This window comes from Myotis daubentonii, chromosome 13 (assembly GCF_963259705.1).
Source record: "Myotis daubentonii chromosome 13, mMyoDau2.1, whole genome shotgun sequence".
Classification (NCBI taxonomy): domain Eukaryota; kingdom Metazoa; phylum Chordata; class Mammalia; order Chiroptera; family Vespertilionidae; genus Myotis; species Myotis daubentonii.
The window spans coordinates 14,775,363-15,056,193 of record NC_081852.1 but is presented as its reverse complement, the minus strand read 5'-3'; the positions used below and the strand labels follow the sequence as shown (position 1 = coordinate 15,056,193).

At 57.3% G+C, this 280,831-nt stretch overlaps 2 protein-coding genes across 13 annotated transcripts; both read left to right on the top strand.

The window, feature by feature from the left end:
• Positions 1 to 51,104: 51,104 nt before the first annotated feature.
• ZMIZ1 (zinc finger MIZ-type containing 1) lies at positions 51,105 to 269,799 on the top strand. 12 transcript variants are annotated; one of them, XM_059662235.1, is made up of 25 exons: positions 51,105 to 51,247; positions 95,573 to 95,685; positions 113,000 to 113,088; positions 133,237 to 133,318; positions 168,625 to 168,733; positions 174,213 to 174,326; positions 181,032 to 181,137; positions 237,492 to 237,636; positions 245,346 to 245,460; positions 246,402 to 246,619; positions 247,551 to 247,749; positions 248,650 to 248,922; positions 251,596 to 251,778; positions 252,863 to 252,940; positions 253,543 to 253,717; positions 254,238 to 254,379; positions 255,879 to 256,089; positions 256,617 to 256,722; positions 257,617 to 257,777; positions 258,727 to 258,794; positions 259,092 to 259,160; positions 259,559 to 259,803; positions 261,057 to 261,223; positions 264,703 to 264,960; positions 266,317 to 269,799. In XM_059662235.1, exons 5-25 carry the CDS (start codon positions 168,674 to 168,676, stop codon positions 266,422 to 266,424), a joined length of 3,201 nt encoding a protein of 1,066 aa, XP_059518218.1. In that variant the 5' UTR covers positions 51,105 to 51,247; positions 95,573 to 95,685; positions 113,000 to 113,088; positions 133,237 to 133,318; positions 168,625 to 168,673; the 3' UTR covers positions 266,425 to 269,799. The 12 variants fall into 12 exon arrangements, with proteins under 12 accessions (XP_059518218.1, XP_059518212.1, XP_059518215.1 ...); XM_059662229.1 differs by having other exon boundaries at positions 248,632 to 248,922; XM_059662232.1 differs by lacking the exon at positions 113,000 to 113,088 and having other exon boundaries at positions 248,632 to 248,922.
• LOC132214791 (uncharacterized) lies at positions 115,186 to 133,210 on the top strand. The gene is made up of 2 exons (XM_059662242.1): positions 115,186 to 122,600; positions 122,643 to 133,210. Exon 2 carries the CDS (start codon positions 129,622 to 129,624, stop codon positions 130,522 to 130,524), a length of 903 nt encoding a protein of 300 aa, XP_059518225.1. The 5' UTR covers positions 115,186 to 122,600; positions 122,643 to 129,621; the 3' UTR covers positions 130,525 to 133,210.
• Positions 269,800 to 280,831: the final 11,032 nt, after the last annotated feature.

The following is a 280,831-nucleotide window of genomic DNA, read 5'->3' as shown; positions in this document are numbered from 1 at the left end:
CAGGCTGAGGCAGTGGGGCGTGGCTATGAGAGGGATGGAGAAGATCCAGCAGCACAGATGGGATGTATAGGCCAAGCTGTTAGGACCTGATGAGCTCCGTCCAGCGAGGCAGACTCTGAAATCCTATTCTGACATGAAGGTTCGTCTCCTAATCCACACTAGTGCCTCCGCTGCCTAAATAGCCTTCGCATCTCCTGCCTGTCTTCCCCAACCTGCCCAGCCCTGTGCAGACAGCCCCAGAACCAGCAACCCTCTAGCTGGTCACGCCCTGCCTTCCCGCTGGAGCTGCCCGATCCCCAGAGCACCCCAGCACAAACTCCTTGGCCAGTGGAAGCTCAGCACACTCTGAGCAGCAGGGGAAGGAAGGGGAGTGACAGGGTGCCTGGGGGACTGGCCTGGTCACTCTGCCCTGCACACACTAGGCACACACACCCCCTGCCCTGCCCCTCACCTGGAATTCCCTCCCCGCCACACATGCAACGACACCTTCGAACAGCTAACCCGCAGCTAGGGACTGCATGTTTTGGCCCCTTAAATCCATTTGTTGGGCCCTAATCCCCAATGTGATGCCATTTGGAGGCAGGGTCTTGGGAAGTTAACTAGGTCATGAAAGTGGAGTCCTCATAATAGGATTAGTGCCCTTATAAGAAGATCCAGGAGAGAGATAGTCTCTTTTTGCCAAGTGAAGACGCAGCAAAAAGGCAGCCACCTGCAAACCAGGAAGCGAGCCCTCCCCAGACACCAACTCCCTGGTCTGGACTCCCAGTCCAGAGCTGAGAAGTAAATGTTCGTTGATTAAGCACCCAGTCGGTCTCCCCAGAAATCTAGAAAGTTCTGCTCTCAATCACATTCCTAACAAAACAACATCTACACTCAGTATTTCAGTCACTATTAATAACGACATTGCACTTCCTCATTTAATCCTCACAACAACACTACAAGGAAGGTTCTAGCATCACTCCCACTTCACATAGAGGGGAGGTGACTGGCCCTTGATCACCGAGGCAGTGAGAACCAGAGCAGGACACAGAGTCCGTCCGTTGACTTCGACGCTGCTGCTCTCCCGCCTCCTAAGGGGTCCCCACCCACCAGCTCCAACTCTGAGTGTGGGGCTGGGCACGGAGCAGGCACTCAGTAAATATTTGTGGAACTAACAAAACCTCAACAAATTCTCCTCACACAACTAAAGCTCTGGTACCGAGTAGAAACCAGCCACCTCGGCGAGCTCCTGTTCACACGCCACCATGGGCGCCTGCATGCTGGTGCACCGATGGCTCTTGTGTTTGGAGGAGTTGCATTGCATTCAGCAGCAAGTCGGCAGGAGCGGGTACACCAAGTCCCCTGGGGAATCATTTCAGCACAGCAGTCAAATGTGAGGCGGGGAAACATTCTAGAACCAATAGGTTCCAGTCATCACAACACCACTGAGAGGGAGGTGGCAAGGACTCAGGGTCCCATTTAACAAATGACAAACTCAGGCCCCAAAGTCAGGGAGGTCACTCAGAGAGGGGGGGCTGGGGAGGCACCAGCTGCCTTGATGCCCAGGAGGGGCTTGCAATTGCCCGGCTCCCACCACGGCCAGAGTGGCCAGCGTTGGACCCCTCAGCCCTGTGCGAAGCAGAAAGGGTGCAGCCCTAGGGAAAACGTGTGGCTGCCTCGCTTGATCAGAGGGCGGGCTCTGAATTCTGCATAGGCCTCCATCATCCCCAGACACCTCCTCAGCCTCCCCTCCCGCCTCTGCACCCAGCAGAGCATCCGAGCATGCGGACCGAATCTCCTAAAACCACGCAGCTTGGCAGGGGAGGGGAGGAGACTTGGTTCTCAGAGGACTGTGCCCTTGGAAAGCTGTCCTTGCCAGGGAGTGAGTGACAGGAGAACCCCCTCACCCCAGCCTCCCCTGGAGTGTCAGGCCCCACCTCTAGGGTGGGAGGAGGTGTGGTGAGGTGGACGCAACCCCAGGCTGAAGGCAAAAGCCCCCTGGTCCTTTGACCTCCTCTGTGACCTTGGGCAAATCGCATCCTTCTGGGCCTGTTTCCCCATTTCTCGGATGGGCTGCTATTACCCTCCACTGCCACGCCTAGGGGTAAGTGCTCTTCTCCGGAGATGAAACAATGGCACAACGTTACCCTCACCTTGTTATTCGCTCCCGACCCCTAATCCTGGCTCAAGCTGTCAATCTGTCCAGCAAAAGGGCAGCCTGGGTGACCAAGTGTGGTTGCCTATGCCAAATGGAATCGGACCGCATCCAAGGGACAAGTCTCGGCTGAGCAGGGAGTCACACCAGTTTCTCAGGAATAGTACTCAGCATCGACACAGAAGCGAGATCAGGAACCAGAGAGAGGAGGCTGGTCAGGAAGCCCGCGCAGGGCGGGGAGCCAGCCGCTCAGGAAGGAGGCTGTGACAAGACCCATTCTTGTCAGGGAATGGCCACCCAGGCATAGTCCCGGATGCCAAGGATCTGCGTGGCCAGAACCTGGAGGGAGATGGGCCCGTGTGGTCCAGAGCAGGCCCAGCACTGGCACTCGTCAGGGTGTAATTGAACCCGGATCAGCTGAGGAATAGTGTTTGCAAAGGCACAGTGTGTGACTTAGTTGTATCTTGCCTGTTCCAAGGGATTTGCAAGGATACCTAAAGTACAGCAAAGAAACATTCATTAGAAATTAATAGGAAGGTAAAAGGCAAAACCGAGGAAAAGACATTAAATAAACCAGAAACCCGACTAGTTCAAACATGAAGATGACAAAGTCCTAAACATATCTCAAGGGATAAAATGTTAGACCTGAACTCCCTAGTAACAAGTGCAAAAGGGGAAACCTGATCAGTGACATGATGTCCATGAAATTGCATATACCTGGTATATATATGGCCTGATGTTCAGGAAAATCATAACTGCCCCTGGCTGTAAAGCAAGGATTTTTCCTGGCAGCCTTTTATTATAAAATTCTCAGAATAGACACAAAGGCCAGTCTCATGGAGATGTTTTCTGGGGAGTGACATCATACAACAGCCATTCAACAAACGCAGCCCTACAGGGACCAAAACAACATGCTAGGGAAGTCTCCCTCTCCTGGCCTGGCTTAAAGCACAGGCTAGACATTCTATTTTATTTTTTAATTTATTGGGGTCACATTGGTTAATAAAATGATATAGGTTTCAATTCTATAACACATCATCTGTGTATTGTATTGCACTGTGTGTTCACACTCCAAGTCAAGTCTCCTTCCATCACCATTTATGCCCCCTTTACCCTCTCGTACCTCCCCACCCCCTTTCCCTCTGGTAAGACACTAAGGAGTATAACTGCTATTACTACTAACAGCGTTTGCCATTAGTTTATTTTTCTAAAATTCACTCGTGCGACCTGTACTTCCTGAGCACCTGGTTAGTGCCAGCATCATAGGGGGCCTTGGAGAAGCAGTGCTGAGCTGGGCAGGCATGGACCCTGGGCTCCTAGGGCTTAGGTTCTTGGAGGGAACCTGTAAGCAAACAGTCAGTTACTGACCACAATGTAACCAGGGTCCTAAGGGAAACCCAGAGCATTATTGAAGGGCCGAGGAAAGGCCGGACACTGCCATCCGGGAAGGCTGCCTGGAGGAAGTGGGGCCTGAGGTGGCCTATAAGAAAACAAAGCTGTCCAGGGAAAGACCTGGCAGGAGAAGTGGCTCGACCTCCAGAAGTCAGGAAGCTGAAGAACCCATCATTGCCCAGAGCCGCCCCTGGGAACAGCCTTGGAAGGGCCCCCAAGAGGCCAGGCCTGGTTGGGTCGGGCCCATCCCCAGGCCACACTGGGCGGATCAAGCTCAGGCAAAACGGCAAGTGTGGCTGAGCTGGGAGCAAACGCCCCAGCACCCAGCAGCCTCTCTGGGTCCTTCCTGGGTGGTGCCCCTTCCCTCCTTCTCAGGGCTGGGCCCTGCTGCCCAGACTCAGGGATGTGTGACCCTCTTGGGTGGTTCACAGCCAGGACAGCCTCAGCTTACAGAGGAGCAGCAGGCAGTGCTGTGGGCAAGCCACCCCCCAGATGTGAAAACCAGCTTGATTGTTTTAGAGCCGAGAGGGCCCTTCGCTGTCAGCCAGCCCAACTCTCTCATCTTACAGAGGGGGGACCCGAGACCCAGAAATGGGAAGGGAGTCCTTCAAAGCCACCTGGTGAAGACTCCGGTCCAGGGGCAGAGCGAGCAGAAGTAAGGAGGAGACAAGGAAAGTCACCAGGGCCCTTAGGGGGTCACAGAGGGAAACTCTCGCAGAGGCTCCGTGAGAAAAGGAGGAGACCATGTCTCAGACCAGGGCCACGTTCCAGAGCTGCAGTTTCCTCATCTGTCCATGGCAGTGATACCAACCCTCTCACAGTGTTACTGGGAGGACTGGAGAGCACCTTGCAGACTGTGAAGTCCTGTGCACACGGAGATGGCGCACGGGGCCAGTAAGAGGGCGACGTGAGGGATGATAATAATGGGCCACACTGATCAGCGCACTCACTGTGAGTGAGGCACTGCTCTCGCAACAACCCTCAGCATCTGCGTCTCGCAGACCAAACAACTGAGTAAAGCGCATCAGTCCCCGCTTATCCGCGGGGGATACCTTCCAAGACCCCCAGCGGATGCCTGAAACCACAGACAGAACCAAACCCAACACATAATATGTTTTTCCTACACATACACACCTAATAAAGTTAAATTTATAAATAAGGCATTGTAAGAGATTAACAACAAGGACTACTAATAAAATAGAAGTTATATATATAATATTCTGTAATAAAAATTACATGAATGGCTTTGGGACCATTAGGTAAAATAAGAATTACTTGAACACATGCCATGAGATACGACGATAGTCGATCTGATAACCGAGACAGCTACTCGGTGACTCAGGGGTGGGTGACGTACACAGCGTGGATGCGCTGCCTGAGGAATGATTCATGTCCCAGGCAGGACAGAGCAGGACAGCATGAAATTTCATCATGCTACTCAGAATGGCACACAATTTGAAACTTACAAATTGTTTATTTCTGGAATCTGTCATTTAATATTTTGGATCATCGTTGACCATAAGCAACAGAAATGGCGGAAAGCAGAACTGTAAATGAGGCGGGACTATCATAACTTGCCCAGGATCTCACAGCTTACTAGAGGTGGTGCAGGGATCAGGTCTCTTAATCATACGAAAGAGGGCCCGATTTGGGTGGCTCAGCTCTGAGAAGGGAACTGAGCGATAGAACCAGGAGTACAGAGCCCCCAAGTCTCAGTGCTCTCTGCGTGGAGCAGTGTTTTGCCCTGCCCCAGCCAGCCTCCTAGGGGCCGGGAGGGAAGGATGGTCTGGGTGGGCCCAGGTGACCATGGTGGGCCCCAGCTGACATAGCTGTCCTCATTATCTATTGCTACCCAACAAATCACCACAAAACTTTACTCCCAGATTCTGTGGGTCAGAGGTTCAGAGCGAGCACAGCGGGAATAGGCTGTCCCTGCTCCACCGCGGCGTCTCAGGCCTCAGCGGGGAAACCTCAAACAGCTGAGGAGGCTGGATGGCTGGGCTCAGCTGGGACTGTTGACCAGAGCACCTAGACATGGCCTCTGCATGTGGCTTGGGCTTCCTCTCACCATGGCAGCCTCAGGCTAGTGGTTTTTCTTCCTTCTTACTGGGTGGCTGAGGGCTCTAAGAACAAGTGTTAACAAAATGGAAGTTGCATTGCTTTTACCTACTGAGCACCACTTCTGTCATTCTGTGTGGGGTGAAGCAGTCACCAATCTGTCCAGATTCAAGGGGGCGGGACATAGACCCGTCTTTCAATGGGAGGAGCATTAAAGAATCTGTGACATGTTTTAAACCAGCATAGTTGCCACGGGTGGGCCAGCAGCCTGGTAGGAGAGCACAGCAGGGACCCATCCCTCCATGGCGGATTCTCAGAGGCTAAAGAAAGGCATGGTCAGTCAGGGCAGAACCAGGACCCAGCCCGGCCCACCTAGGCCTCCTCTACCTGTGCTCCTGGCCTCCTGCACCCCGCCTTTGACTCAAACATCCTCCCCTAAAATGAGCAGGATGTTAGGCCAGGCACTCACAAAGGCAGGCCTCACATCTCACTCTACTGCAGGGGGATGGCCTGGAGTGGGTGCTCCTCACATGCACAGTGGTGATGCTTCTTGCCTCCAGGGTCCTGGGGAGCATGGAAGAGAGCACATAGGTGAGACCAGACATCCAGTCAGCTCCCAGTGAATGCTGGTTTCCTTCCAGGGAGAAGGGGGTGGGGCGGGTGCCACATGAAGGCAGAGAATCTGCGGACCTGACTCACCGGGTTCTCTCCCGGGGACTTAACCGGAGCAGCGTGTCTGCACTTGAAGCTGCAGAGCACCTCCAGGGCCTGTGGCTCCCAGCTCTAATTACAGCTTTCTGGACGTTTCCTGTTTGGGAGCTGGCCGGGTCCCCTCAGAGGAGCCACAGATAATGAGCAGCTGGCTGTAGAGCCTCCATCCACAAGGCACTGACCTCGGAGCAGGCCCAAGCAGGCCCACCTTGGAGGGCAGAAGGCTCTCAAAGTCTCAACACTGCCTACACACACACATGCACACACACACACACACCACCATGGCCACAGGTCTCTGCTTGCACAGCTCCAGTGAGAGGGAGCTCACCACTTCACAGGCCGCCTGCTAACCTTTGGACAGTGAGGTGGTTAGAAGCACCTCCCAGATCAGCCTGCCCTTCAGCTTCTAGGTACCAGTCCCCAGGTCCATCAAGAACAAGGCAACAGGGAACAGAAGAAAGAGGTGGCCTCTGGGGTCAGGAGGAACTGGGTTCAAGTTTAGGTTCTACAGCCTTGGTCAAGTCTCTCCACTTCTTTGGGTCTCGGTTTCCCATCTGGAAAATGAGAATAACACTACCCAGTGTGAAGGGAAGCTGGAGGGTGAGATGCCACAGCACCTGTGAAAATGTCCAACACACAGTAGATGCCACATAAATGTTGCTTCCTCCCCCTTCCCTCTTGGACTCTGCATTACGTGGCTGCTTTAGGCTTGGCGACCAGAGGCACACTCAGATGAAAGCAAGTGACTGTCTTGCGGACCCACTGGAACACCTGCAGAATTAAAGAGGGAAGAAGGTCACCTCCCAGCCACACAGCAAAGCCTCATGGCAAGCTGGGAGCAGGGGGCAGCTTTCCCATTTCAACTTCTAAGAGCAAGTAAATGTTTATCAAATCAAGGGTGGATGGATGGGTGGATGGATGGATGGATGGATGGATGATGGACAACAGACTGGTTTAAACAAGTTTCTAAGTCTAACCAGGAAACACTCACCCCCTCTTAGTTCCGGCCCTACTGGATGTCATATTTTTGTGGAGAAAGGGTGTGAGGCAGTGATTTTTTAACTTTTATAAGCATCGGAAGAGAACTTGTAAAACACTGATTCCTGAGTCCACGTCCAGAAATGTAGACACGGTGGGCCTGGGTGGGGCCTCAGTCTGTTTTCCTGCAGCTGCCTGTGCGGCTGCTGCTGCTCATGTGGGGAAGGTCTGGAGAGAAGCAGAACAGCCCCCAGTAGCAAACAGGTCCACGGCCAGACTGGGTAAGCTGGGCTGGGGGACTGCAGCAGCAGGAGAAGGAAGGAGCCCCTCCCAGCCCTGGGATGCCAAGGGTGATATGACACCACCTCCACTTCCCATCTCTTCAAATCTCCTCCCGTCTCACGCCCATACTTGGAGCAGCCAGCCTGGGCTCTCAGACACTGAGATGGTTTTATTGGGTTCAAAGACAGCACCTCCTGGCAAGGGGTTCGGGCTGCACAAAACTCCCAATAAATAGGTAAGGTGTGCAGGAGCCAGGCAGGCCAGCCACCCACGACAAGCCTTCAGGCAGGAGGGAAAAACCCTGGAAAGAAGAGAGTCTAGCCTCCTGGTGCCCCAAGACATGCACACATATGCATGCATGTGTGCACATGCACACCTGCACGCATGCACATGCAACGGAAGAAGCCCAGCCCCGCCCCTAGACGCCCTTCCTTCCTGTGGTTCCCTGGCTGATGGAGCAGAGCTTCCATTCAGGATTCAGCTCAGGCACTGACTTGCTGCATGAAGGGCCCTGACCACGTCCCTTCCCCTTGCTGCGTCTTGGTTGAGGTGGTTAGACTAGGCCTTGCCTAGAGGAGGAACTGGCAGTACCTGAGCCACTGATGCGCTCATTTATTAATTCTTTAGTTCCACGGATATTTATTGAGCCATCCCTGTGAGCCCAGATCTGATCTATCGCCCTGAACAAAAGTGGAATGGAGTTCATGCCTCAGCTGGCCCCGTGGTCTGCACAGAGCTCTATCCCTTCCATCTCCCCCTCACCTTCGCCTTCTCACGGCACCTTCAGACAGCAATGTGAGATGACGTCCTCCTCCCTGCTTTACAGATGAGGGGACTGAGGCTCAGAATAGGTGGCAGAGCTGGGGTGCAGACACTCATAGGGTCCCTGAGCCATCACACAGCCCTGGCAGCTCTGCCCCTGACCAAGCCCCTCCATCCTCTGACCATCAGCTGGGTGGCGGGCATTCCTTCAGGGCATCCCCTCTGCCCTCCAAGGTCCATCACTCCACATGGAAGTGGAGGACCAGAGACCATGGAGACTGAGCCCACCCCACCCCAGATTTGAGGATTTCAGGCCGGGCCCCAGCTTCCACCACCCCCACCCCGGGGAGGGCAATCCAGGCCAGGCTGTTCAGACCCCTTCCTTGGCAGTGGGTGCCCTGAGTCCCCCGGTGCTCCAGGAGTGGTGGCAGGTCCTCTCAGTCCCCATCGCAATCCCCCCTCTCACCACTCCCCCCCCGAGTGCCTGCACACGACCCCAGGCAGAGCAAGCCCACGCATCAGGCACTCACTCTACATGGGACCGAAAAATGAGGCAAGTTCAGTTTCTGCTCACTGGTCTCATGTTTTGCAATCCAGAAACTAGAAGGAGCTGTTTCACCTTCAACATACATGGAAGCCTAGTGTCTCGAGGGAAAATAAGCCTTGTTCCACGTTTCTCTGTGGGGTGGGAGTGAGCACCAGATCGTCTCAAGGCTCAGAACCGAAAGGTCTCCGCCAGCCTTGGCCCCGCCTCTCTGCCCCATGCTGAAGTGTGTGCAGTCCCTGCCCAGGGCCTGGGGGAAACTCTCCCCTCTGCCTCTCCAGATCCGCCCTCCATGTGCTTCCCCCCCACACCCACCCCCACCCCCGCAGTCCTCCAGGAAGCATCCCACTTTCTCCCCAGTCCCCACGGGCTGAGCTGCATGAAATCCCAGGGATCCCTGGGCTCCTGGACCCTGCATCCTGCCTTAGGTGGCTGCCCTTCCTAGGGCACTCGTCAGTCTCAGAGGGCACAGCACACTGGGAGCCCCGCTCAGGCCACACCCGGACTGTCTAAGACCAGCTCCTCGAGACGCTCTGTGAGGCCGAGGCGCTGTTTGCCCAACACACGCTCTCTCCTCTGCGAGTGAACGGATTTTCCAGGGGCTCCGGCGGGTAAACGCAGAAGCAGGCGGGACAACCCAGCTGTCTTCTCTTAAGTAAACCATTGAAGAGACTCGCAAAAATGGAAAGTGATGGCACTCGGGAGTATTTTTATCTTAGAAAACAGTTATTTTACGTGAAAAGCATATTATATCAATAGGGAATGGTTTGCTCTTGTTCTTCAAGAGTAAATATTTTATGAGTTGTCATTTCTAATTTCTAATGTGGTACATGAACAAAAGCTCTTCAGGTCCCCAATAATTTTTAGAGTGTGACAGGGTCCGGAGGCCACATTGGAGAACTCTTGGGTGAAGAGAAAGTGCCCCATCCACCGCAGGTCCCGCACAAGAGGTGGAGCCAACCAGCAGGCAGTCCAATCCAGAATCAGAAGGGGCAGGGACCTGCGGGGAGGTGACCTGGGTGCTGCCCTTGAATTGGGAAATAAGAAGTGAGTTGGGCGGCAGCCAGGGGCAGGGTCTGGGAGGAGGGAGACCTGGACAGAGACCGGGGGAGAGTTGGGAAAGGCAGCCACATGTCTGAGGAGGAGGGACTGCAGTCCAGAGCAGGTGTGCAGAGGGAGAGGGTCACATGGAGTTAGCATGGGACAGAGAAGCAGGGGGCGGGCAAAGGAGGCCCACTGTGGGCAGTGCCTGCACTGCAGCCCCTGGCTCTGCACGGGCATCTCCCTGGGCTGCAGACGGCAGCCCAGCTCTGCTGCAGGCCAAGGAGTTGGCTGCCCCCCAGGTGCCAATGGTCTTTCCCTTTTCACTCAGCCGTCCCTTCCATGAGGTCAGCTGAATATTTCTGTTCCTCGCCACCCTCAGAGCCCCAACAAAATAGCCTTGACTTCTGTCCTAGCTCTGGGACCCTGGGCTAGTACAGAGCATCTGTCCACGCATTGTCAGCACAGAGATGCTGAGTCCAGCTGCCAGAGCAGGGGAGGGCTCATGAGGACTGACTCAAGACACATGTAGAGGGCCTGGCGCGTGCTCTGCCCTCAACAGGTGCAGCTAATATTAGTATACTTGCTCCTGCCTCGATGGCCACTGTTATTATTAGTGCTGGTATTAATATCCCAGCAGGAAATGGTGCTCAAGGTCACAGAGCTCCCAATGTGACTGAGGGACAAACAGGAAGGCCAGGAGTGGTCAGAGGCAGAGCTGGAGTCAGAACCCACTCCCCTGTCCCACCCAGCGTGTCCCAGGGTGACTACCAGCGCCTGGAGGGTGGGAACATGCCAGCACCATCCACACTCCCCACACTGCGCATTCCTCTCTCAGCAGTTATTTTTTTGGACACATCTCATGGGTTAGGCACTGTCTTCCCACTAGGCTTGGCCCAAAATTGGTTCAATCAGTGTTTGTAGATCAATCATTGGCCTCGCCCATCTGGCTGGCCACTGGGCCTCTAGAACAGAGGGTGGGTTATGGGAAGGGTTCTCTGAGCCACCCCTCCGATCATCAGTAACAAAAGCCCAGCTGTGACTCTGAGCAGCAGTCGTGCCTGCCATGACTCTGGGGTCCCTCTGAGCAAGACCTGGGTCCTCACCCCCTTTGCAGGGGAGGAAACAGGGCCCAGGGAGGTCCAATGACCATGTCTGAACACACAGCCAGGCCTGGGAGTGTGACAGGGTCTTGAGGGCTGAAAGCACAGTGGAGGTTCCAGGTCCCAGAGCGTGGCTGGGGATGGCCACAGCGGCTCAGGCAAGCAGACAGGGCTCAGGACACGCCTGAGAGTGGGAAGTGGACAGCAGGGTCTCAGGGGTCTTCATGGGCAAAGGGGAAGGTCTAGGAGGGGAGCCGATTGTCAGAAACCAGGCCTAGAACAGCCACTCCTCCCACTCTGCTCAAAGGAGCAGCTCCAGCCTCAGCTGTTTACTTCCCACTCACATAGCAGAGCATCCGTGCGGACAGAGCCAGCTGTCCTGAAGGCAGGAGGCTGGAGCCTTGCAGAGCCGCCGGCCTAGCCCAGGCTCGGGCATGAAGGAGAGGCAGTGGCCAGGGAATGCTCGCTGGCAGAGCAGCCAGGTGGGCAAATGGAAGGTTGAGGGGGGTGGGGGCCGGGGCCCTATGGCAGAGGAACCAGCTTGAAATAAAACTGGGAATCCACAGGCCCCGGGGGAGCAGGGAGAGCCCAGGAAGTCAGGATCAGGGTCAGGGTCAGGTGGGTTTAATGTGGGACCCTTCCCTCCCTCTCTTCCTACCCTGTACTTCTCTTCCCAACCAGACTTGAGGCTCCTAAAGCAGGCCCAGGTCATCCTGTCCATTTCCAAACCCAGCACCTGGCCCAGAGCAGGCTCAGGAGCACTCCTGAGCAGATGCTGCAGGGGCCGGCTCCAGACCCAGGGCAAGCTCAGAAGACAGCACTGCTCTGACAGGCTATCCTGACTTGTTTTGGGTGTTGAGACCCCATGGAAAAGGGGGTGGCAGAGAGGAGAGCCTGGAGTGGGACAGCCAAAGTGACAGCGAGACTGAGGCGGTGTCAGGCCCCACCCACAGCAGCAGCTCTGCACACAGCTGAGGCAGGGCTCCCAGGCCCAGAGGCCCGGACACCCCACTGTGAGGCTGAGACTGAGGCTGGGGCTGACCTTTGGCCTCCACTAGGCTCTGAAGCTGATCTGGGCCCCTGACTGGGGCCACCTTGGCAGAGAGCGGGATCTGGGGCAAACACTCCTCACGAGGCGCCGGAAGGAACAGTGCTGCTGGGCCTGCGGCCTGATGTGCCCAGGGAAGGAGGTGGGACCAGCGCAGCCCAAGGACCGCAACTCTTGCATGAATATGGAGGGAGAAATGGCGCTTTGCTCAAGGAGCCCCTGTGGGGAGGAGCAGGAGGGCGGTGGGGCTTGACAAGATCTGCCCTTGGTAGGACCCAGGAGGCCCAAGTTCTGGTCCAGCGCTGTCTCTGGTTTCTGGGTCTCCTTGGCCAAGTCAGTGGTCACTGTCTCTAAAGAGCCTAGGAAGGCTCTGCCATCAGGTGAGACCCACAGCTAGGTCTGTACCCCCAATGTCCCTCACACACACTCACACACGTGCATGCACACAAAAACACATGCATGCATGCACACGCATGTGCACACACATGCATGCATGCAGCACAGCACGCATGCCCAGCGTGGCTCCATAAGTGCTCCTGGCCTGCAGGGGAAGGAAGCAAGGAAGCCACAGCCCAGGCAGCAGGCCCCAGCAGGGCCCCTAACAAAGGCGGTGGGGGGAGACGTTGGCAGCCAGAGGAGTGGGGGAGGGCGGCTCTGGCTGGGGAGGGATGTGGCTGGGAGCCTAACAGGCCACCAGCAGCCGCAGCATCTGCTTTTTCTCACCTCTAAAGGGAATCGATTTGTCTCTGACTGATTTCCCTGACGTCTAGTTTTCCTCTCTGCCCGGCTGTCAGCCCAGCCACCGTGTGCAGGGGAAGCGGGGAAGCGCCCTGGCTGCCTGCCTGCGCTCTCCCCCGCTCACCACCCCCGCACACTCGCATCACACGCCGCACTCACACTCACATGCCCAACAAAGAGCCCACACCCGCACCATAGCCACCAGACAGCCACTCCCACATCCAGACTGACAGACACCACACAGACACACACACAAACACACATACACAGACACCATGCAACACGAGCACATGCACACACCACACACACACACACACACACCTCTGCACTCACATCCCAGCACCACAGAAATACTACCACAACCCACACTCACCTACTCACAAGGTCACACTCGCACACCCACACACACACCTACCTCACTGCCACTCACACCAAAGCAGACATGTACACACACTGTAACTCACCCAATCTCACACTCCCAGCTAACACCGACGTGCCCACACACTACATAGTCATACAGGCTACATCCCTGCTCACACAGACACCCCTCCACACACACACACACACACACACACACACACACACCCATAGGAACCCCACAGGCACACACATCTGCACGCTCCCACACCACATATGTTCTCACACCACTGTCCCCCCGCCACCTTGGCCCCACCAAGCTGCTGTGAACCATAGCTCCTCAGAGTCTCCTGGGACCCTGAGTGTGATGAGGTCACTGCTGCGGCTGACACCTGTGCTCAGCAGGGGAATCTGGTGGGAAAGTCTTGGCTGGAGATGGGCACCCCAGCCCTGGGTGAGGGAGGATGGGTGTGGCCAGAGGAGCTGTGTGCAGGCTGGGGCCCGGCAGCCTCAGGCCTGACGGGCTTGCTGCAGAGCCCCCTGGGTGAGAAGCTAACCCTGGAGGGTGCTGGTGACTTGGAGTGTGGGTCGGGGTGCAGGTGTTGAGCCCTCCAGGTTACCAGGATGAGGCCTGTTTCCTGGTCACAGGCACGTCGGCTGGGATTCCCAGGGCTCCAAAGAACCCTGGCTAATCAACGGGAGCAAACAGCAATAATAATACAAACGGACCTTCTCGAGGTTCATGGACCAATTGCACTTCCGTGGCAGCAGCTGACTGGCTCCAGGAAATATCCACTCGGGTCGGCATTATGCCCGTCTCACAGATGAGGAAACTGAGGTCTAGACTGGGAAAGGGACTCACCAGGATCCACATGGTTAGTGAATTAGGCCTCAGGCTCGAATCCAGGCCTCCTGTTCCACGGCCTGAAACTCAGACCAAGCCAGCCAGCTCCACATAACGGTCCATCTGCCCTCAGCAGCCCCGCAAGGCCAGTCCCTGCAGCCCCGCGCTGCCTGGGGAACACGGGGAGCCTCAGCGTGGGTGCTGGCAAGGTGTGTGCGAGGATGTTCGTGTGGGCACACGCACTTGCTGGAGATACACAGAGGGTGTGTGGTTGTCAGGGCGCGGGACGAGTGTGTGGAGGGAGGCATGTGGGAGCAGGCTCTGTGGGCAGCTGTTGGGAGAGCGTGAGTCTACATGGGGTGCATGTGACTGCACGTGAGCAGCCAGGTGTGCAGGGGACGTGCTGCGAGAGAGGTCCAGGTGTGCCTGTGGGCTCCTGTGCACCTCGGAGGGCTGTGTGAGGGTGAGGAGCTGGTGGACGCGTGAGAGGTGATGGCTCCCAAAGATGTAACCATCCGTGTGAGAGCATGGGGGCGCCCCCATCACAGTGCGTGCCCACCAGGCGAGGGGCAGGCTCCGCTTGCGCCCCTGTCTGTTTCCTGGACCCTGCCCCTCGCTCGCTCAGGGCTTTATCGGGCCAGGCAGCTCTGCTCTCGTGCAGGCAGCAGGTGATTGATTCACAGAACTGGGTCTCAGCTCTTCAAGGTCTGGCCAGAGATAAGAGGAGACATGAGCACCAAGCCAGAGTGGGTACTGAAGATTCAAGGACCACAGATGCCCCGTCCTGGGCCTTTGCCCCCCTCCTCTGCTGCACCGCACACCCACCACGGTGACACACAAAAGTCCACGCCTCCCTGGGGGGCAGGGCTGAGGCAGGGGCCCACCTCCCACCACGCCGGGCGCAGAGGAGCCATGCGTGGGGAGTGAGTTAATCCCCAGCTGAACATCTCGTGGCTTCCTTCACGGGTCCATTCATTCTGACACCTGACCGAGCGCCTGATAAGCACCCAGCTGAGGGGCTCCTGGTGCCCGGAGGCCAATCAGACACAGACCCTACCCCACAGTATGTGTGGCGAAGGCCAGCGGCAAGACAGGCAAGGAGCCCAGCCGGGTGGCTCAGTGATTGAGCATCGGCCTGTGAACCAGGAGGTCACGGTTCGATTCCCGGTCAGGGCACATGCCCGGGTGGCAGGCTCAGTCCCCAGTGTGGGGTGTGCTGGAGACAGCCGATCAATGACTCTCTCATCATTGATGTTTCTATCTCTTTCTCCCTCTCACTTCCTCTCTGAAATCAATACAGTAAAATTTTAGGGAGGCTAACATAACCCAAAGGCTGCTCACATGAGCAGAAGCCACAGGGCTCAGCTTCGCAGTTGTTCCAGGCCGGGCTCCCGGCAGGTGCCAGGAGGACAGCAGGTTTGAGAACGGCACTGGCAGCAATGCCACCCTCCCCTTATTTTCTGTCATGGACCAGACATGGTGCCGCCAAGCAGTTCAGTGACTGTAGCTCTACCTTGTCCAAAGCCTTATGAGGTGAGCAGTTATTACCCAAGTGAAGGGCCTTCTCCGCAGGATTTGAGAGCAGGAAGGGGTGGACAGATGAGGGTGACAGAGGCCCAGCCCCTGCCCTTGGTGTGTAGGAGAAAGACGATTGTCACCCTCTTGCAGGGCTCCTGCCAGGCTGCCCCCAGCTTTCCCAGGACCAGGTCCCCAGCATGGGTAGGGCTCCCGGGATGAGGGCAAGAAGGCCAAGTGTGGGGGAGGGGACGAGAGGCCTGCCCTTTGCTAAGGCGGGGGGAGGGTGAACTCAAGGTTGGGACTTCTGAGGCCAGGGACCCCGGGCTCCTCCCTTTACTGAGCAGCCATGGCCAGTTGGCTGCTAGGAAGGGCTGCCTCCACCCTGCAGGCAGTCCTTCTAGGACACCCCACCATCCTAGCCTGGCCCGACAGGGCACCCCTCATTTCCTCAACGTGGCCCCCTGCAGACAGGTGATTCTGAGGATAGTCTCAGGCCAGGGCCTGGGGACCTCGTGTGACCGGTGGGGAAGCTGCAGGTCGCAGAGCAGGTCTGGGATCCGGGTTCAAGTCTCCCAGTGTGCTGTGCCGCCTCACATGGAGGCCATCTGACATGAGAGGGAAGTCAGTCCTCCACCCTCTCCTCCTCTTCCTCCTAGCCTGCTGCCTCTTCCTCCTTTTGCTCCCCTCCTTCTCCCTGTACCTCCCCTTTAAGTGAAGCAGCGAGTGTCCTCTGCTTCCAGGGGAGGAAATCCCTGTGTGAGGGAGGACCAGAGAGCCGGTGACCTGAGGGGCCGCAGCGGCCATGGCTGGGCCTGACCGTGGAGGGAGGGCCCGGGTCGGAAAGCAGGCGCCCCTGGAAGCTGGAGGAGGAAGAATTGGGTTCCCCACCAGGTTTCAGCCCAGTGAGACCCATTTGGGCGTCCGACCTCTATAACGGCACGACAGTAAATGTGTGTTGTTTTAAGCTACAACTGCTGTGGCCACTTACTACGGCAGCAAGGGGAAGCCATACACCGTTGCGTGTCCCCAGCACCCTCCAGTGACAGGGAACTCCCTCCAGCACCAGCCAGCTGTCCTCATTACCAACCCCCCTCGGGGCGTCCAAAGCGTTCCCTGGGGACTGCTTTCCAGGGACCAGCTCTGCCTGACCCCCTCCGTCTTTCCTTCTCTGCCTGGCATCCAGGAACTCTTCTCGGATTGCCCCGCAGGAACTCCTCTCAGGAAGATCTTATTTTCTGTTCCCAGCCTTCTGAGTTCTGGGGCCAGTCATGCCCAGGCAGCGTTTCCAGGGACATAGACTCCGCCTGTTTACCTAGGAGGCATGGCGGTAGGATGGAGTCATGATTGTGCCAGCTGTGGCCTTAGATAAACCCACACCCCCTCTGGACCTCTGATGTCCCATCTGTACAATGGGTGAAACCTCAGGAGCTCCGAGGATGGCCACGGGGCAAAGTGCATCTTACCTGCCCTGATTCCTTTGCCAACACAACTCTGAAGTACCTGTCTTCTCTCCATGTTTCTTGTCATTAATAGGAAAGGGGAGGAAAAGGAGAAAGGAGGGAGGGGAGAGGAGAGGAGAGGAGAGGAGAGGAGAGGAGAGGAGAGGAGAGGAGACGAGAGGAGACGAGAGGAGACGAGAGGAGAAAGGGAGGGGAGAAAGGGAGGAGAGTGGAAAAGGAGGGGAGGGAAGATCAGGAGAAGTGAGGGGAGGGATGAAAGGATGGGAGAGAGTGAGGAGGGGGAGAAAGGAAGGGGAGAGGGTAGGGAGGGTAAAGGAGGGAAGGGGAGAGGTGTGGAGGGGAGAGCAGAGGAGGGGAAGGGAGGGGCAGGAAAGGGTGGGAAGGGAAAGGTAGGGAGGGGAGGGGTGGGGATGGGAAAGGAAGGAAAGGATGGGGTGGAAGGAGGGGAGGGGAGGGTGGAAGGGTGGGGAGGGGAGAAAGGGGGCAGAGGGGAGAGGAGGGGAGGGGAAGGGAAGGAAGTGGAGGGGAGGGGAAGGGAAGGAAGGGGAGGGGAGGGGAGGGGAGGGGATGGGAGGGGAGGGGAGGGGGGAGCAGAGATGTAGGTCCCTACAGAAATTGTATCGGAATATTTTATTATGTGCTCTGGCTTGGGCAGCACCTTAGTTAATGGTGTGTCAGATGATGGTACAAATTTATAGCTGAAGGTTTACATCACAGACAGCTGGAATGAATGACAATAAATTAATTTAAAGTGCTACCAAAGTGTTCCCCAAAGTATATGTGCTTATGAGCTCTGGGCTAATAATTTATAAATGCATGCCTTTTATAATCCCGGTCTTAAGTCTTGAAAGCAGCTAGTTAAAAAGCAGTCACATGACATAAATTATTTTTATTAATATCACTAGTGCATGATTAGGGTGGCGGGCATGGTGGTCACCAGCCCATGGTTTCTGCAGCCCAGCACCTCCTTCCTCCCTGTCCTCCTCGGACCTCACAGCCCCAGGCTCCATCCCATCCTAAGCACCTTTCAGGCTGCCAGAGCCTGAGCTGATGCCCCATCCCTGCTCCCTCTCCCTCCTGGGATGGGAATTCCACTCCATCTCCATATGGCTTCCCTTCCCTCAGGAGTTGTTAAGACACCTACGAGCTCCTCAGATAGGAGAGAGCAAATATTTTTTTTATGAGCAATCGGAGAAAGGGATTTGTTGAGCCTCAGTTGCTTTACCTGTAAAATGGGCATCATGACATTAATTTCAATTTACCTCATAGGGTCATTGAGAGAATTAAGGCCACAAATTAGTTTTCAATAATATGTGTTGTTCTTGAGAGCTTCTCTCTACTTACTACCTATCCTACAAAAAGAGAGGGAAAATTTTGAAGTGGTTAACACGACCCAGAACCTTGTGGTTGTTGACCTGCTCAGATCTTCTTGATAAAATATAAGATGACCCTGCCCTCCCGGAACCCCACTTCAGGCCTTCTTCTCTCTCAAGCCAATCCTACTACATGTGCCCTGAGCCCCAACTACTGTCACTTTTTTAGTGGATCCATCAATTACCTTCTTATGGCTTCACCTCCTCCTATGCTATGCTAAAGATTGCCCAAATCTTAGCAGCTCCTCCCATCAAGAGATGGAATACCCATCCTCCCTGGAACCCGAGTGGCCTGTGATTTGCTTTGACTTAGAGCAGTGGTTCTCAACCTTCCTCACGCTGCGACCCTTTAATACAGTTCCTCATGTTGTGGTGACCCCCAATTTCATTGTTACAAATTGAACATAATTAAAGCATAGTGACTAATCACAAAAACAGTATGTAATTATATATGTGTTTTCCGATGGTCTTAGGCGACCCCTGTGAAAGGGTTGTTCGACCCCCAAAGGGGTCGCGACCCACAGGTTGAGAACCGCTGACTTATAGGCTGTGGTGGAAGTGACACTGCGTAACTTACAAACTGGATCTTAAGCTATCGGCAGCATAGTCCTGGCAAGGCACTTGGTTAGAGGATAGTCCTGATGCACCAAGGTTGTGGGTTCCATGTCCGGTCAGGACACACACAAGAATCAACCAACGAATGCATAAATGAGTACAACAACAAATCAATCTCTCTCTCTCTCTCTCTCTCTCTCTCTCTCTCTCTCTCCCGCTTCCTCTCTCTCTCTCAAATCAATTAAAATTGCACAAATCTGGAGCCTCTGCTTTGGGGTGGGCATTTGAAATACGCCCTGTCGGACTCCAGCTGTTATGCTGCAAGGAAGGCCACATGGAGGAGAACCGAGAAGCTCCGGTCAGCAGCCCCGACCGAGCTCCCGGCCGGCGGCCACACCAGCCGCCGGCCACGTGAGGGGCCATCCGGATGTTCTAGGCAGACCTACAGGTGGCTCAGCCCAGGGGAACAAGCTGACCAGGCAATCCAAGAATTGTGAACGCTAATGGTTGTTGTTTTAAACATTTGTTTGGGGTGGTTTGTTACATGGCAATAGGTAACCAGAGCACCCCTCTCTACTGGCCGATTCCCATCAGCACGTAAACACACCCAAGCTTCTCTCATCCAAAATCCTCCTTGGCCCTGGCCGGATAGCTAGTTGGCTGGAGCATTGCCCCGATATGCCAAGGTTGCAGGTTCAATCCCGCTCAGGTCACATATAAGAAGCAACCAATGAATGCATGAATAAGTGGAACAACAAATTTCTCTCTCTCTCTCTCTCTCTCTCTCTCTCTCTCTCTCTCTCTCTCTCTTTCTCTCTCTCATAAATAAATAAATAAACAAACAAATAAATAAATAAATAAATAAATAAATCCTTCCCTTGATGCCATGTCCTCAACCTCAACTCACACCCCTGTTCACAACCAAACTGCAAAGCAGAGCAGTTGGTCCCAACGGTCTCTCCTTCCATCCCTATCACTTACTCCTCAGCCAGGCTTCTGGCTTTCACTCCTCCCACTCCTCCAAGGGACTCAGCTCATGGTCACCAGGGACTGGCCATCCTTGAGTCTTGCAGGCCACCTGACTTGACCCTTGAGCAGCATGTCTCTTAGTGTCCCTGCCTTTCCTTTCAGCTTAGTCCCCCTCTGCTCCTCCACACACTCCTTGGTCCACACCCCTAATCCTCCATGCCATTTCCGTGGTCTTGCTTGAACACCTCTTTTCCTCCTCTTTAAATCCTTGTGTTCCTCAGGTCTCTGTCTTGGGCCCCGGGCCTTCACTCATTTCCAGGAAAGCTCATACACTCCCTGCTGCATACCTCAGAAATGTCTCCTACGTCTGTGTCTTAGCCATGATTCCCTCTCCAGGCCAAATAGCCAACTCCTCCTGGACTCTCGTTTGGATATCTTCCAGGCCCTTCAACCTCAACAATCCCACATTTCCTTGCTCATTGTCTCACACCTCCTGCCCCCTCCTGTCATGCTCCTCTTCGAAGGATTAGCACTATCTTCTGTTGGTTGCCCAAGTCTCAAATCTGGGATCTACTCTTATTTCATCCTACCCCTCTCCCCACAGAAAAATCAGTCATCAGATCCTGGTAAATCTACCACTAAGTGGGACTATAATCTATTCTTGCATTGTCCTTATCCAGGTCCCCACCATCCTTTTCCTGGGGTACTTACAACACCCCCTACTGGTCTTCCTCCATGCACTCACACATCCAATCCTTTCTCCACTCTGAAGTACAGAGACCCTAATTAGATCACTTTGCAACTTCAGTTTTTCAATTGATCTCCTCCTCATGTGTCTCAAGACCAAATCTGACCATTTCCCACATTCACACTGGGCTCATTCCTCCAACCTGCTGTGTGCTCTCTCATGTTCTTCCTGCCAGGCATACTCTCCCCTCCTCTGAGGTCCAGCAATCACCACCTCCTTCAGGCCTTGACTTTCCTGGGGAAGCCTTGTCTGCCCCACCCACCCACGCTCACCCTGCCCTCTGCATCTCCCACCTTCACCCTGCCCTGCCCCTCTCCCTGCCTCGCCCTGCTTTCCCTTTCTCCCAGCACTAATCTCCCTTGATGTTAACTGTGTGGTGAGTTATTTGTCTTCTCAGCTCAACAGTCAGCTCTGGAGGGGCAGGAATTGTGCATTAGGACCTAGCACAATAGTGGCCATAGAGTAGCTACTCAATCACTATTTGTGAATTAATGAACGATAAATGAGTCTGGAGAAAACGTCATCGCCTTGCCTCTTCCAACCCCTGTCAAAGCTCCAGACTCTAAAGGTTTGGAGAGGAGTCCCCACTTTCGCCTTCCATTCACCCCCTTAGCAACTCAATACCCACTTATTGAACATCTATTGTGTGCCCAGCAACGGGATGGACCCATAAATGTCCACTGCATGGATTAACAAAACACCTCAGAAATAAAAAGGACCAAACTACAGATACACACAACAACATGGACGAATCGCAAAAGCAATGTGCTGAGTCAAAGAAGCCGAACAATAGACTGCACACTGGATGACTCCATTTATAAGACATTCTAGAAAAGGCAACACTATAGGGCCAGAAGCCAGATCAGGACTCCCAAGGCATGTGTCACAAGAGGACAAGTCAGGCAGGAGCAGAGCTGTCTTTTGAAAACGAGCCTCAAAAATCACGCAGCACCGTTTCTGCCACTTTCTATTCATTAGAAGTGAGTCACTAAAGCTGGCCCAGATTGAAGAGGGAGGAAATTATGGCCCACCTTTGATGGCAAGAGTGTCAAAGAATTTGAGGACATCATTTTAAACCAGCGTAGGGACCACTTGACTGCCAGCAATGCCACGTCCACCAGGCCTGGTGGCCACGCGCACTAACATTCACAGTGTCTGTGGGCATGAAGCACCTGGGTGGCCCAAAGGCAGCTCCTTTTCATTGTAAGAACATTATTATTATTATTATTATTATTATTATTATTATTATTATTATATTAGAAGAGTATTTTGGAAGAAAATAAAATCATCACTATCTGCTACGTGTTCTCTGTGTGACTATAAGTCGTTTACCTTCTCTGTGCCTCAATTCCCTGATCTGTAAAATAGACATAGTTACAGTCTCTACCACATAGTGTTATTGTAAATGACCTCACTGTGTAAAGTGCTTAGGAAAACACACGGCACATGGCAATTCCTAATAACACTGTAGTCTTTTATGAGCTGGCTGGAGGAGCTCATGAGCTTAATAAATGAGATGATCCATGGAAAGAGCTTAAAGCAGGGACTGCTTGGCACATGAAAATAAATCAATTACATGTTACTGTTATTATAGCTATAATGACTAGCTTTCGCCTCCTCGAGACCTCAAGGATAATGTGCCAACTCTTAGACTGTCATTCAAGGTCCTTTGCATATACATCTCTGCCTATCCCCTCTAACATTCCCCTCACATGCGTCCCTGAACTTGACTCAGAAGTTTCACCTATGCAGCCCCTTCTCCTAAGGTGCCCTCCTCCATCTCTTCCTGGTGAATGTCTACTCATCATGAACATTGGGCTGGGAGTCAATGATGTCAACTTCTAGCTATGACCGAGTAACCGGTAATTAGACTAGCCCTATCACCATAAACAAAAGAAAGAAAGGAAAAAAGAAAGCTGAGCAAACATAGAAAAACCTATTTTCACATAGAAGCCCAGGTCCGTGATTCCTGAGAGAAGGAAAACAGATTAGGTAGCTCAATGATTGCCTCAGTTTTCTAGTAGTTAGAGACATGTTCCAGGCCACTGAACAAAGAGAGAGAATCCAAATGGAGCACAGCAGTCTCACTGAGCTAAAGTGACAGAGACTGGAGCATAGGCAGGCTGAGGAAGCTGGACTTTGTGGTCAGAATACTAGAGAGGAAGGATCTAGGCAGAGAAAGCTCTAGAAATCTTCATAGCAGTCTTCCTGAGCCTTACAATGAATTATAAATTATATGTCTCAGATGAGACTTGATGGGGCCAGGCAAAGACCAGCTATCAGAGAAATAATTACTATCAGGGAGCTGAGTTTAACAACTACCAGAGCTCACAGAAAGATGAGAGACTTTGAGTTCCAACCAGTCAGACTAGAGGTTGGATCAATTTCATAAACCTTAAAAATGAGCCTCAAAAGGAGCAGCTTTATCCACAAGTAAACTAACTGCCTGTCAAAGCAATATAGTCAATAATCTTTAAATAAGACAACAAAAGACAAACACCCTGAAATTCAGAGCATCACATGTCCAGCATCCAAACAAAAACTCCTAGACATGCAGGAAAGCAGGAAAATGAAACCCAAGACCACAAGAAAAATAATTCAATAGAAACAGACCTGGATTACAGAAATTATGGAATTAGAAGACAATGAGATTAAAATGGCTATTATAAAAATATTCAAAGATTTAAAAGAAAATATAATTAAGTGAGAAATGGGAACCATACAAAGAAACAAACAGAACTTCTAAAGCTCAAAAATACAATCTATTAAATAAAAATTTTACAGAAATAAATTAATAGCATCTATAACACTGCAGATAAAAGCATCTGTGAAGTTGAAGGCAGACAACAGAAACCTCAAGGGAAATTTGAAAGGATTTTAAACTGAATGCAAAAATAAAAATATATCAATATTTGTAGTTGCAGCCTAAAGGAGTGTTTGAGGTAAGTGTAGAGCATTAAATGTTTATATTAGACAAAATAAAAGTTTTAAACATTTGTGCAGAAAAGAGTTAACAGAGCAAGCCTGAGACTGATACCCTTAGAAAAGCCTGCTTACAAGGTTGACCCTTGACTGACATCTGGGAACATACATTTCAGAAGTGTTCCCATACTTTCTTTATAAAAGTGTCTTACTATAAATAATGTGGTTTATGCTGAACACCACTTTCTTTCTGGTAGTCTGGAGTGTTGGCATGTGCCCGGTAGAAGGTTCCTGTGTGATGAGCCCCCAGTAAAAACCCTGGGCACTGGATCTCTAATGAACTTCTCTGGTAGACAACATTTTACATGTGTTGTCACAGCTCCGTGCTGGGGTGATTGCGTGCACGCTTGTAGCTCCACTGTGAGAAGACTCTTGAAAGCTTGTGTCTGATTTCCTTCACACTTAAAATCATGTGCCTTTGCCCTTTGCAATTTTGCTTTGAATCTTTTGTTGTAATAAATCTAAGCAATGAGTATGACTATATTCCTGCAAGTACCCCTAGAAAATCTCTGAAGCTGGGGGTGGTCTAGGGAATTTTAACACACCATGGATCCTCCATAAAAAGTTTGGGGAAAAGCCCAGTCATATGGCTCAGTGATTGAGCATCAACCCATGAACCAAGAGGCCCCTGGTTAGATTCCCAGTCAGGGCACATGCCCAGGTTTCAGGGTCAATCCTCAGTGAGAGGCATGCAGGAGGCAGCCAATCTATGTTTCTCTCTCATCGATGTTCCTACCTTTCTATCCCTCCCCCATCTCCTCTCTCTAAAATATATATATATTTAAGTTTTAGGGGGGAAAAGACTAAGTTAAACCCAAAGTGAGTAGAAGGAAGGAAATAATAAAAAGCAAAAGTCAATGAACTAGAAAATGAATGTACACTAAAGAAACTAAATAAAACCAATAGCTTATTGTTTTAAAGAGATCAGTAAACATCAATAAACCTATAGCAAGAAAAAAGAAATAAAACATCAATGATCAATATCAGGTATCAACATGGGTTCATCACAACAGATTTTACAGATGTTTTAAAAGTAATGAAAGAAATTATGAACAGCTTTGAGATAATAACTTTGGCAACCTAAATGAAACAATCAAATTCCTTGAAAAACAAAAATTGACACAAGAAGAAACAGAAATCATAAATAGTTTGATATCTATTACAGAAATTTAATTCATAAAATCTTACATAAAGAAAATTCCAGGCCCATATAAGTTCACAGATAATTTTATCAAATGTTTAAATAAAAAAATATTAATTAAACAAACTTTTAAAATATAGAGGAGAATAAAACACTTCCCAACTCTTTCATAAGGTCAACATTACCCTGGTATCAATACCAGAAGGAAATATTTCAAGAAAACTATAAACCGATGAAAAAAAGTAGAGCAGACTTTTTAAAATACAGAAATTCATAGGCTGGTTCTAAAAATTATTTGAAAATGAAAAGGGCCCAGAACACCCAAAACAAATTTGAAAAATAAAAACAAACTTGGAAGATTCACATTGCTTGATTTCAAGATTTTCTATATAGTTACAATGGTCAATTGAGTGTGGTATTGGTATAAGATAAAACATATGGCACAAAGTCTCAAAACAGACCCATACACCTGTGATCAATTAATTTTTTTAACAAAGGTGACAAGGTTATTCAATGGACAAAGGATTATATTTGTAAGAAAATGTGTTAAACACATGGATATCAGACTTCCAATTTCTAGCCTGGCATGTAAGGAGCTCTTCTATCATCACTCCTATCTTCATAATAAGAAAAAAAAGCTAAACAAACCGAAAATCAACAACTCTTCTTAGATTCATTAAAGAGTAAAGTCCTGAGTCAAACTACTGCCTCTAAAAGTGAGGAGACAGACAGGCAGATAAGACAAATACTGAGAATCACACCTTACTGGAGCAGGAACCTATAAGCAGAAACCTCTGTGGGAACCAGTACCATGTTTCTTTTATCTACTACATCAAGTCTGGCTTTCAATGAAAAAAAAATTACAAAACATAATAAAAAGGGGGGAAGCAGTTTGAAATGACAGAGAAAGCATTAGAAACAGATTCAGATATTTTAGGAATATTGTAATTATCAGACCAAAAATTTAAAACAACTATGATTCATATGCTAAGGGGGAAAATAGGCATCATGCAAGAATAGATGAGTAATATAAGCAGAGAGATAGAAATTCTAAAAAAAGAGTCAAAGTAAAATGCTGGAAATCAAAAGCACTGTGACAAAAATGAAGAATGTCTCTGGGGGGTGGGGTTCATTCTCAGACTGGAAGCAACTGAGGAAAGAATCTCTTATCTTGAGGAGATCTCTATAGAAACCTCTCAAACTCAAAAAGGAAATCCCCAGGATATCCAAGAACTATAGGACAACTACAAAAAGTGTAACATACATATAATGGGAATAACAGAAAAGAAAAAAAGAGAAATAAAAAAAATAATTGAAGGAATAATGACTGAAATTTTCCAAAAATTAATATCAGACACCAAACCACATATTCCAGGAAGCTCAGAGAATACCAATTAGGATAAATTCCAAAAACCTACACCAATATAGTATTCAAAGTGAAAAATACAGAGATAAAAAGTCTTACAAGCCCTGGCCGGGTGGCTCAGTTGGTTAGAGCATCATCCCATACATCAAAAAGGTTGCTGGTTCAATTCCTAGTCAGGGCACATACCTAGTTTGCAGGTTTGATCCCCAGTCAGGGCACATACAGGAGGCAACTCATGATGTTACTCTCTATCTCTAGCTCTTGCTTTCTCGCTCTCTTCCTTTCTCTCAAAATCAATAAAAAGCATATCCTTGAGTGAATATTTTTTTTTAAGTCTTAAAAGTAGCCAGGGTCAGGGTAAGGGTAACAATTCTTATGTATAGATGAGCAAAGATTTTTATCAGACTTCTCAGAAACCATCCAAGCAAGAAAGAGTGAAGTAAAATAAAGTATTGAAAGAAAAAAAAATCATCTCACTAGAATTCTGTATCATGCCAAATTATCCTCCAAAAGCAAAGGAGAAATAAAGACTTTCTCAGACAAACAAAGATTGAGGTAATTTGTTGCCAGTAGACCTGCCTTTCAAGAAATGTTGAAAGAAGTTCTTCAGAGAGAAGTAAAATTATATAGATCAGTAACCAAGATCTCCCTAAATAAAGGTAGAGCATTAGAGAAGGAATAAGTTAAAGAAAAATATAAACTTTCATTTTTTTTATTCTTAATTGATCTAACAGATAATGATTGTTCAACATAATAGGAACAACATATTTGATTATTATAGCTTCTGGGTAGGTGAAATAAATGATGGTAATGATACAAGGGACAGAGGAAGAATTAAGAATTCTTTGTTATTATAAGGTATTTGCACTACCTGTGAAGCAGTGTAGTCTTATTTGAAAGTGGACTTGGAATACTTATAAACATACATTGTAAACAAGACAACCATTAATAAAGGTTATAAACTGTATAATTGATATATTAAGAAAAGAGAAAAAATTAAATCGTATGAAATGCTTGTTAAAGTCACAAAAGGTGTGAAAAGGGTGAAAGGCAAAAAATAAAAGCCTAGGACAAGGGAAATAATAGAAAACACTAACAATTATGGTAAATAAAACAAATGGATAGTCATATGGACCTCAACTTTACCTCACTCCATTCACAAAAATAAACCATACATCTAAACATAAAAAGCTAAAATTATAAAATATCTAGAAGAAAACTTAGAAGAAAGCCTTTGAAACCTTGTTGGCAAGCAGCGATTCCTCAGACAGATCATCAAAGGCACTAACCATGCAAGCATAAGCTCCTCAAATGATACTATTTAAAAAATTAAAAGGGAAGCCCTTGATGGTGGGAAAATATTTTCAATACACATATTTGACAAAAGACCTATATCCATATTTGAAGAGTTGTTATAATTCAATAATAAGATAAATTATCCAGTAAAGTTGGGCAAAAGATTCAAATAGATGCATTATCAAAGGAGATATATGCCTATAAAAAGATGATTAATAAAAAAAATAATAAAAATTTTAAGATGAGACATAAATTTTTACCTCATTGGGAAATAAACTACTTTAACAATCTTCAAAAAAAAAGATGCTCAACATCTTCAGCAGCATTAGTCATCATGAAAATGCAATTTAAACCAACAAAGAGATGACATTACACAGTCACCGAATGGCTAAAAGTACAAAGACTAACAATGCTGAATGTTGACAAGGATATGAAACAAGTAGATTTCTCATGCACTGCTGGGTGCTAAAACGGTACCTTTGTAAAAGAGTTTGGCAGCTTCTTATAAAGTAAAACATATACTTTTCATGCAGCCCAACAATTCTACTTCTAAGCATTGACCCAGGAGAAATGAAAACATGTTCACCCAGATTTGCAGCTTCATTCAGAAAATCCTAAAACTGGAAACAACCCACATGTATATGAACAGATAAACAAATGGTTGTCTTCCTATTCCTTCCTCAGCAAGGAAAGGGCTGAGCTACCAATACATGATGCAGCATGGATGGGTCTACACCAAAGGCTACATATGCTTAATTCCATTTATAGGGAGTCATAGAACACACAAAACTAACTGATAGCTTTAGAAATCAAACCAATGGTTTTCTGAGTAGGGAGAAAGATTGATTTGGAAGGGGCATGAAGAAACTTTGCCGAATGACGGAAATGTGCCAAATCTTGAGAGTGTCAATGTTTATCTCACTATCTACATTTTTCCAAACTCATTGAACCGTACAGTTAAATTTGTGTGTTTTGTAAATTATTCCTCAATAAAATTGACTTAAAAAAATAAATGATTGGAAGGAGGAAAGGAATGCAGTGTTGGGAGAAGGAGAGGATGGGGCCTGGAGATGGCAGGGGCCCCCTTGAAGGGTTTGAGCACCATTCCAGGGGTTCTCAGGGGTCTCTGGGGTTGCCTTTTCCTCTTGCCTTCGCAGAAGCCGCCCGTGGAGATGGCAAGGCCAGGACCACAGGACCTGAAGAGCTGATCCTTTGTGGCATTTATTTTTGTTAGTTTGGAAATAATTTATTGAGCACCACCTGTATACAACCTTCTATACGCCGGGAGATTTATTCACATTCATCTCTTATAGACTTCAAAGCCAGATTGCCTGGATTCCAACCCTGGCTCATGATCTTGACCAAGCTCTCAACTTGCCTGTGTTTCCTTCTATATAAAGCAGAGATTAAAATCGTGTCTCCTTGCAGGTTTGCTGTAGGAATGAAAGGAGGTGGTTCTTGTAACGCACTTGGCTAGCGTACAATGCAAATGTTAGCAATTGTAGTTGTCCTGTTTACTCCCGTCAGGCCTGCAGGCTGCAAACCCTGTCTTCCCCTCTCACCAGCTGTAATTCAGCCCCTCTGAGTCTCCATTCCCAGAAGGTAGACATCGTATCAAGCCTCCCTCATGAGGCAGTTGAGGATTAAAGAACTAATAGAAGGAACTCTCTTGGCTCAGTGCCTGGCACATTGTAAGTGCTTAAGAAACGTTGACTATTCTTACTCTTTGTCTGACCACTGCATTTTATGTACTTATTTTAAAAAACATTGTTATTGATTTCAGAGAGGAAGAGAGAAGGAGAGATAGAAACGTCAATGATGAGTGAGAATCATTGATTAGCTGCCTCCTGCACTCCCCCTACTGGGGATTGAGCCCCTCAATCCGGGCATGTGCCCTTGACCGGAATTGAACCCAGGATCCTTCAGTTCATAGGCCAACGCTCTATCCACCGAGCCAAACCAGCTAAGGCGCACCATTGCATTTTAGTAAAGAAAACCAAAGCCCAGAGATTCCAGGTCAGTTGGCCAACATCACACAGCCAGTCAGCCATGTCTCCTGACCCCTGTGACAGCATGTTCCTATTTCCTCCCACCACGCCACACCGAGGCCTCCTGGGCCTCTGCACAAACATCTAGCTGCCTGCGGGAGGCTGAGGGCACCAGGAGTCTCGGGCTGCCCCTGCCCCTGCCCCTGGGAGCCCAGGGAACAAAGATGGAGCAGATGCTGATCGAGATATTAGGACTTACCTAATATTAGTGTCCTTAAGAGTCAAAGAAATGGGCTCCGTTATTCCTGTTTTATTCACAGGGAAACTGAGGGGCTCAAGCCCGAGGACACAGCTCATAAGTGGAAGAATGAAGGTTTCTCCTTCCTTCATCCCTGCCCTCCTCCTAGGACAAAAAATGACTGCAGGGTGGGAGAAATGAGGTCAGAGAAGGCAAGGGACTAACCAAGGCCACTAGCTACTGGCAGAGCCCAGGCTTGACCCTGGAGTTCCTGACACCAAACTTGACCACACCCACAGAGGCTCATACTGAGCTGGTGGGTGTCACTATCCAGGCCCAGACCCGTGGGGAGGAAGAGCTCATGGCAGCACCTGCTGCCACCTCTAGGACTGAGACAAAACTTCTGTGGGCCCAGGGCAGGCCCTGCAGCTGAGCAGGGGCTGTGGGGAGCTGGCGAGCAGGCCAGACCTTCTCCACACTGAGCAGAGGGCCTGGAGGCCTGGCGTAGGTCCCAGGATGAAGAAGGAGGAATGCTGGATGGGCCCTGGGCAGCTTGGACCAAGAAGAGGGCAGACTGGTGTCTCGGAGCACAGACTGGGATTCCTTCCTCACTTCCTAGCTGTGCCACTGCCCACCTGGGCCTTAGTTGTCCCATCTGTCCCCCAAGTGGGGGGGTCTTGCCAGCCAAGGAAGCATTAAAAAAGGTAACAAGCTACAGCGTTGACATGAACAAACCAAGGTTCTGGTCCCTGATCTCCCAGTTCCAAGTAAAATGTCTTTAGATAATCCCAAACTCTCTGAGCCTCAGTTTTTTCGTCTGTCCAATGGGGCTATGACTAGATCATGATGCTATACCAAAATTTACAGCTGTGACAAATATCACATTCTGGATTTTTCTTTCAGGAAACGAAATTCTGAGCACCTGCCATCATCGGGCTGTGTTTCCTCGGCCTCAGAGAAGGGAGGCTCCGCGGGGCCTCCTCTCTCTTCGGCTACTGCAGAGGCCCCTGTGCTCTGAGACTGGGGCCCCCCTCATGTTCTGCAGTGTGTTGCTGCACTAAGGCTGGACCAAGTGCAGGACTGGCCTCCCAGGCATGCCCAGGCCATTTCACACACTGAGGCCAGGGCCTCTTCTCCTGCCTCCCTTCCCAGTCTGCCTCCCTCATCTACTCCCACCCTTCAGGCCCCTGAAACTTGGAGCAGTTTCTGCTCCAGCGCTCAGACCCCTCAGGTGAAGGAACACAATGGCCTGGTCAGCACCGGAGTGACAGGTCTGTAGACATCCTCCTGCACGGGGGTGAATGGTCAGTGGGTCTGTGAGGCCCACTCCATGTCATACCTGGGTCTGCTGTGAAGACAAATGAAACCCTACAGAAGGTGCCAGCCCTTCGCTGGCCCACAGAAAGAGTTTCCAATCCTCTGCACCCATATCCTTCGATCCCTGCCTTCCCAGGAGGCAGACATTGCAGATGGTGCAGGAGAGGCCCAGAGAGGGTCAAAACCTTGGGGAGGGTCACACAGCAAAACGGTGCCCAAGGCATGCAGTGCGCACTCTTTCCCTGCCCTGGAAACCTCGACCACCAGGAGAGAGGGTGAGGCAGGCACACTCCTGGGATGTCTGCTTGCCAGCCCTGTAGGTGATGTTAAAATTAGAACTACTTGGAGAACTGTTTTTATTACAGGGATGAGCAAGTGGGCAGCGGATGAGCCAGCACTGCAGGGATAGGCGCAGGGCTGGCAAGGACCAGCATACCTCCTCTTGTGCGGAGACTCTGTGCTGGCCAGGAACCCAGGGAGTCAGCCTCTTAATATGAGCAAGGACGCCTAGGCACTCACACCAGCCTTAGTTTGCCTGTCTGGGAAATGGGTACAATGGCCACTGAGGGGCTGTGAGCCTCAGACAAGTTATTCTCCTGCCGTTAAAGAATCTTTGAGAGAACAAGTTTGCTGTGGTCTGAATGTTTGTGTTCCTCCAAAACCCATATGTTAAATCCTAATCCCTAACGTGGCGGTATTAGGAGCTGGGGCCTTTGGGAGGTGATTAGGTCATGGGGGTGGACATCATGAATGGGGTCAGAGCTCTTATAAGAGAGACCCAGAGAGCCCCCTCGCCCCTTCCGCCATGTGAGGACACAGTGAGAACGTGGCTATGAGGCAGGAAGCGCCCTTCACCGGACACGGAGTCTGCTGGAGCCCTGACCTTGGACTTCCAGCATGCAGACCCTGAGAACTAGATGTGTGTGGTTCAGAAGCCACCCGGTCTGGGGGTCCTGTTACAGCGGCCTCTCAGACCGAGACAAAGGTGGTCCCACTCCTCACACCCTCCAGCTGACATTTCGGGAGAAGGGGACGGGGGAGTTTCCGCAGGTATCATGGCCTCCCCGCGCTTCTCTACGCTGCGGGGTCTTCCCAGGAAGCCCACCGCTGCTGACGGAGAACTAACTGCTCACCTGTGAGAACGCCTGTGACACTCGCAGACCGTCAGGGGACTCGTTCACTTCACAGAAGGAGATGCCATGGGCGAGGCAGAGGCGGGAGGCGGTGGGGAAATGCAGACGCCTGGCTTCCTCCTCCACAGATGGGGGTGGGGGGTCTCAAAGCTGGGGTGATGTCAGGAGGCTTGAAACAAGTGCTAGGAAACCCAGTGGATGGGGTTCAGTGAGAATGGAAGGCGGCCTAGGTTACCAGCACCCCTCAGGAACGCTGCGACTGCTGGTCAGAGGACACCCCCAGTCTCACCCCTGGCTGCTGGGTGGGCTGGGGTGCAGGACCCCAGGGGGAAGCTGAGAGGGGTCGAGAGCCAGGAGCCTAGCTGCCCTGGGTAGGACCCCAGTGTTCCCTAGTGGTCTGGCCTCCACAATTCCTGCTCCTGCTGGGGTGTGGGGCACCTTATTTTCCTGAAAAGTGGGTTAAAGCCCCTTCACTTGCCTCCCAGCTCCACCTCTGCCCGTAGTCCTTCCCGTCTGCTGCCCACAGGATCCTTCCAGAGCCTGGTCTTGACGGTGGCTCTCTTGCTCACCCACCCTTGGCAGCTCCCACCACCTCCGTCGGTTTCCCCAACCTGGCTGGCAACGGGAACTTCCCAAGGCCCTTGTAACCCAGACAGAGGCTCCAGGCCCTGCCTGACAGACTTTGGAGCTCACCGGCCTCTCTCCAAGATGCCCCCTAGCTCCTTATCTGATGGTTAAGCCACCTCATGCCCAGAGAGGCTAAGTGACTTGCCAGAGGTCACACAGCAGGACTGGAAACTTGAATCCAGCTCTGGTGACTTGGATAAAATCCACATCCTATCTACAGAGGGGCCAAGAGCCCAGGACAGCAGCTCCGGAAAGCTGTGCCCTTCGCTGGGCAAAGCCAGCCCCCTGTGTGGGTGGGGAAATGTCAGGTAAGGAAGGAGGGGGGTTGGATGGCGAGCTCTGAAGGCAGCACCATGCTGTGGGCAGAGGCCCGACCGCCGATCCAGAGGCTTGGGCCCAGCTGCCTTCGCTGAGCCTCGGGGCCTCTGCGGGAAACGGATAGTAAATCCCCTGACCTCACACTTGGGCAGTGGGTGCTGCAGAGCCCAGCTGGGAGCCCGGCGCACGGCAGGTGTTTATGCAGCCCCCTGCCTTGGCACAGGATCCAGAGGCTCAGGAGTGTGGGTGTAGGCACTGCCAGCCCCAGATCTGCATGCCGCCTCCAGCTGCAGCCCGCAGTGGGGCTGTGCAAGCCCAGTAAACAACCCTCCACCCCCCTTGCCAAAAAGAACCTTTTTTAAAGCAACAGAAACCAACATCTCTGCATGCTGGGCGTTGTTGACAGGAAAAGGCTTCAGAAAGGAAAGGGCTACCAGGGGTGGGGGCGGGGGCCAGGCAGAGAGGAGGGGGAAATGGAGATCTGATAAGGGAGGCTCTGCTGTCTGTGCCCAGGACTAGCCCACGAGGCTGGGGCATGGGGCGCCAGTGAGCCTTAGCCCTCTGCAGCCCCTGCAACCGCTGAGCTGGACCTGGGCTCTGGAGGGCTCCCGGGGGTGGCACCAGCCCTGCTGGGCACTCAGACTATGTGTTCTGGGCTCAGTGAGGACCCCTCCCTGGGGCAAGCCGTTTCCCTGAATCCGCCCAAGGTTCAAAGGTTGGTGGTCCCTTTGTCTAGCTCAGCAGCCAACTCACCTATGGCCTTGGGCCAGTCTCTGCCCCACTGAGCCTCAGTGTCCCCCTTCCCCCAAAGGAGGTGCTGGCTGTCTGTGGTGACAGCATCAGGACACAGCGCTAGCCTAGAAATGGGAGGTTCAGGTCATGGGCTCACTGTGGGGCCCTGAGTAGGTGGCTGTAGCTCGCCTGCCCGAGGCACTGAGAGTCTGCACCCAGGACACCTCCCACTCCCACTCCGGGGACACCGCTGGCCGCCCTTTGCTGGTCCGGGCTAGAATTTCCTCTGATGAGACTTCGGAGGTCTCCCCAGCTCCCGGATGGTGCTCTCCATCACTGAGGACCTGTCCTCCTGGACAGACTCACAGCCTGGCTGGAGAGACAGGACTTGAACCTGCCCCAGGCAGCCTCTAGGACAGGTGGGCAGAGTGGGCAGGTGTTGGGAACCAGCGGGGAGCAGATACAGAAGGCCCGGTGTGGCCTGGGCCTCATGGGAGGGGTCTGAAGAGCAGCAGTGGGCATCCCAATGGGGTGACAGCTGGAGTCATGGGAGACTGGACAGTGGCTGTGCCGAGCACCCTGCTGGGTGGGGGGTCGCGGGCAGTGTCAGTTCCCAGCACCCTGCTGGGTGGGGGTCCTGGATGGTGCCTGTGTGCGGTGTCTATGCCGAGTACCTGCTGCGTGGGGGGCCCCGGCTGGCCCTCACGGGCCCCACAGCTGCATTCCTAAACTCACTGCCTCTGCTCCCAACTGCCTCAGCTGCATCCACTGCCAAATGATTTGCATCAAAACAGACACATAAAAAGGAAAAATGCAGCAAGGTTTTGTTTATTGTTGTTACGTGAAGATGGGCCTTGCACAGATGGAGGCCCTGAAGGGTGCTCTGGAGGAGGGCGCCCAGGCCTCGCCCATCAGGCTTCCCTGACTCCCGCGCAGCCATCCCAATAGGGAGAGCCCACCCGAGAGAACCGGGAGGCCTGGTGGAGGGGACCTGCTGATACCCAGCCCCCCCCCCATACCCCAGGACATGGGCAGCTCTGCCCGGCACTGCCCACCGCCAAACCCACCACTTCAAAGCAGCTCACCAACGGCGTCAAGGTGGCAGGGAGTCACCAGCCATCCTAGTTTCTTGTGCCCAAAAGACCTCACACTTCCCAACAAGTCACTCACCCTCTGAGCCTCAGGTACCGCACCTGTAAAGGAGGGAGTAAGACAGACTCGGGGGGCGGGGAGGGCTCATGGGGCAAGCTCAGGGGGCTGGGCTGCCAGGAATTCCACACACTCATTCCCAACCTGCCCCAGAAACCTCCCCCAGGAGGAGCTGGGAGCTGGGGCTCTGCTGGAGAAGAGGGGGACTGGGGGGTGGGTACTGGTAGATGCTGGCACTGGCACTGGCCTGTGGCCTCAGTGGGGCCGGTGCTGGTCTGCCCTTCCTCTCTGAGCACGTGCTGAACAGCTCCACTCTCCCTAGGCGGTCACATGACTTCATGCCCTCACATACATGCCAGGAGTCATGCCCCCCTCCCACTTGCCGGTACACTCTGTTCTCAGTGATCCTCTCCAGAAGGGCTTGGTGCCCATTTCCTGAAGCAGTAAACTGAGACCAGGGAGGCAGTGACTGGCCCAGCATGCCACTGCCTGGAGCGGAGCAAGGACTGGGCCAGGTCTGCCCGGAGCTCTGGGCTCTCTCCACTGCGCACAAAGTCCCCAAGGAAAGGGCTGTTTGCGAGCCAGCAAGGTTTCTGAGCAGGGGAGTGGCCTGGTTAGGTGACTGTGGCAAGTGGCACAGAGGGCCCTGAGCCTGAAGACAGCAAGACCAACAAGGAGGCCACGATAAAGGTGCAGGCAACTGGCGGAGCAGATGGAAGGGGTGTTTGAGGGATGCTGGGAGGGCAGACCACCACGCTCCCCGCCTATGGGGACTCAGAGGCAGGAAGAGGAGCACGTGGGGGGAGCAGGTTGGGGTGGGGAGGACATCTGGGGTGGGGAGGACATCTAGAGCGTGCGCACAGCACCCACACGCAGCACCACCTCCCATTCCTCTGCAGGTCATTACGTGACCTCTCGGGCAGGAGCAGTGGGGACTGCAACTCCCCCAGTGCAACTCGGCCAGTGCGAGATGGTGCCCGTGCCCACCGTGCCCCAGGCTCCTGCACCCCTACATTCCCCAGGCGATTCCCCACGCCAGATTGATGAACAACATAATAAACGGGGCAATCACATTATTCCTGAATGCATTTTAATAAAAATCAAATAAAAGCAATTATGTGAATTTTCAAGAGGATCACCTCTCCTCCTTTCCCCGGGGTAAGAAACAGAATGAATCCAGGAAATCATTAAAATCGGAAAGCCGAGCTGTGCCACCGCGGCTGGCGCGGCCACACAAAGCGGCAGGAAGCCCGGGCCCAGCGCACGGCCCTTCCTCAGTCTTTGAGTGGATTTCCACCTGTGGGTGGAGAAGGGAAACTAAGGGCCAGAGAGGTGCCTTGGATCCAGGCTGCCTTTGCCCGTCCAGTAGGAACTTCCTAGCTTCAAAGGGCCCTCGGTCTCCCGGAGGGGGAGCGCCTAGCCTGGCAGCCCGGGCTGCGGCCTGCAGGGTGCCCAGGTGAACAGTACTCACCCTTCACTGGAGGACATGTACTCTCAGGCCACCTGAGGCCATAGTGCTGGGTCTGGGTGCAGGGGACAGGGTCCCTCCAGTGGCAATGGTCACCTGTTCCCACTCCAGCACCCCTGCCATCTATAAGGCTCTCCTGTTTGAGCGGGCACGCTAGCCCCACGTGACCCTCAGACAGATGGGCTCATTTGGAGCTGAGGTGGCTGGGGTCAGAGGGGCCCAGGGACACACCAAGGTCACCCACTGGCGAGGCAGTGCCAGGACTGGAACTCAGTTCTCCTGGGGCCCCGAGGCAGGGCCGTGTCACCTGGCTGCAGTGGTGCAAACACAGTGTGGCTTGGTCTTCCATTGGCACTTACAAGAACAAGCCTGACCACCCCACTGCCATCTCCCAGGCACTGGCCTGGCACCGTCTCCCAACACCGTGGAGTGTGCTCATCTTCTGGGTACAGGTTCAGGGCTGAGCTGTAGCAACCTGCCCACAACCCCATAGCTGGAAGCAAGGAATCCTGGGGTGGCCAGGGCTGTCAGGGTCCAGAACCAAAGATCCTGGTTGCCAGCCACAGGGCCACCTTTGTCACAGGAGCCAGGCCTGCCTTAGGGCCTCCGGGTTGCACTCAGGTGGGGGAAGGAAAGACAGGGACCTCACTTGCCCGGCCCTTGGATTAACGTGGGCTAACCCATGCCACCCTCCACCTGAAGGGGAGGCCAGTGGTGCTCCAGAAGGAGCATTCTATCACCCCAAGACTATCTCCCTCGGCCACAGGAGCCTGGGTCTCCACTGGAGGCAAGCCGGGGAACTGGCCACCTAGGTCCCCTTTTAGGGCAGCCTGAGTTAAAAGAGCAGCCCGGGGCTAGGAGGAGAGAGCCAGCACTGTTTGTGTGTGACCTGAGACCTCTCTGGATGTGCAAGCACGTGTGCACTGTGCGTATTTGTGTGCCTATAGGTGTGAGCATGTGTGCATGTGTGCGTTGGGGTTAGGGGTGACCGGTCCCCAATTCAGACATTCGGTGCTGTCCCACACTGTCTCCCCTGACCCTGCTCAGAGCTACCCTTAATCCCCACTGCTGCTAACAGCTATGGCGCCCTCCTACAGGACGCTCAGGGAACTGTCACCCAAAACTGAGTTCGTCATCAAGGGGAAAGGATTCAGTGTGACCCCTCCCAATGCCAGGCTTCCCTGGCAGCAGGGTATCTGGCAGGCCCTGCACCATCTGCACCCAGGTCTCATCTGTCTCCACCGGTGCCCTGCTCTGGCCTCTGGACCTCAGGGGCCGCATAAGGGAAGTGGAGGCAGGGCACCTGGCTTTCAGGGCCAGTGCCCAGGGAAGAGCAGGCCAGGGAGACGTGTGAACCTTCCTTCATTCCCACCCCCTCGGTGGCCAGCCGCCCCCACACTGCTCTGGTGGCCTCTCCGGTTTGGCACACAGCAGGCGCCCCATAAATGCGTGCTGTGCAGGGCTCTGGAGAAGCTGACTTGTCCAGGAGGGGGAGTTGAAAGCAGGGAAAGGAAGTGACCCTGTGTGCTCTGCAGGGCCTGTGGACTTGGGACCACATGTGTGCACATGCACCCGTAGGCAGGTGCATTGACGTGTGCGCTCCTGTGACCACACCCACCTGCTGGCAAAGTCAAGGGCCTGCACACACGTCTTGCACACACCCATCAACACAGCAGACAGATAAACAGCAGCCCCAAGCCCTGGGCATCTCGTCCCAGCTTGCCTCCAAATCCCCCACCTAGACAGGCGTTGGGGACAACTGGCTAGGACCTTGAAGGTCCTGGCCCATGGGGTTCCACAGGGATGTCATTGGTCATGTCTTAGTTGTTCTGGAAGCATCTGTCCGGGTCTAATGCCTGATTGTGCCTGGGATCTGGAGATAAAGTCTGCTCTTAGTAGCTTCTAGAACAGCCGTGGGCAAACTATGGCCCGCGGGCCGGATCCAGCCCGTTTGAAATGAATAAAACTAAAAAAAAAAAAAAAAAAAAAGACCGTACCCTTTTATGTAATGATGTTTCCTTTGAATTTATATTAGTTCACACAAACACTCCATCCATGCTTTTGTTCCGGCCCTCCGGTCCAGTTTAAGAACCCATTGTGGCCCTCAAGTCAAAAAGTTTGCCCACCCCTGTTCTAGAACATCTGCCCTGGGATAAGGGCTAAAGAGGGATGCCCAAGGACTCTGACTGGGTAGGGGAGGGTACATCCAACTATGCTGTGTGGTTGGGGGGGGGAGTGCAAGGGGACACAGAAAAACCTCCCCCCAAAATGGAAGCTTGGAGTGGGACCTCGATGGAACTGGGTTTCCCAAGCCGACTAGATGGGAAGGGCATTCCAGGTGCAGGGAACAGCTTATGCAAAGGCATGGTGGCATGCCTGGTTCAGGGGCTACCCAGCGGCCAGGGTGCCAGCCCTGTTTCTGCGGGCTGCGCCAGGAAGAAATATCCTTTCAGAGCATTCTCTGGAGTGAGGGCAAAGCGGGGCACCCGCTGCACAGACCCCGGAGCCTGGTTAGGGCAGAAGGCAGCCCTGGCGGGAAGGCTCCCCCTGGGAGTGCAGCCTGGAATTCAGTGTCTCGATGTGCGGTTACCCGAGGGATCCCACACAGGAGCTAGAACTGTTTGCTAAGAAGAGGGAGGGAGTGATGGATGACTCTCAGGCAGTGGTTCCCTCTCCGAAGCAAGGGCCAGGGAGGCAGTGTCACCGATGTCCACAACACTCTAGTTCCGCAGTACAGCGGTCACAACTGCTCATTTGAATGTGCCATAGCCTACAAGTAGGCTTTTATATGTACTGAACACAATGCAATAAAAGTTTTCATTGTGTTTATGCCCGAGTTTACGGGGTGTCCTGGGGCCAGGTTGGCGGAGATGCCTCTATGGGACTCCCTGAGTGTGGCATCCTCACCGGTGCCCATCTCCTGCTCTGGGCAGTGCAGGGGCCTCATCTCTTGTCCCAGCTCCACTGGGTCCATAGAAGAGTCTAATCATTTCCAGAACAAGGCTGATGCAGCTAGAAAGTGAGTGATGGATACCCAGCCAACGTGCTGTGCGGGCTTCCCTTCTCTGGGTCTGTGTCCCCCCCTGTATAGTGCGGGACTCTGCTCGTGTCCTGGGTTTGACCGCTGAGCAGCACGGCTACCGGAGCAGTTTCCCTACCTGTAAAGCAGGACCACAGCAGAGACGCTGTGAGGCCTGAATGAGAGGATGCCCTTCAGGACACAGCTGCAGGCGTGCAGCGACTAGTGGTGTTAAAAAAGCCACGGAGCAAAGACCCTCCGTGGAAAGGGCAGGATCAGAGGGTGGAAGACTGTGCTGCAGGTCTCCACCCACCACTCACTGGCCCAAAGCCCCTGATCCTTTCGCCCCGGCCTCACTTTGCGTCTGTATAAAGTGAGAAAGAATGAGAAAGCTCTGGCAAAGGAGAGCTTGTTGCAAAGGCCAGGGCCAGCAACCAGGGCTCTAATCCCCAAGACCCCTCCCGGGGGAGAAACCCCAATCTGCCGCAGGAGGGGATCTACAGGCCTCAGGCCAGCCCAGCCCAGCCCAGCCCCTGCTCTTGCTCCTGCTCTGAGTTAGGGGCCTGGGCTAGGGGAGTGGATCAAAGGCAGAGGGAATTAGCATCACAGAGAGCCTGGAGGAGGGGAGGCCAGGATTAATCCACTCTCCCCTTCCTGCTGTTCCTTCCGCTGCCCCAGGAGTGGGGGGAAGGGTGAGCATCCAGCCCCCAAACCCCTACCATACCCCCAGGCCCTGTTCCTAGGGAAAGAGGCAGAGCAAGGGCAGTGGTTTGGGTGGGGCCTGCAGTCCACAATGGACACACTGCACACCTTCTGAAGAATGAAGATGCCTGGACCAAAGGGACGTCCACAGAGGCTGGAGCCTGGACAGGGGACACAGGGCCTGCCATGTGAGACCACAGACCCCACTGTGTCATACGGAGGACGCAGGAGCCTGTGTGTGTAGGGATGGGGCACTCACATGGGTATCTTGCAGTCGGCATGGACCACGTGGGCGCCTGGGTGAGAGCGTGCAGCTCTCTGTGTGGCAGGGTGGGAACGGCGCCTGTACCGGCAGCCTCGGGTGTGAGTGTCTGTGTGAGCTGGGTGACTGGTGTCAGTGATGAGTGTGCGAACGTTTGGGTATGCATGCCACAGAGGAGCTGCCAGAGAACTGTGACATAGGGCAAGTGTGAGGGGCTCAGACTGCAGTATTTCCAATCTGGGAACCATCTAGAAGGGTCCAGACGACCCTCTTGCAGGCCTGCTTCCAGTTTCCACTGGCTTCACCTTTCCCGCCATGGAGCTGCACTGGGATGACCTGGCTGAATCTTTTTGTGCCTCAGTTTCCTCATTTTAAACAAGGGTAATCACAGTGTGGTTGTGAGGATTAAATTAGTTAATACAAGGGAGGCATTTAAAGCAGCCATTGGCACACAATGAATGCTCTCCAGGGTACTATAGCACAATGAGTGCTACCTGGAGAGGGGTTGACAGGGCTGAACCGGGCTGGCAGGAGGAACAGGGTCAGCCCGGAGCCTGCCAAGAGCTGTCCCTGCAGAGGCCTGGGAGGAAGGTTGCTTCTCAGCCAGCAGAGCTGGGCAGGCTTTGGCAGTGCCGGAGAAATGGAGCATGTGGTGTTGGGAGAATCACGAGGCACAACCTGAGCCAATTTGGCAGGCTTGGCACTCACTGGCCTTCACATAGAGCTCCTCCCAGCCCTCCCCTTCCAGCTTTCCATTCCCTCCAAGTACCTCCCACCTACTTCCTGTCCCAGGAGTGTCAGGCACATCACTCCACCAGTCCTGTTTCATCCTTCAACTGGCTGGCAAGGTCCACTCTTCGTGCCCATTTTGCAGATAGTGAAACTGAGGCTCAGGGACAGGGAGGGATGTGACCAAGAGGCAGAGCTATCAATTCAGGCACCTAGGACTTTGGAATCTCAGAGTAGTTTATAGAGAAGCAAAGTGACCATCTGTCTCCTAGGGCAGCCCAATTGGCTCTCAACCCTTCAGGGTCAGCAGGCTTTCAAAGCCTCTGAAATGGTTCCCTTAGCTGTTTCTGAATCACAGACTGAGCAACACTCCCCTCCCCACATTTACTGTCTCTGCTCCACCCACCCACCAGACTGTCTAGCCTGACACTTAAATGAAGCCTTAATATACCTCTCCCATCTCTACACCTTTGCTCCCGCTGTGCCCTCTGCTTTGTTCATCCCAATCCAAATCCTCCTCATCCGTCAAGGCCCATTGCAATGGCCACCTCTTTCATGAAGCCTTCTCTGATTGCTTTGCCCATTAGTGATCTCAGTCCCTCTGAGTCTGAGTCCTCCCTCCAGCACTAACCAATTTGCCTTGGGGTGGTCCTGTAGGCAGACCAGGAGCTTCTCTCTACAGCCTCACCCCCACCCCAGCGCAGATGTTCCCAGGCTGGGGTGCAGCATGCGCACTCACACCCACACTGCTCCCTCCAAAAGCCCCCCCAAGCCCTTCATTGTGACCATATAACAGCACTCTACCGCTAAGGAGCAGACTTTCCTGGGTTCAAATCTCAGCTCTCCCACTCACTGGCTGTGTGACCTGGGGCTTGCTATCTAGCCCATCTTTGCCTCAGGTTGCTCATCTATGAACAGAAAATAATAATAGTCCCATTGCCATAAGATTGATGTGAGAATGAAATGGGTTGACATATGTTTTAGACTAATACCCTACACATGGCGATTGCTGTGTGCGTGTTTGCCGTTGTTAGTGTTTAGACTGTTGTTGTCATAACCAGGAGAATGCAGAGAGGCACTGGACACAATCTCTGTCCCCAGGCGGATGGGAGTCCGGACAGGAACAGGAAAGGGGTTTACATCTGTAATCTCATTTAATGGTCAAACCACCTGCGTGGTAATCATCGTCAGCCCCACTCTACAGATAAGGAAACTGAGGCTGCAAAAGGTGGCATGGATCCCCGAGGGCCCACAGCTCTAAGTGGCGGGGCTGGACTCAGAGCCAGGCCTGCGGCTCCAAAGTCCACGCTCTTTCAACAAGCCCGCGCAGCCTCTCAGTCTGGCAGCGAGATAAGCCTTGTACACAAATAGCTGTGATCCAAGGTAGAAAGTGATAAGTGCCAAACAGGGACGATAAAGGCTCTGGGAGGGCGGGGGCCTGTCCACCTCCGGGGGAAGGGGTAGGTCAGAGCAGGCTCCTGAGAGTGGGTGGCACCGGCGCGCAGCCTCCACGGTGGGAAGGCTGAGTGGGGACACTTTCCAATTGGACGGGCCAGTGTGACGGAAGACATGGGTCACTGTGTCCACAGTAGCTGGCACAGCGCCCGATGTGTCCTAGAAGCCCCAGAAATATATGTGGGAGGCGGGGAAGGAGGGAAGAAGGGAGAGGGGGCGGGGAGGGCAGAGAGGGAAAGTGAATATACCCGGCCGCACTTGGCCCAGGAACTTCCCTTCTCACAGAGAGACAGGGTCAGCGCTTCCCGGTCTCTGAGGGCTTCCTGGAGGGTTCCCGTTGTCCTGTGATACCCGAGAAGTAGCTCAGGACATCCAGGCCAGAAGTTCTGGACAATGAGATGTTTTGCTCAATACCAGGAAGAACTTTCTGACAAGTCAAGTTGGACAGGGCCTCTCTGAGGGGTGGAGCAGTGGTCTGTTGGAACCAGCTCCGGCCGGCTCACAAGAGCTGACGGATCCATTTGTAGGACCTGTGTGAGCTGGTTGATGTTAAAGTGGCAGCCTGAAATTGGCCATGGTGGGAGTATTTACACCGTGGAAATCGGCAAATGCTATAAATCAGCTTTTCCCCACTTTCGGAGCCAGGTGTTAAACATTTACCAGCACACCACTGGGCAGCGTCTGCTCTGAGGCAGCCGGCACCCATTCCCAGAAGGATGCTAGCGGGCACAGTCCCCCCCCCTGGAAAGAATGAGGCCGGGGGCTTCTTCCTTCGTGAGGGGCTCAGATGAGATGACCTTGGTAGCCCCTTTCTGGCCCTGAGAGCCTATGAAATGTCAGGTTTTAAAAAAATTAATCAGGGTAATCATTCATGCCAGGAAATCATTAACCACTTGACTCAGAGACTGGGAGTAGGGAAGGGACCTCAGCAAATGTGTGAAGACCACATACTTGCAAATGTCACAGGCAGAAAACCTCATCCAACGTCACACGGAGAATTAGGGGCAACACTGTGGCTAGAACCTGCACCTCCAGCCTCCCAGCCAGGGGCTTCATCCAGCGCATTTGGGCTGGTACACACGGAGGTCTTCCACACGGTTTGGTGTGTGTCTCCTCACCAGAATATCAGCCTGTGACAGCATGGACCACCCCTGTTTCATTCACTGTTGGATCCCCAGTGCCCAGTCTCGTGTCTGGCACATTGCAGGTATTCAATAGCTACTAGTTGAATAAATCCATGTGTCTGGGATCCTGGCTCCTGGCAGCATCTGGAGAGCTGGGAATGCCATCCTCTGAGATCATTGCCACCCGGGTCTCCACCCCTGCTTAGTGACATGGAATCAAGAGACCAGCGTTCAAATACCAACTCTGCCCTTTCCTGTATGATCTTGGCCAATCCGCTGGCCCCCTCAGTTGACTCCTCTCCAGAATGGGTTGTGCAATCTCTGCCTGGATCTTCAGGCTGCTGTGGTACTCAGGTGAGACATAAAGTGCTGTCCGTAAACTCTGAAGTGCTGTGCCCGCTGGAGTAAGCAGGCAGCTCTGAAAGCTGGCTCTGATGGCAGGGCCAAGCCCAAGGGTTCTAGTGGACACTGGATGCTGGCCAGGCTGCTGATCTTAGGGCTGCTGCTTGGGGTGATATGGGCCTGATCAGCTTGTGATGGGGGAGGGTGTGTGTGTGCAAAAGGGAGCTCAAGGTTTTAAAGGAGGGGGTACAGGAGAATAAATGACAAAAGCCAGGGAGAGTCTGGGGAACCCTTTCCCACCTAAGACGAGTCTCTTGGAGCAGAAGGAACAGGTGAACCTGTTTATTTTTATTTATGGGTTGATTTTAAAGAGAGAGGAAGGGGGAGAGAAAGGAAGGAGAAAGAGAGAGAGAGAGAGAGAGAACATCGATTTGTTGTTCCACTTACTCATGCATTCATTGGTTGATTCTCATATGTGCCATGACCTGGGATCAAACCCGCAATGTTGGTGTATGGGGATGATGCTCTAACCAACTGAGCTACCCAGCCAGGGCTGAACCAGTGACTTTAAAAGCCATTTTTGTGTCTCTGCCCCCATGCCCCACAACCCCCAGGCCTTCACCACTGTAAACTGCCTTAATGGGTGAGCCTGGACTGGCACCTACCAAGTCAGAGGGAGGGGAGGATGGAAATTCCTGGCATGTTCTGAAATCAAACCAGTGTTCCCAATGATTCCATGGAGGTAGGATTTCTGCCACTCTCCCAGGCTGGCATCGAAGAGCCGCCTGGGACGGGGCGGGGGGGGGGGGGGGGCGGCGGCTGGCAGGAAGGGAGGAAGACAGCTCACCTCAGGCTGTGGGTCAGTGCGGAAGGAAAGCAGGGGTGGCAGTACTCCTACAGCCCTTCCAAGTGGCAGCAGGAGACTCAGAGCTGGGGCCAGGAAGGCAGGTGAAGAGGGTTCCCGTGGAGGGGCCGCAGCGTCAGCCTGGGCCCCCAGCAGAAAGCACAATAGAAAGGCCCTGTGTCAGCAGCCAGGCCCCTGGGCGGCCGAGCTCTCAGCTCCATTCTGTTTGGCGGGATTCTAGTTGGCACCAGCTGCAGGCAGGGACAATGCCTGGATTTCTTTCTTTCTTCTTCTTTAAAAAAAATTTTAATAGAGGGGAGAGAAGGACTGGAGCCACTCATTGAACAGCTCAGCATCGTGGAGGCGTCTGGGACCGAGTGTCCTTGAAAAGGAGCACAGACACAGAGGCCCCACAGCTGGCTGCAAGGTGCAAGAAGGCACGACACGCTGAGAGCTGGGTCTCAACCCAGATGCTGCCTCGCCCTGGCTGTGTGACCTTGCGCAGGCCGTGCCTCACTCTGGTCTGTTTCCCCATGGCCCCCGGCGGAGCTTGCCGTCCAGAGCCCACTCCACGTGAACCCCTCTCTTTCCCTCAAACTCTTAGGGTGGCATTTGCTGTGGCCAGTCCTTCCTGATAGCTCCTGAAGGGCTGAGTCTGGCTCACCCTTGTGTGACCCCTGCACTGCACTCAACTGGCCGTCAGTCGCTCAGCACCATGCTGGCTGGTGGGACAGAGCACTGAGTCAGCCTGCACCTGCGTTCCTGCTGGGAGGTGGACTGCGGTGGGGGGATATGGGTGCACATCATCAAAATAACCTCCTGGACTGGTGAGGTGTCACACTGGGCAAATGAAACGCCCTCTGCCTCAGTTTCCTCATCTGTAAAATGGATGTTACTACTCCTCCTCATCAGCTCCTGAGAAGACTAAGGAGTTCATGTGTAAGAGATACTTACTCCCCACACATGGTAGACTAAGTAACTGCTATGGTGATAATGACACTGGAGGCAGGGACAGCAGCAGGTGGGGGTTGAGACCGAGACGGTAGACAGCACATCACTGGAATTATCAGGTTAGGATCCTGGCCTGGAAGGCAGAGGGCTGTGCCCAGGAGGCAGGAAGAGCATGAGGGAAGAGTGTGTATAAGGTGCTGGCAATGCTGGAAGCTACCCAGCTCCAAGGGGCCGGCAAGGGAGGAGGAGCCTTGGGGCTGGAAGACTTCTGTCCAGGTGAGGAGGGTTGGTGCTGAGGCTGATAGCTCCTCCCACTCCCCCAGTGGGGAAGGAGACTCCCCCCTCAGGGCGCAGGAGCTGTCAGGACAGAGGGAGGAGGCTAGGCCTCCTCCAGCAGCTGGTTCCAGACTTCCCCCTGGCAGTGCTGCATGGAGCACTGGCTCCCAGATTGCTCCTCAAAGGGCACCGGCACGGGGAGAGGGCGCTGGACCGGGAGGCTGGGCCCTCAGTCCAGCTCTGGCACTTCCCAGCTGTGAGGCCATGGGAAAGCCACCACCTCCCTTTGGAGGAAGGGGGTGGTAGCTGAGCTGTGTCTGGGACCACAGGGCAGAGCTCTGTGATGGAAACCGAGAAGACAGCATGCTTGCTGAAAGGGCCTAGAAGAGCCGAGGAGGCTGGGAAGGTGTGGCCTCAGAGAATAGAGGGGCAATGGGATTGGAACATGGGGAGCAGGTGGACCAGGGCAGCCTGATGTGCTGAAGGGAATACGCTATCGACTGGACCCACCCACCCTGAGAGGCATAGGCCCCCGAGCTGGGCAGTAACAAAATGCCTCCTGGATCCACCACGGCAAGGAGACTACATGGACTCCCTGTTCCCCCCCTGCCATGGGATGGGCCCTGACCATTCCCTGGGAGGTGAGGGAGGGGCCAGTGCTGGTGCTGGGATGAAGACAAGTCCCCATTCTCAACCCCGGCCCAGCCCAGTCCTGAACCAATCCCAGCCACACTGAGCAGGTCACTTAACCTCTCTGAGCTTTTCCGGGGGGGGGGGGGGGGGTGAAGGGGGGGGGAGGAATTACACTTTCTGGTTTGTGGAGAGGACAGAATGAGAGAGTATTTCAAAGTGCTGGGCGTACAGTAAGCACGCAATAAGTGACCTTCCTTCTGCCCCTAACTCCCTGGCCCACTTTTGGGAAGTGCGGGGTGGAGAGTGAAACAGAGAAGGCAGTCCTGGAGAGGTAGGCGTCCACCCCCACGCGTGCCAGTCCTCTGATCCCCAGCCCACGGAGGCCCCAGGACGAGGCTGGACTCCCCGCAATCAGCCCAGGTCCTCAAGCCTCCCACCCCTGCCTTCCTCCTGGCTCCCTGGACTTCTCAGCTCCCTGCTCCCCTGGTCCAGGCCTAACCAATGGCCACTTCTCCACTGACAGCTCCCACAACCTAAGGAAATTAATAGCACTTGAGTCCGCTCTCTGAAGGTGGGTGTGGGCCTGCCCCTGCATTGGTGCCCACAGGCCAACCCATGTAGCCTGTACCTTCCTGATGGCACTGAAGCTGCCTCTGCAGCCAGGTGACTTGTGGGTCTGTTCTAGCTGAATAGGACTCAGTGGGTGGAAAGTAAAGCACTTTCCTCGCTGCTTCACCCCCCAGAGATCCAGGCCCATGGAGGCCAAGGCCCAGAGAGCTGGTTAGGACATACACTCCCCAAAGAAGCATGACCACTGCCATAAACCTTGCCCTTGGTTTACAGAAGCCCAGAGAGGGCTAGCAACTTGTCTAGGATCACAGCGTTGATGGATGAGGATGTGGAGCTGGGGCTGAGAGGCCAGAAGGAATGTTTGTCAATGAGAGTCTGAATTCGAATCAGGATTGACCTTGGGCACGTCACTCAACAATATAGTCTTCTCTGAAGGGGGATGGTAATAAACCTAACTCCAGGCAATGCGAAAATTCAATACGTTAATGCTAAGAGGCCTTCAACAGAGTACCCAGCACACAGTAGGTACAAAATAATCATGGCTTCTTCCAAGACCCCACAGGGATCCAATCTGCCTTGTTATTTCCCTGAAAGATGAATAGAGACTGCAAAGGCCTGAGCCCCAAGAACGGGAGCCCAGGGTCCCCTGGAAGCTTGGGTCCAGGTGAGATTTCTTCGTCTTGCTGCCATCAAGTGTCATGCTTGGCCAGTGGGAAGAGCTGGAATTTTCTGAGGCTCCATGCTACAGAGTGTTGGGCTTGCTTTTGTGCTGGGCTGGGCTCCTCTGCCCTCTGCAATAGCTTCCCAGTTTGCAGATATAAAGGGAACTGGGTGGGGTGGGGGTGGGAGTCTTCTGGACAGGAGCTTTTAAACATGAGGGGTGATCCCCAAGGTCACGGGCATCCTCCACCTCCTGGAGGTGGTGAGCCCTCACTCACTGAGAAATGTTCAGAGGACTGAGCTTCCTGACCTAGATGATCATCAAAGCAATAAGAACTGGTCTAGATTGTGCCCTTCAGGTCCTTGACCATCAGAAACTCTGCCCTGAGGTTTTGGACATGGCTGAGGGTGGCACTGTGGCTGTTGCAATGCTGTGAATCGCTGGGAGTGGAGGGCAGCTGTGGCTCCAGCCACCATTTAGCAAGCTGAGTTCCCACCTGCCAGCCCTGGGTCAGGCCAAGGGTTTCTCAGGTTGCCCCCCCCCCCACCCCCCCCATGTCCTTGCTTAGGAAACTGGGCCATCCAGAGGCCGAGGGGGAGGGGCTTCCTCCCACAGGAATGCACGGGGGACCATGCCTCCCTGGTGTCCCTAGAGGTCTGGAGCTTTCATGCCATCCATCCTCTCCAGGGATGTTCAGCTGCCACCTGTGCCAGAGCAGCGAGAAAGCGGTCCATGTGACAGTTCGGAAGACTGAGGCTCGGAAAGGAGGGCCTCCCCTGACCCTAATGGCACAGGGAGGTAGGATTTCCCCTGAAAAACCAAGCCGGCTCCCGGCACCCCCACGCCCCCTCGCCCCATGGACCTGAGCGGCAGTCCTCAGCCCTCAGGAATCCAGGCTGAGTTCGCGGGCTGTCAGGCTAGTGCAGCTTTGAGGATGAATTCAGGGCTGGCAAATGCATTTTGCCTCCTCTCCCTCGGCGGCGAAAGGAGTGATCTCGCTGGCCCTGAAGGAGTTCAAGCCGAGGTCAGCGAAGCTTTCGGAAAAATGTTTAAAATGGGGGCGAGGAGGGTACTCCGGCCTGCTCCCCGCATTGGCCCAGGGTGCGTGCTGATCACTGCCCAGGAGGCCGGGGGCGACCCCCGAGTCTTCGGGGCACAGCCGCACTCCCAAGCGGGTCTCATCCACCAGGCAAGCAGCCCCAGCAGAGCCAGGAACTCTTCCGCTCGTCCCAGGCCCCGCGGGAGACCCCCACCCCGCTGCCTCCCGGTGTCCGCCCCCGGCGGTGTCATTGTTCTCTGACGTCACTCCGAGGCCCCGCCCCTCGACCCCCACTCTCCCTCACCCCCACCTCCAGCTCCAGGCGCCCCAGACCCTGCAGCCTCCCGAGCCTTGGCCAAGCAGGGCTCCCCCCGAGGCCCGGCCGGGGCTGCGCCCCCTTGCGCTCTCCCCAACTTGCCTTTGTTATTCCAGCTCCCTTCCTCGCCTCGCCTCCGACACCGCGGCGGGCTGCAAAACATGGAGAGCGGAGTCGCCGCCACACCTGGAACCCGCCCCGGGAGCCGGGCTGGAGCCGCCCCGGCTGGTGTGGGGAGGGAAGCGCGTGCGGGCGCGCGAGTGTCTGTGTCTGTGTCCAACCCGTGCTGCTAGAGCGGCGGTTATGATGTGGGACGGAGGCACCGTGGGTGGTGGGCTTGAGGAAGAGGTGTGGAAGAGGAAGGGAGGAGGAGGTGTGTTTGTATGTGTACGTGAACGTGAGGATTTAGTGCACAGGGTGGGTGATGTTTTGTTTTTTGAGTGCATGTGTGGTTGCACACTGATGTGTGTGTGTGTGTGTGTGTGTGTGTGCATGTGAAATCGCGTGCGTCTGTGAGTGTGCTTGCTATGGCCGTGTACACGCATATTTCTGAGGGTAAGTGTGCGTGTTTGCGTGTGTGTGCGCGAGGAAGCGTGTTTGCAATACTGAGTGTGGGCGCCAATGTGTGTGCCATTTGTGTAGGAGTTTCCGTGTGAGTGGCAGTGGACGTGAGCCAAGGTGGGCGCCCACTTAGACGCTCTCAGGGGTGGGTCTGCGAGGGAAATGCCGCGAGTGGGAGCACCAAACTGCGCCGTGTGAGTGCCCACGCTCTCCGCAGACCCCGAGGCGGTGTCCAGCTCGAGACGGAGGGCTGGGCCCGGGTCCGGACGCCTCCACCCCGCTCGGGAGTGTTGGGCCCCAGGCACTCCCTGGGGCCTTCAGGGAATCTACACGCCTCCGGATGCGATGGGTGCCCGAGACAGACCGCGCGCACCTCTCCTTCCCAGCCGTCGGAGTGCTGCGCTCCAGTCTCCCTAACATCGCCCTTGGAGGTGGTGGTGATGTGTCCTCTGCTCGCCCCACCCACCTGTCCCGGGCTTTGGGAAGAATCCCCCCTGCAGAGGAAGGCGTTGACGACCTTGTTAGCAACTCGCTCACCCCCAATTCGGGGACCTGACTGCGTTTGCAGCCGGGTGTGCATTCCAGTCGGGGGCGTGCGTCCGAAGGGGGTCACTCCAATGAACCGGGTGATTTTAGCCCCCTTCCCAGTGTGGTCCCTTCCAAGCTCAGCATTTCTCTCCGACTCCAAAGTTGCTGGGGTAGGAGTGGGGGAGGTCAGGGAGTAGTGGTGGGAGGAGGAGAGAAAAGGGAGGTGGGCGGCTGGGGTGGGGGGTGTTACACGAAGTCCATCAGAGCCAGAGAGGGGGAAAGCTTGAAGAGGGCTTAGACCGAGGAGCGGGTAAGAAAGAAAGCAAAAGAAGGGAAAGGAAAGGAGGGAAAGAAAGAGGAGAAAAGGAAAGGGAAAGAGAGCGGAGAGGAGAGAGCGCGCAAAGCGGAGGAGAGCCGAGCGCCGGCGGCAGCGGCGGCTCGGCGCTCCGCTCCGTCTGGGACTCCGGGCCGGCTTTTGCGGGCGGCCGGCGGCGCGGGGCCCTTTGGAAATAGAATAGCCAATGTAATCTGACACTTCAACTTGCTCGGCTCCGGGCGAGTTGATTCACTTACTCACCCCCTAACGCCGAGTTCCTTTTCACTGTCTGTGGACATTAAACAGCGAGCGGCGGCGGCGACCGGGAGCGAGCGGCCGGGCGGCGGGCGGGCGAGCGGCGATCAGGCGGCCGAGCTAGTGAGCAGCGCCGGCGCAGCGCGGCGACCCCAGCCCCGGTCCGCGCGGAACAGGAGCCAGAGCGGAGCCGATCTAGGCGCCCTCGCAGCGCGCCTCCCGGCCCGAGCCGGCCCTGCACGGCGGCGGCGGCGGCGCGTCCTCCGGCGGCGGCAGCGGCGCTCGCAGTGCCTGGTAAGTTTGAAGCCAGACCAGGGCGCCCGCTGGCCCCAGGCCTTCCTCCCGCTCGCCGTGGACTCTTGGGGTGCGAGCGTGGGGCGCCTGATGCTTGGGGCTTTTCCGTCGAAGGGTCCACCGGGGCTCGGAGAGCGAGGCGGGCGAGCGGCCGGCCACCGGGCTCCGCTGCGCTCCCTGTGGCGGCCCGGGGCCGAGGCCCAGGCGGCCGGCGAATGCCTGGCTGTGCGGAGCCGGCTCGGGCTGCCCGCGGGGGCCGGGCTCCTCGGCTGTGCGGGACTGGTACGGCTGTGAGCGCGCGGACCAGGTGCCCGCCTCCTGCCGGTGCGCCTCCACCTTCGTCCTACACCCCCGGGGCCGGGCAGGACCGGGATTCGGGGCAGGAGGGAGGGAGCGAAGGATGGGGCTGGGAACACCTCCGTCTCTCTCGCCTCCTTTGCGAGGACGCGAAGTTGTGAGCCTGTCTGTACGAGAACCGCGAGGGACCGCGGCGGATTTCGGGGTGGCTAGGGGCGGCGGTGTTAAGTTGTGCATCTGAATTTCCAGGGAAAACGCACACTTTTGTCAATGGGAGCTGGGGGCGCGGTGAAGTTGTTTGTGTGTGAATCGCCCGGGGAGACGCGGTGCGCAGCGCCGGCGTTCCCCGCCGAGGGGGGTGCGCAGCGGCTTCCTGTGGGTCTTCACCCTCCGGAGGGGCATTCAAGGCAGCGCCGGGATGGGGCTGCCCCGGCCGGGAGGGGAGCCCCGCGGGGAGATAGGCGTGTGTGCGCGCGCGCGTCGCCAATACGAAAGTAATTTCCCCGGGTTCTTTCTTCCTCTTCGTCTCCGGCGGCGGCGGCGGCGGCCCCTGGGGAGTGGGAGGCCAGCCGGGGCGGAGGTTGGGGGGCCGGGCCAGGGCTGGAGCTGGGGTGGGGGGCGGGTTCTGGGCGCTTGTTTCACATTCCTGGCGTCTCGGCTGGGGAGAAAACAGTGGGGAGCGCGGCCTCGGCGTCTGGGGCGCGGGCAGCGGGCGCGCGTCGCCCCCTCGCCGGGGACATCTGTCCAGGAAGCCAGCCGGGCGGGGAGAGGGCCCGGTGCGGAGGGCCGGCTCCCCGCCCCGGAGCAGCGGGGGCGCGGGCGAGGGGCGGCCGCCTTCCCGGCCATTGTGCGCCAGCAGATTTTCACGGGAGACTGCCCCGGAGCCTCCGGAGCAGGCCGGGAGCCGGCCTCGGCCCCGGGTTTAAAAGACACTCCAGGAATGTAAACAACCCGAGCGGGAGCGCGCCGGGGCCGCCGGCCCGCGCCCCCCAATCCTCCCCGAGGGGCTGCCCGAAGGTGGGGCCGCCCGGCCCTCCCCCTCTACCTGCCCCAAACTTTTCTGCCTCTGCTTCCCTTAGCACCTCGACGCTCCCGTGGGGCACAGAGCGAGGGCCACTCCCCAGGCGCCGGCCCGGGGCCTCTGGCACCTGGTGCCGGACCCCCGAGGCCTGGCCGGGCCCCTGCTTGGGTGTCCAGAGTTGCGGCCGCGCCTCCCTCGGAGCCGCCAGCTTCCAGAGCCGGCAGTGCCTGAGTAACTGGGGCTCCAAGAGCTTGCTCGCCTGCCTGCCTGCTTCCCTCCCTTCCTCCCTCCCTCCCTCCCGCTGCTCCTTCCCCCGCGCCCCCCCTTCTCCTCTCCCCTGACTGCTTTTCCAATGCCCTGACATGAGGGAGGAAGATTTAACTTGGCAGCCCAAACAAATGTTCTCTCAGAGGTCCTCCAAGAAGCTGGCGGCTGGGCTGGCAGGGCGAGGGCACTGCTCCGCCAGCCTTCTCCTCCTCCCTGTTCTGCCATGGCCATTCGGAGCCCCCTGGGTAGATGCCCAGGGCATGGGAGAGGGAGACCCACCACCACAGATTTACTAGCAAAAGGGTAGTGGGAAGCCTCCTACGGAAGCCGCTGGCTTGGTGCTGGGTAGGAGCCACCCGAGCCGCCTGGTGCTGCCAAGGGTTTTCTGGAGGACTTTCTTGAGCAACAGTTTGTCTCTGCTGCAACCCGGGGACAGGGCCTGGTGGACCAGAGGGCTCACCAGGGCTGTCTCCTCCTCCCTGTGGGTGTGAGCACAGGCTGGTTGCACAGGTCAGGGCAGGAGGCCAGAGGCTGTTCCCAGAGGAGCCTGGCTTTGCTTATTTTTGTTTTTTTGAAGGTGGAGATAAAGAGGCAGGCGCTCTGGCTGCAGAATGGGCAGCTTGGCTGGTGATGAACTCCAACTTGCCTTCCCTGGTGTTTGTATGGTTCTGGGAGTTTAAAAGTGTCTTGTAAGCTATCTGGGAAGTTTAGAAGAGGGATCAAGCCCCTAATTTTGTCCTGGCCGTTTTGGGGGGGGGGCACCCAGCGTGGGGGGAATTCATGGCCCCGGCCTGCTCACTTGCCTGGCCCTGGCAGTGTGGTTAGTGAATGCCCCAAGCCTCTGCTGGCCTTTCTTTCTTCAAGTTGAGGATGTTGAAACACCAGCATCAAACAAAAGACACATTGAAAACTGTATCTGCCACAGAGCACGTGTGACTTCGGGGCCCAGGGAAGGATTTGGAGGGAGATGGTGTTTTCTTCTGAGTTTTATGATTTCGGTTGGGTTTTGTTTTTCCCGAAAGGACAGAACCATCTCCTTGTCCCAAGTCACGAGGTTATGAAATGCTGTTTTCACATGCAAATCTCCAAACTTTCGACTTCTGAGAGTTGGTGGCAGTGACCTGGGCAGGAGACGGGGGCAATTTCAAAAGTTTTAAATGGTTTTGGATTGAGTTTTGAGGCACTCAGCATATGGCTCACAGAGAAGAGTTGGGAATAAGAAATTACTGGACTTATGGGAAATTTTGATAACTAGCCCTGTCTATGCAGAAAAGGATTGCTGGCTTCTTTGTGGGGACAAAATGTCCCCTTTTCCTCCTAAGGAAAGAGGGAAGGCCCATCCTCCTCTTCACAGTCAGGAGCAAAGTCAGGAAAGGCTCAGAGACAGTGGGGTTTGGCCACAGAGCCATGGTGTCTGTCTGTCTGTCTCTCTCTCTCTCTCTCTCTCTCTCTCTCTCTCTCTCACACACACACACACACACACACACACACACACACACACACTCACGTCCCTAGCGAAAGTCACACAACATTATCTCCATTCCTGGTCCCCAGAGATGGGCCTCCACTGGACAGGTGTCCATTGTTAACTGACCCTGGAAAATTGCCGAGGGAAGGGCGCAACTCAGAAGAGCTGCAGACTTCACTTTTTCCCTGATGGACAGAGATGGGAGGTGGAAAGGAAGGCAGACACTCTGAGGCCTGCTGTGTCCTAAGCGTTTTGTCCCAAGAGTACCCGTGTGTGAAGCCACCGATACTAAGTTCTCTGGCCCTGGCCAGAGTCCAGTAGACGCTGTGACCCCAGGCCCAGGGAGAGACGTTGCTGTAAGAAACTCAGGAACCAACAGGTTAATTTCCGGAAGCTTCTTTGGGCACTCTGTCACGGAACCAGGAAGCAGGGCCTGCCAGGCCATGACTGGGTCCCATACGTTTTCATTCATAACTTTGCTCCCCAGGGCTCTTGCCTGGCTTCTATCACTGCCTCATCTTTATGAGGTTCCTTAGGTTTTGTATGGACAACAAAGGCCGGGCTGCTGTAATTACCCTGGACACCGCTGTAGTCTTGCCTAGTGACAACTCTGGCCTCTCAGCAGGACCCTGTGGCCTCAGGGGGCGGGAGTGGGGGGGTGGGGGGGGTGCTCTTTGTCCCTAGAGCCCCCGAGGATGAAGGGAGGCAGAGCCTGGTCAGGGCTGTAAGCTCCAGGGAGGATTCTAAGGTATGAGGTTGGGCCCTGCCCTCAGGGAGGATAAAGGGAGGCTGATAAAAACAGGCACAGGAGGTGGGGGAGAAGTGTCAGGAGGCTGTAGCTGGCTGGCTCCTGTGGGCCGGTAGCATCACTCTGCCAGGACCTCAGTTTCCTCATCTGTAAAATGGATCCAGAGGCAGAACCCCTCTCACCCACTTGGTTGCTGTGAGGATGAGACAGATGTTGTCACACCAGAGTCCTGGGAGTGTATCCCCCAAAGTCCTGGCAGGCTCTGGGCACAAAGGGTTTGGATTGGGGTGCTAGAAGCATTTTCAGGTGCTGTTCTCCCACCCAAGCCTACCTCCCTGACAGCTTATTGTCTAGCCTTGGCTTGCATGCCCCCCATGACAAGGCACTCACCACCTGTAGGCAGCTTCTGCCTTCAATGGACAGCTCTGGCTGTTAGCATGCTCTACTGCATGGCATACCTTCTGGAAATCAGCACCTCCTGACCTCCCTCTGCTCCTGCAGATCCCAGCTTTGTTCTTTCCTGAATGATCAGTCAAGCCCCTGAGGATGAGGGAGGCAGAGGCTGACTGGGCTGTAAGCTCCAGGTATAATCTGAGGTTGGATCCTGCCCAAACAAGCCACACTGCTACGGGGTGGGGGACATCCTGCAGGTGGCTGCTTCCAGCCTTATGGGGCGCAACCTGGGGGTAGTGGGGAAGGGTCTGCCCGGGGGCTCACCGGCCTGTCTTTGGGTGCTGGGTTTGCCTCTTGGCACTTTCTCTCATTGGATCCGGGATGGGGAGAAGGAAGGAGATAAAGGGGTGGGGTTTGGTCAGGGGCCCAGCATTGTTGCCGTAGACATTTCCTGAGAGTCCACCGTGTGAGGACTGAGGCCAGTGAGACCCAGAAGTGTGTAAGTCGGTTCCTGTTGCTTCGGAGTTTACAGCCCAGTCAGGGCAGGAAGATCAGTCTAAATAAATAATTAACCACTACCAGCTGGCTGCCTGCCACGGGGCGCGCGATGCAGCAATAACCGCGGCCCTTGCCTTTGTGTGGCACTGGGCGGATTTGGAAGCACTCTCCAACTTTGATTAACCCCGAGGATAACAGTGCAGCCAGCTACTATTTGGAATTACCCCCATTTAACAGAAGAAAACCGAGATTCACAGAGGTGACACGGCTGTGAATAAGCCAGGACTCAACGTCAGGCCTCACAGATGCCACTGCTCTTGTGCTGCCACCTTCTCAGCCCACCGACCAGACAGGACCCTGATGCAGAGGCTGGCGGGGACCCCGAGAATAGGGGTGGGGGCCTTAGGTAAGCAGGAGGAGCTGTGCCCAGGAAAGGCCACAGGTGGGCTCACCTGTCCCTGCCCCCACTTTTGGCAGCACACAGCCCACCCCACCTGCAACTGTGCCCCTGAGCTTGCTCTGCGCCCTAAATCCTTCCATGGCTTCCTGGGTGCACATGTTTGTGCATGGGCCTTCACCACCATCCCTGGCCCTGGATCAGGAAGCAGAAATGTGTCTAGGCCCCAGGTTCCTGTGCAGCCCAAGGCTCTTCCCTGGGCTGCGATGGTTTCTATAGATACAGACGTTGACTCAGCCTGCCCCTCCTCTGGCTGAGTCAGTGCCCAGGCGCTGTGGGGTAGCTGCCCTGTGGGAGCTCTTGGGTTCCTTCTGCATAGCCTGCCTGCTGCCCAGGACCTGTGCCTGGTTTTCTGAAGCTCATCTGAGTGCCACCCCAGGACAGGGCTGCATCGGGTGGGGTCCAGAGCAGGGAGCAGCTGGGCAGGCTGGGCTGGCACCTCCCCGGGAAGCCTGGCCCAGTTTGGCACACCTGCACAGGTAATGACTGTAGCCTGGGAGGGCCCCGGGCCCCACCTGTCAGGCCCAGCTGCTGGGGTTACTGCAGGATCATGCTGGGGGAGGCCGGGGTGTCTGAGCTAATTAGATTTCTTAGATTTCAATGCGCCCCTAATCCTGTTAGCCCGGCTGTAATTGTAACCACTTGAAGGTTTCAGCTGTGGCAGGCTGTTGAGGACAGACGGTGTGGGGACTCCACTCTGCCCCAGCCTCAGCTTAGACAGCCGGCTGGGGACGGGGGACTCCTCCCCAGGTCTCTGGGGTGGGGCCTGAGTGGTGGTAGGTGGTGTCGAGTCTTAGCATCACCCACTGTCAGAGCAGGCGTGGCCGCTAGACATCGCCGACTTCAGCCCTTCACCGGACACCTGGGGAAAACAGCCTGCCTGGCTCAGGGCCTTGATGGCCGGAAGTGGCAGCGTATCAGAGACTTGCGTTGGTCTGACCTTGTGATCTTTGTCTCTGGAAAATTCAGGGCAGGTCTGGAATGGCCCAGGGGCTAGCGGACCCTCCAGATGTGTTTTCCCCAGCAATAGGGGCTGGGGGCTTCATTGGCATGACTGATCCTCTTTCCGCTCCCCATTGGCATTACCTATTCCCCTCCCGCCCAACACACACACACATACACACACACACACACACACACACACACACACGCACACGCACACGTGAATTCTGGGCCCACAGGACTGCAGCCTCTGCTGGCCCGGGTGGCTGCAGAGAACCAATGCCTGCCTCTCCCAGGCTCCCAGACATGGGGGCTCCCCCCCCCCAGTCTTTCCCAGATATTTGGTCTCTTGGAGGGTCCAATTCAATGCAGATAATTGCTTTGCCAAAAAAACGGCAAAGCTATTCTGATGAGGGCTGGGGTTGGGGGGTGGGGGGTGGGGGCGGGGGAAGGTTGTTAAAATATAATCTCTTCCAAACTTATATTTTGGTGTCTGGCTTTAATGGGAACTGCGCCCATTCCCATCTTTTTTTCTGTCCCACCCCAGTTCTCATTTCCCAACAACTCCAGCCATCCACCCACAGAGGTTGGCGCTTGTGGTGGTGGTGGTGGTGGGGGCTCTGCCACCTCAGAACCCCTGCCCTAGAGGGTCCCTCCAGAAGTTGCATCGTGTCCTCCTCTTCGCCTTGGAGCACTGGGGAGAGAAGTGTGAAACCTCCGTCCACTCCGGAACCTCCCTGGCTCTGGGACTTTCCCCAGTTACCTAGTCTGACCTTTGCTTTTCTAGCCCAAGACACCCAACTATGGAAACAACTGGCCATATCCAAGGACAGCAGTGAATTAGTGGCAGGGCCAGGCCTGGAACCCCATCTCTTCAGCCCATTAGTTCAGTAAGCATTTAGTGAGCATGTACTGGCGGCCTGGCACAGCCCTGTTAGCCCCCCTCCAGAGCTCAGAATCACTGCTGCTCCTCTTTTTTTTTTAAATATTTTTATTGATTTCAGAGAGGAAGAGAGAGGGAGAGAGAGATAGAAACATCAATGATGAGAGAGAATCATCGATTGGCTGCCTCCTGCACGCTGCACACTGGGGATGGAGCCCACAACCCGGGCATGTGCCCTGACTGGGAACCCCGATCTCCTGGTTCATAGGTCGACGCTTAACCACTGAGCCATGCCGGCCGGGCCCACCTCCCTTGTTTATATAGTGGTACATCTTGGGAAATGCCAAGCCAGATGGTCCCTTCCAACTCTGGCATGGGTGGTGTCCAGAAGATGGTTTCCCTGCCTAAGGCCACCTTCCCGGGGCACCGCTCCTGCTGGCGAGACGGACAGCTTCTGCCTGGACAGAAACCTGTGTTCTTGGCACTGCTTCTCGACCGACACCTTTCCCCCTCAACGCTGCAAATTCCCTGTCACTTTCTCTAGCCTCCGTTTCTTTTACTGTTAGCGGACCACGAATCTGTTTGTGGTTGGGCAGTCCCAAAAGCAAGGCCCCCTTGGCAGAGGGGTGGCAGCTCTGCTGTGTCCCCAGAGATGGGCCTCAAAGACTTGCCAGCTGTTAGCAGGAAGAGCCTTGAACCCAGCTTGCAGGGCCCTGAACCCCTAAACCCGCGTGCACATCTTTGAAAACATGTATTTTTCTGCTGAGATGGTCCACGGCTTATGCAGATCCCTCAATCAATTTGGATGCCTGAGAGCAGAGCACGAACATGGGCCTTCATCCGAGGGGCTAAAATTACCCTGGCCCTTGGGTGGAACTCTTGTGTTGTCTCTCCCCTCCTCCTGCCCACAAGCCCTTCCATTCCAAGTCATTTGTGTCACCTCCCTAGCCACGGAGGCCTTGTGTGTATGACTGCTGCTTCCCATCCAGCTGGGCGTGTACTAGTGAGGAAACTGAGGCCGAGGGAGGGGAAGGGGCCTAACGGGGACACAGACCTGGCAATGGAGCAGATGGCCCAGTGCTGGCTGGCCTCACTGCTGAAACTGTCCAGTCTTGTCCGCCATGAGATGTGTGCCAGTGTCAGGCGAAAACACCCCCTAAAGAGTAGGTGGGGATCAGGGTGAGGGAGGAAGGCCTCCCCTCCCTCTAGGAAGGCTAGGCAGCCGGTTTACTAGTAGGGCTGACCTCCTGTGTCAGGAGGCTAATTTCAACCCTGCTGGCTGCTCCGCCTGTTTATCCCGCTCCGGTTAATGTTTCCTCCTCATGGGCCGTGGGCCCACTGACATTTACACAGAGAAGCGCTCGGCAGGGTGTACCAGCCACTTGTGAGCCCTTAGTGGGGGGTGTGGTACTGCTGTTAGTAGGAGAGGCAGCTGGGCCCTGGGGAGAGCTCTGGCCCCAGCTGGGTCCCTGAGCCGGCAGGAACACTGTGTGACCAGCATGAGTCCGTCCCCCCCGCCCCCCGACTCCCAGTCCTTGGGTCTCTGACTTTCTGGGACCCTGAGGAGTGGACTTTGTGGCTGGCAGGGAGCGGGTCAGGGGCTGCTTGGCCATCAGCCTGCCTGCTTTGCGCAGACCCCTGCGCTCCAGGGCCTCCTTATGCATCTGATCCTGGAAAAAGGGGGGAAACCTCGGGTGCTATTTCTTGTCTGGTGTTGGGGACGGGCTGTGACTGTGAAAGGAGTTTCCTTGAAGCTGTGAGTGCAGCGTTGACTTACCTTCTGCGGAAGCACCGGTTCCTCCCGCCCCAGCCCATGACACCTCCAGTTTCCCTTGTGCTCCCTGGCAGGAGTGCAGCTGCTTGGGAGTGTGGAATCTGTGGGCCCCGGAGTTCTCAGGGCTTTCTGCCTTGTGGGTGGCTGCCCTCCTAGGCCGCTCCTAGAGGTGTCTGGGCCAGTATGAGACCAACTCCTCCTGCCCTTCCCTCCCCCCAAGGGTTCCAGATACTTCTTTCCCCGGTATTCACGGGACCTATGATTTGCAAGACCACAGGGGAGCTTGGTGGCCACCTCATCTGATGCCTGTTACACAGCATCCCCACAGAGCACCTTCGGGTGTGGGTTTGCACACCTCCAGGGGCAGGCTGCTCCCTGCCTCCCAGCGGCCCCTCCGCCTAGGAAGTTCCACCTGTTACGGGGCCGGGAAGGATGCCTTCTCTTCTTCTCATCTCAGGACCATGCAAACTGTGGTGAACTTGGGTCTCAGGAACTCCCTTCCATACTCAGCATCAGAGATATATTCCCAGAGGCTTCTCCTCTCTACGCTGAGTGCAAGGCTGGAGTCAGCAGAGTGGGCTACCTGGAGGAGGTGGCCTTCCTCTATCCCCTTATTATCTCTGCCTCTGGTGAGAGCCCGGGCAGCTTGGAGACTTTGGGCCAAACCCAGGTCGTGAAACGTGGAAGTAGGCTTGGGAGGTCCCAGCAGTGGCTCATTGGGGTCCCAGGGAACGAATGTGGCCCGGCATCTGCTCCTCCAGCAGAACCAGACATGCTAAACGGTTCCAGAGGCTGGCATCTTCCTGGCTCCTTCCAGCGTACTCACCTGCCCCCTGGCACTGGGGTCCCTTGCTGGGAGGTGACCAAGCTAGCTGTGAGTAGTGCTTCCTCCGTGCCTGCCTCCACTCTCCTCCTCACCGAGCCCCTCTCTGCCCGGCTCTGCTCCCTGCCACTCTGTCAGGGAGCACCCTACCTAAGTGTCCTGAGGCCCCAGAGACCTGGGGTGTCTGCACAGAGCACTGGATTTGGAGTCTGAACGGCCTCCTACTGACGTCTCCCGGGAGCTGTCGTGGAGTCGGGGAGGACTGGCACTTTGCATGCTGCGCCGTGTCCGAGCAGCGGCGGGGATGTAATGTGTTATTACCTTGTGCAGTGATGAGAATGTCAGCACAGAAAGGCGTTGGAGATCATCCAGGCCAACCCTCTCATTAGGCTGCTGAGTCTGACCCCGAGAGGACAGAGGCCATCCCAAGGTCACCGCAAGTCCGTGGCAGAGCTGGAGCTGAACCCCAGGCATCCTGACCATCAGCCATGCCCAGCTCCTGCCTTGTCATTGGACAGAAACCTTTTGCTGGAGCGAGACACAGGGAAGTGCCCCCATGGGTGTGGCACTGGCGCCTGGCTGGCCTGGGACTTACTACCCACATCTCACAAAGCTTCCGGACCTTACCCTATGGCTGGGCTAACCAGAAGTGCTGAGCCCGGGGGCAGGCAGGTATTCCCTGGGGTCCCCATGAGACAGCCAGCTCCCCCAGCCTGGGGACCCTGCCCTGTGACAGGGCGCTCCCCTTCACCTCCTGGTTCAGACTGGGTTGTCCTGCACTCTGCCACCTGTCACCTAGAATGGAAACAGGATTTCCAGGAGCCCACCTGAGACCCCTCGCCCAAGTGTCTGGCCCAGCTGGCTGCAGGATGTTTGTTACCCTGGCCTGGGACCATGGCCCTAGTTTCAATCTGGTGTGATCCCTCCCAGGGCTCTGAAGACCCAAAGATGCCCAGACTATTGGAACAGGAGGGACCCGGGCAACCAGCTTTTCTCAGCTCATCCCCATTTCCCAGATTAGGAAACTGAGGTCCAGAGAGGGAAGGAAGCTGACTGCAAAGCCAGCAGGATACCAACTCCTCCCACGCTAGCCAGCCTGGCCTCCTTCTGACTCCTGCTCCCTGAGGTTGATTCTTGGGCTGCCCAGGCCTAGTGAATAAGGAACCGGGGGCACGGGGCAGGCGAGGCCTTGCTTCCCTTTCCGGTCTGGGGCCAGTGCCCTGGGAGGTCAGCACATATTTCCTGTGGCTGGGTCCCCATGCCAGCCTGAGAACAAGGTTTCCTGTCTGCACCTACTGTGTGCCAGGCACTATTCCAGGCCCTGGAGATATAGTAGTGAACTTGTTGGGGACACAGAGGCTCTGCTTATATTCTCATAAGTGAGACAGATAGTCAATAAGTCTATGACTTAATGTATATTTTAAAGAAAAATAAATGAGGATAAGGTGATACAGGGAGGTGGGTGGCAGATTGAGCTTCTTTAGCTGGAGCGATTAGGGAGGCTTCTCTGAAGAGGCTGCATTTGAGCAGACACAAGCCTCAGGGAGGTGAGGGGGTACACCCATGAACCTTTGGGAGAAGAACACTCCAGGCAGCGGGCACAGCATATGCAAAGGCCCGGTGGCAGGGTCATGCCTGACATGCTCTAAGAAAGGCCGGGAGGCTGGAGTGGCTGGGTGGAGGGGAAAGAGAAGAAGATTGAGAAGAAGTGAGGAAGGTGATCAGGGACCAGGTCACAGAGGGCCTTATGCAGCACTGACTTCATGCTCAGTGATTTGGAAGCCACTGGAGGATTTTAATTAAAGGACCGAGACTATCTGATGTGCCCTCCATGAAGGTCCCTCTGGCTAGTGAGCTGAGAATAGATTGTAGGGACAAGGGTGGAAGCAATGAACCAACCAGGCAGCTTTTACAATAATCCAGATGGGGATGTTGGTGGTCAGATCCTGGATGTATTTTGAAGGTTGACCAAGGTTATGCCCATAAGCCCACTGGAAGTGCCTGTCTGCCTCCACAACGCAGGGTGAGCAGTTAGGGTGGGAGAGCTGGCCCAGGTCTCCAAGTCCTGTGGGTCCAAGCACTTTTCCTTGTATGCCTGTCACCTCCCAGGCAGCCAAAAGCTACTCTGTCATAAGATGCCCATTCAACAGTTGGGAAAACAGAGGCAAGGTGAGGTGGTCCTTGTACCCTTGTAATTCTGCCGTGCTGCATGTGGCCTCCGTCTGAGCCTTCCATTCATGTCCAACACTTTCATTTCCTCTCCTTCACGGGCTGGTGTTTTCCCACATGCTGGTGCTCTCAAGCCCTGGGGCTTTCGCCTGTGTCAGCTTCTTCACCCCACAGTTTTATCTGGTTAACTCTGGTGCACCCCCTAAGGGCCCAGCTCAAAAGCTGCCAGCTCTGAACTCTTCCCTGCCTCTTTCAGACACTGGGGATTGCTTCCTCCACTGACAGTTCTTCGGTTTCCCTCCCTCTTGCCCTCCACTGCCTGGGATCAACCGGAACTGAGGCTTGGTCTGTGCCTCCCTGCACACCCCCTCCTTCTTTCCTCTCTGTGTCCCCACAGCCTGGCCCAGGGCCAGCACAGAGGAGGGAGCAAAAACATTTAGTGTATTCCTGGAGCAGTCGCTGGTTACTATGGAAACAAGGAAGTGTTGCAATTTCCCTAATTTTGGAGATTGGGGTCACAGAGGGCAGCTCTATCTTGGCCCCATAGGATCAACCCAGGATGACCATCCTAGGGTTCTTAATGATTCAGAGTTATCTTAAGCAGGTCACTGGGGCCTCAGTTTACCCGTTAGTAACATGGCGGGAGGGCACTGGGACTGCTTGGTCATTTCCAGCTGTAACATCCCCTATCCCTGTGTCTCTAACCCTCCCACAGGCAGGCCCTCTGCCCTCTCTATGCCTCATCTTTGTTCATCTCTCCCTTCCAAGAAGATACCTGCCTGAGTCAGGCAACTCCAGAATCGCAGTGTCCACAGCCAGGCGGCCCTCGATAACTAAGCCGGCGTTCTGTGACTTCCAGAGGCACACAGAGCGAGCCCTGCTTCCCAGGGTGGCAGCAGGGGGAGCAGGAAGGTGGGCTGGGGGAGAAGCCAGGCCAGCTCGCTCTGGTCTGAACCTGCACAAGCTCTCCTTCCCTCACCTTGATGGTGGCAGAGTCAGTGCTCGTAAGGTGGGCCCTGTCTCAGCTGGACGCTGCCTGCACAGCCCCGAAGGCCGCCCGAGGCAGGCAGTGACGCTGAGTGGGTAGGCAGTGATGCTGAGTGGGTGGGCAGTGCCTCTTGCCATGTCTCTTCTCTCTCCACTTCGTTGCTCAGAAGCCAAGAGTTAGCCGAGCGCAAAACCGCAGCCTGGCTGCCAGCACCCTCCAGAGCCCTGCAGCGCGGCAGGGCAGTTCTGGGGACTCCACACTAGCCTGCAGGGTTCAGACTGGGGAGCCCAAGGGTCCCAGGTGCCCAGCATGGGGCCAGGCCCTGAGCCAGGTCCCCACCTGCCGTTTGTACCTGCCATGGAGCTCAGTGGGCAGAGGCCTCAGCCTGGTGCCACCCCACCTGAGTGCTGCTTAGGAGTGACTAGCCCCTCCATCGGGCCGGAAAGAGAGTGACTTGGGATGAGAGCCTGTGGGGCTCTCGGGGCCGCTCGCTCATCTGTAAAATGGGTGAAGAGTGCCCCCTTCCCCGGGCTGCTGGGAGTGGAGGCCGAGGAAGGCATGTGTGCTAACACAAACGCCGGTTAGGGCTGCCAGAGCGCGGCGAGCAAGACCTCGGCCAGAGATCCCTGTGATGAGCATCTTTTTCGAGAAACGAAAGCCTGAAACTGCAAGAATGAGAATCTGGCTCTGTGTGGGAAGCACCGCCCCTCTGTTTCTAAGCAGTTCCCAGGGACCTGGCCGGCCATCGGGTGTGCCTCCCCTTCCTGTCCCCGCTCCCTGGGGCGGCTCTGGGCACTTGTACAACACGGATCAGCTTCCTGACCTTGTCAAGCCCCTGGCGCTCTCTGCCCTCAGTTTCCCCATCTGTGCACGGAGGCCCCTTCTAGCTAGGACTCTCATGGAAGCCTGTTTGAGCAATTTCACCCTCCAGGCTAGGCGAGGCTTCTACTCCTGCCTCCCCCAAAACCGAATGTTGTCTACCTCATCTTTGCTCACAAAGGTCTCACTTTTGTTACAAAAGGGCCTGCCAACTGTCACCAGGGCCTTAGCCTTCAGGTGGACGGTGGCCTGAGTCCCCCGGCTCCTCTTGATTGGCATGCCTCCGTTTTGTCATTGCCTCCTCCTGGGGGCTCTCAGGTGGCCCCCTCTGTACTCCCCAGGCCTCCATGTGCTCCCCGCTGGACTGTCTCCTCTACAAAGGTCCCAGCTCCGTCTCATGCCTGTATCAGACGCAGAGCAGAGAAGGTATTCATTAAACTCCGGGAGCTGGATGATGGGGCGGAAACCCTCAGCTGTCCAGACAGTTCAATTTTCTCAGCACATGGGCTCCACTCCGCTGTGTTCACTTGCTGGGGTTTTGCTCAGTATATAGGATTTTTTTTTTTTAATCAATTTTTTCATGAGCTCTAAGGCCAGAACTGGTTTTCTATACTTTTGATCAATCCCCCTCTTGCCAAGCAGATGCTTTCTGACTTGCGTTTTTGCATTTCCTTTGTTTACCTAGTTTGAGCAGCTACTTTTTTTCCGTTTTGGATTCCATATAGTAAATAATGCCACCTCTCGTTTGATTCCGATTTCACATACCCAAGAGGCAGCGAGGTTAGTAAACATTCTGCGCTGCTGCTTCTCTGCTTTGTTGTGTTTTTAGTTTGTGTATTAGATTTTATCTGCCTTTTCTTCCTGCCTGAACCCCGGCGCTCCATCTTCCCAGGGCTTGCTCAGAGGCCGTGCCTGCTGCGACTGCCAAGTGGGATAGTGTAGGTTGCAACTTGGGGGCACTGACATTGTAGTCCCCATACTTTGTACATATAGGTTTCTAGTGGATGGTGGCAACGTGTTTTGAGGAAGGGGAGCCTTGTTCTAATTCTTACAGAGCCACTGTAAGGACCAGGAGCAGGACTGCCATTGGCTCACTGCCCCGGCTGAAACTTGAGAGTCACCCTTGACTCCTCCCCAGAACTGCAGGCTGTGACATTGGGTGTCCATGTCCCCACTGTCCTGCCCAGAGCCTGGCCTGTGGGAGCATGTCATCAGGGAATGGATGCTTTTGGACTCCACCTCCAGAATGTGTTCGGAGCCACCCCTTCTCTCCACCCCCTGCTCTGGCCTCCCCTCTCCTGTCCTCCCTCTACTTGGCCACCAGTGTGACCTTAATGAAAAGCAGCTCTGATCCTGTTACCGCCTCTGCTCTACTTACAGCGCCTTCGTGGCTTCCTACCACCTACAGCCTGGCGCTCGGGCCCCTTTATTCTCTGGCCCCAGCTGAACTTTCACTTTGAGCTTTGCACATTCTGTTCTTTGTCCTGTCTGCCTGGAGAACTCCTAGGCATCCTGCAAAGCCCTGCTCAAGCCTTGGCTTACCTTTATGCACCAGCCAGATCAAGTGGAGGTTCCTGCCTTTGCCCCTGCACCACCAGCACTGTTTTCTGACCACTGTCAAAGCCCTCATCTGGCAGGATCACAGCTACCCTCAGGGCACCCCAGCCACCACATTTGGCATCTAGCAAACATTCCAAAATGCTTGCTGAATAGGTGGGTGAATAAAAGACAGCTACACTTTTCATAGAGCTGATAGGTTTTGTGATTTGGGAATCTATCTATCTATCTATCTATCTATCTATCTATCTATCTATCTATCATCTTTGCACTCTCAGTGGATGCCTTGGAAGTGACTAGCACCCTTCGTTTGAGAAAGAATTGAATAACTCAGCCCCAGACTCACAGCTGCTTGTGTACATGATCTGAGCCCTTGGCCCCTTTGTTGGGCCAGGCCTGGTTCCCAGGAGAACCTCCTAGCCTGGGTTGTTTGCCCAAAGCTGCCAAAGTCTGAGGCCACCTGGGCGTCCGCTGTGCCCACGTTGCTGCCCTCCTCAGGTTGGCTTCCTGGGAGAATTGCCTCAGCAGCAAGAGCCTAGCCAGGGTGCAGCACCTCTTGGGCAAGACTCCCTGGGCAGGGCCGGGGCTGGATCCTCGTACGCACGGCCTACGCACCCGGCGAGTCTGCGGGCAAATGGGCTCCAGCTTGCCATGATACTGGGGGCGGGGGGTGGGGAGGGAGGGAGGGCCACCCGGAGGGAGGGCCACCCTTCTGTTGGGTAAACATGGGTGTTCAGACCTGCCTAGGCACATCCCTCTGCTGTGTCGGTTAGAGGAGCAGGGTGGCATTTCACTGAGCTGGAGTTGCCAGGTGTCAGCCAGAGGGTGACAAGGAGGAACGCTTGAGCATCCATAGACCTTGCCTGGGGCTCGGCCCCTCCAGTCTTTGCTAGAAACAGAGCAGAACAGAGATGAACAAAGTGGGGAAATGGAGGCACAGAGAGGGCAGAGGGCCTGACTGCTGTCCCACCCACCCCTGATGATCTTGTCTCCACCTCAACATTGGCAGCTGCCTAGGACCTGGGGAGAGTGGGCGGCCAGGGGGAGGTGACTGTGCTAAGCCATGACTGAGGTCAGAGCTTCTGGCCTGGCTGTCCTCACTGCAAATGCCTTTCCGTCCTCGTCATCTGAGGCCGAGCTGCCATCCTTGGGAACACCCAGTGTGCACCAGGCAGGGCTCTCCGGCATGTCGGGCGGGTCACAGAGCCCTCAGAAGCAGGTGTGTTACCCGCTTTAACCCGGAGGGAGCTGGAGCTGAGTGAGGTGCTTCAGGCCCCACAGCTGCCCGGGGGAATCTGGCCTCTTTCTCCATGTGACCCCCTTCTCGATTTTTCTTTTTAAATGCACGCCCGTTGGTACAAATGAGTAACCCTATGGGCATCGTTATCAGCCCTGCTTCCGACTGGAGAGCCGGGGCAGGTGCCCAGGGCAGTGCTGCCCTGGAGGTGGGGGACGGCGGCCGTGGCGTTTACTGCGCTGAGGAGAGCCCCTCTGGTCCAGGCTAGGATAGGGGCGTGTTGCCTCGCTTCCCCACACCGCTGGAGCCCAGGGGCCCGCTTCAGGGGAGGGCAGTGTCCCCGGGCGCTGTGTAAGCAGAGTGAAGGCCACCACAGACTGAGGGCTGGAGATGCCACCCGGGATTCCCACGCCGAGGGCTTACTCTCTTTCCCTGCGATGAACTTGCCCGGGGGTTTCTTGTCTTCTGGGGGTTCCTCTCAGCCGGCCTCAGCCCAGAGCTGTTGGAGGCCCTGCCTCACTCAAGGGAAGCAGTGCACCCCTCTCCCTGGGCCCTGAAAACCTGTGTCTGCAGTGTTGGATCAGACGGGAATCAAGTAGAAATGGGGGTGCTGAGCCCCGTGGGCACTTGGGGTGCCTGCTGTGTGCTTCCCAAAGGTGACATCCCATGCAGGGCATGTCAGCCAGATGTGTTCCTCGTTTGTAAATGGGATTAACCCCCGGCTCTGGGGGCAGCTGGAGCATCACTTCCACAGGCTGCACCTGGAATGGGAGCCAACTGGCCATTCCCAGCACAGGGCCCAGCTCTTCCTTCTCTCCACGTTCGTCCCTCTCCCACTCCCCTAACCCACCCCGGCCACCTGCTCCCTTGTGCCTACGTGAACGTGTCCATATGTGCACATGTGGGCTCCTGGTTTTTGGAAGGGAGTGGGGACAGGGTGTAGAGAGGCAGATACCAAGTGTGATTTTATTTCTGTGGGTCTCCTTTCAAGCTGCCACAGTAAATCTATTTTACGTGTCACTTTGTAAATCATTATGCAGGATTAAGCCTTTTACCAGCTTTTAAGCCTCGTGCAGTCATCGACAGCCCCCCCTCTTTCCCCATCCTGCCTTCCACGTGCCCCCGCTGCTCTGTGCACTGGCCTCAGTGCTGTTCCTTCAGGCCCAGGTTAGCATGAGAGCGGGGACCTGGGAGACAGCTCACCCATCACGCACCCATTTCCCATTTTTCTGATGGAGAAACAAGCTCAGGAGGGCAGGGACTCCCTGGCCTCCTGTGCAAGATGCTCAATTGTTTTCTGAGGCCCCTGATGCAGCGGGGAGGGAGGCTGCTGGCAGTAACCGGGGCACTGCAGTTGGAGGGTTTTCCTTGCCACCCCTTGGAGCCTGGACACGTCTCCCCACTCCATGGCTGTGGCCAGATCACTAAGGAACCAAAGAGAACTCCAGCTCAGGAGAGATTTTTGAGGGTCAGGGTCAGGGTGGGCAGCCCAGATGTGTTTGTAGCCAGTGAAGGGCCTTCTGCCCCCTTCCGGGGTGCAGGAACAAGGACACAAGCTGGGGCACAGGGAGCTGGAGGTGGGCGTATGGTCAGAGGCTGCGCTGGCATGTGGGATCTCATTATTTATTTCTTAGAAACCCTTGCCCTTCTCCAGAGAAGGATTGAGGATGCAGAACAATGACACCATTCGCTGAGATGTTCAGAGTTTGAGACGGCGGCCCCTCCTGCCAGGCCAAGAGCCAGCGGGGTGCACTGTGCATTTCCCAGCACCAGCCCGCAGGGCTCCAGGGGCACCTGAATGGCCAGGCCTGGATGCCCTCCCCTACCCCAGCCCTATTTCTCACTGCCTTTTCCATCAGGGTGAACCGGCCTCCTCCCAGGCCGGAGGATTCCAGCACTTGCTCCTGCCTTCTGCTTGCTGGTAAAGGCCCTGGCCTTAGCTTTGGAGGCTGACACTTGCCCGGGCTGCCTCCACCACTGCCGCTCTCAGACCTCCTTTGTCTTGAGACCTGGCAGATTGATCACTTGCCTGCCGTTCCAGTCCACCAGGAGACCCACTGGGGTGGCTCCTTGGGGCGGGGCCCTGCACTTGGCACGCGAGGGCTCCCGATGGAGAACAAGAACCTGACTGGGCAACATTCCCGTAGCTCCTGCTTTCTCTGTTGCAGCCCTCACCGTGCCGGATGGCAACTGCCTGTTTATTTTCCCGTTTCTATACTTGCGCTCCTTCTAGAAGGCCAGACTTTGCCTCGCGTACCCCCTAGCATGTTGGTGAGGGCATGGGGGCACAGGCTAAGCCAGAATTTCTTGGTGGAAGGATGGCTAAACAAATATCCTGAGACCTTGACTTCAAAGAGTTTCACAGCATATTTGAAAATTAAGCCTTGGCTACTTGGCAAATCAGGAGCTACATATACTGAAGGCTCCAGAGAAATCAGCTAGAGTTCCAAGGAGAGCTTGGAACAAGTGAGAGATGAGAATGGGCTAGAGTGGTCAGGGAGGGCCTCCTGGAGGAAGAGGCTTTAGCAAGGAGGAGGTGGAGGAAAGGCACTTCTGGGAAAGGCCTGAACAAAGAAAAGGGTGTGTGCCCACCTGAGGGTCTGGGGGAGCTCATATCTTCAAGAAGTAATCTGGACCCAGTTTCTGGGGATGGCTGGGACCCCAGAGGAAAAGCAGTTAGGAGGGGACCCTATACTAGACACAGGAAGGACAGTGTTGCAGGAGATTAATCAGGTAGCAGGGGGCTGCGTGGTTGGAGGGGGAGACTAGAACGCACGTGAGTGGAGCCCCGCAGGTGTACTTCAGAACCCACCAACCTGTGCTGGTTGGGAGGACCGGTGAGGGTGGTGCTAGGGGGCTGACTTGCTCCTGCAACCTGGCCCCGCCCTCCATGCTGAGAGGGTGAGGAGGAGGAGGTGCAAGCAGCAGCGGGTTCTGAAGGCCTGGGTGCAGGCTTGGCCTGGCTACTCCCTTACAGGGCGATGTGGCCCTGAGCCGCTGCTCTCAACCTGCAAATGGGGAACTTTAACAACCCTCACCAAGCCTTCTGCCGGCTGCTGTGAGGAGTAAGCTATGCTGAGGGAAGGGAAGGGCTCTGTGAGCTGCCGTGATCATGTCGCTCATCCAGTTCCCGGGAAATTGGGGGCCACAGTAGCATGGCCATTTCACGGCCGCTGGCCTCCCCAGTTCTCCAGATGGAGGGAGCCTGGGGACCTGGGTGTCATTACCAACAAATCCTCTGGCAGTCACTTCCCTCCTTCAGGCCTCAGCTTCCTGTAACGGGGTCCATGCTGGTCACCCCTGCCTCCCTGGGTGCTGCGTTGTGGCGACAGTGTGCCGTGTGCACCGTCGCCAGTGTCCCTGCTAGGAGACCCAGGCTGGGCCGTGCTTCTGTGGGCCAGTCCGGTTGTCACGACAGCACCTCGATGCCTCCTGTAAGCCTTGGTCCCTCCACCCACAGCTTCCATGCACGTCTCTTGGTCTCTGGCGACTCCTAGGTCCATTTTGCATTTCCTTGCCCTCCTGCCCACTCTCCAGACGCCCCGTATTAGCCAAGTGGGCAATGAACCCTTATCGGATGCCTCCGCCCCACCCCGCGAGCCCCGCACATGGCTCGTGGCTGTTAACAAACCCCAACACCCGCCGGCAGAGGGCCGGTCAGGTAGCTCGCTTTCCTACAAGACAGGTGGCTTTTTTTTTTTTTAGAACAGATCTTGTTCTTCTGATAAAAGAGCCCTTGAGAGAATGAAGAGACAGGGTGTAGGAAACAGCACCCCTAAAGCTGTTTGAATAAGATGCAGGCAGTTGAGGGACTGATCTACCAGCCAATAGGACAAAGGCTCCTGGGAGCTTTACAGTGGGGGAGGGTAGGGCTCAGAGAGCGAAAGGGACTCTGCTAAAGCCACTGAGCGAGGGCGACTTTCTAGGGTTTCAGCGCTGTGCCATGATCTCATTTAATTATCCATGTGCATTATCTCATTTAATTCTCCAAAGAAGCCTCAGGAGGAAGAGATGACTTTTATCCTCATTTAACATACGTGCACGAGTGCAGGGGGGCTCGGAGAGATTAAGGCCACAAAGCTAGACCGTGTCGGAAGCAGGATTTGAACACAAGTCTCAGATTCTAGACCATTCCCCCTCATAGGGATGCCTCGAGGAGGGCCTCTCCCTGGGCCAGCAACGCCCCCCTCCCCCCGACCACCCCGGTGATGTGCTGTGAGGACGGCTTCCTCTTTCTAGGATGTGTGGGTGCAGAGGGCTTTCTGTATTGGGGAGATAAAAGAGCCCGTTTGGGATGATTTTATCAGCTTAGCAAGCCGGTTTGACTTACAGGAAGAAGCCAATTTGCATTTTGGGAAAGAGTTGAGTGTAAAGGCCGCGGTGAGCGCTGGGTGGATTTATAAATAAACAGTTGGCCAAGGGCATTGTGTGTCCCCAGTTGTACAATGCTGGGCTCATATTGACACCACAGACCCGTTCCGCACGTCACAGCTGCCCTTTGGACAGAAAGGGCCCAATTGAGTAAGAGCACGCCGCCAGAAATGCCAGGGAGCCGTCCTCTGAGCTGGCTCTGGGCACAGGCAGGCCGGGTGAGTCCGGCTGCGACCGGGTCTGTGTACTGTGGCTGCTGGCACCGGGGGCAGGTGAGAACCCACCGGTGATGCCACGTGAGGACAAAGACGGCTGTGAGCGCTGGGGCCGGGCAGCCTCCGCTCTTCCCACAGCTGGAACGGAGGCACCTGAGCCAGGTTCCAGAAGTCTGGGCTGCCTGCACACTGTTCACCACACAGCCTCCAGGACTGGGCCCAACCCCCGCTCTGCCACCAGCAGTCCTCATGTCTTCTGTAGGACTTACTTGCAGGTTATTTTTAATACTCAGGGAGGTGGAGTCAACAGGAGACTTACCAGTCGTCCTTGCCCTGCCCTGCAGTAATGGGGTGAAGTGGGGCACGTCGAATGCCTCCCTGGGCCTCACGTTACTCTTGGGAAAGCAATGGGGCTGCACGCTGGCGGGGGGCCTGGGACATCAGGCCAGAGGGTGCTGCTCTGGCTCCCAGTTCCTACCTGGATCAGCTGGAGTCGAAGCCTGCATCTTCCACCTGCGGCACCTCCAGCGTTCCACTTCCCTTCCCATCGCCTCGGTTTTCCTGGGTGTAAAGTGAGGATAATGGAGCGTATTAGGAGGACGGGATAGAATAATGTATGGTCGGTGCTTAGCATCAAGCCAGGCACTTGCTAAATGCTCATTAATAAATTGTAGATGAAATACCTATTTCAGGGGGGAAAATCCGTTTTCAAATCAGAACACTAGTATGTCAAATGTTCTGATTTGATTCCAGATGATAAAAATAACAGCCATAATACTGTAGTTAGAAGACTGCCCCCACAAGGCCCACCTGTTCACCTGCCTGCTGCCAGAACTTCCGAGGGAACCCTTGTGCACTGCCGCTCCCACTCGCCGAACGTCACTGGTTCTCCCGTGGTGTTTTAGCTTTTCTGGGGTCCAGCTCACCTCTTCGCTCAAATGAGGATCATCGCGCCTTTCTTAGCTGACTGCTATGAGGGCAGATGTGTGACTGCCCCCAGCCTCCCCTTGCACCTGTCTGTTTCCTTGGTAATGGATTGCGCCTAACAAATTGCACAGCATGAACCAGGGCCCTTGGGACCTGTCCACCCAGAGACACCCCCAGCACCCTTAGGTGCCCAGTTATTCTACAGGGTGTGGTGGGTCTCTTCTCCTTAAAGCCCAGTCTTCCACGTTCTGGATCTTTTGAAGATCCACGTCTCCTGGCCATTTGGTATTCTGCACTTCAGTCCTCATGGTCAGTTTATTTTTTTATTTTTTTAAAACATATTTTTATTGATTTCAGAGAGGAAGGAAGAGGGAGAGAGAGAGAGATAGAAACATCAATGATGAGAGAGAATCATTGACTGGCTGTCTCCTGCACGCTCCCCACTGGGGATTGAGCCCGCAACCTGGGCATGTGCCCTTGACCGGAATCGAACCTGGGACCCTTTAGTTCGCAGGTTGACGCTCTATCCATTGAGCCAAACTGGCTAGGGCCTCATGGTCAGTTTAAACGTGGCAGACGGCAGCGCTAAAGGCACCGGAGGCTTGTGCTGTGTGTGGCCACTTAGGGAGACACCTACTTTGGTTGCTGAAACTGCCAGTCTCTTGAGATCCCTTTGAGATGGGAGGCTTCTCGTCCATTTCAGAGGGAGGTAATTGGGCGGAACTTGGTGCAGTGAATTGCATCTCTGCTTCAATGGCAAGGTGGGGATTTGAACCCAGCTCCTGACCTGACCTCAAGCCCTCCACTTCCCACTGGCCCTGCTGCGGAGAGTTCCTGGAAGAAGCTGAGGGTGAAGGTGGGAAAAGGAGAGGAAGGAAATGAGTCCTGATGGACAAATGTTTGTACAAGGAGCTAGAAGGAAAAGGGCTTCACCGAACCTCTCGTGTGGAGGTCAGAGGCGGGAAGAGGAAAACCGCCCTGAGACAACAGGCCATGTTCGGCGAGAACTTGACCTAAGTGAGCAACACATGCTGCCTTCAGGCCTTGACAGAAACTGGCTCCTCAGTCCCTGCCTACTGTCAGGCCCATGCACTCATCCACAGGGGGTGTGGGGCTGCAGGGGCAGCACCCTGAGAGGCTCTGGGGCCATGGGGCGACCAGAACCGATAAGCTCCCTGTCTGCAGGCGCCCAAAGGGGGGAAATGGGTCAACAGGGCGACCAGTGCCCCCTGTATAAATTATGATAAGTGTTAAGAAAAACACCAGTAGGGTACCGGATGGGGAATACCAAGGGTGGACGTGGGGCCTTTAGGCAGGAAGGCTTTCTGAGGAGGGCCATGAGGTGGTGGGTAGAGAGGAGAGAAGCTGCAGCAGAGGCAACCTGTGCAGAGGCAGGCCCTGGTCCCGGAAACAGCTTGAGCCTGACATGTCCTAGAAATGGAAAGGAATCTCGTGTGGCTGGAAGATAGTGGGTAAGAGGCCCAGTGGCCTGAGACGAGGTGGGCACCATTCACGTCTTCCACTTACCCCATAGCAAGCCGGGCTGCCAGGCTTGTGTGAGCACGGGCTCATATCTGCTTGTGGGTCCCATACGGGCAGCTCCCTGCCCCAGCCAAGGGGCAGGTGACAGATGACATCAATGGCTATTTCTGCCTCTTGCCAGCCACCTCCATCTTTGCAGCATGAATGGGAGGCCTGGCCTGAGCTCCTGTTTGTCCCCAGCTCGTCTCTCCACGGGGATTCCATGCTTGGCACTCACCCAGGGGCCCAGGACAAACCCTGGCTCTCCCACCTGAGGTCAGCCCTGGCCCCACAACCTTTATTTACTTTGGTCCTTGCTCAAAAACTCCGGTAGCAAGCTGCCTGGAATGAAACGTGGAGAACTCAAGATAATAATAAAATCAATTGGACTGTTTCCTCAGTAATTCTAGAGACTGATGCATCATTAATGTTGGTAATACAGTGCCTGTCAGATCACAAACTTCTCAATAAATGTGCAGCTGGCAAGCCCTGATAGAAATTGGAGGCAAGCAGAGAATGAGATTTGGGGCCTTTGATATATGGGGTGTCAGCAGTGCGGTGAAGTTTTTATCAATTTCTGTCACTTTGGGCTTTTGTGCTCACTACATATGTGGTCTTCATGACACCTCTCTGCAGGCTCCCTGGTTGCTAACTGCACCCCAGGGGTGTGGGGAAGACATGCTGCTGGAGGGACCTCCACACTCGGCCTGGGACCTTGTGTAGGGCCTTGCTACTGAGAGCTGCCCAGGCAACATGGTTGGGAGGCTTTTGGGACACACCCCATGGGTCACTCAGCTAGTCCATGAGCATTTATTGAGTCTATGATGGGTCCAGGATGCCCCAGGCCCCGCCCTTGTCAGTTCTAGCGGCTTTGATGGAAGCCTAGGGCGTGGGGAGTAGTCAAGGGGTCATGTCTACCTGAGGGTTAAGGGTCAGAGGAAGGTAGAAGTTCCAGAGCTCATGTAGCGGTCAGTGTCTGCCATAGAGACCAGGGAGGAGCGCCTGTTAGTCAGGGGCACTCAGGCCCAGAAGCACGGTGGCCCTGGGGTTTAGGGGGAGTGCGGCTTGGCAGGGCTAGGCCCCAATGGCATTGGAGAGAAGGTAGAAGCCCCTGGAGGCAGCAGGGCATGTGGTCAGTGCGTGGGCTCTGGAGCCAGACTGCTGGGGTCAAATCCAAGCTCCCATGCTCACCAGCTGGGCAACCTCAGAGAAGTAACTCAGCTACTCTGTGCCTCAATTTCTTCATTTGTGAAATGGGGATTTAATAGCAGAAACACCTACCTCCGGGGGATCTTATGAGCATGAATGAATGAATGCTGGTACGAGCTTAGAACAGGATCTGGTCCACTGTGAGCACCTGACCAATACTGGCACTACTTTTGCACAGTTATTTCACTTAGCCCTCCAGTGACCTGAGAGCCAGCCATACAGATGGGGTTCAGAGGGGTGAAGGAGGGCGTCCAAACTTATGCAGCCCGTAGGAAGCAGAGCTGGGATTTGAGCCCATCTGCTGCTGGACCGGGCCTCTGTGCAGTCGGCCTCAGGTGCCGGGGAGAGGAGGTGGCATGTGGACGGGCCTAGTCCGACACCCTGCAGAGGACTGGAACTGCGCGGTCAAGTCGTTAGCAGGGAGGTTAATTAGCAGGTGGGCGGTAGGTGGGCTTGAGTTTTGTTGGTAACTTCTGGGGGCTGGAGACATTCTGAGACTCGGGACTTGAGTATGGAGTGCCAGGACTGGCTCCCGAGGTGTGGCAGGAGAAGGTGGGCACCGTGTGGCAGATGAGCAGACAGGAACCACTCTGTTAGCAAGTCCCAGCAGCCAGCTGGGGTTCAAATGTTCCTACCGTCCCCTGCCAGGGAGCAGGCCCTGAGAGCCAGCGAGGCCTGCAGCCTCCTTGACACCCACCCCAGAGCCATGGCCTGGGAAACACAGTGAGAGGACCCCTGGGCCGTTTGCAGGGCGGGTGGGGGTGCATTCTGATGCAGCCATGGCTGCGTGGACTTGTTAGGGCCCACCCTGAGGGCCTGAGAGTTGGGTGTCCCCATGCTGGGAGGCCAGTGCTCCTTGGGGTCTCCTGGGCACAGGGTCCCCCACCCCACTGGACAGGGGTTCTCCCCCATCTGCCTTGAATGTGTTCTTCCCATGGCTTCATGGGAACCCCAGGATTTACTGCTGGCTCTTTATCTGTGTTTGCTTTGAAAGGAAGGCAGGGTTGCCAGGTCCCCTGGGGCTTCAGGAAAGAGGAAGCAACCTTGTTAGACTGAGGTGTGGAAAAGACAGAGAGACTGTGCTTGGAGCCAGGTGATGTGGTGTCTGGGTCCAGGTCTGCCCCAGGCTCCCTCTGCACCCCTTCAGGCCTCCGTGATCTCTTCAAGATCCAGGTGCTGAGTCTGGAACACTGCTACCTGTTCTAGGTTAGGGAGGGCCTGCATTTCACAGGTGACTTCCCCCAGAGGCATCTCTTTCCATAACCCTACCCCCCATGGGTGGGGCTTGGAGGAAGTGTCCCCTCCCACCCAGTAACTTGCCCCCGTGGCAGTGGGCACTGGGGTCTTTCCTCTACCTGGAGGCAGGAGGCAGGTAGGAACACGGGTGCCGGTTGATTCCATCCTGAGTGGGTCCCACCACCACTGTATAGGACCTGAACAGATCCGCAGCCCCTCTGCACATCACTTTCCATGTCACCACGGTGGGGGTCCTCGTACCCACCTGATTCTGGTCTTGTAGGCCGTGCCTGGTGATGCTCAGAACGTGTGGGCCGTTGAGGGCCAGCCGGGGACCAGGCTCTGAGTGAGTGATCCTGGTTTGCCCCAGGAGCTCAAAGCCTTGCTAGGGAATAAGACAGGCCAGCCACTTCCTACAGCAGGAAGCCTAGTGGCCGTGGTGAGAACCGTGCCCTGCGAAGCAGCACAGGCCAGCCTGCTGGGAGGGCATTCGGGGAGCACTTCCCAGAGAGGTGACCTTCAAAACCCCCCCCCCCCCGCCCCAAGGATGAGTCAGGGAATGCTCAGCACAAAGGGGACAGCAGACGGCATCAGGCTGGATAGGTAGGAGGCGAGGCCAGGGAACTCAGCGAGGGCCCGATCATGTCTTACAGGGCTTTCAGTGCCATCATGCCTTAAAGTGTATCCGTGACACGGGTTCGACAAAAAAGATCTGGGGGTGAGGAGTGACGTAGCCGGATCAGATTTGTGGAATGATCACTGCGGTGGCCACGTGGCGGCGGTTCTCACAGAGGAAGCCTGCCACTGTCCAGGAGAGAGGGCATGAGCTGCCCTCCCGATAGGGCCTGGGCACGGGAGCCGGGGGCGCAGCGGGGGGGGGGGGGGTCTGCAGGGCCATGGGGTACTGTGATTTCCTAGGGAAGTAGGTTCCAAGTGCGTTGGGGTGCCCCCCCCCCCCGAGCTCCTGTTTAGCCGTGCAGATGCCGGGCCTCTCCCCGCATACCTGAGCAGGTGTATTTAGGAACCTGGGCTCGCGGTGCAGGCCTGATGAGACATAGAGGCCGGGGCGCAGAGGCTCCCGAGAGGACAGACGCCTCTGGAGGGAAATGGTGGAGCTGATTACAGGTTGCAGAATCGTGGAGCGATGCCCGGGGGCACTGTAGAGGGTGGACTTCATCACAAGGAAGAGCGAAGACCGAGTGAAGTCAGCAGACAGTTCCCGAGCCCCTTCCTTTTCGGGCTCTGCCGGGGATCAGGGGGAGCTACTGGCTGTCTAATGACAGGGCACAGGGCACGGTCAGCGCTGAGCTCACTCCGCTGGGAGGAGTGGGAAATCCCCAGGCCAAGGAGTGAGGGAAAGGCATCTGAGGCAGAGGGAACAGCACCTACGAAGGCTCATAGTCCCCGAGGACTGCTGTCAGAGGGCACAGCCCTAAGTCAGGCCACAGGCATGGACTTTGTTCCCATCTGGCCTCTCCAGTGGGAGAAGAAAAGCCAGGGGTTGCTGGATCCTGGGGAGCCTGAGCTCCTCACCACGGCGGCCATGTGGGGTGAGGGGGCCGGCGGTGCTTGCCAGGCGCTGCCTGCCCAAGGAGGGTGGCTGACCGACATGCCGCCCTCTGGCAGCCTGCGTGTTTCTTGGCATGGCCACATTGACGGGAGCCGTGGGGTGGAGAAGGGCCTGTTTGCCCAGGAGGAGGGGCTGTCGCTAGCCGGCGACTGGCACCTGCCCCTCTGGTGTCAAAGTCCATCTGGGTGAACCAGGGCAGGCAGGGAGGAGGGTGGCCAGGTGACGGCCATCCTGGCAGGTGTGCCTGTCTCCCAAAGACGAGCCACAGGTCCCAGGGGCCTGCTCTGTCTCTGGCACTGCCCCCCCCCCCAAATACACACACACACATACACACACACACACACACACACACACACACTGAGGATGGACCGTCAGCCCTCCACACTCAGGGGACATGATGTCAGGAACAAGGTGTCAGTTATTTACCACCAGTTGCCACAACACAGAGAGGTAACTGAGGACCAGAGAGGGGAAGTGGCCTGCCCCGGGTTACATACACAGGGAGGACCCGCGGCCGCTCCCAGGCTGCCCCATGGCACAATGGCCCCCAAGACTTTGGGATGAGCTGGCTGGGGCCCTCGTGGCGCAGGATCTGGCCACCTCGCTGTTGCTTCTGCCCCTGCCGTCCTGCATCTCTGATCTCCGGGAGGAGGAGCTGTCTGCCAGCAGTGAGCAGTCTCCTCCTGGAATCACAGCGTGGGCAGCTTTCCTCACGTCCTTCCACCTACAACCGCCCAAGGAAACAAACCCAAAGCCTGGTCCCCGCCAGCCCAGTAGAAGGTGTGCGGTGGGGACGTGGGCATAGTGAAGTCTCAAGCCCTCCTGACAGGGCGGCAGAAACCCAGCTCTGGAAGTGTGTAAACAGGGTTATTTTTAGCCCTCGGAGGGCTGTGGGCGCAGCAGCGTGACCCGCATTTGGCTCAGCCCCTTCCTTCTGCCTCACCCTGAGAGGAGGCCTCCTTTGCCCCCACCATCCCCACCCCGGCCGCCCCCATCATCTCGAGGCTGGGCCAGTGAACTCCAGGACCCTCTCAGAGGGGAGCCTGGTGGAGGCCTAGGCGAAGCTGCCTGTAGCTGGGAGCTGAGGCCAAGCCTGGCTCACAAGGGGCAGGATGTGGTTTTCAGAGAAGCGACATTTCAAGCTGCAAGAGAAATATTGGAGCCACACAATTTCATGCGTTTTCCATGGGCTTTTATCCTCTTAATCCTCGTGCCTTCCCTGGTCTAGGCGTTAGGCCTGGTCCCGAACCCGGGTGCTGCCACTTTCACCATCGTGGCGCCCCAGGGTGTGTAGGGTGCCTCATGCAAGCTCTCACCCGTGAAGTGGGGTAATTCCCACCCTGGCTGGTGGGGGCAGAGGGGCTAATGAGATCATGGATGTTCACTCACTTGTTCATTCAACAAACACTTATGAGCATCGATTTTGTGCCAGACGCTGTTCTAACCACTGGATCTAACCCAGGGAGCCAGCCTGACAAGGAGCTGGGCCTAACGTCGTCAGGGTGGGGGCGAGAGACAGATAATAAGTCAGTACCTACAGAAGCAATAATCATCTTGCAGTACCTGCAATCCAGGGACAATGTGGAGTGGTGTGTTATGGAGTGATTGCATTTTAGACAAGGACAAGCTGAAAGGGCCCATTGAGAGACTTAAATAAAATAGAGCCGCCATGGTGAGGGGAGGAGACGGTAAGATGCAAAGGCCCTGGGCAGGGAAACCAATGGGGCAGGCGGGCAGCGATGGTGGTGGGCAGGCACTTACTGGGTGAGGTGAGCAGGGCCCAGAGGGGCCGTGGGGGAATGCCTTGGGGAGGCCATAAACAGGAAAAGATGTACTTTACAGCTACAAAGCAGAGCAAGGGGGAAGTGAGAGTGGGAGGCCAGTGAGGGCTGTTGCCTTTGCCCAGGCAAAGGGGCTGGCAAGAGGTGGGCAGATGAGAACACAGGAAGGGTGAGCACATACAATATATAGGTGATGTAGTATGAATTGCACACCTAAAACCTATATAGTTTTATTAACCAATGTCACCCCAATAAATTCAATAAAAAAAAGAAAAGAGAGAGCACAGGAAGGGTGAGCCAACCATGGAAAGGGCAGATGGCTTGGCTAAGAGGGAGCATCAGAATCAAGGAGGCTCCTTGACTTTTGGATTCGATGCCTGTGTTGGGGGTGCGGAGAGCAATTGATTCCAAAGAGGCCAGGCACTGGAAGGGTGGAGGGAGACCAGGATCTGGGGGGACAGAGCTAACTGGACACAGGCGTTTGCAATGTCTGTCAAAATGCGAGTGGAGAGGACTGCTCGGGGGAGTGGTGACATGGGGAGCGCCAGGCCCCAGTCTGGCACAGCTCTCCACTGGGGGCTCTCTGCCAGCCTCAAGCCAGGCTGTGTAGGTGGGTGCTCCCTCTGGGTCTGGCCTGGGGTTTGTCCCAGTGCATCATGGAAAAAGGCTTTCTGGTTCCCTGGCTGGTGGGAGGGCGTGGTGGGCAGTGTCTGTAGCCTCGGTGGGAGGGAGTGGGAGGGAGTGGGAGGCTCTGTCTGAAAGGCTGGGCTGGCTGGACTCGAGACGTCCAGCTGGGAACACGGGCACCATGTGCCGTTGGTGGGCCCGAGCCCTAGGTCTCGCTACCAAGCCTCCTTCTGAGCTGCACTGACTTCTTATTATGAAGCAGCAAGGATGGCTCCTCGTGCGGCTGGAACACAGCGCCAAGGACAGAGGGAGTAGCAACATGTTTGGGATTTTTTTAAAAATATATTTTATTGATTTTTTACAGAGAGGAAGGGAGAGAGATAGAGAGTCAGAAACATCGATGGGAGAGAATCATTGATCAGCCGCCTCCTGCACATCTCCCACTGGGGATGTGCCCGCAACCCAGGTACATGCCCTTGACCGGAATCGAACCTGGGACCCCTCAGTCCGCAGGCCGACTCTCTATCCACTGAGCCAAACCGGTTTCGGCATGTTTGGGATTTTTAACAACAAACCGGATTACCTTTATTTTGTCATCAGCCAGCTTTGTGACCCCAAACATATCCCCTCCTCTCCGCTCCCTGGGCCTTGGGGTTCCCCCCTGAGTCACCAGGATGGAGCAAAAGGCCCTCAGAGTCCTATAGTGACTCTGCCTCCCTCTTCAGACTCTGCATTCTGGGGGCCGAGGTTTGGTGTTTAGGGTCAGGGTGTGAGAAAAGACTTGGAGCCCAGAATGTGGAGGTGCCAGGCAGGGTCCTGGGGAGCAGATGGCATAGGGGCCACTCAAAGGATGGTCACGGGAAATGAGGCAGGAATTCCCGGCTGCCTGGGGAAGTCAAAGGGACCAGCTTACCATATAAGCAGTTGTGCCCTGGGGAAAATCTCTTGACTTGTTAAAGCCTCAGTTTTGCCATCTGCAAAATGGGAGTAATGAACATCACTGGCCTCAGGAGGATGAATAACTACTGAGGTAGCATGAGGAGAGCAACTGGCTCAGCTCCAGCTCGTAGACCGTCTTCGATTTCTGGAAGCTGCCCTCTCCCTGTCCCTCTCCAGGGCTCTTCTGCAGTTGGGGCTTCCTGTGAGAGCCATAATCCCGGGCCTGGGAGTCCGGCCAAACCCGACTCAGGCAGTGAACCACACCGTGGCCTTGGGGGCTGGCCCATTGCTGTGGCTTTCTGAGCACGGGCACAGGTACGGCTAGAGGAGGCAGTGAAGCGCTCTCTGAAATCACACCGGTTTTGCCCTTTATTTCCCCAGAAGAGCCGGCTTTGCCTTCCTATCAGCATTGATGTGGTTGCTGTTGTTGTGTTGTTGTTGTTGTTGTTGTTGTTGTGTGTTGTGACTGCTCTGGGCTTTAGAGCTGTGGTGCAAAGTGAGGAAAATAGCAGATGCTGTATCCATTTGCCACCAAACTGTCTGGAAATGCTATAAATATTTTCTATAAAGACAAGCTTCCCTAGCCGATGTGTTAGTTACCTCCTCCCTGAGAAAGTGATTTCCGAAAATTAAGACAAATAACCTCTTAAATCACAGTTGTTAACCTCAGGTGTAAAAACCGTTCGCACGCCAGCCGTGGGCCAGAGAGACTCCGCGCTAAGCGACGGCTTGTGGCATTGAGAGGCGGCGGCAGCCACAAGGCAGGAACCTTGTGCGTCGTCAGAAGGCCTGAGCCGGAGGCTGGCTCTGCGCGCCACTCGCTGCTGTGCGACCTCGGGCTGGTGGCTCACCTCTCGGAGCCAGCAGGCGTCACCGAGCTGTGCTGTGTTCCTCAAAGCACACAGAGGTGACTCCGAGGCCTGTGCCTGCATTAATCACGGCTGAGCACAGCCCTCGGCCCAGGCGCCTCCACCCTCCGGCTGTGTCGAGGACAGCGCCCCGGGCCTGGGCCCAGGATGCTTGCTGGTCCCCTTTTCAACAGAGGGACCTCGGAGCCTCCAGCAGGCAGGCAGCAGAGAAATGCGTTTCCTTTCCTGCGCTTGTTTTCACATTTAACTTCTGTTCATGGTGAGCGAGGCTAACTTTGTATTTTAGGTAACAGGACAACGTTTTTTGTAAATAAGTACATTTTGGCAAAAACTGTAAATTGATTTCAAGAAAAATATTAAATAAATGGCAGCCTAGATGGCAGGAGGAAATGACAAAACCAAGAAGTTGGTTAGGGGATGTGAGGGGCTCAGCGAACTGTCCGGATCGCCCTTTTCTCTCCCATTCACTTCCGTGGGCTTTTATCTCCTTCACCTTTTATCTCCTTGGAGAGGAGTGGACAGGGAGGGGCTACTGGTAGGACATTTTGATCAGTTGTCTTCCAACAACACAATACTCAGAGGTGACCACTACCCCCCATAACATGGGGCTGAGGGACTCCCTCTGTCAGGGTCCAGACTCCACCCCTGCCCAGTATTGTTGACCCCTACTGGAGTGTAGTAGTTGCTCCACTAATAGCGATGTCAATGCTACAGGTTTTGGAGTGACAGCCTAGAGTGCTATTCAGAAAAGTCATTCCAAGGTCACGTTGGAACTCTGCAAGAGAGTATGGGGATCGATTGGTAATGTCTGCCACAGGTATGGGAAGGGCGCTGGGTGACATCTCTGTCTTTCTGTCGCTTGGGTGCCCCCCAAGCCTGCGGCTGAATGCTGTCTGCTTTGCACCCCCAGCGCCAGGCATGGTGGTCAGCCAATGACAGAGCTGGTGCTCCTGGAGAAGCTCTGGCCCATTATGCAGGGGGCATCCCCCAACTAAGTCACAGGCCCCAGAGGGTCGCACCTGGCCCTGTGCTCATGAAGCCCATGCACTTCCTGTGTCCCCTCCCCACTATGGCCAGCCCAGGCTGCACACGGGGCAGCTGCCCAGGAAGCGTGCTGATCAGACCCCAAACAATAAATGTGCTGCCAAGGTTTCCGATCCCTTGTCCCTTGTTCTGGGGATCCCCACCAGCCGCTTGGTTTGGAAGTCCTGGCTGCCACATGTACACACATCATGATCACGCTTTGTTCTGCGATCGCTCACTCTACACTGTCTTCATAGCTGACCTGCAGACCCGGCAGCCGGATTTGCCCCTATTTTACAAGTGAAGAAACTGAGGCTCAGGGTTGACCAGTGACTTGCTTGAGGTCACATAGTCAGTTAATGCAAAGACCCTGCCTGAACCCATGACATTCATCTCTTGGCCACTTTCCCTTCCACTTACAAAAATAGCTCAAAGGACTTTATGCATCCTGGTGTTTAAACTTCATTCATTCGTTCATTCGGAATCTTTGTAGCCTCGTGGGGAAGAGCTATGGAGCCAATGGCCTGCTTTGCATTTCAACCCCTTCCTGGCCACATAACTGTTGGCAAGTTCTCCTCGCTCTCTGAGCCTCAGTTTCCCCATCTATGAAATGGGCATAAATACCACATGGGGCTATTGTGACGAGTAAAATGTTAACAGTGCCTGGCTCAGGGTGAGGGTTGAATTCAGCCAGGGCCCCTCCCGTGCGGACACTGAGGAATTGTGGAAGTGAGCTGGCAAGAGCAGCTCACGGTCTGGTGACCGGGGGGAGAGAGTGGACGTGCACACCAAGAGGGCATTTTAGGCAGACAGGCCAGCCACCATGGGGCGGTGGGAGGAGGGATGGGGCCTTGAGAAAGGCTTAACCCTCAGAGGGAGGCCATCAGAATAGGGCTTGCGGAGGGCAGGCAGGCCTGCCAGGCAGAGGAACCTGAGTGCACAAGGACACAGGGGCAGGAATGGGGGTGGCCTGGGTTCCAGTCCTAGGGTGCTGGTGTGTGTGGGGGGTGACGGGCGGGCTGGCCTGGCCATGGCAGGTAACAGTATCCAGGACTTCTGGACAGAGGATAGCTCCCATCCCTACTCCCTTTCACCCCTGCGGCCGAGGCCTCTGGGGTGGGGTGAGGGCTGAGGAGAAGCAGAAAGGCCAGGTACTGGTGTGTCCCAGTGGGAGGCAGTGAGAATCTTGCCCGAGCGCTTTGGCACTGGTAATTGTCTATTGTTCATCGGGTGATGAGCCAGCTCCCTGCCATCTGTCTGTCTGCCTGCCTGCCTGTCTGTCTCTCCTCTCCTGCGTCTGTCTGTGCAGTGCAGTACAAACAGCCCCTCCACACACAGCCCCCACAGATCTGCTTGCAGGCCGGAGCTAACCCCCATCACACCCGAGACCCACTTGTTCTGCGGGGGCCTGGGCCCGCTTGAAACCCTCCTCGCTCCACCACAAGATACAGATGGCTGTATTATTAATAGTCATGATTAATTGGCACCCGTGGGGGAGCTTTCCCCTGGGCAGCACAGCCCCAGGACAAGCAGCCCGGGAGGCCCCTCTCTAGTCCCCACTTGTAGGGGCGGGGAGGCCAGACCAGAGGTGACTCACAGGAGATGCAGCTGGGAGTGGCCCAGGCCTGGATCCCAGTCTGGTGGCAGCACCCCATTGTTCTGCCCAGAAGTGGAATCTTCCCCACACCCATCTTCAGCCCCAGCACAGCTCAGTCCTGGGGTGCTGGTTGCAAGGAGAAGCCCTCAGCACTGGGGGGCAGCGCTCAGCTTGTGGGTGAACCCAGGCATCTCGGGTGAGAGCAGAGGACGGAGGTAGAATGGGAAGGCCGGAGGGAAGCAGGGCCTCGTGAGGGAGCCGGAGAGGGAACTCACGGGGGCTGCGGACAGGGAGGTAGCCTGGGGTGGAGTGGGTGCTAACTAACAGGGCCCCTCCACCCCCACCCAGACGGTGGGCCTGGACCAGATGCCGGCTCCTTCTCTGTTCTAAGCGCTGCATCCTAGGGACGATTTAATGCCTGCAGCAGGCGGCTTCCTGATTGATGGGCTGTGCTTGACAGGCCTGACTCTGTGAGCACAGCGGCAGCGCGGGGCCCGCGCACAGTTCCGCAGATGGCTGCTTGCCCACCTGCTGCCCTCGCCCCTCTCCTGGGCCCTGTGTGTGTGCATCAGAGCTGTCCACGTCCCTGCTCGGTGGTCCCCCGGTGCCCGAATGCAGGTGTGTGCTGTTCTGGGTGTGAGCATGTGTGCAGACGAGCACATGTGTGCCTGACAAACATGTGTGCCTGCATACACGAGTGAGGGGAGTGCATACCTGTGTGTGTCTGTGTCAGGGTGACAGGTACACACAGGCAGTCACCAGCTCATCTTGTTTTCCTCAGATGGGTGCGGTCCACATTCACACACCCACACACTCATACACACCTGGTGACCTGTGTGGCTGGCCGAGACATCGCAGCCTGATCAGTAAGCTCATCAGTAAGAATATGAGATGATAACTGAGCGTAGGGTACCCTGGCCTGGGAGTCCTGCAGGGGGGTGAGGAGGTGGGTTCATCCTCAGAGCATCTCTGGCCCATCCCCATGGCGGGGTGCTGGGGGGGAGGGATGCAGCCCCTGGCCTGGCCCTGTGCTGGGCTCCTGAGCCACCTCTCCCCACCACGCCCACAGCCTGCACTTACTGTGCCCGGCCTTGGGGATAGCCTGTGCCGTGGAGAAGCCCCATCGGGAGTCCAGCAGATCAGGCACAAGCCCAGGCTCTGTCGCCAGCGTGGCAGCTCCCTCTGCCTCTCCCATTCTCAGCCTTTTCCATCTGCACCATGCCTTTACCAGCAGCCACCTGTGGGGGTGTGGTGAGGAATAAAGGGGTACATGAGCTGCTACATAGTCAAGGCTCATTCCCAGCAGGCCTCAGTGTCCCCATCTGTAAAATGGTAATTATGATGCTCCCTGGCCATCTTATGGGGCTATTTTGGGGATCAGATGAGAAAAGGGCTCTGTGAAGGCTGTGGGGCTGTGCCCACCATACTTGTTTGAGCTCTAAGAACACGAGACAAGGGCTCTGGGCACGTGGGGGTGGGTGGCGTGTGGGACTCAGGTCAGGCGCCTTCATCTGAATCCCTGGCTGCCACACGCCAGCCTTGGGACATGGGTGGATCACTCCTCTGCATCTCTGGAACCGTGGGTTCCTCATTTCCAGGGCATGTTAATAGTATGTCCCCCGTGGTGTGGTGGAAAGGCGCATGGGACGTGTGCGTTGCGCTTAGCACAGCACTGACACGAGCAGCCAGCCGAGTCAGCAGTGTTCGCTTGTGTTTTGCCCACCTGATTGCCATTCAGGTGGACACTACATTTGGAGCCCAGGTGGGCGCATAGTGCACGCTGTATTAAATCATGTTACTATCGTACCTGCTTCCAGCCCTCGGTTCCTCAGTCCCCACCGAGAACCTTCAGCGCAGCTCCGAGGGGCTGTGGTGAAATCGCACTCCTGCCTGCAGGATGGCGCCCTGGGGAGGGAGGGGGTCAGCGCTGACCTCCGCTCCCTCCTGGGAACCAGGGCGCCATGCCCCACCACAGCCACCTGCCTACCCAGTCGGAGGCTGGCAGTCACCTCTGCCCCTACCTCAACTGCATCCCCGCTGACCTGAGGCCTGAAAGGAGGCCCGGAGGGGAATGTGACGTGTCACCTGAGAAGGTGGGACTGCAGACCCCACGCCGAGGTGCTTCCTCCTGCTGGCTGCAGACTGGCCCCAGGAACAACCCCATCACGTTGGGCTCTTTGGTCAGTGCCCCACTTTGTGCCGGCTGCTGGGGCCCAGAATGTGTGCCAAGTCTCCCTCCCACCAGGGGCTTCACTGAAGAAATGAGCCCCTGGTACCCAGGCCAGGGCAGGCAGATGCAGCAGCCAGAGGTGTGGGGGCCCCTGTGGGCCCAGATGGGCAGGGAAGAGAGGCCACCAGGCTGCAAGGACAAGGGGATTTAGCTTGCTGGAAGGGACAGCATTCCAGAAGGACAGAAGTGTGTGGGCAACGGTTTGGAGCCGTTCCTGGGAAAAGGCATGCCCTCTCCCGTAAGACATCTGGGCTGTTCTGGCCCAGGCAGCCTCAGCTCTCCATGCCCAGTGGCCATGGGGTGCAGCAGATGGCTGGCGGGGGGCAGGGCCACCTCCGCCCGAGCCAAGTGAGGCCAAGTGGCCCACACAGGCCAGAGCCTGAGACCTTGGCACCAGCCACTCGGAGCTCTCGACTCGAGAGTTAATGATTCATTTGTGGCCAATTTCTGCTGGCCTTTGCCTGGCGATTCCCAAGCCTGCCCCTTCCCTCGGCTCCAGGAGTCCAAGAGCACGGCTCACTTTCACTTGGCCGAGAACATCTCACCCACTCTCCAGGGAATGGTTTTTAAAATTATAGCAGGAGCGATGCAGGTCAGCCATTAAGAAGAACTAACTCTGGGCTGCAGGCCGGGGCTGGGGTGATTGGTTTGACTGTACCAAGTGCTGAAGGAAGGGGCCCTGTTGCTGTTCAAGGTGCTCCCCCCCCCCCCATTTAGTTCAGAGCAGATGTGAACAGAATCCAGCTTATTATAATGCAAAAAGTGTTGCAGCAGTTACAAAGGGGTAAGTAGAGCTTGATGCCGAGCAGGACTTGGCTGGTTAGAGAAAGCAGTAACGCAAGCAAAGGCCCCGGGCAGGAAAGTCCAGAGGAGGTTGTTCAGGAAGGTTGAGGAGTTGTGGTCCATACGGCTGGAGTCTAGAGGGTGTGAGAGACTTCCAGAAGTACGGGCACAACTGACAGATGGTTTGACAGTGGAAGATGCTGGCAGCGAGCAGTCAGGGCTGGTACCTCAGCAGGGACAGGGGTGTTTGATTTGGGTTCTGGGGTCACTTGTGTCTTGTTTCTGTGCGTCAGCACACCTTCCCTGGCAGCCTGCTCTGTGCCAGCTCAGGCCCTAGCCCTGCACAGGTCCCTGTGCCTGCGTGGAGGGAGCCTGGAGGGAAGGGGTCCTGTGCAGCAACCATGGTGACAGGTAACAGGGACTCAGCGGAGCCCAGTGCCCTTGGTGTGAGCGCGGGGCTGTACACCCTAGGGCGGCTGATGACTTTCAGACTCACCCAGGCCTGTCACCCCAAGCCCCTGAGTGACTGGCAGGGGTGTTGGGCAGCCTTAGGAACCGTGATCCCCATAGACCAGCCGTGGGCAAACTATGACCCGCGGGCCGGATCCGGCCCGTTTGAAATGAATAAAACAAACAAACAAAAAGACCGTACCCTTTTATGTAATGATGTTTACTTTGAATTTATTTTAGTTCACACAAACACTCCATCCATGCTTTTGTTCCAGCCCTCCGGAGGTCCAGTTTAAGAACCCATTGTGGCCCTCGAGTCAAAAAGTTTGCCCACCCCTGCCATAGACTGTGGGCAGACCCCGGGAGGTTACCCCTGTCCTGTAAGATCAGCCTGGTCTTACTGAGTCCACATGATGTGAAGATGTGGGCCCCCATCTCCCAGGCCTGGCTGGGGGCACACATATCCCCCTACCCCCTGCACATTTGAGAAATCTCCTCAAACCAGGCAAAATAGAACAGCCTGATTCTCTAGGTCACAATGTCCAGGGGCTTGGGGCGGGGCTTCCATGCTATCTTTTCCACTTTGCAGATTTAATTCCTTCTGATTATTTCTTGACAGTCCCAGGCGTTGGTGGTAAACAACCGCTCTCCCCAGAATGTTTCCCTGTGACAGCAGCTTTCTCTGGCGAGGGTGCTATCAACACTTGGCAGGGCCTCTTCCCAGCTCCCTGCTCCTGCGAAGCTAGGGCTTCTGAAAGACGTTCAAGAATGTGGCGCTATCCCTGTCTGTGGGGGAAGGGGCTGGGGCCGGCATAGGCTGAGCCTCTTTGTTCCCCTCAGCAGCCAGCAGCTCAGCCTGGCCTCAGCCTGGCCTGGGAGCCTCAGATGGCCCCTGGTGGTGGATGGTCCCCAAGCAGAGGGCAGAGTGGGATCGGGTGTCCTCTGGCTCCCACAGCCCCGGGTTTTGGGTCCTTGGCACAGCTCAGGGCAGGAGGGAGCCCGACTCCCCAGGGCAGCTCTGCCAGGCCTGTCTGTGGCCAGGAGACCGGTGGTGTCCCAGCCCTGCAGCCTCCACGCTCTGCGTCACGCTGGCTTAGGTGTCCTGAGTCAGAGCCAGGAAATGGATCTGCTGTGCGGGGGTGGGGGTGCGGCTGCCCTGGCAGCTGGGGTGAACCCCAACCTCCTGCTTGTCCGCGTTGCAGGGGCGGGAGTGGGGGGGCTGGATTTGCGCATCCCTCCCCTGGCCTGGCCTGGCCTGGCCTGGATTGGACCGGTGCTTGGAGGAGAGGCTGAGGTGACAGCTCCCTGCTCCATTTATTGTGCCCAAGCCCCTCAGCCCACAGTCAGTGACTGACATTGGCAGGAAGGAGGCTGGGACACGGGCACAGCTAGGCTGCTATGCCTTTGCTGGGGCTGGACCTGCACCCCTTTCCTGGGGCTGGACCTGCACCCCTTTCCTGGAATGCCTTCCAGGTGTGACCTCTGGGCAAGAATTTACCCACGAATTGCCTCTTTGGTGAAACCTTCCTGGGCAGCCCCTCCTCCAGCGCAGCTGTCCCTTTTCCTCCAGCCACCCCCTGTGGACTCCCATCAGGGCTCCTGTCACAATGTTCCTGTTACAATGCGTGTAATCACCTTTTCCTGCAGGGCCCCAGGGTTACCTGTGCGAGTGCTTAGGGTCTGATGTCTCTGTGTATCCCGCATGCCTGATTCATAGTAGACACTCAATAAAAGCAGGCTGGATTTAATTAAGCGGGTTCCCCGAAGGCAGTGTTGGAGTATCATTTGCTAGTGTTCTGGTGAAGAGGGGAGGGAGGCCCGCCTCCCTGCGCCACAGCCCCGCCAGAGCCCCTCCGCAGCCTTAGTGGCCTGGGTAGTCCTGGGGGCTGCAGCGGCCCCCCCTTTCCATCCAGCCAGTGCCTTCCTTGCCGCGGGAGCCAGCTCCCCGGGTTGCCCGTGTGATCACTCTCCAGAAAACACCCCAGTGGAAACTGCATGAATGATTGATAAGAGCTGAGAGCTGTTTAATTTTTTCCCCCTGTTTAATGGCTATCAATAATTTAATACGCTCTCTGTATGTTTTTAAGAAATAGCACCCATTTTGCCGTCTCCGGTTTAGCGGGCTAAATGATTTAAGTGTTGGAAATGTGCTTGAGGATGGAAGTTGAGTGAGTCAGAGGAATCTGGAGGCCGGGTGGGGGAGGCGGGTGCAGAGCCAGCCAGTATCTTGGCCTGGATGGGCGTGTGCGTGTGTGCGCGCGTGCACGTGTGTGTGTGTGTGTGTGTGTGTGTGTGTGTGAAGGTGGGCGGGAGGGAGGTGGGAGGGGGCGGGTAAAAGCCAGTGCCTTTCTGCTAAGAGCAAGATAATTGCTTTTCCGGGTCTCACTGAGCAGCAGCTGAACAGCTGTCAGCTCACTCCCCCCACCCCCAATGCTGAGCTTTTCTAGATGATTCTGGGGGGCCAGGGTGAGAGCTAAGAAGGAGCTGCTGCTGGTACCACCATGGGCTGAGAACCCTCCTCCCCCTGACATCTTTGCCCCGTCTAAAGCGTTCAAATCATTTTTAATGATGCAGTTCGTTTGCTGCCTGTGTGTCTTCCAGATGGGGTGGGGGTAGTGTGGAGCGGGGTCTCAGAATCACTAATCTTGGGCCCCAGAGGGGCTCAGAAGGTCATCTGCCAGTGCTCCCCCAAACTTTCCAGATGCAAAGGATCACCTGGGAGGACTTATTAAAAATTTAAATTTCTGGGCTGTATTCCAGACCCACAGACTTCCATTCTCAGGGGAGAGGCCTGGGCAGCTGTAGGTTTAACAGGCAGCCCAGGTGATTCTTATCATCAGAGGAGTTGGGGAAATACAGAGGCCAGCTCCAGTTCTGGTGCCTATAGCACCCACAGCGCCACATGGCTGATCCCCTTGGCTTGCATGCCTCTGGGGATGGGGAACTCATTACCTGAGACAGCATACCCACCTGTGGAAGGCTGGACTCAGCCAGCTGCCCTCCTGTGCATGGAGTTACCTCCTCTATAGGGGAGACGGCCTCTCCTGGGTTATCTGTACCTCCTTGTTGGGCAAGGAGCTTTCTTTCTTAACAAGGGCTTGGAGTACCAGGGAAAATGCCCCAGGGTGAGCCCAGGCCTGGGGGTGGGAGGCACTCCCCTTCCTGTCCAAGCTGGCTGTGCTGGCCTCCCCTAGTGGACAGCAGTGGGGCACACGAGCTTCCTGCTGGCAGGCAGCACAGCGGCAGTGAGGACCCCGAGGGAGGCAGAAAGGCTGCTGGGCCTCAGAGCTGACTTGGACCATGGGCCAGTCCTCCCATAGGATAGAGAGCCGTGTTTCATCTGAGACTGTTGACGAGGCAGCATGTCTCAGGTGGAGTGGGAGAACCAAGGCCACAGGGAGCTCCCCCGAGGTCACACATCCATCGAGGACAGAGCTGGAACTGAGCAGGTGGGACGGGGGCCCTGAGGGGGGCATCCAGAACCGAGGCCCTGGTGCTGGGGGTCAGTTGAGATCCCACCCCAGTCGTATGAGAGCTGCCGGGATGGGGTGGGGGGAGGCCTCTCACCTTCTGGATGGGCGCTGATGGAGGCGGAAGGGTTTCAGACAGCGATGCCCGTCTGCCTGCCTGGCATCTCAGCTCTCCTTTGCTTGGCCTGGCTGCTTGCTTTGTGTTGGCAGCGCTGACTGCACGTCAGCCTTGCTGTTTGATTTGAGTAGACAATGATGAGGAAAGGAGTGGTACGCATCTCACAGGTGTGGTTGTCCACTGTATAGCAGAGGCCCCCAAAGTCCTACCCCACTCTGAGGTCCTCTTTGGAACCCCAAATTCATTCCCGCCCCCAATCTATTTGGGAGAAGCCCAGGTCCAGAAAAGTGCTGGCCTACTAATGAGACGTGTAATGGCCAGACCCCTCCCCCTCACAGCCCCCCAAGTCTGCTCTGATCATCACAGCATCACTGGAGCGGGTTTCAACCCCGGGGGAAGAGGAAGCAGGGTGCCTGTCCCTGACAGGGCCCCTGTTTGGAGAGCTGAAAGAGCTGGGGAGACAGAGGGAAAGACTTAACTCCACACTCAGGAAGACCCAGGCCAGGAAGAGAGAGAGCCGTGTGAGTATGGACACCTGGGCAAGGCCTGAGGCGCTCAGGGAAGGCTGCCAGGAGGAGGTGCCACCTGGCCTCAGGCTTGAAGCACATGGGAAGGGGAAGGGCACCCCAGTGCAGAGGTGTGAGGCAGCGCTGTGGGTGTGCAGAGAGGAGAGGTGGCGCAGGCAGACCAGGCCGGGCTGGACCTGGTACACTGGGCGGGCAGAGGGCCCCAGAGGTGGGTTGGTTTTTAGCTTCTATTGAAGTATTCCTTCCGTTCAGAAAAGTGTGCGTGTCCTAAAGGTACCTTGACAGATTGTCATGAAATGAACACACTCGTGTCTGCCACACTTCGAGAAATAGCATTCCAGACCCCCGCGGCCCCCGTCCGTGCTCCCCTCCAGCCACTGCTGCTGTCAGTTATCTGCTGCTGCCCACACCACCCAGAACTCGGTGAAATGGAGAACTGCCACTGACCAGGTCTCGGGAGCTGTGGTTTGCCTGGGCGTCCCCTGCTGCTTTCCCTTGCGCTCGTGTCCCCCCGTCACCTGAAGGGCTGGCTGGACCGGAAGGTGGAAGGAGGCCTTAGTCACGTCTGGCAGTTGGTGCTGGCTGTGGGCCGGGCGGCCTCAGTTCTCCTCGGCCCCCCAGTCAGGCGGGCTGGCCTGGCTTCCTGCCAGGGCCAGGCAGGGTTCCCCGAGGGTCGAGGCCAGAAAGAGCAGCATCTCATGAGGCCTAGTCTCCCTGAGCCACAAAATGCCACTTTCATCAAATCCTACTGGTCAAAACGCGGCGGAGGCCAGCCCCGATTCACGGCGACGAACAGACTCCACCTCCGGATAAGAGGCGCCGCAAAGGGTCCGGGGCCGCACTGGGTCCACCTCACGCACAGGGGGGTCCTCGTGCCTGTCTGTGGCCTTTATCTAAATGGACCCCTTCAACGTGTTCTCCACGGTGCCTGGGTTTTCCGGTCAGCGTTAGGTTCATAAGATGGATCTCCCTTGTGGGATCGAGTTGCAGGCCGCTCATTGCTGTGTGGTGTTCCGTCCCCTGCACAGTCAGTGTATCTGTTCCATAGTGGACGGTTATTTGGGAAGTTCTCATTGGGGGGCCATTATGAAGACTCTGCTGGGAACATACCAGCACACGTGTTTTGGTGACCACATGCCCATGTTTCTGTGGAAGTGGGAATGCTGAGCCACTGATCGACCACAGGCTAGGAGATAGGCTCAAACTGTTATCCGCGGTGGTGAGTGTGTGTGCCCCACCAGCAGCATTTGGAAGGTCTGCGAGGGCTTTGTGGAGGGGAGTGGGAGGTCGGGGGAGGGGTTAGAAAAGCCCCCAAGCTGAGGATGGGTGGAGGGATATCTCTGACCCTGGTGCTCCCTGTCAGGTCTGCTCTCGGCCCTCCCCTAGCCTCAGGCCTCCATGCTCAGACCAGATGGCACTTTTCTGAGTGTGGCCTCACCTACTGTACTTATTCCCACCCCAGGGTGCTCCCAGGCCCTCTCTCTTTTATTCAGAAGCCGCCTTCCATGCTGGCCTGATCCACCCTCAGTCAGCGAAGCTAGGTGCCTGCGGGAGCTGATGCGTGTGGACCAGGAGTGGGGGAATCCCCATAGCGGCCTCCATCCGCCACAGATGTGGGCAGTGGGCAAAGCCAGGAGACGGGTTCTGCTTCCAACCTTGCACTCCCCTGCTGCGGGATCCTGGGAGGGGATCCCCTAGCAGGGCCTCAGCTTCCCCATTTGTAAAATGATAGACAAGGCTACCAACCTCACCAAGTCTCCTTCCTCTCACCAACCTGAGCCCTGTGTTCCAGAATCTAAGACGGAATGGTGTCGGCCCCTTGGGAAGCTCAGCAGGCTTCCTGATTTCAGGGCGCATGTCAGATGCCTGGTTTTGTTCAGCTTGTTCACTGAATACCTTTGCTGCACCAGTTATCACTCACTCACTCACTCATTCATTCATTCATCCGTAACCTCAAGCAGTTTACGTGGCCTTGCCTGCTTCAGGGAACAGAGAGAAGAGCCAGACTTTATTCCTGATGTCCAGCGCTTTGCCCAGGGAGGAGACCGGCCTGTAGAAAGCTGGAGGGGACATGGCCAGCGAGACCCAAGGCCACTGGGGGATGCACAAGGAAAAGGGGGTTCCACAAAGGCAGCTGAGTCTCAAAGGCCAGAGGCTTTGAAAGACAGGAAAGTGGGGCACGGGCTCCAGGCAGAGAACCCAGCACGTCCCAGCTAGCTTCTCTGCTGCTTGGGGTACAGGGTACGTAGGGTTGACCTCATTGCTGGGCTGGTTCTGAGCTTCTAACACAACCAACCAGAGGCAGTAGGGGGCAGTAGGACCCTCAGACCAGATGGCACTGGTTCAGGAGATGGGCCTTCATTGGGGTGTTGGGGAGCAGCATCCAGTTTCTAGGGTGGCTGCACTTCTGTGGCCAGGTCAGCCTTCCGGGAGATGTCCAGAGGGGTCTGGGCAGGCGAGACCTAGAGGTCGCCCCCATGGTAGGACTTGGAGCTCACTGTGCCCTCTTCTGCCTCCACAGGATTCAGCTGTGCTCGGCCAGGTTGGACTGCTGGACCCCTGCCTCCTTACCCCCCACCTTTTCCTGACACTCTAGCAGCCTCAAGTGCTGGTCGTGAGCAGAGGCCTTAGCAGGTAAGCGGCATGGGCTGGCCCTTCACACTGTGTCTGCTGGTGGGGCCCTACTGAGCGGCTGGTGCTATTTCAGGCCTGGAAATCCAAGAGCGAGGCTGTCACCACTGAGGAAATAGGGAAGGGGCTTACTTTGGAGTATGGGAGTATGGAATCCAGGAAGGCTTCTTGGAGGAGGTGGAGCAGGTTGTGGTCCAGAATGTCTCTGAGAGGGGTGAGATTTTCATGAGGAAGAAGGTGATTTGGGTGGCCTAGTTACACATGGGCCTGATGCTGTCATCTAGAAGTACAGATACACATACAAGTCCCAAGGATACTTATGCACACAGACACATGTGTACTTGTAAAGCTGTCCATGCATGCTAAGGGTAGACAGGTGTGCATGCGCACACATGCAAGAATGGTTGTGGGTGCACAAAGACGTACTCCCTCATGTACATATATACACAGACATCATCCAGACATGCTACCGACATTCTCATGTGCACACAGATGGACTCACATGCACATACGTGCTCACAGACACATGGTCATTAACTTCTGTGTTGACGCTCCACACAGGCACAGGTTCTCACAACACATGGCATTCCCCACACAGGGACATGCTCACAGCCACTCACAGGCAGAGATGTGTTCCAAGGAGAAGGGGCTGTTCAGGGTTTGCTGGCTTCTGGCCTGCAAAAGCTTCCAGCAGCCCCTGCAGTCGCTGGACAGCTCTGGGCCCAGGCTGAGCCGTGGCCTCTGTAGGTATGTCAGGGAGGGTGTCTGAGGGACAGCCGTGTGACCATGGACAAGCTCTTGCCCTCTGTGGCCTCGGCTTCCTCATCTGGAACCAGGAGCAGTCACTGTCTTCCCCCACCTCCTGGACAGGGTGTGGGTGAGGGTTAGGGACCACCAGTGCCCAGTGCCGAGGCAGTTCCTGGACTCCAGGGCTCCAGCAGGTTGGGACTGTTACTTTACGAGAGGGAAGCGGGTGGGATTTGTGGGTATTGCCGGGGGATGTTCATGGGTCCCTGTGCCTCATCCCCTGGGGACTCCATCCTAGCTCCCTGGAGCCTGGGTGCCCTCTGAGGTTGGGACACAGCCAGCTGGCGGGTCTGTGTCATCCATCTGCACATGCCCTGTTGGTTCCTGAGGAGTTGGGGTCTGTGGCACCAGTTTCATTATCTCAGCCGCCCTAGAGTCCCTGTGGGGAGCCCGGCACATTACCTGCATGAGCTCACTAAATCTCCCCAAGAATCCTGAGAGGGAGGCCTCACCAGTTTCCAGATGAGGAAACCGAGGCACAGGGCAGGTTGGTGAGGTCCTCAGGGCCACCTGCTCACTCGTGTGGGAGCTGAGCTCCTGTCCCGGCCATTGGAGGCCAGGATTTGTGCTCTTTTCCCCACGGTGCTCCCTTCAGGGGTAGGTCACCTCATGATGAGGAAACAGATGAGGAAACTGAGGCTCTTAGTGGTTGGGCCTCAAAGCCAGGAAGTGGCAGCTGCACCCCAGATTCAAGACTTCCTTTTCCCTTCCTTTTCTTGTTCCAGTAGGGCCTTCCAAGTTATCTGGCTTTTAGCCTGACCCAGAATGCCACAGGCAAAAGTGTCAATTTTTTTGCAAAGAAAAGATGGGTTGTTCTCTGGGATCCACTACCTGGGCAAAATCTAGTAACTTCCTCTTTGAAACCCCTTTGCAAATGTCCTTAGTGTGGTCGGAAACCTGGCCAGCAGGAACCTCTAGGGTGCCCAGTGCAAATTAGGTAGCTGGTTCTGATTCTAGGGGCTTCTGGTGGCCACTGGTGAGGGGAGGGGAAAGGGCCAGTGAATGAACTTTCACCTCTCTGGGACTTCACAAGAGTCAGGCTGTCCACGTGGTCTTCCTTTTCCTTCCATTCCAACCCAGCAAATGTCTCCTCGCCTCCCAGTGCCCCTTACCTGCCACCTCCTGGAGCTCCTTCCCAGAAGGGCTGCAGGTCCACCCTCACGAAGCCCCAGTGCGCGTGGAAGACTGGCTTTTCCCCAGGTGAGGAGCTCCGCCCCTGGCCCAGGAGGGGCCCCCGGGGTTGCCTGGGTGCTGCAGAGGGCCTGGTGGAGCCAGAGGCCTGGCCAGCTGGAGTAGACAAGCCCCAGGCGGCGGACTGCAGCCAGGTGTGTGTGGCTCCGAGTCCCACCCAGGCAGGGGAGAGAGGGCCCCAGCCGGTCTGAGCCGTAACAACCGCAAAGGATGGACATAGGGAAAGGGTATCTCGTGGAGGGCATGACAACTGTCCCATATGGCTGGCATAGAAAAGACGCTCAAAACCCCTTTGGTGGGTGAAGGTAGAGGGCACTGACGTGACTCGGGGGTCCACTCTGGGCCTAGGGCTGGGGTTTCCAGCTCTGCCACTCCTCTCTGCGTGGCTCCAGAATAGGGCCTTACCCTCTCTGTGCCTCATTTCCTCATCTGGAAAGGAGGACAGAGAACCTGCCTCACTGAGCGATGAGGAATTCAGTGAAGGAAGCCCATCAATCCTCAGCCTGGGCCGTGGTTAGTGCTGCACGCAAATGGGCCGATGGTGAGCCTGCGGACGGAGGTGAGTGAGGGAGCTGGCCCTGAGGGCTGTGCCACACAGGGCAGTGACGTGGTTGGATTGTCATTGTAAAAAGGATGGAGGGGACAGCCGGGATTGGGGTTAGGCCAGATTTGGGTTTCATCTGAGGCAATACCAAACAGCTGTTGATTAGAGCTCTGTGGGCGGGACCTACGGTGGCCTCCAGCCCCTGGTTCGTGGCTTCAAGCTGCCAGCATGTGCCATCAGCTGTCAGTCAGCAGACTTCCAGGGTTACAGGGGTGCAGGGCAGGTTCGGGCTGGCTGCAAAGACCTTGAATGTCAAACCCAGCTCACAGCAGGCCTGGCTATGCAGAGCTGAGTTCCCAGGGTCCCCATGTGGCATGCCTGTCAGTCTTTGGCACCAGCTGAGAATGCACCCCCGTCCCCCACCACCCCCGCCTGGAATCTGTTGCCTAAAGTCCAGGCCCCTCCACCCCCAGCCTTTGCAGCCTGCCCTGACCCTGAAACCCCTGCCCCAGTCTGGTGCTGAATATAGCCTACAGCCCCCTGGTCATTCCTGCCTGAGGTAGAACGCTCCCTAGGGGAGCAGGATGGGGCTGCTGTCCTGGCAGACCCTCTGAGCACGTCTTTCAAGCCTCAGTCCTGCTGCAGGCCTGTCTTGTGATCTTGCACAAGTCACTGCCTCTCTCTGAGCAGTTGTTCATTGTACTATAAAACCAGAGGGCTGGGACAGGGTAGGGGTCACCAACTACAGTGATCTCAACAACTCAGTGAAGCTTGGGAGCCTCCCACCATGCAGATGAGGAAGCTCAAAGCACAGAGAGGTTAAGAAACGTATACAGGGTCACAGAGCTATTGGTGCAGCTGGGATTCAGCCCAACTTCACCTGACACCGTTATACGCTTTTCCCCCACTACATCAAACTGGTACCTACCCAAGTTTGCTGGGTGATCCATTCACTTCATCAGCCAGAGCAGCGGTTCTCAACCTGTGGGTCGCAAACAATGAAAATACATCCTGCATATCAGCTATTTACATTACAGTTCATAACAGTAGCAACATTACAGTTATGAAGTAGCAATGAAAATAATTTTATGGTTGGGGGTCACCACAACATGAGGAACTGTATTAAAGGGTCGCAGCCTTAGGAAGGTTGAGAACCACTGAGCCAGAGTGTGTTATGCTAGACTCTGGCATCCAAAAGTAAACCTGCATTTGAGGAACTGGGGGAACACAGCCCCAGGCTCAGGCAAAGGTCAGAGTCTCCAGGGTAGAGCCTGTTAGGTGGATGCCATCAGTGGATGAAGGCAGTAGGAGCTGAGAGGATCAGCTCTTCCCTGATGCTGAAGGAGGCAAGCAGGGAGACTGCCTGGAGGAGGGGGCTGGATCCCTACACAGTAGAGTGGAGGTGAAGGGTCTTCCTGAGGTCTCTGCATAAAAGGAGGCTATAGAGCAGCGGCAGCTCCTCTGTGAAGGCTGGGAGGAGAGAGCTGGACTCTGCCCCAGAGCTGGGGCTCATAGCTCACCCAGAGACTGTGGAGGAGCAGGGCTGGGGGCTTGTCTACTCTAGCTGCTGGGACTCTGGCTCTGCCAGGCCCTTTCCAGCACCCTGCCTCTTCTGGGGTCTCTCCGGGACCAGAGGCTGGAGCTTTTTATCAGAGGAAAAGCCAGTCTTCTAAAATGCTGAAATATGAAGCTGCCCAGGGTGGAGCCCAGGTGCCACCCTCTGTTGCCACCGTCTGTGCCCCTGTCTGATATCGGCCTGACCTCAGACTAGGGCTGGGGTTGGAAGGGAGACATGGATAAATCTGTTCAGTGGTGTAACAGGGACAGAGAGGCCCAGAAACTAGCTCAGGGTCATACAGCATCATCACGCATGTGCAGGAGGCGAGCAGGCCAAGCAGGAGGCATCCTTCGCAGGGCTGAGACTCCCTCCCTGGCTCCCAGAGTCCAAGGGGCTCCTTGTGGAGTGTGTGTGTTCACCTGTGTAGTGTGCGTGGCTGCATGTGCGCTCGAGGGACCCCTTACCTCGGCCGCCCGAGGGGCTTTACAAGGACAAGCCGGACTGGGAACGTTGGCAGACTACACCTTGAGGGGTTCCTTTGGTGTTACTCATGGCGGCCGATGCTTCCCTCCCACTGGTGTTTGCTCACCAGACTCAACTGAGCTCTGGAGTTTGAGGACAGCCACGCCCCTGCCCTGGGTCCCAGGGCCAAAGCCTCTGTGACCTTGCAGGCAGGGAGCAGACACTGGGTGGGGCTGCAAGGGCGGCATCTTTATTTGAATCATCGCATCCTGGCCGCCTTCGGGAGTCTTTAGAAATTATCTGGCCCAACTCCTCTGAGCCTCAGATGGGGAAACTGAGGTTCAGAGATAGGAGGGTGCATCCCAGTGCCTCCCAGCGTGGTGCTCCCAGGCTTTCAGCTGACCTCACTGCTCCAATGCAGGGGATGCATGGTGAGTGTAGCCGCTGCAGCAGAAGTGACCTAGCCTTGGGGCACCCCTTTGCAGAAAGGCAGGACTGATCCCAGAGGGGCAGGGACCTGGGAGAGCAGGCCTGAGAGCTACGCAGGGCCCTCAGGCCTGGCTCTGTTTGTCCTGGTTTGTATTCCACCTCCTGTAATCACCACCCCCTGCTGAGCCTGCCACCATTAGGGCTCCTCCTCCCATCTGTTTACCCTGGGAGCCTAAGAGGCCTGGAGGCTGCCGGCCTGAGGCCACAGCAGAGAGAATGCTCTGGAGTCAGGGTCCATTTGAAAGCTGACAAGATGCAAGGGGGTGAGGAAGAAAAGTGGACTTGGGGAAGAGGGCCGTCCGCATTCCTGGTCAGTCCCTTCACCGTGCCCAGTGGCTGCCCCGCGGCCTGAGTCTGGGAGGCTGCTGATCTTTGCCATCAGGGACTAGTGTCCCGGTGCTTTGAGTGACTATAGGGCAGGGAGGGCTTTCTGGAGTAGCTGGGCCTTCAGCTGGGCCCTGAAGAATGAATGTGACTGTAAACTGAAAACATTCCACGCAAAGGGACCGACCATCTGGGCATACTTGGGGCAAACCAGTGGGGCTGAGACTGGGCGGTGGAGGAATGAGACTGGAGATGCCCCCTAGAGGCCAGATGGCAGAAGGAGGAGGAAGTATTTTGTATTTTGCTTCTGACTTGCTAAATGTCCCTGAGCTGATCACTGACCCACTTCTGTGCCTCAGTTTCCCTTGGATCTCCCTGGGACTTCAGGCACCTGGGAGCCACAGCGAGGCAGTGCTTCGGTGGAAGGTCAGCCTTCGGGGAGGGCTTGAGCGGGCACCAGGATCCTGGGCTTTTTTCCTTCCACCAGAGCTGGACAGCTGGCCCAGGACACTGCTGCTAGACCCAGGGCATCTCTGGCTGGGAGAGTTGACCTCAAACTTGGGAGGTCTGCCAGGAGTCTCCCCAATAAAGATAAAGGGAATATCAGCCCCCTGGGGCAGACCCACCTATAGGCTAAGAAACTTAGTGGGAGAGGTAGGCTTCCCCTCTCCTTCCTGCTTCTGGGGAAGAGAGGGAGTAGGTGGCCCTCCCCAGGGCTTAGCGCCGAATCGAGAGGAGGCGACACTTTGAGCCCTTCTTGCTGTGTCAGGCTTGTGATCTGCTGTGGGCCCTAGGGTGCCTGGCGCCCCTCTGGGTGCGGGCCCTCCCATGGCTCTGGGCTCAGCCTAGGTTGTATTTGCAGCAGCCTCTCTGTCACCCCCCCCTGTCAGGAGAGTGGCAGCCACAGGCTCTTGGATTCCCATTCCCGGGATTGCGCAAATCCTCCCAGCAGTCAGCTCAGGCCCGTCCCCCACTTGGGAAGCCCGGACCTCTTTTCTGGAATAATACTGCAACCTCACCACAGCAGGGAGGGCAAGCCGCCCTCAGGCTGAGCCTCTTCGTGACCCCAGCTCCTGTCACGACCCTCGTAATATCCGGTGGGCTTAGCAGGAGCCCATTTTCCAGAGGAGGAAAGTAGAGTCCGAGAAGACACATGGGACTTGCCCAGAGACACTCACCAAGCCAAGACTCAAGCCCAGGACTCCAGGCCGTGGGTCCAGCTCCTTCTGAGACCGAGCCAGTGTGTCTTGCTCAGGCCCCCAGATAGGAGACGGGGGGTGGGGGGGGAGGGCCTGGCAAGAGGAGGTGGAGGGAGAGCTTTAGGGGGTCGAGGAGCTGGAGGCAGAGGGCCAAGTCACTGTCTCTGCCCCTCGGCTCCAGCCACTTTAATTAGCTGGGCCTGCCAGTGGCACTGACATTTACCTGGGGGGGGAGGAGGGCCTCCTCCCTCTGCTAAAAATAACTGGGCCCAGCTTCCTGGGGCCCCTGCCCAGCCCGCGCCTCCTGGCCCCGGCCACCTTTTTCCTGGGTGCTGGAAGCGGGTTGCTTTTGAGCCTATCGTTCCTGTGCTGGGGACTTCCTAGGAGTTGGGACAGCAGTGGCATTGCATGCTCAACTCCTGAGACTGAAGAGGGGTCCGTGCAAGCCCACCTGCTCCCCAGGGCTCCTGCCTGAACGCTGGCACCCATCCTCTTTTCTCCTGGGTGGCAGTACCCTGCCAGGCTGGACACCCCGCCCCAGGGTGCTTGGACCCCCCTCTTCCTTGAGCTGCTGGAGTTTTTCCTGGGTTACAGGGACTCTAAGGGGAGGGGAGACTGTGGCTCGACCCCTCAGAGTTATCTAGCACTCACCTTGAGTCCTGTACCATGCCCCACACAAGTGTATAATCGTGGTCCCTGTCCTCACGCTGGGTGTCATCCTGTCACACGAGCTGTGCAGAGGAGCCCAGGTTTGGGGGCTGGATACGTTTAAATCCCGCTGTGCGACCTTAGCCTCTGTAGTCTCATCTCTGAGGAGAGCAGCTTGACCTTGGAGTGTTATTGCAGGAGTGAAATGAGGTCATGTGCAGAAACAGCCAGATCCAAAGAGCTGGGCCCACAGGGCAGTAGGAGGCCCAGTGCCTCTGGGTGCTTGCCTATCTCTTGCTGGGCAAATAGGCCTGAAAACCTAATACATTTGGTTGATGTGTTTGAACCAGGAGGGGAAGGTCTGCCCATTCCCTGCACCTCCAGAGTGGCCTGCGACCCCTGCCGCCCTGTGTTTGTCCAGTTCTTGCCCTGGGTCAGTGTGACCTGAACTGTGTTGACATTGGCCTACCTGCCCCTGGCTGTGGGGTTAGCCCAGGAGAAATGGCGATAGTTTTCTGAACTCGCCCACTCTGAGAAATGGGGCCAGCAGGTCAGCCCCTCCACACCCCTCCACACCCCGTCTGAAAGTTTCCCATCTGAAAGTGGGATCGTTAGTGGCCCGTACCCCATAAGCATTGTGAGAGTAAATTAGGAACGTACATCCTGTGCTTGGAAGGGCGTCCCCCACGGGGTGAGCACTTGGGGTGAGTTAGCCGGTCCTGTAGCAGCAACAGTAGCAGACGGTGGCAGGAACAGTGGCCACCTGCCATTTGTTGACTGTGTTAGTGTGAGATGCTAAGCCCTTTACATACATTATTTAATCTTCATGGCAACCGTATGAAAGGCCCACCTGTAAGCTCCGTGTTCCAGATGAGGGAGCCGAGGCACAGAGAGGGCACCCAGTCTGAAAGTGGTACAACTGAAAACCTCTCTCAGAGCCCTGCCAGGTGACCAGCCGTCTGGGTTTGCCTGGGCCCATCCGGTCTCAGAGCTGAAGGTTCCACATCCTGGAGACCTCTCTGTTCCAGGCCCACCACAGGGCCTAAGCCCGCTGAACCTGGCCCCATCCTTGGCTACAGGGCTGGCTGCTGCATTCTGGCCTGGGCCCCCTCCCGCACCTCCTAGATCCCTCCTCCAGCTCCATCACCCTCACCAGCTGGAGGGCATGGGTCATGTCCAGTGCATCCTGGGCTGTGCTCACCAGTCCTCAGTCTTGCCATGTGCACCGAGAGCTTTGGCACCTCCGCTCCCTGCCTTCTAGAGATGCTGGACAGTCCTTAAAGGAGAGAAGGCAGACTGAGCCCCGCCCCCAGCCCGCTGGGCAGCCTGGAGAGGTTGCACTGGCCCTTCCGGCGCATTGATGGAGAGCGCCGCTGACAAAGGAGAAAGGTCAGCAGGGGGACAGAGCGGACTTGGTGGCGGCCTGCTAGCCAGCAGTGCCCCGCCCCCTCCCCCCCAGGGGCAGGGCTTCCTGGGGGAGGGGGGGAGGGGCCCAGTGCTCCTTGGGGCCCTGGTCATTCCATGTTGACTCACATAGGTTCGGTTGGGGTCAGGGAAGCAGCTGGGGAGATGCCTGAGTCGCCTTGACACCTCTGTCTCCCTCACCCCCACACCTGACAGTTGGTTTGACACCTTAACCATCTCTGGCTCTGTGTGCCACTTAGCGCCCGTATCCTCTCCTGGCATTCAGGTCTCACCATCTTCTTGCCTCTCAATGACTGAACCCTCCCCCACATTTCCTAAAACCTCAGGAAGACTCAGCCCTCCTGGCCTCCTGTTGTCACCCGCCTTACCCCGCGGCCCCACGGAGTGCCTTTGGGTCTGGGGCCAGGATTCACTATCTGTGTCTCCGGCCTCTCACAAATGCCTAGAGAACAGTCGAACAGCAGGTGCCTAAGGAGAGTTGGGTTGAACCAATGTTCACCGACCCCAAGTCACTTCCGAGAACAACACAGCAATGACTAGCCCGGCCTGCGGGCTCATCTGAAGGCCGTTGAGGGGCATTTCTGAAGCCAGGCCTGAGCCACCTTGCACCGGGTCACAGCACGGGTCCACTCTGGCCTCCTGGATTCAGGGGTTTGGGGGGGGCGGGGGCAGCGCTGGGTTGGGCCTCTCTGGAGGAAGGTGTTTCAAGGCTGCTTCTTCTCGGGGCCTCTGAGCTGTCGCTCCTCGTTTTGTTTGACCCGGCCCTTTCCCCACCCCCACCGTTCTCTGTTAAATTGTGTTATTATATTTAAACAAATCAATTCCATTGCAGAGTTTTTCCTGTCCTAATGATGAGTTTGCAGCACAAATGCCATTGATTTCTCACAGCCCTGAAAACCAGTTGATGAATAGCACCGGGCTTGTCTTTGGAGAGGCACTTAGAGCGGTTGGTTCTGCAGGGCCCCTCACCCACCCACCCGTGCACTGTCCCTGTCACCCCCCACCCCCACCCCATGGCACCGCTGCTTGCAGGGGGCGAGGCTGTGTGGCAGAGGGCGGCTGCAGCGGTGGAATGTCCTCGCAAGGGCCTGCCCTTGTGCTGGTGAAACAGTCACAGTGGAGATTTGTATTGATTTTGGCCGAAGGCAGGAGCACAACTTACAGGGCAGAGAAGCGGTGCCCTGTGATCTTTGTCCTCCTTACAAGTTCAGAGCCGGTCCTGAGAGTGACAGCAGCTCTCATTCCAGACCTTGACGGGCTGCCCGTCACTGCTCTTTTAAAGGGGCGGTTCCGGAGGTGAGAGAACTGTCTGTACTGGGGAGCGGGAACTTCCCTCTGTGAAATCCTTGGGAACCTCTGCCATCAAAGTCAAGGCTAAACCGCTAGGCAGGGCTTTGCCTTTCAGATCACTGCCAGGAGTCAGGACCTGTTGGAGCTTTTAATGACCCCAGAGCTTGGGCGGGCAGGTGTTTTGATTCCCAATTTAGAGGCGGGCAGCCTGAGTCAAGGGCAGCCACTGGATTGGGAAAGGGCTGCTGGTGCTGAGACCAGCGCTGGGGGCTGGGGGCCTGAGTGTGGCCTTTGTGCTCCCATCTGTCCCACAGGGAAGCTCCTCTTACTACCAGGCTTTCTCCCACCCCTTCCCCACCCCTGAGCTTCTGTCTGCTGAGCCCAGATTGCCATGTGGGTCATTGTGCAGGGGTCTCAGCTCCGTGCCTGCAGCCTGCCACGCAGCCTGTGAGCTGGGCTGGGGCAGGGCAGGAGGGCTTGGCAGGGACTGGCACGCTGGAAAGTGCCCGCCTCACCTAAACCCGTAAAAGTCACAGGGTGTTAAGAAACTGTAGGGCAGTGGTTCTCAACCTTCCTCATGCCGCCACCCTTTAATGCAGTTCCTCATGTTGTGGTGACCCCCAATTTCATTGTTACAAATTGAACATAATTAAAGCATAGCGATTAATCACAAAAACAATATGTAATTATATATGTGTTTTCCGATGCCCAAAGGGGTCGTGACCCACAGGTTGAGAACCGCTGCTGTATGGGCTAGGACTGTGGGTTGAATTTGCCACTGCCTCTCAGGAATTCTAATTCAGGTCTTTGTTTTAGAGACGGGAATGTGTGGCCTGGAGTTGGGAGTGGCTCTTCAAGGTCACACCACTTGGCAATGGTGGAGCAGGGGTTTGAGCCGGAAGCGGGGGGGGGGGGGTAGAGGGGGGGGAGGCTCCCAGGGAGTGCTGCTCCCCTCCCCCCATCAGTCAGGGTTGGGGGCAGGGCAGGGCTGGGGCTCTGTTGTAGGGGAGATAGGCCCCTCACTCAGGAGAGCCGGTGGGCCAGCATACAGCATACCCCCTTTCCTTTGCCGCCCCCCCCTGCAGTTACCCTCCCCCACAGACAAACTCCTGTCCCTCCTAATCAGGTTAGCCTCCTGCTCCATGCCTGCTCTGCTGAGTTGTACCAGCTGCCTCTAATGGCCTGCCGACCTGGCCCTCTCCCGGCTCTGCGCGTGGGGGAGGGGAAGCTAGGAAAGAGCTGTGTGCGGGAAGGGTGCTCCATTCCCTCCGTGCAGACCTTTCCCTGCTTTCTAGGATCCAGTCCAAATCCTTAGCTTGGCATCCGGACCCCTCACAGTGAGACCCTGCTTATTCAGCCTCCACACCCCTGGTGCTCTTTGCTACAGTCTCAGGATGCTAGTTGCTACCTCCCCGCCTTTGCATACGTAGGTTCTTTGGCTACCTCCCACCTCAGGAAACTTCTACACATCCTTCCAAACCCAACTCTTGGGCTGCCTCCTCTCAGGACTCCTGCCCATATACTCCCACTGGGTGCTCCACTGGTCTGGAACTTAACCATTAATAGCACTGTTGGGTGGTGCATTGCTCCGAGACCTGGGTCCCCTTGAGTTCCTGGAGGAAAGGGAGAACATTCTAGAAGAATATGCATCAGGGTACAGCATAGAGAAGTGTTCAGTGAAGAAATAGGGCCAGCAAAGAAGAGAGGAATGGGGACCAGGGGGAGGGAAAGAGAAAGACAGGAGTGCATGGAACAGCTGCTCCCAGCTCCTCCACACCACTCCAGCCTACTTCCTGCCAGGGAGGTCATTCTCAGCGACACATGTGGGGCCTGAAATAGACACACGTGGGGCCGTGGTGGGGCACAGTCTCAGGCCAACATTAAGCAGCCCAGCCCCCCCCCACTCCCCCCGTTCCTTGGGCACTGACGCTCCCTCTCCTCCCAGGGCCCTGCCCTGCCGCGCAGACCCCTCCCCCAGCAGTGCCCAGGCCTCTTCCCTCTGTTCCTGCTAACTTTGTTTTATAAATAAACTATATAAATAGGCTCCTCTGATTCCTCAGAAGCATGCAGCCGCAGCGTGTAAGGACTGGGGCACTGCTGTAGGCATAATTGTACTACCGCATCCATCAGCTGCCTAATTACCATTCATTTTGCATTTATTTCTGCTAATTAAAAAGAGAGAAACTCCTAACAACTTTTAGGTAAATACTGTATTTGTTCTATGTTAAGACGGGATGCTAATTTGCTGGTAATTAGCTGATTATCTAATCTTATAACTATCGCACAGGACGGCCCTGTCTCCCCTTCTCACCCCAGACACCACTCGAGGCCTCCAATCAGGTGTTAGAAGAGAGAGGGTCATGGAGGTCCCCAAGGGTTGTTAGAGGGCCTGTCCGAGGCTCGGGGATCACCAGAACCAGGCGTGTTGGCCGGGTTCGGGGGGCGCGGTCTGACTGATAGAGCGGGGAGGAACCTTCAGTTCACGCACTGTTTCTGTACAGATGGAGACACTGAGGCTCAGGGAGGCCCAGCACCGCCCAGAAAGGCAGTGGTGGAGACAGACCCCTGGCCACGCATTTGGGCCACCCCTCCAGCGCTCGCCCCACTGTATGGAGTGCTGTCAGGAGGAATTTGCAGGGCGGCGGCTGTATCTGCAGCTAGAGACATATCTGGGCCAAACTCCAGCCCAAGTGAGGGGAAGAGGCAGCCTGGTCAAAGCCCATGGCGCACACCGAACCTCTCGTATACCCTTCTGGAAACCTCCGCTTCCTCCCACTTCCCCGTCCAGCTGAGGGCTCTGCTTCCACAGCTCCCTTTCCAAGCCTCACTCCCCCGGCCGCACCAGCCCGGGCCTGGGCACGGTGGACATCAGCACGTATGCAAGGCTCTGGATTCCAGATCTTAACACTATGTATTTTCATGTGAATTAGAAAAAAAAACATAATTAATACATCAAACCCATAATTGTACAGACTATATTGCATTGGTCTGCCATTGGTCTAAAAAGAAAGTGGTTGGTTCGCCATGATTTAAATAACAGTATGTAAATAATTGAGGTGGAACACAGGATGTGGCTGACAGGATCTAGTAACTGAAGTCGGAGGGTCTGAGACCATCAGGTCAGGAGAGCAGGTGGGGGAGGCCAGGGGCAGCAGAGGGACCCCAGGGCAGGGTTGGCCAGTCCCTGGCCTGGTCTGCAGGCCACCACTGCCCCAGCCCCTAACCAGGATGACAGTCCCCCTGGGTCATGCCCTCCTCTCCTCGGCCCTGCAATCAGCAGGAATTAGCCCCCCACAGAGAAATCATTGGCTTTCAGAGTCAGTTTAAATGGGCTCTGTTTTGGGGAAGCCAGGAAGTCCTCGGACTGCTGCATCTCACCCCTGTGACCAGGGGCAGATGAGTGACTTTCGGGGACTCCCTGGCTGGCCCAGCTCCCCGGGCATCGGTGGGCAAGTCCCTGACTGGCCTTCTTCTCTCTTTTTCCTGAACAGTCTGAAATGGCCGGTTTTAGACGTAAAGGGGAAATGGCTTTGACTAGGCCAGGTGTCTGTCACCTGGGCTGCCAAAGCGGTCAGGGCCGGGGTCGGCATGGCCCGATGGAAACCCCAGAGGTCAGGCTGTGCTGTCTGGAACCTCCGGCTCCTTCTCTGTAAGTTGCAGACTGTCATACTTTCCTTCCAGGGTTGATGGGAGGGGCCTCGGGGCCAGGGGCAGCGCGCCCCGGAGAGGAGCGCTCAGTGCAGCTGGTGGTGAGCCCGATGACCCGCCCAGGGCCCCCCTCGGCCACCCGCCCGCCCGCCGCCACTGTGTCTGTGCGAGGTGACCCCACTGCCGCCAGAGATCTCCCGCTCATCTGCCCTTTTATCGCCCTGCACACAATCAGGGGAAGCCGGGAAGGCCACGGGGGCTGGGCAGATGGAAAACAAAGAGAGAAAACAAAGGCACTGCTCCGAGGAGGCCAAAAGGCAGCTGCCTCCTCCCTCTGCTGCCTGGCCAGCCTGGCCCACCAGTGCCTGGCCTTGGCCACCCCCAGGCTGCCGGCGACCTGCCCCACCCCCGTGGAGACTAGCCTCAGACCTCACATGATGCCACCACTCGCTGGGTGACCCCTTGACCAGTCACTTCTCCAAGCCACCCTTTTCTTCTTGGTAAAATGAGAGCGTTGAACCGCACCCCACCCCGGGCGGGGGTCCCGTTGAGGCTGTTTAACCCACCTCTAGGACACCCCCAGCCTCAGAACGTCAAGGTGGTGTCCACTTCTTCCCCTAGAGAGGACCCCAGGATGCCCTGTGCAGAGCAAGGCCAGCAGGAGGCCTTATACTATCAAGATCTCGGCGTGGGGTCTGTAAGCATTTGTGAGAACGGAGGAATGGTTTAATCAGAGGGGGCTTAACCCGCTTCGGCCCTTGGTGGCTGCTGCTGGTGGAGCCTTGAGAGACGGACTCTCCTGGGCCTCCAGAGCAGCAGTGAGGTGTGGTCGGGGGTTCCTAACAGCACCGAGGCCAGGCTATCTGGGCCATATCCTAGCTGTGTGACCTTGGGCTGCTTTCTTAACCTTTCTGTGTCTGTATTCTCATCTGTTAAAATGGGCATAGTACCTACCTCTTAGGTTGTGGTTAGATTAAGTGAGTTAATTCACATAAGTACGTCAAACACTACCAGATAAAGGTCTATAATGTTAGGTCCCGCGTTTGTCATCGGTTTCAGCGCTCTCATTGGTTAGGGGTGGACATACCGGGTCACCATGGAGCCTCAGCCTCCAAGCCCCTCCCCTGCACTGCATGGCCAGGGTGGGCGTTTTCCTGGCAGCTGCGGAGGGTGCCAGGTGGGAGGGCAGGTTGCTGGGAGGTGTTTCTAGGTAAGCATTGCCGGTAGCAGTTGAAAGGGATCAGGATTCCCAAGGCTCTGGGAATTCGTTGTCATTTACTTTCTCATTCTAAATATTTAGTTGGGATTTTATGTATATTTCTAAAGAGGGCCTCCGGAATAGTGTAAGCTTCAGGTCCTTCCCACCTGGACCTGCTTATTTCTGCTACCATTATTGTATTTTCAGGGCTGGCGCTGGTCTGCCGGCTTTTAGCCCCGGCCGGAGGAGGGCCTGGGCCTCGGAGCTGGAGGGACACAGCCTCTCTCCCTGTAGACAGCCTGTCTCCGAGCACCCCAGACACAGCCTGCAGCCCAGGCTGAGGAAGCCTGAGGGGGCAGGCGAAGAGAATGGGACCTCAGGGGAGGTCTCCTGGAGGAGACCCCAGATGTGCCGGGGTCCCTGCCCCTGCGCTGTAGGCGGGGGCCCTGTCCGCTCCCTCCTCCCTGCTTCCCATCTTGTGTGTGCGCCGTGGGCAGGCGCAGGGGCCGTTGGGGCCATGGGGAGCAGGTTGCTGAGTTGGAACAGTTGCCCCTGAGGCTGCCACCAGGGTGGCTGGCTGTGTGCCGGGCCCCGGGTTTAGTGCCTGGTGGAAGCCCAGGATGGCCCCTGCCCTCAGAGCTCTTGCTGTAGCTGGAGGGGCGAGGAGTGGGCAGAGGGTGCGGTATTAGGCCCCTTCACCTTGCATCTCAAAGAGAGGAGCCAAGAGAGCCCGGAGTCCGAGGGCTGGGCCCTTGGGGAGGGCCTCCGGGAGGGTGGGCCCTTGGCCGGGAGGCCCCCGGAGGAGTGGTGCCGTGGGCCCTGGCGCCTCCACTGGCAGCAGGGCCTCTTGTCCCTGGGCTCTGACAGGGACATTTATAACTCACAGCTGTGCCGTCCTGGGCCCAACTGACTGTGGTAAACCGATCTGGCTTCAGGAAGTCTCGTCCCGAGGCCACTCCCCACCCCGACCCCACACTCTCTTTCACCTCCTGATACCACATCCTGTTCCCCGCAGAGGGGCCCAGCCGGGGTCTCCAGCCGTGGGCAGAGCCGGAGGAGTCAGAGAAGTTCAGCGAGGCCTGAGACTCCCGAGTGGGGCCTCTGGGGTCACTAGGATCTACCCCTGAAGGCCCACCCAGGGGGCCCAGGCACATAGGGAGCCAGAGACCACCCCAGGGGCTGAGGGCAGGAGCTGAGGGCAGGACTGCATTCTGTGCTTCTGAATCGAACCAGAGAGGGGATTAGACTTCCAGCCCCTGCTGACCAACTCCGGCCGGGGGGAGTCGGAAGGAAAGGGGCGAGGGGAGCCAGAGGCCTCCGAGGACCTGGGAGAGATGCGCCTCGGACCCTCGGCAGCCCTGCATGGCCTGGCGTCCTGCGCTGGGTCGTCCCCTCCCGGGTCCAAATTACTCACAAGGCCTGGTGCCCAATCGCCTAGGTTCTCACAGCAGAGCTCACGTTGGGTAAATGGTCTCGCCCAGCGGTGGGAAGAAAGGACATTGTTAAACACTGCATGCTCACTGGCTTGGCCCCCTCCCCACCCGTGGCCTTATTTGCTAATGAATTCTGGGGTCCTGTCAACCAAGCACCCCTCCCATGCCTCTCTCCTTCCGCACAGAAGAGGGTCGATAAACAATAGTGAGTCTGCCCGAGCTTGGCCTTCGGAACTCGGGGAACCTGTGAAAAGTTTCTAGAATTAGTGCCCGAAAGAGCGTATATTTTTGTTTCCTTAGTTAAATATTTATTAAGGTGTATTAGAAACATATACCTAGCCTATCAAACCAGCTATTTCACGGATATGATTGCTTTGGACAAGACCAGATTGGAGCTTAAAAAAAAAAAAGTGAGTTGAAGTAAAGATAAATATTAAGTCATTGTTCAGATAGGACTCAGCGAGGACCTGAAGTTCGGAGAACGCAAAATGAATAATGGCCAAGGCTCTTCTCTGTTTTAAACTCTGGTTCTGAGCTTCCTGTCAGCTGTAAGCAAACCGTCTGGCCTGCACGCGGGGGAGACGGACCGCGAGCCGGTTCTGCGGGGAGGTGCGCGCACATAAAATGGCTCCGAGTGTTGGTCAGAGGTCTGGTGAGCAATTCATAATGAGGAAGGAATTCAGGCAGGGGTCACAGAGCGGCTTTGGAAGTGGCTGCCGGCCGTGTGAGATAATTCCCCGGAGCCAGGCAGGCCCAGCGAGGGGAGCACTGCAGGGCTCTTAGGCCGCTAAAAATACCCGCCACTTCTGTCCCCCGGCCCCGGGCGCACAGGGGGGCCGCAGCTCTCTGCTTTTCTCACCAGGAAGAGAGAGACAGCACACAGCCCCTGAGCCCCAGAAGAAGCAAAACAGATACATTTAACACATTTTTAAGACGCCTACTAGGAGGCGTTGGCTTGTTGGCGTGTGCAGGCTGGGGAGCTACCTAAGTGGCCCAAGAGGCACCCAGAGTAGCCCAGTGGTGGGAGCAGAGGTGGGAGGCCGTGGACGGCTGTCTTTGTCCCTGGCCGCTCACACGTGTCCGTCTCTCTTGTGTCCCCAGGACGAGGAGGAGGCCGTTGGCGTCAGACCAATGCTGCGAGGGGTGTGAAAAGAGCCGAGGTCCGTCACTCCGCTGCCAGACCTAGAAAGGTAACACCAGATCCCCGGTGCCCTGGTGCCCAGGCCACTGCCACCTTCTCCTGAGATCTGGCCAGGGGCGGGGGTGGCCAGTCTTTCCCCCCAGCCTTTCCTGACCCAGGCTGCCGGCTTCTTGCAACTCCTGTGTGTCCAGCACAAAGTGGGCTTCAGCTTGTCCATCTCTAAAACGGGTCCCCTAATTCTTGAGAACTCTGAATCAGGGGTCCTGGCTCTGGGGGAGGCGGGGGGTAGCATTGAGGCCACGAGGTCATCAGGGCTTGAGAAGAGGGTTCCCAATGCAGACTTGGCTGAGAGGCGTCTCACTGGAGCTGTGGCTGTGGTAGTATTTAAGCTCCAAAGGGATTTCTCTGCGTAAGGATTGTTATCTATATTTTTAGACCACAAGACCAAGGCGCAGGGAAGTTAATGGGCTTGCCAAGGGTCCGCAGCCAGCTCTGGCCACTTCGGAGCAGCTCTGCTGTATCCCATTTGCCATGTCAGCTTCTACACTTTCCCTGCACTGCACTGGCCTGGCCTGTCCTCCCCAGAGAAGTCCAGCTATCGATCCCACGCAACCGCCAGTCTTACCTGTGTGCCTGTGGTGGACCTGTCCATCCACCCATCGCTTGTCCACTCACCTCGCCATCTAGCTATCTCTCCACCCTCCCATCCAACCACCCTTCCGCGTACTCCTTCATCTGTCCATCTGCTCATCTACCCATCCACCCACTCTTCTAACCATCCGTTTACTCATCATTCACTCACCGCTCTCACCCCAGGCCCGGCCCACGCTAAGGGCTGGCTTTTGAAGACGATCAGATCCAGCCCTGCCCTGAAAAAGTGCAGTCAGCGATGGAGGGGGACACCTGACCCCAGAGCCAGACCCACCTCCACCAGCTCTGTGCGCAAGGCCTGCGTAGTGCCTGCCCGCACGGGGAGGGCCCTGTGCCGGCTCTGCAGGCAGGCAGTCGGGGAAGGCTTCCCGGGGAAGTGGGCTGTTCACTTATTCACGCCCCAAATGTTTCCTGGGAAAGTCTCGTGCTGGGAACTGCTTGGTGTTTTTGGAGACAGCAGGGAATACAACGGACAAGATTCCCTTTCCTCGTGGCGCTTCCATTCCCATGAGCAGAAATGGACAGGAAATACTCCAAACGCGATATGTAACATGTCCGGTGGTGCTAAATTTTAAGAAGGGAAGTTAACTGAGTAAAGTAACCGAGTTTGGAGGTGGAGGAAAGTGATCTTTGACAAAGGATGGTCAAGGGAGGCCTCTGACCGGGTGCATTGGAACGGAGACCTGAACCCAAGGAGGTAGGGGCTGGGGTGCACTTGGGGTGCTCAGGGAAGTGGCGGAGCAGTCACGAGGCTGGAGTGAAGTGGGGGGTAGAAGGAGAAGGCAGAGAGACCCTGGGGGACCCACTCATGTAGACAGGCAAGAGGGGAGCCCGGAGATGGCTGGGGGGCTGCGGGCCACATCCAGGCAGGGGTGGTGGCGGTAGGGGGAGAGGTGGGTGGGAAGCCATCGAAATCTGAATATACTTTAAAGATCTTGCGGCTGGTGGATTCGAGGTAGAGCATGAGAGAAGAGGGGGAGAGTGGAGGAAGGCTCTTGGGTGTGAGACTGGAGCGCTGGCAGAGCAGAGACGGGCGGTTACTCAGCCAGGGCTGCCGGCAGGGGAGGCTGAAGGAAGCGAGGAGCTGTGTTTAGACAAGTTGCCTGTGCGGCGGCTTTGAGACTTCCAAGGGGAAGGGTTGAGCAGGCAGTCGGATGGATGAGTCTGGGAGGCAGCGTGCATCCCGACTGGAGATACATGTGTGGTAGCTGCCGTGTATGGGTGCTGTTGCGGGAGGGAGTGGAGCTAGAGCAGACCACAGCCTGAGTCTGTGTCACTGTCACCGGGCACCCAGCCCCTAGAGCAGCGGTTCTCAACCTGTGGGTCGCGACCCCTTTGGCGGTCGAACGACCCTTTCCCAGGGGTCCCCTAAGACCATCCTGCATATCAGATATTTACATTATGATTCATAACAGTAGCAACATTACAGTTATGAAGTAGCAACGAAAATAATTTTATGGTTGGGTCACAACATGGGGAACTGTATTTAAAGGTGGAGAACTACTGCGATAGAGGGAGGGAAGGAGGGTGGATCAGTAAGCAGATGGGGAAGGTGTAGCCAGGGAGGGAGGAGGACTGAGACAGTGGGCTCTTCATGGATGGGGAAGATTTTGCTGGCAAATAGGGAAAGGATGCCTCAGGCAGAGGGAACAGCATTAACAAAGGCTCAGAGGCCTCAATAAAATGAGCCATGTGTGGAGAGAGGTGGTAGAGAGGGAGAAGGGACCAGAGCAGCTTCCCCCTCCACACCTGGCCACACAGGGGCCCAGGCTCATGGGTGTCTGGCTGGGCTGTGGGTTTGCCCATGTGCGGGACCCTCCCTGTCACTCTGGCGGGCATTCGTTGGGCTTAGCCGAACCTCTTGCCCTGATGTCTGCATACTTTGCACTTCCTTTTAAGAAGCTTCCCCTCCCTCTCCTGACCTCCTCCCTCCCCTCTGGGGCTCTTGGGCCCCTGAGGCCTCCCCCTTGCCTGGAGTGCTTGTCTGAAAACACTGGTTCTAGAGGTGGCTGCCTGTAGGGGAAGGGCACCCAGCACCTCCCTACTGGACCCCTAAGCACTGTCTGTATCCTTTATCTTAAAAGAAACGGTAGAAACTTCCTGCACTGTGAGTGCCCGGCAGAGCTGCTGCTGACGCTCTGCAGTTGGAGCAGCCGAGCGCTCTGCCTTTGGCGGGCAGGTGTGTGCGTTTGGGGGTGGGGGGAAGGCGTCCACCTTGTGCGTCGACTGTGTTTCCCACCTAGCACTCAGCTCTCAGTGGAGAGAGGGGCCCGGCTCGTTCAGGGAGGCTGCGGAGAGATCCCTGTCCCTGAACCAGCCTTGAAGATAGGATGGGCCAGTGCTCAGCGTGGAGCTCCAAGTGGGATGAGGGTGGGGAGGAGCACACCACACCGCCAGGAGTTTGCAGGGGCACGGACCGGCCCAGAGGCTGATGGGACTGGAGTGAGGGGGAGGCTTCGGAGACTTCTCCACACCGAGACTAGGAGGGAGCCCAGCAGGGACTTTGTGACCCCTGAGTCCCTCAGGGACAGCTGCCTCTGGCTGCTTCGGGGACTGGGGGAGCTGAGGGAAGCTGCTCGGATGAGGCGTGCTCCATGGCAGGCTGCCCTGTAATCTCATTAGTGTGCCCCTCGGATGGGACAAGTAATCCTGTGCCATAGACTCACTTTTCTTTAAGCCTGCCCCCACCGATAGCTCCCTAGGTCCTCCCCCTGCCTGTGTGACGTTGGGCAGGAGTGGACTTATCCCCATTGAACAGATGGGTAAATCAGGGCCAGAGAGGAAGAAGCTTGCATGACGCCAGGGCTAATTGGGGGTGGGGGGGTGTGGGGGGGGAGCTGTGAACTGGGTCTGTTTGGATCCTAAGCACTCTTGCCCGCTGCCCTCTGCCATCTCCCGGGCTCTTTTGCAGTATCCGGCCTTGCGGGCACCTTCATGTAAACCAGCTCTCCAGCTTCCTCATTTTGCAGATGAGGAAACAGAGGGCCAGAGAAGGTCAGACACTTGGCCATGGCCACACAGCAAGTCAAGGGCAGAACCTACACCAGAATCGGATCTGGCTTACTGTGTCCACCCACCCCCACCAACCTGGACCCCGCCCGCTTCCTCTTGGGGCACCCACTGCCTTCTGTTCCCCCCTGGCCTTTGGCATTCGCTCAGATTGAAGGCACCGAGTTCCTCCTCTGAAGGCTCCATTGTGCCTATTGTTTAAATATAGATTACTAATGAAATGCCTTTTCATTGCCTTCCCCGTGAATACTTTCCGTGTAAAGTTAATTTGCAGTGTTATGTAAATTCTGTTTAACTTCAATCAAGTTTCTAATTATGTTTTTACCGCAGTAATTCCCATTTGATTTGTCATCTCCTGTTAGGTATTTAATGTTCGGTGGGCGGCTGTGCTTTCTCTCTGTCTCTCCCTGTACCAAGGCCCTCTCCTGCCCTGACCGCCCTCTGCCTGTCTGTCTTTCTCCTTCACTCCTGCTCGCTTGATCCTCTGGCCCTTCCCTGTGGGTCACCTCCCTCCTCCCCTCCTTCCTTCCTTCCTTCCTTCCTTCCCTTCTTCCTCTCGCCCAGCTGCCCCTTCTTCCCTTCTGTTCGCCTCTGTTCTCTCTGGCTTTGTTTTCCCTGCCCCTCTCCTTCCTGCCCTCTTTCTCAGTGTTGTTTCTCCCGTCTTCTCTCCCCATTTCTCTGTCACTCCTTCTCTCTCTCACTCTTGCTGTTCTTCCACTTCCGATTTTCCTCCACTATCTCCCACCGCACCCTGGCTCTCTCGTTCTCTCTCCGTCCTTGTTTGTACCCCCACGGTCTCCCCTTCCCCACATTTTCTTCTCCTTTATGTCTCCGCCTCTTCCTCTTCCATCCTAGAGCCCTTCACAAAGCTACGTGCCAGGGCTGCTCCGAGTGGTGGGACAGACGGAGGAGGAGGTGGGGCTGGCTGGTGGGCGTCCCTGGAGAATGAGGGCCTGGCCCTGGGTACCTGCTTAGGGCTCTGTGCCCAGCCCTGGCCAGGTGCCAGCCTCTGGTACGCTGGGAACTGGTAGGAACGTGGACGCTAGGGCTGGACGCTCTGGGTGCAGCTCCTGATCCAACCCTTACCAACCGTGGCTGTCAGGTTGCTGATCCCCCATCTGTAAATGGGGTGATGACATGACCACCTCGTAGGGCTGTGGTGAGAGAGCATAGAAGAGGGGCTTGGTTCTTATTTGAGAACTCTGGCCGTGCCCCTCACTTCCTCCTGCCCTGCCTCTCCAGCGCTGCTGCTAGGGTCGGGATGGAAGCCACTCAGATGCCCCCCACAGAGCTGGTGCGTGGTCCACCTGGAACAGGTCTCAGCCCTGCCTGCCAGGAGAGGTGGGTTCCTTCTCCTTTCGGGGGCTCACCTCAGGGCTGTGATGACAACTGCCAGTCTGTGGGGGCATCTGAGGCATAGACCCCCCCCAAAGCGAGAGCAGCCCTCAAGACCCTGGTCTGGGAAACCTTAGCCAGTCACATGGCAGACCTTCCCCAAACAGCAGACCGAAGGCAGGCGGGCTCCTGCCAGGCTGGACTAAGCTCCCTTCTCCACCTTCCTCGTTCCCTGGACGCCCGGGGCTGGGCCGTGGAGTCCAGCTGCCAAACCGCTGCTCCAGGTACAAGGCCTTGACGGGCCTGTCTCTGTCTCCCTCGGAGATAAACCTCGGCTCCCCTCCTGCCCCACATGCGAGTTCTGGGCTCTGGATTCTCCCTGCGTGAGAGCCGAGAGCCGCTGAGCTGCCACAGTTTCCCAGCAGGCATCTGCCCTCTCGGTGGGGAGGGCGGAAGGAAAACACCGGACTGAGGGCCGGGAGGCGTGTGTCCTTCCCTCCACCCCACCCCCCTTCTCCCCGCACTCCCCCCTATTCCCATCCAGCACGTCCCTGGCGCGTCCAGGAAGCAGAAAACAAGTGTTTGGAGAAGGCATTCTTTTGGGTGAGGAAAGGCAGGCCGATCACTTGTCCTTCAGAGACAAGAAACCTGAGCCGGCCCAGTCCCTGCCCTGCTGGGCCACATGGCCACCTGACCTGCAGCGAGTGTGCGTGCGTGTGCGTGCGTGTGTTTGTGTGTGTGTGTGTGTGTGTGTGTGTCCCTGGTCTAGGAAACCTTAGCCAGTCACGTGGCCACTTTCCCTGTTTGTTTAAGTAAGCAGTTCAGGCTGGCTGTAGCCAGGCAGCTAAGACATGGAGCCAGGGGAGGGGGCCACGCTGGCGTGGGTGGCGACATGAAGATCGCGGGGACAGAGGGCAGCCCTGAGCCGGACATGCAGTTCTTGGGCCTCTGGATTCGGTGTGAGGAGGCCTGGCCTGGGCCTGGCCCTGCTCTGATCCCCTGCTCTCCCTGGCCCTCCCCACCTCCACCTGTCAAGAAAAGGTATTAGACTTGCTGACTACAGAGAACCCTCCCAGCCCTGCAACAGAGAGGGCAGGCACTCTCTGTCCAAGGGGAGCTGGAAGAGGCAGAGTCCTGGCCAGAGAGAGGGGCACGTGTGGACATGGCCACTGGCTGTCGTGTCCCCCGGAGTGGCTGCTGAGCCCTGACCCCTTGGCAGGAAAGGCCACGTCAGGCCTTCCCTCATGTGTCCAGCAGGCCTCTGCTCAAGTCAACAGATGGAGCACCTACTGTGTGCCAGGACCTGTGCTGGGCAGGGGCGTAGGGTTGTCAGAATCCCATACCTCTGACATGCTTTCCTCCTGTCGGAGGGGCAGGACCATTTTTCATAGAGCAGAGACCCTGGTCCTAAGGCAGATCGGCCTTACCACATACCCCCAGAGCTGGGTAGGGGATGGCAGGCAAGGGGGAGAGATGTCACTGAGTCCCTTGTAGGCTGAGCAGCTGGGGTTCAGGTCCCAGGGGCCACTTCCTCCAGAGCAGTGGGAGCTGGAGCCAGGCTTCCACAACAGACAGCAGCAGAGCCCAGAGACTCTGGGGCCTTCCCAAGCCCCTCTGGGCAGCAGAGCCTCAGGAGACGTGGCAGGTGTCCTTCTGCCTTCCTCCAGGTTTGCCTGGCCTGTATGGCGTGGCTTAGCTGTAGAGGGTACAGTGCCCCTCGGGCCTGGTGGAGGAGGGGGCTGTAGTGGCCTTTGGGTCCCTGCTTCTGAGGGCCCATCATGTGTCTGTGCGTCCCCCTCTCCTTTGACAAACCATTCCTGGCAGCCAAGTCTGTGCCGGGCCTGTGCTCAGTGAGACACATGTGCCTCGCCAAGGCCACATCAAGCAGCATCGCCAGGGCTGCGGGTCCAGGCTAAGGTGAGGCCCAGGAGAGGAGCCATCGTGGAGTGGAGGTCGGGTTAAACAGACCCCACAGGCTGCCCTGGGTTCTTGGGAAGCTTGGGCATACTTTCCCCCAGATAGGCTGGTGTCTGAGCACACCAGGTACCCAGGATGAGGGGCTCAGAGAGCTGGCATCAGGGCACATAGAGCACGGAAAGACCTGGTCTCGCTTGTGATAGATTTGAGGGTATTCTCCCTGGCTTGGCTCCTGAGCTCAAGGCCGTTCCAGCTGGGAAGCTCCCCTACAGAAAAGGGGTGGAGCTGGTGGCCAGTGGCTGAGCTGGTGACACAGGCCAGCCATCCTGCCACCCATGACGAAATGTGGATTCTGGCCTGGGGTGGCTATAAGCTACTGGGCTATAGTTCCAGAAGGCTGCCTAGGCCTGTGTGTCCTGGCCTGGCCTTGCATGCCCCCAGGGTCGAGAGGCTCAATACTGCACATGGCTATCTTAGAAACTCTTCCTGGTAACGTGTGCCCTGGCCGCCCAGCAGGGCTGAAGTCTGGCTCATGGTCCACCCTGCTCACTTCAGGCCTTCAGCCTCCTGACCGAGCCCCTCTCAAGATTTGCTCCCTCCAGGCAGAAGCTCAGCGGAGTCTGCAGGCAGCCCAGGCCTGTTTGATGGGAGTAGTGTGGGCAGGTCCTGCACTGGGCAGCCCCGCCTTCCCAGCATGGCCCCGGGGACTGCTGTGAGTTTGGCTGTCAGCCTTCATGGGGAGGTCCTTGAGGATCCCATGGTACAGGCGGGAGCCCTGAACCCCAGCTCTGCCCCGGTCCCTGGGGTGCTCTCAGACAAGATCAGCCCATTCAGCACCAAATCATCTCCCATCTGCACTCATCCCCCAAACGGAGCCACGAGAGGCTTTTGTCCGTGGTGGGTCCACAGGCAGCTGGAAGGGTCCTGCTCTCCCGGGCAGTTGCTTTTAGAGGCACCTGTTTCCAGAGCAGCCCTGAGAGAGACTTGAGCTGCCACGACCTCCTGTGCCCTAGGAAAGCAGGGGAGGGCCTCTCCCTCACACTGGGCTGGGCCCCCAACCGCTCCACTCCCGGCATCTCCCCACTGGAGGACAGGTGAGCCCCAGCTCCTGAGGTGCAGACCATGGTGGCCCCACAGCACCCTGGACCAAGCTTCCATCTCACCCAGACTGCTGGCCCTTTAAGGACCCAGGCATGCGAAGCTGGGGGCGATGAAGGGGTCTCTCTCTGAGGGTTTGATGTCACCTTGTCCCTGGGGTGGGGCTGTGCTGCCCGGCTGGGATGCACCCTCTGCAGGACCTGCCACACAGCCGCTCTCCTCTGGCCACTAGAAGTCCTGCCTGGGAGGCCTGAGATGGGTCCCACTTCAGCTTCTCCCCTTGTCCTGGTCCCTTCGGCACGGCTCAGAAATGACCCTGCCCTCTGCCCAGAGCTGGGGAGCAGTGATCCGAATGCTTGGGGCGGGCTGGGGGCTGATCCTGCTCAGCTGTGTCTGAAGTTGTGAGTTACTAGGAAAACACCCCAGTGGTACTTCTGCCAAGGCCTCCTGCTAGAAAACAGCACTGGAGGTCGAGATCAGAGGTCAGAGGCCACCGAGCAGGCCAGGGCGGCCTGCCCACTCCTGCTCCAGAAAACTTTGGCACTTCTGAGGAGGCTCCACGGGGCCCTCCCTGCCTCCCGGGCTGGGTGGGACCTATGGGACAGGAAGCCAGGGCGGGCCTGGAGGATGGGACTCAGGGGAACTGGGTCTGAGCCAGGGATGAGGCGAAACCCAATGCTGGCCTGGCCCCAGGGCCACAGCCACACAGGTCACTGGGCCTCAGCAAGTGGCCACCACCCCCACAACAGGAAACCCTGCCCACGCACCCCCGTCCCACCCCATGTTCCCAAGGGTGGCGCTTCTACTATTTCCCGTGGGAGCTGCTGCCAGGAATCATGCCCTCTTGAGAGAGGAAGCAGGACCTCAGTTCTGGACTGCCCTGCCCCTGACCTGTGCTGACCCCCTCCCGCTGGTGGAAGCTCTGGGCCCACACCCATTCCTCACCCCACACATGCTGATGACTTATCTTCTCCTAGACAGCCAGGCACCTGTATGGGCCTGGAGAGAGAAGCTCTTACTGGGGCTAGGCCTGGGAGCCCAGAGAACAAGGTTTGGGGCCTAGGATCTACCACCAGCTTGCTGGTCCCTTGAGGAAGTCACTCAACCCCTCTGGCCTCATCTGTAGAAAGAAAAGTCAGGGAAAGCAGCCCGGCCCAGCTGCAAGCATCCCATGGATAAAGGGGTGGGTGGGGCGAGTTTTGTATCTTATAAGGACAACCAGGTTTGGGATTAACTGCCCAGACAGACTCCTGTCACGCATCCCAGCCAAAGGCGCTTTGTCTATGATGACCCCCGAGCAGGGAGAGAGACATGGGTGCCTGCCGGAGTGTCTGTGGCAGACAGGGTGATGCTGGCATGGCCCCTCTCTGGGTCATTCCATCGCTGACAACACGGGCAAAGCTGGGTACCTCTGCCCAGGAAGGAGCCTTCCTTTCTCCCTCCTCCGGAGCTGGAGGTGGGGCGTCCGAGAGCCCTCTGCTGCCATTAGGCACGTGGGCCAGGTTAGCAGGCCTGTGGCTGGGGCTGGAGGGAGCAGTGCTAAGGGGCAGGGTCTCCTGCTGCCCTCCTCCTCCCTCCAGTCGGTGCTCTGAGGCCTGGGTTTTCCTTGGGTTGTGGTGTTGAGCCTAAGGTGCAGGGAGGACCAGGGTAGTAATACTTCATGCTCCAAACACTAGGACAGCACCTCGTGGACGGGCTGCTCTCATACTTCACTTACAGTTCATGGTCATCACAGCAACCCCGGGAGGTCACTCCTGTTGCCTACAGAGTAGGAAACCGAGACACAGAGAGGTGAATCGGCCTGCCCAGGATGGTTACACTGGGCTTTGCACTGGGCAGCTGGCCCCCACACCTGTGCAACATGCTTGATCCATGACACCTCCCCCTGGGCAGCCCCAGCCCAAACCCAGCTTAGTGTCAGCCGGGGCTGAAGCCCAGGATCAGCTGTTTTCCCAAAGGGACCGAAGGGAGAGCCAGGGCACCAAGGTGAGTAGACCCAAGTCGCCATGACTTTGGATGGTTAACACAGACTGGGCGCCCCCCTGAGCTCGTGGGCCAGCCGAAAGCTTATCAGTGACAGGGAGACCATAGGTCCCAGCACCCAAGTTCCTCCCTGTGGGCAGTGACAGCATTTGCCTTTCAGAGCCAGTGTCATAAGGATGTGAGGAGTCCTGGAGACCTTGGGAACAGGGTCTGAACCCCTGTGGCCCCTGGTGATTTAATTTCTTTCTCAGTGTTTCAGGCCACACGGACCAGGGCATTCCAGGCATCAGGTTCACAGAGGTTGAGACACAGACGTGTAGGGGAAGGTTATAGGTCAAAGTCAGACTGGGGCCTTGAATATGAGGCTGAAGAGTTAGAACTGAACCTTGTAGACAGCGGGAGCCATTGAAGGTTCTCGGACGGAGGGGTAGTGCATTCTCAGAGAGAGGAATGGCGGTGGGACAGCCTGGCATCTCATCCAGGTGTGGGGAGTCACGTGGCTGAGGAAGTAGGCCCAGGTGGGTGTCAGTGCCCGCTGGGCTCCGCAGGCCTCAGTTTTCCTCCTGTAGACCCGTGTCCTCAGGGCGGGGGCTAGCGCAGGCTGGGAGCATGCGGTACTGCAGGGAGGGGCAGGGGTCAGCACCAGTTCGGCTTCCTCTGCGTGTCCCAGAGCTGTCCTGCCCCCGCCCCCAGCTCAGGGTAGTCTGGGTTTCCCACCCAGCCCTGGGTGGGGCCCCACTGCTTCTTCCTCCCTCTGTGGCTTTCTGGTCCGAAATGGGAGGTGACTGTGGTGGCTGCAGTGGGCTGTGGGGTAGAAGCCAGGGTGGGGACATTGGCGGTGGGTGGAGTCACAGGATGGGTGGCCGTGAGTCAGGAATGGCTGGGCCTGTGTGTCATCTGGCTGCGTACTGTTCTAGCTTCCCTGCGCCTGTCTGCCTCACTCTCCCGCCCACATCTGCACCGTGAGCAGCTGGCTGCGGGGACGGTGCACTAAGCCCACGATGCAGAAGTCAGGGGACCGGACTTCAGATCACAGGCTCCCCCTCCCACAACGTGCAGGGAGATCTCCGGCGTGTCCCCTCCCTCTCCGAACCAGTTTCCCCATTGCAGAGTGAGGGTGGGGCTGGCCAGGGGTTCTCAGCCCCTGCCCAGGTGGGAGCCAGAGCAGCTTAGAAAGACAGCCCACCCCACCAATTAAATCGGACCCTGGAGGCGGGGCCTGCAGCCCTGGGGGAAATCTGTCTGCAGCCTCTGAGGGGCTGCTCTCCAGGATACTGTGGGCAGCCTGTGGATCCTGGAGCCCAGGGTCTGCACTCACTCAGCTCTGCCACTTGCTAACACTGGACAGGTGACTTCAGTCTCCGAGCCTCTGTTTCCTCATCTGTGAAATGGGAATGACATTACTTTATAGAACTGCTGTGGAGACTAAATGGGTTTGCTATATAAATAGTGTCTGTAGAGCCGGACCCGGTAGGGACGTGGTAAGCACCGTGCAAGTGTTAACCTGTGTTCTCTGATCTACATCTGTTTTCACACCACACTTCTCATCACTGCTCATTTGTTCATCCAGCAAACGTTCCGGGGGCTCATACCTGCAAGCCCTGTGCTGGGTGCTGTGGGCAACAGGCAGAAATCCATCATGGGGCTGGCCTTGGCCCCTCCTCTTAGCCCATCAGGGGCCCAGCCCTAGCCAACAGGGGTGATGGACAGGTGTGTGGGGAGGTCCCCCGAGAATCTCACTGAGTTGCTGGGCTGAGGGAGCCCCTCTTTCTGAGAGAAGGCAGGGGAAATCCAGACTCAAGGGAGAAGAAAGGGGCACCCTTTGCTGGTCCTGCAGGCCTTGGCTGGGAAGCACCTGGGGGTCCCTAGTGCCTCCTGGTGGGAACGCTGGGATGTGCTCTGCGTGTGTGATGCTTTGACCGGGCTGGGCCCTGGGGCTGCCTGGGAAGGTAAGAGTAGCCAAGGCCGGCAGTGTGTGGAACAGAACAGGGAACCTCCTCGAAGCCCGTCGCCGGGCGGGCCACATCCTCCATCTCCTAGAGTCCATTCAGCAACCCCGGGATTAAGCAGGCATTATTCCTCCCACTCTTCAGACTGAGTGATGGAGGCTTCAGGGCGTAGGGAGCTCTCGCCCAGGTCAGGGAGGGTGAGGGCACAGGCCGGACTGGAACCTTCCTCTGTGCGAGCAGGATCCCGTGGCGCTAGTGAGCTTCCCTGGGTGACTACCTTGGTGGAGCACCTTGGGACAGGTGGCGAAGTGCAGTATGAGGATTAACACACCTCCAGTCCCCGGCCTTCCCACCGGCTCCCCTGCAGCCAGCCCTGGGCTGCCCCTGGGGGGAGAGCTGGCTTTCCTACAAACCGGAAGCGCTCCCGTGGCCTGGCCCCTCCACGGCCAGGGGTTGGCCCCGCACTTGCCCCAGTTAGACCTTCTCCCTCCCCGCTGCACCATTGAGTAAACTGAGGAAGGGGAGGCGCAGGGACTTGGCTAAGGCCACATGGCTTGCAAGCGGCAGAACCAGGATTTTGCTCAGGCCTGGGTGGCCTTAGTGCTGTGCTCAGACCCCCCACTTCTCGCTAGCAAGAACAGGACCTTCCTTTGTCCAGCGTTTGTAAGCCTGGCCCTTGGCCATCACTGCAGACTGACCTGGCCCACGTGTGGCCAGAATCCCAGAGGGATGCCTGTGTGGAGAGGGTGGCCGCCGGGGGACGGGCCCTGGCCCAGGAATGGGGTCATTGGGACACTTGGTGATAGGCGGTTTGCATGGGCATTGGGAGCGCCTGTGCCCTTCAGCCTCTCGATGGTCCCGCCTGCCTCCTCGAGTGGAGGGAGCACAGGGCATGGGTCCAGGCTGCCCCACGGAGCTGACGACGAGGGTGCTGCCCAGCCCTGTGCCAATCATGGGTGTGACATCAGTTCCGCTAATCCTCCAGCCTGTGTAGCCCCAGATGAGGAAACAGACCTGGAGGGACAGTCTGGCCTCCAACACCAGGCTGACGTGGGCCTATCCCTGTCCTTTCGCAGATTCACGTCCCCTCTGTAAGAGGGCTGCTGACAGAACATTCAGTTTTGATCATTGTCATTGGGAGTGGCAAATGCCCAGGTGGGTGCCAGAGGGCACTGGTTTGGCCAACTCCAGCTAGGTGCCCCTCTGGGCAAGACCCTGACCCTGGCTCTGCCCACCCATGGGGCCTGATGAGATATGGAGGGTGTGAAAGGGAGCACCTGGCACAGAGCTTGCACCTGGAGGCCTTTCTGTGGGAAGGGGCTGGGCCCCTCTTCTGGGAGCAGGTGACCCTCATGAAGCCTGTCTCCAGGAAGCAGAGCCACTGGGACTGCTCCTGAGATGGCTCCAGAGTCCTGGGCCTTCTCCATATCTGTGATAAGGGGTCCAGTGCCTCCACACGGGGCAGCCCCAAGTTTGCACTCGGCAGCAAACCTAAGCCAGGGACAATGGCAGTCCTTATCTATTGAGCATTTCCTGTGCAAGTGCAGTATGGGAATAATGTTAAGGCCTTACATTTCTGTGAGTGTAGTGATTCTTGTTACCCCATTTTACAGATGAGGAAACTGAGGCCCAGAGAGGCTAAGTTTATTGCCCAACATTACATGCCTCGATAAGCGACAGAGCTGAACCCGAACTCTGGTGTATAAGAACCTAAAGCCACACTATGCACCATCAATCTGTGTGGAGTCCTCACCCTTGATTAGAGAAGAAATTGTTCATTTGATGACCTGAGGACAGAGAGACCCTTTCCTCTTCCTCAAGCCAGAGCCCAGGGCTTCTGGGTGGTAGGAGGTGTGGACTAGGGCAGTCAGGGAGGCTTCCGGGTGAGAATGTGATGCAGATTGGCAGCAAAGGAGAGCCAGTCCCTGACTGGGGCCTGATTGCTCTGTGAGCTTGGGTAGGATCCTTCCTGTCTGTGGTGTCATTTGCCCCTTGGTACAGGCCCAATACCAAGGGGCTGAGTCGGGGCAAGGCATGCGAGTGTGCATCATGAGCCGGAGCACCGGAGAGGCAGGCTGGGTGGGCATCACTCCTTGGGCCTGGGCGATGCCCACTGAGGACTTGCGGGCCCAACAGGGTCTCTAGAGCAGGTGCCACTCCAACGTGGCCGTGAAGACACAGCAGATGAGGATTGGGCAGGGTGTGAAGCCCTGGATGTGTCTGCCTGTGCCCAGGGAAGCTGGTGCCCTGCCCCGTGAATGCAGTGTTCCCTGCTCGCTGGTACCACCTATGATTATTCAGCCCAAAGCCTTTCTCCTGCCAAGCCTCTGGGCCTTTGCCTTGGAGGGTGCCCTCCTGCGTGAGAGACTCTGCCCAAGGGGGTGAGGCCCCTGACCCCCGTTTGCTGCCAGGCTGAGCCAGGCACCCCTTCCAGCACTTTGTCCTAGAATTGCCCACCTTCTTTTGGGTCTCACCACTTTGCCGTACCAGTGGTTCTCAACCTTCCTAATGCCCCGACCCTTTAATACAGTTCCTCATGTTGTGGTGACCCCCAACCATAAAATTATTTTCGTTGCTACTTCATAACTGTAATTTTGCTACTGTTATGAATCGTCATGTAAATATCTGATATGCTATATGTGTTTTCCGATGGTCGCGACCCACAGGTTGAGAACCGCTGCATAGACAATGCACCAACACCCTTGGGAAGCACACAGGCTGGGCAAGTGTACCGGTTGGCCTTGGGCCCTGCCTTCATTCTCCACACCCACCCATCCCCAATTCTTTCTTCTCCTCCTTTTCCTCCTCTGGCAGCTTGCCTGCCGAACCCTGCTGGTCTGCCTCTCCTAAGAAGACAGAGGAGAGAGGCAGGTGAAAGCCCCGGGGTGGTAGCAGGGGCCCGGGCACACTGGGCGTCCTTGGGCCTGGGAGTGGGCAGGCTGTCGGGGCAGCTCAAAATCTTCTCAGAGGAAGTGAAGACAGACAGGAGGATTGACCAAGGGCACCTCCTGGTTCTCAGGCAGCCCTGCCCAGGAGGCCCCTCCACCCCAAACAGCCAACTCACTGGGGCTTTCTTAGCTGTTCCCGAGGCTGCCTGCAGCCACTCCTGTTCTTTTGTGGGAAGACTTGGGGTTTCAGCCCTCCCAGAGCACCAGGGGCCACCCGAGCCCCGGAGCCCCCCTTTGCTATGCCTGCAGTGGGTATGACAGGCCCTCCCAGCAGGAGAGATGACCAGGCCCCCAATTTTGATTATGCGAGGAGAGCGAAAGGAGCCCATCAAATATTCTGGGAGTTCAGAAAAGGGAAACGTCACTGGGATGGGGCCCATCGGGAAGGCAGCCTGGAGGAAGTGATGCTTTGGGCACGGAAGGATGGGCAGGGTTCTGATGGTGCCACCCCGCTGGGGAAAGTTTGGGGTGAGGCAGCGCATGCCCTCCCACATGCATCTCCGTGACCTCTGGCCTTTGCTGGGCAGTTTCTTCATCTGTGAAGTCGGACACTACAGCTCCCCGATGACAGGGCTGTGCTGAGGAGGACTGAGGCCCCGAGAGCGGCTGCGGCTGAGGAGGAAGAGCCCTGGCAAGTGGGAGAGTTGCCGTGTGTGTGGCAGGCTGAGTGGCTCCCTCCATGGACACGGGCATGTGTGTGTGTGTGTGTGTGTGTGTGTGTGTGTGTGTGTGTGTGTGAGAGAGAGAGAGAGAGAGAAGCAGTAGGTGTGAGGAGCTGCCTAAAGGAGGCCCAGAGGTGGCATCCGTGTAGCCCCTTCCCCACCATACACACTGGCTCCCACCAGGCCCAGGGCACTCCTCGGCCTGGCGCTAACCCACGGCTGTCTGGATGCCTCCCCCAGCCCCCTAGCGTGGTGAGGTCAGGGAACATGTATTCCAGGAATGCGGGAGGCGGGGCGGCCGGCACGTCTGGATAACCATCGGGGTAAATATTTGCCTTGCTCCTGGAGCCAGCACTGGCCGCCAGGGAAGGACAGGGCCTGCTCCAGGGTCACGCAAGGGGAGGCCTCCCCGGTGGGTCTCAGGTGCGGGAGCCCGTGTCACCCCAGAGAGCCTGGGAGCTGGGTCAGAGGCCACCCTTCCTGCGGGGGGGGGGGGGGGGCAGAGGCAGAGCCCCTGGCTGTTTGACCCCTGGCCAGCAGCTGCTTGGCCATCTGTAAAATGGGCATAGAGACAGCTGTGATCCAGCGAGGCGAGGCGGGTCAGAGTGGCCAGAGCTGGTTCGGGTCAGGTCAGCCAGTGGAGCAGCAGCTTAGGGCTGGTTTGGGTGCTCACCTGACCAGGTTTCTGGCCCATAGTTGGCCACTTAAGACCTTGAGCAGTTACCCCTCCCCCAAACTTTAACAGTCACCATTCATTGACCCGTCACTTACTCTGTGGCACCCGTATCTACACGCCAATGTCTCATTAAGCTCTCACAGCCACCAGGGCACAAGGGGCACGTACGTGTCATTTAGCAGCAGGTGACAGGAGCCCTGAACTCTGACTGACTGATGCCATCAGTGTACCCCCTGCCGTATAGACCACACTGGGGCAGTCCCACTCCCTCCCCCAGTTACCTGCAGGGCAGCCTGGAGCCTCCCTTGGTGGGTGAGTAGCTAGAGGAGCAATTAATCCTTGTTTAGAGCAAAGATGGGGACTCAGAGATGCCCAAAACTTGCTCAAGGTCACTCAGAAATAAAGGGCAAGCAGGGAATCAAACACACTCTACCCACTTTTCCCTTGACCTCCCCACTGAAGACAGGGCCAGGGCTCCAGCCGAATGTGGGCTCCCACTGCCTGGCAGCTGTAGAGAAAAACTGGACACTTAGCTGCAGGCTAGAGCCACAAGCACCAGCCTTCCTGGTGCCCCACATCCTGGACACCCTGAGGCACAGGCACCTCTGTCCTGCAGGGATCCGGGACCAGCCTGCATCGCTCTGGGCCAGCCCTAGCCACAGCCAGCCTGGCTTGATGCCTCCCCGAAACCCACACCCTGCTCTTCCCAGGGGATCCCAGGAGCCAGAGGGGATGGGAAGGTGGGTGTGGACGCATCTGGGTCCTGGGACAGTCGCCAATCCAAGTGACCTCTGCCATGTTCCAGTCCCCATCTTACCCTTACAGGGTGGACACTGTTACTGCCTTGCCCCGCCCTGGGAGCTCCTGGCATGCAGTGAGAGTGAGAGCACGGTTCAGTCTGCGGTCTGCATGCTGCCCTTCCTGTCTTCACAGTCACTAGGGCCTCACCCCTCCACCCACCCCCAGAGTGAGAGTCCTGCACTGAGGAGCCCACAAGAGTCCTCTGAACGGGGATGGGGGGAGGGGGGACCATCCCAAAGGGAGTCCGGTTGGGCCCCACCCCCACTAGGCCCTGAGGCTCAGGCTACACCCACTCCGCGGCTCCAGTGCCTTTTGAGCAGAGAACACCTGCTGCAGGGGACCCACATGTTTATGGCTGTGGTCGGTCAGGCTGTGATCAGGACACCGGTTCATCCCACTGTCTCTCCTTGGTCTCACCAGATGGCCAAGCCCACACCAGGTGTGAGCCACACCTGAGGTCACTGAGCGAGGGGATGGACGATATTGCCGCTGTTCATAGCCTGACCCGAGCCTGAGCCGCTGCCTGACTGGGCACCCAGTGGGAGGGGGTGCCCACACGGTGGCAGGGAAGCCTATGTGCCCCGCCCTGGTTCTGAGCTCCCTGCTGATCGCCTGGTAGTGGGCAGAGTATGAGTGGGGACAGACCACCTGCTCATGTCATAGCTCTGTTCTTATCATGTTCTAGCTCCTTGTTACCTATGTGTGACCTTAGGAAGTTAGGGGACCGCTCTGGGCCCGAGTGTCATTGGGGGATGCTAGCTCAGTTTCTGCCTCACAGCTTTTCACTGATGGTCAAAGAAGCATCCCAGGCAGAGCCCACTGTACAACTCAGCCAAGGCGAGCGTCCCACCCCTCTGTCTCCACAGGTGGGGGGGGGGGCCAATGCAGGCCCGTGAGGAAGGGGTCAGACCCCCACCAGCGCCCGAGCTCTGATCCTGGTGCCCCTGTGTGGTGCCCTCACTATGTGACCTTGGCCAGGTCTGTTTGTCCCTTTGCCCGAGCCCACACCAAAGAACTGGCACTGGGGGCAGCGTGGTGCACGTGTGCACCGTGAGCCGGGTCACCTCGGAGGCAGGATGGTTGGCATCATTCCCTGAGGCCTGGATGATGCCCACGGAGTGAGCGAGCACTTTCCGGCTCGGGCTTCTGTCTCAGCTGCAAAAATAATTATTTCCTCTTTGTCAGCGGGTCCGTGGGCCAGCTCGCCTTTAAGAAAGGCCCAAGCTGGGGGCTGATTCCACTTCTGCCCCAGCCTCTGACTTGCTTCCTGACAGTGGGATGGGGCAATCGCTGCCCCTCTCCAGGCCTCAGTTTTCTCCTCCGTGAAATGGGGAGCAGGAGTCAGTGAACCCAAGGGCCATTTGTGTCCCCATGGTGCAGAGTATGGGGCTGCCAGTGCCCGAGGGTCAGGACACAGAGACATCCTTCCGTGCTGGGGTGCGGATGGCAGCTCTGAGGGCTTGGGGCTCAGACCCAGCACACCATGGAGCCCCAAGCCAGCCGCTGCCAGGTACCATAATTCATGCTTCAGCTGACAGGCCTGGACAGCTGCTTGCGTGTCCACAGTCGTGAGCCTAATACAGTCCTTACAGCTCCGAGGGAGGCTTCCTATCATCCCCACACCCTTCCCACTGACGAGGAAGCTGAGGCACAGAGAGGTTTAAGGAACTTGCCCAAAGCCACCCACTTCCTAAGAGGATGAACCCAGGACTTGAACCAGATCATTCTTATTACTGAGCCCACACCTCCAACGCCAGGCTGTGTGGTGCCTCTTGTAGGGGGGGCATCCACTTCTCTCCCTGGGAGCCCTGCCTGCTGCCCAGGGAGGTGTGGCCTGGGTCTGAGGCCTCTCCATCCCCTGGCACAGGTGGGGCCCACGTTTAGCGTGGTGGGTGCACTCCCTCTCCCACTGTTGGCCACGGGCCTCCTCCCAGGCTGCGCTCATGCCTGCCTGCAGGTGTAGGGAACATGGTGGCCGCGGGAGCCACCCACAGGGCGCCCTCACAGCTGGGACTCAAACGGACTCTGCAGCTCCCACCACAGCAGGCCTGTGGGGTCCTCCTCCTGGAGCGCTGGGGGGCAGTGAGGGGCGGGGAGTACCGGTGGCCCATTGAGAAGAGGGGCCAGCTAGACCTGCGTACCAGATATCATCTCCCTTCAGCCCACTGCTGCCTTGAAGCCCAAGCCACTGATGTGAAGGGGGTGTCCGTGCCTCTTCCCTCCCTCTCTCACACCCATACCCAGCACCCGCAGGTCCACTTCTGTCTTCTGCTCCCTCTGCTCTGAGCACCTGTCTCTGGCCTAGGCCGCCCCACTGGTTTCCCTGCCTCCTGCTGTCCCCCCCCCAAGGCCTTCCTCCCCAGCACCATGGAGAGCCTCTCAAACCAGAACTCAGAACTCGGGTCATATCCCTCAGCTGTCAGACCCCCCTCTGCTCCTGTCCACCTTCGCGACAGCTGGCCCTGCCTCCTCCCCTCCCCGCTCCCTGGCTGCACCCACCGCACCACCCACTCTCAAGTCTTCCGCTGGGCCAGGCTTTCCCCATTATGGAGTCTCCACATATGCTGTTCACTCTGCGAGAAATGCTGTTCCCTGCATCTTGGCCTGCCTCTCTCAGGCTCCTCCTTCAACTTCACTTCCCCAGAGAGGGCCCCTGAACCCCGAGTCTATGCTGCACAGCCCCTGGACTCATTCTTTCTGGCAGACACCACTTTTATTACGTATTTGCTCATGATCAGAACGTTACGAGGGCAGGTCCCACTATCCTGTTCACAGCTCTGGTGTGTGAAGTATTTGAGTGAATGAATGAATGCCAAGTGCTCTGTCACCATATATCCTCAGATCCTCTCAGAGCCCCCGGGATCCTGATATCTGAGGTATCGCGATCCCATTTGACAGGTGGAAACGGAAATGCAGAGCGGCCAGGAGCCTATTCACAGTTCATAGCCGGTAGCTGACCGATGTGGGTGCCAGGGGCCTGTTTGCGTCACGATGCCCCTTTTCCTCTCGGTCCTTCAGAGTCCCCGTCTGTGACGGGGGGGGGGGGGTGGCTGATTCGGCTTTGCCGGCAGTAACCGTTTCAGCGGGCGGGCGGCTGGGCCATGGCAGCGTGCTCACTTCCCGCTGTGCCGGGCGAGGACCCCCTGACCACCCTTCTCGTTGCCGCAGGATGGACATGGAGTGAGGCGGAGGCGCCGCGAACTGCTGACTTACCAGAACGTGTGACGCTGGTGATTCTTGGGTCGCTGAGGTAGGTGCGCAGCTGGGCCTGGCCTGCTGCTTGGGGGAGGGACAGTGGCGTCCCAGCACACTGAGCCGTTCACTGGAGCCGCGGTGGCAGGGGGTACAGCCACCCTGCTGAGGCCTTGTCAGACCCTGAGACGGCCCCCAAGGGCCTCTGAGGCCTAATCTCTCTGGAGAGGCTGCGAGGGCAGGGGTGGTGGGATGCGCCCCAGGAAGGGGGCAGCTTGGGTGTCCCCAGCCTTGGCACAGCAGCCGTCTGTACCACTCTGCGCCCCGTGCCATGTGGGCCTCAGGCACTGGGCACCATGGTAGCCGCACAGGAAGAGGCCTGGGTGAGCGGAGGCCGGTGACTGGCCTGGGTGCTGTGGCTGCCCACCCTCCTGTCCCACAAACACACCGAAGTGGGCGCATGAGCGCTCGCACGTCTCTGGGTGCTGGGGTCTCAGCCCTGCCACTTGTCCACCGTGAGCTTGTGCAGTTTCTCTGTGCCTCAGTTTACCTGTCTATGAAAGAAGGATGGGGATCGCAGCACCTGCCCCCCACCCCTGGGGTTGGGGGGACAGGCACACCTAAATAAGTAAATGCTCAGGGTACGTCAGCATTTTCCTCAAGGATGCTGGGGCCCTTGCTTCTTCCCACGTGCCTCAGTTTCCACCACCCCCTCCTCCCTGAGGACCCACAGATGCCAGGATGGACACAAACTGGTCCTCCAGCCTAGGAGGGGGCTGGGCCCCTCAGAGAGCATGCAGACCTCGGGCCTGGACACCAGCGTGTTTTATCACCAAGTGGCATTTCTGGGTTGATCGCACTTGGCCTTGTGCTCGAGGGCGACCTGGGTGATCCCTCCCTGTAGCTCCTGACCCAGGGATGAGAAGCCTCACAAAGATGCTCACCTGGGCCAGGGCCCTTTGTCCCAAGGCTCTGGGGCCCAGCGTGGGGAGCCGGAGCCTTCGCCCTGGCATGAGGCCGTGCCGATTCGTCTCCCTGCTGCCCTCGGCTTCTCTCCTCGGGCCCCACTGCTCCCAGGTGCTGAGAGGCTGGGCCAGGTGAGCCCCGGGGATTCTCCTTGCTTCACTCCGGCTCCAGAACCAGGGAGCAGTACTTGGCCCTTCTGCCTGCTGCCAGCTGTGTGACCTTGGGTTAGTCCTTTTCCTTCTAGGACAGTCAGTTCTCATCTGAAAATGAAGATAAATTATACCGACCTTGCTGAGAGGGCTGGTGTGAGGGGGCTTAGGAGCTGGTGTATTTTAAATGTTGCAGCTGGTGAGATTGTACGTGTACCAGGCCCTCTGTGCCTTAGATGTATGTTTCTTCCCCCAGTTCCCCCGAGGAGGTGTATTCAGTGCCTCCCTCGCCAGAGGCCCAAAGTGGTTAAGAACCCATGGTGCTGTAAGTGGTGGAGTGGGGATTTGAACCATGGTCCCTTGGAATTAAGCATCACGTGATGCCTTAGAGGCAGGGGCAGAGCCAAGGGCAGACTCACGGTAGGTGCTCAGGAACCCACCTCTGTTACTGCCTTGCAGCCTTTGCCCAGGCCTCGGAGCCCGGCTGACCTCAGAGCCAGAGGGTGGCCCCGAAGGCTGGCAGCCTGCCCCTCCCCGAGGGCCTGCCGGCAATGCAATAAGGCCGCGGGAACCCCCTGCTAATTGTGAGGTAACCTTTGCAATTCTCCTTCACGGTGGGTTCTCTTTTCGGATGTTTTTCAAGGTAATTCATTCCCTTTCCAGAAATTGCCAGTGGCGGAGCATTAGGCAGCTGGTGATTAATCATAGGAGCGGCTTGGAGTGTATTCTTTAAAAAAAAAAAAAAATGGAGAAACAGAAAGCCTTGGTGGAAAAAGAAAAGAAACCCACTCCAGGGCGAGGTGGTAATCAATACCTCTGTGTCCCAGAAATGCTGGGGACGGGATGGCAGGTGGGCGGCTTCTCCCTTTCTTCCCCGGGCGGGCAGGTGGCCGCCTGCAGCAGCACGCGAGAGGCTCTGCCCAGGACCACCGGCTCCCGGTGTGACTTTGAGCAGGTCGCTGCCTTTCCTGGACTCAGCATCGCCTCCTGTGAAATGGGTGAGAGGCCGGTGTCCGACTAGAACAGAATATTAAATGATTATACTTGCTCACTGCACATCCTAGTGCCTGGCACATGGCAGTGCGCAGTTGACACTATTAATTGAATGAAAGGTTATCTTGGGCCCTAGTGAGCTATCCTAAGTCAAGGATGGAGGACATCTTTTCTCTAGATCTATTATAATTCCGAGTGACAGCCAAGGTGATGGGCCAACTCTGTCATTTTCCAAACTAATGATGAAAGGACAGTCTGGCCAACAGCTCAAGCCCCTCGGTGGCAGCCATGCTGCCTCCCTCACATCCTCTAGTTTAACTTCCCAAGGGTCTGAGCTGCCTGGACTTTTTTGAAAGCTGCTTTCTGGGTAGTGAGTTCCTCATCACTAAAATGTATGCAAACAGGCTGGGGCTGCACAGGGCACTGGGGCAGCAGATTTGAAGGGCTCAGAGCATTCCTGAGTCTGGGCGACCCGTGCGGTTCTCTGGGATGGACACTGGGAGGCTGGACTGGCCGAGGGGAGCCCCTCCCCCTGGAGCCCCTTCCCTAAGGCTAGAGGAGGCAGCTGAGAAGCGGGGTTGCCCGTGCAGGACTCAGATGCTTTGTGCCCATTTCCCTGGAGAGAAGGAGGGTGTGCAGGGGTGTGTAGTGTGTGTGTGTGTGTGCTCGTGTGCATCATGAATTGAATGAATGTGAGGAGGTGTGTGAATAGTGAGCGTGTGCCCACCCATGTGTGAGAGCCACCCCCACCCCATGTGCAGCTCCTGTTGAGACCCTGGTGCCTCAGACCTCACATTCGGACTGGCCAGTGCAGTCCTGTCACCCCACTGACCGCACAGAGTGGACTGTGGTGGGACGAGGGACCCGAGGGGAAGCATGCCAGGTCAAGCACACCAACCTCCACCCCCCTGCTGGCTCTCCTGGCAGCTCCCCACGGTCATGGGAGGAGACAGCTCTTGGAGGTCCATGCCTCCTGCTCTGGACTCCCAAGCCCTGAGCGCCTGGTCTGAAGTGTTGGGGTGGGCCCAGTGCCCCTGGCAGGGCAGGCCGACTATTTGGGGAGGCCTCTGAGCAGCCTGGCACACTTGGTGCTAGTTGTTTCTTTACTTCTCTCCTTGGCCTCCAACCCCTGCTCAGGGGTGGTGTGTGTGTGTGTGTGTGTGTGTGTGTGTGTGTGTGTGTGTGTGTGTGTGTGTGTCCCAGTCCACTCTCTGTCTCTTTCTGTTTGGTTCTTTCTGTGCGGACACCTCTCTCCTTCCCGCCTCCCTCCTCACAGCAGCCCCACTGCCACCTCTTAGCTCAGCCGCTCTCTCCCTGTCCTTTCATGTCTGAGACCCCTCATTCCCCGTCTGGATTGTCTTCCTGAGTCCCAGACCTCCTCACCTCCGCTCCTTTCCCTTGGAGTCACTCCCTGCCTGACATGCGGACAGCACCTCTGCTCTGTCATCACCCTGTCATCACCCAGACTCAGCAGAACTGAGACCCCGGGGCGCCCGGCCTGCCACCTTCGCCTTGTTTACCCAGCTCTGGCCAACACACAACTCTGCCCCTCCAGCTCTTTGGAGGTGTTTGAGGCAGTGCCCTGCACTTTCAGCTGCTTGGAGGCTGTGTACTGTGTGTGGCCAACTGGGGGGGGGGGGGGGCACCATCCCATCCCCATGGACCCGCCACGCTGACCACTCAGGATGAAGCCCGGTCTCGGGGTGCAGAGAATCTGCTCAGTAGCCACGTTGTGCTGTCCTGGGCCGGGGCCACCGCCATGGGCTAGAGCCGGAGAGCCTGCGGGGCCGCTGCAAACCCGGTTTCCCTCCAGCACCGGTGGAATCCCCGCTATAATTAGAAGCGAGGTGTGCAGAAGCAGGCTGCCTGTGAGGCAGGCATATGCTCATGAATAAACCAGCTGCCCTCCCCAGGGGACAAGGAGCCGTGGCTGGGCTCCTGGAGGGTGCAGGCCTGAGGTCTGATCAGTGAGCTGGGCCGTGGGCCCTGGAGCCACACAACTTCCTACTCCCTCCCCTGCATGCTGTTGGGGAGCTCCCTGGGTCCCAGCCCCTGGCCGGCCAGCCTTTCTGGGGTGCCTGCTGTGTACCCGCCGACAGCCTGGAGTTCGATGCCCCACCGTCTGGCCCAGCCTCCTTTCCCGGCCAGATCACACACTAGCGTCTGTCGTGCCCCCGACCCCCACCTTTATCCCCTTCGCTCCTAAACTTCCTCCGCCTCAGAAGTCCTTTGCAGAGCAAGTATGCTCTTCGTAGGCCTTGTCACCCACCACCTAGCCTACCGCCCAACCCACCACCCACACCCACCTACGGCTTGAGCCTCCCTCCAGCCACGCCTCCTTTTCAAGGTCAGACATGGCCCTGTCAGCTTGGGGCCCCTCAGACTCCACCTGTCAGGGGCCCTGGTCGATTCCTCCCCCGGTCTCCTAAACCCAAAACCCTGCCCTTCTCGCCCTTCACAATGCCCATCGGACTGCTGCGTTGTCTTGTACGTTGTATTATGTATTGGAATGATAATACTGGCCATTTTACATTCTTTCCTCCTACTGAGTCTTTGGAACTGGTGTGTATTTAACATATTCACCACATTGCAGACGCTGGTTTCAGTCCCGTGTGGCTCCTGGCTGCTGTACTGGACCACACAGCCTGGGAGGCCCCAGTCTTCTCCTCGGTAGGCAGGGAAACTGAGGCTGGGAGGCAGTCTTGCAGATGAGAGTTTGCAGAGCAAGTATGCTCTTTGTAGCCAGGCCGCTTCTGTTCTGCTGTCCAAAATAAGGAACGGCCCTGCCGCCGTGGCTCAGGGGCTGAGCGTCGACCTATGAACCAGGTCATGGTTCGATTCCCAGTCAGGGCACATGCCTGGGTTGTGGGCTTGATCCCCAACGTGGGGCGTGCAGAAGGCAGCCGATAGATGATTCTTTCACATCATTGTTGTTTCTATCTTTGTCTCCCTCTCCCTTCCTCTCTGAAGTCAGTAAAAATATATTTTTAAAAAATAAGGAATGGAGGCCCACTGATCAAAAAGGTAAATCGAGGCAAGCAGGACTGTAGCTAGTACCCAAGCAACCAAAGCTCAGTAGGAACAGAGGGACGATGATCTCAAGGTTCCTTCCAATTCCCCCACAGTGGGTTCCAGGCTCCAGGCTTCTCCACGGAGTAACCACACAGCCCTGAACAAGGTGGGCTCATTCCTGCCCCGGGCACTTCCAGCTGCCTAACAGCCTAGAATGCAGAGGCTCTGGAGGGGTGGGGAGGGCGGGGGGGGGGGGGCTCCCTGGCTCCACACCCCCTCACATCATCCCGACTGGTCTGAACTGCAGAGGTGCCCAGAGCGTGTCCCTGGGATCCCAGAGGTTCCCCGCAGGGGGGCAGCCGCCGGGGCAGGGGGGGGATTGTCTGCTCGTACCCAGCCCTGCCCATGCCAGCCTGAAGGGCTCTCCAGAGGCGAGGTGTTTCCCAGGAGCCAGGCCAGCAGTGGAGCAGACAGCCCGCCCCAGAGCCCATTGTCCCCTTTGACCCTCTGCTGTCCTTGGCTGCCTCTCTGTTGACAGTCAGACCCTTTTGCCCCTCTGCTCAGGCGGGGTGGCAGGAAGTCACAGAAGGCGCTGGTGCTGGGCTTGTCTCGCTCCATGGGTGCCCCACCACAGGCAGGGCTGGGCCGGGCCTACAACCCCTCCAGGGGGCTGCCTCCTGCCCGCCTCTGGGGGCTGCAGAGCTTGTGTGCACTGAGCTGGCCCAGTGGACACCGCCTTCCCCTCCTTCAGCCTTTCCTTGTCTCTGTCCTCCAGGCTGGCTGCCTGCTGTCTCCCTGGTAGGCTGTAAGCATCTTGAAGGCTCAGGCAAGCTCCACACCATGTCCTCCGCACAGAGCCTGGCATGCTGGTGCCGAGTGGCAGCAGGAAGCCAGCAGGCACCCAGCATGTGCCCTTAGCTTCCTCTGAGGATGGCCAGGCTTTCCTCGGTATGCCAGTTCTTAATGTGCTGGGTGGGCTGTGTTAAGAAGGATGCTGAGGCCGTTCACAGGCTGTGAGAAAGTGTCATGCACTGCGGGGCATAATTTGCCCTCTCTGCCCTCACTCCCCAGGCATCAGGTCTTTTCAGGTGCTTCAGTTTCGGGGAATGGACAGTGCAGGCATAGGGAGGAGGCAGTGACCTCAGTGTGGCCTCACAGGGTTCAATTCATCCTGACTGTTGGGCAAACTGTGCCCCAGAGAACCCTCTAGAGCGCTGGGTTATGAGGACTGCAGGTGCACCCCCCCAGCTCCACTCTCAGCCCTAGTTGGTTTCTGGGAGTCTGTGGCAGCTTTCCCCTCACATCTGTCTTTCCTGGTAAGTGCTTCGCGCCCCTCTTCAGTTCCGGTTTGGGAAGCAGCACATCTTGCCTCCCAGCTGTTTGGGACCCTCCACTGCTTCCCTGAGGCATCGTTGGGGACCTCTTTTGGGGCCTGTGGGAGCATCTCTGCCTCATAGCCTTCGTAGAACGCTCTCATGGTGCCCTGTCCACCTGGCCCATACTCCAGTGGGACAGTCTAACTAACATGTGACAGCTCTCACCGGGTGGCCTGCTGAGCTCTCAGCCCCACCCCCACCTCGACTCCCCACCACAGCTCCTTTCCCCACCCACCTCCCAGGTCCTGTAGCTGCCTGGGGAGCCAGCCCCTTGAACCCCTGCCCTCCCAGCCGAGGCACCCAGCCATCTCCTGGCCCACAACTCCAGGGTGGCCGCGGATGGAGCCAGGAGGTCTGTGATGAACTGGAACCTGTAAACAATCTGGAACATTTTTCTCTGTGTGTGGAGGAAACACAAAGAACACCCTTGCATCCTTTAACCAGCCCAGCCCGTCCTCAGTCACAGCGCCAGGAGGGCTGACCAAGGTCACCTCGGGCCTGCTACTGGCACACCTCCACTGCTGAGAGCTCACCACAGGCTCATGCGTGTGCATCTCAGGGTGGCAAAGGATGCAAGTGACATGTGGTTGAAGCAAGGGTTTTAGGGACAGGCAGTTTGGGGTTCAAATCCCTACTCTGCCATCTATCACCTTGGCCAGTCTGGACACGTGACTTTATCTCTGATACCCTCAGTCTCCTCACCTGTAAAGTAGAAAGAAGCCCGCCTACCAGCAAGGGGCACATGGGTGCATTGGGGATGGAATGCAACACTAGCTACGCCAGTCTTCTCTCTTAACAGTAGACCCATGCTCTCAGGGAGCCGTCTGCTATCTCGGCACTGGGGCATCTGCCTGAGGTTGGCATCCTTAGCTCTGGTACCCACATACTAACCCCCCACCCCCCAGGGATCCTGGCCTCCCAGACTCTCTGTGCAGCTCCTGAGTGGGAACTTTCAGGATGACACTTTAAGATAGAGACACAACAGACACAGGCCACCTAGGCACTTGTTTACATGCATGTTCTCAGGCCCCTCTCCTGGAGTCTGATTCTCTGGGTCTGGAGTTGGGCCAGGGCTCTGAATATTTAAACACGATCCATATAATACCTGTAACTGGGCCATCCTGGCACACTGATGCCTGCAACGGGGAACTGGCCTAGAGCTAGGACCCTGGACCAGGTCACGGCCTCACTGGGTGCATTTGGCAAAGCCTGTTCCTCTCTGTGGCTCACTTTCCTCACCAGTAAACCAGGAGTTCAGATGATCTGCTCCTAAAACACCATGATATTTATCTTCGTTCCCATGGGGTTCAGTTAATGTTATAATAATAATAGAAAATGAAAGTAATAAAATCGTTTTTACAGTGACTATCAAAAGGATGTTCCCTGGTGTCCCCTCTGCCAGGCTCCCGGAGGCAGCTCTGGGGGTTTCAGCCCCACCCCTCTGGCCACAGAGTGTTTGGGTCAACAGCCCCCTGCCAGGCGGAGAGCCCCAGAGACAGAAAAACTGTTCCTGGGGTGTGACTCGACTTTCAGAGGAGGATGCCCTGGGCCTTCCAGAGGCGAGATCCGCAGCCGTCTGCCAGGTGCACTCAGACCTGAGATCGTTTCTGCAAGAGGAGCTGGACCACTAACCTGGAGCCAGCGAGGGAGGCAGCGTGCAGTGGGGGCACCTGACTCCTCTGAGGGCCTCGGAGCCTTATTAGTTAACATACTGGGAAGCCTGGCGTGTGAGACTGGAGGGTGGCCCTGTGGAGCCTCTTCCTTTATAGATTGGGAAACTGGGGCCCAGGGTAGACCATGCCGCGCCAGGTCATTCATGGGGACAGTGGGGAACAGGCCCCTGGGCATATGGTCTGGCCTCTGAGCTGTGCCACTCCTCACTGTGGACAGTGCATCTGGGATGGGCAGCCCATCAGACCTGAGCCTTACACCAGCCTCTGCAGCCCCTAGGAAGAGACGGGGCCATCTCAGGACAGGGACCAAGGGGCCACCTGCGCCCGAACACTGGGGCCTTTTGACCCAAACTGTCAGCCTAAATCAACAGACAGCGCTCGGCTCCCAGGTCCTCCTGCCCCAGCCAGGTCAGCTCCGTGGAAGTTTTCCAGGAATATCCACGCAGAGGGCGACGCACTCCCAAAATGAAAAGGCTCTCTCTCGCTGGCTCCCTCCCATTTTCCACTCACTGGTGCTCAAGGGAGTTAATGCGCAGAGGTGAAGAGGCGGCCCTGTCCTAATAAGACCTCGCTTGAGGCAACTAGGCCCTGGCAGGTGTCAGGGAGGAATTATTCACTGTCGGGGCCTTCGCTCCCAGCCTGGGATGACTCTCAGGGCCTGGGGCTCGGGACCTGGGCTACACAGCCACAAGGGACCAGAGCTCCTCTGGCCACGGGCATCCTTCTTGCACAGCAAGCCTGCCTTCTCCCTGGGCTGGGAGCCCAGCTGAGTCGTCTGTTCATCCCCGGCACCTGGTACAGGGCCCAGGCCTTTGCATAAGCCTGTCCCTCCTCCCCACACTGTCTGCAGTCAGGAAGGCCGTGGTACATAGTAAGCACCTACTGTGTGTGTGGGTCTGTGCTCAGCTCTTGAGGAAACAAGGAAGCAGCAGATTCTATGCCAGCCTTCAGGTAGCGCCGTCTAGGCCAAGGCTCCCATGCAGGGAACAGAATTAGGGGTCCCCAGTGCCCCTGGGGCCAGGGAGGTGTTGAGATCCATGAGGAGCCCTTGGGGAATGAGGTTATGGGAAGCTCATTGTGGAGGAGGCTGGCTGGAGCAGGTGGACATTCAGAGGATTTCAAGATTTGGGTGGGGCCAAGGGTGAGATAGGAAAAGCCACAACCTTAAGGCAGGATATGACCCAAACCAGGACCCTGGATGCGTGCCTGTGTTAATGCATCGTCTCATTTCATCCTCATAGAGCCTATTTTGCAAGTAAGTGAACTGTGGAACAGGGAAGTTAAGTAGCAGGTCCAGTCACACAGCTGCTGGGAGGTGGGGCCAAAATTTGCACCCAGCTTCATCCGATTTTCGGGCCTTCGCCCTCAGCCAGACCCACGGCACAGAGCACCCACTTCTGTTGCGGGGGGAGCCTCCTGCCAACCAGGGAGACCAGAGGAGGCTTCCTGCAGGTACGCGGGTTTTGTCTTCCACAGACCTGAACTGTAATCTCCAAGCGCTGAGCTGGGTGAGACCAGGTCACCTGACTTCTCAGGGGCTCTTCCTCTTTATCCTAAAATGAAGAGAATAGGGCTCCTCACTGGGGGCTGGGAGGATCAGGCACATAGTAGGCACCTGCCCCGGAGTCAGCTGGTGCTGCTGGAGCAGCCCTCGCAGCCAGGGGTCAGGCCTGCCCACATCAGGATGTGCCCAGAGCTGTTCCCAGCATGGACGGTTCTCGGGGACAGGTGGGCTCGACCTCAGGGCCTCCTGGGACACAGCTCCCACTGGGAGGGCCAGGGAAAGCCAGAGATAAAGTGGATAGAACAGCTTAAGAGAAGACAGGGCCCTGCCAGTCCCCAACCACCCAGCTGTTGACTCCAGAGAGCGGGTAGGAGGCGGGGCTGTGATGAGGCCTCAGGGGATTGCACCTCTAGCTGATGGAACCACTGAAGGTTTCGATCTATAGAAAGACTCAGCCACTTCACCTCTTACGGGCTTTCACTGAGACCAGCATGTCCGAGAAGACACTGAATGTGGGCAGGGATGGGGTCCCTCCCCTGGGTGCTGGCAGGGGAGGGGGTGTTCATCTTGGGGAGCCCCTTTCGAGCCGAGATGGCCTTTTTTAAGTCTGGGCTTTCAAATGCAAGTCCAATGAGCTTGGGGTATGGAAGAATTCAAAGAGCTCATTCAGAAATAGGGGTGGAGGGGAGGTGGGGGAGTGGGGTATAGGAGGATAAAAGTGATGAACGGAGAGTTGACTTGGGGTGATGAGCGCACAGTACAGTGTATGGTGATGTGTTATGGAATTGTGCACCTGAAACCTGTATAGTTTTGTTAACCAGTGTCACCCCAATACATGCAATAAAAAGGAAACAAGGAAATGGGGGTGAGGCGAAGAGGACCCAGAACACACAGGGCACACAGACGCCAGCTAAATGAGATTCTGGAGACACCGGGTATGAGGGACCGGGGAGCGAAGGACACAGCTTCCTCCTCTGGATGGAGTAAACTGAGGGCCAGAGACGGAGGGCTGGTCCAAAGGGGCTGCTCCGCCTGCCCCCCCTCCCGGGCCTCTCCCTGAGCTCCGCAGGAGGCCGGGGAAGGAGCGGTGGGGGAGGGCAGGGTCGCTGTGCTCCATCCGGGGCACCTGGCTAGGCCTTGGAATGTGAAGGGCACGGGGGCCTCATGGGACACAGTGGGGCCTCAGCAGCCCATCTTTCTTGGTTCCTTTGGGCCTCCCAGCACCTACTCAGGGAAGGAGGCTGGTAGCAGGGAGCCTTCCCAGAAAAAGCCCCCAGGGCCCAGAGCTGCCACCTCCGCAGTGCTCCGTCTGCCCCACTGCCGGCTCCGCTCTGCCTGCCTGTCTGCCTCTCTCTCACATCGACCTGCCCTTGCTGCCCTCCCTCTCACGCTCATCCTTTCCCGCTCTGGGTCTTTTTCACGCATCTCTTTTGTCTGTCCACTCGGCAGCAATCTGTCTGTCCTGCGCTGCACACTCCAGGGCGCCCTTTCCACAGATGCTCTCTGTCTCTGGGCCTTTTTCTGACTCCATCTCAGTGCTGGTTTGTCTCTTGTGCCTCCCTAACTTGTGCCCTCGTCCTTACTGGATGGTTTCTCCCTCTTTTTTCAATCTCTTTTTTCCCCTCTCTGGGGTGTGTGCATGCATGTTTGAGTGCCTATGTGTGTGTCCTTCCTCCCATCTCCTGCATGTACGCACACACAATACACACACACACACACACACACACACACACACACAGCCCCTGCCTCTGTGGACTAGACAGGTCACAGGCTTCTCCCAATTCTAAGGGCACAGCTTGGCTCCCCGCAGGCCGACTGGCAGAAGTGCAGCCTGGAGCTGGAGCCCTGAGCGCCCGCCTCCGTGACAGCCTGGTATTCCCCATGCTGAGAAGGCTCTGTGTCCGCATCTCCTGGGCCTCCCTGCCCAGCTCCCAGGACTCCAGGGAGCCAGTGTGAGCCTGGCCATCACACCTAGAAAGTGGCTCCGTTTGGGAACAGCAATGCCCTGGACAGGAAGAAGCAGGGAGGGGACAGTTCATGGGAAAACAAACAAGCAAGGGATTATGATCCCCCAGATGCGCCCTTTGTTTAGTGCTGGAACTCAGTGAGTCCAGAAAGTGAGCAGCGGGGCATGGGGAGGGCTCTGCGTGTGGGGCCTGGGCTGGAAGCGAGACTGGCCGCCTTTTCCCCTAGAAACGTTGTAAATCCGTAGCTAATGGGAAGAGCCTCCGGGTCTCTTCAAACCCACAGTGTGAAGAGAGCCCCCCTCCCCCACCCAGTCAGACTCCTCAGTCATCCCACAGGTGTTTATTTAGCACCTACTGTCTATCTGCACGTCTTTTGTGTTTGTAATGCCTCAGTGAGCAAGAGACCAGGTCCCTGCCCTCACGGAGCTGACACTCCAGCGGTGGGAAAGAGGCACATGGGTCATTAGCCCTGCAAGGCCTTGCCGTGGGCGGCAGGGAGGTGGGGTGGCCGCCCAAGGCTCTTCTGTGTGCACAGCCTCCTGCCTGTCAGTGCCCACGGGCTGAATGGTCCTGCCGCAGGCATCACTCAGCTCATTGGGGATTCCCAGAAGCATCCAAAGGTGGAAGTTGCTGGCAGGGCCTGCATGATAGTGAGGTTTCTGCCAGCCTGGACAAGGCAGCACCAGGAAACCAGGACAGGGTGGAGAGGGGCAGCTCTGCGGTGCAGTCCGGGTCTCCCAGCCGCATGAGCCTAGAGAGTTTCTTAAACCTCTGGGCCTCAGTTTCCAATCACTCTGTAAGACGAAGGCCAGACAGCTTGGGCTTTCTCTGTGGCTTAAAGGCAAGGATGGTACCTGGCCATGGTGTGTGGTGAAGGCCAGCTGTCATCATCATGGGGAAAGCAGGACAGTCCGCTTTGCTAGGGGGCTCAGTAGGGGATCTGCCCATCTGGGTTGAGGTTGTTCTTTCTTCACTAATAATCTGGTGGCATTGGAAGCCTCTTTTCTCTGTGGGCCTCAGTTTCCCTTCTGTCCCATGAAGGAGTTAGTAGGGCTTGCTGATGCGGGAGCCAGGAGGCCAGGGATTGGAGTTTGTAGTGAGGAGTCACCAGGCACATCAGCTGCTGCAAAGCCCTATCGACTGCGCCAGCCACCATTGGCCGGAGCTGCCCCGGAGCGAGGCTCCCCCAGGCCCGCGGTAGGTTTCCAGCCGCCGCGGGGCCTGGAATGGCTCTCCCTGCACAGCTAGGCTGGTGGACCGCGGGCAGCTCGCTGCACCTGGCAGGGACCCGTAAATTGAAAACATGGTGTTTCCTGTTGGAGGCCAGCGCAGGGCTGGACTCGGTGTGGCCTTGGAAAGCTGGCCTCGCTCTCAGGAAGCCCTGCTCCCCACAGCACTGCCACAAAAACAGTGGAAAAGTGAAACCTTTTCAAGTCTGTGTTTCCACTGTAAACAGGGGATGAAAGCTGGCCCCTCGCCTCCTGGCTGCTCAGCCACTCCCCCGCCTGGCCCCAGCTTGCCTGGTCTTTGGAGGCACCTCAGCTGCCCCCTCTGTCCATACGGTGCCCCTCCAATCAGAGAAGCGCTGTGCCCTGATTCATCTAGTCTTCCAAGTTCAGCTGAAGTTTGCCCGGGCCCGTGAGTCCTCAGCACCCAGTCCTCACCACCTATGCACAGTGAGGTGTGGACGGACTCACCCACGGTCACAGGTCACAGGTCACAGGGCAGTCAGGACAGCTCTGGCCCCTCCTTCCTGCCTGCAGTGACCCCAGAGTCTGCAGGCCACGACCGAGGTTCTTGTGGGGGAATTGGTGCCCGCTGACCAGTAGGAGTCTGTCCTGTGGGTGGAGACTCTCACACAAGTGGCATTTAGTGGGAGTGACTTATTTATGTTAAACCTGATTGCGCCCTTTTTCCTCATTGCACAAGTAATGCATGCTTACTGCAGGAAGTCTGCAAGTCTCAGGCAAGTGGAAAAGGAAAAATGAAATCTGCCCAGAATCCTCCCACCTAGAGGTCACGCTGGTCAACGTTCTAGAGTATTTCTTTCTGCTCACTTTATACTTTCTTTCCTTCCTTTGGGACTTGGGGTTATGAGCAGGTTTCTGAGGCATTCAATGTTCGTAGGAAACGTGATTGCTAACAGCCCGCTAAGGGGCCCGGAGGAGGGCCAGGCCCGTTCACAGTTGGCATGGCCCCGCCTGGGCTGTTGTGATGTGGCACCGCCAGGGACGTGGTGGGAAGTTCACAGGGGAGGTGGCCTGGCCTGGACCCCTGGCTGGAGAACCCAGTGGCTCTGACTTGCCCATGACTTTGGGCCTGTCTGGCCTGTCTTCCTTTGTGGGAAATGGTCGAGTGGGTGAACGGGCTCTCGGAGTCCTTGCGTCTAGTCAGCCTGCTGCAAAGGTCCTGCTCACTGGCGCCTGCAGATGCAGCGATGCATTCCTTCTTCTGTCCATCCAACATTGAGCGCCTACTGTGTGCAGGTGGTAGTGAACCTCTGGACGAGAGGCCCCTGTTCACAGCGCTGTTCTCCCCCTAGTTGCATCTCCCACAGCCCTTTCCCTTTTAACCCACAAGCCCTCCAGGCCCCTCCTCTCCTACCCCACAGCAGGCAGGGACTGGAGCCCAGCTGGGCAGGGTTGGTGGGGGTCCCAGGAGGCGCCATCTCCGGCCTCCTCCGCCTGCCAACGTCCTTGGTGGCCCTTAGACAGCTTTATGGAGGACGAAATGAGGCTGTCTCCCTCCTGGCAGGTTTATTTCTTCATTTTTCAAGCCCTGCTCTGATTTTTCCATGTCGGCCTTCCTGGTCTCCCACTCCTCCCCCCGGCATGTCTCCCTTCCTCCCCCCTCATCTGTCAGCCCAGCCAGGAGAGAGGGCCACTGGCCTCCAAGGTGATTGAATTATTGAGGGGGGAGACAGGCCAGGGTTTTCTGCGTGAGTGCTTTTGGCTTCCTGCCCTTCGAGGCGGTTGGGGGAGGGGGTATGATGGCGGCAACTGTGGGCTGTGGTTTTCCAAGACAGCCCTATTCTCCCTGGTCTGGGCCTAGGATGATCCCTGCCGCAGATAGGCTGGCCGAGGGCCACTGCTCTATCACCCACTCTCTGCCCAGCCCAGCCCTGCTCAGGCCTCAGTCTCACCTTCAGCCAAATGGGCAGGTCTCTAACCAGAGGAGGAAGGACAGACTTTAGGGCAGTTGTGACTTCTGGCTCACACACGAGAACTTCTGACACATCTGCTCTCTCTGTGCTGCAGGCCAGACACCCGGGATGAAGGAAAAAAGGGAGGCTAGCACTGATAAAGCACCTACTGTGTGCGCCAGGCACGTTCACATGCATGCCTTCCTATAAACCTTTTAGTATTAACTCAAAGATAGGCAGCAACAGGTAAGAGTTACTGGCCTCCTTTTTATAGCGGAGACGTGTACCCAGCGTAAGCTGCTGCTTCTGATAACCTGTGGGCTTGTGGAAAACAGGGCTCTGCCTGGGTCTCCTCTGGATCTCTGGGAGGGCAGAAGGCCAGACACTCAGACGGGACCCAATAAATGCTTGGTGAACTTGGTTGTGCTGATATAAGACCAGAGAGGTGAAGCCACTAACCCAAGGTCACACAGCTAGAAATGAAGTCCCGCTTTGCCTGGCTGCAAGCCACCTCTCCTGGTCTAGATGTTGGCCTTTCCAGCCAGCAGTGTCCACTGACATGACTGCTGTGGCAGGCCGAGAGCTTGGTGGCTCCAGGTCTCACCCCTTTTCCGCTGGTGTGTGTGGCTCCGCCGGTCAGACCCCATACCTTCTCTTTCCAGCCTGCCTCTTCCCCCAGAGGAGGGGCTGAAAAGGGAAAGCTCCTCTCCCGCTCGGCTCGCACTCCAGCTCATGGAAATGAAAAACACATTGGCTTCATTATCTCGGACTGAATGAGCAGGGTTGCCATGGCGACAGCCATCTCTGGCCCGTGAGGGGGCAGGGAAGGGGCTGGTGAGGCCATGGCAAGTGGGGACCGGGCAGCGGGTGAGCAGGCACGCTGAGCAGACAAGCCACTGGAACAATTGCCACTCATGCCACCTGCCCTGGCCCTGGGCCCCCAGCTTCAGATCCCCATCCTTGGGCAGACAGAAGCAGGCAAGCTCTGCTTCCACTATAGCTCCTTGCCCACCTGTCCACCGCCAGTCCATCTGCCTCCTTCCCGAGGGGCACCGAGGGTGCAGGTTGACCTGTGCCTCACACCATCCTGGAGGTCAGAGGGAAGGTGAAGAGGGAGGTGGGGCACTGGGAGGGGCAGTGGCCTGTTCCCAGCAGAGACCAGCCCTGGGCCTTCACTGGCATAGATAGAGGAAATGCCCAGGGGTGCCAGGCTGTGCACACCCCAGCACTCACCCAGCACTCCTGCGTGACCAGGGTCATCCTGGTGACCCTGTCCTCAAGCTGAACCCTCTTAAAAGAGGTTGAGTCCCCAGACTTCAAACAGGACAACAGGTGTGCCAGTGGCTGTGATGATGCCAGCATGAGTCCTGGCCCAGCGAGGAAGGCCCAGGCAGTGCCCTTGGCTCCAGACCAGAGCTGGGTCATCCCCATGGCCCTCACCTGGGCCAAAGCCAAATGCCCTGATGCCCAAACGGGCTCTTCCTTAGGTCCCTGCCCCATCGCCTGTCACCCAGGCCTTGAGTCTCAGAGCAGCCTGTGCTCAGGCTGGTCCGAGGGAGGCTGGCTGCACCTTCGCCTCCAGCCTCCCTGGTGGGGTGGGAGCCACACTGGCCCTCCGAGTGGCCCCAAGCAGACACTGCTGCCTCCCTCTGAGTGGTCCCTCCTGCGGTCCAGAGACACTGAGGCAGCTGCCCACAGACTCTCCTTTCAGACAGTGCCCGTCAGATAAACCCCACGCTGTCCCCAACTACACTTTCAACCTTGACCCTAACCCTAACTCCAGACCCAGCCTCCACCCCCGCCTCCTGACACAGCCCACCTGGGCGCCTGTGCACTGCTCTCTCACCCAGCTTTCCTGAAGCCGCTCCTCCACCCTGAACGCTCCTCCCTCCCGCTGCCCAGCCCCATAGGCATCTCCTCTCATTTCCTGTTGCAGATGAAGAACCCAGGCCAGAGAGTGCAAGTGACTTGTCTCAGGCCAAGGAGAGCCGGGGCAGCAGGGCTGGAGGCGGGGTGTCCCTTTGCCAGGAGGCCAAGCCTTTGGTTCCCACCGACATGGGCCAAGGGTCTGCGTGGCCCTGGATGGAGCCCAGCAAGTTTGGGGCCGGGTTTGAGCCTCCTGTTGGCTGTTGTCGGGGAGGGCCCAGGAGGTGTGCTCCCTGCGAACCCAGCTGGCTGGCTGGGCCTTAGTAAACAGGGACAGCCCTGCAGCCCCACCCACCAACGGGCATGTGCCTCTCAGGGGACAAATGTTGAGCAGCCAAGCTTAGCAGATGTGGTCAGAGTGCCCATGGCACTGCCCATGGCCTGGCCCTCCTGCCACATAGAGGCGGGTGCCGAGGGGACGGCAGCATAGGCAGGAGGAACCCCAGCACCTTCCTAGGACAGAGGAAGTCGAGGGTCCCAAGCAGCTCATTCTAAAATGCAGAGCCCCAGGCCCTGCCCTGGTCTCCCTGCAACCAGTGTTTGCAGCTTCTCAAACCCAGACTGGGGGCACTGCTGGCCTTGCTTCTTCCAAGGGCCAAGTCAGCCTGCCTCAGTGTCTCAGGCCCGTGCTTCTGGTTCCAGGGTCATGACCCCTTGCTGACCCCCTCTGGGCCTTGTCCTGCGGAGGGTCAGCCTCAGACCAGCCCTGGGCCTTGTGCCTCCCCCGCCCCCTCTTCCCTCTCATTCATCATCTGCCCACCCCAAAGCCCACAGTCCCCATGGCATCGTCCGCGCCATTGACCTCCCCTGACTCGGCAGCTCTGTGTCCCAGGCCTGCCTTCCAACCACCACCATGGCCAATGCCCGCCTTCCCGCCCACCAGCTGAGGCTGGCTGCTGGGCGAGGCTGTCATTTCCCTGCCAGTGATTATAGGTTTGGGGCTGAGGGAGTCTGAGCTGAAGGAGGAGGAGGAGCCAGGCCTCTCGCCCTGATGCCAGGCCCCAGAGACACCCCCAGAAGGGCAGCCTGGTGCGGGGTGCTCTTGGGGCCACGACAGGGATTCCTGTAACCCAATGCCACCAGCTGTGGGTGCATGTATGCGTGTGAGTGTGAACATGTGTGCATGCCTGTGTACACATCTCCAAAGGGTGGAGGGACCCCTTGTGCTCATTTAAATTAATCCTCTCATAAGCCTGCAGGCAAGCCCAGTCTATTTTCCAGGAAAAAAAGACAAAACTCAGGCAGGGGAGTGGACTGGCCTGGGTCACACAGCAGGTTAGGGCAGAGCCAAGACAGGGCCCTACCGCTGCCCTTGTCGTCACCCAGCCTGTCAGTCTCCTTCTTGCCCTGTCCTGGCCCACCCTGAAGGATGGGGCAGCAGGGAATTGCCTGGGCTGTCACCCAGTCTGAGGGGCTGAGTGCTGGGTGCCACCTTCAGAGGGTAGTGCCATTACCATGGCCCCCAGGGCCGGGTTTGGCCAGGACAGTGTGAACGGGACTCGGAGTGCCAGGTCTGTGGAAGCTGGGAACTCCTCCCACGTTCCCAACTGTGGAAATTGGGATGGGGTGGAACACAGATGGGGTGGCCCCAACCAGACCCAAAGCTGGGCCCTCCCATTGTCCCCTCTGGGGGACAGGGAGGTAGTGTGAGTGTCAGGGACAGGGCTGAAGGGCCCTCCGCAGGGTTTGAGGATTTGAGGGGAGAGTGGTTCTCAGCCCAGGCTCTAGAATCAGGCCGCCCGTGTTCAGATCCGGGGCCCAAGCCACAGAGCCTCTCTGAGCCTTGGCGTGCTGATCACATGAGACGAGGGGAAACAATGAGTGTAGCCAAGGTCACCGTACGTGTTGCCAGTGTCCTCCTGCGCAGTCTGTAGGTGCCAACGGCCCTGCCCTGAGCAGTGAGGAAAGTGTGAGGGCAGGTGGCCTGTGGGACCCAGCCGGGAGGGACGGTCACCTGTGCCACATGGGGCTTCCCCAGGGCCTGGCCACTCAGGAGCCAGCGTTTCTGAGGAACAGGACTGGGCCTTCTAGGTCGGTGGCCACTCCCAGGGCCCAGCTGGCCAGACTGCCGGCCACCAGAGGACCCCAGGGGAGCCATGGGTGGCCTGGTCCCCAGGGCTCAGTCCCGGAGCCGGGAGCGTGAGGGAGCCAAGGCTGGTGGAGGGCGGCCTGTGCCTGGCAATTCACAGCATGTCTGCCTGTCACAGCACCTCGATAGGGAAGATTTGTGGGGGAGATTTGCAATTCTGTTTTCTGTACGGGTTATAAATCAGCTGCACGCACACTCTGGATGCAGCGCAGGCCTGAGGCGTGCGCACTGGCGCTCACACACACACCCAGAGAGGCGGTCTGGCCCCTGCCTGATGTGTCCAGGGAGGGGAAGGAGCTCTCCACGGCTCTTCCTGGCTCGAGGGACCCCAGAACCACCCAGAATCAAAGACTCAAGGCTGGGAGGCAGGGTGTTCCAGTGATTAGAGAAACAGCCATCACACAGGTTATAAGTATGAGCTCAGCTGCCTACCTGGCTGGGTCCAAATCCTGGCCTACGGTTTACCAGCTGTGTGCCCTTGGCCATATTGCCTGCAGAGCTCCCTGCCTCCATTTCCCCATCCGTGAAATGAAGCTAAGTATAGTGTGCACTGCAGAGCATGGTGGAGAGAATAAAATGAGTTAATACACATGGAGTGCTTGAAACGGTACGAGCACCTGGAGGAGTTCAGGAGGGTTGGCTGCCATCATCATCATCATCACACCGTCATTATTTAAGACCCCGCCTAGATTTCAACATAAGGTCAGGGCCTGAACCCAGCTCTGAGTTTTGCTAGCTGTGTGAACTGGGACATGCTATTGAGCCCCACCGTTCGTCTATAAAATGGACTATCAATACCTACTTTGCGGGGCTGTTCTGGGCTTTCACGGAGATAAAGCTCAAAAAAGATGCAGCATCAGGACACATCAGCCTCAAGGTGGGCCTCCGGGGAAGGCCTGGCTTCCTGGGGAATGTTTCGATAGGGGAGGGCTCCGTGTGTGGGGGTTGGGGAGGGATTCTGAGAACCTCTGTCCCCCTTCTGCCACCAGGGAAGTAAACCGCTTTCCACCCAAGCCCTCCTCTTCCCACTGCCACTCCTTCTACCGCTCTCCTGAGAAGAGGGTTCTGAGACTGGCAGGTGTGAGCCACAGCTCTGCCACTCGCTGACCGGGTGGCCTTGGGCAGGCACTCCCCGCCTGGTTTCCTCCAGCAAGGGCTAACCGCACCTGCTGCAGCCGGCCGCTGGCGAGCAAGTTAAATGAGATATGGAGCACTCAGCGCAGTGCCCAGCGGCCAGGTGAGCGCTCCGCAAATGCTGTCACTGCCCCCTCTTGGCCTCCCCTGCTCTCCTGCTCCCGTCCTTTCCCACATCCGATGCCCAAAAAGCATCTTCCCAGGCCAGATGTTTCAATATTTCTCTCTAAAAAGATGGGCTCTAAGATCCACGAGGCGCCTCTGGAGCGAGCCTGGATGGAGGAAGATGGTTCAGACATTCAGACCTGCTCTCATCTGATAGTTCCCTGTGTAGCCACCTAAGGCCGAAGCCTGCGGGACAGGAGGCCCGGCCTCGCCGTCCATCGGCCACCCAGCTCCGAGCCTGTCCCACGCCCTCCGGGTCCTGGGTGCGGGCAAACACAGGCTTGCTTCCTAGCTGTTCCCTGGCATTTTTACCTGCTCAGCCATGAAGCCCTGGGAAGCGGCGATCTGGGGATGAGTCGCTGCTTGCACAGGTGGGGGCGGTACGCCAGTGCCCGCCGTTCTGCAGAGCTGACACTTTTGCACCTCTCCCGCTCAGCTCACCGCCCCTGCAGCAGCATGGCGAAGCCTTGGCCGCGGGGTAATTGCTGGGAGCATCCCAGGCCAGGCCTTGGTCTTTGAGCAGAACTTTGGAGGCTGGACTTCTCTGTTGCCAGGGAAACCAAAGGGTTCCCAGGAAAGGAAACCACAGCAGCGCTTGGGCTGTTAAGAAGCACCCCTTCCCTCCCCCCCAGAATGAGTTCCCTCCAAAAGTGATTCCCCCAAAACTGTCGAGTCGGCAGCATCCTGCCTCCTCCCTGAGCCTGCTGAAATGATAGAAAATGAAAGCTGCCCCTGACCTTGTGCTTTTCGCCTCTTTCTTAAACATTCCACTGCAACACAAGGACATGTTTTGTTTTTTCTTATTTGTCTTCCTCCCATGCCAGCTGGGGCTCTGAGACCTCTCTCCTCTTGTTGACTAGAGCCAGAAGGGAAAGGACTTCCACTTTTTTTTTCTTCATTCAGCTGTCAGTAGAAATAAACAAGCAGGTTTATATTTGGAAGGCAGAGGAGGGTCTCAGCCGCCAGGCCGCTGTGTCCGGGGTAGGTCACAGCCTTTGTAACCCCTCCTGCAACAACGGCTTGAAATTTGATCCGCAGATTTGCAGAGTGTGGTGACTGCAGCAAGCCTGCTTGATGCACGTTGACTTTTAAATGCCATTGGAGGAGCGTGGGGATTTTTCAGCGGCTGGCAACACAGACCCTGGGAAGAGATGGTTCTAGAAAAGAGTCCTCTGAGCAGTGGAGGTGCGGGCAGGGTCCGGAGTGCCCATGTTTCCTTCCCATCCATCATCCGAGGCTGTGCAAGGAGGCAGGGAGCTTTCACCCCGATTCACAGGCCGGGCAGCTGGGCCTCGGTGGGGTTTTGAGAGTCTCTCAGGAGTGAAGTGAGGACACCCCGCGGTTATTTTGTTAGGAGACAAAACACAACAGGAAAGAAGGGAGAGAGAAGCATGGCCAGCGTTCACTTTCAGATCCCTGGATGCTTCGGGGGACTCAGTAGAGAAGGGAAAGAGACTTTGATCCAAATCCCAGACAAGCCCCCCGACCCCGACCCCCACCCTGGGCCTGGGTCTCCCTGTCTGAACAACTGCTTCAGACCTGCGTCCTGGAGGCCCCGCCGGGCCTGCCCCGCAGCCAGTGCTCCCACGGCCACTGTCGTGATCCGAGCTGTTATTTTTCACCTAGAACTGACTCTGTGTTCCGTAAGTAATTTTAAACAAATTCTGTTCCTGTCCCTGCACTTCCGTGGGGAGAAAATAAACCCCAGCTGGGTTTTCCACTGTCCTCAGCAGACCAGGGTTTGCAGTCCACGCGGGTCCGGCCCCCGACAGCACGAAGACCGGGCCTCAGGTCCAGCCGCTGGTCCGAGGAGGCGTATTGATGGGGGCTCGAGTGCTTCTCAGCCTCATCCGGGATTGTCAGTGGAAATTTTTGGTGATTCCTGAAACCCTCTGTCAGATCTGGTTATTAGCATGAGGCTCTCAGAGTGTAGAGTAAACTAATGAATTACAGCATGATTACACAGCACATAATTAACTTTGTAATTAATATGCAACTGCCACTTAAGCTAAAACACTGCTTATAGAGACGTACGGCAGTAGTAAATCACAGGTCAGAAACAGCACTTTGGAATTTTCAAAAGAATGAGCGTAAGCAGGGAATCACTTAAGGCAGCAGGGTGAGTTAATTAAAAAACAGATGAGTTGTGAGCATTCTGCTTCATTTCCATGCCTTCTCCTTTAAGAAAGACCCTCATGCCACCCTGCCAGGCTGACCAGCCAGGCCTGGTCAAAAGGGCACTGGGCATGTGGTTTTATTTCCGAAATAAGACTGGCCTTCCCTGCCGCATCCCAGCCTGTTCCCAAGTCTTGGCCCTCTGCCCGGCCACACTGTCCCTGGGGACCAAACCTCCTGGCCCTCTGGGCCTCACTCCATTTCGCCTCCTGCAGAAAGACCATGGGGATGCCCCCCGCCCGGCCCTGGTCTAGTCCCCGTGGTAGGGACCGCCAGCAGGTGGGGTGGAACAGCTTGTCACCTGGATTTTAGGCTTCTGGAAGGCAGGGTTGTCGTCTTACTTTTTTTGTTTACTCCTCTCTTCCCCAGCCCCCTGCCAGGGCATGAAAGCTAGAAAATGCCTTAGGAATCATCTCACCCCATCTCACAAGGCCAGAGAGTCAGGAGGCCTGCTGTGTGTCCACAGCAGTGCACGTGTGTTGGCATGCTGGGGGACACCCCCCTGTGCGATCTGGAGCCGCTAAGGACGGACGCCTCTTGTCTGTGTCCCACTCAGCTGGGCACAGCCAGTGTGCAGAGCTGGCACACAGTGTGCCGGGCGAATGGCTGAGCTGAAGGGCTTCCTTCAGGACAGCCTGGAGGCCAGCCGTCCGTGGCACCATGTTCACTGGAAGGTAGCATGGTTTGGCAGGTGGATGCTGGGTCTGACAGACGTGGATTCGAAGCACGCTTTGCCATTTTCTGATCTTGGGCAAGTTCCTTAACCACTTCAGTCTTAGTTTTCCCATTTGGGGACAGTGCTAATCACTCTACTTTTGGGTACAGTATATTGTTATAAAGATAATTCACATAAAATGCCCGGGCACTCAGTAGATACTGAGATACCTGGATTGTTCTCATTGTTAATTCAAATCAGGAACTGAGATTTCTGAGGCTGCCCACTCCGCAGCCTCAGGGAGAGAGCTCTGGCTGTCTGGGCCACCTCGGTCTGGGCCACCCTGGCCTGTGACCTGTGGTTCCTGTGGCCGGGCTGTCCTCTCTTTAGAGTTCATGGCTTGGGTGGTGTAGAGAAGGGGCCAGTCTCCCCAGCCAACCTAGCCTGTGCCTCAGGCAGCTCATTGGACCTTCCAGCTCTGGTCTTTGCCCTCACAGCAAGTGGCCTGGGGCACAGAGCCCAGGGGGCCCACGGGCAGGCAGGCTCCTGGCTGGTTAGGTCTGTGGAGATGGTGGTGGCTGCATGAAGCTGGCCATGATATTGGATTCAGAATCTGGGGCCCCAGTCCTGAGGGGAAGGGTTTCAGACGTTAGCGAGGGTGCCCTGTGGCTTCTCTTCCGGCAGACACTTCCGTTTCTGACCCCTGCCCCCCAGCCTGCCTGCTGCCCGCCTTCTCTCTCCTGCTGCCCAGCCTCTGCACCCGGCAGCCACTCTTCTTATGTCTGAGTTTCTCAGTGAGTTCCGGGAAAACTAGTCCTAGGGGTTTTTAAAATGTGTTTAGTGGAAAAAGTGGTTTCCACCCAATAACTTTGGGAAAGCCAGATTCTAAGGCCCTTCACAGGGGAGGGGTTCAGTAACCTCCCGGGGAGAATCTGAGCAGGCCCCCAGCAGCCGTGAGCAGAGAATCCTTTGTTCAGGGAGGAGCCGACCTCAGGTGTTCCGCCTCCTTTTGCCCAGAGGAGACTAGTTCCTCCCTGGTCTCCCTGCCTTCGTCACTGACACTGCCCACCCTGCCCTCCCGGACAGACATCGCTGGGCGTCCAGGCCGCTGCACTGGAGGAGCAGTGCTCTGCTCACATATCCAACCCTATCTCTCCTTCCTTCTGGAACTTTCCACAACTGGCCTTTGCCACCAGGACACCTCCTTCCAGAGCCCCGCCTTAGCCACCCACGACCTCTGAGGCCTGGCACCTGCCTGTAAGGTGGTTCCCAGAGACCCCGTGTGAGGGTGAGTGAAGCAGGCAGCCTCACTCCCACCCCTCCGTCCGGAGCATGGCCCCTTCCATTGTTGCATAAATGGATCTTCTGCCTAAGATGTTGTTGCAATCTTTAAAAAAAATAAGTTTTAAAATAGGATTTTTTTTGAAGGTTGAAGATCTTAGTGTCTGGTGGTCGCTTTCAGTGCCCTTGCTGTCCCCTCAGTGGCACCAGTTCCTCTCGGCCAGGTCCCGCTGCCTCTGCTGGAGATGATCCTGGGTCCTGTGCAGAGCCAGCGAGTGCTCCCCACGCCCTGGCTTGCCACCGAGCACAACAGCCTGGGCAGTAGGCACCACGGCTCCTGCTCCTGGTTTCAGACGTGGAGCCTGAGGCATGCAGAGGGCAGCAGCATTTTGTCCTACGTCACGGGAGCTAGCAAGTCAAGTGGCAGAGTCAGAATCTGAGCCCAGACAGCCTGGTGCCCTTAACCACTGAGCCACACTTCCCATGTAAATGGGGCGCTAAAGGGTCGAATAAGGCTCTGACCCGAGTGCTTGTAAACTGCAGAGTACCCCGCACAGTTAGAGCAGCGAGTCAGCGTGTGGCCGTGGGGCACCGGGTGTGAGTTTTTGTCTTGTGGACTTCAGGAAGCATCTTCAGGTGGCCTGTGGGGTGCCTAGCTTATCACTGGAGGGTTCCATGAATGAGACCCCCACTCCCAGCCTGGGATGGGGAGGCCCAGTCCCCAAGTAGCCTCATACCCAGACACTTCTCGAGTACAGACCAGAGGACAGGGTGGGTGATGGGCACCAGACCCAGCCCAAACCCACCCCAGCCAGAGGGCCTCCTGGAGAGATGGGGTAAGGGGGGCTTGTGGGGTCTGTGCCAGCCTCAGCCCAGCTGAGATGGTGAAAATCTCCGCACAGATCCACCGGGTCCTCTTCTGCCAGGGAAACCGCAGTTTCCGAGTGGGAGCAGAGCCGACTCCTGCCCGGCGAGTGGCCTGCCAGCACCCTGTCCTACCCCCCCCTCCGCCCCCCCGCCACCCCTCCAGGCTGCTGGGAGCGCGGCCAGGCAGGCCCTCTGTATCTTAGCTGTCTGTGACCACAGGCCTGGCCTGGACAGGCATCTGCAAGGGGGTGCCTCAACCAAATTAGGGCCAGAGAGAGCCGAGAAGTTCAGGGAACTGGGGTGTGAGCCCTGACCTCCCACTTCTGACCCACAACGGGGCCTCAAGTCTCTGCTCTCACTCCACCCGACCCTTGCCCCAGCCCCGTGTTTCCTCATATGTAGATAGGCCTGAGCAGGTCCCCAGATCCCCTCCAGACCTAAGCCATGAGGACTTTTTTCCCCCCACTGTTAGCTCAGGTAAATGTCTGCTTTCTGATTTGTTTCTCTAATATTTTATTTTATGAGAATTAAGAAAAATCTGACAGTTCGTAACAGTTAACTAAAGGAGAAGGCATGTCCAGTTAGTGAAAGTAAAAGCCCAGACGCGCGAGGAGCAGCTGCTGTCCCAGGGCAGCCGTGCTTCCTGTGTGACGGGAAGAAAGCACGCGTCTACTCTCAGCCTCGGTTTTCTCATCTGCAGAAGGGGGTAGTACTTGTCTGCAAGCTGCTGTGAGGCTGTGACGTAGGTCGTTGCAGCGTGGCTGGCTCACCTGAGTGGGCCATACATGGGCTCTCCACTCCAGAGGAACCTGGCTCTGAGTCACAGTTCAGGGGAAAGGGCACCGAGTCAGACGTCAGGAAGTCTGCATGTGGCTGTGCTCACGCCTGACGGGCTGCTGACCTCAGGCGAAGCCCTCCCCTTCCAAAGATGGGCTGGTTCAGGCGATTCAGGAGGGCTGGGCGGAGGGTGTGTGGAGGATGGGCAAGACATGGCGGGACTCACCCGGGGGAGTGGTGATTGATTCGCCATGCCTGCCTTGGGTATGAGGTGGAGGTGGGGTGCCGTACCCCATCGTCCTGCCATCCCTGTGCCAGGTGATCCTTAAGGGCTTGTCTAACTCTGGCTCTCCCTGACATGCCATTGGCCCTGTGCCTGCCTGTGCCTCCCTGAGAATGCCAGGTGGGTAGATTTGGAGCCTCGAGGAGCTGGGCTTAGGGCAGGGCAATAGGGAACACCTTTGTCCCAAGAGCTGTAAGAGAAGTCTGCAGGGTACTTACAACCTTCTAGAGCAGTGATGGCGAACCTATGACACGCATGTCAGAGGTGACACGCGAACTCATTTTTTTTTGGTTTATTTTTCTTTGTTAAATGGCATTTAAATATATAAAATAAATATCAAAAATATAAGTCTTTGTTTTACTATGGTTGCAAATATCAAAAAATTTCTATATGTGACACGGCACCAGAGTTAAGTTAGGGTTTTTCAAAATGCTGACACGCCGAGCTCAAAAGGTTCGCCATCACTGTTCTAGAGGCCACAGCTGGTGGTTAGGGGGCCTGGCTCCATCTCCAGCCTCATTCCACCCCATATCTCCCAAGGGCCCTCAGGGAACTCCCTCCCTCCCTCTTCCCCACTTCATGGCATCCCAGCCTTGGAATCACAGACAAGAGCCTCTAGACCAGTGGTTCTCAACCTTGTCTGCACATTAGAACCACCTGGGAATCTTGTTAAAATCCTGATTTCGGGGCCTCATCCTCCAGAAATTGTTTCTTTGTTACCAATGATGAGGCCCAGGAATCAGGATTTTAACAAGATTCCCAGGTGGTTCTAATGTGCAGCCAAGGTTGAGATCCACTGCTCTAGACGAAGGCAGGTCGGGGCCACTGCATGGGCCCTGGAATCCTGAAGGCTTGTGGCTGCCCAGCACCCGCAGCACCAGGCAGGACACTGTCCTCATGTGCCGACAGTGAGGGCCAGCGAAGGCCTGCCACACTCCCATGGAGGGTATGATACGGGAAAACGTCGTGGGCTTTGTAGCCAAACGGGAGCTCAAGTCCAAGGTCAATTGTGTGACCTTGAGCAAGTCATTGGACCTCTGAGCCTGCTTGGTGATAGTAGTTGGGACATCGAGGAGAAGTCTGAGGCTCACAGCCAGGTGAGCTGAGTCCCCTCGTGGCTGACATGTAGAGTAGTGGCTCCGTGTCCCCTCCCACCCTGGGAACCAGAAGGCAGGGGCGTAGCCGTGGGGATGGCTGTGCGTCCTGCGTTTGCTGACCTTGCCCGGGCTGCCATGGGTGCGGGACCTTGTCCAGGGCTGCATCTGGCCCTCCTCCACCTTTTGGGGAGAGGAGCTGCCAAAGGAAGTTCGCCCCGAGGTCAGGGACTCTGAGTGCCGCAGAGGATGGCAGGAGGGTTTGGCCTCAAGGGCATGGCCTGCGCCAGCTGAGGCCTCGCAAGCTGGGGCTAAGGCTCCCCCGAAGAACGCAGCTGGGACTCCCAGCCCCGCGTGGCTCTGACCCGTGGGCCGGCCCCTCTGTCAGGGCAGCATCGACACGTGTTCCCCAAGTAAGTTTCCTCCCTCTGGGTTAACGGTGGTGTCCCAGAGCAGGCTGGCAGAGGTGGCAGTGTGGGGCCGGCCCTCAGGAGCCCTCACTCTGAAACACAAGGGTTCACTGTGTTAGCCCACAGACCACCGTTGACAGAGGTGTTCCTGTAGACAGGGTGGGTGCTAGGAGACTGGGTTATGGGGAGAAGGGGGTCCACCCTTCCAGGAACCCCAAGTGCAAGCCAGTGTCCGAACTCTGGGCAGGAGTAGGGAGCCCTGTGAGGCCTCGGCAGGGGCATTCCCCGCGTGGAGGGAGCAGCTGGGTTTGGAAGAGCTGGCGTCCAATGAGAGTTTCCCCTTTCAGACCACTGTCCGCGAAGTGACTGCACGTAGCCGGCTCTGCGGGCCAGTGGCGCAGTAAGGGGCACTTCCTGTCTGACAGTGGAGGACACAGACTCAGGGCGATAAAGCAGCCATTCACCACGCCAGAGAGCAGGAAGGTTGGACTCAGGGCCACCCTCCCCGGAGCCTCGCCCTGCTCCAGGTCTCAAGCTGGCCCACGACCTGCTCCGGCCGCCCGGCCAAGAGTGGGAGCAGCTGGTCCTGGGCAGCTGCCCGGAGCTGCCTCTCGCCTCCCTCTGTCCTCAGCTCCTGTCCCTCTGCCCTTCCCCGACTTCCCTGGGACAGGGCACAAAGCCACTTTCTTCTGCCTGTCTCCGCTTCACCTCCACCCTCCTCCGGCGCCAGGCAGCGTGCAGTCTCCCGAGGATGGGGAGTGGGAGAGTCATAAACGTGTGAGCACAGGCAGGCCCTGCAGCTCTCTGGGCTTCTGCTCCTTCGTGTGAAGACGAGGAGGGCACTGGGCTGGATCAGTCCTTCCCTAACCTCAGTGGCTTTCATTCCCTTTATGCTGTTTAAGGTGGTTCCTTAACCCACTCAGGTCTGCCATCACTCCCTAATTTACCCTTATCCTATATAATAAAAGGCTAATATGCAAATTTTCCCCTCGACTGGGAGTTTGACCAGGAGTTCGACCAGGGGCTGGGACCGCCTGCGGCTCCTCCCCCCCAGCCGTCCCCCCACCCCTCCCACCCTGGTTGGGGGCGGGGCCAGCCCTCCAACCTCCAATGTCCCCTTCCCCCAGCCAGCCTGGCCCAATCAGCTCCGATCAGGGTGGGCTGGCCAGACCCTACCTATGCAAGAATTCGTGCACCGGGCCTCTAGTTCTCAATAATAGCAACCAACTCAGCAGTGATCATTGTTCTAGTCCAAATATGTCACTAGGAATATTGACGAGGTTTCTGTGGACCACCTAAAATCATTCTTCCTCCGCCGCTGGTACATGCGTCGCTCTTTGGGAACCCTGGACTCGGTTACTGGACTCTCTCCCAGTCCCAAGACCCTCTGATTAGGCTGGGCCATTGCATATTCAGCTCTTGCCACTCTGGATCACAATGGCTGTCCATCCACCCATTTGTCCGTCCATCTAATGAGCATTGCTGAGCACCTGCTGGGTACCAGACCCTGGGCTAGGCTCTGGGAATTCATAACCGGATGACATCCCAGCTGATGGGGGAGATGGATGCAGAGGTACACCACTGTCCAGTGTCACCGAGATGGGGTGCGGGGCAAAGACACTGGGGATGTACAAGTGAGTAGCTCTGCTGGGGGAAACCAAGAGGGTGGCAGTTGAAGCAGGCCTAGATGGGTGAAGGGGCCAGGAGCTTGGGGCTGAGGGGCAGAGGCAAGACAGGGAGGTGTGATGGTCAGAGCACAGTCCAGGAGATGGAGCAGCCCCATGTGGAGGACACAGGGTGCGGCTGGAAGTGGTAGAAAGTGGAGATCAAGTGAGAAGACCCTGGACTGTCACATGCAGGGGTGGCAGGTCCCTGCTGAACACAGGGCCCATGCTCTCTGCCCTCTTGGAGTCTGAGAGCTGGTAAAGGGGCTGGCAGGGACAGGTCCCCGGGACCCCCAGGACCGTCCACCAGGCTGAGCTGTGGGCAGGTCCCAAGCTCCCTGGCCTGGCGCTGTCTTGGAATGCAGCCTCTGTTCTGCAAGCTGTGGGCACAGGCCCTCCACCCCCACCGCCAGCTCCGCTAACCCAGGGACCTGCGCTGCAGATGCAGGGTGATTGAGTCATTTCTGCACACCACTGCTCGCACGGCTCCCCGGGGACCCGCGCTCGCCTGTGCAAGCTGTCATGAGCTGTGTGTGCTCAAGTGCACCTGTGCATCACTCAGTGTGTGCACGTACTTAGTCTCAAGTATGCAAAGGAGTACATATGTGTGTAAGTATGCACACACGTAAGCAAACCTCTGCCCAGATGCATGCGTGTTAGGAGGACTGGTTAACTTGCTTGGCCTCCAAAGTGAAAACTAAAACACACTGGTGTTAGCACAGCTCATGTTGGCCCAGCATCCTAGGGAGCTGCCTCCAGGGCTCCATCCACATTTCTCTGGGGCAGTTAAGAGCACCCCACTTCCCATGTGCTGGGAGGAGCCCACCGAGGCCATGTGCCTTCCCCAGCCTTTCAGACCAGGAGACATGCTTTCAGAGACAACCTGGGCCCAACTTAGAATAGCCAGGTGGGCTCCAGTCCCACTTGACCATTGTCTCCTGTGACCTTCCCCTCTTCCAGCCCCTACCTCCAATCCTGCCTCTCATGAGGACACAGGACCAGGTGGTCCACAGGCGTCCTTTCAGCTCCCAGCATTCTCTCTCTCTGAGCAGCCCTGTGTGCATAATAGCAGCTAACTTTTCTGGAGCACGTCCGGTGCTGGGCACCACTAAGGTAGACTTGGCCAGCGCTGTGCTGGCTGCCTTGGGATGGGCTTGCTTTGCTGTTTGGAGCCAAGCTTCTACATTTGTCGAGAGGGAGCGTTCAAACAGCTGAAGCTCCTGACAGAACTCCTAAGATGTTGGAGTCTGAAAGGCTGCCAAGGGCTGCTAGCCTTCCTGTTACAGAAGGGGAAACTGAGGCCTGGCGGCCGTGGCAGAGCAGGGTCTTCTCCAGGCCCCCAGGCTGACTAGCTTTGCATCTCCTACAGGTTCTTGTCTGCTCGGACCAGGAGAGAAGCCAGGGGCCAGAGGCGATGGGGGCTTGCCTGCTTGAGCCCACTCTCCATTCAGAGGCAGACGGCGGTAGAAGGGCTGGGGCCATGGGTGCACCCGGGGCCAGGCCCGCACAGTCTCCAGTTGGGAGGGAATGCCACGGTGGGCACTGGAGCTGCCGCCTCGGAGGATTTGTAGCGACTTGTAAAGGCTTATAGGAATCCAGGCTCTGAGGAGGGAGGCAGCTGTGGCCAGCAACGCTCCCACGGTGGAGGGCGACCTCTGCTGGCCGCTGAACACCGGTCACTTCTCGAGACAGCCAGTGCACAGGGAGCCTTGGAAGCAAGTGGGTGGATTTGGACAGTGTGGGTGGAACCAAAGGGATATCTCTTTGGGCGCAGTCACAGCCTGGGGGGGAGGGGGGAAGTGGGGGGGGACTTCCAGGAGGCTTCCTTCTTGGTGGAGTGGAAGAAAGAACATATAAACAGTTAGAAAGGCAGAGCATTTGCATCTCAGCGAGCTGTGCCACCTCTCTGAGCCTTTTAGGACTAAATAAATTAGCAACGCACAGGACCAGGACTGGTGCCTGCACGTAGCAGGTGCAGAACTAATGGGGATTCCCGACCACCCCTCAGTGAGCGCCCTCTCCCGTGCCTCCTTTAGCCCACCCCTCTCTCCAGGCCTGGGGCCCTTAGCCTTCAGGTCCTGACCCCTCTTCTGCAGGGGCTGGAGCTGCCAGCCGCGTCTGTTCCTGATGTTAATAACCCTGATTTTCCTTTGATCTCAGCAGTTTAAAAATGTCACCTCACCTGTGAGTGCCTGCATAACCAGCCAGGCATTCTGTTCCTTTATTATAGATGACACACAGCTGTGACCTATGACGTCTTCCCTGCTAGCTGCCACCCCGTCACTGGGTCTCACAGATATCCCCGGCCCATCTGTCCATTTCTTGGCTCCTCTAGTCAGGAGCCCTCGCCTGGAAGGAGAGTGCCCGGGGCCTGGACCCAGCCCCCTGTGCTGTGTGGCTTTGGACAAACTCCTGCAGGCCTCGGGCTCCACCACATAAAACCAGCTGAGCTGTTAGGCTAGTGGGAGATGTTAAAGGACCTTTGGGTATTGATATTCGGAGAATCTTTGACTCTAGAAGCCAACTCCGACCAGCCACTGACGTCCAGGCAGGATGGCCATGAGCTGCCTGGAGCCCGGCCTGAGCTTGGACAGTTCCCTTCCTTCCCGCCTTTTCCGTTTGCTTCCTAGTGTGAGAACTGTGGCCCCACTGCGTCTGGGCCCAAAGGTGACTGCCTGGGGGCTCGGGACTCCCCATGCCTGCTGGGGGCTTCCCTGGGTGGCCCAAGCGCCCCAGGCTCCAGAAATGATCTGTCAGTCATTTGGCAGGTGCCTTATCAAGGCACTACTAGGTCTCTCACCCTAGACCAGAAGGGCACAGCTCCTACTTAAAGATGGAGCTTCATGGGCCATCTGATCCCTCACCCTCACCATCCTCCTCTACAAATGGGGAATCGAAGGCCTAGATGCCAGAGAAGCCTGCTCGAAGCCCCTCTGGGCACGCAGGCTCGACAACAGTGCCCCCTGCTGGCCGCCTGGCTCACCGCAGGCCCTTTGTCCTGGTTGGCTGCGGCCTGAGGACAGGATTGAGGCCTGCAGAGACCTGGGCTTTCTTGCACACCCCGTGGAGCTGGCCTGGGGCAATAATGTTGCCCTTTGGCTGGCTGTGGAGACCACTCCTTGATGGGGACCCTGGCAGCCAATGTGCCCGTGCCCACATGCTTTGTCTGTGCCCCCAGTAGCGCTTGCCACGTGAGGCTGGCCGAGGCTCTGTGCGTGTAAACTCAGCCCCTGCTTCAGGCACACCCTCGCCTCTTCCTTCTCCCCCAGCACACATGTTTACAGCATCAGAGAAGCCTCCTGCAGGGGCCTCCCCGTTCCTGTACAATTCAGGCTGTGGTGGGAAAGCCGGGATTCTGGAGCTAGTTTCCACTATAACAGCGGTTCTCAACCTGTGGGTCGCAAACAATGAAAATACATCCTGCATATCAGATATTTACATTACGATTCATAACAGTAGGAAAATTACAGTTATGAAGTAGCAACGAAACTAATTTTATGGTTGGGGGTCACCACAACATGAGGAACTGTATTAAAGGGTCCCGGCATTAAGAAGGTTGAGAAGCACTGCACTATAACCTCTGAGCCTCAGTTTCTTCATCTGTAAAGTGGGAGGGGGTAGAGTAACAGTGTCTATCTGTGCCCAGTGCCCGAAACACCTGACTGATAGGAGGAGCTCAACAAATAGTCACCTGGAAGGTGACCTGGAGTGAATACAGACTTAGACCAAGAGTTTCTTGAACATTGTAAACTTAATTCATTTTAATCTCTGCCTGCCCCATGACCTAGCCCAGGACCGGCACAGGACCGGTGCGGGAGAGCACTCGCTGGGAGAGTTGGAAGCAGCCGTGGATGGGCAAGTGGGCACGAAGATGTGTGCACGGGCGGGTGGATGGACAGGCATGTAGCTGGATCAGTGATGGATGGAGAAGTCGGACATCTGGGTGTATAAATGTGTGCTAAGTGCCGGGAGTGGAGGGATGGTTGGTGGGTGGGGTGAGGGTAGAAGAAATAAATACGGGACATGCCTCATTGTGGTCTGGATGGAGTGAACCCAGAAAGCACGTATCAGCAGGACTAGGCCCACGTGAGGCAGCAGCTCTGCTTTTCCGAGCGTGTTCTCCAGGCTAACCCACACGGGGATGGGGTGGCCAGGACACGGGTGACCTGCACACTGTGTGCAGTAATGACACGTGGAGACGGCTTCGGCTTTATCACTCCAAACAGGAGGGAGGCCTGGGCTAGGGCCTCACACCTTAGAACAGCACCTGGTGGGGGCAGGCGATCGTCCGTACCTTGGAATCCTGTGCAGCCATTAAAAATGGAAAGGCTCTTTATGTCTTGAGTGGAATAAACTCTGATATATCATTAAGAGGGGGAAAAATCAAGGTTCGGCTAGTGTGTGTACAATGCTTTCATTTTCTGGTTTTTAAGGGGTGGCAGGGAGAAGACACGTAGATATTTGCTTCTCCAAGATGAGCCCCCCCACCCACCCACCCCCCCACCGCCAGGAGACTGGTGACTGATCCTCCCAGGAAGGGCGCCGGGCCTGGGGAATGGCCAGCACTTCACTGGATCCCCTTGTGGACTTTCTCAGTCGTGACCCAGGCAAATAAGTTGTCTTGTCAAGCACAGACTGAGCAGTGTGGAGTGCATAGCAGAGCTCCTTGGAGGAGGAGGAGCAACCTTGGTCCCCAGGCTGGCGCTCACGCTGGGGCCAGAGCCCAGGCATGGAAGCGGACAGGCATATGGGCCCAGTCCAAACACCTAGTTGCCGTGGGGACTTGGCAGGTCTCAGGACCTCGGTTTCCTCATCTGTGAAATGGAGATAATTGTAGTCTTAGAGAGTGAGCATGAGAAGTAAAGTGAGACACAGAAAGTGCCCAGGAAGTGGGGCTAGAGGAGGAACCTTCGGGGGGCAGTGTCTCAGAGTAGCAGAGAGGCCTGGGGCCATAGCCTCTGCTCCGTGCCCCGGGTCTGACCGTGTGTCTGAAATGCGCACTGAGTTGTGGGAGGGCAGACCCACCCAGCACTCGGCAGACTTCTGCTTTGGCCAAAGACCTGGATCTCTGAGCGGTGGGGACGCCAGAGCGGAACACTCCGTCTCTCCATCTCCTTCTCCACCTTTATCAGCGTGGCCCCCTGCAGAGACCTGGGGTCTCCAAGGTCTTTGGAGCTGAGGGGCCTCTCCCACTTGGCTTCGCCGCCTGGGAGGAGTGGCACTCACGTTAGTGCTCCCACCGGCCATTCAGGAAGAGTGAGCCCGGTGGCCAGGACATTCATGTACCAAGACCACTCAGCCAGGGGCTAGCACTGTGCCACCGAGTAGCTCCCTTCCTCTCTGTGAGCCTCAGTTTCCTGATCTAGAAAGTGGAGATGGTCGTAAGGGCCTCCCTCCTTCTTTCCCAGGAGGGCACAGGGGGGAATGGAGATGGAGCGGTTTGTAAAGTGTGAAGACTCTAAAGTGTGGGGGTTTGAGGAGGCACCCGACACTCACGACAGGGTCACTGCACTTACACCAACAAGTGCAGTGGAGGTCGTCACAGGGGAAGATCCCGCCACACACACACGTGCTCATACACACACACATGATCTCACACACACATGTTCACACACACATATGCTCACACACACATAGCCACATCGAGTAGGCTAAGCCCTGAACTGGAATCTGAAATGAAGTTGCCATCCCACCACCACCACCTAACACACGCGTGTGCATAGAAATGCATGTCTGAGTGTGCGTTGCACGTCCCATGGTGGACACGCCTGCCCAGTGCTCACATCAGTCACCACAGAGAACACACTGGAGCACCTCCCGTCCTCAGTCCGGTTGGGGCTCCCAGGGCCACGCTTGGGGAAGGACAGGCTGGGCAGCTGGGGCCACGGTTCCTCCCTCCAGCGCAGGGCTGCCTGGGGCGGAGGCCGCCATGGCTCGCAATGGGCCCAGGAACCTCTGGCAGCCGCCGGGGCCAGCACGGCAGCGTTGGGGTTGGAGGGTGGCTGTAAGGCTGGCGGGCCTGGCGCAACCCCAGTGACGCCCATGCTCCTCTCTCTCCACAGGCTGGACAACGTTCATGGCTCTCGGGTAGAACCCAGCGAAACGGCCAGAATGAATTCTATGGACAGGCACATCCAGCAGACCAATGACCGCCTGCAGTGCATCAAGCAGGTGGGTGTGTGGCCGGAGCTCACTCCTCTGCAGAGGCAGGCAGTAGGGGCGCTGGCCTGCCCTGTAGATGTGCATCTGGGGCCCAGGATGGAGATGATGCATGGGGCTACCTGACCACCCATCTTGGGAGAGCATTGCTGGCATGGACCATCCTCACTGGAATCACACACACTAGGTTCAGATGCTGGCTCTGCCTCGTCCCTGCCCCTCTTCCCAGCTGTCATGCCCTCTCTGGGCTCTGCTGTGCACTCTGAGGATGCAGTAGGTGCCAAACTCCTTCCCAGACCTCAGCTCCCATCCCTCTGCTCCAGTGACTTCTCTATAAAGAAACAGAAGAAAGGGGACTAGGAAACTTGATCATGTTACAGAAAAAGAAACGGAGGCACAGAGAGGGGAAGGGAGTAGCCTGAAGTCACAGCCCAACCCCACCTGCCAATGCTCACACCCAGCTCAAGAGGCGATTTGCCTGCCAGCAACCCGTCTGCATTGTTCAGAGTTGGGGAACGCTCACAGTGGGCTCAGAGACCCCCCCCCCACTTTGAGAAGCCTGGTTGAGGCAACCCCCCACGCTCCCTCCAGTGATGGCTGGGAGGGTTGTGCCCACCCTCTGAGCTTAGCCTCCCTGCAGCTCCGAGTGGCAGCATCTCTGCAGACTGCAGAATGTTATTTTACTCCAGGGAGGAGCAGATACGGGGAAGGGGTGTGGCTTTGACAGTACACAGAACTGGGCCCAATCCTCACAGCTCCATGTACCCACCGTGCGCTGGCCTTTTGTTTTTCGGCGTCTCAGTTTCTGTCTGTCAGCTGGGGCCGATAAGGCCCACCTGGTAGGATGCTGTGAGGATATTGTGGGTGAAGCACAGGCCCAGCCCTGGCGCCTGGCAGGTGGCAGCTAATGGTAGCAAGGCTGTCCTCCGTGTCTCAGCGACAGGGAGGGCAGTGCTGGGGCACGTCCCCTGGCTTCAGCGGGTTTGGCAGGGAGCTCAGGTAACCAGCATGGGCCACTGGCCTAGCACCCCAGCTCGCAACCCCACCCCCACCCCCCCACGGCAGGTCCTCCCTGGGCTCGGGGGCCAGGGGAGCTGAGGCTGGTCCCGGGAAAAAGGGATGTGTCCTCCCTCCCATTAGCATCAAGCAGGGCAATCTCGGAAGCTGTGCGCAGGCTGAGGAGAGGAAATTGAAGAGGACTTGTTACAGATTGAACTCAGCCCTAGCAGCTCTCCCAAATGCCAATTACGCCTCTGTTCACGGTCACAGAATAGAAACCAGACGGCGCTCCCTCCTCCCCTGCTCCCTCCTCCTCCTCTGCAGGGCTCTGCCTTTGACCCAGTTTCTTCAGCCCATGAGGGTTGGCTGTGAGTGGCCTCCACCCCCCAATGATACAGTCATGCCCCCTGTGCATGAGACTGTGTGCCAGGCACGCAGCTGCTCCTGAGGCCTGCTCAGCACTTGCCCTTCCTACCCCCGCCTGGTTCTGCGTCACCAGGAATCAGGGTGCCCTTTATTTTCGGGGTCCAGCCCTCTCGAAGTGCGGTGCCCAGAGCTCAGACTTACTAGCGAACCTGAGTCCCGCCCTCACTAGCTACCTGACCTTAGTTAAGTTGCCCTTTTATCTCGCTTTGCCTGCGGAGTGGGCATGGTAACGCATGCCAGCCATAGAGTGCGGAAGGCCAGGGATCACCGCAGCTGCTCTTCCCAACCTGCCTGCACACCGTGTGCACACACCCACGGAGCTCTGTCTTTGGGCCAGACAGTGGCATGTTTGTGAGGGTGAGCAAGCTGTCCAGATGCTCTCCCTCACGATTCAGAGCTCCTTGCACCCTGCACGCCCCCTCCCACACCTCAGGTCAGACGCTCCCCAGCTGCCCCAGAGGGTGGCCGCAGCTGGCTGAGGACTGTTGATTCTCAGACATCCTGTACCCTAATCAGAAGAGAAAGGTGGGCAGGTCTGCATGCTGAGGATGATGGATGTGGCGGCTATGCCTACCTCTCTCTGGGAGAGCTCCAGGCAGGGGCCTCCAGCCTGCAGCCTCCGACTCTCCCCTCTCCGCTCTGCCCCTGTTACAGCAGAGTCCTCCCTCCCCCACCGCCTGCCCTGTTCTAGCCATCGCTGCACTCACCATCCCCCGCACCCTGCTGCCCATCTTCCCTCTGGGCCTCTGGCTCAGCTGCCTTTTCCCCTTCTCAGCCTCAGGTACCAGAAGAATCAGTGCCCTCTACAATGTGCCCCACTCAGAGGTCACAGGCACATCTGGGCTTTACCTGCAAAGCCATGCAAATCAGCTCCTTTCTGCTCAGCAGCCTCCGCAAACCCCCGGTGCACATCTCTGAATTCTAGTGCTTCCTGGGCATGCAGCTGCCTCACCCCTCCTGTTCTTTCTGCCTTGAGCTGTAGGCCCTGCAGGGCATATATCAGGCCCCTCATCAGGCTAAATTCCTTGGGAGCAGAGGGTGTGCCATATCCATCTCTAAGTCTAGCTCAGTGCCCAGGCCAGGGTGAGGCCCAAGTATGCTGGGGAAAAGGGGCAGGGGTGGACTGATAGCGGAGGGAATGAATACATGGGTGGGTGGGTGGACATGTGGATGGGCAGTGAGGTGATTACATGGTGGGTATATTTAGATGATGGATGGATAAATGGGTGAATGAATGGATGAGTTGGTGGTTAGATAAATTCTGGATGGATAGGTAGATATGTAGGTAGATGAGTGGATGGATGAGTGATGGATAAAGTAGTGAATGGCTGAATGGGTGGGTGGGTAAGTGGATGGATGGTTATGAACTGATTCATATTTGTGTGGATGGATGGATGGATGGATGGATCATTTGATTTACAGGCTGATGGATAGGAAAAGGCATTCATCACTTGGTCTGGGTAGCCAATTCCTGGTCTGGGCACTGATGTCCGCTATTCCTGTCCCAGTGGACTCAGTGGCCAGTGGATAGAGCCCAGATCTCCTAAGGAATTGTGGAGATGGGCAGGCTTCCTGGTGGGTGACGGGGGATTAGTGTGCTCCCTGCCAGAGCCAGGGAGGCCTGTGCCCGTGATTCAGATCTGTGCCCCCGTGCCCAGCCCATCCAAGGCTGGCCAGCCTCACCCACCAGCCTCTCCATGTGCCACTGGGACCTGTTCTGAAGTGGTCAGCTTGCTGGCCTGCACCATAGAGGCACCTTCCTTTGGACAGTTAGCTGCTCACCGACCATTTCTGTGCGGGCCTGGCCTTGTGCCATCTCCAGATCCAGAGGCGTACAGAGCGTTGTTTCTATGCTCAAGACGCTCATAGAAGGAATAAGAGACAGTGCAAAGGTCTCGGCATGCAGAGCAGCAGTCACTGTCCCCTGCCCTCCTCTGTGGGGGGATGTCGTCAGGGGTATCGTTTCTATCCCTTGCAGCAGCCCTGCGAGCTGTCATTACCCCCTTTACAAAGAGGGATCTGCAGCTCGGAACCCACCGGGGCTGCGTGGCTCAGTGGCTGGTGGGGTTTGGCCCAGGTCTGTCCCGCTCACTTCACTACATCACTCAGTCTCTCCGTGCCCGCCAGTCCCCTCAGAGTGGAAACAAGCGACCAGAGCACAGAGAAGCGAGGGGCTTGGCCAGAGCCGCAGAGCCCCAGAGCAACAGCCACTGAAGGGGATGCCTGACATTCTTTCGACCAATGAGTTGTGCCCACAGGTGACCACTCAGAGCCCAAGCTGACGGCCCCTGAGCCTGCCCTCATAGGCCGCTTGTGAGCCCAGAGCCCCAAAAGAGGGTGCCAAGGGTGGGGGTGCTGTGGGCAGGCAGCTCAGAGAGCAGCCTGTGGCTGCTGCTGACCCTACTAATTGAGTGTGACATCATGTAAATAAACGTAATAACTCAGTTAGCGAAAGGAGGCTGCCGGGCAGGGAACTGGCCAATTTTCCTGGCTTTCCTCGTGCAGCCCAGGTGCCGCCCGTGGCCTTGGAGGGGACCAGTCACCTCTGCGCACAAGGACAGTGGTGAGGACCTCTGTGCCCTCCCAAAGGGCGTGTTTTTATATGTGGAAGTTCCTCCATGCGCTGCAAATGAAGCGCAGAGCTCGGCCTTTGCAGAGAGAGTGCTGGGTGGATCCAGGGCTTCGAGCTGCGAGCTCAGCTGTGCTTCCCGGACAGCCTTGGGGAGGCGGACACGGCCAAGGGCAGCCCCACGCGGGCACACCCCATATGCCAGGCGCTTTGCCAGGGCCATGTGAGCCTCCTCCTGTTGAGTCCCCAGCCAGCCCTGTGACAGAGCTGAGTGGCTGCACACTTGCCCTCTTCCTTTCCTTCGTCTCCCCTTCTTGTTCCTTCATAGAAGGAGGATATTCTCACTCATTCCACTTTCTTCCACCCATTTTTAAATCTTGCCTTGCACAAGCCACGTTGTATAGAACAGCAGTCATAAAACCCTAAGAGAAAGAAACAAGCATTTCCACCACCATCCAGTGACCTGCCAGGCCCTAGCTCAGCAGCTAGTAAGAGGTGAAGGCAGAGTGTGACCCCCAGAGGCCCTAAGACCCCTCCCCGCCTTGGCACTGAGGCTGACTCGCGCTGCAGGAAGGGAGGCTGCAGTCCCCGGGGGCGGCTACTGTTCCCTGTGTCTCCCAGCACCAAGGCCACAGGGAGCTCAGAGGGACCACCTTCCCCTTTGCGGCTGCTTACACTCCGACCTTGGTGCACATCCACGAGATGACCCGCCGGAGGACCCACACTTAGTCACCCCAACGCGGGACTCCCAGCTTCTCCCCACCTGCTCCGTGATGCCGGGCTCAGCGCCTCGCCCAGCGGGGCCTGGGAAGACACGGATATGTGTTAAGTCAGGGAGGGAAGGCCTGAGTCCGAGGCCTTGGCACCAGAATCGCTTCTGTTGATTAGACCTCTGACTGGGAGGGGCCTGGGCTGGGCTGGGACCCCTCCCAACGATGCCGACAGCCCTGAGCCGAGCCAGACTGGGCCCAGGAGACCAGAGGTCAAAAAGCCACGTCCACCAGGCCCTGGTGTGACCACCTGGTTTTAGTCCACCTTCCCAGCCCCCTGCTCCTGTGTGACTTAGCTGTGGTAGCGTTTGCTCTGAAGCCATAGGTGGAGGGGGTGGGAGGGGGCTTGTCAAGAAGGAATCTCCAAGACCAGCCTGTCTTGGCTCAGGAAAAGTTAACCCCCAATTTTGGGAGCCAGATGGCACCCTCTTGAACCATGCAGGGCACCACCTCCCGCCCTGCCAGGATCCAGAAATCACTTTAATACCTACTGTCGTTGTCTTTCTCTAGACCTTGGTTTTCCTGCCTTTACAATGGGGTTGCTAATCCCCATCCTGCCAGGGACTGGGCTGGGGAAGGAGGTGCAAAGGGAAGCTGTATGAGGAGAAGTTGAAGAAAACACGTTAATCGAGCCTTTGAGTCTCCTCTCCCTAAGGCCTGGGGTCTTCCCTGCTGCCGCGCTGTCTGCATCCCTGGGACTTCATGCTGTTTCCTTTCCCTCCCACAGCACTTACAGAACCCTGCCAACTTCCACAATGCCGCCACCGAGCTGCTGGACTGGTGTGGAGACCCACGAGCCTTCCAGCGGCCCTTCGAGCAGAGCCTGATGGGCTGTTTGACGGTGAGTCCGCACCCTCCCCACCTGCACATGCGCAGAGAACATGGCCGGGACCAGCATGCCTGGCCAGGGGCAGGGGAGGCCACAGGTGATGGGGGATGAGAGACGGGAAGACATCCTTGATGGAGGGGATGACCCTCTGCTCACCCCTGACATCCATGCACCAGAGGAAACTGGTCTGATGGGGAGACACAGTCTCCATGATTATGTGGGTTCCCCACACTTGGTGAGAAAGACCCGGCCTATTTTGGTGAGTTATAAGTCTGATGGGGTAAATGTTCCATCATAAGCAAAGCAGAGAGACTCTTGAAGGGTTTGCCCATCTACCCAGTCATTTGTTCATTGACTTGGGTAAACATCTATTGAGCTATTTTTATGGTCATCCATCCACTTAGCTATTCACATGAGCATTTATTGAGCTCCTATTACATCCATCCGCCTATCTAAATGAATACTGATTGATCCCTCGTTTATCATGCACAATCCCCTGTGAACCCAGTGATGAATAAGTCTCTGCCAAGCCCGATTTCCTCTTCAGTAGAGGAGACAGACATGGAAAGAGATGGCTGAGAAAATTGTGCACAAGGTGGAGGAAACACAGAAGAGAAAGGGAGCTTGAACTGGGAGATGGGGTGGTCGGGTCACAGAACACTGAGAAAAGGAGCCACGTGACCATCTGCAGGAGTGTGGGCCCCCTGCCCAAGCCGCTGAGGGTAGCCAGGGTATCCCAGGCACGGGGCACGTGCAAGGCCCAGACGGGCACGAGAACCCGAGAACTGAAACGAACTGAGCTTGGTCAGGGTCGAGGATACGAGCTCAGCAGAGGCCAGACCCAGAGCTGGTGGTGTGGCTGGCCAAGCCTAAGAGCCTGCTGGCTGACAGCCACAGGGAAGGAGCCCGACACTCCTGAACGTCCCCAGCCATGTGACCTGTATCCGTCAGTGTGAGGGCGGCCGCTCAGAGGGCCTGAGTCAGCTTTGAGGAGAAAGTGGGTAAACAGATTGCTGGGGAGCCCCGCCACCCCAAGGCTTGGGCAGGAGAGACTAAGATGGATGCCTGGCCAGTGGAAACAGTGGGTAAAGCCTGAGGGCATCACACTTCCTGGGAAGCTGCAGCCAGGAGGGAGGCGAAAGTGGGAGGAATAACTGAGAGGAATAACGACCACAATGACCACACGTGGGCCATCATTACCAAGCACCTCTTCTCTGCCTGACACCGAGCTGGACACGCCTTCTCACTGAATCCTCACACCCACTCTGTGCGGCTGGTCCTGCCACCTTCCCCAATTTATAGGGGAGGAAACGGAGATTTGTGACTGACCTCCCAAGGTTCCACCGCCCGTGAGCAGCAGACCCAGGATTCAAGCTGAGACCCATCTGCCTCCACAGCGCAGCTCCTGGCCATGAGGCAGGCCAGGCAGGGATGCCGCCAGGACCCTCCCAGGCGCCTCTATTTGTCCAAAGCCAACACCATCTGGCCCCCATTGGGAACACCAGGCCAACTCGGGCTGCCACCGGCATTGCCCAGCAGCCCTCCTCAACCTCCAGCGCACTGGGCTCTCCCTCCCTCCCTGCCCAGCTCCCTTAATCCTCTTTGTGGGGATCCTGGTTCAGGCTAAGCCCTGTGGGCAGGGACAGATGTTACAGAGGCCCTCACTCCCGCCCCTGCTGCAGGCAGCCAGAGTGAAGGAGGTGGGCATCACCCATAACACATGGCCAGACAGGCTGCCACGTTCCCCAGCCCCCGCCCCGAGCCTGGCCCTGCCTAGGACGTGGGGCTTGCAGCTGAATCAGACAATGCCCTGGCTGGGCTGGGCTGGCAGGTGGGCTTGAGATGGCCAGTAACTGGCTCTGCCCTGGCCTTGTCATTCATCCATTCATTCAGTAAATACTCATCAAGTCCCTGCAGGGGGCCAGGCCCTGTGCTGGGCACAGAGGGAGTGCGGTGAGTGCCACAGGCAGACCTCTCTCCCGCAGCTAACTTTCCGGTAGGAGGCTGACACTGAGGACATGCACCCGCAGGAAGGGCAGGGTGGTGGCCAGGAAAAGCCTCCTGAGGGGCGACCTCCAGCTGAGACCTGATGGCAAGGAGTCAGCTTTGATGAGAGGGAAGGGTCCGCAGGCAGAGGGAGCTGCTAGTGCAAAGGCCCTGAGGCTTGATCTGTTCAAGGTACAGAGCACGCGGAAGGGGGAGGGGTACAAGATGAGGTTGAAGAGGAAGCAGAAAGCAGCTAACACAGGGCCAGCAGGCCAAGCGAGAAGAGTTTGCATATTTGAAGGGCGGTGGCGAGCCCTTGAAAGGTCTTCAGCAGATGAGTGATGGGATACGATTTGTGTGAGGATAGGAGCTCTGAAGAGGAGCATCCTTAGAGGGTGGGATGGAGGGATTGTGGAGGGCTTCCTGGAGGAGGAAGTCCAGGGGGGCCCCTTAGGACAGGGGAGAGGCTGTGCTTCCCAGGCAGGGAACACTGGACAAAGGCACAGCGCTGCTCTGCTGAGCCTCTCCTCATTGCACCCCTGCTTAAGGCATATACTTGGTTGAACAGCCGTCTTTGCCCCCACTCCCCCCACCTACTGCTTAGTGAGAAAGGGGTCCTGGGCCGACCAGCCACAGCTGCAGAGAGCCAAGTCTGACTGTCCTTGGAGCTCAGTAGAACCAGTGGGAGAGAAAGGTGAGGTGGAGGGTCACAGAAGACACCCGCAGTGCCCGAGGCACTTTCCTGGGCACTGCCCCCTTGCATCCTTATGCAGACCCTCCAAGGTGGGCAGAGAAGGTATCATCACCCCTGTTTTACAAGCAAGGCAACTGAGAGAGGGGGAGCAGCTGGCTATCGTCTCAGCTGGTAACGCTGACCACCCCCCAGGCGCCCCAGGGCCATTCTGCCAGTCCTCCCCTCCCCCGGGCACCCTTAGTCCAAGCCCTGCCCACGGAGAGGGATGGGTTGGGGAGGTCAGAGATCCCAAGGGCCCTAGCCGGTAAGGCTGTCCAGGCCCCAAACACATGAACCCCGCCCCATCCAGGTGGCAGCCTGCACTTCCCAGGTTGCCACAATCCCCTGGGTGACTTCTGGGAGCAAATTCCTCTGGATCCGGCTTACTTAGAGGATATCAATTAAAAACCACTTAGCCGCGGGCAGAAAATGGACACATGTGTGCCATGCTCCTTCCAAGCAGCTCAGGCACAATTCAAGTGACTGGCTCTGGGCCCATGGGGGCCCTGGCAGGCCTCTGCCAACCCTCCCCTTCATGCCCTCTGACTCCAGGATTCAGAAGTGCAGGAGCCTGGAGCACCTCCCCACCCTCAGGACCAGTTTTTTCCTGATGGTGCTGACTGCCCACTCCCCAGCCCCCCACCTTAGTGACCTAGCCCGGATTTTCCTCTGGGTGTCCCCCTCACAGTCAGGCCTCCCTGGACTTGCTCCCTCTTCCTCCTGTTAGAAGGTTCAGGGGAGGGGAGGCAGGTAGAAGGTGGAAGAGGGAAACCGAGACCAGTTAGCACAGCAGCAGGGGCCTCATCTCTCCTGTGAGGACGTCCCCGCAGCCTCAGCCCTCACTGCCCACGCCCTGGGCGGACGTTCACACACAGCGTTCGTTGAACTCTGTGCTGGCTGTCACCCTTGCAAGGAGGGCATTTTGTACCCATTTCACATATGAGGACACTGAGGCCCAGAGAGATTAAGTCACTCGAGTGACGTAGAACAGCTAGTAAGTGGCAGAACCAGAAGCCAGTCTCATGCCTTAATCCAAAGCAGCAGCACCAAGACCAGACCAGCCCTGCGCTGAGACTGGTAGCGAAGTGCCCTGAGGGGTTAGGGTACAGCCATGAGACTGAACATGGCTGTGGAAATGGAGGTCATCCTCAGACCTTCATAGGAGAGGAACCTGAGGTTCAGAAAGGTTGTGTGACTGAGCCGTAGGCTGCACAGGATTGGGTGGAGCGGGATGAGCACACAGGCCCTGCATGCCTCCAGTTCCATGACCAAGGGGCTGGCTGTGTGTCTGGCCCCCGAAGGGAGCAGATACCCTTCTCTAACCTCTCCCAGGCAGCCTGTCCTGCTTCCAGGCCAGAAGGCTCGCCGCTTTTCAAAGCAACACACTCCCTTCGTGGGAGTTACGTATTTGCCACACGACCTGGAGCACACCCCCCTCTCGAGTCTGGGCTTCCGTTTCTCTCTGTGGCCTGAGTGGTTGGGTTTTCTGACCTGTCAGTCCCCCTGGCATGGGGTCGGGGTCTCAGCCAGCCAGCCTGAGGAGCACCCCACACACCCTCCCGCCCGCTGGGATGAGCTGGGGGGCTCCGCAGCCAGCAGAGGGCAGCAGCACGAGGCTGCTCGCCACAGCCTTTGTGGAGGAGGGGCCTCCCTCCCACGGGACCCTCATGGAGGGTGCTGCCCGTTTCGGGGGGAGCAGGCCTCTGAAACACGACGGGCTGCTCGGCTGGGTCCACCGCGTGGGACTTTCCCAGGGTCCTCAGGCTGGGCCCAGAAGCCGGGGCACTTGTACACTTTGGGGTCACAGGGTCCAGCTGAGCACGCTCGCCACACCTGTGCTGTGTGACCTTCAGCGAGGTTCTGCCTTCTCCCGGCTTCAGCCTCCTTGTCGGTGACTCTTCTCCAGGCGGGCGCCCGGGGGACTTGGTGGCATGCTCCCGCTCCTCTGAAGGGTCGGCCCAGCCTGCAGCCCCAGGCCCCTCTTGCTCAATTTAGCTAGTTTTTCTTTTTTAAAACCAGAGCAACAGGATTAGCCAGTATTGGCCAAGCAGTGGGACCTTTACCTTCCTGCCCTCAAACTAGGGCCTGAGGGTGCTCCAGGCCAGGCCGGTTGGAAGCGGTGGCCTTAACCCTTTGTGGGCTGAAAAAGAGGCCCCCCTCTTGGCAAGAGCTGACCGTGCACGCGGCCTGGCTGCCTCGGGTCACATTCTGGCCCTCCCGTGGACCTTGGGCTGTTATTTTACCCTGGGTTTCCTCATCTGTAAAACAGAGATGACAACACCCCCTCGTGAGCCCTTGTAAGAATTTGGCGCATCTCTGCTTACAAAACGTTTACTCAGCCCTCAGTGCCCGGAGCCAACTCTCTCACTATACCGTTCGCCCGTGTTGACATTTCCCATAAACAGCAGCCTCATTGATGCTCCAGTCCAAACGGACTCCCTGTGCAAACTGCTCACACCCCAGGGCTCTCCTCCCTGGGGAGCGCTGCGCAGTGTCTGTCTGCAGACCTGTCTGTCTGCCATAGAGTTAGGGGCCTTGTTTTCCTGCTTGAACATTGAGACTCACCGTGAGGACAGCCCCGCTCCGGGGTGGCCCAGAGATTCTGGAACATGGTGGGGGGGGAGGGGGGGATGAGAACCACAGGACAGGAGAGAATAGAGCCTGTGGGAAAGAGGCCCTGGGGGGGACAGGGGGATGGAGACCTCTGCCTCAGGGGCTTCAGTTTGAGGCTGGGATGCTGAGCAGACATTCTAACCTGAGAAAGTCGTGTTTCCTCCTTGCAGAGGGTTCCCAGGAGATGGGGTGGGGGCGGGCGCCGTTCCAAGAGGCTCCGGTGGTCCTGGGAAGGGGATCCCCGCTCCTCCCTGGTTCACCAGGGATACTCTCCAGGGTCTGCATTATTTAAATGAAAGGGTCGGCCTAGATTAGTGGTGTTCCCACCCTTTTTAGCCCTAGAGCCCTTGTAAGGACCCCTAAATAGAGAGCACATGATGGGGAACTGTTCTAATGGCCACAGAAGCCAGGCCCAACCCCATGGCACTTCCGCATGCCTCGGGAGCAGGTGGTCTCTAGGGCCTGAGGGTGAGTCTGCCTCCCTCAAGGGAGAGCCCCACCTCTGGACTCCTTTCCCTGTCGCCAGGGCCGCCCAGCTGCTTCCTGAAGCGACTCCATTTTCCAAGGTCCTTTCTTCTTAATAAGGAATCTCATTTGCCTGCTGTTAATGAGGGAGGCGGGCAGGAGGGAGCAGAGCTGCCAGGCGCAGGACACCTGGGAGCGGGCGGGGAGGGAGCGGTGCCTGATGGCCGTGAGCCTGTGAGCCTGTGGACCACTCGCAGGGCCCCCAGAGCACCCTGGCCCACACCTCTCCCCGGGACGGCCAGCCCTCCTGGGCCCTCCCCGCTCCCTCCTGGGCCATACTGCTAGGTTCACGGGAGATGGTGGGACCTCTAGGCTCCGGATACGCAGCTATTGGCAATGCCCTTATGGAAGCCGCCTGTGTGCGAGCGGTGCTTGGCCCTGGAGACTGACAGGCCACGCGGGAGAGTGTACAGTTTCTGGGCTGAGGTCCGAGGGCTGCAAGGGGCTTGGCCCAGTGCTGAGCCGCGAGGAGGGTAGGAGTGTCTCTCTGGGCAACTCCAAGCTGAGGCTCCACGGGAGCCCAGTGTCCTAAGTCAGTGTTTCTCCTTCTGGGCAGATTCGAACTCGGGGCGGGGGGTGTCAGTGCTCTGGGAGGGGACCATGCTTGGAGGATGAGGGTAGCAAGGCCCTGAGACGGTGGGTGCAGGACATCTATGATGATGGCAGGGAGGAGGTGGGCATGGGCCTCCCGGAGTCCGGGAAGCCTGGCGTGGAAGGTGTGTTTGTCCGTGTTTGCTGAGTGACTGACGAGGCCTCAGCCTGCCCGCCTCACCCATAAAATGGGCACTTCTGCTCCTTGGGCTCAGAGGCCTGGGGTAGGCAGTGACTCACCCCGCCCTCCCTTCCTCTCTTGCTGGCAGGTGGTCAGTCGGGTGGCAGCTCAGCAAGGGTTCGACCTGGACCTCGGCTACAGACTGCTGGCTGTGTGTGCCGCGAACCGAGACAAGTTCACTCCGAAGTCTGCCGGTAGGTGACGACTGGGGGCTCCACGGACATCATCGGGATGTGGGAGGGGAACTGGACTCTAACCCAGGGCTGTTCGCCACCCCCGTTGGTTGGTGCCGAGGTTTACCCAGATGTGGTGTGAGCCTCCAGGAGCAGCCGGGCTCAGAGCCTGTGGGCGGGACTTGCTCCTTGTCTCGGGAAGTATTCTTACCTTCAGGGGCACTTCAGAGCCAGCAGGTGGTCCAAGGCACACCAGACCCCAACAGCAGGCTAAAGGGAGCCGTACATTGTCTCATTTCATCACCACAGTGACCCCTGGGCATGAGATTTTATAGATGAAGAAACTGAGGCTTAGAGAAGCTGAAGAGATTTCCCCAGGTCACTCAGCTGAAAAGTGGCCGAGCTGGGATTTAAGCCCAGGTCTGTACTCCAGAGTCATCATTCTTAACCCTGACACTCCACTGTAGTCATTCAAAAAAATTGTTAAATAAAAATAAATCAGCACATCCAGGCTTCTAACAGGGACCTCATGGCCCCGTCTTAAATAGAGGCCCTGAAGGAGGCCGGCGGCATTCTGTCTGTGAGGGCTCCACGCCCACCAGGCAGACAGGGCTGCACACTCCCCGCCATCCACGTCGCTGAGGCAGGGGCGCGGTGCAAGCTTTAACACTCCAAGGGCCTGTCGCTGCCCAGCCCAGCCCCTGCTGAGCGCGTGGTCTCTGAGCCTCAGCTCCTCTCCCCAGGAAGGCAGGAATGACCATGTGACCTACCTTGCAGCGATCACTGTAAGCTCTAGAAGTTTGTACAGCACCAAGCATAGTGTCTAGCTGTTGTTAACATTCTTACCAAGTCAGGACAACTCATTGAAAAAGAAAAAAATCAATGATTTCTCCATATAAAGATAAAACAGACGTTTTCTCTGAGTTCGTTGATAGGTCTTTGGAGGAGATGTAGAAAGAGCCTTAATGGAAACATGTAAAGGGCGTCTCGTGATGTGTTTTCCTAAGTCCTAACCTCTTGAGTGAGGGGTGGGCTCCCTCTCAGGTCTGTGGCCGTCGTGCACAGGGTCGTGGGCACCTCTGAACCGTGGGGCAGGGTCTCCTTGGCCAGTTGCTGCTGTGGGATCCTTGGTGCGCCGGCCTGGGCTGAGAAGTCGCTGTTGTATTGAACTGCTTGCCAGAAATGCGCTTGGAATCTCATAAGTGATGTCTGTTCCTGACGGAATCTGCAGTTTTCGTAATGACTTAGGTCAGTACAATTTTGACAAGGTGAAAATGGCTACTTTTCCAAAAAACACACGCATCCATGTCTCTGTTAAGCACCTGCTCTGCGCAGGCACCTGGCCAGGGCTGGGCTACATGAGAAATAAAACAGGCTCGGCCCCTCCTTGGCAAACTTGCAGTCTGGAGCAGGGATTGGCGAGCTTTTTCTGTAAAGGGCCTGATAGTCAATAGTTTAGGCCTCACAGTCCATACGAAAGCAACCAAAGGCGATATGAATGAGTGTGGCTAGTTCCAATAAAGCCTTTTTCACGAAAGCAGGTATAGGCCATGGTTTCCTGGCCCCTGGTCTAGAGAGAGAGAGAGAGAAAAACATTGATCAAATAATCACAGGTGTATACGCATGTGCATTTGTGTATGTGTATGTATGCATGTGTGTAAATTTAAGCTGTGGTAAGTGCCATGAAGGAAAATTCAGGGACGCCATGAGACACTTGGGGGTGGCGGAAGGCTGAGGAAGAGTTGAATAGATGAAGGAGGAAGAGCTTCCTCCCAGGTAAAGGGAACAACCGTCTGTGCAAAGGCCCTGAGGTAGAAGGAAGCATGGCTTTTGGCAGAGCTAACAGCAGTGGTTCCAGAGCCCAGAAGCAGAAGTCAGCAGCAGTGAGAACCCACGGGGCCTGTCTTGAGGATTCTGTCTTTGTTCTAAAAGTAATGAGAACATGGCTAAATTCTCATTTTGCAAAGATTGTTCCAGCTAGAAAAGAGCAGGCTGCAGGGGTGGGGTGGGGGCCAGGAGGGGAACTGGTTGACAGATTGCTGGGGACATTAGGACAAGGATGCTGGTGGCTGGACCAGGAAGGCTCCACTTTTTGTGGAGTTGGGTGGAGACAAGGGGATGAAACTAGAACAGGGCTGGGGAACATCTGGCACTCGGCCATATAAGGCCCTCGAATTTTGGTCTGGCCCTGCCAAAGCATTAGGACTGAGTTAATTAAATGTTTGACCACATATAGCAGGCTAATTTTTAAGTTGATAATTTTGCCTGGCCCTCAAATGATGTTATAAATATCCAAATAGCCCTTGGCAGAAAAATGGTTCCCCACCCCTTACCTAAAGGAGAGGTCAAAGGCAAAACCAAGGCAGGAAAGCGTGTCAAAGGGTCAGGGGTAAGCAGGAAAGTGGGCTCCCCCAGAAGCCCCAGCTTTTCCCTGTCGCGGGGAGAGGTCAGGCCCCGTGCAGCCCTCCCTCGTGGGTCTCTATGGCCCTGCTGATGCGTGCTGGGTGCTCCCCGATCTTGCCGCAGCCCCAGCCTTGTGAGACAGGGGTATGTCCCACACCTATGAAGGAGGGAGCTGAAACTCAGGGAGGCCTTGTGACTTGTCTGTTGTTACACAACTCTCCTCTGCTCCTTCCCTGAGGCTCTGTGGGTGCATGGCCTGTGTAACCCACCTCTGGTACAGCTGTGGGGGTCCCCGTGGCCACCCGGCCCACAGCTGGGCCTGCCCAGGCCCCTCCCAGCCAGGCCTCTGCACCTCTAGAATGTCCTCTGTCCTCAGAGCCCCTGCAGCCAGCGTGTGCTGCCTCTCTGCCCTCCAGTCTTCCCGTCTCCAGCTGGGCTCCCACCATGTCTGATTGGCTTGTGCAATTTTCACCCTCCCGGTCTCTCCCCTCCTTTTTCTCTGGGGGTCTCTGACGTTGTCTGTCTGTCTCTGTCCTTCCCTTCCCTCTGCCTCTCAGACTTTCTCCTTGGTGTTTGTGTGTGCACACATGACTGTGTGTGTGAGATGGTGAGTGTGTCTCGGGGGGATACATTAGGGGGCCTGTGTGTGTGTGTGTGTGTGTGTGTATCAGGGGAGCTGTATCTTTGTGTGTCTGTGTGTGTGTCTCCCCTTCTCTCCCTGCCTGCCTCCCCCACCCCTTCTCCTGCTCCCTCTCCCTGTCTGTCTCTCTTGTCAGGAGGCCAAGCTGGGGCCAGATGAGGGCTGGTGGGATGAGATCATGCAGTAAGGAGCGGTGCTTTGTCAGGAGGGATGGCGCTGGGCTGGGCTGGCTGTGCTCGCCAGCATTGGTGGGCTCTGGAGCTGGAGCTCAGGCCTGGGGGCAGTGCTCTTCGTGTGTGAGTGTGTGTGTGTGTGTGTGAGAGAGAGAGCGAGGGCGAGAGAGAGAGAGGGGGAGAGAGAGAGAGAGCAGACACTGCAGCAAACCGCCAAGTCAGGCGTCTCCACGTGGGCCCCTCAGATACCCAGCCCCCAGCTCTTTGTTCTGGTGCAGCCTTTAGCCTGACGCTCGCACACAGGAGCAGGCGCACATGCGGCGGGCAGGAGCCTCCTCCCTGGCAAGGTCCTTGGGGGCCAAGCTGCTCCCTCCTCTGCCTTAGTACGGAAGGTCACCTGGCCTGTCCCCCAGGACTGCAGCATGCCCACCCGCCCCCCTGCCACTGTGTGCCAGCCTGCAGCAACTTGGCAGGCAGCACAGAAATGTCAGCCTCCTCGGCACTTGAGCGGGCCCGTGCCTGCTGGCTCCGTGGGCGCCAAGCACCAAGCAGTCACCACCTCCGAGGTCCCCAGGAGCCCTCTGCGTGCCTCAGCTACTGTCCAGCTTGAATGCCTGTGTCCGCTCAGCTGACCTCTGTAAGCAGCCCAGCAGCATGTTAAAATAATAGGAATGCCAGACCCAAAGGATGGGGAGCCCGGGTCCAGAGAAGGAGGGGACTGCCCCTGGTCACAGCAAGGCAGACAGAGCCTGGACGAGAGGCTAGGGTGCAGGGGCATGTCCTCGTGCCCTGCCTGTCTCCCTGGGACAGGTCAGTGATGACTGGGCTGTCATCTGGGAGATGCGAGGCATGGGCTGGTGGCCGAGTGGAAAGTGTGGAGAGAGCAGCAGGTAGGGGCTGCCAGGGTGCCCGGGCAGCATCCTGGGAGAGACAGCCTGCACGTGCCTGGAGAAGGAAGGACAAGGGAGCAGAGAACTCAGGAGGGGAGGGGGTGCTGAAAGAGGCAGCCCCTGAAACCCAAGAAGAGGAGCTCAGCCTTCCCAGTGAGCAGTGGAGAGGGTGGCTGTCAATCACCCGCCGTGAGCTGGAGGTGGCCCACCGACACCTGAGGTCCTACCGCTGGTTAGCTGCCTACGTTGGCTCTTCACTGTCCAGTCACATGCCTGCTTTTCAGTGGGGACCTTGAACCCACGACTCACTGGTGGTGGCCGACCCGCCGCAGGGAGTGCCATGCTCCCCCATTGTCACCCACTGAGCATTTCCCACAGTTGGACACACCCAGGCCCTGTGGGCATGTGCGTTTCCCACCTCTATTCCAAGCACACCCTCACCTCCCAACACAGCCTGAGCCCTGGCCCAGGAGGGAAGCCCCACAAAGTGGGTCGCTTGCTTGTGTTGACCAGCATCTGCTTGCTCGGGTTTTTCTGATGTGTTGACAGCGCCCAGGGCAGTGGCAGCAGACCCTGGGAAGGCGACCGAGACACGCCCTGGGCCCTGCCTTGCTCCTCCTGGCCTGGGAACCACGCAGGGGGGGCCCACACAGGTCTCTGTCCGACCTGGAGCCCTCAGCCCCAGGGGCTTCCACAGCAGTCCCAGGGCTCAGAGACAGACCCAGGCCCCACGGTGAGAGTCCTGCCTCCTTCAGACGGTTGGGGTGGACCAGGGCACAGGCACTGGGGGCCAGCCAGGTCAGTTCATCACCTCTCCCCAGGCTCCTTAAGCAGAAGGTGGCTTCCAAACCCTCTATCTTTGAAAACAATCCTTGCTCCCACCTGGCTGAACGAGGTGGCCTATCTCCCCCTTCACACATCCCCCATGGCCTCCCTATGCCCCCCCGCCCACCTCTTGTCCACCCCAGAGCACACAGCCAGCCGCCTTCCTGTCACCATCACCAGGGAGGACAAATGGCCTCATTCAGGAACACCCTGCCGGATCTGTCTCTCTAAGACAAAGCTGTGCGCAGCTCTGCGTGAAAAACGGCATGCGGCTGGCTGCCCGGCGAGCAGGCGGGATTGGTGGGTGCAAATTGCAAGGGATTTGTTAACGCCTGCGGCTCTCCCAGAGACAGTGGGCAGGCAGGCCCTCCCTTGCCCTTGAAATGCCAGGCTGCCTGGTTGGGCGCCTTGTCAAGGCCAGGGACAGACTTCCTCCTGCACATCGGCCCCCACCCCTCCTCATGTGAGCTCCGCAGAGCTGGGATGTGGGGGAGGGACCTGCCCTGGCCCCTGCACTGCAGGCAGGTCCTGCTCAGGAAAGGACTCTGGGCTTTATCGCCGGGCCCCTGGGAACGGACTTGCAATCAGCCCTGTGTAATGGACCAAACCTTTCACGCGCTCACCCCCTGCCAGTTCAGTTGGAGAGGCCACTGGGCCTCTGAACAGCACGCCCATTTTCTAGAGGAGGAAACTGAGGCTCCAACAGGGAAAAGACAGACCCAGGTCACATGGCTTCCCAGGGCTGGAAGCAGGACTTGGACCTCTGAGTGACCTTGAGCAAGCAGGTGGGGTAGGTTGTCCTGGGCCAGTAGCCCCTGGCTCCCCTCCCCTCCCCCAGCTCCCTGAGGGCTGAGGCCTGGGATCCAGTGGCCTTTTGGAGAGAAAGAACAGTGGGAGGAGCCCATGTGACGGAGGGTTTGTGGACACATGGTTCCCAGGCTAAGGAATTGGGGGGAGGGGTGGCTGTGATGGTCCCTGGGGTGTCCGGCGTGAACAGCCAGGAGGGCACAGTGCCATGGAAGGATGAGAGAAGGCATATTTAGAAAGAGCTTAAGTCCCCAGAAAAGGGAGCTGAGTATTTCTGTGGCCACTCCACAGCCCTTGAAAACGAGCTCTCCCAAGAATCATGTGGAAATGCTTATGACGTTCGTTTTTTTCGACGGGAACAAAAGGGGATGTTCTGTATGACCTCAACCAGGTACGAATACATAGAAGACATAGTATATGTACGCACAGGAAACAGAAAACGGAGGGGATATACCCAAACGTCTGCCTACAAATATTGAATCTCTCAGGTCGGGTGGGGGTGACTCGATTCCGCACGTTTTCTCAGGGAGCACGGGTTCTGTTTTTAAGCAGAAGCAGCGAAGGTCGTTGTGGGTTCTTCCTGAGTTTGGCTGGAGTTGGCAAGGGCGGGGGAGACAAGAGCGCCCTTGTCTGCGGGCCGGCTCAGCAGTTTTCCCAGTGCCGGCCTCTCTGGTTCCCCAGAGCCCGGGGCAGGCCTCTGCTTGCGGGGAGGCTGCTCTTCCTGTCTCCACGTCTGCTGCAGGATTAGCTCATCGCTGGCTCCCCCACGGAGCGGGCTGTGCAGGGGCAGTGCTGCCGAGGCCCAGCTGCTGCATGTCTGCTGTCCAGACCCGTCCTAAGTGAGGATGGGTGGCCGACTTAGACATCCGCCCCTGGCGGGGGTGCCTGGGGGCCAGGACCCTGACAGGCGGTGCAGAAGCCTCTCGACATGGGGCTGCCTCTCTTACCTGCACTCGGGGACTCCTCGCCCTGGACCCAGGATTGGGACAGGGGTCTTCGAGGGACAGGAGGGATCGATGAGGCACATGGTAGGGAAAGGCAAGGCTGCTGGAGGAGCCCCAATGAAATGATGTGTCTGAGTTTAGGTTCCACCAGATGCAGACCCTGCGACGAGACTTATTCAGGGGGGTCCCAGAAAACACTGGTAGAGAAGCAGGGAAAAGCGATGGGGGGTGGGGGCCTGGTGAAACGTGTGGTTAAACAAGTACCTGCTGTGGGGCCTGCAAGGAGCTCTGGGAGACTGAGTAGGACGGGGCCTCCTCAGTCTGAGAGGCAGGGACGAGGAGGCGTTGATCCAGCGTCGGGCGTCCACTGTGGGTTGAGGGCTGCGTGGGGTTGGGGCGTGGAAGCGCCGTGGCTGAGTCACGTGCACGGTGAGCAGCGGGCATGGGGAGGCCCCTGGGCTCCAGCAGCAGAGGCCCTCCCAGCACCAGTCACTGCATCCCAGCCTCCTCTTCCCGCCGCTGCCCAGTCCCACTCGTATTAGGGTGGTATTTTCATATTGTTTCTCGCTCGTTTTGACCTCAAGATGGGCATTTTTAAAGGAAACTCTCTATCGTACATCACTACCAAAACTGGCAGACCAGTGTCCCTTGCCCCAGACACTGTCAAATGAACGGCAACAGAGACCGCCCTGTGTTGGGTTTAGCTACAGGTTCCGGTTCCGCAGCTAGAGCCTGGGCCAGCTTTCCGCCCATTAAAAGCATGATGGGGCTTTAGGAATGAGACTCCCCTCCTTGAAATAGCAGCATCCCGGGCACAGGAGGAGAGCTGGCGTGGTGGTGGTTTCCTCACTGGGTCCCACAGCCTCTGCCTCACTCAGAGGACAGAAGTGATGAAGCCCGGTGTCTCGGAGACACCCTACCTCCATCTCCCCTGGCCGGCGGTGCCCTGCCCAACATCAGTTTCTTCCCGTCTAATGCATCTACACCATTTCTCCACCTTCACAGCAACAGGAAGTGTGATGAGGTCACGGACATGAGAAGGCCTCTCAAAATAAAAAAATACTGAAAGGGAGTTGTCTCTATACCCTCGCCGACACTTGTTTGTTGATTTATTGGTGGCAGCCATTCTGACAGGTGTGGCTTTGATTTGCATCGCTCTGATGATGAGTCATGATGGGCATCCTTTCATCTGTCTATCGGCCATCTGTATGTCCTCTTTGGAGAAGTGTCTGTTCAGGTCCTTCGCCCATTTCTTTAATTGGGTTATTTGTGTGTGTTTTTGGTGTCGAGTTTTATAAGTTCCTTATAAACTTTAGATATTAAGCCCTTATCAGATGTATCAGCCAATATGTTCTCCCGCTCGGGGTTGTAAACACACACTACAATATACAGATGATGTAGAATTGTATACCTGAAGCCTGTATGATTTTATTAATCAATGTCCACCCCAATCAATTCAATTAAAAATAATTTTTTAAAAGAAGAAATGTTTAGGACAAGGAATGATTAGCGTCTTGCGCCAGGCCCACTCTGCACTGAGCACAGGGGCTACGAATACATATAAAAGCACCACACACAGTCTCCACTCTCAGGGCTTGAAATCAACGAATGCCCCATTCTGTAGGGGAGAAATGACAGCCATCCTGCACCCAGCACAGCCTTTTACATGGCCTTCCTTGTCCAGTCCCGTGAGACCCCCAGACAGGCTGATTCCCACTGAAAGATAAGGAGACGGGGGCTCTGAGGGATGGGGAAGTGACCTGGGCAGGGGCAGAAGTGGGACCAGAACTCTGACTCTCCTGCTTCTCTGCAGGTGTCCCCCGAGGCTGACAGCCTCTGGGGAGATGCAGGGCCACAGGGTTATCACCCTACAGGCACCCAGGTTGCCACCTGCAGCCACCGTGCTGCCTTCGGCTGCCCAGGCCAAAGGGGCATCGGGACAGAGGTCCTGCCAAAGCAGCCCCCCTCCGACCCAGGCTGCCCTGCAGGTGCCCTGGCTGCCCATACGAAGTGAATAAAGCCATTGGCAGCAATTAATTCCACAGAGCAAAGAGCCAGGTAAGAGGATTAAGGGAGCCAGAGCTTTGGTTTTAAGATGGAGCTTAGTATTCTCACCCCAGAGGAGGGATTTCGTGGGATTCGAGGGTGTGAGAGTGAAATGGAGCAGGGACTTGGCAGAAAGTGGGTGTGGTGGTTCTGGAACTTTTTAAGCAAGCACTGCAAGCCACAGCCTTGTAAATACTTTCTGGGTGAGACAGGCAGGCAGGAATTAACGATGGGCAGGTGTCATCAGTCTTGCCTATTTAGACTTCCAGGGCCAGGGCATTTGGATTAGGAAAGAAATCTGATGGTGACAGTAAATGTTTGATCAGCATTTTTCTAGAACCAGGCACCATGTGAAGCATCCATGAACTCACTTATTCCACGTGATCCCAGACCCATGTCTCCTCTTTCCCCAGAGGAGGAAATGGGCTTTAGGAAGAGTGGGTAATTTACCCAAGGCCACTTGGCTGCAAAGAGCAGGAATTGTGATTCAAGCAAGACTATCTGACCCTGAGGCCATAAGCTGCCCTTTACTGAGCACATTGACATGAAATCCTGGAAAAGGATGGTAAAGGCTCAGGCCAGCTTGTCATGATTACCTGAAATGCTTTCAGGGGGAATTTTTTTTTTAATCTACTTCAGAGAGGAAGAGAGATGGAGCAAGAGATAGAAACATCAATGATGAGAGAGAATCATTGATCGGCTGCCTCCTGCAAGCCCCCTACTGGGGATCAATCCTGCAACCCTTGGCATGTGCTCTGATGAGGAATCGAACTGTGACCTCCTGGTTCATAGGTTGACGCTCTCAACCACTGGGACACACTGGCCAGGCAAGTTTTTTGGTGTTTTTGTTTTGTTTTTTTGAGAGAGATAGGAAGAGGAAGAAAGAGGGGAGAGGGAGAGAGAGAGAGAGAGAGAGAGAGAGAGAGAGAGAGAGAGAGAGAGAGAGAGAGAGAGAAGGACATCGATTTGTTGTTCCATTTGTTTATGCATTCATTGGTTGATTCTTGCATGTGTTCTGACCGGGGATCGAACCTGCAACCTTGGTGTATGAGGATGACACTCTAACCAACTGAGCTATGCAGCCAGGGCCGGAGGTGGAAGCATTAAGTACAGGATTTGATGAGATTTGTCCTTGTTGGTGGCTAAGCACCCACCCAGCTTTGAGCTCATTCAGTATTCACGGCCCCAGGGTGGTGAGTGGCAGAGCCCAGCACAAAGTGAACATGCAGCACATGTCAGCTCTTACCACCACATTTCCTGGTCGGCCCCAGCTTCAAATATATTTTCCAGAAGCCCTTCATCTGTTTCATAGAGAGGAGCAGTAATTAAAAGCCCAGAGTCCCACCCAGCCCTTCACCTGTCAGCCATGTGACCTCGGAAAAGTCACTTAACTTCTCTCCACGGTCACCTCATTTGATAAAAGGTGATAATAATAATGCCTACATCATAGTTAACATATATACAGGCTTAGAATAAGGCCTGGTGTCTAGTAAGTGCTGTGTACATGTTAGCCATCTTCTTCCCACATATTGGCACTCAGACTGCCTCAGGATGCCCGTCCTACCTGGAGGCAGCTGAAAACCCTGTGCCTGATGCTGTGCCGTGGTGTGAGGTGTGGAGAATATGGAACTTGTGTGGGTAGGTAGGGCCAACGTAAATACCAACCACATTCACCTCCAAGTGAGTAGATGAGTGGGTCCTATTAACTCGGGCAGGGCACAGCCCCTTCCTGAGGCTCCAGGCCAGAGCCCAAAGTTGTCTCCAGGACAACAGAGGCTCAGTGCGGGTAAGAGCACCTCCTTTATCCCAAGCAGAGGAGGGAGGAGAGGAGAGGGGAGGGGAGGGGAGGGGAGGGGAGGGGAGGGGAGGGGAGGGGAGGGGAGGGGAGGGGAGGGGAGGAGAGGAGAGGAGAGGAGAAGGGAGGAGAGGAGAAGGGAGGAGAGGAGAGGGGAGCTGTGGGAGGCTGCACAGGGCAAGTAGCACCTGTCTGTGCCTCGGGCTGGGGAGATTTGAGGGCCTGTGTCTCACCAAGTCTCCCAGCAACCCTTCCCAAGATTCCTTCAAGAGAGAAAGTCACGTTTAAAGTGCTGTCTATTGAGCTCCTTCATGCCAAGCACTGGCTGGATATGTTACGAACATCAGCGCTGATACAATGGCCCAACCCATTTTCTAGATTGGAAAACTGGCACACAGAGAGACTTCCTAACTTTCTAAAGCAACTCAAATCCTTTGTGTAAGAGGGCAAGGAATGAATGAGTAGATGGCTCTGAATGGATGGCTTTATGCGTGGCCGACTGAAGAGGAGGAGGCAAGAAGCAAAAGAATGAGGACGGAAGGGTGTGGACCAGGATGGAAGGGCCTGCCCCAACTCCAAATACTTGCTCTGTCTTCTGGAAACTGTGGGTCTCAGCCTGCGGGTCCCAGCCTAGCTGACCTCCACACTTCCGGTGGCCCTCGTGCGATCTACTAGGATGGGGCTGGTCTCAGGACATGCACAACCTGGGGACAGCATGGGACAGGGGTCCAGGCTCGGGTTTCAGGATCAGGCTGACTGGTCGCGGCTTAGCTCCATCACTTCCATGCCACGTGTGACCGCAGCCAAGCCCCCCAGCCTCTCGCAAAAGAATGGGTACAAAATACTTGGCACCAGCTGCCATCGCAAAAGGGCTCCGTGCATAATTGTTCTGATTCTGAAATCCTGCCTTGCCATACAGGCTCTTAGACCTCCTTGCTGTGTGGCTTTATGCAAATCACTTCACTTCTCTAAGCTTGGGGTCCAGCCCATCTAAAATCCCAGTCTCCTGGCTGGAGAGGCAGGGATTCTGTTTCCGTGGCAACCCATCTGCCTCTCAAGGGACCATCTGGATCACATCACCCTGGCAAGGTGCTGCCCAGGCAACCAGGTGTTTGTGTTTTGCAGTGGAAGCCCTACACGGTGGTAATTCTCCTCACTGGGGACAGGGTGGTGGCCAGGCAGGTGGCTGGAAGGAAGCATGGCCACCTAGGCCAAGTCTGCCCTTGCTATTCCTGGGCCCAGAGAGGAGCAGACCCCAGAGCTCGGGGCCTCTGGCCAATGACTTTCCTGGAGGAGCTATTTATTATCAGTGGCTTCCTTATATTCCTAGGCGCATTTCCTGGCTTGTTGGGGCTGGCCAGGTGGGAGCCGGTGCCTGGGGCTGGGCTCCTGTAGATCATTCCAAAGGACCCAGTTTCACCTGTTCAGGATGAAGAGCACCATTGTCTACAGCAGGAAACAGGAATTACTGGGGGCGGGGGGCAGGGGATTAGGAGTCTGCCTTTGAAACAGGCACATAATTATAATGCCAGCGAAACTCGGTGCAAAGGATAAACGACTTCAGCCTTCCACAGTGCGGCACGGGCCCTCATTTATATGCCGACGTGGTGATTGGCACTTAGGGAACCCTCCAGGAGCTCACAGACCTGGGTGTGCTTAGGGAAGGCATAAAGTCAACAGACCCACATGAGCAAGGGGGCTGAAGAAGAGGGGAACCTCCTGGGCCAGCAACTCCCAGCAGTAAGCTCCCAGCCCCGAAGGGTTGGAAAACTGAGGGTGAGGGCAGGGATAGCCCCGGTCCACCATCACCTCACCTAGGAGAACCCCTGACTCCCCCACAGGGAGAGCTCTGGCCCCTTTTCCAGACAGGGAAACAGAAGCTCAGAAAGTGACGGCCATGCCCGGGGTCTCAGCAGGGCCAGGGCAGGGTCTCTCCGCCTCCTGATGGGTTGGCTGCCCGGCAGCTCCGTGTCCTGGAAGCCTGAGGCCTCTGTAAGCTGAGCAAAATAGTCCTCTGCCTCTGCCCTTCCCTCTCTTCCCCTCCCGCTCCTTGTTTCCCTCCTCCCTCCCCTCTCTCACTCTCTCCCTCTTCTCCCCCTCTATCCCTCCCTCTCTTTCCTTCTCTTGCCTTCATTGCCTTTGTCTCCCCTTTCCTCTGGGGACTGCAGCTCAGCTCTGCCTGGAGTCCCCTGCATCCTCTGCCCTGCGGCCCAGGCTCACTGTCCACAGATGCCCCTGATCTGCCCCAGCCCAAGCCTGGACTGTGCCCCCGAAATGCCTGCTGCCTTTGGTGCTGCCCCCTCCTGAGCACCCTCAGCTGAGGAAGTGACATAATTGCCTGTATTGCCATTTCCTCCAGGCTCCGTGTGGTCTTGAGCCCACTCTCAGATGTGCACCCCAGATGTTTAGAATCACTTCCTCCCAATTAAGCGTCTGCCCGGAGGCCGGGCGGCAGGGGCCCCGTGTGTGAAGGCCTCAGGTCTGTGAGATGGAGCTTGGGAGAGAGAAGATGGGAGCGCGCCCTCCCCGTGCAGACAGCAGGCAGGAAATGGGTGTGCTGTGGTGCTCCGTGGGGAAGCCAAGTGCAGGGAAGTGTGGCCAGATCGCCGGCTGCTTGGCTGTGAGCCGCTGTGGAAGTGAGGCTCTTGGGTGGTCTCTGGGGGAAGACTGGTGTGCCACCCCCGGGGGGACAGGGCTTCTGCATCTGGTTCTTCTCCCACCCCAAATGGAGAGAGAACTGTGAGAGAGGAAAAACAAGAAGAGAGGAGGACAGGCACTGCCCCTCTAGAGAGAGAGGAAGGGGGTGTGGCCTTGCAGGTGAGGGTCTGTTTCCTACAAGGCACTCTTGTCCTGGTCCATCAAGGCTGGGCTCTGGGGTCCGGGGTCTCTCCTTGTGCAGAAAAGGCTGCCTCAGCTCAGTGTCACAGACCCCCACGTGCTCACAGCCGGGAGCTGACCCAGGAGCCGTGGCATCCCGGGGGAAGGCCCTGGCTGGCTCTGGGGGATCCAGCGCCCCCAGCAGGGCAGCCTCTGTGCAGGGGACCCCCTGAGACCACAGGAGACATGTGCCCAGAACTAGCAGGGCTTCCAGTTCGGCAAGAAAACTCCAGAGGTTTTTTACATCACTGACCACCTCTTGTTTGAGACCCAGCGCTGACCAGTCCAGCTGTGACTGCCGCTGGCTCTCAGGTGGCCATGGAAGCAGGGACTTCAGTCTTGAGGACCAAGGCAGAGATAGGTGGGCCGTGCCGATGGGAGGAGGAAGGGTCCGTCTGTGGAGTCCATGGACTATATCATCTTCCTTGAATACACAGAGACCTCATGCCCTCTCGGCAGGGGAGGACTGGGGCCGAGGAGCACCTGAGTGGGGCTGGGGGTGGGGAGGGCAGGACCCGTTCAGGTGTGGAGGTAGGCCACACGGGGCTTGCATGCTGCTCCCCTGCTTTCATGCTGTGTGGCTGTAGGTCACGGACACCACCTCTCTGAGCTGTAGCTGTGCCAGGAAATGGGGCTAACCCTACCTCCCTCCTAGGGTTGTTGGTGTTGAGGATTACATGGGGTGATCCTCACTGTGCCCTGCATGGTGTGAAAACTCGGTATCCGTTTGCCACATCCAGTCGCTGAGGTGAAACCATTAGGTAGAGAAGACATCCCACCAAAACAATCAGCTGTGAGAGGAAGAAGGCTGGGTTGGGGGGGAGGATGCTCCGTGCTGGAGAGGAAGGGGAAGCGGGAGGACAGTGCCTTTGGGAGAACACCAGGCCTGTGATAAGCATAAATAGTAAGTATCGACAGTGGTATTGTTTTTATTGCAACCATTACTCTCTGGCGTGGAGGTCAGAGTGCAGGGGGCCTTTCAGGGTCACCCAGCCCAACCCCCTACTTTTATCTGAGAGGAGCTTGGCACAGAGAGAGGGGGCAGTCATCCCAGTCCCTCATTGCACCGGGATGGGGCTGGCATGATAAAACACCGCGAATACCCTTCCCAATACTACTAGTACTGGTACTCACAGGACTGCTACAGTTACTCTAATGCTACCATTATTAATACTGCCATGCTAAACTTCTAATACTCCCATTATTCTACTATTACACCTAATCAGTTAAGGAGTTAACTTGTATTGAGTCCTTAACCTGGTCCATCTTTACAAAGATATTAAGAAAAAACTGATACTCAGAGAGGTTAATTACTCGCTTAAGGCCACACAGCCAGCAAGTGGCAGGGCTAGAATTAGACCCAGGCAGCCCTGCTCCAGACCCACACACTTGGGTGCCAGGTCAGACCACGTCCCAAAAGGAGGCAGGAGGCCAGAGGCTTGACAAGCCCGAGTCCTGGATGAATGAAGGCCTAATGCATTCTGGGAGCAGAGCTGCCTTGTGAATTAGCCCAGTGGGCAACTGCCTCTGTCCTGCCTTATCTCATGAGCCCTGAAATCCCACCATTCACATGGTTTTCTTTGGATTAAAGTACTTGACCTTCTGTAAATTAGCCTTGTTCATTCGCTCACAGCGCAGTGAGGCGCAGTGAGGCCAGGTCCCAGATTTGGGCAGGCCTGGCTTCCAGCTCTGGCTCTTTGAAGCTGAGTGACCCTGGGCCTGTCCCTTTACCCCCCAACAGTGGGATCTTGTATCTGCAGCCCAGCTCAGGGCCTCAGAGTGGACCTCCTGCCCATCCACTCTGAGGGCCAGTATGTCCGGAGGGTGCGTCTGCCCTGCAGCATCACTCTAGCTCCCCTGACACTGAGGGACTCCTGGCAGAGCCCCAGGTGCAGTACTTCTTGTAGATGAGACCCTCACCCCCAAGACTCAGGCCAGAGGTGGCAGGAAACCAATTGACTGTGTCTGGAAAAGGCCCGGAAGGCACAGGGTATTCAGCCGCTCATTCAGCAAACAGGGGTGAGCACCACGGTGCCCTGGGCCTGTGCTGGGTGCTGGGCAGTGTGCGCGAGGCGGCTGTAGCCCTTGTCCTCCAGGAGCTCCAGACTGGGACTAAGTGCCCTTCGCCCGTGATGTAATCCTTGATGGGTTCTGCAAAGGCAGGTGGAGGGGACCAGGAGCCTGGGAGCTCACTCAGCACTGTCGGGAGAGGAGGGAGGGGAGTGCACCGGGTGGTGACGGATTCCTGATGATGTAATCATTGATGGCTTCTACAAAGACAGGTGGAGGGGGGGGGGGGGGGGGGAGACACGAGCCTGGGAGCTTAGAGAAGGCTTTCTTGAGGAAATGGCCTTAGCAGGAAGGCTGCAAGGAGAAAATATGCCCAGAGAGGAAGCTGGAGAAAGGCATTCCAGGCAGAAGGAACAGCATGTGCAAAGGCTCCAGGTGCAGAAGGAATGTGGGTTCATATTTCCTCTCTATGTCTCTGACTTGGTGTCCCTTGTGCAACATGCTTCCCTCTGAACCTCAGTTTCCTCACCTTTAGAATGGGAACGGTGACACCAGGGTTCCAAGCCACTTGGGGGTTAAGGGACAGGAAGGTGCTAGTTCCTGGCACTGCTTCCCTGAATGCCTACCTAGGCAACCTGGGGACTGCCTCTTGGCTCCTGCTTCCCACCACCCGAGGTCTCTGTCAGTCCTGGTTGTTCCTCAGTGCAATTAGGTAATTAGGCCAAATTCAATTACACACCACACTCCCGGGTCTGCCTGGGGCCCGAGGGGGGCATGGGCTCCCCTTGCTGAGGGGGACCAGTGTTCCCAAGGCTGCAGCTTTCTACCATGCATCCCAGAATACTGCCTGCATCCCAAATGGGGAAACTGAGGCAGTGAAGAAGCAGTACTGCTTGGCCCCAACCATAGCATCCTAAGGGCTGAGATCCCAGGGCTGATTTTTTTTTTCCTTCTTAAGAGCCCCAGTCCACAATGCTGGCCATGGCTTGCCCTGCCTTTCAATTCATCAAGGGTGTCTGGCTCCTCATCCCCTTGGAAAGGCCCCCAGATTGAGGGCGAGGGGTGGGGGCGTGGCCGGGGGGGAAGCTTCCCTGCCACCCTGGGATTTGTGGCAGTTTCCCTTCCCAGCTGAATGCTGGCACCCAGACCCTGTTCAACTATGATTGGCAGTCGGTTTCGAGGGAGAGCCTGCCTCCAGTGAAGGTGAGCAAACCAGGGATTATAAATGCCTGTAAGGAACTTGTTGGAGGCACCCAGACAGGAGCAACCCAGGTTGAGGGTTGCAAAAGGTCCCTTCCAGAAACTATGCATGAGACTTCCAGGGCCTTGAATGCCTAAGGAACTCAAACTTGAATTTGAAACTTGATTCTGAGAGTACTGGGGAGCCATGGATGGTTTTAGACAAGGGAGTGACATGATCAGATTTGTCTTTTAGAAAGGCTCAGCAGGTAGAGGAGGAACCTAGGGGTCAGAGGCCAGGAAAACCGTTTGGAGGCTATTCCAGGGGTCCAGACAAGAGACTGCTGGGATGGAATTGTGCCCTGTGGAGAGGGAAAGGATTCCTATTGTCCATGTCATGCTCAGGCCACTCACAGGCTGGGCCTTGAAGAACACTTGGTTACGCGGAATCGTTCTCGAGTTATTGCTTCTGAAGATGGTGCACAGCACCTTTTGGGGGGGGGAAGTCTTAACTTTGCATTCACTTAACTCGAAAATCAAAGTGGTTTCATGGGGTGTTTATTTCTAATCACAAAAATAACACATACTCCTTGTAAACAATTAAGAAAATTATGAAGAAAGTAAAGAATAGCTGAAATCCCACTATCATGGGATAACTTGGTGAATAACCATTATTCAACAAATATTTGTTGAGTCCCTACTATGTGCTGGGTACAGAGCCACCGAGGATATAGCAGTGATCAAAACAGACAAAATCCCTGCCACTTATGGAATTCATAGTGCACCAAAAATTATATGCCTACAGATGCCAGTAAATGGACAAGAATGGGAGCATAATGGGCCCTCTATTTTGGAACTGGCTTCTTTGCCTTAAGAGGACTACATGTGTTGTAGGCATCTTGTCTGTCCTGCTCTGGTCTCTATAGGAAATCAGTGGTGGTCAGCGCAGTAGTGACACTTCTTGGGGCTTTCTCAGCCGGACTTGGGGAGACCAGTGCCCTCAGCAGCAATTGAGATCCAGCACCTGCACTAGATGTCGTCACTGGGGGGTGGGGAGGGTGGCTATAGCCCAGAGAGACACCGTGACCTGCTCTTGGTCACACAACCAGCCCCCAAGTCTCTCTCCCAGGCAGAGTCTATCTCAGTTGGGCACTTGGCGTCAGGCAGAGGAGTGTGCTGTTCCCACCTGCCAAGTTCAGCTCTGCAGATCCTGATTGCAACATCAGGCCTCCCACTCCTTGCCCTGCCCTGGCGGCCACTTTGGATTTTCCCCAGACAGACATTCCTACATGGCCTGTCTGCTCAAGTCCAAAGCCCCAGGGAGTGGGGGACACCTGGGACCACACTGGGGCGTAAAGGAAGCCACTGGATCTCTGGGCTGCCATGGGCTGGGAGCGAGCAGGCTGGGAGCGAGCAGGCATCTCTCTGTCAAGAGAGGAGGGAGGGGAGTGCCCCTGGTGATGTCGGGTTCCTGATGAGCTGTAATGGGCTTGGGACGTTTGTACGGCTTCTATCTACTGCTGCCCAGAACATACTGAGGTGCTTCGGCGTGCTTCTCCACCACCCTTCCTCTGCTCGTACCAACCGTAGCACCCCAAAGCAAGTAGAGGCCCCGTAGGGGAAAGTGCTGGACACAACAGGCCCTGCAAGACTGGGGGCACAGTGGGGTCAGATGCTGGGCTCCAGCAGCCACTCGACCCCAGTGTGGCCCGAGCCTGCACTCAGCTCTGGGTCAGACTGTGTGTGTGGCCTTAAATCCTCCCTCCCTCCATCCCCCGCCCCCCTCCCCGCTCCCTGCTGAGCCCCGTTTCTCCCTCTGCAAAGTGGACGCCATCCTCCTGGGCCTGCGCGAGCCTTTGTCTGGGGAGAATCAGGAGTGGAATCCTGCTGCCCCAGCCCAGACGGGAGGTGTGCTGCACAGCCAGGCAGTGAGACAGACAAACAGACAGCTTCAACAGGAGAGGAAATTGCCTTTCCAACTGCAGGGAGCTTATGTCAGTCCAACCCCGGGGCCATCCGGAAGCCCCTGTCAAAGCTGAGTCCTGGAAGAGCAATAAAACCCCAGGACTGCTGAGGCATGGACATTCGAGCTGCCTCGCTGTCCCTGGCCTTCAAAGGCGACTGCAGAAATCAATGGGGAAAGATTCATTAGAGGCCTGGGTGTTGCGCTCCCACCACCTCCGGCAGCCCCTTTGTTAGCCGGCCTGAGCTTCCTGTCTGAGCAGGCTGCCTCCACTGAGAAACAGCCGTGTTCTTCCACACAGCGGGCTGGGGACCTGGGCGGGCAGGGGAGGCAGGGCTCACAGACCCTGCTGCTCACTCATTCGTTCCTGACCCCCTCACTCATTCAGGCAGCAAATAGCACACATCTGCTTGGCACATTCCAGGTGCTGTCGAAATAATCTGTACAGAAGGGACAAAAGTCACCGTCGACAGGGAGCTTGCCTTCTGGAAGGGAGACAGAGGGAACGAGAGGAGTAATTCACATACGCCAGTCACAAGTGTGCAGGGAGAGCCAAGTCAGGGACGAGTGCAGCAGGGTGGGCCAGTGTGGCTGAGGAGGGCTTCCCCAAGAAGGGGTCACCTAGCAAAAGCCTGCAGGAGGCAGGAGGAGCCTGGGACCAGAGAAGAGCTGCCGGGCAAACCCCTGAGGGTGCATCTGGGGCAGCGGCAGCCAGAGGGACAGCAAGGCGGGAGCAGAGTAACTGGGGGGAGGAAACGAGGTCAGGGGAGTGAGGGCCCGGTCACCGGGGTCTTGTGGGCCATAAGTACTCGCGTTTTGCACTGAGCGAGCCGGAGTCGCTGGAGGAAGGGATAGGAGCCGAGAATGATGTTCTGCAACTTCCGTGTCACAGCGTCACCGTGGGTATTCATTGCTGGTGCTGCCGTGACAAAGACTCACAGACCTTAAACCACAGAAACATACGTCTCACAGTTCTGGGGGCCAGACATCCAAGGTCAGGGTGTGGTATTGGCCCGGCCATGCCCCCTCTGACAGCTGTAGGAAGGGTCTGTTCCAGGCCCCTTTTCTAGCTTCTGCTGTCCCTGACATGTGGCTCCTCACGCGACATTCTCCCTGTGTGCATGTCTCTCTCTCTCTCTCTCTCTCTCTCTCTCTCTCTCTCTCCAAGTTTCTGCTTTTTATAAGTCCACCAGTCATATGGGATCAAGGGCCACTCCAACGGCCTCATCCTATTTCCAAATAATGTCACGGTCACAGGACTTCAACATCTTTGGGGGACACAGTTCCACCCACAACAGCACGCTCCCAACCGCTGGAGAATCATCACTGTTACCTCCTTTCGTCCTCCCTAGGACCTGCTGCTAGGTGTCCTCGCTCCCATGTTACAGACGAGGAGGCGGAGCCCCGGGAAGCCTGAGTGACTTGTCCAGGGCACCAGCTGGTCAGCACTTGTTTCCTGAGTCTCGGCCTCCAAACCCGTCCCTTCCCTCCACAGCTCGTTCATAGGGGACATGGACAGTTCCTTCCTGATCCACTCTAGCCCGTTTGCTGGCTTCTCTGCCCACATGACATCCCGGTGGCTGAGGGGCTGCGGGCACCCCAGTGGCACGGGCAGACACCCTTGGGGGTGGCCACCTTCCCAGCTGAGCACGTAGCGAGGCGGCAGCTCTTGGAGAGTGAAGCCACCTCTGGCCATTTTGTACCTGGTTCCTGGGTTCCCTCCCCCGTCCTCTCTCCTTCGGCCTGGCAGGAGGCTTTCCTGGGCCCCCACTCACCTCGCAATTGTAGGGCTTCTCAGAGGTGCGGAAAGGAGGTGTGGGGCAGGGGTGAGTTCTGTTTTCTTAATGAAATGATGATAAGATCTGGGCAGAAGACAAATGCAGACTTCGGGAATGCAGGCTGAGCTTAGGATGAGGGCCCGGTAGTGGGTCAATCCAGGATAGGGGAGGGGTGCAGTGGCAAGGCGGACCCAGGAGGGTCTCCTCTACCGTGTCCCCCAGCCCACCTCAGGTGGCGTCCCAGCCACCCCCAAATGCCAGGTGGTTACTAAACACAAAAGAAGCACAAGGAAAGGAATTTTTTCAGGACATGCAATGTGTGCTGGAAAGGATGTAAAATGACTCAGGGACGCCACTGTCAGCACAGCCCTGTGTGGCTGTGTCGGCCTCTCTGCCCTGGGCCCGGAGCCCATCTTGGAAATGGAGTGCGATGGTTACCGGTGCACTTGCAGTCCGATTGCTGGGTAGCGTAAATCCTGCAGCGGGTGGTCTAAACCTCTCTGTGCCTCGATGTTGTTGTCTCTAGGGTAGAAACAATAATCACACCTTATCAGAGAGGCTTGTTGGTGAGGACGGCGTGTTGATACTTAGAAAGTGCCTGGACCCGAGCCTGGCAACCAGCGAGCACTCTGTCGCCGTGGGTTCTGTGTTATTCTGGACCCAGCAGAGGCCTGGATCCGGCTTCGGGCCCAGCTCTGTGTCCCAAGTAGGAGTGTGCCCCCCTGCTGTCCCAGTGTGTGGGCAGGGTTCTGAGGCCTGGGGGGACACCTGCCTTGGCCAGGAGCTGAACCTCAACTGTGCCTGGACAGGCAGAATTGAAGAGGTTGACCAGGGCGGTGGAAGGAAAAGGGCAGAGGGAACAGCATTATCAAAAGACACAGGAGTTTGTGCCCGGCCCCTCAGAGGTGAGAGGACAGAATCCCCAGAAAAAGGTCCCTGGAAGCGGCGCCCGAGTCAGCACCCAGGGCCGCTGCCTGAGCTGTCGGGGAGACGCACTCAGGGGCCTGTGTGTGTCCTTTTACCCACTCCGGCCCTGTGCTCCCTGCCATGCATTTTGAAAAGGACCAATTGTCTGAAGGTGGATGGCCCAGGACCTGAGCTCATGCCTGTCACACTCACCCGCAGACCTGCCCAGGGCCTTCCTGTCTACCTCCCGCTCCCTGTGAGTGCTTGAGCCTTGTTGAGACTGAATGAGCAAGGCCTGAACCAGGAAGGCCGAGTGCCCCAAGGGCCACCTCTTGGTCCTCAGTCTCAGGGGAGGGAGCTTGGCTTTCCTGTGCCCCTAGGCCTCCCGGAAAGCTCTGCACTGGGGCGACCCAGCCCTGAGCCACTTTCCACCCCAGGGTGACCTACATCCTAGGTGGCTTTACCCTTTTTCTCCTTACTGGCCTGCACAGCTGGTTCAGGGTCTGGGAGCCCCATCCCTCTGTAGGTGGGCTGGCATCCTAGAGGGGGCTTCTCCCACACCCGACCCAACCCAACCGGAGCAGCCCCCTCCCTCCATGGCCTGGTGGGTCCTGTGGAGGTGGGTTCCACGTGACAGGCTAACCCAGCTGGGGCAGCATCCTCCCTCCACCCTTCTCCCTTCCTGGCTGCAGAGCTGTGATTTATTGGCCGCCCCTCCTCGACAGGGCTCACAGCAGGAGGAGTTCAAACACGCGCAAGAAAAGCCACCCGCTATTGATCCCGAGTCATGCTTCTCGAGCGCTCTGGGGCATTCATCAAGGAGCCAGGGCCCCGGGGCGCAGCTCTCCCTTTTTTCTTCCTTTCTTCTGCCTCCCAAGTCATTCCCCGGGCTGGGCCCCCCTCGCTGAGGTCACTCGGAGAGCTCACAGAGCGACTGAGCGCTGAGGTGGAGCTCCTTTGTCTGAGCCCCTTTCCTGTAGATCCTTATCAAGGCAGGCGCCCAGGGGGTGGGACGGCCCACTCTGGGCCCCAGGCTTTTGAGCAAACCTTTGGAAGTTAGAAAAGTGGAGTTGGAATGTGAAGTTAGTAGGGAGAAGCCTTTCTGAAGCAGGAACTGGTGGGAGTACCCGGATTTCCTTAGGCTGGGAAGTGTGGTATTGAGGAGAGCTTGCTACCAATTGGGCAGGAGAGGTGCCTGAGTGGGGCCCTGAGCCAACCTTGAAATTAGCATTTGAAAACCCTAGCTTTGGCTGGTGAATGCAAGCTTGAAAATATTTTGTTTTCCTAATTACTTGGGGGAGGGGGGTTCTTACCTGGAGAAAGTACAAAACTGTAGGTCCCAGGCCAGAGAAGCTTAAATGTTAGCATATCGATGCTCTTCTACACCACCCTAGGGCTTTTCCCTGAGTGGGTCCCTGGAAGGTGGGGGAGGGGGACTGTTGGGGCCATCTGTTTCCCAGGCAGTGCCTCCAGGTGTGTCCCTCTGTTATAAACCTCTGCTCAATTCCAGGAACCAATTGTAGCTCAACCTATAGGAGCGGCTTTCTGAACTAAGTGCCTGGGGCTGGCCGCATAGCACCAACACATACTGGGTATTTGAAGGATGACCCTGCGAGTTCCAAACCTCAGGTCCTTGGTGGCTCAGAACTATCATCGCACAGAACTTCTAGGGAGGGCGGTTCCAGGCGGAAAGTGACCTACTTGCTTAGTTAGGCCTTGGCTGTTTGGATTCTGTATGCAACCCTGACATGAGGTTGAAACCAAATGTTAGAAACCGGGACCGAGACACCCATCTCAGTGTTTCTTCTGAAAGACGGGCCACATTGTCATCCCGGCTGTTTCTGGGTGTCTCGGCCGAGCACTGGGCTTTGGAGTATGTTGTCCTGAGGGTCTGCAATGGGCACTGGGCCAACTAAAGAAAGAGGAGAGTTCTCGCTGCCCATAGGGCTTTTCCCTCTGGGACCCCAAACCCCGGGGGGGCTGCTTGGGATGGGCAGGACCCTAATGAATGTCTCAGCAAATAAAGGATTGTCCGAAAGGAAGCCTTTCTAACCCACGATGCGGGAAGTCCTTAGAGGAGGTGAGATGAGCAAAGGTGGGATCTGTGCTGGCCAGAGAAGTTAGTCATTTTCCCCTGGAGGCCCTGAGCTTGGCCCCCAGGAAGGGGACGCCAATTAATCTCTCCTGTAGGGAGCTAGTTCTTGTCCAAAAGGCAGAGTGTTATAAAGTCTGAATTAGTCCATTTAACCATCTCCTCTCAGGGGAAACCCCCATGACAAATGCCAACCCCTCAAGTATCAGTGGGTGGGATTAGAGCCTGCTAACTGTTTATGTCAAACGAGGAGCAAGAAATAATTTTTGGGTAAGTGATTTGTCTCCTCCACTTCCAGGGTGGGCAGTGGGACCCACCGGAAGGTTTAGGGGGCAGCCAGAGGCTCAGACTGAAAAGGGGTGGGAGGGGGGTGGTAATCCTGGAACGAAGTCGGAGATGCAATGGCAAAGGCTGGTGAGCCTGATCTATTTCCTGAGATGGTGGGGAGAGCAGTGCAGGGCACTCCAACAGAGATTTTAAGGACGGCTCTGGCTACCTTTACTGATGAATGATGGCGCCCCGCTTACCTTCCTAATTGTTTGGGGCAGTTAGGTCACCATTCAAGAAACTTTCACTGGCGGGTGGGCGGGGCCGGGGGAGAGGGCTATAAAATCGCTTCTCCCCGGGGCCTAGGGGATGATAGTGCTGGGAAGTGCCCACCAAAGAGGGAGGGGCGAAGAGCCCTTTGGGGTAGGGCAGCGGGTGGGCTTCCAGGGGTGTCTGCGGTGCGGAGGGGAACACCTGGGGTAAGCTCAGCTCAGTTCCAGGAGCTTCTGCGACAGACAGGCTGGAAGGAAGAGGCCACGGCCACCACAGGATGCAAAGTCAGGAAGGCAGTAGCTCCCGGGGAAGGGCGGGGCCTCAGGCAGCTGCGGCCCCCGGCTTCCCTATCGCCGCTGGCTGCAGGGCACAGGAACTCCCCGAAGTCGAGGAACTCGAGTGTACGTGCGCCCGCTCATCCAGCCCCGGGCTCCACACTCGGGGAACCCCAGGGTGGCAGGGGCCCCTGTGCCTGGGAAGATGCCATGCTGCCTGCCTCCTCCTCCCCAACCCGTCCCGAAAATCCTTTAAGTCGACGTCGCAATCCGGATCGCCCAGTCGTGCCCGCCTCCTCCCCTCCCCCGGGCCGCGGCCGCCTCTAGGCCAACTCCCTCCTCCGCCTTCACCACGCGGGGTACCCTCATTAGCATGACCACTTGGGATGATTCGCTGCGGGGGGGAGGGGGGAGTGGAGAGGCGGGAGACACCCGAAGTCATCCCCCCTACCGGTGGCCCCCTCGGGGCGACAGCGCTCCGGGAGCCCCACTTGCACTAGCGTCGCTTCCAATTAATTGCCTAGGCGGAGGGGGGTGGGGTGGGGGGAAGGGACCTGGCCGCCGCCCCCGCCCGGAGGCAGGAGCGCCGCTGGTCGGGCGGTGCGTTCGCTCCGCGGCGGCGTGCACCAGCACCACCCCTGCGTGCAAGTTTGAAATGTGAGCTGCCTCCGATTCATACTCGCTCGTGCTCCCTCGCAGCAAAGTGGCTGGGCTGGCCGTCTGCGCGCGAGTGAGTGCGGGCCGCGGGCTGGGGGCGGGGGTGTGGGCGGCGAGGCTCGCGGGGCGGGTAAGGCGCGCGCGAGCCGAGGTTCCCTGGAGACACCGAGACAGGTCTGCTAGCCTTTCATCTTCCTCCCGCGCTCCTCCTCCCTCCCTTTCCCCCTCCCCGCCGCGGCGCGCGCGACCTCCCCCCTAGTCCTCCAGCCCCACGCGGGCGCACGCAGGGTGGGTGGTCGCGCCGGCGGGGTCCGGGCGCTGGGCGCCGGCCGTGGGAAGTTTCGCTGGCGCGCCCCGTTCGCCCCCGCCTCCCGCGCGCCCCCGGCCCATCCCCGTCCCCGGAGGGCTGTCGCTTGCGCCCGGGCGCGCGGCTGGCTGCCTCCTCGGCGGCGGCGGCCCCATTAGCGGAGCCTCCGCCTGTGATTGGCTTCGCCCGGGAAGCTGGAGACGGGCGATGAATAATTGATGTGTGCGGTGCGGTAGCCGGACGGCGGCGGCGGTGGCGGTGGCGGGCAGCAGCGAGCGGGAGCGCGGGAGCCGGAGCGCCCTCGGAGCGGGCTGCGCCGAGCAAGCGGGCGCCGCAGCTGCCGGGGCCCCCGCGTCGCCGCCGCCGCCGCCCGGGCGCGGAGCGGGGATGCAGGCGGCGCCCGCTGCCTGCGTGCAGCCTTTGTTCGGCGCCGGCTGAAACCTGCCCAGAGTCGCTCGCTGCGGCCGGGGCGGCGGGGCCCCAGCCCACCGCGGGCGCCAGGGCGGGACCGCGGCCGGTGCAACTTCCAGGTAAGTGTATGGCTGAAGGGGTCGGCGCCGGGTCGCCCGCGGGCCGGGCTCCCTCCGGGAGCCGGGGTGAGTGTGCGTGCCTGTGTGTGACAGAGAGGGCCGGTGCATTGTGGGTAGCGCCGTGTGCTGCATGGTGTCAGCCCGAGGCTTGGCCGCGAGAGTGGCACCGGCGTGTACCGGGCCGTTTTGTGTGCCCACAGAAGGGGTCCTCATTTCTCCCCGGGGCCAGGGGCTCCCCCGAACCCTCTCCCCGAAGGTGAAGTGTTGGCTCTCCAGCAGACATTTTACAAGGCTCAGTCCTCAATAGGCTCCTATTGCAAAAAGAATGGCCAGGAAGCCTTCCGCGGAGGCAGCGGCCAAGGGTCCTTAACTTCAAGCTGCTCCTTTGTCAGGGTGCTGCCCTAATGCTGAAAGCCTCCAGAGCCCCCCGCCGTGGCTGGTGATGCCACCGTTTCCGCAGGGCTCTCTTGGGGTGGGGGGGGAGGTAGGTGCAAAACAGACTTCTGACAAGTGTTTGCTAGGGAGGTCGGCTGGAGGAGGCAAGAGAAAGGTTTGCACTGGAGAGCAGGAAGGGGCCTTTCTGGGGCGCCTGACACCAGCCTGTAAAGATCTTTAAGACCTTACAGTAGGTTTCTCAGATCACTGCCCTGGGGCTAAAAGGAGGTTTGAGCCAGTGGTTTTGGTGTTTGGATCTTATAAGTCTTGTTACCCATGGCGCTAGTTAGGTCCCAGTTCCTGGATCCAACTGGAAACCAGGTTGGGTGAGACCAGAAGAGGGCAGGGATCTGACTTTCCCTGCCCTAACCCTTTGCACCAGTGCAGGTAGATGGCACTCCTTAGATGGGCTTCAGGAGACTTTCATTCTCAGGGTGGGGGCCCGGGTCCCCTGCCCTTGATTATTAGGCCAAACTGCCAGATGGGCACTGGGCATGGCTGTGCCTTCTTCAGCAGGAAGGTTTTGTGGGGCAGCTGGTAAGCAGTTGGTGCCAGAGTGCTTCTTAAAGGCCTATCCTTGAGAGTGGGCTACAGTGGGCCAGAAATCTGGCTGGGAAGTGCTGGAGAGGGCAAGGTGGTACTATCCTGAAATCAGGGTGACCCAGGTGGTGTATGGGGACTTAAGCCCCTCTCCAGTTCTGGGGCTCTGCACGTGAAACCCCTCTCCCATCCAATACAGGGCCAAAGGCCCTGTCCCACTGTGTGTTGGGGGCTTTAGAAGGGGGGGGGGGACAGTGAGTCTTGAGATCCATGTGGCTACTAATACACCTCTTCCCTTTTCTTATTTAGTAGCCAGGCAGTGACTACCCCGAACTAGTTGGATTCAAGTCCCCTCCTGAGCTATTTTTACCCTGAACTTCCTTAGTGAGAAACCACCGAACAGCAATGCTTTGGTGAGAATCTGGGTCTCTACCGGAAGCAGCAGCCAGCACTGAGTTTGATACTTGCTTCCTAATGCCCCTTCACCTATCTCTTCTTGCCTCTTAGTTCTCACCACAGTCTGTGCACTTAGGACTTGCCTCCCCCCCCCCTGCCCACCCCACCCCCGTTTCAATTGGGAAACTGATGGGTCTGAGGTCAACCACCCAGTAGGGGATGGAGGAGCCAGTTATCACTGGGACTGGAGCAAGGCCTTGACTGTGAGCTCCATGAAGGCAGGGGCCATGTGTCACTCATCACTGTCTCCCCCAGTGCCAATCACAGTGCCCGGCAAGTGGTGGATGCTCGATGACTGCTGAGTGACGGAATGAGGGGACAGCTGGTCCAGGGCTGTTTTCCCTACTGGAGTGGGAGGCACTGGAGGGATTGAAAGAGCACTTCTGGATTGAAGTCGGTGTTTGCTGAGAACTAAGAGCCGGGCCATGCTTAGTCCCTGGGCTCTCTGAGATGAGCCCCCAGTCTGGTGTCGGCCAGTCAGCCTGAGAGGCGCTCCCACAGATGGTCAGCCCGAGTCCCGCCTGGGAGCTTCCTGGTGGCTCTTCCTGGGTCACGCCTCAGAGGAAGGATGAGGGAGCTGCACCTGGAACTCTGCAGCCAGGATGGTCGTCACTCGCCACATCTCAGATGTTCAGCAGCCGCACGTGGCTGGTGGCTGTCACCCTAGGGCTCAGATTAGAGCATGTTCCACTGTGGCAGAAAGTTCCTCTGAACCGCTTTGGCCTAGAAGGACGGAGATTTAGGACAGAAGTGAGCTGAGGACACTAGTCCAAGAGCCCACAGGTGTGGCCGTGCAGGGTGAGTCCGTTTGATAAAGGCGCCTTCCATTTTCTTAGCACTTTATTTTGACAGCCTCCCAGTGAGGGGATACGGATAAGCCAGCTGCTCCCATTTAGCCCAGGAGAAAGCTGAGGCTCTGTTTTGCCCAAGGTCACCCAGGAAGTGGCATGAGCTCCAGCTCTCCGACTCCTCTGCCAGGGCTCCGCCACCCAGCTGAGGTCAGCCAGGGGGCAAGGGTAGGCAGCCGTCCCAGGAACAGCCTCAGACCTCCCTCAGGACTGTTGTGGTGCCTGGTAGGCGTCAGGCTTTGTGAACTCACCCATCGATCGGGCGGGAGAGCCAGCTCAGCTCCAGGTCCGGGAACAGAGAGTTCTGAGCTGGCAGAGCTGGAAGGAGAGGGAGCGAGGCTCCGGGCGAGGGAGGTGTTTACCTGATCAACACGGTCCTGAGGGAGAGACTGGCTCTTCCCCACGGGGAAGGACTGTCAGTGGGCCTGTGGCCAGGTTCGCTAGCCCCTCCCCAGAGAAGGTGCACAGGCCCCAGCCCTGGGGTAGGAGAATTTGGGGACATTTGCTCCCACCCTGCCAGGGCGTGCTGCCCCTCATGCCATGGGCCATGACTGTGCCACGCTCCCCAGAAGCCGCAGCTGCGGGAGCAAAGTCTCCGGGGCCGGCAGAGAAGCAGCAGCCCACGAGGGAGCCTGCTCAGGGAAAAACAAGGCCCCTTCCCCAATCCACTTCCAGCTCCCCAGGGAGCGCCTGGCCACTCACCGCAGCCAGGGAAGGACAGGCAGCCCCTGCCCGGGTGGGCGAAGGGCCTTCCTGCCCAAGGTCACACGCAGCGCAGTGTGCATGAAGCTAAGGCCCTCGCGGTGCACTGTAAATCCCACTTTCCAGTCTGCCATTTTGAACTTGAGACTTAGATGAGGAATAAGTGCTTTGCTTCAGTTTCCTGCTCCGACCCTCAGGTGAGGTCACTTGCTCTGGCCTTGTCCTTGTGTCCTGAGGTGCCCACCTCTGCCCAGCATCAGGCTCACTGCAGCTTGTAGCTCTCCATGCCCCTGAGCTGACTGGAGGGGAGGTCTGACTGGGGGTGGCTCCTGGCCAGGGGTCCCAGCACACCGGAAGGTGGGTCTTCAAGGCCCATCCAGCGGAGCTTGAGGGATAAGGGGACCTTTGGGGACACTCCCAGCTTTCCAGGCTTGAGTGTGGTAGGGGGAGTGTTCAAGGCTCCTGCTCACTGTGCTTTTCCCAGGAGTCAGGATTCCACCCCCACCCCCTCCGCTGGGGATGCCCACAGCACTCTTGTTCCCCAGAGTCTGTCTGATTTGTCCTGTGTGCCCTTCAAAACTGACTGACCTCTGCCGCCCAGAGCATTGGGCTGGGCCTGCCGGGCACTCTGCTATCCTCCTGCCTGAGCAGGTTTAGGAAGTAGGCCCTTACCTCCCTCTCAATAGCCCCAGCCATGGCACCCACTCGAGCTTGGAGCTAGCTGCAGGGGCCTCTCCAAGCTCTCACAACTCTGCTGGGTTCTCCCACTGCCCCCACCCACCGTGGGGCCAGGCCAGGCCTTCTGAGTGACCAGCCTGGGGCAGTAGTGGGTACTTCGTGCATGCGTGTTGATTAGGGGCTTTAGCCAGGACACCCACATCCCAGGAGGCCAAGGCTCCCAGTCACATTGGCGGATTGGTAGTTCCGGGGTAAGGCTTTGGGCTTTGGTTTTACAAAGTTTGCCCAGATAATTCCCACACTCTTCGTGGAAACATGGCTGTTGGGGCCTAGCCCTCAAGTGATCATGTCTGTGATCTGGTGTCAAATTAGTGTGTGACCTTTGGCAAGTCACTTCCCCTTTGGGAGCCTCTGTTCTCATCTCTGTACTGAGAACGTTGCTGTGTTCTCATCTGTAAAAGGGAAGACTGCACTCCAGAGTCCAACTACTCATCTTATGCTAGAGAGTGTGCGTGTGTGTGTGCGCGCGCACGCGCGCGCTTGGGGGGTGGGGAGGACAAGAGGCAGGAACCGAGTCTGAGGACTCAGTGGGAATATTGGTGCAGCCGGGCAAGGAGAACTGAATGAGCAGAGGCCAGGCTCCACACCCTAAGAGCTGTAGAAAGAAGAGGGGGCAATGGTGACCTTGGGGCTGGAGTGGCCTACTCTTCCAGGCCTCAGAGGGAGCTGCACCTGGAACTCTGCAGTCAGGATGGTAGTCACTCGCCACATCTCAAATGTTCAGCAGCCACATGTGGCTGGTGGCTGTCAGACTGGGCAGCTCAGATTAGAGCATGTTTCCACTGTAGCAGAAAGTTCCTCTGGACAACTTTGGCCTTGAAGGACGGAGATTTAGGACAGGAGTGAGCTGAGGACCCAAGTCCAAGAGCCCCCAGGTGGAACTTGATTTTGGAAATGGGTAGGATTTGGGTGGGAGGACCTGCAGGTGCAAAGACAGGGAACCAGGAGAGGTGTGGCACTTCAGGAGAAGGGAGGATGTCCCTCCAGATGACTTGGTGGAGGTGAGTGGGGGAAGTGGAGCCAGTGCTGAAAGCCCGCTGGGGAGCACAGATCTTGTCCCAGGGCTGTGGGAGCCACAGAGGACATCCAGGAGTAGCTGCTGCCGAGCCGTAGGCTGGAGTCCGTGCAGGGAAGTGGGGGAGCATGCGAGGTCGGGGCTCTGCTGCGGGAATGCCCCTGCCTCTGCTGACGCAATGGAAAGCCTGCCTTGTCACAGGGTTCCTGTTTTGTGGTCGCCCGTGGTGGGGGGCAAGGGCAGCCAGCTCTTCTAAGGAGCTCTGGGAACTTGGTGGAACTTGGCCAGACCTCCCCTTGGCGCCCTCTGCTCTCTCCTGGAAAAAGAGGCCGTGTTTGTGGAGCCTGTCCCAGTCTCTCCGGGGTGACCGCTAGGCCCTGGAGGTTTCAAATCAATGTGGGCCATTCAGCTCTCCGTGGCTGGGACTCCAGGGACAGGTGACGGGGCAGCCTCTGGGCTGCTAGAGTCAGGCCTGGGGCAGCAGGAGACTTATGGGCACCCTCTCCGCCTCCTAAGGGTGTAGCCTGGTTGGTGATTCACAGATTTAACAGGTTCTGTTTCAGCCCCTATGTATAGAGGGAGGGCTGTGAAAATGGGGGGGGGGGGGCGCGCTTCAGAGGGGAGGGGAAAAGGACCCGAGGCGCCCTCTTTTTGTCTCCTCCATCCACCTGCTTCCAGGCCCTGCTCAAATGTCACCACCCAGGAGCCTTCCCTGGTCCCCGCCCCAGACACCCACACAGACCGGTACCCTGTCTCCTGCGTTCCTTCCACTCCTTTGCATGCCCAGGACCCGCACTGTTTGTGGGGTCACTTGTGCACCCGGTGTCGGCCCCACTATATTATGAGTGGCAGGATGGGACACCCATGACGTGTCAGTGCTGGGTGCTCAACAACTGTCTCTTAAATGACCACCCTGGGCATCGGTGGGTCACAGCAAAGGCAATCACCCGGGAAGAAAGGAGGAGGCCCGAGTTCTTGGCCAGCTGTGGCTTTCCAAGTTGACCATGTGACATGGGGAGCCCTTGTCGGGCCCCCAACTATAGGGAGAAGCACTGTATTACTGTGCTGTCCTATGCAGCCACTAGCCACATGTGGCCATTTAAACGTCTATTAAATTAAATTAAAACCTCAGTCGGTATCACACTGGCCACATTTCAGTTTTCAGGGGCCCCATCAGCACAGGAAGTTGTGTGGGACGGTGCTGCGCCTGGGGGTCTGTGTAAAGGCCCTGGGAGCTGTGTCATCGCTGTCCCACAAGGAGCAGGGCCCAGGGCCTGAAAGATGGGGACTGCCTGCCTCCTGTCAGCAGCTCCAGTCGCTGCTCCTACCCCAACCTCCGTGCACAGGGCTTGGGCCTCACTCCTGCCCCTGCCTCACCCCCCAGGCTCTTAAAATGGGGCCACCCCGTGTCTTTCCCAAGACAGTGTTGGGAGCAATTATGAAACCCACGTCTGTAGTTTGCCGGGTGACTTTGGGTAAGTCACTTGACTTCTCTAACCCTCTTTCTTCTGATCCATAAGATGTGCCTGCCTCTGCTTGGTCCCCTTGTAACGAGCATCACGAGGTGGGCTGAGAGGGCTCAGCTCGGTGTTTGCTAAGAGAAACGGTGGCTGTCAGCATCGTAACTGCTCACTGCGTGGCCGCTCTCATCACTAACCAGGCTGACGTGATTCTGCACAGCAGACATTTAGCTCCCAAACCAGCCGGGCTTTTGGTCTGTTGAGTTCCTGAGCCTGAGAGACTGGGTGCTTCCTTGCCCCAGCGCCATCTCCAGCCTCAGTTTCCTTTTCTGTAAGATGTTCTTGGAGGTGTTGTGAGCAGACAGGTCTCGCTGTGTCGTGTGGAGGGCGGGCCGCCCCGGGCTTGCTCCCCCTCCGGCATGACGGTGGCTGCTGCAGACAGAGAGCCTGAAGAAACCAGTTGGGGAGAGGGGGTGCGAATGTCCCTCGTTCTGTCCCCATGGCTGCGCCTGGGAGGCCCGGTGTGTGTCCCAGGCCTGAAGGAAGCACGCATGGCCGGCACACACCCACTTTCATTTCCCTCTGGAGGAAGTCTGCACCTTGGGCCTCTGAAGCCCTCTGGTGACGCACGTCTCTGCTCCCCTCTGAGGGCCATGGAGAGTTTGTTGGGGTCTAGGAGCTCCCAAATTGTGCAGGGTGCATTTTCTGGGTAGAGGATCCATGAGCTGTGCCATGTTGAGGGGGTTCTGGGGTCAGGCCCAGGGCCAAGCCTGGCTTCCAGCTGTGCAGAGGACTCCAGGAAAGGAACACGGGGACAGCAAATTCTAGGAATTGCAGGGAGTTCGCAGGAGCCAGTGCGCTGCTTCCTCTCTCAACCCAGGCCTTGACGGCACTGCCCTGTGCTTGGCGCTGGGCTCCAGAGGCTGAGCAGCACTCAGCCCAGGCCTGGGGGACCAGACTGCACACAGGGAGAGTGCTGGGGCAGCTGTGTGGTGGTCTGAGAGGGTTCCAGTGGGAGGACGCGGCCCTCCTGTGCCCCCCCGCCCCCGCCCCATTAGGCCTGGAGGCCCTCACCCCTTAGGGCAGTGGTTCTCAACCTTCCTAATGCCCCGACTCTTTAATACAGTTCCTCATGTTGTGGTGACCCCCAACCATAAAATTATTTTTGTTGCTACTTCATAACTGTAATTTTGCTACTGTTATGAATCATAATGTAAATATCTGATATGCAGGATGTATTTTCATTGTTACAAATTGAACATAATTAAAGCATAGTGATTAATCACAAAAACAATATGTAATTATATATGTGTTTTCCAATGGTCTTAGGCGACCCCTGTGAAAGGGTCCTTCAACCCCCAAAGGGTCACGACCCACAGGTTGAGAACCGCTGCCTTAGAGGCTTCTCCTCCTAAGCCTTGCTCACCATTATCTCCCCTCCCTCTACTGTCCACACACTGGGACCTCTGATAACCCTCTCCAGGCCTCAGTTTCCTCATCTGTAAAATGGAATGGCACCTAGCTCACAGGGTTGTGGGAGCGTTAGAGTGTATTCCCGCTGTAGCTTTGAACACAGTGCTATGACCTGGTCAGCCCTGAGGAAACCCCAGCTGTCCCTGCTGCTCTGCCGTGGGTCGCCCTGCATGAGTGCACGGCCTGTTGCACTGGGGGATGTCCTCCTGCTTCCCTACCTTGTGATCCTCCATCGCAGCAGAACTGGTCGGAATGCCCTGCACCCCCACCCGCCCACCGGCCTGTGTGGGGCCTTTACTCCAGTACAACACGAGGAATGCTCTGCTCTCTCCCCTGCACCCCTGCCTGGCCTCTGGGGCCCCAGGCCTCTTGGCCGAGGCTCAGGACTGCCTCAGTGTTTGCTAAGAGAAACTGTGGCTGCTCTGCAGGCTTGAGGACAACTGGTATAACCCTCAGTTGGGTCTGCTTCTCATTTGCTCACGAAGGCCCTGAAAGCTCCAGGGCCCAGCATAGCCCTGGATGGGGGGCACACCTGCTGTCCTGGGAGCTCAGGGCGGCAGCACCCAAAGCCACGAACACCCCCCACACACCTTACCAGACTCAGGGCAACCTCGCCCACTGGGTCTCAGTAACTTCTGGTGGTCCCCACCCCACCTCAGGGTGGCAGCCCAGCCCAGGGAGGGGGCTGCCCAGAGCTTCCCTCTGAGAGCACAGGCTCTGACTTCTGTCCAGGCCACTCTGACCTAAAACAGGGGTGGGTCCTCCACCCTCTGTGCCCTGCCCGAAGGCACAGTGAGCAGCAGGCACCCTGGTGGGCAGGCTCCTGCCACAGAAGAGGGGCATCACTGCCCAGCCACCCTCTAGCCCAGCACCCCCACTCCTCCGCAGAATTAAGCCTCCCCAGGACAGGACCGGCAGGCACATAGCCCTCTCAGGGCTCTGAACTTTCCTGAGAAATACATTCGTTGACCGGGATGAAATTTTGTTCTCCGCAATGGAGATTTCTTCCCAGGCGGGCCTTCCGGATACCCGTCCCCTCTCACAGGAATGTACAGGACACCTCCCTGGTCTTAGACACTTGGTACCCCCGGCCTTGCTGGCACCCCACCCAGGCGATCTAGAGTTTGATACTTGAGTTGCCTCCTGTGTAAATGGGGGCGCCCTCACCTGGTAGGCCTGTTGTAACAACGGGAGGGGCTGAGTGTCCTGCTGGGCACTGCATCACACACCCTCCGTGCTGTGTGCGCACTAATGTCCACGCCTGCACCCCTCGCGGTTCACAGGGCAGTAATTACAGCGCTCAGTCCAGCCCTGGGTTGTGCAGGAGCATTGTATTCAAGTTCATGGCTACAGCTCATCCAAGTTTGGATGTGCTGCATTCAGGTGGGCTATAGTACACACTAATATGTTTTGAGCGAATGAATAGACAATGGAGGGCTGGCTCTGGGTGGAATCGGTGGGAATGTGAAAAACACAGGGTCCCTGCCCTCAGGGAGCCTAAGGTCCCCCGGTGAAGATGTTGGGGGTGGAGGAAAGGCAGGGGGTGTGCAGGGCTGTGCGTGTGCCTGGGAGTGAAGTGGGGTGAGCCCATTGCGGGGGGAGGTGGGACTGGAGAATAGAAGTATAAGATGGAACGTTTTGGAAACGTGATGTGCAGTTTGCATCTGCACACGTGTATCATGTATCCATGCAACTGAACGCGCATGTGTTCTCTTGGAGCTGTGTGGGACATTTACATGTTGGATGACTGTTGACTGAGTGTAGATGGAGGTGTTCTCACGGGTTTGTGCAGATTTGCTAGCACGTGGTGTTGGCGGGTGTCTGTGGCGTGGGAGCTGGGTGGTGTGTGAGGTGAACACGTCGTGATTCCTCTGGGCATGCCGGTGCCCACTTCATTTCTCCCACCTTGAAAGGGCGAGGCAGGGCCAGTCTGTGTGGCCTCAGTCAGGTCTGCGATGCCTCAGCCTCCACACCCAGAACCTGGGACGATAATAGCAGTGGCAGTGAGGACCTCCGAGTCCACGTGCCTGGCACAAAGGATGCATTTCATGTTAGCTGCTGTCGTCATGCTGAGGTAGGAGGGTCGTCCTGTGACTGGCCTGGCCTCTGCCTTTCCCTGTGCAGGCCGGCCCTTAGCCCACTCCAACCAGAGGGCAGACCCGGGGCTCTGAGAGGGGCTAACAGAGGGGCTCACTCTGAGGCCTGGACATTTCTGGGCGCGCTCCCCTCTGCCCCCAGATGGCCAACAGCATCTGGCACAGCAGCATTGCTCACAGCACGGCTCCCGGGACTGGGGGAGGCCTGGGAAGGCCCGCTGGTGCGGACCCAGAAGGCCTGTCCCATCTTTGGGAAGATGACTGGACCTAGACCTCCAGGGAAGGGTGTTCTGTGGCTTTCCCGGGAAATCGCCCTGGCTGGCCACAGCTTCCTCTCTGCCTGTCTCGGGGATGGCAGAAGAACTGTGAATGTTCTCAGAGCGCCCTGCAGACAGAGACTCTCAGGCTGTTGCTCTGTGGAGGCCTGCAAAGTCAGGGCCTCCTGCGTTCCACTCCTCGCCTCTCCGGGCCCCGACTTTCCCCATCTGAAAAATGAGGTTGTTGATTCCTACCCTACTGAGCACCAGGATGAAAGGACCTGGGGTAGGCTGGGCCTCTGAGCCCTCACAGCCTTGTTTCCTGGGCACAGCCATGTGGATGGGAACAGGCCCCCCCATATCCTGCTGGCAGCCCTGCAAACTCACCTGGGCTGCTCTTCCCCTCTGGGGGAGGACGGTGCAGGGAGGGCGAACACCCTGGCCAGGGGCCTTCCCTTAAACTGCTCACCCCGGGCCCAGACTTCAGGGTGCTAAGTCAGCAGGAGTCAGGGTTACAAGTTGGAGCAGGAAGTAAAAATAGCGATGTTTCTAGAGCTCTTCAGCCTCCTGAGAGGGGAGCTGCTGTCACTATCAACACTGAGCAGAGGGAACTGCGGGCGGGGGTGGGAATGTCAGGGTGAAGTTCACGCTCCACCTCTGGCCTTCACCTTCAGAGTGTGTCTTTAGTGCCCACCAGGAGACCTCCCCCTGCCTCCCCGACAGGCTGAGCCAGCGTGGTGTTCAGACCGCAGGATCTGGGGTGTGGTTAGGGATCCCTGAGCAGAGCAAGGATGAGGCTGTGACCCCATAAAAGATCCCACATGCCCTGTGTGGTCACCTAGGCCACGCACACAAACACACGCACACATGTGCTCTCCACCCTGGCGTGTCCCTCTCTGTTGAGGCAACTCCAGTGCAGTGGAAACCCTCGCTGTGGCCAGCTCTGTTGTGAATGTTGAAGACCATCACTTGTTTGTGTACACTCTCCAGAAGCCGATTCCCCGGGGAAAGTCGTGTTCACTTAGGCTGAATCCTGGGAGTAGAATTAGGAGCGATTGTTCCCCTTCTAAGGTTTTCCACGGCTGCCTGGAATGCCCTGCGGAACCCCAGTTAGGCAGCTGGGGCACCTCAGTTCAGGGGCCAGCCTGGTTGGGGGTGGCCTGTTGGAGGGCCAGGCCAGGGCAAGTTCACGGCCTGAGCCCAGGCCCAGGAGGGCCTACAGGAGAGGGGACGGTCCTCTCCTTTATTCAAGGAGGGCCAGGCTCACTGCCCACCACCCCGGGCCCTGGCTGTCTGAGGCGACATGCGGGCACAGCAGCAGAGTCGGGGTGCACTGGGTTGGAGGGAGGCCACGTCATCAGGTGGGGAGGCTTCCATGCTAAGGCTAACACTGCGGGGAGGGCTCTGAATGCTGCTCTCACTCTAGCCATTGGGAGGTCACTGTGCTAGGGGGTAGCCTGCCAGTCCCCATGACAGTTGAAGCAAGCTGCCGAAGTCAGAGCCGGGCTGTGGGCCGCCGAAGTCCTGCATCGCAGTCAGCCTGACGTTCGGTCCCGGGGCCCGGGAGCAGAAGGTCCAGTTGGATGGGAAAGGCTCCGTGGAGAGGAGGCAGAACCATGGAATCTGGAGGGCGATTTAGACAGAGGGGCAGCAGCACAAGGAGAGCTGGCAGAGGCGAAGGGCGGCGGCCTGCAGGCGTTGGAAACCAGACACCTGGTGTTTTTCGCCACAGTCGTGATCTTCAGTGCCTGTGTGCGTGGTCTCCATGCACTTTTGCTGGGGAAGAAGGGTGTGTCACTGAAAAAGCATATGCCTCGTAGCCAAGCTCAGCCTGCAACCGGGAGGTTTGTCTGAGCTGCACGTAATAGCTGGTGCCTACTCACTCCATACAGGGCCTTGGCCTCCGGCCTGGACTGGCTTAGTCCTGTGGTGCCATGGAGTGCCCGTGGCTGCCCTGGGAGCCGTGGCCCCTCACCCAGCCCAAGCCTGTTCCCTGCAGCCTCTGGGAGGTTCGGGTTTCTGCCCGCCAGGTGGGCAGCTCTCCATTCCCCACAGCAGCAGCTCAGCTCACAACACTGCCCTACTCCTGCCACCTGAGCCCCCAGGTGCCATCTGCCACCCTATTTTCAGGCGGTCTTGGGGTAAGGGCAAGGAGAAGGCAGGCAGATCCCAGATGGGGCAGGTAGGGCACCCCAGCCCTGACGGGCAGGTAGTGTCTGGCCTGCCACCTGGCACCTGGTTGTCCCCACCTCTCCAGGAGTGGAGAGGGCAGGTCTGGTCAAGTGTGGGCGTGTGTAAACAGGATCTCCTAGTATCTCTCGTGGCGTCTCTGCATTGTGAGCAGTGGGGTCTGTCGGGGCGTCCTGTGTGGCTCTGACCATCTCTGTCCCAAGCCTGGCCATTCCTTGGGCCTTCCTGCCTGCCTCCCTGTGTGCCTCTGACTCTCCACCTGGCCCTTCATGTGGCTCTCACTGTCTGTGTCCCTCCCTCTGTCTCAGTTCTGAGCCAATGAGAGTGCCTTTACCACCGCCGCCACCACCACCACCACCCCCCCCCCACATTGGATTGCTCTCCTTAATTTCATTTTCTCAGGGCTCCCAACTCACAAAAATAAACCCTCCCTCCCCACCCCTGCACTTTTTTGATTTAACAAGCCTGCTGGAAAACAATAGTGATTTCCGCATCGATCATAAACAGAAGTGATTACCATACAATTACAGCCTGAACCATCAGCCTAGATGCAATCACTGAGCCGCATTGTAAATCGGAAGACAATTGCCTGCAGAATTACCCCCAAATTGGTTTAAGTGGCAACAAAAGAGTGTTGGCATTTTGGGGAGGGGTGAGGGAATGCTGGTGATCCCAGCAGCGGGGTCTCCATTGGGGAGATCTCAGAGTCTTGCCTTTGAAGAAGTGGCTGGCTAGGGAGAGCTGCCTGCCGTCTTCCCCCACCCCATTCTTTTCCCTTCAATTACTTGCGCGTCTTGGCACAGTTTGTTGTGAACTCATTTATACTAATGTGTGAGTGGCTAAGTATACCTTCAGCTGAGATGGCGGAGAAGGGTGCATCTCGGGGGAGGTGTTCCAGGGAGGCCTCCTCAGCTCCCCTGGTATACGCTCCCCAAATCCCATATCACCTCTGGCTCGTCCAGGCACCTTGTCCCAGAAGGCTCTTCTCCTGTCTGGCTCGCACCCTGCTGCCTTCCCTCCCCCATCTCCCAGCCTGGTGGTGATTTCCTGCCAGGAACCTCCTACATTCCATCCAGGGCAGCCTACTCCTCCTGCAGCTGCACCAGCTGCAGGCCACAGTGCCCAGCCCCGTGGGCCTGGTCAGCCCACTCCTGGGAGCTGGCCAGCCACGGCTACAGCAGGTTCCGAGGGGGCCCACCAGGCATGCTGCAGGTGACCTGCCTGCCTCTGCCCGGCCTCTGGTCCTGTGGGAAGTCCGCTGCCAGCGGGACATCTCTCAAGTTTCTGCGGGGCTTGTCTTCCCTTGGGGAGCCTATTTCTCTGCAGGTCAGGCCGCTCTGAAGTTACTGGGAAGCCTGCCCACTGGCACACTTAGATTCTAGCAGATTTGTTCACATCTAGGTTCTAAGTGCTTTTGCATGTCTCATCTGATCCTCACTGAAGGGTTTGCACATGCTTGTGATTTTATGCTTGTTTTTGATAAAGGAGACCCCAACGGTGACGGTGACGCAGCTCATGGCAGGTCACATAGTCAATCCTTGGGGAATGAAGTCTCAGGCCCCTGCTGGCGTGCCACCCTCGCCAGCCTTCCCAGGCCTGTAGGACGCAGGCTGGGCTGGAGCCGGGGCCAGGGCCCGGGGCCGGGTGGGGGTCATCTCCCCTGACCTCGGACCTGCCCTGAGACCTCTGACAATACCAATCATGTGAACAGGCTCTGTGGGGTGCTGCGTTCTGTTCACACATTCATTTGCACCTCTCGTCCCCACCACAGCCCTGGGAGGGGACCCGGCTTGCCCAGAGCCCTCAGATTCATTCCTGGGCCCAGAAGCTGGTTTGGACCCCTGTCTGCCAGCCTTTGAGTCCAGCCTGTGCTCACTGGCATCCTGTAAAGCAGGAGGCAGCCTGGTGTCCCTGAGCTCTCACTGGTCCAAGTGCCCCTGAGGCTCCCTGTCTGTTTGCCCTGGTCACTGCTAAAGCCTCAGGCCCGGCCCATCTAGAGTTGGTATATTTAGAACCAAAAATTCTGTGGGTTACTCCGGCTCTGCCCCGTGCTGGGAGGGGCCTCAGTGCTGCCCTGGGCTTGGACTGACGGGCTGGGGCATGCTGGGAAGGGCCCGGCTTGGAGGCGACTCTGGGGTACCCCTGTGCCTGGCACCCCCCTCCTCGGTGGTGGCTTTGAGAGGAGGATACCAGTCTAGGAACGCTGGGCGATGTGGTGCCAGGGAGAGGTTGCCACCCCCTCCTGCCCAGCAGACCTGCCCTCACTTTCCCCACCCTGAACCTTGCTCCTGCTGTGCGTCTCCTAGGTCACCAGGTATCCAGTGGGCAGGCAGAGCCACAAAGACTTGAGTCCTGTCTCTGCCACTGTGCGGTTTGGGCCATCTTTACCCAGGCGCCTCCGTGCTTTTCCTTAAAATGGAGCCTGCTGACCTGCTGGACTGTGAGACGGCAAAGGTGACCATGTTGTCAGTTCAGGGTTTTCAGAGAGTAGCTGCTGTTGTCGTCGGCCTCAGAGTGCAGCCCTCCCTTCCAGGGGAGCAGGCCCAGCCTTTGGAGAGCATTGGTCACGTGCAGGCATTGCACGCTGTCTCTTGACCCTTCATGACAACCCCAGAAAGGCAGCGACCACTGTATCCTCCGCGCCTGAGGGCGGAGCCAGAGCCCCACGTGGCCGTTTACCCTTCAATGTAATGAAGTCAAGTTAAATAGAATGTAAAACTTAGCTCCTCAGCCACACCAGCCACTTTTCAAGTGCTCACTAGGCTGGTGGCTCCTGGGCTGAGCAGCACAGACAGGAAGTTTCCGTCCTGCAAAGCTCTGTTGGACAGCGCTGCTCCGTGTTGTCCCGTTTCACGGTGTGCGGGTGAGGATAAGGGGCCTCACTTGTGGAACAGACGAAGGGAGGAGCGGCTGAGTGAGCCCCGCCTGCTGAAACTGAGGGCACTCCCCTCCCCTCCTGCAGGAGGAGGCACAGGGCCAGCTGTGAGGAGTGATGGATGGCCCTGTGCCTGAGATAAATGTGGCAGTCAAGGTAATCGGATTGGGTGAGACGGTCTAATTTGTAGGCGAGGGTAGGAAGCGCCCAGCCATGCCTCATCCCCGCCACCCATATTAGTTTAATCAAATGTCCAGTATCTAAATGGCTGGGCCCAGTGATGGATGGTGTGAGCTTTGTTAACTGCTCTTGCCCTGTCAAGCCAAACTTGCCAAGGCTGCCAGGCTCCTGGGCTCTTGAATTTGCTTTTCCTTGCTTGGTTGTCTCTGCGTGGGGCAGGAGGGGGCTGGGGCTCCTGTCTGTCTTAAGACTCTGGTTTCTCAGGGCGGAGGTGGAAGAGGCAAGACCTGGGGGACGAGTGAGACGGAGTCAACCTCCACCTCTGCAGACCACCTTGAGGAGCTGACTCCCTAGAGCCCTGGACCTGGGCCTCACCGTGGCTTCCGTCTCTCTCGGACTCCCCCGCACCCTGGGCTAGCCTTTCCATTCTCTTAAGGGAGTATTTTGATATGCCAGAAGTTGTTGGCTTTAATGTTGGAAAATTTGTCATCTTTTTCTGATTAGTGCTTGCTGTGGCTCCTTTGAGAATCTCCCCCAATCCCAAGGTCATGGAGATAATCTCCTATATCATCTTCTAGACCAGGGGTGGGCAAACTTTTTGACTCGAGGGCCACAGTGAGTTCTTAAACTGGACCGGAGGGCCGGAACAAAAGCACGGATGGAGTGTTTGTGGGAACTAATATAAATTCAAAGTAAACATCATTACATAAAAGGGTACGGTCTTTTTTTTTTTTTTTTAGTTTTATTCATTTCAAACGGGCCGGATCCGGCCCGCGGGCCGTAGTTTGCCCACGGCTGTTCTAGACAATGTATTGTATCGCCTTTTATTTATTTAGTTTGGTCTGTGGTGTGAGGTAGGGGTCAGGTCTCCAGCCAGTCATTCTGAGCATGTGCTGTGTGCCTCAGACCAGGCTGGGTCCTTGGAGAGGCAAGGAGAAACAGGCGTTCTCCAACAGGCGGCTGAGAACAGCATGTATGACACGCCACCCTTTGTGTCAGGGTGGGATCTGCCCATCCGTGCCAGGCCCGTGCTCAGCCATCCCTTGGTGTTGACTGTTGCCCATGTGTCAGGCACTGTTCCAGGCCGCGAGGATGTGGCAGTGACCACAGCATGTGGAAACCCTGCACCAGAACAAAAGCTCTCCCAGTGCAGGGAGTGGGCTGCCAGGGAGTAAATTCGAGAGGAAGTAGAAGGTGCCCAATGCTCTGGAGGAGGAATAGCAGGTGAGCGCCGGGGAGGGAGTCGGTGCAGGGGGAGGTGTTGCAGTTCATCAGCTGGAAACGTTGGGGAAGCCCTCGCCGGGAAAGAGTAAGGACGCGCGGGAGGGGTGAAGCACATGGGTGTCCAGGGCCAGGACCTTGCAGGCAGGCTTTGCAAAGGCTGTGGTGCATGTAAACAACAGAATAGCCCTGGATGGAAAACCAAAGCTGCGGGCGTGGTTCCCCGGTGAGAGGAACCGGCAGCAAGCCTGGGGTGGGGAGACCGGTTTTCAGTGCGTACCCTTTTTCTACTTCTGTGTATTTTTAATCGCACTCACACATAACTTCTCCAAAATAACAGTTAAAAGTTAAGGGAGGGTGGCGCAAGGTACGGTGAGGTGGAACCATCAGATGTAATGGGAAAGTGGGCCTAATCCCTCTTCTGGAATCTACCTGCAATGTTAGTTTTCTAAGGAGAATGGATTTTTGTGTTACTTATATAAATAAAAGGTACTTTGATTAAGTAAAATAAATAGTGCCCACTTGCCTGTTGTGGTTGCTGTCCCTCTCTGAGCGCCAGCTCCCTCCTGTGAGATGGGGTGGTGATCCCCACTCCAGGGGAGTGTCAGGAAAAGAACTCAGAAGAGGAGGCATGTGTGGCGTTCCTGCCTGGCCTGCAGCTGCCCCTCGGGGGGGCATGTCCCGCACATGGCCTGTCGCTCTTCGGGGAGAGGCAGGGAATGGATTCCTGGCCTCAGATTCTCCAAGGGCCCAGGAGGGCCCGGGCTCTGTGTTCCCACTTCCTCGGAGGCAGTCACATTTGCTCTGGGGCCCTGCCAGGTGGTCAGTTGTGTCAGGACCCGGGCGGCTGGTCTCCCCCTCCCCACCTGGTGTTGCCTTCTCTCTGGGTGCTGTGTTCATTCTTCACTGCCTCCATTAGAGGCAGAAGGCACGGAATGTTTCCTGCAGGGACAGAGCAGGCGCTGGAGGGGGGAGAGGGTGGGAGAGCTGGGTGGTGATTAAACACTGCAGAGACCTAAACAAATGATGCTCCCTCCCCCAGCCGCTCTGCAGGAGAAGTGGGGAGCTAGCCTGAACTGCAGATGGCCCAGGCTGCTGTCTGTCCCCTGCCTGTGATGACAGCTGCCCTGGCTGCTTCCTGAGAGCCTCAGCGTGCTGAGTGAGCTTGCTGAGTGAGTCTGTGGGGCCTAACGCAGCCCTTCAGCACCAGGAGGCAGGCCCAGAGGGAGCGTGCAGGGCCACACAGCTGACACCAGCAAGTGGTGGGGCTGAGAAATTCCATGGGGAGACAATACTAGTGACCTCATAGGAGAGAGTCTTGAATGAGCCGATGCAGATGCACGTGAAGTGCTCAGAACAGAGCCTGGCCTGAAGCAAGTTCTCTTTCGGTAACGGCCACTGTCAAGATGGCCCCGGGACACCTTTCGAGCAACTCGGTGAGAGAGGTACCTGCAGGTGAAGAAGCACAGGTGCGCACACCTGCCAGGCTCTGCCCCAGACCACACAGTTCAGAGCGGGTAGGTAACAGCCAGGCGCACCCTCTTCTGACTCCCCATCCCGTGTTCTTTCTTTTGTACCAAAACCAGGAAGAGTCCAGGTCAGAACCCCAGGGCCTTCAGATCAGGGAGGTCAGCAGCGATGTCCTGGTCTGAGAGCTTGTGTGCATTCTGAACTCAGAAGGGGCGAGGGAAGAGTGGTTCCTTCCTCTCCCCCACCCCCTGTTCCTGCAGCAAATGACCACTGAGCTCACCCACCATTCTAGACCTGTGCTTCTCAAAGCGGGGTCCCCGGACCCGCAGCACAAGCATCCCCTGGGAACTGGTTAGAAATGTAACGTCTTAGGCTCCACCCCCGACCCACTGAACCACACAGCCCCCTGGGTGTGAGGCACAGCAGTCTGTATTTTAACAAGCTTCCAGATCATTCTGACGCGCAGGTCTCCCCGGGCGAGACCTCCGTGGTCCAGTCCTGCCCTGGGACCTCACCATCCAGCACGTACATTCACCCAGACGTCACCCAGGTGTGCTACACCCTGAGTCACAGGTGCAGCCAGGAAGCACTAGATGTAAATGGAACCCTTACAAATGATTCTTATTTTCATTGCAACAAGGCAGCTAGATATTTAAAGAAACCTCACAGAGAATCATCTCGTCACGTAAAGGCGCTTCTGCAGGGGGAAAGCTCTGCTCTCGTTTCCTGCCCCATTCCCCCCCGCCCCCGTATTCTATAAATTCAGTCTCTCTGTCAGGTTTTCTTGGCATGCTGTCCACCTTTGCGTAGCTAAAACAAGTAGATGGCATACTATGGAATGACAAGTAAAATAAAGAAATACATTAAATAAAATAAAGAATGACAAGTAGTCTGGAAAATGCACAGGTGCCCCTGCGGTGGAGGAGAGCTCTGTGGGATGAGTGAAGGCCAGGCTGGTGTTAGGGCAGCTGGGACAGCCCCTGCCAGCCCCTGCTGGGCACGTGGAGAGGTAACAGCTGGGCATGAGTGGGTTCCAGGGCTCCTTCAAACATTCGCACTCGGGGGTTCTTGGAAAAGGGGTGGCGTGACCAACTAGGGAGCCAGTACTTGGAAACGTGAAATGTGCAGGCAGGCCATCCACTGCTCTTGCTGGCTAGATGGGTGAGAGGGGAAACCCTGCCCGTGGTTTTGGGTGGAGAACCCACAGTGCAGGGTCAAGAAGGAGCATCTGAATCTGCCACGGAACGCCCGTGGGGCCGGCTCACGTGTCCCTGAGCTGAAACACCTGCCTGGTGAGCAGAGTGACTGCAGCTGGAGGGTCCCTCTGCCTCTACGGCAGCCGGCTGGCTCGGGCCTCAGCTCACAGGCCTGCAGTGGGAGGAGAAGCACTCACGGTGTTTCTTGCACCAGGAACCCGAGACTCTGGAGATAACCAGGTACCTCAGCCAGGGGAAGGGGTAGTGTAAGGTGCAAATGCTGGGAGGCAGGAGAGCTGGGGGTCCCGTCGGCAGGTTTTCCTGAATCTGCTTTCTCAAAGAGCAGTGACCTGAACCCCACTCTCGGTGGTCAAGGGTCACCTGACAAGGTGATGCCCGCCCCAGCCGCTGTCCCGCCCCGTCACCGCAGCACACACCCTGTCACTGCTCAGGGCTGAGAGGTTTATCAGGCGGCTCCTCTGTAGAAACAAAGGCGCCTGGGTAGTCTCAGCTCCAGGACGGCCTCTATCCTGCTTCACTCGCAGGCCGGCCGGGGGGGGGAGGGGAGGGCCGTGGAGGAAACTTCCATTTAAGAGTCATGGGGTTGGACACGGGCGCCGGAGAGAATGGAGGGAGTGTACAGCAAGGCCTCCCAGCACACATGAAGGCCGTGGTGTTTAGACTCTGGGTCTCGGTGACCTTGGGAAGGAACTGGCCTCACTCCGATCTCTCCTTATGCTGGGAGCGGGAGGACACAGCCAAACTGCACGCACCCAGCTGGGAAGCCGTAGAAAAGTCAATTACCAGGGAAGAAGCGGGTTCCCGCAACCCCTCCTTACCCCCTGGCTCCCTGGGAGCAAGTATGGGCCGTGGTGTTCAGCCCCCGGGAGAAACCACGCGTACAGAATAGAAAATGGTTCTTCAGGTGGCGCCTGCTGGAATGAGGGGCACGGCTCCCGGCTGCAGAGGCAGGGCAGGTGTGGCTCGGGTCTTGTCTTGCAACATATGGAGCGAGTTGCAAGGTATAGGGAGAGCATCCTCGCTGCACTGGGCCTCTGGCCTCCTCCATTCTGCTCAGGTGCTGCCGCGGAAGGAGTTGGAAGTGGGGAGACTGGTGACTCTCAGCACCACCACCCCCGCCCCCTATGGGTAGTCTGGTCAGTCCTGGGGTAGCCAAAGGGACTTGTCCTATTGGAACCCACGTCCTCTCAGAATAGGGGGGGTAGGCACAGAGGTCTCCGGGCCTCAGTCTCTTGTGGGGTGGCTCAGGGCCCCAGCCCTCCCCACACCTGCTTTGCTATAAATGCTGTATAGTTTTCAGCGGAGGTGTTCTAGATCCCACCCTTGTCCTGCTGCAGGCTCAGGTGTTCCCTGACCCAGGTTACCCTCTTCTCTGTGTCACCCCTCATGTCTAAAATGGGGCCTGTGAGAGTCCAGGGGCCGGGGTGTGTGACCCAGCCCCCTCGAGGGAACACGGTGCTCAGTGGCAGCTCCCTCCAGCTGGTCTCCCCAGACAGCAACGCTGACCGACGCCCCTGCCGAGCCCCTCCCTCCGGCTGGAGGACGGAGGCGCACCTACAGGAGGAGGGTAGTATTCTCTTTCCGACGAAACTGCCCACCTTGAGCTCCTCCGGGGTGTTTTGTCGTTGGGCCTGTGTTATCCAGGAAGGTTCAGATGGTGGTGGGAGGTGGGGGGTGGGCGGGGAGTTCTCCAGGCTGGATTTTCCCAAAGCCTCAGCCCGGACAGGCTCAGCCTGGCTGACTTCTCTGAGGCTGAGTCGCCTGCTCAGCAGGCCCAGCCTCCCCTGGGTGAGGGATGGACAGCCAAACCGGTTTGGGAATCAGCCCTGCCAGCTCTGAGGTCCCCAGAGTTCAGTTCCCAGGGTGAGTTCACACGCCTTGAGACTCCCAGCTCCTGCCAACCCGGGCATCCCTTGGGGAGGGGGGTGGGAACGGACGAGTGTTCCTGGAGGGAGGGAATGGCCCAGAGTCCCTCTCGGGCTGGGCTGGACCTCAGGACCTGACATGGCAGGACCTGCCAACCACAGGGAAGCAGGTAGGGCCCAGTGGGGCAGGGCAGGGCGGGGTGGGCCATGAGCCTCCAGCTGCGTCCTGGGCCGGCCACACCGTCACCTGCTCGGTCTCCCTGCGTGTGGGGCAGGCAGGGGCGGGGCAGGGTTGTTTTGACTTTCTTGCCCACACCGTGATGGGAGATGGCAGAGCAGGGAGCAGAGTGTGGGAATGATCTAGAAAAACCAGAAGTAGCTGGAAGTCAGGACAGCGTGCGGCTAGGTGCTATGATACGGCCGTTTTGCAGGAGAGCAAGATGGCCCCAACGAAAACCTCTCTGGTTTTATGTCCCAAGGGTCAGCTGTCAGGGTCCCCACAGTCCAACTACAACCCTCTAACCAGGGGGAAGCCTCCCCCCTCACGTCCTCCTCTCCCAGCTCCCGTCACCCCTGGTCCTGCACACTCCGCCCTCAGGCCTCAGCAGATACTCCCCACTCTGGGCCTCTGCCTCAGGAAACCGAGCACCTGGGCAAGGCGAGCTCTCTGGAGCCCCTCCCGTCTACAGCCCACACCTGGTTGGGGGGAGGGCCCAGTCCAGGTGTGAGGATGGGCCGCTCATCCCACAGCTCCTGCAGGATTGAGAAGGGGTCGAGGCTGACCTCAGCTGCGAGAGGTGTGGCCCCACTGTGAGGCCAGGGCTGAGTCCCGGGCCATCTGACTTCAGAGAGGCCAGCACCTCGTCTTTCTCATAAGGCCGGAGAGAGGAAGTTGCCCGAGGCCCCGCAGGAAGTTGGTAGCAAACTGGGACAAGAAGCTGGAGGATACCTAATCGTGGGACGGTGGGCGGGAGCACAGAACTGTTGTCTTGGGGCTGTGCCTGCTCCCAGATGCGTGACATCACAGGTCTGTGGGCCGGCAGCAGAATCCGTCCCGCAGCGTGACGCGGGGTGACTCACTCCCCTTGGGCTGCGATTTCTGCTTCGTAAACAGACAGGAAGCGTCCTCGGCCTGCCCCTCAGTGTGTGTTGTGGGCTTCAGTGAAGCAGAGGGCGCCAGGCTGTAGGGAAAGTGAAAGGGCTGTCTGTGCGCCCTCCTGACCCCGTCAGGTCTCCACTGTCCACAGTGGGGAGTGCCACTCCATTTCACAGACATGCCCACGTGGCCCTGGCTGCCCCGCTGGGTTCATGATGGCACAGGCACCTGGCTTCCTGAGGCCCAGCAGCCACTGCCCCGGCACCCGCCCCTCTGGTCATGTGCATCCTGTGCTGTTTCCTCCTGGGAGGAGATGACCCGAGAGAAATGGCAGGGAGGGGCTCTTTTTCCGTTTCTGGGGGCGCCCAGCAGAGGCGGGCCCACAGAGCGCAGCTACGGAGAGCTGTGTGCAGGGGTGGGGGAGGCTCGGGTCACCCGTACCTGCTGGAAGCATGGGGGTGGGGGCAGCTCTGCCCTTGGCTCAGTCCCAGTCCCACCTTCTGCTGGACACATGGGGGATGCGGGCTGAGGAGTGGCCAGGCCTCAGTGACCTGCCCCTTGTTGGTGCCACTCTGCTGGCCCGGTATGGGGAGGACTGCTGCCAGGTCCACCCCAGCGCCACACCCGGGGCTCCCAGGAGGACTGGCCCAGACTGGCCGCCTGCACTGAATGGCGGGGGAGCAGCTCCCAGGGCCCGGGCTCCCCTCAGTGCCGAGTTCCTGGCAGCGAGAACCCTGGGCCCCGCCCGATATGCAGGAGCTGGTGCAGGCTGGGCCCCAGGCCTGTGAGCACTGCCATCCTCTTGGAGATGGGTGACGGGAATTGTATTTTATCTGGGCAAGCAGCACAGTAGATGGGAGACAGACGCGTCTTAATCCTAAAGGGATATGTGCTCAATATCAACAACAAAATAACAGTTTGTTCTTATATAATCCTTCCTCTGTGTCAGGCATTGTACTAGCACATTATGTGTATTCGCTTGTTTAATCCGCATGACAATTGAGGAGCTGGTAATGCTTAGCACCCCCATTTTACAGAAGGGAAAACCAGAGTGCGGGAAGGTTAAGTAATGCATCCCAGGTCACACAGCTGCTAAGAGGTTGAGCTGGGATTTGAGCAGCCTGGGTTCCAGTTACCCTGATAGTCCGGGTCTCAGGCACAGTGTGCACAGTGCTTGGCCACGCTGCTTCTGGAGGCAGCAGGTAGTCGGCCTTTTATAGCTCCCAGGTTTCCAGTTGAGACTCTCTGGCACGAAGCTAGCCGTTTCTCACATGTGCTTTAAAACTCGGGCCTTCCCTTCATTTGGGGGCTCCTCCCACCAGGCCTGAGAGCAGAGGGCCCTCCTGTTGTCGCCTCACGTTACAGCTGAGACAGGCTCTCCCAGGCCGTTGTCATCTCGAAGCCCGTGTCCTCCCCCTTCGCCTCCCCTCCGGGGCCTCACCCCTCCTCTGCACGGGCCTGGAGTCCGGAACCCTGGTCCCCAGGTGCAGGCAGGAGTTCCCACCATCCTGACCCCCAAGCTTTCCTGGGCAGTGGTCCCAGGACTCCGTGTTCGGGAGATGAAAGAGGAAGATCAGAGGGTAGGAGGGTGTGGCCGGGGCCGGGGAGGCAGGAAGAGAAGCAGCAGCGTCCCCCGGGAGCCCTGGTGCGAGGCTGTGGGAAGGCCACGTGGGCAGACACCATTAGCATGAAGACCGGGGCCAGCCCCTGAGCAGAGGGAACCCAGGGCTGCAGCCGGCCTCCCAAGTTAAACGACCTTGTTGTTTCTGTCAACTGCTTACCTTCAGCCCCCATTTTGGCGGCTCACCAATGCTCTGCAGGTCACAAAACAAGGGTCACCTGACTGGGTTGCAGGTGGTGTTTGATGAAGCACTGGCCTCTGTACACATCCGTGAAGGGATGTCTCTCCGGGCTAAGGCCCCTGAGGCTAGGGCCCTGCCCTGGAGGAAGCGGGGGCTGCTGGCAGGTTTAAAGGTCACGGCGGCAGGTCGCAGGTGTTGCCCTGGGGGTCCGGGTCTCACGCACAGCGTGCCCAGTGTCTGTTCCGCTCGCCTGTCCTTTGCATGTTGGTTTATCCAGCTGTGATTCATTTCAGTCCCTTAGTCATGTGTTTGCATAGCCTGTGCCAGATATTGCTCTGGGTGCTGGGGTGGCAGAAGTGAACCCCTCGGATCCCAGGGTGGCCTCTCGGCTCCTGTTCCCGCTATAGAACACCACAGCTTTCCCCAGTTAACCACTGAGCCCCTCTGTCCACCTGCACCGCCTCTGGGGACGTGATCGGAAAGGTCCTGGGGCTGTCTTGCCAAGTGTGGGTTGCTGGGAGGCGGGGCTGGAGGCTGAGAGAAAGGATAGGACACACTTGTCATAATTCAGGGGAGAACAGACACAGCAGCAGAAGGTGATGGGGACAGAAAAGAAGCCGAAGGGACAGACTGCAGAGATGCAGGCCATGATAATCTGAGGGTGGGGCAGGAGAGGGCACTGGAGGGGCATCGCCTGGGGTGGCTGAGTTGCTCCTGGGAATCCAGTGGCCATGGCACAGGCTCCTGTGTCAGGGAGGCAGGGGGAGAAGGAGGAGCCCAGCATGGTTGCCTGGTTCTTGCATCCTGACTCCCCAAGGAGGCCCCCCAGCTGCCAGGCCAGACTTCCCCCTGGGAATGGGACCCCGGTGCTCTGCTGCCGTTTGTATGGATTTACTTAAGCGGATGGGGAGGAAGCATTTGAAAAAGTGCCATTCATGTTTTTCATTGGCAGTGAACCCGGCTGCATGCTCCCGGGGCCTCTTTCCACCCCTCTCTGCCCCACTCGCCTCCCCCCTCCACAAGGGCACGGCTTGAGAGGGCCATGCCTGGCAGGTCACCTCCTGGGCACCCAAGCCCTGTCCATCAGGGTCTTGGAAGCCCCTTCCTCTCTCGCTCACACACACTGCTCCTCTGTCCTGCGGCAGCCTGTTAGCAGCTGGCATGCTCTTTGATACAGCACGCTTTTGTTTCATTTGCGCGAGGCGTCCCCAGGCGGCAGCACCTTTGCTAATCCTCCTGGATGGCCCACTGCCACTCCACCCCTTCCGGATGCCCAGGCCTGACTGGGAATGAGCATCCCAGGCCAGCTAGCCTCCCCCTGCTTGCCTTCACGGGAGGAGCTGCCTTGTTTTTCCTGTGGCCACCATGGCTGCCTCTGGTTTTGGCCCCTTCCCAAGCCTGCGTGCAGCCTGGGAGGGACAGCCTCTCACCTACCCAGTGAGCTTGTCTTCCGCCTTGATGCTCTGGCTTTCAGACCCCAGCCTCTGTCTCCCCTCCACCCCCAGCGGCTCCCTGTCCGCTGGCCAAGAGCTGCTTTAGAAAACACAGCTCCACCTCCCTACCTGGAGCCCCGCAGTTCCCACGTCGGGAATGCAGGCTCCTCCATCCGCTGCCTCTCAGAGAAATTGTTGCCCTGGCCCCGGTCCATCTGGTCAGCCCAGCCTGGGCGGCTGCTCTGCCGAAAGCTGCAGATACAGAAGCAAATGCAAGGCTGGTCAGTGTCCCCAAGGGGGGCACACCTGGGCCCGGCCAGGGCTAAGCCTCCCCAGGGCTCCACTGCAGACCTGCCCTCACTCTTCCATCTGTTGGTTGTTGTTGTTTCTTGTCCCTAAAGGACACTGTAGTGGCTGCAGGCTGCCGGGGGGGTGGCCAGGAAGATCTTTGGGCTCCCCCGTGGTGCCTTCCCTCAGACCTGCGTCCTGCACCCCTCTGACTCTCGGGCCCAGCATTCACTTTCATTTCTCGTCCGGAGGAGCTCATGGTGCCTTAGCCGTGGTGTCCTCTGGTGCAGGGCCCTAGACCCGTCTCCCGGAGCCCAGGAATAGAAGGTGTGCCGCCCCTGGTCTCAGGCACCACTGTTTCCTGTCCCCTTGGTGCAGACCACACAGGGCACAGCATCTGCCGTGAGGCACGTGCTGCTGGCAGGTGCCCGGCGTTGTTGACGTCCGTGGCAGGGCTGGAGAGATGTGTCGGCAGTGGGAGCATCAGAGATCAGCCCTCGTGTCTTCTCCCTCCCTGGAGTCCCCTCTCCCTTCCACTGACCCCTCGGGACTCCTGTTTCCCCTGTGGACGTGGCCTTCTGGAATTTGGCTGCTAAAGGCCAGGGCTCAAGATGGGGCCAAATGAAATCTGGGCCTGGGTTGCGGCTGTTCTGGACCCTAAGGAGCCTGCCCTGTCCACCCCACTCACAGTGCTGCGGGGGGTCCTCGTCGTCTGCCGGGGCCTCCCACACACTGAGGCCCCCCCACACACACACACCTGTGACTTTCAGAGCTCACACCAGCCAGTCCATGTGTCTGCTCCGCCGTGGGGTCAGAGTGCACCGAGGTGCCAAGGCCCCGTCTGTCCTGGTGACTGGGCTCCTCCTCACAACTATGCGTGGGAGTGGAGTTACCACCACCCCACTTTAGAGACAGAGAAACCAAGGCACAGGGCGGTCAGATGAGTTGCTGAAGGGGCCACGTGGGTGGCAGAGACAGAGCTGGGATCAGGTCTTGCAGATCCATCCCAGAGGCGGTGCCTCCCAGCTTTCCTGGTGTTACATGGTATGGCGGTGGGTGTTGGATTGAGGGGCTGCTTTTCTGGGGCTGCCGTGGTCTCTGCCCACGCTCCCTCCCGTTCTCGGACACCCCTGCGGTTGGTTGACAGCAGTCATTTCGGCTCAGGTGCACTCGCTGAGGCAGGCAGCTTCTGTTCAGCCCATTTCACAGATGGGGAACTCGCAGCGCCACATGGTGAAGCCGCTTGAGTGGCGGGACACAACTTCCAAGTCCCGTCTGTGGGACTCCAGAGCCTGGGCTCTTAGCCCTGCTGCCCACGGCCTGCCCTCTGTGGTCCCCTCCCCTCCCCTCCCTCTCCTGGGTGCTGTGGCACTGGTGTCCCTCGGGGCTTCTTTGACACCTTCTGAAGGGGCCTGGGATGGCTTCCTCTCAGTCACAGGCACCTTGCTGCCTGCGGAGAACAGCACATACGCACATGTGCCCTCTGCTCTCGGAGACCTCGCGCAGCGCTTGCGAGGACTGTGCTCACCACGCACCAGACACGGCTTTAACCACGTGATGCGTGTTAGTGTCCTTCAGGCGGCAGAATAACCTTAAGGCAGTGGTTCTCAACCTTCTGGCCCTTTAAATACAGTTCCTCATGTTGTGACCCAACCATAAAATTATTTTCGTTGCTACTTCATAACTGTAATGTTGCTACTGTTATGAATCGTAATGTAAATATCTGATATGCAGGATGGTCTTAGGCGACCCCTGTGAAAGGGTCGTTCGACCTCCAAAGGGGTCGCGACCCACAGGTTGAGAACCGCTGCCTTAAGGAGTGTGCATGCGTGTTGTGCCCATTTAACAGATCAAAAAACTGAAGCCCAGAGCGCTTCTGTAAGTTGCCCGAGGTCACGTAGTTCTCAGTGGTGGCGCTCACAGGATGAGGGAATGGTGGCTCCCCGCGCAGTCGGAGGGACACTCCTGACCCTGCCTGCACGGCCAGTGTCTCCCTGAAATTCTTCCCGTGACTGGTGTGCTCTGTGCACACCGCACCAGGCCTGCCCACCGCCCTCCCCACCCCGGGACTCTTCGTGCTCGGGACTCCTCCCCAGTCCAGCAAGTGCCCAGAGCAGAGACACGCAGGACAGCCAGGTCCCGGGCACATGCAGACACACTCCCGGAGCCCTGGACACCCACCCCCCTGCCTGTCTGTCTGTGTGTGTCATCTCTACCTGCCTCTGTCTGCCGGTCCTGCTGGCTCTGACAGCACCCAGACTCCCTGTCTGGCTTCAGATTCCCACACGCTGTCATTCACTAGCATTTGCCTCGGAACAGCCTGTGTTGGTTTAAGCCGTGATGACAGCATGCACTGGGTCCATCTGCGCGCCTCTCCCCTCCCGGATGCGTCTCCCCGCCGCGTGTCTGCCCGGGGGCCTCTGTGCTCAGGCCCAGGGGTGAGGCCTCGCTCCCCATCTTGTCCCGCTTAGTTGCAGGAACGTGGCTGCCCTGGCATCTGTGTTGTGCACTGACTGGCTGCCTGATGCACACACCCCATCTGTCACAGCATCCTAAGCCCGACCACGCCACCCGCCTCCCTGCATTTTCTCCCCTTTAAGGAAAACACTCCATTAGCGGTAGGAAGATGAGGGCGGTCCTTGACCAAGCGGGAGGGTGGCCGGTGTCATTGGAGGAAAGCTCTGAACGCCTCCTGCACGGCTCCGGCTCGGTGGCCCCCAGGAGGAGCGAGGGCTGGGAGGGCGGGAGGGCAGGGCGGGCAGCGGGCGCACCATCTGTGCCGTCCTTTGTGCTGGCAGCCGAGCAGTCCCTGCATCGCTGTGATCCAGGGCCTCGTGCTTGGCGTGCAAATGAGTTTCCAGATGCCCAGTGCCCCCCGCACAAAGAAGCAGTAACTAGGGGCCTGGGAGAAGAATGGCGCAATCTAGAAATTCATTTCTGTTTGTGAATAGCTGCTCCCCCCAGCTGCAGCAGCCGTGCGCTGGGCGCCCACTCTAGAGGCGTTTTGCCTCGGTTTCTGAGCAGACACTGGCTAGGGAGGGGACTTCTCTCCAGCCCTCTCCTCCCTGTGCAGTGGTGGCAAGGTGAGCCCCACAAGAAGGGGCAGGACACAGTTTTTAAGACATAGCTGGCCCATTGGCACCCCAGCCTGGAGCAAGTACTCTACTGGGAGGGGGCACACGCTGGATTGTGGCCCCCACGGGCATGTATGTGCCCCACACAGCTGAGAAGATATACCCAGCAGCCCTGGTGGGATGCCTCGCCTTTCTGCCCCATTCCCTGTAAGAACCACTGCCCTTCCCTTGACCTTGGGCCCCAGCCTGCCCATGGGGACATAGCACCTCTCTCCCTGGCAGCTCACAGCAGGACTGGATGGGCAGAGTGCTTCTGCTGGCCCTAAAACCGCCTCCTGGTCCCTGCCCACTGCTCCCCAAATGCTGGGCCCGTTTGCTCCCCACTCCTGATAGAGCTTGCCTGGGCCACAGGCAAGGCCAGAGCCTGGCAGGTCTCAGATGGTTCCCAGCCCTGCTGATGGGGACCCTCTTCAGGTTCTGAGCGGTTTGAAGTGGCAGCTGCCCAGTCACTCTGGGCGTCTTTCCCCAGCGCCGGCTGAACATGGGAAAGGGTGGGCTCCGCCGAGGCCCGCGATGCCGTCCGAGGGGCTGGAGGCCATGCTGCTTGGTGTTTGCCTTTTGAAGGGTTTTCTCTGCTCCCCACATTCTGGCCCCATGTTAGACTCTGTCACTGGGGCAGGGGCACCAACTGTGTGCCTGGCCCTCGCCGGTTGCTGGAGCGAGTGACTTCGCCTGCCTGAGCCTCAGCCGTCTCGTCTGTAGAATGGGGATAGTAGCTGACATCCTGGGTCATGCGGGGCATTCGAGGGAAGGCCACAGAAGCATGTTGCACAGCGTTCGGATGGGAGACCCTGGAAATGAGGGAGTGGACTCTGTCCAGCCAACTGGCTGAAGCAGTCCTGGTTCAAAAGGTCCCTGGCCACCTGGCCTGGTTGACTCTATCCAGAGCTATCAGACCAGTCTGAGTGAAGTGCTCGTGGCAGTAGTGGGGCATGGCCAGAGTGTGGTCCCCCCGCCCTCCCATTGGCTTCTGCACAGTCTCAGCAGTTCCCCCATCTGCTCCTCACCACAGCCCTGGGAGGAAATCAGGGCAAGAGTCATCACTCCTCTCCCCTGCAAGCAAACAGGCCCAGAGAGGGTCTGCCAGCTCCTTCAGGTCACACAGCAAACTGATGACCGCCGAGCCCTCCTGACTCCTCACTCCCTCCCCAAACCTCGGCTCGCTCTTGCACTTTGGAAAGACTGACCAGACATGCTGACCTTGAGGGTGCTTTTGGCCCCTGGTGGCCACATGGGACAGTGACGGATGAAAGAAAATGGGCACTTTCCTACCCTGTTAATTAGAGCTGCTTTGCTCTTGGTTTTCAAGGCGTCTCTAAGGCTGGATGTGGAGGCTTCCCAGGCGTTCCTGCCTCTGGTGCCCTTGGGAGACTCTGGCTTAGCTCCCACCCCACCCCACCCCTGGGCAGCCCTCTGGCCTGGGAGTCCTCTCTCTTCTCCAGCCTTGTGCCAGCAGCGCAGGGCCAGTCTCAGCTGTGACCGAAGCTGTGCGCACACCTGCTCAGGGGAGCCCATGGTCGGGAGGGGTTCCGTGGAGAATGGTGCAGGCGCTCCTGGGCTTGTCCGCAGGCTCCAGGAAGGCTCTGGGCTTTGTTTCAGCCTGTGGTGTGGGCTTCACTGAGACGCCTGGGGGCGGCTGGCCGTGCTGTTTGGCTCCCCCTGGTCTCCCCTTGGCATCGTCTCTGCCGTCCCCTCCACCATCTTGCCGCTCTTCTTTGCCATTGAAATCGGCCCCCCTCTGAGCTGCTCCTACAGCCACAGAAGCTTTTCAGGGGGGTGTTAGTCCCACTTCACAGGTGAGAACACTGAGGCCTCCTGTGCAGTCTTAGTGACCCTCCTGGTGTCACACAAAAGTGGGGAGCGTTGCTAACACTGGGAGAGCGAGGTGGGGCGGGCACGTCACGGTGGTGGCCGAGGTGACACTAATCGTCCTCTCTGTCCTTGCAGCCCTGCTGTCCTCCTGGTGCGAGGAGCTCGGCCGCCTGCTGCTGCTGCGACATCAGAAGAGCCGCCAGAGCGACCCCCCCGGGAAACTCCCCATGCAGCCCCCCCTCAACTCCATGAGCTCCATGAAACCCACTCTGTCGCACAGGTGAGAGGGCAGTGTCCCCAGGCTGGGCCAGGGGCTGCTGGGGTGGTAGGCAGGCTTGGCCTCGAGGTTCAGGAGGAGGAAGGTGGCCAGGCTGACCGTCGAGAGGCTGCTCGGGGGCAGCCTGCATCACGCGGGCTTGGACTGCGCGGGTCGGTTGAAAAATCCCTGTCAGTGGACCCGCGCAGTCCAAGCCCAGGCTGTTCAGGGTGAACTGCACTTTCACAGGGAAGCTCAGCGCCGGTTCTGACCATCCTCCTCCACGCTGTACCGAGTGGCGAGGAGGAAGCAAGCTCCTTTTGCCTTTTCATAAGGAGCTGGTGGGCCGGGTGAGCGTGGGGCTGGGATGTTCAGGATTTGGTGCTAGGAGGTCCTGGCTGTTTGAAGATTCAGGTCCCGCTTGAGGGCTCTCAGGACAAGCGGGCAGGAGAGGGTGAGGAATGCCCGGAAGCTTGGACAACCAGGCTGTTTTGGGGACTCTGTGACTTGGGTTTCTGTAGCTCAGGTCCTGCAGTCACGCCCGTTACAGGCCACAGAGGGCAGAGTGGGCGCCGCAGCACCAGGCTGTGGTTGGGGCCAGTGCCTCCAGGCGAGGCCCACCCTGAGGAGGTGTCAGAAAAGGTCAGGTCACTGCGGCCCGAGGCGGCCCTGAGGGTGCCGGTGGCCAGGAAGAAGCTTGAGTACCCACAGGCTTGGGTAGAGCCTTAGGGTTTGGGAAGCAGCGTTTGGACTCGCTCCCTGTTTGGTCCTGACCATGGAGCTGTCGGAGGTGCAGAGCCCTGCCCAGGGGAAGGGCAGCCTGGAGAGGCCAGCCCAGGGCAGGAGGGCCTCCGGCCTGCGACCAGGCAGCAGGACCCCTCCCAGCCCCTGCACTGTGACCCGGACTTGACGCCAGCAAGCATTTCTGCCTTTTGCTCCGGGATTTTTAATGAGTGGTTAAAAACGCCATTTGTGATTGACACATTGTTCGTATGCAAATCAGTGCTGCAAAGGTAATTAAAAGCCTAATAAATCTTGTTTCACTCTTAATTTGATTACAATCAAAGCCCGAAATTGCTGGGGAAGACTCTGAGGCTGAAGGGTGCCACCTCTTCCAGCTGAAGGGTGCCACCTCTTCCAGGTGACCCCCAGAGGAGAGGCTCCTGGGCAGGACCCTGGTGCTCCCGTTGAACCTGGGCAGGACACTAGTGCTCCCCTTGAACCTGAGCAGGACACTGTAGTGCTCCCCTTGAACCTGCGCAGGGCACTATAGTGCTCCCCTTGAACCTGGGCAGCGTGCTGGTGCTCCCCTTGAACCTGCGCAGGGCACTGGTGCTCCCCTGGACCGGGGCGGAGTGCTGGTGCTCCCCTTGAACCTGCGCAGGGCACTGGTGCTCCCCTGGACCGGGGCGGAGTGCTGGTGCTCCCCTTGAACCTGGGCAGGGCACTGGTGCTCCCCTTGAACCTGGGCAGAGCACTGGTGCTCCCCTGGACCGGGGCAGGGTGCTGGTGCTCCCCACTGCAGCAGGTTGGGGCATAGGCCCAGGAGTCAGGCTGCCGGGCATCGACTTTCAGCTCTGCCATCTTCTAGCTGGGTGACTTTGGAGCAGTTCCATAACCTCTCTGTGCCTCAGTTTCCTCATCTATAGAAGTGAAAAAGCAGCAGCACAAGATCTACATGCTCGTCACCAGGCAGGCACACAGGGAGCCCACTGAACTAGTTGTTATTCTCCCAACCCCAGCCTGGTGACATCGACTCTAATGTGGTCATTCATGGTCAGCTAACAAAGAAGGGGTCTAATTCCCTTGGTCATATCACACCACCTTCACCACTTTCATTTTTAGCTGTTTGCACACCTACCTAAAAGCTCAGTTTGTAATTAACCCTTCTTCTTGCCCCCAGAAAATTAAAAAAAAAAAAGAAAGAAACAGTAAGTGAAAGGGAGATTGAAGGACTCATAAATCCTGCTTCATCAGTTCCAGGTTGCCAAAATGCACGGATCTTTTCCTTTCCTCCTTCCTATTCAAAAAAATTTAGGGCCCTCCAATATGCAGTTAGCTGCACAAGTTCCTCTCAGCTTCACCGCAGGGAGGAAAGAAGCCCCAGTAATTGTGATGATGGAGAGCGCTGTTAATGGTTCCCCTAAATTAAAGCGGGCGGGGGCTTTGGCTCCTCACTGCCTTGTGTTTCATTAGTGATAACACTACAGCCTCGCACAGAGACGGGGCCAGTAGAGCTGGATCGGGGAAATTCATTAGGGTCTGACAATGCCCTTAATCGGAATTCGTTATTTCTCCCAAATAAAGTGGCTGTTAGAAGTGCAGGGGAAGAAATAACTCAGCCCTCCTCCTCTTCCCTCCTGCAGACACTGCCACGGGAGGTACCCATCCCTCCCTCTTCCTGGGCTTGACTCATTTCCCACATTTAGCAAACACCAGTCACTGCCCATGGAGCTGGCAAACACACCTATGAGCCATCTACTCTAACTGCAGTGTGAAGAGCTCTTTATAATATATATGAAAAAGGTGCTGAGGGAACCAGGAAAATTCCCTTGGTCCTGTTTAGGAGAGTCACAAAAGGGAGTATCCAGGCTGGGCTTTGAAGTAGAAGTAGGAGTGCACGAGATAGAAAAGGGAAGACGGAGGAACACGAAGGAAAGCCTCAGAGGCATGGAAGATATGTCCAACAGTCAGGAATGATAATAACGCCTCCTCCCATGGGTAGCATATTTGCAAAACTTGCAAGCACCTTCAGTGTATCATCAAGTGAATATGGGTACTTACAGGGCAGTCAGGCTGGAGAAAGGGAGAGAAAAATGTACAGTTGAACAGGGGCTGTCTGCCAGGCACTGTGTTAAACTTTACCTGTATTTGTATGATTCATCCTAGGAGAGTGTTAGTCCCATTTTACAGATGAGAAAGTTGAAACTGACTTAAGTAACATGCCCCAGATCATAGAAATCACCAGTACCAAAGCCAAAACTCCCCAAAAAGTTAAGTTCAGAGCCCAGATGGGTAAGAACTGTCCTGCAAGGCCTCCCTGTGCCATTTGAATGTTAACCTCAAAAATGTTAAGTCAGAGCCCTTGAACATTTGCCCGTAAACTGAGTTGAGGCCAAAGCTAGTGATGTGATGTAGAAAGTGTTGTTGTCCTGGGACACTGTTTGGGCTTTCTCTGCAGCCTGTCTTTGAGGCCAAACTTTACATATCCTCTGTCCCTTCATGCGGGGGCCTCCCCAAAGATGACGCCCCGGGAAGCCCCCCGAAGCTGTCCCGTTCTCGGTCATCCTCGCTGCACGTGCCTCCTTGCATTGTAGCCATCTTTGTAGGGGCAGCTCTGCCTACTGGATCCTAAGCCCCCTCAGATGGAGGGATGGGCGGGCCCGCTGCGCCCTGGCCCTTGAGCTCTGGAACCCAGGGACCCTCTGCTCCTAAAAGATGCTTCCGTTGAGCTCCCTTAAAGGAATTAAACAAGTTCTAAGTGAAAGTCACTTCACATTGTCTCTGCATGTAGAAGCCACTACATACATCATAACAAGAGCAACAATAACCGCAGCCAACGGTTTTGGGGTGCCGAGATGTGCTGGAGTCAGTCATTTTGCCTTACACATGTGGGCTCGCTTAATCCCCATGACAACCTCTGGAGGGAGGGGCAGTTACCATCCCCATTTTACAGGTGACACTGAGGCACAGAGAGAGTAGTGGCTTCGTTCACCTCCCTCTGTCCCTCTTTCTGGAGGGCAGGACCACCCACTTCCTGGGTGCAGGTACCTCTGGCCACAAGCACGTGTAGGTGGTCAGCAGTCAGACTTAATGCACGAACGCTTTCGTTCATTCCCGGCTGCCCTCAGAGGATGAACACGGTCGGTGCTGTTTCTCTCTGGCATTTTGATTAGCAAGGGCTCCTCAATCCTGTGCGGGTGGGAAGGCATCTTGCCAGGAACAGGGAGCCCCAGAACTCGGGCTCCTGGACAGGGGGGCTCGTGCAGACCCCAAAAGCAGGAGGAGTGAGTGGACATGGCCAGGGCTTCCTGAAGAAAGTGGCCTTTGGAGGAGGAGCCTGGAGAGGATGAGTGGCATTTCTCAGGGTGGGGACGACGCATCCAGCTGGGAAGAGGTACAGAGGTGGGAAAGCAGCTAGCTGCCCCCTGTGTTAGAAGGCGCTTGGCAGGGGAACACCGCTGAGATTGCACGCGGCTCCTGGCACAGGTGCCTCTGCAGGAGGAACGGGATTTGAGGCAGTTCTGGCTGCAGGGCTGTGGCTGGGGCAGCTCAGACATGAGGCCGGGTCTGGCTGGATCAAGGATGTGCAGAGCTGGGCAGGATTACTAGGTGTGGGGTTCTCAGATCCTGGGGGCTCAGGCCTCCCTCTGCCCAGTGGGCAGCGGGAAAAGGCCAAGGACCTCTGGCCTGGGCTGGGCATATCTGCTGGTGAAATAGGACTTGCCAGAGGGAGGAAAGAAGCCTCGGGACATCCATACACACACACACACACAAACACACACACACACACAGGTCTTATCTTTGTCACCCTGGGCCCCCTCTCATCCTGTAGGGCCCAGGAGCCTGGCTTGTCCCTGATCCTTGGGCACAGGGACTGGGCAAGCCCCAGTGGTGATGTCTGGGCAATGGCATCGGCAGGGCTGAGTGCCGCGCCTGTGGGGGCGAGAGTCTTCGCTGTGACAGCAGGAGCTGTCTGCCCAGGAGATGAGTCACAGCCGTGTTGGTGCGGCTGCCACTTCTGCTTCTGCAGCAGGTGCAAGTGGAGGCGAGTGAGTCCCCGAGACCACCCCTGTGTGTGTGCCCGTCTCCTCCCCCGGTGTGCACTGCAGCCTGCCAGCGGGGCTCGTGCGTATGCACACATACGTGTCCCTCATACACATGCTTGCCCACTGGTGTGCGCCTGGGCTCTGGGGGAGCCTATCAGCCAGACGGCGGAATGCCCAGTTTGGGAACATGGGCTAAGTTTGCTTCTCACCGAGTTTGGGGTAGAGGGGGCGAAACAGGAAGGAGCCGGTTTCCGCCCACAAGGCCCACCCACGGAGCGGCAGGCAGGCAGTCGGAGCTGTTTGTGGGCCTGTGAAGGATCCTGGTGAGCAGGGGCCTCCCCGCTGAGGTGGTGAGGCAGCAGCTGCTGGCCTCTGGGGCTCGCCCGGCTTCACTTCCTCAACCTGCAGGTGCCATGGCGGACGTCAGCCTGCCCGCGGGTGGAGCTTGTGGGGCAGGAGACCTGGAGGGAGAGAGGACAGACCTGGGCAGTGGCTGGGGGTCCTGAGTTCCATCCAACCACACCCAGGACGGAGGCCCCGCATGAGAGGGTGTCCACCGGCTTCCTCGTTGTCGTGGGCAGGATTACCAAGAGTGGGGCTCTCGGATCCCAGGTGCTCTGGCCGCCCTCTGAATGGCAGCCAGATATGGACAGAGGAGGGGGGTACTTCCCAGCAGGCAGCCGCAAAGGCCGGGGACCTCGGCCTGGAGAGCAGAGGTTCTTCCCGCCCGGCCGCACTGAGGAGCGGGCGCCTTGCTCACTTTCCCGTGCTTCTCCTCCCGCCTGGGTTCTCTGGGTCCCCCTCGGCACCCCCAGGTGTGTGTACTGTGAGCTGTCTGTCCCCTTTGGCCTGTGCCTCTGGGCCTCGGCCCCTCTCCGAGGACCCCTACGGTGGGTGTCTGGCCAGCAGGGAGCAGGAGGGCTGGTCCCTGATAGCAGCTCCTCTCCCCATTCTCAACCCGCTGTTTTCCCCGGGAGTCATGAGTACGCCTGAGTCTGGGTCACTTTCCAGCTCAGAAAGCCTCCGTCTGCATTCTCCTCTGACTCACCTCGGGCGCACGGCCAAGGCCTGTGCTGTTCGAGCCCACCTGACCCACAGTGAACGTGCACGTCACACCCTGACCTGCCCTGGGAGGGCGCATCTAGACTGACTGAAACCAAGACATAAGGTCAAGGACAGCATTCAGGCTTACCAATGACCTCGCTCGATTGCTGTGTTGGTCCCTCTTTTTCCCCAGCCCTGTTTGATGTCATGACCCGCTCGTGTTTCATGACCAGCATCTGGAAAACACTGAGTGGGTGAGGGTGGCGGAGGGCGCCATTCTCAGGCCCACTTTTACAGATGAGGATGCGGAATGCATCGGGCTCGGAAACGTGCACCAGGTCCCTGAGCCAGGAAGGGTCAGGACCAGCACTTGGACCCAGGCTACCGAAAGAGGCAGGGCAAGAGGAGAGGGGATGGAGTGGGGTTGCTCTCACACCAGGAGGCCGGGACAGGCCTGCCAGGGAATGACTGGTGAGCAGAGACAAGAAGGAAGCCCGGGCCAGGCAAGGGAAGAGCAAGCATGGACACAGTGACACGGTCCTGCCCTTCAGCCCAAGGACCTCTGCAGGGTGCCCACCCGACTCCACCCACACTGCCAAGGGCTCCACCTGGCCAGGAGCAGGTGCAAGACCCCCAGCAGCCCTCCTGGAAGTCCTGACCTCTGGGTGTGAGTGAAGGTCTTTGTCTTCTGCTGACTTTCTGAAGACACAAGCCAGACGGAGGCATGAGATGCCCTCGGCCATGCCACCCTCCTCCAGAGCTGCTCCCCCCACGTACCCAGTAGTGCCACCTTGCAGGCCTCGTTCCCGCCGGAATGCCGTGGGCCGAGGTGGGACCCCAATTGAGTGCTCTGCCTTTTGTCCTTCCCGGGGCCATGCATCTTGTGTGCAAGGTGCCAGAGCGTCGGTGCAGGAGTCGCTGAGGGACGAGGCAGCCCAGCCTGGCACCCCCGGGGCTGGGACCCTGCCAGCCCTCTCTCTGGGTCTGCTGGGCCTCACTCTCCGCTTGCACCACGGCCGCTGATAAAAGGAAGCCACTATTGAGCACTTACTGTGTGTAGGACAGGGCCTGAGGTTAGGTCCTGGCTTCTGGTGTTTGGGGGTTCCTCGAGAGATGTCACCAAACAAGGTGGGTCCTGCTGGGCCTAGTGAGGTGACTGGGAAGACATGGGAACAGCAGGGGGGGTGTTCCGGGATGGAGGGAGCCAAGGCGGGAAGCCCGGTGGGACGTGGTCAGGGTAGGTCATTTCGCAGTGTCCATTTGGACTTTGCCTGGTAACATGGGGGCAATTGTAAACCTCTGACTGTGCCCAGGTCTCAGGTGCTGGAGCGCTTAGCGTGGCGGGTGTGCACAGAGGCGGTGGGAGAGGTGGCTGAGACCTGTGGTCTGGAGTGGGAAGAAAGTGACAGAGGAAGCGCCTTCCAACGGCCACGTGGGCCGCCTGGGCAGGCAGCCCCCCACGAGGGCCCGGGAGGAAGGGGAAGAGCCAGCACTCAGCCTGGGGCCTTCTGGCCTTTTCTGAGAAGGGCCCGGGAAGTTCCCAGGGGAAGCTGGTGCAGGGGAGCAAGAGGTGGTTCTAGACAGCCCCTGAGGGCCGAGCGTGGCTGCAGGAGGCGCTGAGAGTCAGCCTGCGGGTCTCTGTCTTCCTCCTCCGTGGTGTGGCCTGTGGACTTCAGGCTCGGGTGAGACAGACAGCCTGGGGGCGGCACCTCTTCGGTGCTGGGGTGGCAGGAGAGGTGGCCACCCTGGCAGTCTGTCATCATTTGAGATACACCTGTCGTGCACCAGCCTCCGTGCCAGGCCTTCGGGATGCAGAACTGCCAGGCTTGGCTGGGAGCCGCAGAGCATGGCGGGTGGTGGGCACGCCCTGGCCTGCCCAGTGTCCACAGCCCCTGAGAACCCCTCTGTCTCCCTTTGCAGTGATGGGTCATTCCCCTACGACCCTGTCCCCTGGCAGCAGAACACCAACCAGCCTCCCGGCTCCCTCTCCGTGGTCACCACGGTGTGGGGAGTGACCAACACATCCCAGAGCCAGGTAAGAGCCTGTCCTGCCCCCATCATAGCCCCTCCAGGTGGGACCATCCCTCGAGCCCTGGGGCCCGCGGGTCACAGGCCAGCCCTCCTTGCTATCCCAGGCTCTGCCCAGCTGGAAGACCAGTGTACGGGGCACACCCAGCCGTGGGCATGCCTCCACCCAGGATGGGCTCACACCTGCCTCCAGAGGGCAGCATCTGGCCCTGGGCACTGCCCCCTCCTGGGGCCTTCCTGGGGGAGTAGCTTTCATCTCATGGACGGACCGCAGGGCTTCCCCGGCCCACGGTTCCTTGGTTGGGTAAACAGAAGGACTTCCTGAGTGTTAATGGCATCAGGGCTCCAACATCCGGGGTCTTTGACCCTGGAGGACCTGCTTAGATTTCAGCAAAACGTGAAGCCTAAACTTGTGACAAATCCCTAGTCAACCCTGCCTCCCACTCTCATGCCTTCCTCTTTTCTCCACTCCCTCCTCTCTGCCCGCCCAGCCCCGGTCCCTACCATGGCCATGAGGCCGGCTCAGGGCTAGTGCGCCCTGGAGGGACTCACCTGTGGTCTCGGGCCACAGGGCCCCTCAGCCAGGATTCTGCTGCCCTCCGTCACTGGCAAGTTGGGCTTCTCTTTGCCATCACATGGCAGCCACCAGGGCCTCTGTGTGGCCACCCCCTGGGCATCCAGGCCCCTTTGCTTCCCCACCTGCCCGGTGCAGGCCCAGCTCCTCGCTTCCCCGCTGGCCGAGGTTCTCTCTGCTGCCTGCTTCTGGCGGGGTTACTCCTCTGATCATCGTGCACTCTAGGCACAATAAATGCCCCCTTTATTCTCCTTTTCCTCTCTTGCCCTCCCTCTGCTTCATTTTCTCCACCGCCCTTTCCCCATTTCTTCTTTTTTCTCTCCATGTCACCTGGGGCTACTCCCTCGGGTGACAGCCACCCTTTCTGCCCACAGGTCCTCGGGAACCCGATGGCCAATGCCAACAACCCCATGAACCCAGGCGGCAACCCCATGGCATCGGGCATGACCACCAGCAACCCCGGCCTCAACTCCCCCCAGTTCGCTGGGCAGCAGCAGCAGTTCTCGGCCAAGGCGGGTCCCGCACAGCCCTACATCCAGCAGGGCATGTACGGCCGGCCCAACTACCCCGGCAGCGGGGGCTTCGGGGCCAGGTGAGCCTCAGAGCGCCGGGCACCTGCTCTTCCCCTCATCCAGGCAGAGTCCGACCTAAGTCCCAGTGCCATGCTCCCTGGCCTGCGGGGCGGATGAGTCCAGGCACCTCTGCTCCCAGCCGTCCCATCAGATGAAGGGACATCATTGTCCCTCGTTCTCGGGCCGCCGGTCCCTGGCCCACAGCAGCTGGGTGGCATTGTGACAGCCACCAGGCCCATGGGGACAGAAGGACCCCATTCCCCAGAATGTGCCTCCTCCTCACGCCTGTGTAAGTCGGAAGACACTGAAAGCTGGCTCAGGGGAGTTCGAGGGCAGCTACAGACGGGGCGTGGGAGCTCCGCCCTGCCTGCTGCTTACAGAGGCCGAGCTGTGCAGAGGCTGAGAGTCCCCGGTTCACGGGAAGCGGGGGAGGGCAGGGACCCCCCTGGAAGGTGCTCCCGGGACATGGGTAGGGTGGAGGTGCCCCATTTCTCCTCTTGCTGCCTGCTCTGTCCAAGACCACCTCCCTGACCTCACCCCTCCCCAGCTCCCAGGGCTCACCGCAGCCCTGCCGAGTACCAGCGCAGCAGGTGGTTAAACGCAGGTGCCATACACACCTGAAGCTGCATCGCCAGCCCATCCACCTCTGGAGGGTTCTCTGAGATTCCACATCCTCCTCCAGGGCTGAGCAGCAGGGCGGGCAAGTTGCAGTGATTTAATGCACACGGCAGTGAGCATCAGCCACGTTGAGCCAGGGCTCCAGGAACACAGCAGCTCGGTGGTCGCCAAGTGGCATGAATGGCTGCCGACCCGCAAGAGGCCCCTGTCCCCTCTGGGCTCTGAGTCTAGACACCTCCCGCTCCGTGAGCAGAGGGCAGGAGGGCCTGGCACGGCCCCATCCTCTCCCTCCCAGCCCAGGCATGTCTAACTCTTCCCTTCTCTCCCTCGCAGTTACCCCGGGGGTCCTAACGCCCCCGCAAGCATGGGCATCCCTCCGCACACCAGGCCACCTGCTGACTTCAGTCAGCCGGCCGCCGCTGCCGCCGCAGCTGCAGTGGCAGCAGCCGCAGCCACGGCCACGGCCACAGCCACTGCCACTGTGGCAGCCTTGCAGGAGACGCAGAATAAGGATATAAACCAATATGGACCGGTAAGGGCCCCTCTAGTCCTGGTCCAGTCTCGCCCAGCCGGCCCGGCAGAGAGCCCCTGGGTGTCAGAATTGGGGTGTTGGTGCCCGTGGGGCTGTGTATGCTGAGGGAGCTGATGGTGTCGGGGTACATTGGGTTTTCGTGGGAGCACATGGAGGTTGTGTTAGGGTGTGGATGTGTCTGGTTGGGTGTAGAGTGTGTCTGCATGTGGGCAGAGGTTCCATATTGCTCTCTGGGCCCCTCCTCACCAAAGAGGGCTCGGTGTCTAGCACAGCCTTGTCACCAGCTTGTCCCTGGATGCCTCTGAGGGCCATTGCTCTCCTAGTCAGCATCTGTGAATCCCGCCCAGGTCCTAGCTCTGCCCTCCCGACCTTCAGAAGGACGAGGTGGGGTTTGAGGAGGGGGCAGCCCCCACAGGAATGCAGGACAGGTGCAGGGGTGAGGACAGCAGGGCTGGTGGGCTGAGGTAGGAACTGGGCCACATCTGGATGGAGGGTGTATCTCCATTGGCCAGGGACCAAGGGTGGGGCCAGGGCTTCCAGGAAAGGGGCTCCTGCCTCCATCCTCATCCGCCTCCATCCTCCCACGTCCTGCCCACCCTGCACCCTCTTACCCATTTCCTGCCTGCCTCCCTGGAAATGCTGCCTGTGCATTGGAGTGACATGCCCCACCCCCTAACCCCTCGGGCTGCATCTTTCCTGTGCGGTCTGCAGAGGGCAGCAGTGAGCCCAGGAGGCTGGCTGCTCCTAGGGGCCTGGTCCCCAGTGGCAACCACACAGGAAAGTGCCCCCCATCCCAAGCCCCCCACCTCCCTCCCCTTCCCTCCCTGCACTTTCAATGCATGTGGCATTTTATTCTTTTTTTTTCTTCTTCTCCCGTTGAAGGTCTGTTCCTCTTTCCAGATGGGTCCCACCCAGGCGTATAACAGCCAATTCATGAACCAGCCCGGGCCACGGGGGCCTGCCTCCATGGGGGGCAGCATGAACCCTGCAAGCATGGCGGCTGGCATGACACCCTCCGGGATGAGCGGCCCTCCCATGGGCATGAACCAGCCCCGGCCGCCCGGCATCAGCCCCTTTGGCACACATGGGCAGCGGATGCCCCAGCAGACCTACCCGGGCCCCCGGCCCCAGTCCCTTCCCATTCAGAGCATAAAGAGGCCATACCCAGGAGAGGTGAGTGTGACCACAGGCAGGTGGTGGGCAGGGCTGGAGGAGGGAGGGTCCTGGGGCTTGAAGTTGTGGGAAGTACCTTGGAAAGGGATTGACCCCCTTGGAAAACCTGGCCCAAAAGCTAGCGCCGAGGAGTCAGGGGCTCCTGGGTTTAAGCCCAGCTCTGCCATTTCCCCACTGGGAGACCTTGAGCAAGTCCTCCCTGAGGCTCAGCCTCGTCACCTGGAAAAGGCGGTGGCGTTCAGTCTCCCTCCGAGGGCTGCTTGTGGGACCTGAGTGAGGAGACGAGGAGCTTCGCCCTGGGCTGGCGTGGGAGGGCCCGGCGAGCCGTGCCTCTGTCAGCGTTCCCGTTTGTCTCGTGTAGCGGGGACACTGGAAGGAACTACACTTCCATAGGCCCACAGCCTCCCGCCCGCACCAGGGCTCCCCCACTTCCCTCCAAGCATTAGAGGGGAGACAACAGCCTGTAAGCGTTAAAGACTGGCCACATCGGAGAGGAGGCTGCAAGGCAGACAGCGTGTTTCCGTCCGTAGTCAGCTGCTCTACGGGTCGGATGCACACCTCCTGCCTCTGGGATCTGAGGCTTCAGCAGGAAAGACAGGTCTGAGCAGGGACCCATATGGGGCTCCAAGTGAGGTCAGGGAAGGAAGGCCTTCCGGGGGTGTCCCCAGGCCTGCCGGGAGCACTCAGACCACGGGCTGGTAGCAAGTGGCCTGTCTGGTCAGCTGCAGAAGACACGGGGCCCCCAGAACCCTGGGCTGGCACACAGCCCTCAGGAAGCCTGCCTTGATGCCTCCCCTGGACAGAGCCCTTCCGAGCGTCTCCCCAGCACTCGGCTTGTGTGCCCATTCCCAGGTCAGCTTCACCCCTTTGTCTTGGAACTCTGGCCTTCAGCCGGGGCTCACAGTGAGTTTAAAGCCCTAAGGCCGTAAGTCCCTTCAAGGTCCGTGGGGTTCCTCGGCGTCCACCTTAGCTTGGGCTAGCAGGTGGCTGGGCCACTGGTGAGCTGTCCTCGGGGAGAGGTCAGGGATCTCCAAAAACACCCAGGAGCCTGGGCCAGGCCCTGACATGCCTTCAGGTTGGCACCAGTTCAGGAAGGGGCCAAAGGAGGCAGTTGGCCCCCAAGATCCTGGCTGTTCTCAGGGGACCTCGTGCTGTTGGCCTCACTCCCGTGCTCAGCACTCTCAGCACTCTGTGTGCTCAAACTCCTGTCGTCCCCGCTGCCTGGGCCACAGGGGCCTCTGTAGCCCAGCCAGCAGGGCTGCTGGTACCCAAGGAGCTGTCCCTGGAAAAGGCTGGGGCTTCCTGGTCGTCAGCCTGACATCGGCCCAGCGCCTGCCCCAGTGCCCCGTTCCCTGCTGTCCTGCCGCAGCAGGGCGCACCAGAGGCTCTTGATTCTTTTTACTAGATCATCTTCTCCCTAGAACGCTGGGGCGACCTGGTGCAAGGTACCTGACCCTGGGCTGTGGCACTGGGTGGCACAGCTAGCACAGGCTGGCCCTGTCCGGGAAGCTGACATCAGCTTGACTGACACCCCCCAGAGTCTGTGAACTGCTGGGCTCCTGGGGTGGGGCTGAGTCAGGGCCCCTGTCCCGTACAGGATCCCTTCTCCAGCCTGGGGGGCAGGCGCAGCCTCCAGGGATGTGGCGGGGACCTCGCCGTCGCAGGGATGAGGCGGGGACCTCGCCGTCGCAGGGATGTGGCAGGGACCTCGTCACGTTCGCAGCACCGAGTTAGAGTTCCTCAGCACGACAGATGCCTCCCACCTCTGTGCTTTATCCGGTCCTTCCTTCGGTCCTTGAGCGAGTGTTTATTGAGGGCCTGTTTTATGCCAGGCCCTGGGACAGAGTGTCTCCGAGATCTCTGAGGCCAGAGGGCAAGAGAGACAATGAATGGACAAGGGGTTTCAACACACAGGGGAGGAGAAAGCACTGGCTCTGCAGGACATAATGGCTGGGCCACTTGATCTTACTGATGGGGAAGGGGACTGGAGAGTGGAGGCCAGCATGGGCAGAAGTGGCATGTGCCACCTCGTAGCTCTCCGAGGACCGTGCCCCTGCCTGTCCCTCCCCCTCTCTGGAGCCCTCTCTTCTCCTCCCTTCCCCTCCCTTACCCTCCCCTCCCCTCCCCTCCCCTCCCAAGTGGCTCCCCTGAGAGGGTTTCTTAGTCCTTCACCGCCCTGGTCTCCTGACTTCTGCACGGATGGCCCAGAACTGAACAGTGTGTTCCACACGGTGTGGGGTGTGGGGACATTGCCCTCCGACAGCCTCAGATGCAGGGTGGGTCACCTCCCGGAGGCGCAGCCTGTGGTCTGTGTGCCCGTCACATACCAAGCACCGAGAGAGACACGCCCAGGGGGCTGTAGAATCAAGCCCCCACACAGTGGTGTTAACGAGAGGCTTTAGCGGTACCCACAGAGTTCAGAGGGCCCCAGAGTTCAGAGTTCTTTGAAAAAGACGGCTCAGGGCGGGCCAGATGGACAGAATGTAATGTCCCCGCGTGTCCGGGCAAGAAGCGCCCCAAGCCCATCGGCTCCACCTCCCTTTCCAGGTGGGGAGGGATCCGAGGGTGGGAAACGGCAGGGACAACGGTGGAGAGAGGTGGGCGGTCCTGGCAGCCCAGCCAGCGGCTCAGCTCCCAGACACTGACGGGTTCCCGCTTTCTCTGCTGCCACAGCCCAACTATGGAAACCAGCAATACGGACCAAACAGCCAGTTCCCCACACAGCCAGGCCAGTACCCCACCCCCAACCCCCCACGGCCGCTCACCTCGCCCAACTACCCCGGGCAAAGGATGCCCAGCCAGCCAAGCACCGGGCAGTACCCGCCCCCCACGGTCAACATGGGGCAGTATTACAAGGTGAGTCCCCCAACCCCCACCCCACCCCACCGTGTCTTCGAGGTGTGGGTGTCCCCTGCAGTCGCCAGGACGTGTCCTTGCCCGGAGCTCTGCATGTAGTGACCAGAGGCCAGGCTGGCTTCTCTTGGTTCCTCTCCTCACGGGCTCAGAGGATGGTTTTCCTTCTCCTTTGACTACTTGCAGCACACCCAAGATAATAACAATAAAGGAAATACGTCTTTTAAAGGGAAAGCACCCTGAATTCATTAACATTTCATCAAAACCTTGTTTCTCCACGTGCATGTCCAACATGGTGTAGCGTTGTTGTGGCTGTGATTTTTTTTTTTTTAATCCTCACCCGAGGGTATTTTTTCCATTGATTTTTAGAGAGAGAGGAAGAGACAGAAACACTGATGTGAGAGAGACACATCAGTTGGTTGCCTCCCGTATGCCCCCAACCAGGGCCAACAGACTGCAAGCAAGGTGCGTGCCCTTGACCGGAATGGAACCCGGGACCCATCCGTCCTCAGGCCGATGCTCTATCCACTGAACCAAACCGGCCAGGGCGTGGTGCAATGTTTTAATCTCTGACAGGAGATCATGAGCATGCCACTTGTTGCCTCGGTGTCTCGTGGTTCCACCTGCGCTGGCCGCCTCGCATTCCCCGGAGGTAGCTGCCGTATTTATCCTTCCTTTTGGTGGACATTGGGTTTTTCTGACTTTTCGCTTTTGAAATGATACTACGATGAATGTCTTCAGGCACATAGTGTCTTCCTTCTTTGGGATTAGAAGACTCTGGAAATAGCTTACATGTATTTGCCAAGGAATTATGTCAACTGACAAGGCCACCTGCCTTGTGGCATTACTATTTTTGCTCCGACTTCGGCACAATCGTGTTTGTGTTTTTGTAAGCTCTTTTGCTAAGTTAGTAACTGTGGACAGAGAGAAGGGGAACGCCGCCCCCAGGGGGTGAGCTGCTCTACCCCCTCTGCTCCCCACCCAGCACGGGGGGCCTCTTCAGCACCCCTGTACTCCCGGCAGATTTCATTGCAGGGGGGAGAGCGGCTTTCTCTCCACTCACGTGCTCTTGATCTTGCTTTCACAGCCGGAGCAGTTTAATGGACAGAATAACACCTTCTCGGGAAGCAGCTACAGTAACTACAGCCAAGGGAACGTCAATAGGGTGCGTAGTTTTTGTCTTAGGACCTATGCCCCGAGTGCCTCTGAATGTGAGGGGGGCCTGGCGATGGGGTGCGCTCTCAGGTCATCTGCTCTGGGGCACATGTGCCTGGCCAGAGAATCCGCAACTTCGGGTGGCGGGGCGGGGGTGGGGGGGGTGGCATATGGGTGGCCCTGGCCGGTCCTGGAAGAGAGCAAGGTGGGGACTAAGAGAGAAAGGGAGAGGGGCTCTTGGGGAGCCACTGCCCTATGATGCTGCAGACCCCAGTGGGCTGGCCCAGAGTCACAATGTGGGAGCAGGAACCCTGGGCTTGACCCAGCTCTTTCCTCCCGGTGTTACATCAAAGAAGTCCCCATCACTCAGGGCCTGGGTCCCCATTGGTCAAATGGGCTGGGGGGGCCCTGCAACTCCTACCTGTTTTCTGATGGGGTCAGAAGCCTGGGTGCAGCCAAGAAGGAGGGAGTAGTTTTTCCAGGGGCTCTCCTTCCTCAGGGGAGCAGGGCCCATAGCCTAGGACCTGGGTTGGGTGGGGTGTATGTCCACAGCCATGGACCCTTCTCTCTCTGTGACCCCATAACCTATGTGTGGCTTCTCTTTTCTTACAGCCTCCCAGGCCAGTTCCTGTGGCAAATTACCCCCACTCGCCTGTTCCAGGGAATCCCACACCCCCCATGACCCCTGGGAGCAGCATCCCCCCATACCTGTCCCCCAGCCAAGATGTTAAGCCACCCTTCCCGCCTGACATCAAGCCAAATATGAGTGCTCTGCCACCACCCCCAGGTGAGCGCCCCACTCTCCCTGACTGTGTCTGGCCAGGAGCCAGGGGCTTGGAGGTTGCCCTGCTTTTGGGGACTGGGCATGTAGAAAGGGCAGGAGGGCTTGAAAGCCACACCCAGAAGGGAAATCTGAGGTGGGGTTCACCTGCCAGCACCCTCCACCTGCCAGCACCCTCATCACCTGCCTACCTACCACCTGAGGCTGGGGGAGAAGCAGCTGGGAAGGGTCTGGGAGAGGAAGCCGGGGCTCCCAGAGCAGGGAGCCTGTGGGGGGAGGAGGAGACAGGGATGGTCGGGATGGGGCCTGGTAGACTGGGAGAAGTGATGGGCTCGCTGGTGTATAGTAGAGCACACAGCCCAACTTCTGTGGCCCTGTTTGCACCCACACCTGTGTGTTCCTCTGAGCATGCAGCCAAGGGTGCGTGTGATGGGGGTGAATGAGCCCCCCCACGCCCCGGAGCCCACACTTCTGTGTGCCCGTGGCGGCCAGAGGCCTGTGGCTCATCGACTCCTCCCCCACCCAGCCACCCACAATGACGAGCTGCGGCTCACGTTCCCCGTGCGGGATGGCGTGGTGCTGGAGCCCTTCCGCCTTGAGCACAACCTGGCCGTCAGCAACCATGTCTTTCACCTGCGGCCCACAGTCCACCAGACGCTGATGTGGAGGTGAGTTCAGGGCGGGGGCACGGGCCCAGGCTGGGTGGGGAAGGCCCTGGGGGTGACATCAGCCTGCCACCTTCACCTGTTCAGCAACATTGGCTGGGCCCTCCGTGCACAAGGCCCTGGGGCTGTCATGGGGAGCCTGCAGGCACAGGCGAGACAGACAAGCAACCTTCCCATGTGGCCTGAGGGAAGAGAGCTGTCACTCACCCCAGTCCCAAGACCTACAGGCTGCGCGCAGGGTGTTAAGGGCAGAGGCCCTGAGCTGGCAAGAGGAACTTGAGAGCAGCTCCTTGTGGCCAGAGCAGGAATGTGGAGAGAGAAGCTGGAGTGAGAACAGGGCTGGGTGGGGCAGAAGGACAAGCCTTGCAGATGCGGGGCTGCCACCTGGCGGGACTGCTGCTCAGACACCAGGGCAGGCGTCTGAGCGGCTGGAGGTCCCTGCTGGGCCAGGCCCTGTGTTCCCTGCCTTCCATGCCTGATCTTTGACCTTTTGAGTAGGCAGTGCTTACCCAGTTAACAATGAGGAAACGGAGGCCAGAGAAGCTGATTAGCTTGGAGGGTTCTCACAGCTGGAAAGGGGCGGAGCTGGGACATGGGCCTGGGTCTCTTGGATGCCAGAACTTGGTGGTGCCTGCACCCTCAGTCCTTCCTTCCAAGGCAGGACTCGATTCCATGCCATGCCTGTGACCAGGGCCACTCAGCTGCCCAGTGAGCACTTCCGAGGCAGGAGATGGCCTGAGATGGTGCATGCACACACCTGCCCACACACCTGCCACCTCGAGCAGGCTGCAGTGAGGGCCAGAGACAGCTGGGTGTCTGTGAGGGCATGCATGCGGCTCAGGTGCTCAGCAGGAAGGTGGAGAGACCCTGGTGCAGGGGCCCTGCTCACCCACCCCTCCTTACCCATGAGTGCCCTGTCTATGAGGTTTCCTGTAGCCCTGCTGGGTTTCATGTGTATGTGGTCACTGCTGGGCTTGTGGGGACTCCTTTTAGTGATGTGTCTTCAAGTCCCACTCGGGGGGACTAAGCCAGACCCCACCCTGGCCTGGGTGCTTCTCCCACACAACAGGAGCCTTGCAATGGGCATAATCAGCCTTTCGCTGGTCTCGTCGAATAAGTGTCTTTTTGTTCCTCTGTCCCTGTCAGGAGGGGGGGGGGTGCGCGGGGGGGGGAGGCAGGCATCGCCCTTATAGAGTAGGGGCTGGAGACCATGGCTGGGGCGGGGGGGGGGGGTGGCTGGAGTGAATGGGTATGTGGAGTTATGGGGGGAACTGGGTTGTTGGGATGGGTTTTGATTGGAGGTGGGGGCAGCAGGAATATCCAGGGTGAGAGAGGAGAGCTTGGGGAGGCTGGGGGAGCAGTTGAGGCCAAGGATACGGTCTGCATGACACATGGGGCTGCATTGAGTTCGGGAGGCGTGGCCTGGCGAGGTGTCATGGAGGCCACGGGCAGCCCCCTGGCAGAGCCGACCTGAGCCCCGCGTCACCCCGCCCCACCCCCAGGTCTGACCTGGAGCTGCAGTTCAAGTGCTACCACCACGAGGACCGGCAGATGAACACCAACTGGCCGGCCTCGGTGCAGGTCAGTGTGAACGCCACGCCCCTCACCATCGAGCGCGGCGACAACAAGACCTCCCACAAGCCCCTGCACCTCAAGCACGTGTGCCAGCCCGGCCGCAACACCATCCAGATCACCGTCACGGCCTGCTGCTGTGTGAGTGTGGGGGAGCGCTGGGCACAGCACAGGGAGCCAAGGTCCTCGACCCCCCTTCTCAGCCTTGTCCTTGGGTCTTCGTGCCCTATCCCCACAGCCACTGAAGTGTTCTTTTAGGAGCACACCCCAGAAACGTACAGGGACACTCTCGGGCAGAAAGGGTGGAGGATGCAGGGGGGGCGGGGGGCAGTGGTGGGCAGGGCTGGGAAGTGAGGCAGGCTCCAGTCCTGATGCCCAGTGTCCCCTGACCCATCCCAGGCCGCTTCAGTGTCTGTCATAGCCTTGTTGGCTTAGAGCAGAGGCAGCTGCTCCCAGATAGTGACCTGGGTCCCTTGACTCCCAGGTCTAAGGACACGTCCTGGCCCTTGAGGGCTTTCTCCCCCAGGTCTCGGGGCACCTTCTCCTGATTGTATGTCACTGTGGACATGGCCTCCTAGGGGCCTCGGGTACAGGGACAGCCGAAGAGGCTACAGGTGGGTGGGCCATGGGGGCCGTGGGACAAGACCAAGCATCACTCTTCCTCGCAGTCCCACCTCTTCGTGCTGCAGCTGGTCCACCGGCCGTCCGTGCGCTCCGTGCTGCAAGGCCTCCTCAAGAAGCGCCTCCTGCCCGCTGAGCACTGCATCACCAAAAGTGAGTGCGCGCCAGACCCCAGCCTCCCAGGCACGGCCCATCGGGGACCTTTGGTTCCGTGTGCGACACCCCAGGGCCCTGAGTGGTCCTTGACACCACACCCCAGCCCTAGCTCCTGCCCCCCTCCGGGGCCATGGCGATGATCCAATGAGCAGGGAACTGTAGGACCCGGTGGGAATCCTGACCCACTGGGTGCACATCACAGGATGTGAGGCTGGTTAACACAAGCCTGTCCTGTGGTGCAGACAGGCCAGGTGGGCTGCCTAGAGGAGGTGAGCACCTGGAAGGATGGGAAGACCTGGAGAAGGGAGGCATCTTCACTGGGAGGGAGGCCCCCACAGCTCACGCCTAACTGTAGACAAAACGACTTGTCTCAGAGTCCGTCCCTTTGGAGGAGTCCCCAGGAGACTGTTCTGGGGGCGCCATGCGGGGAGGTGCCCTGCTGCTCCTCCCTGTGGTTATGCTGCACGTTACCGCCTGCTCCCGAGAACCCCGCCGGGCAGTCCGTTGTCCATTCTCGTTTCCACACTCACAGAATTAAGTGCAGAAGCGCCTGAGGAGGCTCCGCTGACCCAGAAAATCAGTGGAGAAGTGCCAGATGGGGTTTCTGCAAGTGTTGCAGAAAGTCCCCTTCTTAGGAAGGCGGGGCTTGTTCTGCGGAGCCTGGGACACTGGCGCGGTCCCTCCAGGTGCACGCGCACTCCACACGTGTCGTACGTGGGGCTGCCGTTGCAGAATGCGGGGCGCCGGGGGTACCCGGCAGGCTGAGCTCCCTTGGCTAGTTATTCACAGAGCCTCCCAGTGTCGGGGAGGGCAGAGAACCAGTGTTTCAGCTGCTTGAGGAAGTGGGGAGGGGCCTGCCCTCCTCACCCACCTGTGCCTCCCACCCCGCAGTCAAGCGGAACTTCAGCAGCGTGGCAGCCTCGTCAGGCAACACAACCCTCAATGGGGAAGACGGCGTGGAGCAGACGGCCATCAAAGTGTCTCTGAAGTGCCCCATCACATTCCGGCGCATCCAGCTGCCTGCTCGAGGTCATGACTGCAAGCACGTCCAGGTGAGCCGCCCGCAGAGCCGCTGGTGTCTGGCCGGGGCGGTGAGGGGAGGGCATGGGGCCGCAGGGCCTGCCCCTGACCTCTGAAGGCCACAGTAGCCACCAGCAGTGATTCCACCACGTCAGCCATCATTTACTCTTGGAGCATCTACGTGCTCGGGGCTGGGGCCAGGAGGCTGCAGAACTGGATTTAGGCTGTTCCTGCCCCGGCAGATGGCAGGTGCCAGCTGGAAATCCCGCCCATACAGCCCCGGCTGGTTCAGAACCTGAGATAGGGACGCCTCTGCCCGGTCACTGCTGAGTTCCAGGGCCTTGCCCGAGCAGGTGCTCAGGAAATGAGTGACCGTCACAGTCCGGGTGGCTACAGCAGACGCTGTGCAGATGCGGGCAGCCCGGCGTGGCGGGGTTCACCGTCCTGGGGCTGCTCAGGGAAGGAATCCCAGAAGAGGGTGTGGGAAGCCATCCAGGAGGAGCCGGGTGTGGCCTGCGGGGTGGGCAGGAGGACAATAGGCTTCGGGCCGGGCCAGCTGCCCTCTCAGCCCCACCCTCCCACTCACCCTCCCAGGGCTTCCTATGGGAGGACGATGTGGGCAAGATGGACACCTGGTCACTTATTTGACACACACTGGACCACATATGTCCTCAGTACCTGGGCTGGGCGGGTGGGAGACTGGAGTCCATGCTGCCCCAGCCTCAGCGAGAGGGGCAGTTAAGGGCAGCTGCAGGGGAACCAGGAAGGATGTAGGCACAGGGTGGTGTGAGGGGGCCTGGGCAGAGGTGTGCGGGGACAGAAAAGTAACCCCACCCACCAGCCAGCCCTGCATCTCTCCACCATGTCTCCCTCCCTGGTGGGAGGCCTTCATAGGGTCTCGGGAGCAATAGCATTGCATCAAAGCAGTTTCTGAGAGTCCTGACCGCTTCTGTCTGTCTGTCTGTCTGTCGGCCTCTGCAGTGCTTTGACCTGGAATCATACCTGCAGCTGAATTGTGAGAGAGGGACCTGGCGGTGTCCTGTGTGCAAGTGAGTGACACCCACCCCAGCGGAGCTCCTCGGCCCCCCGGCCCTGCTCTTTGGGGTCCAGCACCTCCGCCGGCCCTAAGAGCCAGCGGGAACCCACCTACAGCAGAGGCTCGGATGACAGGAGCTGTGCATAGTCATACTCCCCTTTGTCAAGCGGTCACAGGGCCGCCTCCTGGCAGTGCCTGCAGCATAACCAGCAGCGGGGACAGGGTGTGGTTGACACAGTGGGCGGGATGGGCTGTGTCCCCACCCCTTAGGGTCCAGGAGCACGGCCAAGCCTTTTCTCTCCCTTTCCAGTAAAACTGCTCTGCTGGAGGGCCTGGAGGTGGATCAGTACATGTGGGGCATCCTGAATGCCATCCAACAGTAAGTGGCTCCCAGCGAGGGGCGTGGGGGGCAGGGGGCGGGGATGGCAGCCTGGATTGGGGGGATGAGCATGTCAACATCCCTGACACCCTTACCCCATCTCTCACCTTCCTCTGACTTTGCCTCTGTGGCTCCTGTACCTGGGTGCAAATGCACTTTCCAGAAAGGACCAAACTCAGCCAGGGTAGGAAGCTGACAATGCCCCCAGCAGCCACTTCCTGGGTGGGGCCAGCTGCCTGGTGCCCGGCCACTTACTTTTCCTAGCCTCCGTCTCCCTCTCTCTCACATGCTATACAAACCCCATACCTCTGTCATAGGCCTGGGGCAGGGGACCTGGGCAAGGACACCTCGTGTCCCAGCTCAGCCCCCTGCAGCCTCAGCTCTGCCCCCTCCCCCAGCTCCGAGTTCGAAGAGGTCACCATCGACCCCACGTGCAGCTGGCGGCCAGTGCCCATCAAGTCGGACCTGCACATTAAGGATGACCCTGACGGCATCCCCTCCAAGCGGTTCAAGACCATGAGTCCCAGCCAGATGATCATGCCCAACGTCATGGAGATGATCGCAGCCCTGGGCCCTGGCCCGTCCCCCTACCCACTCCCGCCTCCGCCTGGGGCCAACAACTCCAACGACTACAGCAACCAAGGTGGGTGACGCCAGACAAGGAGGGCAGCACCGGGGTCCCAGCGGAGGCAAAGGACCTCTTTGCTGATGGTGGCAGGAGGGGGGGCGCAGGGAGGGTGTGAAGAGGCAGAGGTGGCATACGCCCCACAGGACAATCCCACATCACTGGACTTGGGGGTACGGCAGCCCATGCACCTCCCACCTTAGTCCAACTGCCTGTTCCATCCAGCCCTGTGGTTGGCGCCCAGCTGGGAAGCCTGAGTGAAGAGCTGCCCCAGGAGCCAGCCTCCGGCCTCTCCCACCCACTCTGCCTGGCCTGCTCCTGACTCCAGGCAGGCAGGTGCCAAGCCCAGGGGCTCCCGAGCCTGCTTTGCTGGGGGCACACTGCCACCCTTTCCCCAGCCTCAGTGCTCACTGGGACCAGCAGAATACTCTCACGTGGAGTTCTCTGCCCCCGCCCCCCAACTCAGTGACATCTATATTGTCCCTGTCTCTGCAATGCTGCCACCCTGCCAGGGGCAGAGTCCCAGGGTTTGGAGCTCCAGCCTTGGGCTACCAAGGTCACCATCACTGACCTCGTGCTCTCTGGTGCCCAGACCAAGCTTCACCGTATGGCCATTTCTAGAAAGTACCCGCCCCCTCGGACACGGGGCAGCAGCTCCCTCCTAGGACCCTGCTCTTAGGCCCACAGAGCTCCTGGGTAATGCAGGCCCGGAGAGGCTAGCCCACCCAGCGGTGTCCCACAGCACGTGTCCGCAGCAGGCCAAGGCCCAGCTTCCCCGGGTGCTGATCTGACCTCGCCAAGGCCACGTGCTGGGGCACAGCAGCCGGGAGGCCAGACAGCTGGCTTCTAATGGTGTCGTCTGGATTCTGACGCAGTTTTCTTTGTGAACTTGGCAGCTCTGACCCGCTCTGGGATGGTCGTCCCAGCCATGAGGTGCAGCCCTGTGGCGGCTGTGGGGGAAGCAGGTCCAGGGGCTAGCTCGGCATATCCTGCGGAGGCCTGAGACGTGGGCCTCACTCCGTGTCCCCTGCCCACAGGGACCAGGCCCCCCTTTCTCCCACTCCGCCGCTCCTAGCTGTAGAGCAGCACAGGCCCTGGGGCTGAGGCCCACTGGACGAGGTCGCATGGCTGCCCATGGCACAGCCTGGATGCTGAGGCTGCAGGAGCCAGCTCAGGCCTCAAAGGACAGGACTCGATTTTTAATTTACACGCCGCCTGCAACCCAGGGGTGCTGTCTTCCCTCCCGTGACCCCGCCCATTGTTCCCCCCAGGCAACAACTACCAGGGCCACGGCAACTTTGACTTCCCCCATGGGAATCCCGGTGGGACGTCCATGAACGACTTCATGCATGGCCCCCCCCAGCTCTCCCACCCGCCAGACATGCCCAACAACATGGCTGCCCTGGAGAAGCCCCTCAGCCACCCCATGCAGGAAACTGTGAGTACCGCTTCCTCATCCCACCTCCTAGCCCCCACCTCCATGTGGGGCTGACAGGCAGACGGCTCCCCCAGCACCTTCTAGTGTTTGCTCATTCCTCCCAGGCCAAGGGGAGGGCTGAGAATTGGGTTTGAGGCTCAGGAAGGAGTGAGAGACTATCTGGGCTGGGTCATAGCCCATCGGCACCCTTGGACCTGTTTCACCCAGGACACAGGCTCAGGAGATGGAAGCCTCAGGCTCCTCCCTGCACACACACATGTACACCCCATGTATAGCCTCACACACATGCACACCCCATGTACAGCCTCACACACATGCACACCCCATGTACAGCCTCACACACATGCACACCATCTACAGCCTCACACACATGCACACCCCATTTACAGCCTCACACACATGCACACCATCTACAGCCTCACAAACATGCACACCCCATGTACAGCCTCACACACATGCACACCATCTACAGCCTCACACACATGCACACCCCATCTACAGCCTCACACACATGCACACCCCATCTACAACCTCACTGTACACATCCCCACATGCCACTCCCTCCCTCTCTCCCCTACTTACACCCACTCTTACATTATCTTACTGTAGCCCCGGCCATGTAGAATTCTGTCCCAAACCCAGGCACTTACTCCCCAGGGGTCTGAATCCTTGGGGCATCACCACCTCCTGCAAAAAGAAATGCCGGGAAATCTGCTTCTCCGGGCGCATTCACTCCTGTCCCATTTTACCTGTCACACATCCCTGCACTCCTGAGAAAGCCCTTGCGGGCAAGGTGTCCATTGCCACCCAGAGGCCTCCCGCCCCGTGGCCCTGGCGGCAGAGGTGGGAGGCCAGTGAGCACTGGATGCTTCCACTCGATTTAGCAAGCGTTTCCTTAGCCTGGGCCCGGCTGGGCCTTGTCCCTGATGGAAGCAGGACAGACGCGGGCCTTGCACTAATGGAGCCAAGTTCTGGCAGGGCCCGAGTGGACAAGAACAGTCGGGGTTTGGGGGAAGCCCGAGGGCCGAAGGCTGAGGCTTCAGTGATTCTGGCTGCTCCTGAGAGGGGAGGAGTGGGAGGAGGCTGGTGAGGCCCAGCAGGGGGTCCTGGGCCACAGGGCAGGAGGGAAGGGCCAGGGCTCCCACAGAGGGGTCCTGTTTGGCAGCAGGTTGGGTCATCCTACACCGGAAGGCGCCAGTCAGGCCCTTCGTCACGTGGCCTGGAAGGAAGGGGCCTCTGGGCTGGGCTGTGTCCCACACACCAGACATGGAGGTGGCCCTGCCACCGAGAGCGGGCCGTCCTGGGGCCAGAGCCACCCGATGGTTAGCACAGGGACAGAACCAGGAATCTGGGTGAGGGGCGCTGTAGCAGCTTTCCCGCAGGACCCCCGAATGCCAGGTCAGAAATAGCTGCTTTCTTGGGGCTTCGGCTAGGTACTTTCTGCCCTGTGGGGCTCCCTACTTCTGGGGTCCTTTCCCAGCCCTGCCCCCCCAGGACCTCAGCATTCCGTGGCCAGCACCCCACACCCCCCGACTTTCAGTGCTGCATATCCAGAGTCCTCACAATCCCCAGCACCCCACACCCCCTGACTCTCACATGCTGCACATCCAGAGCCCTCACAGTCCCCAGCGCCCCACACCCCCCGACTCTCACATGCTGCACATCGGAGCCTCACAATCCCCAGCGCTGGCAAATGGCAGCAGATGTCGTTTGCCTGTGTCCAGCGGGGCTTTCTCTTGCCTTGTTAGCCCTGCGTCTGGTTCCTCGGGGATCTAAGCCTATGAGTTGACTTCACGGTCCCCCATGAGGCTCCCCAAATATGCACTGTCCTTCCCCATTTCTGGGCTCTCTGTAGATGGCAACTGGACCCAGAAGTACAGCGGTGCAGCGGTGCAAGGTGGGGTGGGGTGGTGCGGTCACAGATGAACGCCCCCCACACCTGCCCCGCCAGGGCAGCCTGCCCCAGCTGAGCACACGGCTGTCCAGGAGTCCCCTGTGTGCAGGGACTGCCGGGAGGGCTTCAGCCAGGTGGCAGGTCGACGGGTATTGTCAGCAGGTCCAGAGAGCACCTGCCCCTGACTCCAGCAGAATGTCAGGGCCACAGGGAACAGCTGTGTCAGCACATCTGGAGACTGTCCTGGGCTGGGATGCCCCAGGAGTATGGAGCCCCTCCTGCCCCCCAGAATGTGCCCTGTGGGGCATCCACAGGCAGGGGTGGGAGTCAGAAGCTGGCCCTATCCCTCCGGTCCTCCTGGTCCTTCTCACCGTATGTGTACCCCACCCTCGGTGCCCTGGGCCCCGATCTCAGAGCCCCGGCTGGCGGGACACTGCTCCGAGGGGCCACCTGGGCCAAGGGCAGAGGCCAGCCCACAGCAAGAGGGAACCGGAAGAGGAACTAGTCTAGAGAAGATCAGGGAAGGTGTGGCTGCCATTTTCAAACCCACAAAGGGAAAAAGGAATGCTTCGTGTGACCCAAAAGGTGGGGAGGGGAGGATGTACCAAAGACCAAGGAGACATTTGCTCACCAGGCTGCCCTGGTGAGTCCGTGCGCTCCCCTCACTGGCAGTGCGCATGGGCCGAGGGCCTGCAGGTATGCTGGGGGAGGGGGAGGGCTGGACTCAGACTTTCTCTTCGAGACCCAAGCTCTGAAGGAAGGGGGACAGCCAACAGACCAGCAGTAAAGTTTAAGCCCCACGCACCACCTCCCCTGCCCACCCACAGCCCCCATGTTCAGGGCATATGCCCACGGGAGAAAGTGGGTCCTCTAGTTCACCTGTCCAGAGAGGCACCACCCACCTCCACCTTAGCAAGGCGGCCCCTGGGCAAGCCCTGGTGCCCCTGGAGGGGGGAGGTGCCCGCCTTCTGTAGCGCCCCGGGGTACAGCAGTAGGTGGGTGGCAGGAGGAAGAGTCTGGGAGGCCCCAGTTCTCCCTGCCCCAGGGCACCAGGCAGGGCCAGTACCGAGGCTCCTGGAGGAAACCTGTGTGCCCACTTGGGGGGCACAGACCCATGAGCTGCACGCCTGCCCCATGCTGTCTGTCCGTGTCTGCTCTCCTCCCCCGGCCCTTGGCGCCCGCACCATGCTGCCAGCAGCACCTCCCACCCGCGCCCTGGGAACCTGCCCACTGTGCTTGTCCATCCTGCCCTCGCTGTTGTTCATTGTGGTGAAGTCCAGGCTGGGAGGCGCTGTCTGCTCGTCTCGGAGCCCCTGGCCACCTCCCTCCTGGACCCACAGCCTCAGACACCCCCTCCCCATTTTGCCCTCCATAGCCTCCCCAACTGGCAGTTCTGGGGGAGGATTTTGTTTGTTTCTCTGCAAAAAAAAAAAAAAACAAGAGCAGCATTCAGCTTTGTAGGGGGTGGCTCTGTTTTGGGGGTGTGTTGTTTTCCTGGTTTTGTTTGGTTCTCATTTCTCCAGGCATCCGTCGCTGTGCCTCGTCACCTCACCTCTCTTTTCTCCTGCTCTCTCCTCCTCCACAGATGCCACACGCTGGCAGTTCTGACCAGCCCCATCCCTCCATACAACAAGGTTTGCACGTCCCACACCCCAGCAGCCAGTCAGGGCCTCCATTACATCACAGTGGGGCTCCTCCTCCTCCTTCCCAGCCTCCCCGGCAACCGCCACAGGCCGCTCCCAGCAACCATCCACACAGCGACCTGACCTTTAACCCCTCCTCAGCCTTAGAGGGTCAGGCCGGAGCGCAGGGAGCATCCGACATGCCGGAGCCTTCGCTGGATGTAAGTTGGGGTCCCCACTTGCCTTGGCCTGGGGCTAGGCCTGGCGCCCGAGACCTGCCCAAAGAGCAGGGCTGGGTGTTGAGGCTCAAGGCCCGGGTGGAGGAGGTGTAGCTGTGAGGGGCTGGGTGGGTGGTGTGTGGGCCCAGGCAGCTTGTCTCCCCTGGCTTCAAAACCAGGAACCCCCACCATGGGGAAGCCTCACTGAGGGTCCAAGGGTCCCCTCCCCTGTCCTCCCAGCCCCTGCCCCTCGCCCCCTGCAGCCCAGCCTCACTCCACCTTCCCCAGGCCCTCACAGAGTCCCTCTGGGCCCGGTCTGGAGGCAGCGTAGGAGGCTCCTGCCCTTCTCCCCCTCCCCTCCTCCCCTCTCCGCCCACATTGAGTTTGCCATCTCCGTGTCTGCCACACTCTCTGGTCGGGCAGGGGAGGGGCTGGAATGACAGCCCCTCTGTCTCACTGGTGTGTGTCTGTCTCCAGTTTCTTGTCCGTGTGTTATCCATGCCCTTGCTTCTGCTTGCTCCATCGCTCACTCTGAGACAGGCCCCTGGACGGGGTGCGAGGGGCCAGCCTCCGGTCACGGGGGCTGCTGAGGCGGACGTGGGAGGCTGAGACTCAGTCTCCCGCCTGAGAGCTGGACGGCCTGAAAGATGGGAGGAGATGCTCGGAATGCTGGGGGCGGGCCAGGGCGAGACAGGAAACCCACAGAACTTCCCCTCCCTCCCCAGCCCCAGGCTCTAGCTTTCCAGGAAGGAGGCCTGCCCTCTCCTGAGCCGCTCCTGCCCTGCAGTCCCAGCCCCATCACCCGTGGCCCCGCAGTGCCAGTCTGGGGTGAATGGGGTCACGGGGCTCTGCCCAGCTCTCCTCCACCAAGCAGGCCAGGGGGTGCCTTAGATTCACGAGGCCCCCCTGTGACAGGAAGACTCCGAGGGCCTCAGGGTAGAGGGTAGGAACCCTGCAGCCTCTGCCCAGGGCCATGCTGCCAGCCCGCCAGGGGCCTGCCAAGGAGCGGAGAGCGAGGGATCCGGGCAGCAGGAGCTGCAGGAACCGCCTCTATTCACTTGGGTTCCGCTGGGAGGCCCACTGGACCTGCAGGTCCTTGGGGCAGGTGCCAGGGCCAGAGGGTCTGCTGCGAGGAAGCCTCGCCCCGCCAGGGCCTTCCCAGCTGGTGGGCTTGAAACGAGCGTGGGTGCCCGACCACACGTGGCCACGGGCGTTTGGGGACAGCTAGCGCGGCTCGTTTCCCCTGTCGGGCCAGGACCCTGGGAGGCAGGCAGGCAAGGGAACGGGCATGGGGATGCCCCGTGTCCCTCACCAGCCCCTCCTCCGGCACCTCATCTGGCTTCTGTATTTCTCCTCCAGCTCCTGCCAGAACTCACAAATCCCGACGAGCTCCTCTCGTACCTGGACCCCCCCGACCTGCCGAGCAATAGTAACGATGACCTCCTGTCTCTCTTTGAGAACAACTGAAGCCCGCCCTCCGCCGGGGCCACCCCTCCCCACTCCGCTCCCTCCCGTCGTCCCACACACTGTCCCGCTGGGAGCTGGTCCTCAGACCCTCCCCCCTGCCGTGGCCTCAGAGCGGAGGGGCGGAGGGTGCCCTGTGAAGGCTGTGGTCTGGAGCCGGCCGGAAGATGACCCTGATGATGGGAGCGCGGTGAGAGGACACCCGACAGCTTCCTGGTCCCTCCGTGTGCTGACCCCCACGACCTCCAGTGGCCGCCAGGTTCTTCCAGTTTCCAAACTGTAACCCTGCCTCCCTGCTTCCTGGCCCAGAGCCTCCTTCTGTGACTGAGCCCAAAAGAAGCCCCCAGACCCAGGCGGCCGAGCCCTGGGGAGCAGTGACAGTCGGCTGCAGGGAGAACAGCCCGCCCACCACCGTCACCCACCACAGAAAAGCACAAGCCTCTGGGAAAGCCCACTCACGGAGGGGCCACGGTTGCCACTCGACCCCTGACCTCTAGCCAAGATACCCTGTAGACACTCTGTCTCAGCAAGCAGAGAAGGAGGACACGACCCTGTGTTTGAGAGAGGGTGTGCCGTTCCTGCTTGGGGGCTGGTGGGGAGAGGGTCAGGGCCTCCTCAGAGCCAGGGCAGCACAGCAGGTGGCTCCGCGACCTTTGGGCTCGGCTCGGGCCTGGGAGGGCAGAGAGCGAGTGCCCCGCGGAAATTATTGTGCCCTTAGTTGGGGGCGGGGGAATGCCGCCAGGTGGTCAGTAGGAACGGCAACTTAAAACTGCTCCAAGCCACTCCTGTTTTTGAACAACAGCCTAAAGCTACAAAGTCATCTGGAGAAGAGAACACTGGACTTGGACAGCAAGCAAACCGATTCTCCCATGTGTGCTGTGTCCGCCCTCCTGCTCCTCTCCCACCTCTCCCAGACTGTTATGTGGGACACCCACTTCCCTCTCTACTGATTCCCCTTTGTCCCCCGCAGACCAGACGGCCAGGTGGGATGGTGGAAAGGCACGGGAGATGCTGGGTCGGGTGTGTGCAGGCTTAGCAGCAGGAACCCGGCATCGGTATCTCCAGCCCCCGCTGTCTGGCTGCCGATGTCCGAGGCTGCTGTGTGTGCTGGGGTGCGCCCACAAGCATCAAGGGTGTTTGCATGGCTGCCTCAGGCACCGCGCTTGGCCGCCAGCCGCTCCCCTCTGTGTCCCTCTGCCGTCGAAAGCTCACCCCACACTCCTGCTGGCTCGGACAGAAGCAGCCTCTGGTTTTCCCTCCCACTGGGCCGACTGCTCTGAGTCTCCAGGTAGCTGTGTGTGCTCTGCTCCCTCCACCGCACGGCCTGGGACGCTGCTAGGCCGGCGGCTCACTTGTGTCACGTCTGTAAATTCGCTGCGCCCTCCCTGCTGCTGCCTGGGTCCTCCCGCTCTCCTGTCCACCTGTGTTCTCAGTCTCCGGCTCCCTGGGGCGGGGCAGGGCGGGGCGGGTGGTCCCAGCACTCCTCCGCCTCTGACCGGGACGGGCCTAGCTGTCGATTTCCAGTCACTACCAGCGGCCAGCACAAGGTTTCCGGAAGGAAAGCTGCCGTTGTCCGCTCCCACCTTGTTTCCTTTGTCCCGTTGTTGAGGTTTTTTCAAAAAGTGTGGTGTTCAGTATGCAAATCGATTATTTTAAGAATTGCTTTTGTAAATATCTTTGTGAATATTTTAGTATTGTCTTTGATAATCTTCAGCATTTTCATGACCTGGTTATAGCCTTTGCTGGTGTTTTTAAAATGCCTTGACTCAACGACAAAGACCGAGTCCTTTTTTTAAAAAAAACCACAAAAACAAAAAAGCAACCAGGGCTATTTGTACCGATGAAGGGACGAAGCGCAGAGGTGGCTGTGCTGTGAGTTAGAGACCAGGCTGCCCGCTGGGAGAGCCAGGCCCAGGCTGGTGGGACGAGACGCACCAGGGAGCACGCGGCCGTCCTTGCCCAGTGCCCATAGCCCCGGCTGGTAGGCTGGTGGGTCGGGCGTGTGGGAATGTTCCGCCCCAGACAGACTTACAGACACCTTCCCTAGAAGTTCCTGCTTCCTGCTGTGTACTTTTCCCCAGAGAGGCCTGGAGTTCGTTCTGGTTCTTGTCGGGGTGTCCCTGCTCTGCTCAGCTGACCTGCCCACAGCTTCCTAGTGCAGGAGGGCACTGCTCCCACAGCCCGGCTCCAGGCACCCCCTCCGCCCTCTCTGGGGAAGCTCGGGCCCCCACCAGCAAGTTCAGCAAAGAGCCTTCCTGAACCGAGGTGCCGAAGCCCGCCTCTGGGACGAACTCTTCCAGAGCGATTTGGGGGCCCGGCCAGGGAGCGAGGGAGGCATGAAGGCCCCCGGGGCTGGGAAAGCCCCAGCTGGTGGCAGGTTCCGGGGCAGCCTCCCCCAGCAGGGCAATTCTGAGCTCAGGAGATGCTTCCCTGATCCTGTTTGGATGACCACTTGGAGCCATAAGTAACCTCAGCAAAAACGAGGCCTCGGCAAGCCCCGCTCCGCGCCAGGCACGCACCAGGCCACAGCTGCCACTCCACGGACGGACAGGGCGCCGGCGGCCGGCTGGGAGGCCCACGTGCAGGCAATCACCCCATCTCCTTGGTTTGAAGCTTTACCCATGTATCATGTTCCCTGTAACCATTTTATTTTTTGAGAAATGTCTAATACTTTCTCCCTAATGGAAGCCCTACACCCCCAGAGAGCTACCTGTCTGCTCCCTCCGCCTGACCCACCGGGGCACGGTGATGTCAGCAGCAGCGACTCAAGCGACGTGTGTACATATGTAAATGAGAAATAGAGACATGTTAACAGATGCATTCATTTCCCTCGGAATGTGTATTGTTTTTATTTTACCAAACAAAAGGCTTGGAACTCCATCTTAACGTGAAAAACTAGATCCTGTTGTTAGCATTTGTGAGGTCTCTCTGCATCTGTCTCACTCTGTAATATACTCTGACCCCGTGTGGAAAGGAACTTTCGTTCTGTTTTGTTTTTATTTTACCTACATGTACTATTTAGCTTCAGTGTACTAGTCCTGCCACCTGTGTATTTTTAGGGTGCTATGGAAATAATGGAAAGAAATGGGGATTTCAGAAGAAAATTGTAACCAAATTCATACTTTGTATAATTTTTGATATCATGATCACAGGTGATTCACACGTACACACACATAGACACACCCACCGTGCAGCCCGAAGTAACTCCCACAGAAATCTCCATCGTCTTTGTACATCGTGTACAATGCAGTCATTTCATACTTTAAACTGCTCAGAAAAAGTAATTGTGGTTTCTAGTCTTGCAAAGCTGTATGTAGTTAGATGATGTGACAACTTCTAATATTTATCTAATAAATATGTATTCAGATGAAACCTGTATATTAGGTGTTCATGTGGTTATTTTGTATTTAAAGATCAAATTATTTGACTATTGCTAGACATTTCTATACTCTGTTGTAACACTGAGGTATCTCATTTGCCCATGTTAATTTTTTTCTAAATAAATGAACAAAAATGAAGGTTTGGCGAATTAGCTATTTTGTGAACGTTCAGGAGTGGTTTGGGCATTTTTGTTTTTGCTTTTAAACCACCACCCTGCCCAGTCACCCTGCGAAGGAAAAAGAAAGGAAGCAGGTGGCTTAGTGTTGAGACGGAGGAGCTCCTGCCCTGGGTGCCCCTGGAAGAGGCCCTGAAACCCCGGGGCCAGGTGAGAGCCTTTGAACCTGTGCCCTCGCCTTCTGGGGCCCTGTCTCAGCAGGCCCTGCCCCAGCGGTGGGACAGGCAGGTGGGGAGCGGGGCGCTGCACTGTTTTCTGGGTTTAAGGAACAGGAGCCTGTTCCCCACGTTTGGCCCCAGAGGGCGCTGTCCAGAGCATTTGGGAATGAAAAACCAAGCCCAGGCCTCAAGCCCTGGGTGTTGACTTAGCCACTCTCTCTGTTGGCTGTCTCTCTACTGCCTACCTCATTCCCTGGCCACCCAGTTCTGCGCCCTCCCCTCTAGGGGAACCTCGGCTTTTCTTTCCTGTGACTGCACTTTACTTGGGCTTCTCTTGCTCCAGCCCTGCCCCAGGCCAAGGTTCTAACTATCCTTACAGCTCAGCACCCGACACAACTGACTGCCCTCCCTGTGCCCACCAAGTTCAGGGAAGGGTGCCTGATTCCCGAGCCCAGCAGCCAGTTGCTGTGCCTGCACTTAGCTCTGCTTCCAGCGGAAGCCACAAAATAGCGGCTGCGGCCTTCCCTCTGCAGGGCCTGGTGAGGGCGGGTCCAAGGATGGCACCCCACAATGTGTCCCCTGGCGTGTGGGGGACTGCATGTCAGGAGGGTGAAGTCTAACTGAGGAGGCGTGTGTGCAGCAGTGAGCCGGGGTGCAGGCTGCGGGGTTGCATCAGCTACTAAACTGCCTGTGGAATTCCCCACCTCTGGGGCCTCTCCAAAGGCCAGTTTCTCTTTGGTGGGAAGTGGAAGGTGAAGGACAGAAGAGGAAATGACATTAAAATGGCATCCTGGGCCTGGCCGGTGTGGCTCAGTCGGTTGGGTGTTGTCCTGGGCACCAAATGTCGCAGGTTCAATTTCCGGTCAGGCACACACCCAGATTGTCGGTTCAGTCCCCAATTGGGGTGCATCCAGGAGGCAAGTGATCAATGATTCTCTTTCACATTGATGTTTCTCCCCTTCCCCTCTTTCTAAAATCAATAAACACTTTTTTTAATGGAGTCCTGGTCACTGCTGAACCTCAGGCACTGCCTCCTGCCGGCCTCACAGGGCAGGAGGGGTTTTCTCTGAGCACAGACACTCCTCGGCGAGGAGCGGTGAGGGCATAAGGGAGAGCTTCCGAAGGCCCACCCCGTCGACGTGAGAAATCTCCAAACCTGTCGAGAATTTTTATGAGTTTATTTGAACCAAACTGTCAGCAATTGCAGGGAAGCAAAATCTCACTGGACTGAGAAAATGCTCTGGAAAATGGCAGTTTTACTATGTATTTTGTGCATCTGAATCAAAGGGGAAGACATGTGGGCTTACATGACATTCACTGGTGATAGATTAGGGAGGCGGGAGAAAGAGCGGGGAGAGCTCTGAGACTGGATAAAATGTGAACCGGTTTGGCTCAGTGGATAGTGTTGGCCTGTAGACTGAAGGTTCCTGGGTTCGGTTCTGGTCAAGGGACTTGAGGCAACCAATCCGTGTGTCTCTCTTACATCAATGTTTCTCTCTCTCTCTCTGTCTTCCCCCTCCTTTCCACTCTCTCTAAAAATCAATGGAAAAATATCCTCGGGTGAGGATTAACAACAAAAACGGACAGACACATACTCCTTTTACGTTGAGGGGCGCAGGACAGTTAACAATTACAGCGCTTAGAGATGGTATTTGAGTCACAGGATAACAAAGAAGGCTGCTCTGGTGGTGGCTGTGCCCTGAGGGGTCTGGAAAAGAAGCTCACTCTGACATTCTACAGGGATACTATCTTAGATGCCATGACTTAGGAAGGTTCAATTTTACACCAGCCTACGTGGTTGCTTTCGGTCTCTGAGTTTGTAAGGCTGCCGTGCAGGCCTCCCCTGAGCTTGTCAGGTTGAACCAGTGGCCCCCTGTTCGTCCACACCCTGCCCCCCATGGCCTGGGAGCAGTGCCTCTCCACCCATCGCTGACTGACCTGAAAAATCAGTTTGGCAGGTTGTGACCAGCACTTGTTAATGAAATAATCGAGAATAGAAACATCAAGAGCACCCTAGAAAAAGAAAGGTGAGGATTGCGTCATGAAACTCGGTGCAGGTGTGTATGTGTGTGTGTGCGTGTGCATGTGCGTGTATGTGTGCTGAATCATGACGTAAAATTAACTTGTGGGTTGTGGTTAAAAACAAAAAGTTTGAATGTCATTGCCTTAAAGGCAGGAAGTAGGGGTGGGAAAAACAGAAACACAAGATGACCCATGGGCTGGAGGATGTGATGTGTGGCCCCAGGCTTGGGGGGAGGGCAGTAGGGGAGAGGGGGGAGGGGGAGGGAGCTGAACTCCAAGCACCCTGGAGCCAGAGCCAGGCCCTCCACTGGGCTTTGCCCATGGACTTTTCTCCATCCAGATCCCTGGGAGGAAGCAGCAGGTCTCAGTGGGCCGTTGGCGTTGCTGGTGTCAGGTTCTGAAGCTAGAATGCAGGGGAGGTTTGTTCATCTGGAAGTTAAGGGAACCCACTGCCCACCTGCAAAGCCTCCGCCCTGAGCCTCACAACTGTCCCTCCACATAAGGCTTTTGGGGAGAGACACTGGGCCCCGCAGGTGATTCCAGGACAAACCAGGGTCTCCAGCCTCACTGACCTCAAGGCATGGTCTGTGTGCCCACCCACCCATCCCCCCGTCCTCTGCTCCAGCCTCCTGCTCAACCATGCCCACCTCACACTAAGCAGGTTACCCCCATCACACAAACCCCACTAACTACCCCCCACCCACAGACCTGCCTGTATCCTCCCGCAGCCTGTCTTCTTCTGCCCAGGCCCACAGGAAGTGGTATCCCTCCCCAGCCCCTGACACCAGCACTTCCTCTTCTGGAAGAACTTGGCTCCACCAGCCAGCCCCTCTTCTACACCCTCCCCTCCCCCTCCAGGTCCCAGCTGAGCTGTGGGCCCTGGTGTCCTGCCCTCTAACAGCCTGCATCCCACCCTCTGCTGCCCAGCCTCCCTGCTCCTTCTTACAAAGACTTCTCAACTGGGAAACTGCCCGCTGACTGTCTCCCCTTGACCACCGTCCGCCACGCCCAGCGGCCTATGCTCTGACGGTCCCCGAGGCTTCTCTTGCAACAACACCGATGCTGCTTTCGGAGTCTGGGCCTCACAGCTGCATTTGACTGCCGCCGTTTCTTCCTTGAAACTCTCTTCTCGGAGGTTCCATGACAACCCCCTCTTTTGGCCCTTGGGTTCTGCTGAGTCCCTCTGGCCATGCCCTTGTTGCCATCGTCACGGGTCCTGTGGTGACTGGGGGCTGGGGAGGCCCCTCGAGCTCTCCTTTACTGGTTGGCACCCATCCCTCCACAGCTAAGGTGTTGGCTGCCAGCAGACAGGGAGGCACCCCGTCCAGGAGGCCCACAGCTAACGGCTGTCAAAGGTCAGCTCTTCGCTGCAGCGCGCTTAGTTCCAGAGTCTCCCCTGGGGATCAGGTCGGGCTGAACTTCACCTGAGCCCACAGGATTGCTCAACTCTTTCTCCTTCCTCTTCTATCTCCTCCCTCCCTAATCTCAGGTGTCTCCAGAGAGCTCTGCCTAATAAATCATGGGAATCTGAAAGCCTGTCTCAGACTCTGCTCCTGGGAACCGGACCAAGACCAGACCGTGGGTGCAGGACCTGGGCCTGGAAGGCCTCAGGGATAGGATGCTGGAGGCAGGTCACTGACCTGGTGGGAGTGGGTGCCCGTCACGGGAGGTAGTCACCAGCACGGGGTGGCCGTGCATCTGCTATAACTTTTAACCTGCAGTGAACTGGGATGGCTCACCAGTGAGGGGGCTGTGCCAGCAGGTACAGTGTCTCTGGCGTTTGGGAGAGAAAAGGAAAGGATAACCATTAAGACTACAGAAGTGAGTGGCTATTGCTAAGTGTCACTGATTCATTAAAGAAAGGAAATTGCAGCCCCAGATCTCAGTTGGTGATTTAAAACAAAGCGTGAGGGTTTGGGAAAACCTCTTGGCAGGAAGCACTGAAACACGTGTGTCTTGTGCAGCTGGAGGGTAGAGTGAGGATCGGGGAGAACTTCCATAGGAGTGGCAGAACCTCAGAAAGGGCCAGCTGCTCTGTTCAGACGGGTTTCCCAGGCCATCATGGCCCCTGGTAGGGAAGGGAGGCCCTCAAGGTCTGGGCGGGGCCAGTTACACCAACTCATCCCCCTTGGCAAGTATCTGTTGCCAAGTGAAGGGTTCACTGTAAGCAGCTGACAGAAGGAAGTTCCTCTGTTCACAGCTGAGGCAACAGTGGAGGTGGGACAAGCCACAGGTGACCTGAGCCTGCACTGCAGCTGCGCTCCCAGTGGCCCTGAAACCCTGTGGTCAGAGGGAATCCTTCCAACAGTGGAGATGTGGGCAGTGCCTCTGGTCACCTACTTGGCATGGAGGGAGAAGTGACCCAAGAAAAGCATATACACATACTCACGAGCAGTGGCAAACGGCTTCGCTGGTTGGTTGGAGGCCTGGAAAGAGCAAGATTAGACTGTCAGGGACAGGAGGACTCGGAAGGAGGCGTGTGGGTAGATTAGCCCTGGAATGCCACTGGACTTCTGGGAGGTCCTGCCCACCCTCCCCTCCTTCCCTGGAGATTGCCACCTGCTTCTGCCGAAGGGTGGTCATGTTTGGCCCACATGGCCAAACTCCCCTTGCCCTCAGCCAACTAGACCAGGAGGGGCACATGCCCAAAGGCTTAGCTGACCAGTGACCAGTCATATTATATTTCTCACTCAAGAATTTGGCCTCAGCCCTAGCTGGTTTGGCTCATTGGATAGAGTGTTGGCCTGCAGACTGAAGGGTCCCAGGTTCTATGGTTCTATTCCAGTCAAGGGCACATGCCCAGGTAGTGGGCTCGATCCCCAGTAGGGGGTGTGCAGGAGGCAGCCAATCAATGATTCTCATCATTGATGGTTTCTCTCTCTCTTCCCTCTTCCTTCCTCTCTGAAATCAATTTATATATATATATATATATATATATATATATATATATATATATATATATATATATATATATATAATCACACACACACACACACACACACACACACACATATCTATGTATATATAAAGCCAGCGACTATAATGCCATCACAACCGGAACGACCAGAAACCAGAACACCACAGCCCCTTGCCCAGGCCGGCCCTGCCCTGAGTGGGGACCCCCACCCCAATTGGTGGCATGGTGGGCCTGAAAACCACCTGCGGTCCCTCGCCCAGTCTGGCCCTGCCCCCAGCTGGGACCTCCACCCCAATTGGGGGTGTGGCCGGCCTGCAAACCACCTGCAGCTCCTCAGCCAAGTCTGCCCTGCCCACCAGTGGGGACCCCCCACCCAGATCCAGGGCCCCCATCAGGGCAGGCCAGCCAGTCCCCACCCGTGCACCAGGCCTCTATTCCTATATAATAAAAGGGTAATATGCAAATTGACCCTAAAGGCAAAATGACCAGAACAACTGCTGGACCAATCACTATGGGGCACACCGACCACCTCTGGGTCCCTTTCCCCATCCAGCAGGCTCCGATTGCCTGATGGCAAATGGGGAACCGGGGTGGGTGGCGGGGATGCGGGCAGCGCCAGGCCAATGCCCCTGCCCTGCCAGTTGCTCCACACGCAGAGGGTAACCCATGGTGGAGGGGGGCGCAGTGAGTGGGCAGAAACAGCCGACCTCTCAGTCCCTTCCCCTGGCTGTCAGGCACCGATCACCCGATGGTGAAAGGGGAACAGGGGGTGGGGGGCAGTGGGGGCAGGGCCAGCTGTGGGCAGCCAGGGAAGATGGCCCTGATCACAGGCCAGGCCTAGGGACCGTACCCACGCACAAAATTTGTACACTGGGCCTCTAGTGTATACATAAAGAATTTGGCCGGAGGTGCAAAGACTGGACCAGGAGCCTAGCTGCCTTTCTGAACTCTTCCTGAGCTGTTGTTAGCCTCCACAATTGCCTGGGACCCAGCCCCTCCCCTCCAGACTACATGTCTATTTGTTCTTTCTTATAAGTTTTCTGATATCAAAAGTCAAGTCTTCTTAATGAGGTATCACCTCACACCTGTCAGAATGGCTGCCATCAACAAATCAACAAATGACCAGTGCAGGCGAGGATGTGGAGAAAAGGGAACCCTTGTACACTCCTGCTGGGAATGCAGACTGGTGCAGCCATTATTGAAAACAGTATGGTGTTTCCTCAAAAAAAGTTAAATATGGAACTGCCATTTGACCCAGTGATCCATCTTCTAGGAATATATCCTAAGGAACCTGAAACACCAATCAGAAAGAATGTATGCACCCCTATGGTCACAGCAGCACAATTTACAATAGCTAAGATCTGGAAACAGCCCAAGTGCCCATCAGTGGATGAGTGGATTAAAAGGCTGGGTACATTTATACCATGGAAAACTATGCAGCAATAAAAAAGAAGAATCTCTTACCCTTTGAGACAGCATGGAGGGACCTGCAGAGCATCATGCTAGTGAAGTAAGTCAGTCAGGGAAAGACAAGTATCACATGATCTCCCTCATATATGGAATCTAATTAACAAAATTAGATGGACGGAGTAGATCCACAGACATGGAAACATGGAACAGAGAGCAGAATCTTGGAGGAAGGGCGGGGGAGGGTGGGTGGGTGGGAGGTAATCAACCAAGAACCTTGTATGCATGTATTCATAACCCATGGACCCAGTCAGTGAGGTGGTGAGGGCCTAGAAATAAAGTTAACAGGGAAGGGATTCAAAGAGGAGGGAAATGTAGTCTAGAAGAGAGATTCCTAGGGAAGGGTTCTGATCAGTCCGGCTGGGTTTGAGCCTGCTTCCTGGACGAGTCACTGTGGACTGGAAGGGAAGGCTGAATCAGTCCTCATGGATCTGATCAATACTGAGCCAGTTAACTTTTCTTGGTGACAAGCAGCTGTTTATTAATAATGGCTTAAAATGACTACTTTGTTTTTGCCCACAGTCTGTGGGTTGAGTGAACAGTTCTGCTGATCTGAGTCAGGCTTATCCGATCTCAGTCGGCTCGCCATGTGTCTGCAGTCAGTGAGCAGGTTGGTTTAAGATGGCCTCGCTCATGTGTTTGGAAGTTGGCCCGTAGTCAACTGGGGTGATGGAGATGGAGAAATCTTTTCCTCTGGCTGTGAAGCTGTGGGGATGTGAGCTTGGAGGTAGTTGGTTGCTATGTCTCAGACCACATGGAGAAGGAGGCCTACAGTTAGAGACCATGAATCTCTCTTCTAGACTACATTTCCCTCCTCTCTGAACCCCTTCCCTGTTAACTTTATTTTTTTTAAAACACTTTTATTGATTTTTTTTAGAGAAAGAGGAAAGGAGGAGGAGGAGAGAGATGAAACATCGATGTTTCAGTGGCCTTCTACACACCCCCTTACCGGGATGGAGCCTGCAACCCCAGCATGTGCCCTGACCGTGAATGGAACACGTGACCTTTTAGTGCATGGGACAACACTCAACCAATGGAGCCACACCTGTCAGGGCGCTTCCCTGTTAGCTTTGCACTTAGGTTAGCCATGTGGTCGGGCTTCAGTCAATAGAATGTGGGCCTGACCCATGAACATACTCCCTTTGTCTTTCCCCATCTACCAACCTAATACAGAGAACGCTAGGACCCAGAGGAGGGCAGAGCTACAAGATGAGAAGGACCGGGGTTCATAAGTGATCACACAGACGGTGTCCAACTGGGAACACCCACTCTGAGCTTGACAGTGCATTGTATGAAGACACTGATAGTCCAGTGTTTATCTATTGCAGCAGCATAGCCCAGCTCACATATCAGAGAGGGGCAGAAAGAGGAGCAGAGTAATTCCCAAAAAGAAGGTGGTACTGTGCCCAGGAGAAGGGAGAGGCACAGGGCAGGCAGGACATCAGGGCCATAGGTGTCCCATCGCCCATCAGACTAGCCTGGGTTTCTTCAAATGGTGGTGGCAGGTTCTGAGAGATTAAAAAAAAATGCACAAGGCTTTGTAAAGCTCAGAATTGATACAATATCATGTTTACCTCATTCCATTTGTCAAAACAAGTCACAAGGCCAGCCCAGATTCCAGACATGCAAAAATAGACCTCACCTCTTGAATTGGAGACGTTTGACGCCGCGTTGCACAGAGATACGGAGGGAGGGAATTGCAGGGTAGACAGCTGCAGTCTACCACAGCCAGTTTCTGCCACATGGGTCCATGGAAGCTGACACAATCCTACTTCTCAGTCAACAGTGACTAGTTAGGGGCCAGCCCAGAACCCATCTGGACCAATCAGAATCTTTCCCTAGGGTTTTTCATTCTGGTGCTAGGATGGAGAAATCTTTTCCTCTGGCCATGAAGCTGTGGGGATGTGAGCTTGGAGGTAGTTGGTTGCTATGTCTCAGGCCACATGGAGAAGGAGGCCTACAGTTAGAGACCATGAGACTGCCATGCAAAGAGGATCATAGAAGAGTGACTGAGAGAAAGAGGCAAGTAGCATGGAGACCCTCGTCCTAGTATTTCCCAGTCACACTCATGTCTCCCTCAGTTATGTGAGCCAGTGATTCTTCTCTCTAAACGAATTTGAATGGGCCTCTGCCAGGCACTGTTCTAGCCACTGGAGAAACAATCTGACAAATGCTGCTCCTTCATTTTTGGTTGGCTTAAGCCCACAAGTGCTGCACTGATGGGGGCAGGATACATTCATGAAAGAGCCCTGAGAGAGATATAACCTGGGTGGGGCTAGTGTCAGCTATCCCCTCTCCCACTTGTGCCATCCTCCACCCAAGAAGAAGGGTGAATTTCCTGGAGTCCACAGAAGAGGGAACTTGGGGCTTTGTAGACTCCAGGGTCCAAATGGGTAGAGTCTCTGGGCCTGGTACCACAGCAACCATCCCAGGGCTGAGGATCATGAGGTCCAGCATCCTGGGCTTTTTTTTTTTTTTTTTTTTCAGTTTCTAAACCCAGAGTGCATGCTCAGAAAATGTCATCCTGGCTGCACAAAGTGACATGACTAGTGTATGTGTCAGCCAGGGAGCTTTGGGTGCCAGCAACAGAAACCAGCTCTGATTACTGGAAAGAAAAAAGCATTTGTTGATAGGCTGTGGGTGAGTTGAGAGGTTGAGAGGAAAGAGTAGAAAATGAGCTTATAACATATAGGAGCACTGCTCCAGCCTGGCTTGGGAGCAGAAACAGACATTTTATCAGGCACAGCTTTAGGGAAAAAAAAAAAGAATGAATTCTTTTTCCTGCCCTGATATCACAGTCTTCTACTGAGCACCTGATTGGCCAAGCTGACGTCACAGACAAAACTGTCCTCCACCTCACCCCACACCCACACAAGCCTCTGAGGAAGAGTCGGGGGGAAGGTACCTTAGGGGCCCCTTTGGTTTACATCAGGGGCCAAATCCAACAGGCTCCTGTTTTTAGGGCCTGTAACCTGAGAATAGTCTTCAGATTTTTAAGTGATAACATTTTAAATTATTTAAGTCCCTACATCATAGCCTCAATTTTGCCCCTTGGCCCACAAAACCTAAAAGTATTTTTTTATTTTAATATATTTTCATTGATTTCAGAGAGGAAGGGAGAGGGAGACAGAGATAAAAACATCAGTGATGAGGGAGAATCACAGATCAGCTGCCTTTTGCATGCCCCACACTGAGGGGTTGAGCCTGCAACCCGGGCATGTGCCCTGACTGGGAATTGACCCGTGACCTCCAGGTTCATAGGTCAATGCTCAACCACTGAGCCATGCCAGCCAGACCTAAAAGTATTTATTACCTGGCCCTTTAAGAAAAAGTTTGCAGACCCCTGGCTCAGGCATCTGGATACATTGATCAACAAAGACAGATGTAGAGGGAGAAAGACTTCTTCCTAAGGAAGTCTCCAGAGTGTTGTTAGGAAGAGGGAGAGTTGTGGGAGACCAGACATGACAAAGATCTACATGTATGTGTGTGTGTGTCTGTCTGTCTTTCTGTCTGTCTCTCTTCAAATGGAGATGTTCCCCCCACCAGCTCTGTGGACTAGGAAGAAACCCAGGAATTAAAGGGACATGATTTAGACAGGCTGCCCTTCATTGCCATTGTTGACAGGGCGGAATGGGAGCTCTCTAAACATCAAGTAATCAAGGTGATTGTCAGGGAAAAGGTCAAATTTATGTTAGATGCACAACAAGGATGTTCCTTACAGATCTGGGAGCCTTCAACCACCATGTATGAAGTCTATCGCTCTGAAGCCTCCACATGGGAAGGCCACATGGAAAGACCACATAGAAAGTGAGAGCGGCCCTGGAGCCCCAGCTGTTCCAGCCCCATCTGTCTGAGTCTTTCAGCCGAAGTACTAACCCTAAACCTGGGAGAAAAGAAGCCTTCGAGATGACCCCACCCAGTTGCCATCTGGCTAAGCCAGGAGACTGCATAGCTGGGTCCGGTCAACCCCAGATCTGTGAGCAGAATCAGCGATTGTTATTGATTGAAACTGCTGTTTTGGGCGGGTGTGTCATGCACCACAGGTCACCAAACCACCCGAGGGAAGGAATCATCTTGTCATGCAGGATGTGCCGTGTCTGTCGCCATCTGAGAAGAACACAAGCTCAGGGATGGAGGTATAGGGTAGCCCTCGCCATCTTCCCCACACCTCACCCCCAGGACCAATACAGATTGGACCTCTGGGCTCCATAATGGGCGGGGAGTCAGAAGGGCCCGGGGTTCACTGTGGCTTTGGGGTAAGACAGGATGTCCCGGGAGAAGGAGAAAGAG

Bases quoted from the DNA above. Each gene is read 5' to 3' on its own strand.
- ZMIZ1 (XM_059662233.1), top strand. From the start codon at position 168,674: ATGAATTCTATGGACAGGCACATCCAGCAGACCAATGACCGCCTGCAG. The intron at 256,090-256,616 runs GTGAGTGTGGGG...TCTTCCTCGCAG, and splicing joins CCGTCACGGCCTGCTGCTGT to TCCCACCTCTTCGTGCTGCA. The intron at 259,161-259,558 runs GTAAGTGGCTCC...CCCCTCCCCCAG, and splicing joins ATCCTGAATGCCATCCAACA to CTCCGAGTTCGAAGAGGTCA.
- LOC132214791 (XM_059662242.1), top strand. From the start codon at position 129,622: ATGGGGACTCAGAGATGCCCAAAACTTGCTCAAGGTCACTCAGAAATA.